Source organism: Desmodus rotundus, chromosome 3, assembly GCF_022682495.2.
Source record: "Desmodus rotundus isolate HL8 chromosome 3, HLdesRot8A.1, whole genome shotgun sequence".
In the NCBI taxonomy this organism is placed as follows: domain Eukaryota; kingdom Metazoa; phylum Chordata; class Mammalia; order Chiroptera; family Phyllostomidae; genus Desmodus; species Desmodus rotundus.
Genome location: NC_071389.1, coordinates 69,861,532 through 70,149,889, shown reverse-complemented (window position 1 = coordinate 70,149,889; position 288,358 = coordinate 69,861,532). Strand labels below are relative to the sequence as shown.

The following is a 288,358-nucleotide window of genomic DNA, read 5'->3' as shown; positions in this document are numbered from 1 at the left end:
GGGATTTTAACACCCCACTATCAAAAATGGACAGGTCTTCCAAACAAAAGATCAACAAAGATATTGTGTCACTTAACAATACCCTAGAGGAAATGGACTTAACTGATATATACAGAGCTTTTCATCCCAAAGAAGCAAAATACACACTCTTTTCAAGTGTCCATGGAACTTTTTCAAAGATAGACCACATGATAGGACACAAAGCAAGCCTCAACAAATTCAAGAAAATTGAAATCATATCAAGCATCTTCTCTGACCACAAGGGTCTGAAACTAGAAACCAACCCCAAGGGTAAAAACCCAAAACACTCAAAAACATGGAAACTGAATAGCATGCTATTAAACAATGAATGGGTCAAGAACGAGATTAGGGAAGAAATCAAAAACTTCCTGGAAACAAATGAAAACGAACTCACAACAACCCAAAACCTATGGGACACAGCAAAGGCAGTCCTGAGAGGGAAGTTCATAGCAATACAGGCCTACCTTAAGAAGTTAGAAACAGTTCAAACAAACAACCTAACCCTATGCCTACAAGAACTGGAGGAACAACAACAAAGACAGCCCAGAGCAAGCAGAAGGAAGGAAATAACCAAGATCAGAGCAGAACTAAATGACATAGAGACTAAAAGCACAATTGTAAGGATCAATGAATCCAGAAGCTGGTTCTTTGAAAATCGACAAGCCTTTAAGTAGGCTTATCAAGACGAAAAGAGAGAGGATCCAAATAAACAGAATTAGAAATGAAAGTGGAGAGATTACAACTGATACCACAGAAATACAAAGGATCGTAAGAAATTACTATGAAGACCTGTATGCTAAGAAATTTGAAAACCTAGATGAAATGGACACATTTCTAGAAAAATATAATCTTCCAAAACTGACTGAAGAAGAAGCAGAAAACCTGAACAGACCAATATCAGCAAAGGAAATTGAAGCAGTCATCAAGAAACTCCCATCACACAAAAGCCCTGGACCAGATGGTTTCACAGGAGATTTCTACAAAGCATTTAAGGAAGAACTAACCCCTATCCTTCACAGACTATTCGAAAAAATCCAAACTGATGGAAGACTCCCAAACTCTTTTTATGAAGCCAACATCATCCTAATCCCAAAACCAGATAAAGACACAACGAAGAAAGAAAACTTCAGGCCAATATCGCTGATGAACATAGACGCTAAAATTCTCAACAAAATATTAGCAAACCGCATCCAGCAATATATTAAAAAGATCATCCACCATGACCAAGTGGGATTCATCCCAGGGATGCAAGGATGGTACAATATTCGCAAATCAATAAACATAATACATCACATCAACAACAGCAAAGACAAAAATCACATGATCATATCAATAGATGCGGAAAAAGCGTTCGATAAGATACAGCATCCATTTCTGATAAAAACACTCAGCAAAGTGGGAATAAAGGGAGCAGTCCTCAACATAATTAAGGCCATATATGAGAGACCTACAGCCAACATCACACTCAATGGACAAAAACTTAGAGCTTTCCCACTAAGATCAGGAACTAGACAAGGATGCCCTCTCTCACCACTCCTATTCAACATAGTATTGGAATTCCTAGCCACAGCAATCAGACAAGAAAAAGCAATAAAAGGCATCCAAATTGGAAAGGAGGAAATGAAACTGTCACTGTTTGCAGACGACATGATAGTGTACATGGAAAACCCTATAGACTCCACTCAAAAACTACTCGACCTAATAAATGAATTTGGCAAAACAGCTGGATACAGAGTCAATACCCAGAAATCAAAGGCATTCCTGTACACCAGCAACGAAACTGCAGAAACACAAATCAGGAAAAAAATCCCATTCAATATAGCAACAAGAAAAATAAAGTACCTAGGAATCAACCTAACCAAGGAGGTAAAAGACCTGTACTCAGAAAACTACACAACACTGAAGAAAGAAATTAAGGAAGATGCAAACAAATGGAAGCATGTACCATGCTCATGGATTGGGAGAATTAACATCATCAAAATGGCCATACTCCCCAAAGCAATTTATAGATTCAATGCAATCCCTATTAGAGTACCCATGACATATTTCACAGATATAGAACAAACATTGCAGAAATTCATATGGAACCATAAACGACCTCGAATAGCAGCAGCAATTTTGAGAAAGAAGAACAAAGCAGGAGGGATCACAATACCTGATATCAAACTGTATTACAAGGCCACTGTAATCAAAACAGCCTGGTACTGGCATAAAAACAGGCACATAGACCAATGGAACAGAATAGAGAGCCCAGAAATAAACTCAAATCTATACGATCAATTAATATTTGACAAAGGAGGCAGGAGCATAAAATGGAGCAAAAACAGTCTCTTCAACAGATGGTGTTGGGAGATCTGGACAGCTACGTGCAAAAAAATGAAACTCGATCACCAACTTATGCCATACACGAAAATAAACTCAAGATGGATAAAAGACTTAAATATAAGCCGTAACACCATAAAAGTCCTTGAGGAAAACATTGGCAGGAAAATCTCAGACATTCCACGCAGCAACATCCTCACAGACACATCCCCTAAAGCAAGGGACATAAAGGAAAGAATAAACAAATGGGACCTCATCAAAATAAAATGCTTCTGCAGGGCTAAAGAAAACAGCACCAAATTACAAAGAGAACCAACAGTATGGGAAAACATATTTGCCAATGATACCTCAGACAAGGGCCTGATCTCCAAAATATATAAAGAACTCACACGACTCCACTCCAGGAAGACAAACAACCCAATTAAAAAATGGGCAAAGGACTTGAACAGACACTTCTCCAAGGAAGACATACAGAGGGCCCAGAGACATATGAAAAGATGCTCAGCATCACTAGCCATCAGAGAGATGCAAATTAAAACCACAATGAGGTATCATCTCACACCAGTCAGAGTGGCCAACATAAACAAATCTACAAACAAATGTTGGAGAGGATGTGGAGAAAAGGGAACCCTTGTGCACTGTTGGTGGGAATGCAGACTGGTGAGGCCACTGTGGAAAACAATATGGAATTTCCTCAGAAAACTAAAAATGGAACTGCCCTTTGACCCAGTAATTCCGCTGCTGGGATTATACCCTAAGAACACTGAAACACCAATCCAAAAGAATCTGTGCACCCCAATGTTCATAGCAGCACAATTTACAATAGCCAAGTACTGGAAGCAACCGAAGTGCCCATCAGCAAACGAGTGGATCCAAAAACTATGGTATATTTACACAATGGAATTCTACGCAGCAGAGAGAAAGAAGGAGCTTATACCCTTTGCAACAGCATGGATGAAACTGGAGAGCATTATGCTAAGTGAAATAAGCCAGGAAGTGAGGGACAAATACCATATGATCTCACCTTTAACTGGAACATAAGCAATAGAAGGGAAAAGCAAACAAAATATAACCAGAGACATTAAAGTTAAGAACAATCTAACAATAGCCAGGGCGGGGGTGGGGGGTGGGGGCGGGGACAGTGGGTAGAGGGGATTACAGGAACTACTATAAAGGACACGTGGACAAAACCAAGGGGGAGGGTGGAGAGGGGGGAGGGAGGTGGGTTCACATGGGGTGGGGTGGAGGGATGGGGAGAAAAGGCATACAACTGTAATTGAATAACAATAAAAAAAAAAGAAAAAGAAAAAGAAGGCTGAACATGAAAGTATTAAGTATAGATTGAAAAAATGACCCCCCCACCAAAGATCTCCACATCCTGATCAATGGGATTATATTTGGAAAAGGGGTTTTTGCAGATGTAATTAAGTTAAGGATATTAGTGTGGAGATGATCCTAAGATTATCTGGGTGGGTCCTAAGTGCCTTCGTGAAAATCCTAATAAGAGAAAGACAGAGGGAGATAACACAGGTAGATGAAAGGGAGGCACTGTGACCATGGAGGCAGAGATGGGAGTGAAGCTACCCCACATCAAAGAATGCCAGTAGCCACTAGAAGCCAGAAGAGCTGAGGGACAGAATCTTCCCTGGAGCCTCCTGAATAAGCACAGCCATGCCAATGCCTTGATTTTGGTCCAGAAATACTAAGTCCAAACTGCTGGATCCAGAACTGTGAGAGTAAATTTCCATTGTGTTAAGCCATCAGACTTATGGTCATTTGTCACAGCAGCTATAGGCAATGAATACAAAGTTTGGTACCAGAAGTGGAATGCTATAACAAATACTTGAAAATGAGGAAGTGCCTTTGGAATTAGTTAACCTGCAGAGAGTGAAAGAACTTTGACACATATGGTAGGCTGAAAAAAGGGGCCCCCAATCCACTTTCCATTTCTAAATCCACTTTCTAATCCTCACTGTCTGTGAGTACTCTTATATGGCAATCCATTGATTATATTAAAGATTTTGAAAAGACATGTTACCCTGGATTGTCCAGGTGGGCCTACATGCAATCACATGTTTCCTTATAAGAAGAGGCAGAATCTGGGGACATACACCAAACATGCAATGTGAAGAGGGAGAGGAGAGAGATACGGCACAGCCACCAGAACCAAAAGAAACAAGGAATGAACCCTCCCTCACAGCCTCTGGAGGTAGTATGGTCAGGTCTACACTTGACTATTGGACTTCTGGCCTCTAGAACTGTGAGGTAATTAATTTCTGTTGTTTTAGGCCACCAAATGTAGAGTTGTATTAGTTACAGAAGCCATAGGAAACTGACAAAAATTTTGATACGAGGAGTAGGAGGTTGCTAAAACAAAAATCTATAAATATAGAAGTGACTTTGGAATTGAATAGAGACTAGAAAAATTTTGGTTTTTCTTTTTTTTAAAATTTTTAACAGTTTATTTAAGCCAAAAATGATAACAATGGGGGGGTGTAAAATAAATTTATAAATCCTCAAATGCTTATAGAAAAATTTTGAATCACACAACAGGAAACATCTAGATTGCTTTGAATAGACTCAGTATAAATACGGGTGTTAAAGATATTTCCTATGAGAGCTAAAAAAGAAATAAGGAGCACAGCAGAGAAAGCTTCTATTCTCTTAGAGAATTCATATATCGTCATAAATAGAATGCTTGTAAAAATATGAATGTTAAAGGCAATTTTGATGAGGGTTCAGAAAGAATGAGAAACATGTTATTGGAAACTGGAAGAGAGGTTACCCTTTTTATATAGGGGCAGAAATGTGGCTGTATTGTACCCTACAGATGTGTGGAAAGCAGAATTTGTAAGTGATGAACTTAGATTTCCAAGCAAAGCATTGAAAATGCAGCCTGGTTATTTTTTTTTTTCTTGCTGCTTAGTAAAGTATAGTAAAATTCAAGAGGGAAAAGATAAATTGAGGAACTGTTAAACAAAAAGGCACCAGGATTTGATGATTTGGGAAATTCTCAGTTTATGTAGATTGCAAAGGATGCTAAAATTAGGAGATTCACTTTTAGGAAAGCACCTCTGGAGGTAAGGCCAAGGGTGTGAGTTAGGACAGCTGGGTAGCATTAAAGAGATTAGGTATGCACCTCATGGATCTGCTAAACCATCTCGGCAGAAGTCAAGAACAGAGATAAGATTATCCAGAAAGATCTGTGGAGGACCTTCTTGTCTAAAGGTGAGAATCCTATAACAAACAAAACCCAACAAGGTTTTTGTAAACGTTATAGCGGCAGAGCACTGCCAGCATGGACTTAAGAAAACAGGCAAAAGATGAAATGAAATAAGGTGGTCAGACTCCTAAAATTCCAGTCAGGAAACAAGATGATAAAACCACTCAGCTGCAAATATGTCCTACCACCCAAGCCAAAGAAGGAATTGGCCAAAGAAAGAATAGGCCTAGAGGTGCAGAGTCAGGGGCTGAGCCACAGGCACAGAAGCAAAGGGTAGAGTCGGTCGTAGTCCCGAAGGGCAAATCCTCTGGTCACACTGACCCCTCCCCATGCTTTGAAACCTAATGGAATTTGCCTTGCTGAATTTGGAATCATCTTGGAATGGGTGATCCTTTTTGTTTTCCCCTTTTGGAATGGCAGTATCTATAACTATTATCCTATGCCTGTTTTACATTTATATTTTGAAAACAGGTAACTTGTTTTCTAGTTTCACAGGTCCATAGATGGAGAGGAAATTTGTCCAGAACAGCTCTTGAGAGGAGAAACCTACCCTGGCTATTCTAGGTGGTCTCTAAATGCAATCACACTTACCGTCATCAAAGAGAGGCAGGGGGAGTTCAGAGACAAACCTATTCACATGGAGGTGAAGATGAAGCAGAGAGAGAAGCAGCCAGGGGCCAAAAGAGGCGAGAAAGAGATTTTCTCCTTAAGCCTCTGGAGAGAAGTACAGCCCTGAGACTTCTAACAGCCAAAAATGTGAGAGAATGGATTTCTCTTCTTTTAAGCTACCAAGTTGGTGTTAATTTGTTACCGCAGCAATAGGAAACTAGCATAGTATTCTATAATCCTAAAAATACAGTGGGGAGTTGGGATGTAATGACTGTGTGCACTTCAAAGAACCCAGGTCTTCAAGTGACGGCACGTTCCGAGTTATGTGGCTATCAAAAACTGTCACCTTAGAGTTCCTTAACCAAAGATTACAGAACCAGGAAGCCATGTCGCATTTCCCCTACAGTGCTCACTGAGCAGTATTATGGCCAGGTCTCTGTGCTATGACTTTAAAAAGACATTGACATATTGAAATTTGTTTAAACAAAATAGCCAAGAGGAGAGAGAAATCGTGTATGTGACAAAGAGTTAAAGCAATTAAGCGGTGATGGTTAGTGCTTATCCTGGAAAAACCTTGCAGGAACTATGACAGCTGTGCTCAAACCACCCAGGAGTCTGCCTGGAGAAAAGAGAGGGTCTCATTCTCCTCGGTTCTGCAGAGCAGGACCGGGATTTAAGGAGAAGCTACAGAGAGGCAGATTTAGGATCCAAAAGTAAAGCCTGGAATTTTGATCATACTGCCTAAGTGGTGCTAGATTGTCGCCTGAAGGGTTAGGGACTGAAATGGTTACCAGCTGGGGGGTGCTATCTAGGGCATTCCCACAGAAAGCAGCAGTTTAGAAAATGTGTCCCAAGGTCCATTCAAATATGATTCTGTAACTCTACTGCCATTAGGAGGAGTGGATTTGTTCATTTATTGTGTAGCCTCCTCCTCTCTTCCAGACGCCCCCCCCCAAAAAATTGCAGCTTATTTTACTCTTATGATAACGTTATCATTCAACATCAAAGTACTCTTGACCCTTTCTGGTCGTTCCAAATTCTTCTTGACTGCCCCCGGTGTAGAGTCTAGTGTAGAAACCAGCCCAGAATTGGGGTGTGATGAACTATAAGCAGAAATAGATAGTAGCCTATATTCTATTTCCCTACTAAAGTACCTGCCAACACAAACTCACATTTGCTTTTCTAAAATGGTAAACTCTTCAACCTTTCTTTCTTCCCGGTGTATTTTGAGCTTCTCTTTGCTAAGCTTGCTGATCCTCCCATATGAATAAGATAAGCTTGGCAGGGCAGCCAAGGCACCAGGCGGCAGAGGCACCACCACGCCGTCTCATGCAAGCAGGACAATGCACTGTGGCTGTGGGGCTACAGGAAGGCTATGAACCTCAACCCTAGGATCATGGCTAACAGCCTTTCACTGTACTTTGAAGTAAGTAAGCCCTACGAGCTCAAGACCTACCATGACATGGTGGACAGCATCTACTTTAAGGTCACACTCGTCCAGCTTAAAGTAGATGTTGTCCACCATGTCATGGTAGGAGAAAGGAAGCAGGAAAATAGCGGGCCAAACAGGGATGCGCTGTGGGGTAAGTAGAAGTTTGAGGTGTTGGAACAGGAGGAATTGTTTCTGTAGCTTTTTGCCGGCTGTACACATTATTTACTCTGAAGTTAACTCACAAGCGAGTGATGGGTCTCTTAACACACACAGACTCTCCATATATTAGATCTCCCAGCTTTATGCACATAAGGTTCACCCAGCCCATCAGACCTATGGGACTGGTTGGAATCACTCCTCGATGATGAAGGGGACACAGATGTGAAGGCTGGTGAAGGCTGTGTAATGATTATTGGAGAAATGTCACGGTCTTTTCTCACAAAACTGGAATGCTTTTGTACCTTGTTTCCAAGCATTCCAGCTCCAGTTCATGAGCATATGGATTAACTGATTAAAACCAGGCCTAGAAAAATCAAGACAGATGGGAAGGAGAGCGCTGAGGAAGTAGATGTGTTGAGTGCAGATGTTCAAGGTTCCCAAGAAGATCGAGAAACAGGAATCATCATGGGGAGGGTCGTGGGTGTTCTAGTTTTGACTGAGAATTAGAAAGAGAGAAAGAACACCAGCTACTAGAGCTGAAACCAAAGAAAGAGAAAGGAAGGTGAAGATCTGAAGTGTTGGTCAGGGTTAGGGCACAGGCATAGCAGTAGTAGGGAAAGGTTTAGATGTGCAGTCGAAGTCGTGAGAGCAAAGGAGACAGAAGGGATGAGGATCGGGAATAAAAGAAAGAGAAGGAGAGAAGTAGAACACTAGATCTGGAGTGTGATAAGGAAAGGGGTAATGGCAGAGAAAAGGATAGAGACAGCAAGAGAATGGTCCAAGGACTGGAGAAGCAGGGCAAAGTGGAAGAAAAAAAAACGTAAGGAAGACAAAGATGACAGACAGCATAGAAATGACAAAAAAAAAAAAAGGAAAAATTCCAAGTAGGAAAAAGCACAGTAGAAGCAGAAGCAGAGAAAGGAAGCAGAAGTAGGAGTAGAAAACTAGGAAATGAGGAAATGGAGTAGAAGCAGGAGCAAAGAGAACCCAAGTAAGCATAAAAGTGAAAGCAAGAAGTCAAATAAATGAAGGATGATGACAGGTAATGGCGGTGGGCGGGTTAGGGGGTGGAGGGAGTGAGCAAAAAAGAAAAAGGACTCGTGGACACTGACAACAGTGCGGTGATTGCAGGAGACAAGGGGGTGTAAGGGGACTACAAAAGGTAATGTAAAAAAATACAATAAAGATAAAAACTTTTTAAAACCACAAATAAATGAGGTCGAAGTGGAAGTCAAGGAAGAACTGACAGTGTTGACAAGTCAAAAAAACGGGAACAGAGCCCCAGCAAAGAAAAATCTGGACTGTGCAGCAAAAGTGAGAACATTCCTACAAAGGGACGGCAGTGATAGTAAAAGCCAGTCTGACACATAGGAACGTTGAAGAGCTAAAGCGTAGAACCAGAGAGCCAGGAAAAACAACATAAAAACAAAGACAAGACCATGTGACATTTTTTTTGTGAAAGTGGATCACACTGAGTCCTATATATGTTTGATTAAATCTTCTTTTCTTCTCACTGAAAAACAAAGATAAACTTAGCAGGAATTGAACTTGGTTGTATTTATTTCTAACCTCCAATTCAATGCTAATCCTATTCTCCAGAGGGCTGGTGTCCTCAGCCAACTTCCAGTGTACTTTCTCCTTCCCTCTCTCATGTTCTCTAACCACCTCGATAAACAAGATGGATCCCAGAGGAGATCTCTGAACCGTCCTCTTTGGCTGTGCCTATAAACGGGAAAAGCAACAGAAAAGCAATGTGGAAATCAAAGAACCAGTTACCTGACAGATACAATATTAAACCACCAGACTTTTTTGGGCGGGGTTGTTTGTTTGTTTAGTATTATAACTGCTTCTGGGTCAGCAGAGTGGTTATTACCTTTTCCCAAGCTCAAAGTGCTTCATCAATTGCCATCTTTTCTGGGCATGACCTATCATGGCTCCAGCCTGTGATAGAGTTACCTAGGAGAAATCAAATCTTTACTAATGGGTTCCAGGTATTCCACAGAAGCCCACAATTCTCATATGGGTTCCCCTCTTTAGAAATCAGTCCTTGAAAGGTACCATTAATATCCATCATTGCAAAGGTTACTGAACAGCAAGCGGTCCTGCTGCCTGCTGCCACCCTCTCGGCAAAATTCCAGAGGCAAAGGTGTGGTTGTGAGCAAGAGAATGAGTCTGTTAAAAAGCTTCACAGTGTTGGAATAGCAGCTTTCCACATGCATTAGTCACTTAAACCTGTCAATTAAGGCTAAACTCTTTAACACCTGAGTTCTGCTATCATTCCCCCTGTTAGTTTTTATCTTATTTCTATAGGGTTACTGTACAAATTAAAATAACATAAGATACAAAAGCTACACAATTTTGGAAGAACGACAGGTTTCTGCCTCACAGCTCATCCCCTCTACAACACCCAAAGAAGAATACCCCTGCCACCCTCTGCCAGCCCAGCTTGATCCTCAGCTGCACCCCAAATTCCTTCCCATCCAAAATACCACCCGTTGGGAAACACAGGCAGCTGCAGCACAATCATCCAGGCATCTTGGAGGAAGACAGCCCAAGAGAGAGAGCACCCGAGAGAGCCCTTCTTTTATTTCAAATCTTCTGCTCCTAATTCCAGGAGTTCTGGAGGCATTCGGCTTCTCAGAATCCAGTCCTAGACTGTTTACCATTGCCTCAGGCAACCTCCTCCTAGGGTCCCTCCCTACTCCTCCCCAGTGATCTGATCAGATCTCTCTGTACCATTTACAATATGCCCACTACGATATTATGATTTATAAAAAATATATGTGTGTATTTGGTCTTTATCCCACTCCTGGCCCAGAGCTCCTAAAGCCTTGGAATTTCCTAACTGATGATAACAATAAAGGTGTCTTTTGTTGTGTTAACAACATGACACTTGGTAAACCCCCAGGTAACCTAGGTTCCAGGGCTGATTGCTTGAGGGCGCAGCCTAGTGTTGGAGGTTGGAACTTTCAGTCCCACCCATTCCTCACCCTAACCTTGGAGGAGGGAAGAGGAGCTGGAAGTAGAACAATGATTTGATCAGTCATGACTACACAAGGTAAGAAAGTCTCCGTGTAAACCCAAAAGAACAGGTTTGGAGAGCTTCCAGATTGGTGAACACACAGGGATTTGGGGAAAGAGAGGTGCTCAGAGCTGATGGAAGTTCTGAGCCCTTTCCCCATACCTTGCCCTATGCATCTGACTGTTCCTGAGTTATATCCTTTTATAATAAACCCATAATATGGTTAAGTAAAGTGTTTCTCCAAGTTCTGTGAACTGCTCTAGCAAAATAATCTAACTCGAGAAGGGGTTCATTAGAACCTCCGAACTATAGCTGTTAGCTCAGAAGCTCAGCTGACAACCCAAATTTGTGACTGGTGTCTGAAGTCCTATGGGAAAGGAGCAGCCTTGTGGGATTTAGTGCTTACCCTGTGGGATTGGAAGCTATCTCCAGGTAGGTAGTGTCAGAATTGAGTTGAACTGTAGGACACTCAGCTGGTGTTGGAGAATTAATTGCTTGGTTATGGGAGGTGGGGGGAAACCTGCACATTGGAATTGGGTGCAGAATTGTACCCATTTAAACACACAACAGTGAGACTAAACGCCTCACTACAAAAAAATTATATCCATGACTACTCAGACTTGCTTCCACTGAATCTAAGAAACCTTGCCTAAACTATTTATGTATGCAATTTTGACTCCAATTGTCCTGAAACAAAATTCACACACACACAAAAACAGTTTTACCCAATATGCCAGTTTTATTTCTGACACATGCAAACAAATCAGCGAAGATTTATTTGAATCTATTAGTAACATGCAAGTGAATTCTAAAGTCAGGATTTTCAACTTAAATTTAAGTTTGCATCTAAAAATTGAAAAATGGAATGTTATACCCTAAGGTTGTTTCTGTTTTCTTTTATATAAACAGAGAATTCACTTATTAACCAACACAAATGCACTGAAATCCCAAATGGCGCGTGATCATCGCTAATAAAAATGACTGATGCATTTTATTCACATAAAAGTGCCGTGTAAATGCTGAATAATAGTAAGTCATTATTTCAAATCTGTTTTAAGAGGCAAAGCATCTATATTTGACAAGACTTGTTCCTCTGCTCCTAATTAGTTAGCAACCAAAAAGTTGACTGATAAACAATGGCGGACACCTTTTTACAAAAGCTTTGATGTTCTCAGGCCATAGCATTTTATGCTTCTACTGACAATTCTTATTCAGCCCACTTCATGGAAGACTCACAAAAGTTTAGACATGTACAGTCAATGAAAATATTTTCTAGGAACTAGAAACACTTCTTAGTTTCCATCAGTAAGATAAAGAGCATGCCTTCAAAACCGAGATCAGCTGGTATACTAAAGTGAGTTTACTAAGCCAATTAGATATAAACAATTTACTATCACAAAATATATTAAACTCCACTCTCCCTAAAAGCTAAATGACTATATTTTCATCAAGTAATCCACATTTTATCATGAATTACCATAGTTTCCAAACTATGTTCAATCTTCTGGGCCCCAACACAGGCTTTGGCAGGCCTCACGTAGAGAAAGCTGCTGTAGGCTCGCTAGTGGGCACCCGGGTAGTGTGCTGCAGTCTCCGGGGGCGTTGCTTTCCGGATGCCGCCCTCCCCACTCCCCACCCTCCCACAGGCCAGGCTCACACACATATTTGTGTTGCTAGCCTAGGCACTTCCATCCAGAAGCCTCCTTGTGTGTGTTGGGGGAGAGGGTGCTGCTGTCCATTCTTCCAGGCCCCAGGACCATAAAATAGCAGGAACCTTTTATTTGTGGCTCCCTTAGAAGTGAGACCGCCCCCAGCCCACTTCTGTGCTGATCCATCTGGTCCTGCTCAGTGCCATTCCATGGGGGAAAGTGGGACATGAGGAGAAACTAGCACTCTCATTTTGGCCTTTCTTACAGTATCACAGTGAGTGAATAAAGGCATAATTGTCACTACCCATTTGATTTGTTATTCTAATTGACCACCAGGATACCAGGCAGCTCTCTAACAAGTCCAAGAGTTCTTTGGAGGTAGGTGCCTTGGGATGCCATGGGGGAGGACAGAGAGAGGGGGTAGCAACAGTGCTCCCAGAAACTCCCTTCCCCAAACATGCCGACGAGTTTCAATTAAAGTAGCTCTGTGCCTATCTTTTCTATGTCGAGGTTATGAGCGAGATTTCAACTGAGGAGAGGATTGTTCAAGGCTTATCCTAGCAACTTATCATTACTGCAAATTCGAGAAATACTATACTAATAATTCTAGTTTTTACATTCTAAATAGTCACACCATTTTGAAAAGGAAATCACCCAGCATAAGTAGCAAGGTCCTCACTCATTACTGATGCCTTGCCCTCAGACCAGGGAGGCTCGATCACCACAGTAAAGAGAGGTCTGGAGACTATAATAAAGAACACGATGGAAGCTAATGACTATCTTTACTGGAATCTTCCCCTCAGTGCGAGGGAAGAGATGGAAACTTGCCTTTTGTAGACTCACTAATGAAAACAGACGAGAGTTCTCACTACCATCATGGCTGCCATTTTATAGCTACTGTTCCGTGAGTTCCTATTCCGTAAGCACACACCACACAGGGGATTTCATATGCTGTCACAATTAATCCTTTAGTGAAGTCCTGAAGTATAATCCCCATTTTATAGATTAAGAAACTGACACTTGAAGGGATTAAATAACATTTCCAAGGTCACACAGCTGACAATGAATTCCAACTCTATTTGAACCAGTTTTATTACAAAGCCCATGCTTGTAACTCCTACTCAGCAATGCCTCCTCCACTCACGTTCCAATTTTCATGGAGCACAGGTGGCAAACACAAGGTCCATGGGCCGAATCCAGCCCTCCACCTTGTTTTATCCAGCCCAGCACCTTGTTTCTACCCAGCAGTAATGCCAAGCTCTTGCTTAACTGTTAAGGAGTAGTTACATTTATACAGCCCTGAAATTACATTCGGCCCTTTGAAGGCAACCACCAGGCTAATGTGGTCCCCAGGTGAAAAAGAGTTTGACACCCTTGTCATAGAGTGAAGTAATATCTGTTCTACTACTTCTCAATTGGATCGGGTACCTTAATAACAAATCAATTCTCTCAAACTACCAACAAAAGAATATTTCCAGATAGTCAAAGAGAACTAGCCATGACTTCCTCAGACAGATACAGTTAAAACAAAACAAACAAACAAAAACAAACAAATGAAAATAAAATCTAAGGGCCTAACAAAATGTTCAGTCATTGGCCCAACCCATACTTGATCTCTTTTCAACCTTTCCACCTAACAAGTCACATCCCCTAGAGTGAGCAGCAAACATAGAACATCAGCAAACAGAAGAAGTCACTCATTGGACTGTTCCCTATTCCTGCGATCCTCTCCAATCGCCCCGCCCACACTCCCTCCCACAGGGCCTTCCATCAGAAACTAAGTCTACCAATTGGGACGATAAAAGATGTTAAACTGACCCGTGTGTGATTTGAACACTTTATCCTAAAGATTTTATTTACTCATGTTTTAATGAATTCACAGTAAGATTAAAATGCCATCATGGACTACGCATGATTTCACTCCTTCTGCTCCCGTCTTCACCCTCATGGCCTCCACACCCCTCACTCTCACTCTCAGTCAACTATAAACCGTGGAGGGTCAGGGAGAGAATGTAAACTTGAGGCAGCATAACACCTTAAAATGAGCTCACTGTCCAGCTATTTCTAACTTGAGTTAATTTGTATCCATGGACAATTAAGCCAATGAGGCATGTTCCTGTGTCCTCATGAAGGCCCCGGCCCTCACTAGCCAGTATGACTTCACTGTTCACCACCTCCCGAAATAACTTTCTCCCACAACCTCCCTATGACTTTCACGGTCATTTGAAAAAGCCCTAACTAGTTTACCATATGTAGTGTTACATGGTGAACAATCCATATACCACAATTCAGTAAGTTATTATTGTAAGTGGCATAAGTGGCAAGTTTGCCATTGATTAGGACAGGTGTCATACATTTTCTTTACTCAACCGAAATATAGATGCTCGGGGCCAGTCAGGCACAGCTGACTCACTTGGTGAAGGATGCAGATGACTCACGGTGAAATCCAGAGATCCCGCGGATGCCATGACTCTGTCTAGTGATACTTTTCCAATCTGCCAGCTCAGTTATAAGATTATGAGTTTGTTGCCCATTTCCTGTGTGGTTCTTTTTTCTGCTTGAAAACAATAAAAATATCCAAGCCACTTCCAGCCAGACTAAACTGTGACTTTCTTTATGTGACTTCAAGACCACAGAGGGCAGTGCTTTGAGAAAGTGGTGTGAGAACCACGAACACACCTGGAGCGCGGTGACACTCAGTGCTTACTGCCGCCACCTTTGTGAAAGGTGATGCTACAACCACGACTGTTTCTGGGCTGGGCCCACAAGGACGGGGAGGAGCGGAGGTCACTGAGGCAGAGCCAGGACTCTGGACAAGAAACATTAGTACTTTAAAAGGAATCGACTAAGATGACACAGATTCCAGCTCTTCAACTTCCAGCGTACTTATGAACTCTCCCACAAAATAATAGCTGTTATTATTATTTATGGAGTCCTTACTATGTGCTAAGCATTATGCTAAATATTTTATTCACATTAAATCCTTTAATCCTTGCAACCCTATGAAGTGGGCGAGAATCACCCTCTATCACCCATGAAGCAGTAGAGCAAAGTGGTAAGGAGATAGAATATACGGTCAAATTGCATAGGTTCAAATCTGGCTCTGCCACTTATTCACTCTATCACCCTGGACTTACTTCATGGATTTTTTTAAGATGTTATTTATTTTATTTTTAGACACAGGGGTAGGGAGGGAGAAAGAGAGGGAGAGAAACATTAAAGTGTGGTTGTCCCTCACAGGCCCCCTACTGGGGACCTGGCCAACAACCCAGGCATGTGCCCTGACTGGAAATTGAACCAGCGACCCATTGTTTTGCAGGCCGGTGCTCAATCCACTGAGCCACACCAGCCAGGGCTCGTGGATTGGTTTTGATGATTCAAGGAGTTGACTTATGGAAAGCACTCACTCACTGATTATTGCCACACTATGAATAGTTAACTGGCTCCACAGAGTAGGAACAGTGGAAGGGGAGAGACCCAACAGCTCTCTGCGACCCAGATCTAAGGGAGCACTGTTAGTGAAGATGGTTGCCACTGAAGGGGAACAAAGTTTTGCCATCCTAAAACTGATTTTTGAGATATTAATTTGAAGCTGGTTATTAAGATCCAAAAGACTCAGAAAAAAATGTGTTTGACCCTCCCCCTTTTTGCCCTAAAGATTCAGATGAAAAGACCTGCACCCAGAAGGACATCTTAGCACAGGCACCTCAGCCTAACTTGAATTGAGTGTGACGGACAGGAAGGCTCCAGGCAGGGGCCGGTACCCAGATCACTCCCTGTGTGCCTTTGTTCCTGGCCTGGCTAGCCAGAATGTGCCTCAACTACCTGTAGACTGCCCATTTCCACTTTTGAAGCCTAAGACCCTGTTCTCCCAGTTTCTCCTTTGTCCAAAATGTCATACCGTATATACCTAATTTTCCCTCACTGTCTTCGGGAATTTTTAAGCTTATGTAAATTCCCTGTGTGTATGTATTACAACTTGATTGTCTCCTGTTAATCTTTGTTAATTTGATTAGCCCAGCTAGAAGAACTTAGAAGGTGGGAGGAAAAGTACTTTTTAGCCCCCACACCAAGTATGAACAGCCGTCGTCAGTGATGTTAATGTGCGTCTTCATCTTTTCATCTGCTGCTTGTTTAGCCAAGTGCGTAGCAGGGAAAGGCAAGAGGAGGCTCTTTCTTCGACATTGCTAACATCAGACCCCTGTTTCTTGGAAAAGAATATACCTATACTTCAGTCCTTAAGGACAAATTCTGATCCAGTGGCAATTGTCTATGCAGAATGAAACTCCCTTAACATAAAATAGAGCTAGCTCTTGTCTCATTTGGGAATCCCTAGAAGCAGAGCCTGAGACAAAGATTTGGCAAATATGATTTATGAGGGCGTGTCCCCAATGAAAAGCCTGAAAGGGGAGGGAAATGAAAAGAAGAAAGCAAGAGGGGCTTAGGTAAACTGTAGCCTTAGCCTGATCCATGGAGGACTCCAGACCCTAAATCTCACCACGACCTTGTCCCCACCTTGAGCAAGGGGTGTGGTCCCTTGGACCCTCCTATCAGTGAGCCATTAGCCATGAGCTGCTTTCAAGGTAAAAGGAGGCCAAGGGCAGCTCCACAGGAGATGCAGAGTGGTGCGAGGGGTGAGCCTGGGCAGCTGATCCCATGGCAGCCGGGGGTTGGACAGGGAACCAGTAGCATCCACCACACTCCTATCAGGCAGTGGGACTGTGAAAGCAAAGGCATTACCCTGCCTGCCCTGAAACAAGCCTGTGACTCCATGAACAGTTATCCAAAAGATTAAATGGCCAATTTGCCTTCTTACATTTTAAAACAATCAAAATAAAATTTCTGAATCCTAAAGATCTACCCAAGCCAGGCAGACTCTCCAGGGTCCTTTGTTTTAGGAGGGGATGCAGTTCATCTCAACAAGAAGTTCCAGTGAACGGTCTTCTTGCTCACCCCCTGATAAACCTGTTCTAACTGAGCTTTGCAGAAATGGCCACAAACAGAAGTCGTTCCTAATGCTTATTGGCAGACTATGATCTTTCCTCCCCCAAAAATGTCAGGGTAGGGAAGTGTTCCCAATCTTCCTCTATAAGGAAATTACAAGAGTGAGACAGTGCAGTTCCAGGACTATAACTGATGTCATTAGATCGCTGTTGCCTTGAATTTAGAGGTCACCTCCCTGCAGGGATTTGCAAGGGAGAACTCCTCACCCTTCCGTTGACTTACTCATCCTGACAGCACCTCCAGTGAGACAAGCAGACAATCCACTTTACTCCATCCGCCCACTCTGGGCAAGAACGCGACTTAATTTAGCATCCTCAGATGCTTCCTATAGCCGGCCTGTCTTCCCACATCCCTTCCTGGGCTGTGTGCAGGTCCAGTTTTGTGGACACGTGACCTGCACAGTTGCCGAGGGACCCACATTTAGAAGGGTCCCATGTTCGGTTTAATGCTTTGATGTCACTCTCTTGAAACGCTTAGTAAGATTTGAGCAAGAGGTCACATATTTGCATTCACACTACACCCCACAAATCATGTCTTCAGCCCTGGATGCACGAACCGAGCTGAACCTGAGATGTGAGTGAGGAAGCACTGCAGCAAGCCCGCTGGCCCCCGTAACCCAGACAGTGGTGTGGTAGTCACCAGTACCTATTACCAAATATTCGGAGTTCTTCCAGACACAAGTAGGACTGAACAGAAACTTGCTGTCAATGAAATGTGAGCAGGAAGTGATGGTGTCACGTCTGGGCAAAAAGTTCACAGGCCAGTGCTTCAGGTACCACATGGTCCTGCCTTGTAATTCCCTCAGCAAGTCCCTAAGAGACAGCCCCCAACCACCTGCAACAAACATGTTCTGTGAGCTAGATAAGCCTTGGTTGTTTTAAACCACTGAGATTGTGCAGTTATTTTGGCATAGCCGAGCCCATCCTGATAGATACAGAGGATGCATGCAAATTCTGAAAGCGTCCTTTGCAGTACTGAGAGAGGGAGCTGGGGAGGAGCAGCAGGGGCATGGCAACAATGTTTCTGATAGTGGGGAGGAAGACTGCCACGCAAACATATGAGGAATGAGAGGAAGCCCCAGCTGTTGTTAACTATCAGCACTTAACGCTCAGAAACAATAGCAGCAGCACAGTTCATTTGTAATGGTCTCAACAGCAAATAAATTTGAAGCAAAGAAAACAAATCTGATCAAATCAACATGTCCTCCCACCTTGCCATTTTGTTTCTCAGATTCTCAGCAAGTACAAATTGCCTTCCTCAACCACCCCCTGCTCCAATAAGGAAAAGAAGAAAAGATAAAATGACCCTAAAGACCTCCAAAGTTTCCTGGGGTTGACTAGTCAAGTTCAGCAAATAAACAGTATTTTATCGAAGTGTTTGATGAGCTTGGGAGCTGTGGCAGCTTAAGATAAAAAACCAACCTATTTGTTATTTGTCTCCCTCACAAGCCAGGAATCGAGGTCAGTGTGAATTTACAGTAGCCCCTGAAACTCTGTGAAGAAGTGTCTTGTTCTGCCTGCAAGTTGAAACAGCTGCAGCGTTCTTTTATTCATGACCAAATGTTTTCAAAATGATTAAAGCAGCACTGTAAATGTGCAGGCTATATCATCGGAGTGACAAGGATTAAGTGAGTTTCAGATTAAAATGCTAAGTGAGTTTGTACCAAGATCAAGCCAGATATATGGTTAACACTAAGAAAATACATGCCGAAGAAGTGTGGAAACAGCCACGTAGAGGGAACCTCAGCATAACAAACAGTGCCAGAGAAAGTGGCTCCGATGGCAAGTCAGTCAGTGGGGGCTGAAATTGCTTTTTGGAAAGTACAATTGCTCAGCTGTTTAGAAAGACATATATACAGCCAGACAAACAACTTAACATGTATATTCATAGTGGATTGGGTTCAAAAAAGAAGGGACAATAACGAAGTCCATTTTACTGACATACTAAATGTTGATAAACAACTTTCGGAACAGAACATGAGTTAGAAACCAAAAATTACTATAAGAACTGGTAGATTTCCTGCTGCAAAAGAATAAAGGTGCTTGGAGTTGTATGGAGCTTTACTATGAAAAGTTCACAGTTGAAAGCCAAAAATGAATGGAAATTTATTACTTAACAAATACTGCTGTAAAAAAAAGAAAAAAAAACACCATTCAAAAAATATCTGTAAGCACTACATGAGTAATGTCTTAAAATTTTGTTACAGAATGGATATAGAAATAAAATCACATAGAACTTTGCCAATTACATTTAAAGTGACCTGAGACACTGATGAATAAATATATTTGAATTCATACCCTCAAACCTCCCTGCCTGTGCCTTTCTAAACTTCTCTAAATCAGATCACATTCCGTGAAATACAACCCCATGGGTGTGCGGGTCTTTCCTACAGCCTGTACGTTTGGATTTTCCAAAGGAACAAAAAGGGGCAGCAATAGTCTGTCATAAACTCCCAGTAGTGGCTTTTGGCCTGGGAAATTTTCCCAGCAGGCTTCACGGAAACACTTTTTCCAGACCCAGGAGACACACCAAGTCTGTCCACTGCGGGCAAGGGCATGCTCTCCTCACTCCTAAAGCCCTGATGGGGAGTAGTGGAATGGGATCCCCTTTTCATTCTGGGTGCCAAGAAAGTAGGAGGAAGTGCCCGGGATGAAGTAAGTTAGCCTCCCAGCACACACAGTGGTTAAGAGCAAGGGCTCTGAGTCCATCTGGCCTAAGTGCAAACTGCCTGTTGCTCTAGTCTCCACATCTGCAGCATAAGGGTGGCCACAAAATATAAGCCATCATAAACCAAACAGTCCTATGCAGAACACATGGCGTCATGCACACGGGAAGTCGGCCACATGTGGTTGCCATTTTGACTGTAGTGGATTCTCCTCCTGGGAAAAACTTGGTGACACCACAAGTCTCTCGGCCCATTCTACCCTCTTAGAAGAGTCTTGAGTGTTCCTTGTGTGCCACAAGTAAAAGCTGACTCTATCAAGTAGGTGAACAGATGTGGCTTCCCAAACTTGGATAGAAAGATAAAAGATAGACTTTTGAAGAAAAGGTCATGAAGGGGCAGCTGCATAGGAAGAGTAAACAGAAAATAGCATCCAAGGTCCAACCCCTGATGAGGTGTTAAATGGCTGGTGGGAGCAATCCCTGCTGTAATCCGCTAACATTTAGCACCTAATTATCGCTTCTCAGTGGAGTCCAGATTAGATAATTGTGAACTTCAACCTCCCAGCTACACAGGAAATGCTTGATGCTACTAATCTGCAGATTTAATCATTTAACAGGCTCTGGATAGCTAGAAGTAGCTAGAGATGCAGAATAGTACTCTATTTAACCAGTGAAAGCCATTCCTTTTCTGGATCTAGCCTGCAGTTGAGCAGATTTTAGCCAAACAAGATGTGCATGATATAATCCCAGCTTTCCTTCTAAATGACCTTGTGCAGGAGCAAGACGGACTGGGCAGAAAATACGCTCTGAGGCTTCAGATCTAGATTTTCTTTCACTTAAGGTACAAAGCACTGCTGGTGATCCACCACCATGGTTTTGTCGTCATTGTTGTTGTCGGGATGATAAAATCCTAGTCCTTCGGTCTGTACCCCTCTCCAAAAAAAGTTCTCCATATGTAAAAGGAATAACTCCTAGAGAAAGAACAACAACTAAAACACAGGCCCCTCCTCCTAAGGAGCTCTGATACAGAAGTCTATGTGGAAGATTAAGGGAGAAGATGAAGATTCTCAATATAGTAAGTATAATAATAATTTTTAAAAAGGGGTAGGAACACACAAGGCAGAACAATTAAATCTGCAATAATGTTTATGTTACATGTTAAGGAAAAGTTGGAGAAAATAGAGGAAAGGCAATCTGGGCAGAGAGAAGGGCGAATAGAAAAGGGCTTGGCATGTATGAACAAAAGTGGGAAGTTTGTTGCTTGTGACGCAGAGTGGGGGTGTGATGTTGGAGAGATAGGCAGGGGATGCTGAGGGAAACATGGCGTGAAGAACATTGTAAAATACACCCAGGCTTTGGGGCTTAATCCTGTAGGTAACAAGAACAAATAATGAATTTTTTTGTTTGTTTTTCTATTTCATTTTTGGCTTAAAAACAAGAAAGTGACACAGATTCTTATTTTGAAACATCATTAGAGTAAGCATAAAGAATGTAGTCAATAGAGAAAGTAGAGATGATAAAACCAGATAGGTTGCTGTTGCAATGGCCAAGGGAGAAAAGGTTGGGATCGTGGGCAGTGAAGAAAGAAGATGGGCCAATCTTAAAAGGCATTTGTGAGATATAAACTAAAGAAATTAGTGATATTTGGATGTCTGGGATGAGGAAGAGAGTAAAATTAAGAAAATATTTGCAATGACTCATGGGGTGATAGCCGTACTGTGGAGGGGGAAGGAAGAAAACAGAAGTCTCTCAAGCAGTTTGGTAATGAATGATCTTTACGAGAAGGTACATATCCTCAGGATGGAAACCTAATCGTGGAATAAAATGAAGCTAACTGGGACACATCAAGCCCATATTCACTAGCTTGGCCTCACTTTAACCATCTCAGTCAACCACATGCACACTGTTGTCAAGCAAAGCCAGAAAGCAGTAGCTTCAAAGAGCCCTGACTTAGCCTCGTTTCCCCAGAAAGCAGAGGCCAAGACAAAGTCATGTGTATAAGAAATGTACACAGTGGGATTCCAGGAGGAGAATACAGCAGGGAAAAGGGAGAGCCAAGGCAAAGATGTGTCAGCTGCTGCTGCAGGCAGCTGGTTGATCAATCATGTAAGCATCAGCCTAAGATACTACACATGATTACTGGCTTCCTTGCCTCTTGTTTCCCCCCTCACCATTATTCGTTTTGCTGTTCAATAGTTGAATAAATAAAGATATGCACACCACAACTGTAATGTGCAAGGTATTATAAAATTAGTTGTTGTCATGTATGTTCAGATCATCACATGTTAAAGCAGGTCTCGCCCTCCAAGTTCCATAGAGCTGGTTCAGCTATAGGTGGTTGTCCCCTCCTCCGTATGTCCCTCTTGTACCTTTGCATTGTACTGGGTTCAACAATGTCTCCTGAAAATTCATGTCTACCCAGAACCTCAGAACGCAATCTTATTTGGAAATAAGGGTCTTTGCAGATACAATTAGTTGAGATGAGGTCACATTAGATTACAATACACTATAAATCCAATGACTGTTCTCCTTATAAGAGAAAGGAGGAGATTCAGAACATACATAAGGAAAGAAGGTGATGTGAAGATGGAGGCAGATTGTAGTGATGCTTCTGTACCTAAGAAACAGCAATGACTGCAGGCAACCATCAAGGCTAGAAGAAAGGCATGGGGTGGGTTATCCCTCAAGAGCCTCAGGGGAACCAACCCTGCTAATAACTTGATTTCAATTTATCATATCCTGAATGGTGAGAGAATGTACTTCTGTTGTTTTAAGCCACCCAATATCTGATATTTTGTTATGTCAGTCCTAGGAGACTACTATAGGCATTGTTCTCACTGACAATCTTTTGATAGATATTTGGTGGATATTTGAGGGAACCAGGGTTCCTCTGCTGGAAATGCCAAACTAGACCTAAAAGTTCATATACCCAACCTGCTAGATACTACCAATTTTCCAAAACAGTCCACCACTGTGACCAGACATTTCATATGCATCCTCCAGGCAACACATAGATGCTTATCTTGTATAACTAAGATGAATATTTTTGCTACTGAATCACACTACCCTTTAGAATAGTTGAAGGACTCACAGACAATACATTACACACACACACATTTATTTTGTAGGTATTAATTTCAGTGCTTTAAAAATAAGGGCAAGAGGTCCAAGGTGGTGGTAGCATAGGAGGGTCCTGAACTAGCTCCCTCCCAGGAGCAAAATCAAACACGTGTACTTGCATACAAGGTCTGTCCGGAGGGTATCCAGTCATATAATATAAAAAAATAGACAATTATTGTCTATTGTATAAGATAAAAGATACAAGAAACATTGTACATAGGACAATGACACCCAGTCCCCTTCAAACTAGGCACCTTGAGACCTCACACAATTTTCCCAATTGCCATCAGCTGCCCCATCATATTTTCCTGAATCTCATCGATGTTCTGATATCTCTTCCCTTTCAAAGGTGATTTTAGTTTGGGGAAAAGCCAGTAGTCACAGGGTTCCAAATCTGGGCTGTAGGGGGACTGAGTCACCTGGGTGATGTGATGTTTTGCCAAAAAACTGCATGAGATGTGATGCATGAGTGGGCATGTCATCATAATGAAGCTGTCAATCACCAGTTGCCCATGGCTGTGGCCTTCTAACTCATCCAAATAGTTTCTGTGAAAGAATGTTCAAGCTTAATACAAAATTTGATGCAGATTCATTGTTCTATTCAGTCATTTTGAATTCAACTGTCACACAGTACATATACTCAAAGGTGTCTTCTGCCCTGACTGACTAGTACAGTGATGTCATCATTGTTCACACATACACATTCCAGTCCACTCTCCTTGGTTTCCAGGTTACATTGATGTCACACAAACCTTTCTTGTCATATTAACAATGGCTGAATTTTTTTCTGGACAAACCTCATATAGGTAGCAGTTACTCCTGTGTGAGAACTGAATGCTGAATAAACAGCTTTTGACAACAGAGATGGGATAAAGTTGTCTGAGAATCCCAGGGAGCACCCCCATGAGCTGCAGGAACTCTCCTGGTCTGGAGAAGCTGGTGAGCACCATTGTTTAAGTTCTCCTTCACTTTGACAGGTGGACAGAAGATCTTTTTGAGTGTTTTGGCCTTCCTGCTAGATCACACGTCAGCAGCAGGACACAACTACATGGCCTGGAGTCTTTTCCCTTCTAACAAAGGGATAAAGCAGGAGTAACAGGGCCTCACCACACTTACCTGGCTTCCCTTCCCCAGAACTGCTCTGTATCAGCAGGCTGGTGTCCCAGGGTTAAGTACTGAGCAGGCTCAAAGCTGCTTCCCCAAAGCTACTCAGCAAATAAAGCCTACACAGAGGTTCTTTTCTGTACTGGACCACTTTCACCACAACAAAAAAGAGACACTGTATAGGAAAGACTGGAGACCCAAAGGACCTCTCCAGGAACTATAGGAATTTTCCAGGTCAGAGGGGCCCCATTGTTTAAATCCACTTTACCTCTACAGGGTAGGCAGGGGTTCTATCTGGGTGCTCTGGTCTACCTGCAAGATTACTGCATTGTCTTCTGAACACATCTCCCAACCTTATTTCATCCTGAACAAATGGACCTGGCAAGATCAACAGCACAGTACTACATGCACCTGGTTTCCCACATGGAGCTTCTCAGCTCAGTAGGCCAGTACCCCAGAAGACTTAAGGCCCAGGTAGGCTCCTACTGGCCTACAAAACCACCTTCTACAGTCTACACAGAGCCTGTTTCTACATAAGGACACTTTTCCAAGACAGGAAGAAATAGCTATTTTGTTTAATTCATATAAACAAACATAGAAAGCCAAATATAATGAAATGACAACAAAAAAAGATCTCCCAAGTCAAGCAACAAAAATTACCCCAGAAAAAAACACTAATGAAATGGAAATAAGTAATTTGTCTGATTAAAGAATTCAAAGAAACAATCATAAGGATCCTTACTAAACTTGAGAGTGAAATAAAAGAACATAGGGAGAACTTAAACAAAGAATTAGAAAGTATAAGAAAGAACCAAGCAAACCTGAAGAACTGAAATGAAAAACACATTAGAAAGAATCAACTAGATTAGCTAACACAGAAGAGTGGATCAGCAACCTGGAAGACAAACTAGTAGAAATCAACCAATCAGAACAGCAAAAAGAAAAAAGAACTAAAAAAAGAATGAGAATGATTAAAGGACCTCTGGGATATCATCAAATGCTCAAACACTTACACTATAAATATACCAAAGAAAGAAGAGAGAAAGGAACAGAAACTATTTAGACAAATAATAGCTGAAAACTTTCTTAACCTGGGAAAGGAAACAGATATCCAGGTCCAAGATATTGTAGTTAAAAAGGCAAATTTTAAAGATAAAGAGACAATTTTGAAGGAAGCAAGAGAAAAATGAATTACATACAAAGAAAACTCCATAAGGCTATCAGCTGATTTCTCATCAGAAATTTTACAGGCCAAAAGGAATGGGCAAGACATCTTTAAAGTGTCGAAAGAAAGAAACCTACTACCTGGAATAATTTACCCAGCAAAGTCATCATTCAGGGTTGAAGGATAAATAAATAGTTTCCTGGACAAGCAAAAATTAAAGGACTTCACCAACCTTAAGACAGCTGTACAAAATGTTAAGGGTCATCTTTAAGTAGAAAAGGAAAGTCGATAACAAGAAATGAGAAATTATGAGAAAGAAAAAACTTTCACAGATAAAACCAAATATTCAATCAGTACAGCAAATCAGACATTTAAAAAGCCGCTACCAAAAAAAAAAAAAAAACTACTACAAACATTAAAAGAAAAAACGTCAAACTCAACTCAAACTACAATAAATATGTAGGAGACACACAACACACAAAAAAAATCTAAAATATTACATGAATAACACAAAACATGGAAGGAGAAATAAAAATGTAGCCCTTATAGAATATATGCAAGCTTAAACACCTATAAACTTAAAATAGACTACTATAGATAAAGAATGGCATGCATAAACTTTATGATAATCACAAACCAAAAATCTACAAAACATATACAAAAATTAAAGAAAAAGGAATCTAAACAACACACTATGAAAAACAGCAAACCACAAAGGAAAAAAACAAGAGAAGAAGAAACAGAGGACAACCGTAAAAGCAGCCTAAAACAATTAACAAAAAAGAATAAATACATACTTATCAATAATTACTTCAAATGTGAATGGTTTAAATGCTCCTATAAAAGACATAGGGTAGCCAAATGGATTAAAAAACTTATCCCATCTATAAGCTGCTTATCAGAGACTCTCTTCAAATCATAGGACTAAAATTGAAAGGATGGGAAAAGGCATTTCAAGCAAATAAAAATGAAAAGAAAGCTGGAGTAATAATGCTTGTATAAACAAAATAGACATTAAAACAAAAAATGTAAAAAGACAAAGAATATTACATAATTATTTTTAAAATTTAGTCCAAGAAGAGTATATAACAATAACAATCATAAATATCTACATACCCGACATAGGAACACATAACTATATAAAGAAATTAATCCTGGCTGGTGTGGCTCAGTTGATTGAGAACTGGCCTGCAAACCAAAGGTTTGCCAGTCCGATTCCCAGTCAGAGTAAATACCTGGATTGTGGGCCAGGTCCCTGGTAGGGGGTGCATGAGAGGAAACCACATATTGATGTTTCTCTCCCTCTCTTTCTCCCTTCATTCTCCTCTCTCTAAAAATAAATAATATCTTTTAAAAAAGAAAGTTTTAATAGACATAAGGGGAAAAATCCACAATAATGCAATAATATTAGAGGATTTTCATATCCCACTCACATCAATGGATAGATCACCCAGACAGAATATTAATAAGAAAATTATCACCTTAAATGTCACTTTAGACCAGATCAAGTTAATAGACATTTTTAGAACATTTCATACCTAAACTGCAGAATACATATTGTTTTCACATGGAACATTCTCTGGAAGAGATCACATAGTAGGCCACAAAATAAGGACCAATATATTTTAAAAAATCGAAATTATATCAAGCACATTTTTGTCCAAAATGGCATAAAACTAAAAATCAACTACTTAAAAAGACACAAATATGTGGAAACTAAGCAGCATGCCACTAGACAACCAATAGATCAAAGAGGAAATTAAAGAGAAATTAAAAACAATTTTTAAATAAATGAAAACACAAGTTTTCAAAATTTATGGGATGCAGCAAAAGCAGTTCTAAGAGGGAAGTTCATAGCTATATAGACCCATCTCAAGAAACAAGGAAAATCTCAAATAAATAATCTGATTCTACACCTAAAGGAACTAGAAAAAAAGAAGAGCAAACAAAACCCAAAGTAAACAGAAGAAAGGAAATCATTAAAATCAGAGTGGAAATAACCATAATAAAAATTTAGAAAACAATGGAAAAGATTAATAAAACTAAGAGCTGGTTCTTTGAAAAAATGAATAAAATAGAAAAACCTTTAGCCAAACTAGTCAAGAAAAAAAAGGACAGAGACCAAATAAATAAAATCATAAGTGAAAGAGGAGTTGCAACAGACACTACAGAAATACAAGGAACCATCAAAGAATACTATGAACACTTATATACCAATAAACTCAACAATTTATTGTAAAAGAAATGGATAAATATAGAAGTATACAAGGTCACTATGTATAACAATATGAAGTATACATAGTGGTCACACAGGAAACACAGAGAATCCCAAATAAGATGAACCCAGAGAGGCCCACAACAAGACACATCATAATTAAAATGGCAAGTCTTAAAGACAAGGGGAGAAAACTGAGAGCCACAAGAGAAAAGAGATAGTTAAATAAAAGGGAGTACAAATTAGACTATCATCTGATTTTTCATCAGAAATATTTCAGGCCAGAATGGTGTGGCATACAATATTCAAGGTGTTGAAAAACAAAACCTACAACGAAGGCTACTTTAACCAGCAAGGCTATCATTTAAAGTCAAGGGAGAAATAAGGAGCTTCCCAGACAATAAAAAGCCAAAGGAGTTTGTTAAACCAAACCAGTAATGCAACAAATGTTAAAGGGCTTGCTTTAAGAAAATGAAGAAGAAAGAGAGAAAGAAAAAAAAAAGAGGAAAATACTCTAACAATAAAATGGCACTAAATACAAATCTATCATTAATCACCTTAAATGTAAATGGCTTAATGCTCCAAACAAAATGCATAGGGTAGCTAAATGGATAAGAAAATAAGACCGATATATATGCTGCCTCCAAGAAACAAACCTCAGATAGAAAGATACAAACTAAAAGTAAAGAGAGAAAAAGAGATTTCATGAGAATGGAAAGGGAAAAAAAGCTGGGATAGCAATACCTATATCCAACAAAGCCGACTTTAAAAACAAGGCTATAGTAAGAGATAAAGAAGGATAAACATAATGAAAAATGGAACAGTCCAACAAGAGGATTTAACCCTAGTAAACATTTATGCACCCAACATAAGAGCACCTAAATATGTGAAGCAAATCTCGATGGACATAAAGGGAGAGATTGACAGAAATACAGTCATAGTCGGGGACTTTAAGGCCCCACTGACTTCAATGGACAGATCTTTCAGATAGAAAATCAATAAGGAGACAGTGGCCTTAAATGACAGACTAGATCAACTGGATTTAATTGATATCTTCAGAGTGTATCATCCCAAAGCAGCAGAATATACATACTTTTCAAGTGCACATAGAACATTTTCTAGGATAGACCACATTTAGGACACAAAATGAGGCTCAATAAATTTCAGAAGATTAAATAATATCAAGCATCTTCTCTGACCACAATACTATGAACCTAGAACTCAATCAACAAGAACACTGACATACATGCAAAGAATGGAAGCTAAATAACATGTTGTTAAACAATCAATGGGTCAACAACAAGATCAAGGAAGAAATCAAAAGATACCTTGAAGCAAATGAAAATGAGAAAACAAAGATCCAACATTTGTGGGACACTGGGAAAGCACTCTTCAGAGGGAAATTCATAGCATTACAAGCCTATCTCAAAAACACACAAAAAAGCTCAAATAAATGATGTAACTTTACATTTAAAGGAACTTGAAAAAGTAAAACACACAAAGCCCAAAGTGAGTAGAAGGAAGGATAACAAAGATCCGAGCAGAAGTAAACAAAATGAAGTCTAAAACAACATACAAAAGATCAATGAACCCAAGAGCAGGTTCTTTGAAAAGATGAACAAGATTGACAAGTCTTTAACCAGACTCATCAAGAAAAAATTAGAAAAGACCCAAATAAATAAAATCAGAAATGAAAGAGGAGAAATAACAAATGACACCAAAGAAATACATTTTCTTGCTGGACTCTAAGAAAGTCTTATGAACAACTATATGCGATCAAATTGGACAACCTGGACAAAATGGATGAATTTCTAGACACATACAACATTCCAAAACTAAATCAGGAAGAATCAGAAAATCTGAATAGACAGATTACACTTAATGAAATTGAAGCAGTTCTAAAAAAAACTCCCAACAAACAAAAGCCCTGGACCAAAAGGCTTCACAGGGTGAATTTTGCCAAACATTCCAAGACGAGCTAACACTTCTCTTTCTCAAAATATTTCATAAAATTCAAGAAGGGGAAAGTTTCTGAAACTCATTTTATGAGGCCATCATTATCCTAATTCCAAAACAAGATAAAGACACTACAAAGAAAAAAAATTATAGGATTATAGGTCAATATCCCTGATGAACATAGATGCTAAAATCCTCAACAAAATATTAGCAAACCAAATAAGGCAATGCATCAGAAAGATCATACACCATGATCAAGTGGTATGTATACTGGGAATACAAGTTTGGTACATTTGCAAATCAAGAAATGTGATTCACCACATAAACAAAATGAGGGCTAAAACCCACAAGATCATATCAAAAGATACAGAAAAAGAATTTGATAAAATCTAGCACCCATTTATGATCAAAGATCTCAGCAAAGTGGGTTTAGAGTGAACAAAACAAAGCACAGTAAAGGCCATATATGACAAACCCACAGCCAGCATCATACTTAATGGGCAAAAACTACAAGCATTCCCCTTAAGTTGGGAACGAGACAGGGATGGCTGCTTTCATGTCTCTTATTCAACATAGTTCTAGGAGTCTTTGCCATAGCAATCAGACAAGAAGAAGAAATAAAAGGCATCCAAGTTAGAAAGGAAGAAGTAATACTGTCATTATTTGCTGATGACATGATATTGTACATAAAGAATCCCAAAGAGTCCACCAAGAAACTATTAGAACTGATCGATGAATTCAGCAAAGTAGCAGGATACAAAATTAATAACCAGAAATTAGTTGCATTTATATATGCCAATAATGAACTAACAGAAAGGGAAATGAAGAAACTATCCCATTCACATTTGCTACAAAAAGAATAAAATACCTAGGAATAAACCTAACCAAGGATGTAAAGACCTGTTTTCAGAAAATTAAGACACTGAAGAAAGAAATAGAAGATACAAAAAAGTGGAAGCATGTACCATGTTCATGGATAGGAAGAATTAACATCATTAAAATGTCTTTATTACGAAAGCAATCTATAGATTCAATGTAATTCCAATCAAGATTCTAATAATGTGTTTCACTTAACTAGAACAAATATTTCAAAAATTTATATGGAACTACAAAAGGCCCCTCATAGTAACAGTGTCCCTGAGAAAGAAGAGCAAAGTTGGAGGAATCACACTACTTAATATGAAACTATAGTATAAGGCCATAGTTATCAAAACAGCATAGTACAGGCATAAAACAAGACACATAGATTAATGGAACAGAATACAGTGCCCAGCAATAAACCCACACCTTTATAGTCAATTAATATTAGACATAGGAAGCACACATACAGAGGAAACCACACACAATGTCCTGAAGAGAGTTTATTCAATAAATGGCATTGGCAAAATTGGACAGGTACGTGCAGAAAAATGAAACTAGACCACCTTCTTACACCACACACAAGAATAAAATGAAAATTGATCGTCGAAGACTTAACTGTTAGACCTAAAACCATAAAAATCATAAAAGAAAACATAGGCAATAAAATCTTGATATTTCTCATAGCAGTATTTTATCAGATATATCTCTTCAGGCAAGGGAAACAAAAGAAAAAATAAATGGGACTACATCAAACTAAAAAGTTTTTACACAGCAAAGGAAATCATAAAAAAATTAAAAAGACAACCTGCAGAATAGGAGTACATATTTACCAATATATCTGATAAAGGCTTAATATCCAAAATTTATAAAGAACTTACAAAATACAACACAAAAACAAACAACCCAATTTAAAAAATGAGCAAAGGATCTGAATAGACACTTCTCCTAAAATGACATACAGATGGCCAGTAGACATATGAAAAGATGCTCAACATCACTAATTATCAGAGAAATGCAAATTAAAACCACAATGAGATATCATCTCACACCGGTCAGAATGACTATCATCAGTAAATCAACAAACAACAAGTGCTGGCAAGGATGTGCAGAAAGGGGAACCTTTTGCTCTGTTGGTGGGAATGCAGATTGGTGTAGCCACTGTAGAAAGCAATATGGAGATATTTCAAAAAATTAAAAATGGATCTGCCTTTTGACCCAGCAATCCCACTTCTGGGAATATGTTCAAAGGAACCCAATACACTAATTCTAAAGAACACATGCACCCCTATATTCATGGCAACATTATTTACAATCACCAAGATATGAAAGCAGCCCAAGTGTCCATCACTAGATGAGTGGATAAAACAACTATGGGACATTCACACAATGGATAACTACCCAGCTGTAAAAAAAAAGAATTTTATCCTTTGCGACAGTATGGATGGACCTGGAGACCATCATATAAGTGAAATAAGCCAGTCAGAGCAAGACAAATACCATATGACTTCTCTCATATGTGGAATCTAATGAACAAACTGAACTAACAAGCAAAATAGAGACAGGCTCATTGATAGAGGGCAGGATGGCAGCTAAGGTTTGGGTGAGTGGTTGTTTAGGAAGGTGGAGCAATTGAGAAAAAAGGAAAAAGGACTTATGGACATGGACAACAGTGTGGTGATTGTGGGGTGGGGGGGAGGGAGGTATAAGGGGACTAAATGGTAATTGAAAAAAAAGCACAAAAAGGAAGGAAGGAAGGAGGAAGGGAGGGAAAGAAAGAAAGAACAGAGAAAGTTGTTGGTTTTTTTCCTCACACATGGACCACATAAGGTGCATGCATTTATCCGGGAGATTGATACAGTAGACACAAGGGATGCATTTACAAGGGAAACTGCAGCCTTCTCTGAGGCAAAATATATGAATCCGTCAAGTTGGTCAGTAGAGCCTCATCCATTTACAGGTCTGTCTGCCCTACCACTACCCACCTCCCCACTCCTGCTTTTTTATGTTACTCATGGTCGTTTGTAAAATTAATCAACTGCTAGATGAGGTGTGAATCTAGGTGGGGGGTTTTTTTGTTGTTTTGTTTTTTGCTTGTATTTGGTAAGATTGCTTCTCCTACCCTGACAAATTAATTACCTGTGAATACCTCCCAGCAACCCTGGACCTTCTTAAATGAAAGAACAGTGGGTACCAGTGCTCACTATTTCAAGGTGTGAGCATAATAATGAAGCGATCAAAACACCAGTCTCCAACCTGGAGCCCAAGACAGAGAGCCTGCTGTGGTTTCTTTTCGATACAGTTTTCATCAGCATCAAGTACAGCAGAACACAAGACCCAAGACTGCCAGCAGAACGGGTTCAAGGTTGCCATGTGGGAGGAGGAAAAAGCCACAGGAGCCAAGAGCTATTAGAAAGAGAGTCCCCAAGTAACTGGGAGGCTCAGCCTGGAAGGTTCTCCAGAAGAGTTGTTAAAGACAAAGGAGGGAGGGAGGGAGGGAGGAAGGAGGGGTGGGACCCTGCTGTCACAGAGAATCTCCCACCTCCACTGGGGTCAGAACAACGGCTGCTGCATGTGCACAGTGCGTTAGAGCTGGCTCTGGGAACAGCAGCAACCTGCATTTATTAGCATGTAAGGTTACACTTTTTGCATTATATATGCCAGAGTTTTTTCCCAGTTACCTTGCAATTTCTCTTTAATTGTTCTGCCTATATCTGAGCCTCCAGCTGTTTTAAATGTCTTGAGGGGACGAACTAAGATGACTATTTCATTTGCTACAGTGCTGAGTAGCAAAATAACATTTGTATACTGTTTTACAGCTTACACATGGCTTCTTGTGCATCAGTCCCTTTGTTCTTACCTCTAATCCTAAGAGATGGGAGTTATTTTACATGGCTAGGGTTGTGCACACCTAAATGTGGCTTTATCTATGGACAGTTAGGCCATTTACTTAAGAGGCTACTATGTTATTTTTATATCCTGTATACCTATAAAACACATGTATAGGAGAGGAAAGGTGAGATACACACAAGATAAAGGTTTGGATAATGTTGAATACAGGATTTAGTTTCAAAAACCTCTCAGGAGTATAAAAGGATGTGACAAAAAGGAGATAATATGAGATAGACTTGCATCTTCAATCAAGCCAAGAATGCCCTGGAAGAGGAGTTCCTTATCCTCAGCACAAAGGATTCTCCAGTCCTGACAGACACCAAGCCCCACCTACAGCTCAATGAATAGCATATTACATACATATGTACCCATGTTGTGAATGATAAATCACATTTAATTTAAGAATCACTTTACTCACAGTAGTATTTTTTAATTACATGTATTCTCAAACAACACTTACTAGAGTAACTGCTTTCCATGAGAGCTGTTGTATTTGAAAGGGTTCTCATATGGTAGGTGGTCTCGCTGCCTGAGCACCAGTGATGGACTCCGCATTCTGAGCCCCACATCACCCCCAGGAGATGTGTGTGTGGGTAAGATGGCCAACTGGGGTACCTACCATAAGCATCGCTCTCCTTCTGACTGATGTCGGACCTCAGTTAGAGCTCTCTTCAGATGTCACCGGTGCGGTGTTCTAAGGAGACTTCACTGAGAAAAAAGGGCTCAGCTAAGGAAAGAAATGGGACACCGAGAAGATGGCTCATCCCCAGCACTGCCTTCACTTGACCTAACTGATCCCGTTTGGAACCCAGATAACACTCTGTCAGAGATCAGAAATCAGTCCTTGTCCCCCTCATCAACAGCACTGCTATCATTGACTCTGCAAAAGTAAGCCTAGGCATGCAACATAATTTCCATCGACACCCAGCCAGCCTCTCTACGTGACACTCACAGTGATTCTAGAATCCATTTGAAAGAACAAATGGGCAAGAATAACAAGCCTTCCTGGGTGTCAATACATATTAAAAATTATAGAATTATATAGTATTGATGCAGGAATAAGTAGGTCATTTGAAAAGAATTAACTAAAATAGATATGTGCAAGAATTTAATATTTAATAAAAGTGACACTGTAAATCCATGAAGAAAGATTACTCAATAAGTGATACTAGGAATAATATACATGTTTGCAACAGAAGAAAATTTGTCCATAAGGAGATTCTATATGGATTAAAGATGTAAATATAAATACATATATGAATATACATACATATATATATATATATATAAGTACTATGAGAAAATATCAGAGAACACCTCTGTGACTTTGAGGGTAGGGGAAATTCTCCTTAATCAAGATGCAAAAAAAGCAAAAATCACAAAAATGGTAAATTTAACTACATCAAAATTTAAAAGTTTTATTTATCAGAAGATACCATAAACAGAGTTGAAAGATAAGCAAAAATTGGGAGAAAACATTTGCAACATAGAGAACAAAGAATTAGTATCCCATACTATAAGAAAAAATCAAACAAGCCAGAAGAAAAATGGACAAATTTATTATCAGGCAATTCACAGAAAAGGAAATGTAAATGGCCAATAAGTATACGAAAAAAAACACGACCACACTGGTAATTAGCACCTTAAAACCACAAATGATATATCTTTTCTTTTTTACCCACAAGATTACCAAAAAAAATTTAAAGTGTTGACAAGTTTGACAGTATAAGAAAAAATTACTCTCATGTCTGTGGGTTAAAATTTAAACTGGTATAGCCACTTTGCTAGTCATTATGCAGAACTGATTGAAGCTAAAAATGTAAATACCTTATGATCTACCATATCTCATTCCTGATAATTCCCCTAGAGAAATACTTGCGCCAGTGAGCAATAAAGATGTTGCAACATTGCTTGTGCAGGTGAAAAACTACATACCCCTCAAGGGGAACGGTCCTTAAAAATACGATGCACTCATAAAAGGGGGTGCTGCAGTAGTTAAAAACAATAAGATTATTCTACATCTGTTAACTTGGATAGACCTCAAAAATATACTGAGTAGAGAAAAGCTGTAGAATAATACTATATATTTTCTCTGGGGGAAAGATAGATACATGATAGGTAGATGGATAGATAGATGGATAGATGGATAGATAGATGATAGATAGATAGATAAATGTAGATCTATAGATATAGAAATGTATAGCAAAATACCAGGAAAGATGAATTCAAAAATGTCAAGAGTAATTAACTTTTGGGGGGGTGGGATGGGAGTTAGGGAGTTAAGAATGATGAATATTGGGGATAATGAATAGCTTGAAGGGAACTTTGACTTTGTAATATTTCCTCTTTTTTTTTTTTACAGAGACAATACCTTTTCATATAATTAAAACTTAATTTAAAAATAAAACTGTTACCTGGTATTTATTGGAAATTTATGTCAGAGACTATACAAACTGCTTTATGTGAATTATATTATCTGAAGCCCAAAAAGAGCCTCCATGTATTATTACTCCCATTTTACAGGTGAGAAACCTGAACACAAGGGACAATAAATTATGGGTCTGCCTGGCCTCGGTAGCTACGTTTTGCTGCCTTTTCTTGGACTGGATTTGAGGGTTGCTTAGGGATGTCCTGTTGCCTTGCCCATGAATAAGTCTCTAGAACAAATGTCAGGAATTTGAATTTCTGGTTCATAAAGCATATGCAGATTCAGCTTCAACAGATTTCAATGAAAATTGACCCCTCAAAATTGCTGTGCCAGTTTCCACTAAAGCTTTCAGTTTCCAGAGGAGGAGACTCTGGCCCAGGAACCAAAGATTAGTCCCAGTATCCAAGGTCACTGTCTTGCCCACTGTGCCACAGCTTATTATGGAACTTCGTTTCAGGCCCTGATAACGTTTCCCAAATCCAGACGCTGGAGCTGATGGGGCACTGGTTACCCTCTGTTAAGTGAGAGTCAATGGCAAACATTGTTAATCTTCCATTCAAGGGACTCTGCAGCTACTGGCAGTGGGTTCTAACTGGGGTTTCTTTTAAAGCAATTTTTTCCTCAGTGTTTTATCATAAAGAGATAAAACAATTAAGTCTCATTTGGAAACACGAATGAATTAATTAGCATGGGCCAAGCAAAAAGATGACCCACATTAGCCTCGTCTGAGGTAGAGGAAGAAAATTTTGAACAAACAGACTAAAAAGAATGTAGGATGTGGGAGAGTGGAGAGTTTCATATTGAAACAGCCCCAGCAATAGTCTCCCTCATTCTAGTGGACCTCCCAGCCATATTTATTCTGTACCAATCCACAGGTAAATCTTGGTAAAGTTCCATTTGCTCAGTCTTGCCCCTGTTTTTCACTAACTCAAGAAATCAGGATACAGTCCCTTAGTATGGCATCCAACTCTCATTCTACTGGTTCCTCCCTTTGTGGTCTTTGTCTTAATCACGGCACAAAAAAGAGAAGTGGCTCGATCTCATACCTTCACAAATGTCTTCTTAGAGAGCCAGTCCCCAATGGTACTAAGCATCACATTACCTCTGCACAAAAAGAGACCAACTCAGGAAACTAGACCCAGTGTGCTTTCACACCAACAAGGACCCAAGTAGGTCCCGATCTAAAACCCCAGCACACTCTCTGTAGATTTCAGCTAAGCTTGGCATCAGAATCAACCATGAACATGGTTTACTTCTGCAAGGGGAAAGATATTTCTCCACAGGCAAGCTTTCTGAAGTGGTGGTCTGCCACTAAAATGACTCATCAAAACAACACAAAAACAAACAACTATTTTATAGCATTTGCCAATCTTTGTGGTATAAATATTCCTACTATGGCCAATTCCAAGATACCAATAGGCTCCAAATTCCTGAATATTTAATGATCGGCTCTTTCTAGTCAGCCCTAGCTGAGTCCAGCATTCAGAAGGCTCTGACTGGATTCTTTGAATAGGAAAGGTTAGCCCCAAAGGCAGAAAAACAAATAGCAACTGAATCGATCTATCAGTCCATTGAAGTGAACAGTTGACTTAAGCAACTAAAGCAATAAGTAGAGGGATTTGGGGAGGAGAGGAAGCCAAAGAGAAATTCTTGTGATGGTCTCCTCTAAGAATTTAAACATCAGGCATGATATGTTCATTTTATTTAACTGATTTGCAAAATTATAATATAAATTCACTCTATAACTCTGACTCTTCAGGTAAACTCACTCAGCCTCCCTCTCTAGCTTCTGTGGAGATAGTACTCTTGGGAGCAAGAGCATACCTGATGTCTCCATATAAAGGAGAACGAACAGCACACAGAAGGTGTGGAGGCTGAGACAATTCCAACAGACTGGATGAACTCAACAGAAGTAGATAAACAGAGTTAATGAAGGAAAACTGCCCATCTCACTGCTTGCACCTGAAATTCCCCGAGAGACTGGCCGCATCCTACTGCCAGAGGAAGAAAGGTTCGAGTGTATTGCATTCAACCTTGAGAAGGTTAGACATCTGTGTGGCCCCAGTGGACATCTGTATTACAGAGTCAAATGGCTTTCTTTCATGTTTTGCCTTTATGTGTCATGTCAGACACGAAAAACAAAGGGGACAAGGTGACAACCTGGAAGAGTCGAAGTCCTAAGGTCAGCTGACAAAAATAGAAAAGAGAATAAAGTTGGATATGAGCAAAGTATTGGCCAAGAGGTCAGCAGCCACACACACGTACAGCAAGAGATCTGAACCAAAGTCCAAGGGGCAAGCACAGGTGAAGGAGGAAGATGAGGGAAGCATTTGCCAAATGGGCAAGTAAAATTCTTAGTCCAAAAAGTCAATACAGTTGAGTAAGAAAAAAATTCAATGAGCCAAAAATAGATGAGCTGCACTCGCAGGACCAGGGACTGAGCAGGAGCAGGAGGGGAAGGCTGGCATCCTAATAAATGGCTCAGAAGCTAAAGGGACAGCTTTCCCCAGGTGGCACTTGGGGACTTTGATTGCTGCTCAGCCAAGACAGCAGCAGACGCTCTCTGCCCAGGCGCGGTGCTCCCTCCTCCGCGTGGGTAAGCAAGTGCCAGTCTGCGGCCTCCACTGCTGGAAAAAGGCAGGGTATCCGCGGCCTGTGGCTACAGCTGACAATCTCTTCTGGTGATTTTAATGGTATCTCAGCTCCGTTCTCAGGTTACATGTCAACACTGGAGGCTACAAACTTCCTTGATTAAACTACAGGTGGACAACAAGGCATCATCTTTTGTCACTTTTTTCTTTCTGTGGGAAGCCTGTTCTCAAGAGGAACCTCCTTCCAGTTGATCAGTCCAATTCACCCCTGGGAAATGAGCTGCTGACTCTAATTGGGTGACTCTTTTTCACCTTTGGAAACCATAAAGAAAAACACAATATAACGGCTTTTGTGATGGAAGAAAAATATTTTAATGGATTCTATGACAATCTGCAAAATAAAAACCAGGAAGCATCACTGAACACCAAATACCCAAAGAGCCCAGTAACAGCAGCCGTATTACAGACCGGGAACTTCACCTCTGGCCATCTGAATCCTTTTTGTCCCTTTGGCACAGAGAAGAATAAACTCAGGGACAAGAGACTTATGAGAGAACTGTGTGTTTTGAAATACTAGGATATTTTTTCTCATCAGAATAAACTGCTTTGGTGCTTAGCGTCACACGGCTCAAAAGAAAGTAGCTTGACAATTAGCATGCTGCCAGCGCACTCAGAGAGTCTCACACAGTCGGAGATACGCTGGAATTCATCTTAGTGATTTTATTAAGTCTCACTCAGCTCTAAATTTGTGATTCAGCACTCAGAAATGGCACCACGGGAAGCAGAAAGAGGTCATCTGGATTCACAGCGTTTCCATGTCTTCCTGGTCATCTGGCCAACCACTGTTGCTGAGGAAACTAGGCAAGAATATAAAGGACCAAACCATCTTTTAAAGCCAGCACTTCCCCCCAGCTCACTGGCTCCCCCTAGCTCTGACCCCAGTCCTTTCCAGAAGGTTTTCCTGCACCCAGGCTCCCTTCCTGACTTTCACATAACAACCTACAGTGATCTTTCTTCAAGAAAAAAAAAAAATCCCATTATTTTATTACTCTGTTTAAAACAATGCAAAAGTTTCCTATTGCTCTTGAGATGCAGGACAAACTCCTTCACATGACTTAGAAGGCCCAGCATGATTTGGCCATTTCCTTTATCCCTCACTTCATCCCTCAGCTCTGCCTCACCATAACCACTCCTGTCACCATGCTCCAGTGACATTGAACTTCAGATCTTGGGGTAACCTCCCCTCTCCCATCTCTGGACCTTCACCTCTGCGTTAAAACTTTCCCTGTTCCTGCATAGGTCTTAAACACAATTCAAAAGTCTTAGAGCCCAAGCATGATTGCTCCATTCCTTTAACAATGATCCCCTTTCATAATTAAGTCTGATTGACTCATTCCAGGTCAAATGCAGTTTTCTCTGGAAAGCTTGTTTTAACACCAAGACCTGAGTGAGGGACTCCCGGCTTCAGCCTGCATCTGCCACCATCTTAGTCATACTCCGATTGCTCGTCTGCTGGTCATGGCCACACTGCCCAAATTCTGCCAAGCCAGGTGCAGAGCCTGTCCGGCTCACAGATGCAGCTTCAGCACCTAGCAGAAAGCCTGCACACAGTAGGTATACAATTGATATCTGCTAAATATATGGAAGACAACAAGAAGCACTGAGTAAGTATAATATACTTCATTTGCTGGTGACAGCTTTTTCTCATCTGTCCTCCCTACTAAACAGTCTACAAAAGTTTCTTGGTAGCAAAAAATCAACCAAGAAAATAATTCAGCACCCGCTATGTTCCTGGGCCTGTGTTTGGTGCAGTTCAGTATGTAAGGGCGTGTATTAGCCAGAGCCTCTGACCTCACGGCACTTCAAATCTCACTGGACAGCCAACACACATGGAAAAGGAGAAATGTAAATAGATGTGGACAGAGAATTCGCAGTTGAAAATGAAGACATTAAATTCCAACTTGCCAAACCAATGAGATACCACTTAACACCAACTGTAAGAGCTAAAAGCAAAAAAAGCTCAAACAGCAAGGGGAACTCTCTTATTTTGTTTGTGCGATTATAAAATGGCACAATTGGAAACCTGTTTGGCAGTTTCTGAGAAAACTGGAAATACACTTGACTAACGAGTGCACTCTGGTACCCAAAGAAGTGAAAGTGTATGTCCACAAAAAGACTCTCATGAGAATGTTTATAGCATCCCTGTTCGTAGTAGTCAAAACTGGAAACAACCCAAACGCCCCTCAGCAGGCGAATAGATAAGTAAATCGTGGTCTATTCATACAGTGGAAAGCTACTTAGTTATTTAGAACAATTTACTCATATATGAAATAGGATAAATGAATGTTAAAATATCATATTGACTAAAAGAAGCCAGACACAAATGAGTATATACTGTATGATTCCATTTATAGGATGTACAAATATAGGAGAAACTAATATATTGGGATATAAATCAGAAAGTTGGTGAAAGTAAAACTTACCTAAAGGGTGCAAGAAGCTTTCTGAGGGGGAGGGGAATTTTATGTATCTTATTTGGGGTGCTAACTCTGTAAGTACATATAATTGTCAAAATTGATCAAACTCTTAAATCCATGAGTTTTATTTTATGTTGTGTATTTCTCAGTTTAAAAGAAGAAAAAAATGCCTTTTGCCAACTTGGCAAAAGAAGCTTTGTTCATAGTTCTTCGATCTTCTTATTCTGTATAACTTTACTACCTAGAAGTTCTTCCTTCTTAAACCCTTTATATGCCCAAATTTCCCAAAAGAGGGGCTTCTAAACATCTCCTGCCTTTGGGGATAGATACAATACTAGGAGAAAGCAAATATTATTATCCCATCTCGCACTAAGAAAACAAGAGCACAAGGAGGTTAATCAACTCTCCCAATGTCTCTTCGCTGGTAAATGACAGAATCCACACTCAATATCCGTCTCTGAAGTTTCCGCTTGTTTCAACGCCCCTACATCATTCCATGCGGCAGGCACTTCTCAGGAAGGCAGGGTCGAGAACCTGTATCTGTCGTGCCACAAAAGGGAGGGCGTTTTATGACCCACAGAGTTTCCCAGGGAAAGGAAAATTAATACCCATTAACAGGGAGTAAGGGAAGGTTTCATCAAGAATAAAAAGTAAATGGTAATCATGCATTTGATAAACAAATTCTAACATCCAAAATATATAAAGATCTCCTACAATTCAGCAAAGAAAAATATTAACAATCCACAGGGAAAAAAAAAAGGGCAGAATGTTATGAAATGGTAGTTTATGAAAGAAATAAAAAAGCCAAAAATCAAGTTTAGTCCTGTTAACAATTAAAGGAATACAAAGTAAGTAATGAAATATGAATTTTGTCCATGAGTTTGTAAAATGTCTTTAAAAAGGTAATATTCTATGTTGGCAAGAAGGTGGGATACTCATATACAGAGTGAAAAATAGTATAAATTGGTACAACCTTTTTGGAAGATTTGACAGTATCTTCCTTTGACAATTTGACAGTATCTATCAAAATATAAATCATAAATTCCTTTCAACCCACAGTTTCACTTTCATCTCACAGAAATACAAACATATATTCACAAAGATATGTATATAAAGATTTTCATTAAAGCATTGTTTGCAATGGGAACAATTAGAAGCAACCTAAGTGCCCATGAAGAGGGGACTAATTAAATACGTAATGCCAAACCATATGATAAAATACTACCCAACTCTTAAAAAGAATCAAGTGGTCCACAGAATGGGCTATAATTGGAAGTCTGTCCAAGATAACTAAGTGGATGAGGCAAGCTGCAGAACACACATTTATAAAATGTTGCCATTTTAATGTTAAAACGAAATAGGCAGGAGCTAAACTACACCCTGGGCGATGATGCCTGACTGACCTTCAAGAATTAAACAATTAGGTTTCTTAACATACTAAGAACTCCAACACTGTTCAAATTTGAATTATAAGCAACCAGCAAAGGGAAGAGATGCTGATTCTTGGCAGGAATCTCAGGAGTTGAGACAAGGTTTGGTCTCAAGAACCCACTAAGATATAAATGACAGCAATGGTTTTGATTTCCTTAGCACTTCAAAATTTATAAAGTACTTTCACATATATTCTCTTAATTTAGTACGCTCATCAATTTCTTGAGGTTACCATTGACATTCTCATATTGTGCAAGGAAATATTCAGAAAGTTTATTTTGAAGATTTTATGTATTTTGTTTTTAGAGAGAGGGGGAAGGCAGGAGAAAGAAGGAAACATCAATGTGTGATGTCCAAGAGAAACATTGATCTTGTTGCTTCTCACTAGCCCCCAACCGGGGACCTTACTGGAAACTCAGATGTGTGCCCTGACTGGGAACCAGACCACGAATTGCTTTGTGGGATAACATCCAGCCCGCTGACCCACACCAGTCAGGGCTCTCCAGGTCAACTCTAGAAAGACAGAGCTCTCTGATTGATTACCCCTCAATATCCCAGGCTCCTATCATAGTATAACACACACACACACACACACACACACACACACACACACAAGTGCTCAAAAATTTATTCATTCAGTATATGAGGGAGATGGAGGGGGTAGGAGGGAGGAAAGTGAGCAAATTTGCCCCCAGGTCTTTTTTGCAGATAGAACTTCTTTCCATTCAACTTCACCTCTGCCAGGAAATAGGCGGGCAGGAGGTGGTTAATATGAAATAGCGTAGTGTCTCAAGAATGGAAGCTAAAGCATGCGGCAGCCTCATCCGCATTTGTTAGAGTAGTGAAAGCCTAAACTGTCCGGTCAGAAGCAATGGCGTCCAATTCTGGGTGCCTCTGTGGTACAGACGATGTCGACAGAACCCTGGGTGCAGCCCAGGGGAGTCCCTGGGGCACTGCATGTGCCTGAGTTCCTGCTCCCTCAGGCTGCTGACATCTCTCGCATCAAAATGTGGTGCAACAGGGCAGACGACTGGCTTCATATCTCTGCTCTGCCCCTTACCACCTTCACGGATCGAGGCAAATCACATACCTTCTCTGAGCCTCTGTTGCCTCATCTGTAAAGCAGAGATGGTAATGATTGCTACACAGCAAGGATATGAAGGATAAATATGATCATGCAAGCAAAATATAGCATCTGATATGTGGCAAACACTCAATAGTTGTTAATAGTTTTTAATTGCAACATGGTAGAATAAACATGAAAAGAATGGCCCCCAAAATCTGCAGAGAGCATGTTAAGCAGAGGTATAGGTGTGCAATAGGGGGGTGTGTGTGTCTAAGGAGAGCGGGAGCCTGGGTCCTGAGCAGAAGCAGGTCCATGTTTTGATACGACAGCTATTTCAAAGAAGCTCTCTGAAGAGTGGTGCTCTCAGACTGGGTTCTGCCCCTTTGGAAGGCCACCAAGACAATTCCCAGGCCCAAGCCAAAGACTGGAGTCACCCCAGGTATCTCTCCCCCGCCCGAGCAGCCTTTCCAACATTCTTTCACACACATGGGTACAATTGGGGATCCTGTAAGAAAAATGTATTCTAATTGAAGGCTTGCTGTTTCATCACTCAGCCCCCCAAGTACTGATGTTTTTCTACCTGATTTGTGTCAAAAAGGAGTGATGTCCCAGTTTGCTTTTCTTTTGCATATCAATCACACTTATTAATAAAGAGTCTCTATTCCAACACGGTACCAAAATGTTATTCCTTTAAATTGGAGATGTCTCCTTTAGCAGTTTTGCTCAGAGTTTAAAAACACTAGGGAAATGAAAAAAACAAAACACAAAGCTTTTCTGTTATCACTCTCCTCTCCCAGCTGAGACTGTTCACATTCCTGTTGTTAACAGAGCGGCGCCAATCACGGGAGCGCAGCTCTGTTTTCCCCGCTGGCGTGGTTGCCATGGTTCCCTGGGTGAGCTACAGCAGCAGGGCACAGCCCAGGCGGGCCGGCCCTCTCACTAAAACCATCTAACACAAGATCTTAACAAAAATGTCATGGAGTGGCACAGGCAACAAAGAGGAAGAAAAAAATTTCAGGACGTTGTGGTGTTTTTTAAACTCCACATCAACCCTTTCTTAAAATGGAGCTTTTCCCCAGCGGAATTGCCTGGGCTTTCTGTTTCTTTCCAGGAGAGAAGAGCAGTGGTATACTCCCCACTAGCCTGTCACAATTCTGGCAAGCTCACCTGGGCACAGCCGGTGCTGACGGATGGAGGCTGTCTATTCCATACCAGAAATGGCTCAGCTTGGGTGTGGGGTCAGGCGCCCCTTTGCCCTGTTTAAGGGCACCAAAGACCTTTAACTCAGAACGCGAAGTGGGATCACAGAAACCAACAGTGTGGTGGCAGGCGGTGAGACAGGAGGCAGAGTTGGCTCTGAGTGTTTCTAAGGTAGCAGGAAGTCTGGGTGGCCCCTTCTAGTGGTCTCTACATGAGCTCTCTACTAGCCAGGAGTTCCCCAGGAATATCCCTGAAAGGCCAACACAAAAATGAGCTTGGATCCACCAACACGTGTAGATCATTGTCCTACTGCTGAGTATATAAAAATGAGCACAGCCCTCATCTGGCTCTTGAGGAGCTCAGAAGTTAAGACTCGTTTTGCAAACGAGCCCTGAGCCTGTGACAGCTACACAGGCGTTTTATAGTCTTTGGAATAGAAAATAGAGTTAACATAATCTAAATAGTAAGCAAGGTAAATTCTGTTCCCTGTACATTCCGCTACAGAGAACCTAGGCCTGAGGATGCTGGTCCCTCTCCGAGGTACCACAAGCCCTGGGAAGCCCTAACCAGGCCCACTCCATGTCACGTGCCCTGAGAATTCAGACCAGCAACTGCTTTGCCACCAGGTGTTGCACACTTCTGGGCCTTGGGAAACCAGACTAAACCAGGTGAGAAGCAGTATGTAGGCAGGTATATAGGCAGACCTTCTAACCTTCCAAACTTTTAACAAAACCAAGGGTAATCATTTCATTTTTTCATGTGGATAGGTATTTTAGTTACGCTATATCCATAAAATGGAGCAGTACATGGCCAGTTAAAATCAGGTTTAAAAAAATGACAAAATATGATATTCTTTGTCAGGCCTTGAATTGTGTTGCTCTCCCCTCCCCCACCAAAAAAAAAGGTATGCCGAAATCCTAACCTTCAGTACCTGTGAATGTGACCTATTGGAAATGAGGCCATTGCAGATGTAATTAAGTTAAGATCAGTTCATTTAAGGCAGGCCCTCATCCAGTATGATCGGTGTCCTTATAGAAAGAGGAAAATGCCAGTGAAGTCAGAGACACAGAGGGGCAAGGCCACATGAGGACAGAGGCAGAGACTGGAGAGAAGCAGCTGCACTCCCTGGAACATCCAAAAGTAAAGGCCACCGCTAGAAGCCAGAAAGAGGTGAGGAGGGATTCTACCCAGAGTCCCAGAGCGACTATGGTCCTCCCAACACCTTGATTCTGGACTTCTGACCTATAGAACTGCACGAGAACAGATTTCTGTTTTAAGATACCTAGTTTGTGGCACTTTGTTACTGCAGCCCTAGGAAATGTATACACTCACCGTATACTGTTAAAAAACAGATGACACTGACTCTTATTTGGTACCTAGTGAGCTAATACAGGGTCCCGCAGAAGTAACACCACTGAGTGTGGTTGGTAGGGTAAGTGAATCTCTCGCACGAGAGGGACAGCAATTTGAACATTTCTCCTAAAATGTCATGTGGTGTGCCTGAGTGTGATACTGCGATGTTACAGAATTACATGTTCGTGATTTTGTAATAAAAGATTTGGTATATATTACCAACTCATAAAAAGGGGCTTTATTTGTGCCAGACCCTGTATTTTTCACGTTTACTGACCCTCTTCATTTCTTATGTGAATGTTCTGTTCACACACTTCTAGGGAAGGTAATTCTTAAGATTCAGAATTAGTCTATTCCAGCCCATGATTCTGGGTGCTCCAGGGATGACCTCTTGGCCAGCACCAAGTCTCTTTGCTCTACTCTGAGTAGGAACCCAGCACTCTGAGGGTTCAAATCTGATCCCCTGCATTGTCCCTTAGTCCCCTTCCAAGGTGTGGTCTGGCCACTGACCTAAGCTTCATCTTTGGCATGTAACATATTTACTGCAAAATTATTTATCTTAAATTACTTCCAATGTTTTGAATACATTTCCCATTTCAGGACTGTAGAATTAATACAAGTACAATAGGTTAGGAAAATTAAACATTGCATAAATTGCTTGATTGTGTTCTTAACTGTTGTCAGGTTCTTGGCTGAGCATCATAGGAATTTAAGATGGCTCCAACTGGGAAGGGTGTATATTTTTTTCCTATTTCTTCACTTCCTCACCCAAGCCCTCCTCAAATCCCAACACTTTGCAGTGGGAATTCATAGGCATGAGAATCTGCAGACGTGGTCTTCTTCCATGGCCCTCCTCACTATCTATAGCAAACCCCAGCCTCTTTCTCTGTCCAGAGGAAGCTGGCCACAGGGCAAGGCTGGTGATGAAGGGGTAGGACATTTTACAAGAGTCGTACTATGGCATCAGTTGCTTACTGAGTAACTTCAAACTATATGCCCTTCTGATATGTAGGGACTTTTAGACATAATCTGTAGTTGTAATTTTTCATAAGTACTCTGTTATCTGTTTTAATCTCAAATGAATGACTCTCAAATTAGGAATACTCAAGGCAGTTGCCAAGCATAAACCCTGATTCTATTATTGCCCATAGCACTCTGTCTTGTTTTATGTATGTATATGGATTTCCATACTAGACTATTAGATCTTAAATTCAGAATCACGATTTACTTATTTCTGTATCTTCCCAGCTTGTATCTTAAATGGTACATGGTTGGTGTAGTGAATGTCTGTTTGAAAAGGAGTGTTGAGTGCTTAATCTGGACCTCTTCTGCCCAAGTGGGACCAGACGGAGAGACACGTGGAAAGCAGCGCAGGGGTAATAGCTATACCCTTCTGACGTGGTAGTTGGGGCAGTTTGAAGCATGTCTCCCAGCTGAGGTGACCTTTGAATTGGGCCTTCAAAGATTACTATAGTTCCACCAAATGAAAAGGAGAAATGATGCAGAGAGTGAGATGGCATGCAGGCAAGTTTGGGGAAAACTATAATTTACTTGGTGTGTCTGGAGCATAAGGTAGGGAAAGAACCCAACGGAAACTTGCAAGAAGTTGCAGTGTTTTTCCATATTAAGTTTTCATCAATAATGAGCATCATCATTTTACTGTGGTACGTCCCTTACTTTAAATCTAACTGGACTTTTTCTCATTCAGCAAACATATAGACCATCTGTAAAATTTGGGGCACTCTGTTAGGAATCAGTATCGGGTTCAGCTCCACCTCTCCAGTGGGTTACCCATTGCTTTAGAAACGTTCTGTAGGTGGTTCATGTAGTTTGCCTTAGTACTGATCCTTGTAAAACAAGCTAGGAATTGCATCTTTAATTCCTTTATATCTTCCCATGAAAACTGCATAAATATTTGATAGACACTTTTCTTTAATAAATACTTTTGAATTGAGTTAACTTAAGTGGAACCATAGTAGAAGGAAGAGGGCTGATAGGCAGAAAGAATAAATATTAACAAAGAAGACCTAAAAAGAAAACTATTCGTGCAAGGAAGAAAACAATTAGAAGTGAGATTAAAGGAGGATTACTTAGAGGGTGTTAAAAAGCACAGAATCTTAGGTCTTGAAAGGATGAATGTTAGGTTTAGATGCATTTCTAGAAGCCAAAATTAAGGACAGTTAATTAGGAAAAAGGATGGACAGGACTCTACCATTCTCTCTATTGCTAAGGTTCTAGGAAGCACACAGCAGTACTGCTTTAACTCAGATTTGACTGAGCAACTGTAGGACAACTTAAATAACCCCAAATTTGTGGTCCTCATGCCCATGTTCAGAGTCATCTGGCAAAAGGTGAGATGGTAGTTACAGCAGCTGAACTAACTCCTCACTACTAGATGAATGGGTTTAATAGAATTTCAAAACATGAAAATTATCATGGTACCCTTTCTTCTCTATTTCCAAAATATAGTATCCAAGTTCTGGGCCAGAGGACCCTGACTAGATTGCATTACATGTCCACATTCATTATTCTGACAAGCCAAGTTAACTGCACTGTTGCTAACTTGAGCAAGTCAAACTGTTTCTCAAATTTGTTGCTCCCTGATAGGAGAAACAATCCCTCAAAGTTCCATTTCTCCTTTATGGCCCTGGTGGCCATATGAGCATACAGTAGTGACATATAACTCTCCTGTAACATTTTTGTTGCATCAGGTTTTAGGAGACCTTGGGCAAAAGATGACTAATGACACCCCTTCCTCCTCCAGTGACAGGCAAATGGATCAGACACTACACCAAAAGACAATGGAAATATGAATCAGGCATCTTAAATTTTTATCTCTAACTAGTTATAAAATATTGCAAAAGCCCCTCTAGGCATCATTGATTGCTTCCTTTTTAAAATGCATCCCCATTAAACTTTAACATCTTGACTCTTGACTATTCCTTCCAAATCTAATTGAATTGCTGCTTATTACAAAACATTTTATATTTTTACTGTCTGAGTATTTTGGAGAACAAAGTATTCTGTCCAGGTATTTGGACATCTGATGAAAAACACACCAAGTTTATGCGTAAGATTTATCTCCATGACAGCAATTTAAAACAGAGGAAGCCTCTGGCACTGGTTCCTCCACAAAGGAGAAAAGCTGCTTTACACAGGGTCTGCCATTTTGTTAGATGGACGTTTTGAGGGCATTTGCATCCAGCTGGCCAAGCTGGAGCCCAGATCAGCTGCGGAAAAAAGCTATAGTGCAGAAACTGGCCGCTGAAATCTTAATGCAGAGTTGGGATACAGCCATGGAAGACCTTAGATAACAACTCTGTGAGTTCTCCACTCCAGTGTCTTCAGCAACGAACATGGCTCATTCACTGGTCTCTGTTTTTTTCCAGCCACCCCAAAGGGCATGATAACAGTATTGATCTCTTCCTTTACCACCCACAGTATCTTAATGCAGTTGATGTGTCCACATACTCTTCACTATTTGACTACAGCAGTCAAAACAAAGAAAGATGTTTGAAGACACTGGCAGGTGCTAAGAGATCTGGTCAAAGTTATTCAACAGGAGTCTCACACATAGAAAGACCCAAATAGAGAGTAGGTTGAAAGCTTATATGTTAACTTTGATTTTGATGGGTCTCAGAAAGAGCTGAGGGAATGTGGATCTGTGCTTGTGAATGACTTCTTCTTGGTGGTTTGTCTTGAGAATTGCATTGAAAATACATGTCTCTTCATATTTGGGATTTTTGTCATATCTTCCAGGGTATCAGCATTAACATGTTGGCAGAGAAATTGAACATGACTCCAGGAGAAGCTGAAAGGCAGGTTATAAATTTGATTAGAAATGCAAGACTAGATGTCAAGTTTGATTCCAAATTAGATCAGGTGGTTATGGGTAACAATGCTGTTTCACCCTATCAGCCCGTGATTGAAAGACAAAAGCATTTCATTTAGAAACCAGATGTTGATCATTAACATTGAGAAGAAACTTAATCAGACTTGTAGGTCAGAGGCTCCTAAGTTGGCAACTCAAGACCCTGCCTTCTACTGAAGAACTGTAAAGAAAATATTTTTAAAAACCTATAAAAGATGAAATAACAAAAGTATTATCTAAAGGGTGACACAGTTTAGAAACAATTAAAATACTGAGTATACATTTTGGAGAATTTGAATAAAATTGGCTGTGTTTCTAAAAAAGAAGCTATAGCACACAGCCATTTTAAATTATAAAACTTTGCTTTCATTTCTCCTCCAAAAATTCAAAGAATTCATTCATCAGACCATTAGGCTATACAATAAAACAGTACTCACGATGAAACAAAGCATTAGTCATTTGCTTCCCAAGAGGTAGGGACATTCCAAGCTTTCTGAGGTACCCCATTATTGCTGTAAAGTAGTATAATATGCTAATCTTGGTACTGACAGGGTTTATATTTGCCACAATAAAAAAGGGGAAGTTGTCCACCTTTAACCCAGGATTTCTTCTCTGGTCCCACGGCTGTTGTAGGCATTTCCTTTGATGCTCGTGGGCCCTTTATTGCCCAATAGACATGAAGAATTACCAACCCCTCATGGAGGAATTAACTGGATAAAACTGTAAGCTGGAAGGGGAATATTTTGGAATATTTTAGAAAATAGATAGAAATTGGGAAAGGACTTTTTGAGCAATGGTCTTCCCTAGAGCCCCGGCAATCCCAGCAATCCTCCATGTCAGCCCATTTGGTCTCCTGTCTCATAGAATTCCCTCGGCAGGCACGATGCCAACCAAGCATGGTTTTATGGATGACCAGCAACTTGTAACATGAACCAATTATCTATAAGTCAGCTCAGGCCCTACCAGCATTTCTTATGGTTTAAAACTGAACACCTAAGTCTGAAATGATTTTTGAAACTGCCTAGGGCTGTAAAAGCGAGCCTGAGAAATATGTACCTGGCCTATGTTACCCTTCAAAATAAATCAGAAGGTTTCCTGGTTAGCAAAGGTTTAAAACAAAAGGAATGAACATTTCCTTCCATGCACCAAGCAATGGTGATTGAATGAAATCGCCTGAGGACCTCTGCCTAGAGCAGAGCTGCAGATGATCTAATGAATTCTACCTCTTTGACTCTATGTCTACATTTACCTTCTCACTTCTGATATAACCCCAGAGCCAAGGTTTGAGCAATGGTGGAGGTGAGTTAGGATAATACCCAAAGGCTAGTCCAAGTATAAAGATGGGCAAAGAAGGCAACTCAAAATCAGCCGAGTTGCTGTGTCACTCCATTTAGCCACTGAACCAGTTAATACGCCATGCAGCAAATATGCATGGGATTGAACATTCCTGGTGGTGATGTATATGTTGACTTTCTGTGCCTACCTCATCCCTCCACAGGCCCATGCAAAGTTTGGTGGCCTCAGCAGCCAGTGTGAAGTGAGGAATATACCAAGTCAGGGGAGCTGAGATCTATGGGCATATTGCCATTTATACCACATTAAACTTGGCAGAAGTGGGGAGGCCAGGTCTGCACTCTTCTGTATGAGTTTAAGAGGAATTTCATGTTTCACCAGTCACATCCTTCAATTTTGTATTTCTTACTGGACCATCAAGGCTTCAATGCAACAGGCCTAGCCCTGACCTGCCCCAGAAGGCAACTGAATGTGTTTTAGCTTCTTGAGAAACAACCCAAAACTCTGGACTATATTTGAGAGATATTCTGGTCCTACCCCCAAACATCTTTTACATATCCATGTCTGTACGCTGCTATGTGTAACCAACATACGTGTATAGTTACTAACTTCTGTGTCCATTAGTAACCTTATTCTTGACATGGAAGCCACAGTATAGTGATCTCTCTGTAGTGACCACCACAAAGCATACCAGAAACCTGCATTTAAACCTCCAATCACAGTGCATCATAGACACAAACACAGCCCAGTCCATCCGCACATGATACCAACTGGTTATAAAAGCTTCTCTCTCCAAACATTAAACATGATGCATGATTAAATCTTGACACGTCGTAACTCTAGTTTTCATAAAGAACATAAAAGTTCAGAAGGCAGCAATCACTATGATCCATCCCTAAGTGTTTATTGATCATGTGTTAGGAGCAAGAATTAGAAATACTTGAGAAGCTTCAAATCTAATCAGAGGAGGGAGGGCATAAACAGGAAAAAAACAGAACTGGATATAAAAACTCATAGATTTTCCTGAGCTACAGGGGTCCACACAGGGTCATTTCTCCAGTCCTATTTCTGCATTTCCTCCCTGTAGTCATGACTTTAAAAATCTCACTTCGTGTTTTAAGATCCAGGTCATTGGCCACACATTTCACAAAGCCTTCCCAGCTCTATCTCATTTATTCCCAAATCAGAAGTGATTTCTCAGCTCTTTCAGCTCCCACAGCAGCTTACGTTTCTCTCCTAGGACACCCTCTACCTGGTATCATAATTATTTACGTTCATGTCTTATTTCCGGGGCCAAATGAAATTAGAGACCTCTGGGGAACCAAATCCATTTATATTTGAATCTTAACATCATCGAGAAAGAACACTGGACATACTAGGTAATACATATTTGAGGACTTGATTGTGTTTTATAACTGTCATTTGACAGTTAAAACAACTAAAAACTGGAGAAACTAAGTATCTTGTGGAGGGTCCTGCCGTCGGGGATGATATTCAGCTGGGAAGCCCCAGTGGGACCTTACAGAATGGGAGAACACTGAAACAGGTCTATGTCAGTTTGTGCGTAGCTACGGATCCCAAGTGGCCCCCTGCTGTCCCAGCTATGCCAGGCTGTCCTTTGGAATCCCTTGGATCCCTCATCTAGCAAGCACAAAAGTGACAACCAGCAGAGCAGGGGACTTCCACGGCACCGTGTCTGTTCTGCAGCTGACACCCATTTTAACCGTTCCATGCTCTGGCCAAACCAGTCATCACCATTTCGAATATCCCCTGGCATGCAATACTCACTTCTAGGCATTTGATAAGAAACAAATGTCTTACTGCTCTTCCCGATACGCTGATGCTAATTAAACATATGATGAACTGAGTTCTGTGGGAAAGAATTCAGAGTAATGAATTATCAGTAATTAGCCTTTTAAAATTAGGTGGAACCAGACCTCAGTGTTGAACAATATGAAAAAATTGAAGAAGCAGAGTTGGAGGAGAACACTCCAAACATAAAAATGAAATTAAACAATAGTTTGCAAGTAGATCTTCATTTGATACATAATTCAGTGTTGGCTACATGATTTGCAGAGCCTGGTATAAAAGAAAAATGCAGAGCCTCTTGTTCAAAAAGTCAGAAAAAGAACCTTTTGCCCTTTTTTCTGTAGTTTCTCTCTTGACCCCTCATGGTGTTTTTTATTTGCTAGTTACGGATGTTCCCCACTGAGCACAGGATACTCACAAGAGGAGTGCAGACCCTCATAGCTGTCTAGGGCTCTGCTCAGCACGCAGGGCACAAGTCCAGACCCCAGTCCTGCCGGTCTCCCCACCAGCCCAGGGCAGGGACAGGGGAGCGAGTGGCCAGGACTCTATCCACGGAAGGTGGGGAGGCAGCAGGTGGTGGGACCACATGGAAACTGAGGCCCACTCGGACTTCAGGTTATAAGCCAGACGACCTCAGTCGTGGCAGCAGACTCTGCAGTGGCTTGTAACCCGGCTCCAGCCTCTCTTGGCTACGGTCCAGGAGCCCCTAGAAAACATTGTCTTAGACAATTACCCTCAAGCAAGAGAGCCTTTGTGCAAGCCCAGCGATGTTCCCTTCTCCCACAACACTCACTTCAAAAATAAAAATTCAAAAGTAAAATTATTGAGAATTCCAAGATGGCAACTTCGGAACATTAAACCCCAAGTGCGGGACCAGCTTTCGAGTGCAGAACCCTGAGCATGGCACCAGCTGTGCACCAGGGAAACTGGACCTGGATGTGTCCAGAAGTCCAGAAGCAACAGCGTTGGATGGGAGTGTGGGGTTAATGGAGGCGAGGAATGGAATAGAGCGGCAGAGGGTAGACAGATGTGTGGAGCACTGCCAGCCATTGCATGTACTGCATGTGCAGCCCAGGAGAACTGCTATATCCTACAGATCAGTTACTCTGGGCATCTGAACAAAGTTAAGCAATAGGTGAAATTTCTGTCTGCCCCTGTAGGATCATCCACTCGACTCCCAAAACCCACTGTGAAGGGAACTCCAGCACCCGCTCTGTTGCCACCGTCACTGTGCCACCGTGGCCCATGGGCCTCGCTGCTGCTGCTGGAAGGACAGTGGCCCCATGGCAGCATAGGACATCCCTCATCATTGCCCCCTCCACAAAAAATTGTCATCCTTCCGCAGACGAAAGTGTCTTTGAGGGAAATATGGAATCCAGCCCCTTATGCTAAAGGACTTGGGAGAAACTTGACCACTCATGCATGGGGTAATAGGCAGACAGGAACCCTATCTTATACCACGTACAAAAATTAACTCAAAATGGATTCAAGATTAAACATAAGACCTGAAATCATACATCTCCTAGAAGGAATGTTCTTTGCCATTGGTCTTAGCAATGATTTTTAGGAAATGACAACAAAAGTACAAACCACAAAAGCAAAAATAAACAAATGGGACTACCTCAAACTAAAAAACTTTTGCACAGAGAAAGAGACAATTAATAAAATGAAAGGCAAGGTATGGAAAGGGAGAAAATATTTGTAAATCAAACTCATATATCTGATAAGGGGTTAATATCCAAAATATATAAAGGACACTTAAACTAAATAGCAAAACAAATCAATTAACAAATGGACAAAGGACCTAAGTAGACAATTTTTTTGAAGACTTGCAAATGTCTAACAGATACATGAAAAAAATGCTTAACATCACTAATAATCAGGAAAATGCAAATTAAAACCACAATAAGGTATCACTTCATGCTTGTTAGAAAGGCTGTCATAAAGAAACAGAGAGAGAGAGGTAAGTGTGGCAGCATGTGGAGGAAGGGGAACCCTTGTGCTCTCTTGGTGGGAATGAAAATTGGTGCAGCCACTATGGAAAACAGTGTGAAAGTTACTCAAAAAATTAAAAATAGTACTTCTATACGGTCCAGCAATTCCACTTGTGGGGTATATCCAAAGGAAATAAAAACAGGATCTCAAAGAGATATCTTCCACCCCAATATTCATTGCAGCATTATTTACAATAGTCGATACTTAGAAAACAACCTAAGTGCACACCATCAACAAATAAATGGGTAAAGACAATTTGGTGTGAATCTATACAGTGGAATATCATTGAGCGGCAAAAAGGGAAATCCTGCCATTTGTAACAACAACAATGGGCCTTGGGGGGAGGGCGTTATGCTAAATGAAGTAAGCCAGAAAGAGAAAGGCAAATAATCTATGACTTCACTTACATGTGGAATCTACAGAGGCTGAACTCATAGAAACAGAAAGGAAAATGGTTGCCAGGGTCTTGGGAATGGAGGAAATGGAGAGGCACTGGTCAAAAGTCACAAAATTTCAGTGATAAGATGAAGAAGGTCTAATTTAAGTATGGTGATTATAGTTAATAATACCATATTATGTACTTGAAATTTGCTGCAAATAAATCTTAAATGTTTTCACCAGAAAAAAGAAACAATAATTAAGTAAGGTAAGGGAGGTGTTAGATAATACTATGTTTGTAATCATTTTGTAATATATATGTATCAAATCAACACAGTAAAACTTAAACTTACCCAATGGCATATGTCAACTATATCTCAATAAAACTTGGGGGGGGGGACACAGAAAAAAACTATTATGTAGATGTACCACTCTGAGATCCTGGGGCAGCTCTTCAGGCTCTGAACATATATTTCCACTCTAGCCCTAACCTATTCCTTCTCCATCCCCAAATCAGTCCGTTATAAGAAAGGATCTGATTGACTCTTTTACTGGTAACTAAAGAGCAGCTAACATATTTTCCCTTCCAAAGAGAATCTTGTAAGAAGAAATTATGTCAAATGCCAAATGTTTTTCTTCTAGCAATGGATTTACAAGATGAGCAAAGACCCTATTGTTAGTGGGAGTGAAAGAAATGCAGAAAAGCAAACACATTAGAAATATATTGGGGTGGAGACCATGCCTGGTATTCCCTCCAATCAGCTACTTCACCTGAGCAAGGCTAAGTGCTGCTGCCACTCACATCCACTCCACCCCTTATCAATACTAATCAGCAAAGCTAAGATTCTCTGCAAAAAGGGAGGCCGGGCCTCACAATGGGTCAAACAGAATTTCTCATCCACAGTGTTTCAGAAAATGTGAAATTGGATCTTGATCATTGAGAACCTGCCATCATCATTAAGCAGAAAAAGCAGACAGACATATGTTCTGTCTGGGAACACAGAAAGCATGCTAATTACAAGCTACTGCCTCATACAGAACACTGTAGCCTCAGCTTGGACAGCTGTCAGCCAGGCGGGCAGAGGCTGACCAGGCAGTCCTCCCAGAAGCGATGCAAACCAGTGTTCAAGTGTCTAGGGGCTCAAGACTCTGCCTCACAACAGCGAGTGAATTAATTATATGGCACTCCTTCCCCATGACTGGCCCATCCTCCTCTTTCAGACCCTGAATTTCAGGAACATATATCTGAACTGAGCCTGTATGCTTCCTCTTGTGCTTTTCATAACCTAACTCTGTTATAGTGCTCTTCTCATCTGCCTTTTCCCAAATTTTATCTCCCTGTTAAAGCTCATCTCTAGATCCACATCATTCATTCACTAATTTGTTCATTCGCCAAAAACGAGTACCAATTTGTACAATGTGATGTGTCAGTCATTTGTAGAATGCAAAGTGAATCGAGGATAAGTCTTTCTTTCATGATGTTTACAAGCCTAACAAGGGAGAGGAAATAGATACCCAAATAGTGCCAATCCAAGGCAATAAATAAATAAATAGGCAGGTAAGACAGGTAGGACTAGATGCTTTAGGGGTTTAAAATAAAAAACAATGAATTGCATGCAAGCATATTCAAAGAAGGCTTTGTTGAACAGGTGGTGGTCACGCAGGACTTCGCAGTACTCAGAGACACATATATATGGGCGAGATGCACAGAGAACCACCAAAGTAAATAAAGGGAAGGAATAAAATGCAAGTTTGTTTGAAAAACACAGAATATACTCAGTAGGATAAGAAATAAACTTTTAAGGGGAATTATGAAATATAAGATTACAAGGACAGGTTGAGGTTTAATCGCAGCATCCTTTTGGAAAACCACCCAGGAATATACAACCTCTGCTGGCCCGTCTTCTCTGTTACATTCTACAACGCTTGTTTTTATCTCACCTTTTGTGCTCTAAATGACAGACATTCAATAAATGTGCATTGAATAATGAATTAAGATATTCACTGGTAAATGCTTCTGTGACTATACCCAGGGAAATTGTGCAATATGTCATAAATGAAAACTTAGTTGTTTCCAGTGATCATCCCTGGTCCCTAATGTTTATAAAACTAATAAAAGCAGCTATGGTTGGCAAAAGGCAAGGTAATGGTGATAATTTACATTTTATAGGCATCTTGGATATAGATGTCCTTGGATGTGAAAATCATATCTTACTTATCTCACTGCTTCACATTACTTCAGATTGAGAGAAAAGCAAAGGTGGATGTACCAGTGGAATTTGGCAGACCTGTGCTGCGCCCAGGCTCCTGGACAGGCATGTCCACTCCTGTGACATCTCATCAGAAACTTCCACAGAGAGGCTAGTGATGGCACAGGGTGGAAGAATAGGTGGTAGAAGAAGAGATGAGGGACTGGAGAGTGCTTGGAACACTTAGAAGGCTTGAGACTCCAAGCCAAAAATTTTCCTGGACTCTCACAATATGTAAATGATTAATAATAATAGTAGTAGTACTAGTAGTAGTAGTAGTAGTTATGGTTATAATTTATTGGGCATTTACTATGTATCAGTATTTATTGAGTATTTGTTATATAATAAGTACTTTATAAATAAAACTGCTCTTCATTCTCATAACTACTATATGAAGTAGATACTATTATAACGATTTTATAGATGAATAAACTGTGGTACGGCTGGCAAAGAAACCCAACCAGGTTAAACATCCGGAATTAGCAGAGCCAGCATTGAAACCCAGGTCTATGTGATTTCAAACTCTGTTTAAACTACCTCTCTGAATTAGTGGGTGATGGATTCTTCATGCGTTGTCAGAAGAGACCAGGACACTCAGCAGACACCAGCATGGTAAACATCAGGAAGTCAGCCCCGCCCTTGCTGAAGCACAGTCCCTGATAAAAATACCACTTAGAAGCCCTGGACTTTTGTACGTGTGCTGGTTTTTACGGACTTTCAAGGATGGGAAACACATTGGCCATGTCACAATCTAAGAATAAATAAATGTTCACGAGATCCACACGCTGAATATGAGAAGTTAACAGGCAACATTTCAAAACTTCCAAAAGGTGTACTTCCATAAATACTGAGAAGGGAGAAAGACAGAAATAGCACCTGCAGGCTTAAGTAGTGTTGAAAAGTACAATAGGCTCCCCTCTCTCCAATCCATGGCTGTGCTCTTGGAGGTTTCATTTACCAGCAGTCAAGCACAGTCTGAAAATATTTAGTGGAAAATTCCAGAAATAAACAATTCAGAAGTTTTAAATTGTGCGCTGTTCTGCCTAAGGTAACGGACTCTCACACCATTCCACTTTGCCCCACCCTGGCCAGGAATCATCCCTTTGTCCGGAGTCTCCACACTATAGATGCTCCCGCCTGTTGGTCACTTAGTAGCCACTTCAAGTATCAGGGATCTCAGATGAACTGTTGAGGTACCACAGTGCTGGTGCTCAAGTAACCCTTATTTTACTTAACAGTGTCCTGAAAGGGCACAAATAGTGATGCTGGCAATTCAAATATGCCACAGAAAAGCTATAAAGTGCTTCTTTGAAGTGAAAGGTAGAAGCTTTTGAGTTAGTAAAGAAAAAAATCCTAATTTATAAATTAAACTTTGTCACAGGTATGCATGTATAGAAAAAAAAACAATATATACAGGATTCACTACTATCCATGGTCTCAGGCAACTATCTGGGGTCTGGGACCATACGCCCCACGGATGAGTTGGGGGGTACTGCTGTCCTGTTGAAATGGTAAGAGTCGTGAACAGAGACACAGCCATCCCTGTCCTTGGTCCCCCTTGAAATGTTTGCTCAACGATTGCTTTGGTCTGTCCACTGTTTAATAAAAATAGTTGTTTCTTGTGTTTTTTAGGCAAAACATCACTTACACCCTACATCTTCTCTAGGAGATAATCCTGTAGATTCCAGACCACTCTCCCATTTAGTAGTTGTGTGGCCTGCGACAAGTAATTGTAAAGCTTGTGTCATCATGGGTGCAAGTCACTGCCCTCTACGCCTCAGCCTCTTCATCTATAAAATCGGGGCAATAGCGAATACTGCCCACTTAGGGCTGATGAGATTGAATGACTTCATATGCATATAATTAATGTATATGTTATGCACTTAAAACCAAACCTGGCACATAGTAAGCACTATGTAGATGTTAGGTGTTATTTTATATGTAGAGTGGCTGTGCAAATATTAACTATCTTAGGAATGATTTTCATTAAATGCCACTTACAAGTGGTCTGCAGACAGTGTCATGAAGCAAAGGGTCATTGTGTTTATTCGTTATCGTGCCCACACCCACACAAATCTGAGATATCCACAGGTGTTTTTCTGGTGTGTTCTTGTCTTCACGTATTTGTGTGTGTGTGTGTGTGTCATTCTTGCATATTTTGTTTAATCCATTTTCTTCATTGTTCTTCCATATCACCCACTGAGACTTCCTGAAGTTGGTTGGGGTCCGAAGCAAAGTGAGGGACTGACAAGAGCAATGCTGACAGAGGTGAGAAGATCCTTTCAGGTGGGCAGCGCTCTGGGAGCCTGAGAAGCTATTCACCTGAGTCTCCTGAAGGACAAAAAACAGAACGGGGAGAAAACTACATATCCCAAATGGGGGTGGTGGTGGAAGCAGCAGCCATCTGTCTGCCTTCTCCACTCACTAAAAATACACGTGTACTCAGTCGGCTATGGCCAGACGTTGTGCTGGCCAAGAGAGGAACAGGATGGACAAGACAGAAAACCAGACAAAGTGCCCGGCCCTGGCCGGTGGAGCTTCCTCAGGGCACAGCGCCCAACCTTCACATGACACTCGCTCTCCAGGGAAGGACAGGCCTGGGGTGCAAGCGGGAAGTACGCCGGCCGGGGCCCCGCCTACTCACCACTCGGGACCGCCCGCTCGCCGCGTGCCCGCGCAGCACGGATCCCGCCCCTTCTGCAACGGCGGCGGCTGCGCGACCCTCAGCTGCGCGGGCACGCGGGGCGCCCAGCTGTCAATCTCGCGCAGGTTGAGCTTGGTGAGGAGGGAGCGGCGGCGGCGGAGATGGGACCCCGGCGAGAGATCTGCGGCTAGCTGGCTGCACTTGCTCCACGGGTCAGGGGATCGGAGGGGGCAGGTAAAGCCAGGGGAGCGGTGATCTATACTGGGTTTGTCTCTCCAGTTCTGCCTGTCCTCCCTTTCTCTTTCCTTTCTCTTTCCTCACGCACAAATATTCTCTCTCTCTCTTTCTCTTTCTGTCCCCCTCCCCCCCCCCCCCACCAACACTACTCATTTACGTTTATTATATGTGCACAAATCTGTTCAAAAACCACGGTATTAAATTCTGTGAACAAATAAAGGTTAGCCAACTCCATGCTTTGACGGTTTGTGGTTTGTGTTATGTAAGAATTTGGGAGGTATACAGGGAAAACTTAAGAGTTTCTTTCCTGTGAGACAAGAAAAGTTGTATATTAGGTTAAAGTTAATCCTATGTATTTGGAGTTTGGAAAGCTGGTTTGATTTGTTTTCCAGGATGAATTTAACCTCCACTTGCCATCCCCACTCCTTTGCCACGTCTAAAAATGTTTGAGTATTTTGATATTATCTCAAGACCTACTTCTTGTGTGGTTAGAAAGGGGCGTTGGGGTGGGGGAGGGTCAGACCAAGGCTCATGACCTCAAAGAAAACAGAGCTGGAGTTAAACAGTTGTTGTTTGTTTAATTGGTTCCTGGCTCAGCAGCTGAAATGTTTTCAGTACCTTGGAGAGCTCCTTGGGCTCCAGGCCAGCCTTTGATGAAGGGCAACTGTGGAGTCGATTCCTACAAAGAAAACGGGGCAGGCGACAGATACAGAGGGAGGTTTAATCGAAAGACACAGGCACAGATGAGAGCGAACGAGAGAGATACAGAGATACAAAGATACAGAGATACAGAGTCAGACAGAGAGAGAGAGAGAGATACAGAGACAAAGAGAGGAGGGAAGAGGGAAAAGGGAAAGATAACAGTGACTTGTTTTCTTTTTCTTATCCAGATTCAGGATACCCACAAAATAAAATTTAGGAGCAAATAAATGAGTCATGGGGTAGATTTAGCTATGGTTCACATACAGTGAACCTTCAAAATACTGAAAACAGTTTGTTAGTTCTCGGCTAGGCTTACTCACCTCAAGTTTTTGAGGTTCTCCTGCAAATGGATGGGAAACTGTTTATCAAGAAGAATTCTTAATGACTTCTTGAAAAATATGCCCCAGTTATTATTTCATTTTACATGACTAGAGTAATGCAGGAAACCAATAGCTCTCTAGCAGGCAATGGCTTTTTAATTAAATCTTGCAGGCACCTGGTTTTCTTAGTCAGATGGTAAGTAAAATGATCCTGATAGGAAGAAAATGGATATAGGAGTGAAGATCAGCTTAACGAGTAAATCATCCACAGAGACTTAATAAGTCTAAAATGCATGTAAATAGATCAGAAAATGCAATGGCTATAAGATTCATTTATTTTACAGTATAATGGAACAGTATCTGGAGTATCTAGGAAGCAAGTAATCTTTTCACTTAGAATTTGTAAAATACAAATGGATCAGTCTAATTGGTATTATTGACTGCATGGGACATAATTATATCAAATAGTGTTTGTACAGTGTGTTAATAGTTTAGAGAGCCCTTCACATTTATGTTGCCTTACCCTATAAACTCTCATAAAAACCCATGAAAAAAGTTACAAAATATATTGCACTTTTGTAAAAAAAAACCTCTCTACTCTTGAACAAGAAGTTCTTTGTTAATGTTTTTGTCAATATTAAATGATTCTCTATAACTTATAAGAATGGCTTATGAAATTTGGGGTTTTATCCAGATCACATTCTGCAGAGATTTTTTTCTTTAATAGGACCAAAGAATGTGCCGTTAAAAAAGAAAGGTCAAAGAGTAAAAAACAAAAAGAGGAAGAAGAAGACTTCAAAGGTAAGACCCAAACATTGTCACATGTTGATTTATAACCACCTTGTGACCTGTATGTAGACAAAGAAGAAATTTAAAAAGAATATGGATTCTTTTCATTTTGATTTTGGACTCTACATACCTTTCTTAAAAATACATCTTGAAGGAGTAAAGTAATAAGGTAATTGTATATCATTACACCTCTGTTAAAAATTACATGGTGGCTCCATAGCCAGTGACTTAGAGTGTATAAAAAAATCTCATCATATAGAGACAAAATCCCTACCACTGAAATGATCCATTGGTAAAAACACATTTTCAAGTTTTAAATTCATGCTTACATAATTATGTAATGCCTGACTTAAAAGTGAAAAAGCTGTTAGCAGCCTTTCATGTCTTCCTGCATCCACTCTGAGTCTGAGTCTTTTAAGTGAATTGACCTTTTGGTTTGGTGCTGGATAAATGTCTCAATCAGCTGGGTACCTACACTGTGCAGTACTGGCCCTGTGGAAAAGTGACTCTAATGGGGACTTCACTCTCATTATCTCAGAATGATTTTATGGGAGGGAAAAGCAGTATGAAAATTGAATGATAATTTCAAACAGAATAAATAGAACAGGGACTGTGCCTGAACTCACAAATGACTCACACGCAGAGCCATGGGAAAAGACTCATGCTTTTTGCACCTCATTTTCTGTCAACTTTCTCTCAAGGAGACCATGAAGACAAATAGTATAAAGTCTGTGATATTCTTAGAGTTTCATGAGGCATAATTTTTTTTCTGTTTTTATGGTTATGAACACTTTTAAAGTAAAATAAAAAGTAAATGCATGTATTAGACAAATTCAAATTTCCAGTAAGTTGATGCTGTAGTATATTGGAACACATAGAGATCAAAATAACACATGTATGGGGTTTTTTGCCAAATAGAGGAATTGTTCAAGGGATTCTCAGCACTTGTACTTCCTCCTGCTGCAAATATCTCATTTTGGTTCTCACTTTCTTGCAATTATTGCTTCATGAATTCTTCCCTTTTTCATCCAAAAGTCTATTGAGGGCAGACTGTGCCCTGCTCATCTTTGTAACCATTATCTCACATGATCTGGCACATAATTAGCGCTTTAAAAATACTGGAGGAATAGAGGAATGAAAAATGAAGGACCACTCTGGCTACCACCCACACTGACCTATGTAGAACTTTGTGCCAAGAAGTTTCAAAGTGGTGACAGTCCCTGCCCTTGTGGAGCTTACAGTCTATCATGTACCTGGGCTGTCAGACAATACATAATGGGGCGTCAGGCAGTAATAAAGCTATGGAGACAAACAAATTTGGACAAGGGGATAGCGAGTGATAAAGGGCTGATATTTAATATGCTGATTGCAGAAGCCTCTTGAAAAAATTAGGAGTTAAGGTATGATTTCTCCTTGCTGGGATATGATAGGTGCGCTGTGTTGCTAAGAACTGAAAATCCACTTAGTGTATAATTGTACATGCAACTATACATAGTTGCATAGAGATAGATTATAAAAAGAAAAACATGCACAGATCCTTTCTTATCAGCCCCGAGAATGTCTGTCAGGAAGGACACAAACAACTGCCTCTTCCTAGGTAACCAGACACTAATGCTGCCTGTGTTCCATCGAGATGGCCACACTGGCAGGGAGGCTGCAACAGGCTCCACGGGAGCGTTTAGAAAATGAATATTCGCGGAACTCATTTAAACACAATACTGGAAAATATTTTCACTCACCCCTTCCCACTATTTATACTCTTCCTGGAATATTAAGGCTTTCTGTAAAAAAAGGGGGGCCCTCTGGGATCTGTCACTTAACAAGAGTCATAGCTTTAACATTATTGTTCTTGCTGCTAACTATTGAAATATAAATATCAGGCTTCTCATGCAACTTGCTCATTAAGTAAATGCTGGGTCAAACTAAAAAGCTTTTGACACATTTTTCATTTCTTCTCAACCCTTGCTTATTGTATAATAATTTCCCAGCTTTTAAACTGACTTTATAATGTGACTTCATGTATCCTCTTAATAATACTGGAGATGTTAATTAACCAAGTAGGTTCCAAATTGCTGTAGCATGTTCTATATTGGGACAAAAAGTTACTGGCTTCCCTATGAGGACTATAACTGTCGAGATTCTGTAGGGGCAAAATTCTCATTCTAATGTGTTACGTTTCAAATTCACGTTCTTCTAAGTGATCAATCTCCTCTAGTCCCAAGTAAGTCCCAAGTTGTATGTTTGGTAAGATGTATGAACCTCTAAGACCCCCAGGGGCTACTCTTTTAGGCCACATACATGATGTTGAAGTTAACTTCTTAAACAAACCATACACAACCATTCATTTTACTCAATACCAAGTAATTAACCTAATTAGTAGCTTGTGTGCTCTTCTGAACTGAAGCTTCATACATACAATAATAAAGCAGAGTTTGGGACAATGACAATCAATCAATGAGGGTTTAGGAAGAGGTAAGAAATTAGTAAACCCAGTTGCTTATGCAACAAAAATAATTTATTCAGTCTGTAGTTTCATGGAAAATACTCCTGGACAACTATATCTAGACAGAGTTCAAGGTTATATGGTGCAACTATCTTATTTTAAGTTTGATCAAACCAGAGCCCAAAGAGGTTAATGAGCTTGCCTAAATTGTCATGGCCAGTAAGTGGCAGATCAAGACACAGAATTAGAGCCCATTCTCTGCTCTATGTGGTTAGCACAGCACAGGCCACGTTCTTGTGTTTGGAGGGCGGACAGGCTCTTTAGGACTCCTTTTCTGGAATGATCTAGCATCACTAAAAGTCCATTCTAACTTAGAGTAGAGCCTTCCATCACTCAGCCTCAAAAACGTTTGTTTTATGACACTTTCCATCTCTCTTATGATTTTATCCATATCGTGTTTAACAAAGTTGGATTGCTGAGCCTCATCTTATAAAGCAGAAACAGCTAACCTGGTGTGCTGGAAGCCAGCTGTGCAAGGAATGACTAAAATATGTCACACAGTGTTCCTCTGCATGAAAGTTCAATCCTAAGAAAGAATGACTTCGGATCTAAGAAAAATAAATCTTACTGTTGCCGAGAGATTTTTTTTACTCCTATAATACCTATTTTTTTCCTTTTTTATGTTACAGTCTCTGATACTTTATCAAAAAATCAAAAAATCCATATCTGACTGGTTTGGTTCTAATTGTCTGAGGTTATGATTCAGTCCGCGTAGTGCCATGTTTCATCTGCTCCTTGGCTTGTGGTATGACCTTTAGCAGATGACTTTTCTATGCCTCAGTTTCTTCGATGACAAAGCAGAGAAGTTATAATAATCCTGTTTCCCTTTGACTCAAATTTTGTTAGAATGTCTTAAAAGAAACTGCCTTTAAAATTGTTCTACTTATATATCACTACTAACAGGCCCTAATTAATCATCTTCATTGTACAAGCATCAAATAAAAGGTACTGAAGAGGTCATCTTGGCATTTAAAATATGAAAACTAGGTTAACAAAAGAATTTGATTCATCACACTTTGCTGTTCTAATCAGGCAAAATCACTCATTGATTTTTAAATGAGATAGTAATATCCTTCTGATATGTTTAAAAGTTAAAAAAATTCCCTCCCCTGTTCTCTCCTCCTGGATGGTTTCTCTCATGGTAGCTCTGCGTGAAACAGGAAGAGGGCCCAGGCACAGGGAGTTGGGCCCTGCATGTAATATTAACCAATATTTATAAAGATGAGGTTATCGGTCACCATCTTTAGCACCTGATTACATAATTTGTTTAAAGATCAGGGCCATATTCTCCTGAAATTGACACATTTTCTAACTAAAATCCACTTATGATAAGGGCAAACATTTACAAGACATTTTTATGGGTTCACTTTCTGGCCATGGGACAGGAAAATGCTAAATATCTCTGGCTTCAACTTTGATTTTAGTCCATGATTCTATCAGTCCAAACTAAGTGGCTACATAGGGGCACTTGATGGAAACTTAGATTAGTTTTTTCCTTGTAGATATACATGACTACTTGGTTTCTTGATAAATAACTGGAAACATTTAATATGTCTTCTGTTAACTTCAATTAGGCACAAGCCCTGAGAAAACCTGGGTCAATTGGGAAAATGCTCTTCTATACTGTTCCTTGAGTTCTCATTTTCAGACTATGTGCACACAGAGAAAACCATCTAGAAGATAACTGAAAAATCTAAACGATATTTCATGTTTCCAGGTACATATTAATCTGCTTACATGAAGATCAGAAAGCCAAAGAACAGAGTAACTCAGAATTCCCTTTCTCACCAAAATTGTTATCTCAGTAATTCCTTTTTTCCCCCATGAATTCATAATCAGATTCCTCTTTCCATGGGTAATTATTAGGTCAGTCAAGAAGAAGGCAGAATCCCAAACAACCTATCAGAAATAGGGTTTCATTTAATAATTCTCTGAATTCTTATTTATACTAGACATTTCATGGAAAAAAATAAAAGGTTGGGTCTATTCCCTGCATTACACTGTGGCATCTCACATGGACAGATGTATCCACAAATAATTACTGAACTACCTGGGGTTACAGTTAGTGAGGTGTAAATTATTGTCCAAGTTGTGTGTGATGAGTAACGTATGAAGTGTAAGTTGCTCAGCATCTGTTTAATAAAGCTTCTGTACAACTTGACAATTAGTTAAAATGTTAGAGCAAGATGCATGAGATCCAAAGCAAGGCAAAATTTCAAACTGCTAAGAGTAACACCATATAGTTTCCACAACAGAACAGTTAAGCATTTGAGAGCACAGCCCAAGACAAACTCCATCTGTAGAAAGTATGTGCCTGACTGATTCTTTATGGGCGCGCGTAAAGACGCGGATTCCAAGAGACTAAAGATTACTTGTCAGACGAGATCGGGCACACTCACGGTGGTATGGCTGCACACAAAGATTACTTGTCAAGACAATGAAAATCTCAGCTTCTTTCTTTCCATTTCTCATGTGCTTCATGCTTAAATGTTTGCATAATTTGAGTGACCTGTGATGTTTGTTGGTTTTACTTGTGGAAAACCAGTTCTAATCATTGATGATTTAGAGAAAGTTTGTATTAAGCTTCTAAGAATGTCTTGAAAAATGTCTTTTCTCTTAAGAAAAGAGTATTGTTCAAATAAGCTGATATTACTCAGCCTGGCTCTCATCTTTAATATGCCTTTTCATCCTGAGCCAGAGCCCATGGGGCTGATGCACATGGATGTTGTCATTCCAGCTGGGAAGGATGAGTTCTTGCAGCAATCTCTGTGGGCCCAAGCAGACACAGGCTGCTGCCGACGGCAGGTACCAGCGCTATGGAGTCCGTTCTTACCTGCACCAGTTTTATGAGGACTGCACCACCTCGATCTGGGAGTATGAGGATGATTTCCAGATCCAGAGATCACCTAACAGGTGGAGCTCAGTATTCTGGAAGGTAAGTCAAGAGCAAGTGTTTAACTTAGGAAATGGAACCGTCATTGGATATGGTGAGTACAATCCTATAGCTGAAGAGAACTGGGAAGTTTGGAACTCTGCATGTGCATCCCTCTGATGATATGAAATGCTGTCTTCTTCCCTTAGGAAAGTAGAATATAAACCGTGGGTTGAAGAAAGTCTCTACACAGCATTATTGTTGATTTTTAACTTAAACATGAATAGGTACAATTGCCATCATTAATTATTATCATTTTTGCTACTGTCACTAATGTGCCACTAAATTCATCAACTGTGAAGCCATCCATAGGCAAAATACTATATGCTCCTAGCATCCCTTACAGTGTTGGTAAGTATCATTTGACAACTTACAACAATTATTAAAAAGAAATAATTGGGTACTTAGAGAGGGTAAATGCTGAGACATAATAAAGTGCTCAGTATTCCAGCTCTAGCTCTGCCAGATATGTGAACATGAGGCTCTCTGAGCGTCAAGTTCCACAAGTGAAGGAGCCTTATTGGACAATGTATTCAGTTATTCAACACATAATTAATGAGCACCTATTCTGTGCCAAAAACTTGCAAAGTGCTGGAGATGAAAACAGTAAACAGGAGAAGAGAAAGCCTCTGCCCTCATAGAATTTACCATCTATCATGGTAAACAGACCATTATCAAATAAACCACACACTAGAATGTCAGGTAATGTGAGAAGTGCAGTGAAGAGAAATGGATCAGGGAGTAATGGAGGGCTGGTATTGAGATATGCTGATCGTAGAAAGGCTTTCAGAGGAAATGACATTCCAGCAAATACCAGGATGAGCTGCAGAGCATGCCATAAAACCATCTAGCTGAAGGCCATAAAACCAATCCTGGGTAGGAAAATAGCAGTACAAAACTCTGGTATGAAACAAGTTTGATGTGTTAGGAAAAACAGCAAGAGTGTCTGATCAGAGTGGAATAAAAGGGGGCAAAGGAAAGGCAATGGATTTAGAAAAGTAACAGGGCACAGGTGGTTTATGTAGAGTCTCATACATGACAGTGAGGACTTTGGCTCTTACCATGACAGATATGAGAAGCCATGTGACCATTTTATCTAGAGGAGTGAAAGGATGCAATTAATATTTTAACAGGAAAATTCTGGCTGAAGTACAGAAAAGAGGTTATAGAAGAAAAAAGACAGAAGCAGCTGGATTATTTAGGAGACTATTAAAGTATCCCAGCAAGAGATATGGTGGCTTAAATTAAGGCGATACTAGTGAACATGGTGACAAGTAGACAAATTTAGCATAAAGGTTGGAGGCCAAGCTGTGAAGACATGCCGACGAATTAGACATAAAACCAAGTGGAGTCAAACATGACTCCAAGGCTTGCAGCCTGAGCTCTTTGGTGAACGATGCCATCATTTACTGGGGTGGAGAACCAAGGGGAGCAGTGGGATGGGTGGGGAACCCAGAGTTTGATTGTGGCTATGTTTTATTGTGGCTGCCCACTGCAAGTGGTGATCTCTAGTGGCAATTTAAGATCTGCAGCTCATGGATTGGGGGGCATTACTATACAGAACGCATATATGTCACTAGACTACATGACACTGCCTAGGACGACAGTAGGGACATAGAAAAGAAGGGTCATTGGGACATTGCAACATTTAGAAATCAAGCAAAGGCTGAGGATTCAGGAAGGGATGCTGAGACAAAGCCTTAGACGACGTCGCTGTTCCCTCCAGCTCTAACATTCTGTGCCTCAGATGTTGCCAATCATCCTGACTTTCTCCCAAAAGATCTCAGAATTTTTGACATTGATGTTGACATAAACTTGCAATTCACTGGCAATAGTGTAACAGGAGACAATGCAGCATGATTATGAACATGGATTCTGTCTTCAGACTGTGTGGTTCAAACCTCAGCTCTTCCATTTAATAGCTCTGTAATGTTGGGCAAATAATTGACATTAATGGGACTCTTATGGCAATGCTTATAGTACCAACTTCATCAAGTTGTGAGAAATAAATAAGATAATATTTACAAAGAGCTTAGAACAATGTCTGATGTGCACTTAATAAGCATTCAATGCCACATGGAACATTAAGTCCTGAAATGGAAATAAAATTGGAAATCTAGTTAATAAAATATTAGATAACATAGTTGGTAATATAAGTTACCTAAGACCAGTGTTTATTCAAAATCTCACTAGTGTCATGTGCTGTGTTAGAATTGGTCCAGCTATCATTTTGTCCCTGTCACCTCTGATGAATCCTTACTGGCCTGGACTAATGAAATTAATAGCCAAGCTTGGCACATATTGTATTTATCCGCATAAGTGGGTGGTTGCTTCAGTATGTGTCAAAAAACAAATATTTGCCTCACAGATCTGTTGTGCCAAGAGCCTAAAATGCCACTGACATATAAAATATCATCAGCATTTGTACATCCAAAGTACTGGTGGTTATGTGATTTGTGATGGTATAAATTCATTAAATAATCTAAAGGTATGGACCTAAAACAAAGAACTAACATTAAATTACCAACCCCAGAATTCAGATTTCAATATTTTCTCCCTTTTATCTTATACAAACAAGATCCAAAAGTATCTGTCCCTGTCATGCTAGACCTACTACAGAAAAAAAAAAAAAGGCAAAATCTGTGGCCTCATAGAGATTATATTCCAGCAAAATCCAAACCTTAGTTTCATATTGTAATCGTTAAGCCTGGACTGGGCTTAGTCAACCTGAATAACCTCAGAATTACTGTCTTTGAGACCTCACCTCTACCAAAGGAAAACCAACCGCTCTTGCCTTCTCTCCGCAGAAATGTAAGTGAATTCACTTCAGTAGGTACATAAAGTGCTTTCTACCAATACGAAGAAAACCACTGGCTATGCCTATGTTTCTATTATGATCCTTTTTTATGCTTTTTCTTTCATTTTAAATTGCATCTGTAGGTGTTTCAAGCTGAGCACTTCCCCTTCCCCCTCTTCCACTACCGTAGTAGGGCCCCTGCTCATAGTGCCTCCTGAATGGGACTCTGCCCTCAAGCCAGCTCCTCAGCAGTGGGCAGCATGGAGGTGCTTGATGAGAATGGAGGTGGGAATCAAATGGGCCAGAGTTAGAATCTTTGCTCTGTCGCGTGGACCTACATAGCACCTTTCTCACAGCGCTATCCGTCCTACAAATGTATACATGTCCGCTGTGCACAAGGATATGTGGTAGACTCTAGGATTCAATTGTGAATATGATGTTAGTCTTCACCTGTGAATAAGATGTAGCCTTGACTTAAAAGAGTTAACAATCAAAGAAGGTAGATATATACAGATTGTTACAATCCAACGTGATAAACATTCCCCTAACAATAGTCAATTACTGGAAGCACAGGGTGGTGAGAACTTGAATCAGACTGAGCAAGAAATAGCTCCGCAGAAAGTGTCACCTGTGAACAAGCAGGAGCAGGGCCCCCAACGGGAAGAAAGCATTGCAAAGACTGAGTCACGACGGAAGATGGCATGCTCGGGAGACTGCAAATAGTTCAGGCGGCTGCGTAGAGGTTTAGGAGTTAGAGGAAAGGGGTCAAGAGATCAATGTTGGAATGCATACCTGAGTCATAGCACAAATGACTTTGGAAAGCTGTGACACAGAAATTTCTCTAGAACCTTCCAGTTTAAGTACAATGATGGGGCAATATAATAACCAGTCTAGGCTTTCTTGGGGAGGTTGCCTCACATACAGTTGTAAACACTCACACACACACACACACACAGAGTATTACACACTTTCTCTGTGCCTCACAGGTTCTGCATTACCACATGGTTGTCTCAGCCACTGCTAATTTCTTCCAGTGTCTGCAGCTGCTGCCTCTGCAAAACTCTGTGACATGGTCCCACCTATCCCCCACCACCTTCTGCTGTAGCCAAGGTAGAATTCTTCTTTCTTATCCTTGCATCTTCTTTCTTATCCTTGGACTAGACCTTCACCAAGGTTGGTGCCAGTTGATTGCACAGCCAACAGCCTCAGTGTGGCAGGTATGAGCTAGTGGGAGCAGTCTTCTCATTGCTGATCATAGTCTCCCCAACTCAGGGTTATTCTCCTTTTTACCTTCCCTCCTCAATCCATATAAGAAACTACTCACAGGTACAAGGCAAGTGCCTTCTCCACAGCTTTACTAAAAGTGAAAGTGACCCTCTGGTCCCTCTCTTTTCTCTTGAGACTCTCCTATATGCCCCAATCTCTCCAGTTTCCCCCTTAGGCTAAGTCAGAGTTTAAACTTACATCTTAGATTTCTTTTCAAAGTTTTGTGAGATATTAAGGAGGTGGTTTCATACTAGAAATGAGAGGAGCTATGGGAGCCTCTTAAGAGAGAATCCATGTGGTATTCATTCTGTTTTTGAAGGTTTTCTCAGATGACACTTGAAGAATGTACAAAAAAGGGTAAGACCAGCATTGGAGACCACCAGAATGCAACTGTGATGATCAGAGCAAGATAGAATAATGGTCTGCGCCAACAGAGTAGCTGTGGCGATGCAGAGGAGAGACAAGACTCAAGAGAGCTTCATGAGGTAGAACCAATAGGAGTTAATTAACTATTGACTGTGAATGTGGGGAAAGAGTCAGTGAATGGCTTGCGGGAAGGAACACAGATAAGAAAAGTGAGAAGGAAAGAAGGAAGGAAAGAGTACACTTCTGTCTATTTGGGTTGGATGAGCCTTTCGGATACCCTTTTGTCCACCCCACCCTGGGCGCCCAGGAACTACTATGACTACTTTTAGGGGAGTGTTCATCACGTTGGACTGTAACAATCCTCCTATCGACTGTCAGAAATATGAGGCTAGAGCCCAGGAGAATGACTTAGGCTGGAGGTGGAGATTTGGAAATCATTGCTGTATTGGTGGTAGTTGAAACTTCAGCCACAGATTAAACCCTAGAGAAAATATTGAACAAAAGGTATGAGGCAAGGATGGAACCCTGGACAACCTGGCAAAGCAGGTTGAGAGGAGGTTGTTAAGGTGGTAGATGTAGAAGGAAAAGAGAGTTGTATCAGGGATAGCAACAGGTAAGTGTTTTAAGAAAGCATGAGTCTTTTACATCAATGACTGCAGAACATTCAAATGACATAGGTAAAGAAAAATGGGATTTGAAAATGAGGAGGTCATTAGTGACCTCAGAGAGAGCAATTTCAGTGAAATCATGGAGGACTAAGCTTGGCTGTCAAAAGTAGGAATGGCTTTAAGCAGGAGCTAGCGAGGAACACAGGGATCTGAAATAGGTTTTGAAGATTGAAGCGACTGAATGTGTCCACAGGTTAGATGGACAGAACCTCTGTAAAGCAGAAGAGCTAATGCAGGATAACGGGTATCACTACCCAGATGAAGGGGGCTGTGAAGACGGTAGGAGGTAAGGCATGTGAAAGGACCTAGATGGTAGCCCGGCATAGGTTTTTGACTTTGTAAAGCTCCATGTCCCTACAGGCAGGTCAGGCACGAAGGTCGGGACATAAGTTTGAATCTGTCATCACTGCTGGCAAGTGACACCACTCATAGCTCAGATCCTGCTAAGGGGAGGACAGCAGCAGCCCCCTGGGGCTAATGAAGAAGAAAAGGCAGTCTTCGCTCTTGATGTGCACCCTCCGAATCACCTCTAACCCAGATGGCTCCTTTCGCATTTAGCTCCACCCAGCCTTTCCCCCAGCGCTCTTCTCCCCTGCCACAACAGTTCTTGCTTCCAACAGTCATTACTGCCTCCTCCCTGCCAGAACAGCTGCGTTGCTACTGCTGCCAATTCTGCTTATTGAAGGAAACTGCATTTTCAGAACTCATCAGCTCACACGGATACAACAAAGGGGATGTTGGTCAAAATAACAGCAGTCTCTGGCTTGTCACCCCGCAGCAGAATTTCTGGAATCCAAGTTCTTCTCCCCATCCAGTCCTCTTTGCCAACAGTGGGAACTGGGTTTTCACACATGCTCCCCTTAGCCAGGGGAGTCATCAGAAGTTACAGCTCAAAAGCTGTCCTTGCTGCTGCCTTTAAGCTTTGTCACAGCCCAGGGAGGTTCTTATCTCTCACTATGGGTATTGCTTTTACCACCCCACCCCCCAGGCTGCTCTGGTACACCTGGGGGCGGGGCGGGGGAGGCATGCCAAACAGCATTTCAATTCCTCTGCATAGCCCTAAACAGGGCTGCTTTGATCTCTTAGGCCCTTAAAAGATCTCTGTATTGCATTTTCTTTTTAACACTCTATTTAATAGAGCCCGTATCCTGTTAGACCTGGGACACCTCAACTTAGAGCTGTGTTCAGGGACAATTGTTATGATGCCGTATAGCCTCACTCTCCAATTTTTAATTCTTTCCAGTATTCCAACATGGTACCAGAATTGAGCTGATGTATGCCAACATCCCTCCTCACCTCTATTACATGCTTAAGAAAGTCAAGGTGCAGGGAACTTGTGATTCCATCATTGCTCCTTCATGCCCCCATCCCAAGCTCTCCCTGACACGTTTTAATAAATTTGGAGCTCCTCTCCGGGCACAACTCTTGAAGATTCTCATTAGACCTGCATTGATGGCACCTTCAGAATCTTTGGAGTTAGGGGTTCATTACATTGTGCTCCCTCCACACACAGCAGTCTCTCTGATCCGTGGATGTAACGCAGAGAAGGGAGAAGGTTCAGGAAGCCAGCCATTTTCCAGTTCTTGAAGCGAGCAGAAGTTCTGCCATCTGCAAGTCATGGTTTGCCTTTTCAGCTTCTGAGTGACAACCCAAGAGTAGATTTTAATCTGTAAAGCACTTGCTCAGTTGAGGAGCAGACTGCTCTGTGAATCAATCACCTGGCTCCATGCTCAGCAGTCTGGTGGTTTAGGTTAGTCTGTCAGGAATATTTATTGAGCACAGGCTGGAATAAGAACTGTGGAGAGACAAGACAGAAATAGAAGATGGAGAGCCTTGGCCTCAGTTGCTCTTAAGAACCTCAGAAACGAAGATGGATACATTTTTGCCGCCCTCAATTTCTGAGAATTAGTGCCAGCTCTCAAGGAGGGAAGTAATTTAGTGACATACGAAGCATGTCACCATGGATATTAAAGTTAATTTAGTTTGTGCATTCAGAATTTCCAATGTGAGTCATTTTTTAAAAGTTATTTTTAAATAATGGTTAGTCTTTGAAGGTAAATTTATTCACCACCATTTTTAGAAAAATGCAGAAAGCCATTTGAAATGTTATATTTCACAGTCCAATTTTCCCTGCGCTACTTATATCTTATGGAGAATAGTTTCTATTTTTTCAGAAAAGATTATATTGACTCTTCTTGTTTTTCAGTTTTCTCACAATATTACATGATGGAATTTTGTCCATCTACAGTAACAAAAGCTCTGTTTCAATAAAAAAATAACACCAGGTAATATACAAAATAGTAACTGGTGAAATGCCATGGGAAGATAAAGGGAGTGGGGAGGCTTAGAAGACCTGGGTTAGGGTCCAGTCAAGCCATCTGCTAACTGTAGGACCTTGAACTATGCTTTTTCAATCCTATAAACCTCAGTGTCTTACAGGTGAAATGGGAACAAGAATATCTACCTCTCCTAAGGCTGGTGAGGATAAAATGAAAAACACACCTGACATTATACCTAAATCATAACAGATGCTATGAGCAAAAGGTCACTGCCACCAATCCAATGCCAACAAAGGTTTCCAATCTGGAGTGTGGCAAAAAGAGAAACTTTACTCAGGTAAAATAATTTGCAAACCAGAGAAACTCAGCCTCTGGGAGAAACTGAAAGTCAGCTCCCCACAGACAAAGAGAAGTCTGCCTTATATAGATAAGCTCCTACCCTGGTCCCTAACTGGTCCACTTTTATGTCAATTAAGAATCCAAGTTTGGAGAGTTTGATTGATCTAAATGGTACTGTCATGATTGGCCAGAATTGCCTGTTCTGGTGGTCATTATGGAGCTGCTCTGATTGGTTAGAAATATGCAAATGAGGATATAGCTGTATGGTTCTGATCTCAGCCCATTGGTTAAAATATGATGCCAGGGACTCCTTTCTAAGGGTCAGCTCACACTGCGCAGGAGCACAGCACAGGTGGCTCACAGCTCAGCCTGCAGCTTCCCCCTGAGAGGCCTCTGCCAGCAATGGCTGCTGGACTCTGATTATGAACTGGAGCCCAATTAACCATGAGGAGTTATTCCTGGAAGATATATTTCTTCTTGAGGTTCACAATGCTCAATAATACTAGTTTTCCTTTCCCCCCTTTGTTAAAGTGATTAATTTGCAAATATTTTCCTTCTATTATGTAAACCTTTATTAGTGTCTTACCCTGGATTTTAATAAATAAATATGTTAAATAAACACAGTTTAAATATTCACGATTAAATGGTGTTATGCATTGGGTTATTTTTCCAACCTTGTTATTCTAACTAAAAGCAATTAGAAACTGGAGGAAATGAAAATTGCGTTTAAAAAATAAATAACTGTATTATCTGTTCTTTATTCTAAATACTGAGTAATTGTTGTAATGCAGTTGCCAATGTAGCACAATTTTACAAGAGATACATTTCCAAATACATTTCCAGCCGCTTATGACAGTGTATTACTAACCCAGGCAAAGGACTAAGTCTTTCATTCATTGTCTCATTTAATCCTCACAACAACTCTATGAGGTGAGTACTATATCATTTATCACTTCATAGGTGGGGAAATTAACGAGAGCATTTAAGCAACTTTCCTCATATGATTCAGTGCTAGTTCGCAGTGCTAGAATCCAAGCCTGTGTCTGTTAATTCCAAACCTCTGAGTTTAAACCACCAAATGGTGTGTTGCTTTCCATCTTCAGCATGTTACATTTTATTAGAACTTGAGCTGATGCAGTGTCATTTCCATCCGCTACTCCTAACACTTCTCGGCATCTGCAGAAGCCCAACCAAATGGCTCCATGTTAGGGAAAGAGCCCTGGCTGCCAGATCTGTGGCAGACCTGTGGCTGCCAGACCTGCCCCTGCAACTCACTAGCTCTTCATCCTCCTGAGCCATTGACCTACCCTCTGCAAGGTTACATTTTCTCAGCTGTAAAGTGGCAACTATGGTTCCTTCCCCACTTACTTGGGGAAAGGGTGAGTAGTTACAGACTGTCAATGTCTTCCGGCCGCAATCGCCAGGACATATCTGTATGTTGAATGAGTTAAGTTTGTCTCCATCGCGGTGAGAGAAATGATACCATAAGGGGTCCTGGGATATTCCAGTAAGGTAATGTGAGGAAGGACATATTATAGGACGTGGGCTTTGGTTCGGTGATTTGGGGGAGGGTTGAAGGAAAGACAAGTTCACCCTGGATTGGCAGGGGCGATTCTATGACTGAATTTCCTAGTGAAGCTTACCTACGGGGAGGGCAGCCTAGAGTGAGACAACAGCTGTGACTGGTAAAGGAGCAGCAGTCATTACATTGGCAGAGAGGAGAGGAGGTGCTGGGTATTTGCCCTTGTTTTTGTCTGTGCTTAGAGAAAACTATGAAGTAGTCTTCCTTCATCACGGGGGTAGAATGAGCTTGTCTGATGACATTCTGTGAGATTGATTGTGCCAACAGGAGAACACGGCCTCACGGTGAGCTCCAGGCAGCTTTTAGCAACATCACAGCCTAGTGAACAGAGTCAGGCCAGCTCCGGGATATCAGGCCTGCTTTTCTCTGCCTCCGCCCAAAGGAGGCAGTGTAAGCAAAAGGGGACTTTGTCAACCGCAAAGCATTGTACACACCAAAAGTTCAGAGGGAAAATCAAGACAGCGACGCAGTTTCTGGTTGGCAATAAAATCGGAAAGCTGCCCCTTTCACCTTTTTGAACCAGAAAATTATGTGGGTGTCTTATACATACTCGGAGTGACTGGGAAAATTCACTTGCCCAAAAGATAAGTCCCGTCCAGCGGGGCGCGGGGAGAGCTGGAGCGCTGTGCTTACCTGTCTTGTTTCATCGTCTTCCTCTAGGTCGGCCTCATCTCCGGCATAGTCTTTGTGATTCTCGGACTGACTGTTCTGGCGGTGGGCTTTCTCGTGCCCCCCAAAATCGAAGCCTTTGGCGAAGCCGATTTCGTGGTGGTCGACACACATGCTGTCCAGTTTAATGGAGCCCTTGACATGTGCAAGCTGGCGGGAGCCGTGCTCTTCTGCATCGGGGGCACGTCCATGGCCGGGTGCCTGCTGATGTCAGTGTTTGCTAAGAGCTACTCCAAAGAAGAAAAATTCCTGCAACAAAAGTTTAAAGAGCAAATTGCAGATATCAAGGCCCACACCCAGCCCATCACAAAAGCTCCGGGCCCCGGGGAAACAAAGATACCAGTCACTCTGTCCAGGGTTCAAAATGTCCAGCCTATACTGGCCACCTGAACCATCCCCACCCCACCCCCACCTACTCATCCCATCCTCTCTGATTGATATACGTGGTTACAATGAAGCAGGCCAGCTTTTGAGGTGATGAAGATTTCACATTGGTTTGCCCCATGGCAATGCTTGGCTATGGGCAGCACAGGGAGTGAGCGCACAGTCACTGGGCCCAGTGGCCCTGGTGAGGGTGGATGCCCTGCGTCAACCTGTGCACCAGCACCCAGCCGCTTAGAGAGTGCCGCTGTGCGCCCGCCAGGAGCCCTCTGAATATCCCCTCTCGTAGATTGTGGCGTCATGTCATTTTCCGTGTTGTTGGAAAGCCCTGGACAGTTTAGACCAGCCTACTGATCGCCAGCGTGGCCCATTTTGTTTTCTAATATTGGTTTTTCTAATCTCCCCCGTGTGGTGCTACCTTCCATTCCTGCTCACTATGTGTAAGATATTGTCGTATGTGTTCTTGGAAAAACCGAGTTCCCTGACTTTGACCCGAACATTATTAGTCTTCTAACAATCAATATCTTAACATGAGGTTCTTGCAATTGGATGTATTTATCAGAGTTCTTCACAAATCCTTTCTGTTTTTTATAGTTTTGGTTTTTTTTTCATGGAAGCTAAAATTGAATCTTGGGGAAGAAGTTCATGTTGGGAGTATCTATTGGCATACGCAATGTCCAAAAACACTTAATTAGAAGCCAAGAAATTTGAGTTCCTACTGCTAAAGAGCTGTGTGACCTTGGGGAAATCATTTAACTTCCCAGGCCTCAGTTTCCCCATCTATGTAATGGTTCTGGGCTGTGATGTCCAAGATCCCTTTTTTTGCCATCTGTCGTCAGCTCCCCCCACCCCAAGTATGTTTACAAGGTCCTGTGGCCCTCACCACAGTGAGCTGAGGTCCTTTGAGACTTGGACTCCAGGAAGGTCTCCAAGTCCGCAGCCTCCGTCCACCTACCCTTAAATATGCAACCCCAGCGGTTTATGCAAGGCTGCAGTATTTTTATAGACAGAAGAAAGCCATCCTCAAATAAGAAACCACTGAGTAGATATTAACATTAAAAGGAATTTCTTTCTCCAATAAGACATTTATTCTCCGACAAGATATCCATCTCATCCCTTTGCACTTTGATTTAATCTGTGAATTTAAATGGACTGAGGAAAATGGAAGATGTGACCTTGGTATTCATGCTCTCCGAATTGGTGCCCCTCCATGGTGTTTTCCCCCTTCTCCCTTTCCTTCACTGGATAAATAAAACATGTGAACCAGCAGAACTTGAATTGCATTGTCATTCCTTCAGTGTGGCTGTTTCTCTCCAGCATGTGATTTTCCATTCTGAGGCTGAAGAAGCTCAGCCCTTGCCCTGGCTGAACGGAGGGATGAATGAAGCGATTAGTGCTCTTTGTGCGCACTGTTTATTTTGCCTCGTCCAGCATAAAACACAGGGCAAATTAGCCCTTCGACAAGTATCATTGGCCAGATTTGGGAGAAATTGCTCCCGTCTCCTCAGGATCTCTACCTTCCTGTGGAAATGCCATTTTAATGTTATTCTTCGAAGGCTTGTACGAGGCCCCAAGCATCTGTTCAAGGCAATGGCATTTGAAGCCTTCCATGCTTGCTCCTGTGCTGTGTGCCAGTGAATCCCTGAGAATGAGACCTGACTTTTAAAAGCCCCCAACATGAGAAATAATAGCTGGCTGGCATGGAGACTGTAAGGTACAGGCATGAGAGCAGCCATTTAAAAAAAAAAGCAGCTCTTTTCCTCAAAGGCCTAAAAGAAACCAACGTGGATGAAGTAGGAGCTGTGTCTGAAAGAGTAACCCAACCTATCCTGCCTTCCCTGTCCTGTCCGGCTCGGGGAGTGGGAACTTTTACGGAGGAGGGATGAGGGGTCTTGGAGGAAAGCAGGAGAAGAGGCTGAATGGTATAAGAAATACACCTTGGTCTTTGAAAAAAGTACCAGCCATGTGCAATCAGAGGGCAGGGAGCAGCGAACTAAAGACTTTTAAAGTGGCCCTGGCCAGGCGGCTCAGTTGGTCGGAGCATTGTCCCACACACCAGAAGGTTGTGAGTTCGATCCCTGGTCAGGATACGTACCTAGACTGTAGGTTTGATCTCCAGTCTGGGTGCATGCAGGAGGCGACTGATCAAGGTTTCTCTTCCATGTCAATGTCTGTCTGTCTGTCTATCTCTCTGTCTCTCTCTCCTCTCTCTCTCAAATCAATAAACATATCCTTGGGTGAGGATTAAAAAGAAAAAGAATTTTTCAAGTGACCCACGCCCAGCTGAGGGGACATCAGTGGTATGACAAACCAGATGGTCTTAGAGCCCTGGCCTCAGCCTGTTTGCTGGCACCGAGCCAGGCCTTCCCTTCAGTACTGAAATGTTCAAAGCAAAGGGAGACCCTGTACCTGCTGATGCGGATGGAGGTGGGAGAGGAGGTGTGGAAACTGAGAAATGACTTGGGGCCTGGGGGTGATGTACGTCGAGGCAGATAGAGTTGGCACAAACCTTAGATGATACGGGCCCACCCCAGGCAGAAGACCCCCACCCACCTCCTGTCAGCACTGACCCAGCAACCTCTGTCTGCTTGGGTGCTTCCCGTGGCTGGGCCCTCACTGCCTCAGAGGGCCAGCCACCACATCTTACGATGGCTCTGTCTGGTTAGAAAGCTTACCCTCATGTCTTTCCAAAATCTGCCTTTCTCACCCTCCTGCACACGGGACCAAGTTTTAGGATTCAAAGTTACCTACAAATCTAACCCCTCTTATGAAGGACCACCTAACCCACCACCGCCACAGGCCATGAGTTCTTTTTTATTCAATTATTTTTAATCTTGTCACCTCCCTCACTTCTTCTAGGGGTTCGTTCTATATAGTCCCAATGTTCCTAATTGTCCGTACCACCCATTAAATGGGGTCCCTAGAAGTTTTAAAATTTGTGCAGGTTATAGATTCCCTAACTTCATTAATTGCCTTACTAACGCAATGCATAAGCACACAGGACTTCAAGCCAGGAAACTGATGACAAGAGATGTGTCAGCAGCTCCTCCGTGCACTTCCAGGGCCTCCTGTGACCTGCCCTACCCCCTCCCAGTTTTATTCTGGAACATGTGCTGGGCCTGCATTCGAGTCAAATTCAGCCACTCTCTCCTCTCAATGTGCCTGCATTTTCTTGCCACTGTGCCTGCACTCACAAAGCTTATTTCCCCAGCAATAACTGTCTGCCCATTCTCTGGTTATTGAACTTATTCAAGACCACATCAAGAAACAATAGCAATAATAATGAGCTAATATGTATTGATTGGAAGACATCATTGAAGAATTTTATGTATAGTGATTCATTTAATTCTCACAAAAAACCCTAGAAAATCCGGGCTATTGTCATATGCCCATTTTACACAGGAGGAAACAGGCACAGAGCTAACATGTCCAAGGAGAACCAGTCAGTGAAGGGATCAGGATTCAAACCTGAGCAGCCTGGCTCCACAGGCTGCAGCTGCCCTTTCATTCCATACACTCTCCTGCCTCTGGAAATGTCACCTGCTCTCTGCAGCGCTCCCTCTCTCTCTCTCTCTCTCTCTCTCTCTCTGTTTCCATCTCCCAGATCAGACTTAATGTCTCTTCCTCAAGTGCCAACATTTTGTACAAACACATTCTGTTGCACTTATCTCTCTTTATTATACTGCTTTGTTTACACATCTGTTTCTTCCATTAGAAACTACACTATTAGTTGCTTGGGTACAGGGAGCATGACTTAATGAGTGGTGAAACCTCAAGAGCAAATACATAAAAGCTGTGTGCTACCATTATGTGGTCATTTAAAACAATTATTGCCTTTCTCACCTAGAGCTAGGCATTGTGCTGGCATTACAGAAAACAAAGAGATGCGTAATAGGGAGATTAAAATTTTTTCATATTTAATGTGTGTGTGTGTGTGTGTGTGTGTGTGTGTGTCTGGACTAAGACTGAGAGTACGGCTGTGGGAACCCCAGAGCAAAGCTTCTCATGAGTCTAACATTTGGGTTTGGGGAAGTGTAGCCTAGTGGCTATCTTGCCACTATTCCATCTAAAAGCAAAATCCTCCAGCCAAAGAGCCCTGCTCACTGACATAGAGCTACCAGTCTTACATCTCGTTCCTGGGGGAGACGGACGGGAGAGCTGCACCTGCCTAGTTAAAAGGAGGGTAAATCGTCTCCAGCAGTCCTGAGTGAACAGCCTGGTCCCTCATTCTTGAACAAGACATACAACCAGAACCATCAGACAGCTGAGCCAGACCAGCATCTTGAAGGAGGATGTACACATAAAATAATAGACTCTGTGGGAAATATGTTGCAGAAGTCACAGGACAACTCTGAAAAATCTAAGTAGTCTTCAAGAAAAATAATGCATAAATAACATAAAAATAGAAGACTATGGAAAGGAACATCACATAGTTGAAAAACAACACATTCATAAGAGAATAAGTTGAAAGCATTTCCCCAAAAGTAAAATATTCCCCATAAAAAGAAAAACATAAGACAAAAAAGTAAAAGACAGAGAGTCAATCAAAGAGGAAAAGATAACAGAAAAAAATAGAGAAGAAATTATGAATAAAACAATGGAAGAACATTTCTCAAGGCTATAGAATACAGAAATCTTCATATCGGAAGTGCCTGCTCAGTTCAACAATGTGAAAGGTTAAAACAAATCACACCTGACAGTATACAGTGTTATAGAATGGTGCACTCGAATCCTATATAATCTGATTAACCAGTGTCACCTCACCAAATTTAATAACAATTTACAAAATCCCAATAAAAAAAGTTAGAAAAATTCCTGTGAAATTCGAGAACACAAAAGATAACAGAAGATTCAACAAGCTTCCAGAAAGAACCACCACCATCTACAGAGCAATAAAACTTAGACTGGGAAAAGGGAGAAGCTGTGCTTTCATGCAACCGATAACGGTAAGGTAACTTTTAGTCCACAGAAAATAGATATCCTCTTATCAAAAAGAAAAGAAGTGATAGAAACTCCAAGAATAAAATTTAAAAATAAACTGCATGAGGAAATCATGGTGCAAATATTAAGTATGATTGTGTAATCGTGGGGGAGAGTTGACGGAGTAGAAGAAAAAGGAGCCACTTGAAAGCTGACCTCCCATCAGGCACCGTCCACTTCCAGTAGAACAGGCGCTGGAATGCTGAACCCACAGCGGAGGCGCTCGGTCCTGCCGTCCCGGCTGCTCTGCAGAGACAAACATTTTTTCAGAGACACACGTTTTACAAAGTCAAAACATTGACTTCTTTGCAACTTCCAAAATCAAAGTACAGACAAAAGAAAAGCCTAAGTAATGATTATTAAATAGACTGCACACGTGACAAATCTGAAGATATTAAAATAAAGGTAGAACTAGCAAAATTTAGAAAGCAGATGGGAAAAGGTAAGAGAAGATAAGGGTAGGAATACCAATACCCTCATCTATTTTATGGAAAGATATAACGGCCTCAGCTTATAATCTGCAGTTATAAAGATAACCCAATGAAAGAACTAAAAATGAAACATTCCAAACTTTGGAAAGAAAGGAGGGGATAAAATGACATGTAGACGTGTCCGTTATAAATCAAGAAATAGTGAGCACATTATTCAGAGTTATGGGCGAAGCCACTGGAAGAGTGTAACGTGGGAGATACTGAGAGAGGCCTCCTGGGAGCGAGGCTGGAAGAGGCCCACCAGGGAAGACTTTAAGCAAATGACTCTTGTATTAGAAGCTATTTCTTTAAAAGAAAAGAAAAAAAAAAAGCATCAAGGGATTCTGTTAACCCAAAAGGATTTATCCTAGATTAAGATTCTGAGCAGACCTCCCTGAGGACATGACATTTCAATGTATCTGGAAATCTGAGTAGAAGTTAAGCAGAGTGATCCTTGCCTAAGGAGGAATTTGTTCCTTTTGGGGGGTTGGGGGGGCGGGGAGTGGACTATGGGAAGAGAGAGAGAGGAGCTTTTAAGGCAGAGGCAACAGCCTATACAAACTCCCAAAGCAAAGTGAGTGGACCACCTTGAAAGAATGGTATGAAGTGCTTTGTCGTGGGAGCAGTCCCCTCCTCCACCAGCCCTGGGGAGAGTGAGCACCTGTGATGCCAGAATATGAGGCCACCAAGCTGTGCAGTGCCAATGTGACCAACACCCTCCAGACTTGTGCTGAGTCGTGGTGGAGGGTGAGGTGTTCTACAGAAGGCCAAGGTCAGGCCAGAGGCGAAAGGAAGCTTGAGGATAGTAGAAGGCCGCTCAGAGCAGCCCTGTGGGGAGGGCCACAGGGAGCCTGACCCAAGGGAAGTCCAGAGCTGACAAGGAGAGTGAATGCTTTGTGCCCGCATGCTTATGGTGGCCTTGGCTTTCTCTCAAGGTCTCTGTCTCAAGTTCCTCACCAACTTCAGTCTGTCTCAGCGGAATCGCTCCCTTGTCGCTTCCTTTGCCTTCTGATAAGTGGAAAATAGCAGCAAGAAATGCTGAGCTTGTTATTTCCATACCTTGCCCCTGGGCCAATTTACTCTCTGCTCTTGGGGAAAAAAGAAACCTGAGAGGATCTACCGTCTCTGTTTTGCTTGAGAGTCCCTTCCCAAGTACTGCATGAGGAGATGGAATCAGAAACGGATCAAAGCCAAGAAAATAATCAAAAGAGCTTACACTTACCAAGAGCTTTCTTTGTTGCATGCAATATGATAAACATTTTCATGCAATTTTGCATTTAATTTATCCTTGAAAGAATTCAAAGCATGAGCACTTTTATTTTCTGTTTGATAGGTAAGGGAGTGTAGGCCCAGAGAGATGAAGTGGTTCACCCAAGAATAAGTAGCTGGAAGAGATCAAACGAGCATTTACGCCCAGGTGGGCTGCCTCTAAGACATCCCTCTCTGAGAATAGATTCTTCCAGAAAGGATGAGAAAGTAGCTGCACCTCAACTCTGTTCACAGAGCATTAAAAAATCCAGCAAGAAATACACGTTACCCCTACATGCGAACTCAGTGCAAATAATAAAGGTGAGACTCCTCAGTGCTGAGTGTACAAAGGATCAGCCCAGACTATTGTTGTTTTCTCAGAAATTTTATAAAGGGCAAATCTGCTCATCAATGAGGTCCTTGAAGGTCGATACCATGTCTTACTCGTATTTCTTCCCAGCACTTAACACTGTCTAGTTTACAGAAGAAGCTCAATAAATGTTTGCTGAAGTGTGTTTTGGTTCAAGAAACTGCAATAATTTTTCTTACCAACCCAACCTCCTGGTGACCTCCACCACTTTGTACGATACCGGTAAGAATCCTACTTGCCGTGCAGCGCCCGAGGGCCTTGCGTGCTTTGACCCACCCTAAAATGCATTTATGGGAATCCCTGGGAGGTTTCAGTGCCTCGAAACCCATGGGTGGCGTGTGCATTTTTAACTATGGAAGCACAGCCCAACCTGACTGAGGAAGGCAGCTCTCAGCTGAGAGCCCTGGGGTTAAGCATGCAGACTCTCAACTCAGACTCCATCCATTCCAGTCTTGGCTCTGTTACTTTGCAGACTGCAAAACTTTGGTCAAATCGTTACAACTCTCTGTGCCTCAGTTTCCTCAGCTATCAAAAACTATAACTATAAGCGTGTACCTACCAGGGTTGCTGTTGAGGATTAAATGAGTTAATGCATCTAAAGCCCTTGAAAGAATGACTTATAAAGAGCTAGCCCTTAATAAATGACAGTTGTTAGTAGCTGGGGTATAGCTCATTTAACACACACCCATTTAAGTCTCCAGTGGAAGGTATCAGGCCCCCACTGGCCTGCGTACACATTTTCTGTCAGTCCTGCAGTCCGCCCTGCTGACAGGTCTGAAGTGATTTGGAACCTGCCAGACAGGGCAGTGACCTTTTCAACATCAAGTTAATTAAGGCTGGTGAGTAGCTAGAGTGTAACGTTTCATGTCTTCCCATGTAGTTCAGTGAGAAAGATTTATTAACTCATTAAAATGTCTTGTTAGTTATTTTCAGCTGCTCAGAATGACTGCTACTTTCAGCCAGTGACTTATCCCAGAAGAGACCAAGAATAGAAGCTGACTTTATTGACTTCCTACGCTGGCATTTGCGTCACTAGATCATGTTGCTCCAACATTAGCATAAAAAGCTTAAACAAGTGTGATGGTTGATTAAAACTCACCTGCCTCTGGTGACATGAAAAAGGCTGTGGCCCTGTCATGGTCAGGCTGGCTTCACATCCAGCTTCTCCTTGCTGCGGAGCGGAAGTGGCCGGGCGGGCTGAGCAAGCCCCTTCCAAGGAGCTGGGTCTGTGCGAGGCGCTGACCTTGCTTCCTGCAGACCAGCTGGCTGAGCCCCCAACCTCACTCACTACTCCACCTCTCCATGTGGCCCATCAAACTGTTCCTTTTCTAAAACAGAACTGCAGCCGCTTGCCCATCTGCCTCACCCTGTCCCTTCACTCAAGTTGCAAGTGGACAGTCTCCTCTGTGGGAGCTCACATTTTTGTAGAGAGAAGTGCTACTCAAGATGCAATCCCCCAAATTTCCTTCCCACCCCCACCCTGCAAACTGTGCTTTACTCTAGTGTGCAATAATAAATCCACACTACTATTCTTGGTCTAGAGGTGCACACTCTTATATTTTCCACTTTCTGGGGTTAGATCATGAAGGTAGTAGAACATTGATAATGTAAGCTGGGAAGGAGTGAAACCAGACTCTTCGATGTCCCAGTTGTGGGATTTTGAGCAAATTATTACTTCACATCTCATGTAATTCAATAAAATGGAATAATAGTACCTTCCTTATATGGCTGCTATGAAAATTAAATTTTTTAAAAAACCACTAAGGTGCTTAGGAGAGTGTTCATCGATAGCTAAGTATCAAGTTAATACTTTAATTTGTGTTTTTGCAGTTGTTGTTGTTACAAGCCGCCAGTGGACAGGAGCCCAATCACTTCCTCATAGTGCCAAGAAGAGCTCAATAGTTAATAAAGTTCTTTTGATAATGGCTATTGATGAGAATAAGAATGAGAGGAGAAATGCTAAGTAAGGTTTAGGTTCTTAATAAAGTAGGCAAAAATGATTTCCTGAGCAACCAAACTTCTGAATGTGTTTCCACCATCATCTCAAGCTTCCTATTTATGTGACAATTTCCTGCTTTCAAATATTGAACACTAAACAGGAAATTAGTTTGAGGATGATGGTCTGCAGCCAAAGAGAAGAAAGCAATTTCCGTGGCAAGTAACCAGATACTCTTCCTAGGAAATTTTTTTCAGAAAAATGAATATAATGAACATGGATGTTGAAATAATCTCAGTGGACTTAAAAATTTCACTCCTAGAAATGAAGGGCAAAGTTGCATTTCCTTGTCTCAATAGCCCAAATCACCATCTTCAATTTTATTTTCTAGCTGGAGATCGCCTTTCAGAGATGCAAAGGAGGACGTGAAAGCAGAGGGCTCTCTGGTGACTCCATCACTGTGCGGAGCCACTTTCGGGCAGAGGAGCAGAGGCAGGGCGGCAGAGCCTGGAGGGAGGGAGAATGCTGCGCATTGCAGGAAGCTCAAAAAATATTTTGTTAATGAAAAGATGGTATTTTTAAAGCTTCACATTAATGTGATCTCCAAACAGGTATCTGGTTACCCACTAGATTTCATAGAAAGCCTGATGCTGACTACTTGAAAAATAACCATATTGCATAATAGAAACTTTCCAATATACATTTACTTATTGTGATTCTGTGGCTATGCCACTTGGGCTAGGATCAACAGCAATTAAAGCTCCAAGGTAAATACAAAGACAAAACCCCTGAATTTCACCTGTAAACAGACTGTGTGTTCAATATTGTAGAGCTTACCAAAAATTAATGCCAAGACGACAGAACGTCAAGCAATAGAGCTGGAACCATCCCCCTCGCACACGCACACACACTCGTACACAGTCATCACCATCAACACCAACACCATCAACACTGTCTTCCTCTCCTTACATGACCCATCCTGAAAACTAGTCAGCAGCTTTAGTAATGGACAAAGGCTGTGAACCTAGCCACTCCAAGGTAATATACGTATAGACAAATGCAGCTTTGGGGAGTATTTTGTCAATAATGGAAAAGCACAAATAAAGAATCAATTCTGGCTCAAAGGTGGATAGTTAAAGAAGCAGTTAGAAGCCAGGGAAAGTTGGCAGGTGTTTTGAAAGAAGATGCCAAAAACTGAGTCAGAAAGCTAATAACCGTAATATCTAACAGCTGTGCTGTGCCTGCTCTTGTGCTGAGCGCTGTAATTGCGTTCTCTCTTTAAATCCTCCAGGTCAACCAAGTAGCTACTATTATTTTCTCCTTTGCAGAAGTGTTAATTAGCTTGATTCTGGTGATCATTTATATACACATATATACACATATTTATTTATTTTATATATAATCATCATATTGCACACCTTAAGTACACATAATTTTCATTTGTCAATTGTATCTCCATAAATCTTGGAAAAAAATGACCAGCGTTCATTTTTAGAAACTCTACTTGCTTTTTCAAATTTATTCTTTTGTCTATTTCAAGGTCTTTCTCTTTTATTGTATTCTCTCCATTTTATAATTTTAATAATTTTGAACGTTTAAATTTTAATATTTAATTACAGGCCTGGAAGACTTTAAAAGTTATTATTTCTACTTCCTTGGGTGTCTATTTCCCCACTTGTGTCTGCTGACTTGACCTCATGAGGGTCCTTTCCCTGGGTGGCTTGCACAGTTTTTGTGAGCTCTTTGTGGATTATTGTGCCTGAGACAATTATACTGCCAGGTGTAGAGGTGTCTCTGGAGAGGTTCGACGGTTTCTTTACCACTGCCCTAGAGGTTTCAGGTTCTTCTATGTACATCCTCTGTGGAGTCTCATGCTACTGGGTTGTATAAATGTGAATGTTGCAAGAGTGGATTGTTATTTTGTGTAGATTTTTTTCCCACCAAGAAGCTAAGGTGGATACCAAGGGGTCCATGGTATTTCTGGGAGCCTATAAGCATAGTTATCGAAGAACGTCAGAATGGTTTAACATTGGGGGAAAAATTATGTAATTCATAACATTTAAAAAACCAAAGAAAAAATAATGAAAACCTTAATGGATTCAGAGTCTTTCATCCTTTCAGAATTTTCAAATAAAAACAACTCTTAGAAAACTAGTAATAAAAGGAAAATTTAACATCATATAATGTACCAAAAATATAAGCAAACATTACATTTAATGTTAAATACTGGAAGCATTCTCTTAATGCTCGAAGAAGACAAAAATACGTGCTATTGCTTCCATTCAATTTGTTCTAGCTAGTTCAATGAGATAAGAAAAAAATGATTTTAAGAATGGAACAGAAAAATGTTATTGTTGCAGATAATTATTATAGTCTTCATAAAAATCCTAGAGAAACTTATAAACCACTTCTAATAACAGTTCAGCAAGGTGCTAAATAGAAAATCAATTTATAGAGATCATGACATCCTTAGATATCAATAATTTAAAAAATACAATTTAAAAAATTATTCCATTCACAATAGCCACAGAACTATAAGCTACCTGGAAGTAAACATAAGATGTTCAAGACCCGCCCTGGCTAATGCGGCTCAGTGGATTAAGTGCTGGCCTGAAAATGAAAGGTCACTGGTTCAATTCCTAGTCAGGGCACATGCCTGGTTGCAGGCCAGGTCCCCAGTAGGGGGCATGCAAGAGGCAACCAGTCAAAGTATCTTTCACACATCAACGTTTCTCTCCCTCTCTTTGTCCCTCCCTTCCCCTCTCTCTAAAAATAAATGAATAAGATATTTTTTTAAAAAGATGTTCAACACCTTTACAATAAAAATTATATAAGTTTTTGGAAGGACTTTAAGACCCAGATAAATGGATATATTTATATCCATGTATATATTTATCAAATTTATACATAGGATATCTCAGTATTATAAAGACCTATGTGTTCTAATGAAAATCTCAACAGGCTTTTTCACAGAATCTGACAAGTTAACCTCAATTTTTATTTAACAGTAAATAGCCTAAATATTTTTTAATGAAGTAGAGAGTTTCACGCCACCAGATATCCCTTCTTACTATACAGCTACAATCATTTAAAATTCAGTGAAGTTTTGGCACAGGGGTCCTGGTGGAAGAAAAAGGAAAGGCCGCCAGGCAGAGGATCTGTGGGGGAGCCCTCTCCTACAGGCCATTTTCCATGAACAACGCCTCCTGCATCTACAAGCACTAGGACTTAATAGGCCGCCACAGGGAGAGCTGGGTATCCACAGGCTTGGGCCATTCCAGCCCCAGATCTTATCTGAAAGTGACAAAAAAGGGAAGGAATAAACATGGAGTATGAAATGCCCTTTTATATCATACTTTGTAATGATCTTTTTTTATGCTTGCTATTTTCCGTTTTCTTTATTAGAGAGGAACCCCACCTTTCCATACTTGAGATGGGACATGTTCCCCATTGTATCTCATTATTGTCAGCCGTCCTGGATATGAGGGAGTAGTCTCCACGCAGGTGAAGGAGCCGCGTCCAGATTACATGGGAAGAGCTGGACCCCAGGCAGCCCCTTCTGGGCCCATGTCTCCACCACTACAGCCGGTAATCTAATACCCATCTGAGGGTGGAAACTCATTAGCAGAAGACTAAGAAACCAATATGAATAATGTATGATAAAAACTTAATGTTATCTTGAATATAAAACAAAGAGCATTTGTGAAAAAAAAAACTTCTAAACTAGTATCTTCTCTTGTATATTCACTTACCAAGAAAATAATAAATAAATAAACTCCTATTTATAATTTAGGACTCAGCAAGGAGAAGGGATTTGGATTAGTCTGCTCTGGTTGCCATAACAAAATATCACAGACTGAGTGGTTTAAACAGATATTTATTTTCTCACAGTTCTGGAGGCGGAAGTCCATAATCAAAATGCTGGCAGATTTGGTTTCTGGTTTCTGATGAGTCCTCTCTTCCTGCCTTGCAGATGGATGCCATCTGACTGTGTCCTCACAAGGCCTTTCCTGTGTGTGTGCACAGATCAAGAATGAGCTCTGCCCTGGCCAGTGTGGCTCAGTGGGTTGGAGCATCATCCTATAAACCAAAAGGTTGTGGGTTCGATTCCTGGTCAGGGCACATGCCTGGGTTGCAGGCCAGGTCTCCAGTCAGGGTGCATGCAAGAGGCAAGCAATCAATGTTTCTCTCTCACATTGGTGTCCCTCTCACTCTCTTCCCATCTCTCTCTTAAACAAACAAAAAATTCAGTAAGCACGTCCTTGGGTGAGGCTAAAAATAAATAAATAAATACTCTGAAAAAGAAAAATAATGAGCTCTAGTATATCTTCCTCTTCTTGTAAGGACACCAGTCCAATAGAATTAGGGTCCTACCCGTATGACCTCATTTGACCGTACTTGCCTCCATAAAGGCCCTGTCTCCAAATACAGTTATGTTGGAGGCTGGTGCTTTAGCATACAAATTTGGGGGAACATAATTCAGTCCATAATAGGAATCTCCTCCAAGCCTGAGCCAAGAATCTCCCTCAAACACAGGAGAGCTTGATGTCTTTCTGACTATACATCCACGGGGGAAAGACAGCGGGTTCAATAAAGGGTGCTAAGCTACTTTGGTATCCACATGAAGAAGAAAATTAGGTAACTAACTCCAGTGCACACAGAAAACACGTGCCTGATAAAGTCCTCAGTGTGAAAAGCTAAACTTTAAAAACATTAGAAAGTATTACAGAATATAACTAATATCAAGGTTCAGACAAAATGTTTAAGTAAGCCACAAAAAACCCATAAACTATTACAAAAGATTAATATATTTGACTATATTAATATGAAAAACATCTCTAGGCTAACATCACATTTAGAAAAGCAAACATGGCAAACCATAAACTAGCAAAGATATTTATAAAGCACATAACCAGCTGAGGTTGTAAGGATATATAAAGAAATCCTTCAAAGCAATAACATAAAGCCCAAAACCTAGTAGAAAAATATGAGATAAGCATGTAAATCAATAAAGAGGAGCCCTCATGGCCAATAAACAGGACCAGGAAAATACCTATTAATACCCAGCAAACCCACATTTCTAAGCACTCGATAAGCAAACGGCACAAAACTGAATGACTGAGTTGACGTACAGAGAATGGCAGTAACGTACAATGACGCCCACGTCTCTAGTTGGGCACTAAGATGCAGCATTAACCCGGATAGGCAATGTAAGAATAGAAACGTATTGTCAAAAAAATAAAATATTTGAGTTTGAGGTAACTGAGGGGTAGCCAGCTGATAGTTAGTTGTATACCAGGTCTGAAGCTCCCAGGGAGACGTTGTCTGGCCCAGAGATGGAGATTTGGGAGTCAAGAGCACACCGGTAGTTGTTCAGACCACGGCTGTGTTTGAGATTGCTCATGAAGATGGGAGAGTATTGTAGCCAAAAAGAACAAATACAGTGCAACCGAGGGGAGATTGCTATCGGGATTTGGTTTTGGTTTTGGTTTGCATTTTTAAACCACGTTTGTTATTACTAACCAATGCATTTGAAGTGCAGGCCACCCCTGCATCATTTTTCTCTTTAATGGAAGATGAGTTTGTATTGACATTTGAGAGACCTGTGCAATGATTTTAATAGACTAAGGTCCCATTAGGGGGAGAAAAAACACTTGGACCCTGCAGGAGAACTGTATGTTTATTTTCATAAACAAGAATTTTGTAACCAGCACATGCTAGCCATTTTACAATACCTGGGGGAATTCCCATTACTGTTGATTGCGGAAGGGTTCTAATGTTGATTGGCCATGTAGTCTAAAGGGACTTGACATTGACGACCTAGGTGCCTCCTTTGCTGTGGAGGTTTGCTTTCTAACTCTCACAGAGTAACAAAGACGCAAGGGCCAGCTACGCAAGAGCTGCAGTGCGGTCTCCTCTCCAGTTAGGGTCCCTGGTCACACTTACTTCGTTACTACATATCGAGGAGGCAAAATGTATGCGCTTAATGGCTTTTGTTACTCAAACATGAAGAAAAAACAAACAAAATACTTTAATTCAGAATGAATTCATTTAGAATGAAAGTAGTACATATCCCACAAATGGAAGCATAATTTTGGTCAATCTTTTTGTAAAACTGTGAATTTATTCCTATAGCTATACCACTACAAAATGTGTAATGCACATAATTTATTCTTTGCTTTTAAATATATCTTTATCATAACAAAATTTATGCACCTGTGTTTCTCCAATACTATTTCATAGAAGAAAAAAAATTATTTTTTAAAAGTATACCTAAAGTTTGTGCCCACTAAACATTCATATATAGTTTCCATTATGTTTGGAAAATGTCATGCAAAGAATTAATACATGAACTGTTAGCATCACAAAATCATAAACAATAAATTATCCAGACACATTTTAATTATAAAAACACAGATCTATTTATTTATAAAATACAGTGAACTTTTACGATTTAGAGTAAGCACTGATAAAGAAAAGCCTAATGCTCAAAATTTGATCAAAACAAATAATTTTTCTTACAAAGAGAAGTTCTAAACATAAATCATATAAAAAGGATGAACTCAACCTAATTTGCACTTATAACATTGACAACCACCCATTATCGTTGTACATACTAAAGATTTAAGGCACAAGAAAACATTGAAGCAAAAACACAGATTTTCTCCAAACACCTTCTGAAATTGACTGCAGTCATTCCATCTTTCCAGATGCCATTGCCTTGGTGACAACAACTCCCTCAGTTATACGAGGTGGTTTAGGCTGATGAAACTACAGAGAATTCATTTGGTACCATTCATGGATTTAAGCCAAATTGTTTTGGCTTGAGTTGATGGAGCTGGCCCCATTAGTTACCTCCTGATTTGACAGATGCTTTATGGTTATCCAGGTAATTTAAAATTCTTTCCTAATTCCCCATATCCTACAGGATGGTATGCCTCTTCATAAACAATATCTCTCTTCTTTATCAGTTTGTGGGGACACACTTTCATTCTCCATCCAAGTCACTTAGACTTCATGGTAGGAAATATACTAGTTGAATGTGGTAAGAGCAAAAATCAGACCCTTCTACACACCAGGACGTTTTCTGAGAAGCAAAAGCCTTATATGATATTTAATAAGAAAAAGATATGATATTATGTAAGGCTTTCTTACATGATATTTACTAACCAGAACTTTATGTGTTCATCACATTGGAATGACAGACTAACCTTTTTAAAAACTGCGTCCAGTCTAGGACATTGCATTCACACAAGGAAGCTACAAAGCTGCTGCACTGAACTTCAACATTAGTTGACTAGTTTTATACTGTTTGTAGTGAATCTGGCTGCTTGTCAGCAAAGAGTCCTCTACACATTCAGGTAAGTCACACACACATTCACAAGCAGTAATAACCTTCTGACCGAGCCTGTGTTGGTATGAAATTTCCTGCACTTAAAGTGTATGGTACTTAGGACTGGCGGCAAAGAAGTGAAGGACTACATGCAGTAACTATTTCAGGAAGTAAGATCTGTATATATTCACCCCTCTCTAAAATCAATCTTTCATTGAAATGCTGCTGGCTTTCTTATTTTGAGAAGAAATTTAAATCTCTTGGAGTCTTTGGGAACCAAGTCTTAAAGCACCATGATATCCATCATTTTTTAGCATTTCCTCTCCATGTTTTTAATGTATTGCTTCTCTCAAAACAGCCTTATTCCATTAACAATGAAGAGCCTTTTCAATATTTTAAAGTGTGTGAGTACACCTGTATAAGAATTTGCTATGTCTATGTATACGTCTATATAGCCTATTTCTATTCCGATTGGCACTAGTTCAGATGTGATGCTTTCTGTTTAGCACTCAATCTATTCTACTTTCTGAAATTTTGTTTCTGCTATGTACTGAGCAAAGGAAAAAAAAGAAAAAGAAAGTATAGAGCTAATTCTGTAGGAAAGTCCGTTAACAAGACAAAGACGCCCTCTTGTTCTGCAGCCACAATTTTAAATACGCAAATGTTTCCCAGCTGAATTAACTTCATCTTCTGTGAAGAAGATAGGTTATTTAGTGAAATCTTTGAGGATGTTGGTTTATTAGCTATACGTTGGAAGAGTTAGTGTGAATAATTTCATACTAGTATGTCTTCACAACCGTGAGCCTACACAGGTCGCTGGCCGACACTGGGCCACACACACGTGTACAGGCCAGTCCTGTCTTTAGAGACAACAGCAGGAATTAACTCTCAGAATAGAATACAATGCACGGAATATCATAATCTTTCTATGAGTCTGGCATTCTAATATTCCCCTCAAAAAAAACAGAACCAAAAAGTGTTTTAATAAATAGTCATCTTACGGCCATGGAAAAAAGTAATGAGTAAAAAGTTATCTCATGATCATAGTATCATGTTTTATAGCTAGAAGTCCATGAACTCTCAATAGTTACCTTACCAGATGCTACAACAGGTAACACATGCTTAGCATGAAAATGACTTTAGTTACAATCTCCTTCATTTGATCTGCAAAACTTTGATGTTTTAATTCAACTGATAAACCACTTGTTTACAAATGTCACAAAACCAATTAAGATTAATAAGAGTTCCATAAAATTAAAACTATGAAATCTATCATAAAAGCTAACATCTTATAGCATTCTACTGGTTATCACACAAAAGCTACATGAGTTTTCACAGCACCCTCGCTTTGTAAAACACTACCCCCAACCAAAGCCTAACAGAGACCTCCCCTGCCCCACACACAGTGGTCTCCGACCCGCCCGGGGGCCTCCGTGCGGAGCCACTCTGCCACGGCAGCTGCCATTCCCACGGAGGAAACGCCCACATCTGTAAGGTGAATTAACTTTCATTATTTATGTTAAAGTCACCTCCCAAATGATGCCCATAGTTTTCATTGGTTAGATAACGTATTTTATTCTTTTTTTTTTTTAAGTGATTAGTTGTTGTTCACATCCCCTCAAGTTAGATCATAGTTGTGGCCTATCACCTTCTTGAAATATATTTAAAATACAAAACTTTGCAAAAAAAAATACAAAACTTTGTTTCTAATGTAAAACAACATAGTTTTCCTTTAATATGATGTTAAAAAGCTCCTGAAAACCTAAGCTTTATAGGATGATGAAGAAAAGGAGAAAAATGAGACACAGAATATCTTTATTGAAAGGAAAACAGAGAAAATTTCATTAAAGAAAGAAAAGAGAAAAATTGCCTTGATAGTTATATAATTTCTTATATTTAATCCCTTATTTTTAGAGATGATTTAAAATCATTAACCTGGGCCCAGTATGGGAATTTAACATTGAAAAACCAGGTAGTCTATTTCCCTAGCAACACAAGATTGTCACCTGTAGTCTAAGGTGATTTTCTTGTCCCATTTGACGATAAGCATACTAGTAGACAGCACAATCTAGATTTCAAGCTAGAAATATAGTGCCTCATTTATAATTCAACCTCCCAGATTAATATACTCATATCATTATCTCTTTCTAATACTGTTACATTATAGTCTCTGCTTATACTTCCTATTTGTGGAAAATATTAAAGTAGCTGCTAGGAAAAATATATTCATTTTCTATAGCATTATTAAGTATTTTGTACAACTACTCTGATTCTAAATGGTTGGTTATAAAACCTGGAAGGGAAATAATATTTTAAACTTATGATTAATAATGAATTCTATGAAAACACTAGCAGCTTATATTTCAAATTTATAATTTCTACATAACAAAAATATTATTTATATGTTTTTTTCCCATATATATCTAACAAGGCAATTGTGAGTTACTAATCCCACAAACTAGTAATTTGGAACTGGTTTCATTATACCAATTTTAAACTTTTTTCAGCAATTTCTGTCAGATAATTTCTAATTATGTAGAAAGGAATCTGCTAGAAAGTCTAAATATACCTGGCTTGAAAATAAGTGTTTGCTGATATCCTTAGGGACAAAATGTAACAAGACAGTCTCCTAACAGAAATAAGGTAAAAAGCAAGTGAAATTGAGCATGAGAAACTCATCATAAGCCTACATTTTCCTTTTGCAAAATTCACTCTTTGGAACAGCCAATATTGAGTTTCCTAACATGAGGAAGTAGAGAGGTATATTATTGGTAAAGGTAGATTGGGTCAGTGAAAATCCATAGGATACTAGGAATTTGCACACCATCCAGCCAGCTCAGTAATATAAGTGGATGTTTCCTTGTAATTCCATCCTGAAAGCCACAAGGAATAAAACCCGAAGCACTTAAGGGAGGAACATGACAATATTAATCACTAATACATTACGTGAATACTTCCTCCTTCCAAAATGAATACCTCACATTCTTTTTAATTTTTTTTAGGTGGGTTTTGGCTAAGGAGGAAGAAAGAACAGAAAGTCAACAAGTCATGGAAACATTTCAATCTACTGCCATCTTCAAATTATCTCTGAAACTAAATTATAATTTGTTTATTCAAGAGTTATTGCTTAAAAAATAATACATGCTTTCCTATTATCATTTAAAACTATGCCTTCTTAGTACGCGCTTTAGCATTTGCTGCCATCTAACAGCTTCACTTCTAACTATGTAAGAAACTAGGCAACAGGAGTAATCCCATTTCTTCACCCTTTACAGAAACAAGTGCCCAACTGCCTCCCAGCCAAATTCTCCTCCACCTCTCTTCTCTTCTTTTACTAAGTGACTTTTAAGAACACGTCCCGTAAGAAGTCACTCTCCTTTAGTAGCTATTCAAAGTTATCTAGTCTTTCCATTAGGTCTCTAATTTTCAAATCCAGTAAGTAGTTTTCAACCACATTGTTATGTTATGTTTAGCCATAACTATATGTATTATTCAAGTATTATAAGCCTTCATTTTTCTTATAATCCACATACTCTCTTTTTAAAAGTCATCTATGCTACGACAGCATAGTCCTTGCTTTGCTCGTTGTCATCGTTTTCCTGAGGACCAGTGACCTTTACTTCTGGCCTTGGTGGTCTTTGAGGGTCTGAGTCAGCCTGGAGGGAAACAGATCAAAACAAAGACATTTAGCTCTTTAGTTGCAAAGGTAATAAGGGAAAAATTGCTCAGGATTCCATTTAACCATACAAATACTCAATCAGGAACAGAAATTGGGTTGCTGTGTTTTTAAGTGAATCATCACCCAGCGGACGGGCCAGTCTCCACACCACTGCGCAGAAGCCCTTTCTGGAGCCAGAATCCACTCTGTGCTCTAAGGACACAGACTTATTTCCTGTGCGCCGGGCTTTTGCTTTCTCTTGATGTGTTTCTTTATTTTCCTTTGAGCCTTTCTTTTCAACAGCATATTTATACTTTTCATTTTAGCATTTTCAGAGAAAATGGAAAAGAAAAATGTAGCAATTCTACCCTCATGGCACATGAATCCAGTCCCATGCTAGCTGTTCTTCTGTTAGTTTTCTACTAGCGTTCTCCAATTGTGACTGCGGCACCGAGCAGCAGGCAGCATGGAGCAGATAAGCTCGCAGAACCGGATATGAAAACACAGAGGCAGCGTTTCTGCAGCAGCGGCCTTTGTCCCTGCCACTTGCACGCCTCCTGTGTACTAATGACGTCGTCCCATTTATAATTTGTCTTTCCCCGCTAGACTGAAGACCAAGGGGGTGAGGTTAGAATTAGGTGACTCCCAAGCTCTGCTCCATGGAGTCCTGGAGGCCCCACAGCCCCCACAGTGCCACCAGCGTGGGGAGAACAGGGTGAGCTCCAGGCCTCTTCCCTGCAGGCTGTGCTTGATGCTCTAACGTAGAAAGATTACTGGAACTCTCTCTTCACGTTGTTCCCTTCTGAAGTGTCTCAAGTAGCATCTTGAACACAGCACAGGCTCAGTAAATGGCAGGCTCAGTAAATGGTTATTGTGTATTTGTCGTGTGTTTCCTGATATTTTCCTGTAATCATGTCACACTGTCCCTAAGAACTGTCCCATGGAATAAAATGTTACATGGTACACTAAATTTTTAGTCATTTTACAAGTAAAGAATCCTTTTGAAAAAGTTAATTATTAATGTATAATTAATAATTCATGTAAATCTGGCTTTTCATATAATTGGTGTGCTAAAGTGCACCTATACTAACATAAATAGGATGAAAGCAAATACAGTATCATTATAAGAGAGATGAGTCAAATAAGATTGAATCCCTTGGGGGTAACTGCTCTGTCCTAAGCATTTGTATAGTCCTTAAATCACTAATTAGTCACGTATCAGGCACTTGTTCATTTGGTTCCCAAGAATTTAGATTTGCCCTCAATATATACCATTAACACCTGTACTTCAAATTATATAACCTTGATCTTGACTGCTACCCAATTCCTACGAAAGGCCTGTTTTTAGAAGTTAAATTTATGGAATGGAAGGGCATGCAATCTATTTACTTCTATAAAAAACCATTTGGGTTATAACATTAAATGAAGCTAAACCACTGGAAAAAGATGCATACTTGGATTTTACTGTCTAGTCCCAAAGAATTTATACTTTGATTTTATGCTGTTAACATTCCTCAAAGTCTGCTATCATAGCAAAGAGCTTCATGACACGGAAGACTCGCTGCATAGTGTGCTTCCTATATGCATCCCCACACAAGAGATTCTGCTTCCCTCGAGAAACATTTTTTCTTTTGACTTCCTTGGGAAATTAATTTTGTTTCCTTATGGAGATAAGGAAATCATGTAATTGGCTGAATTCTTTTTTTAATTTAGCTACAAACTTCAGAATTAGCTAAATTTTAATAACCATGTAGAAGTGTATATGGGAAATTTCTTACAGAATTGGACTGTGATTACCTCATGCTGAGAAAAGGTGAGACACATTGAGTGTTTTGATTTAGATGTTAAGAGTATTTTTGTGTAAACCATACAGTGGATTATAGATAACTTGGTATTGGTTTCTCAAATCTGGCCACAAAATCATTTTGCATTTTACCATTACTAAACTTGGTCTCCCTAAGAAAGATAAAACAGATGAATCACTAAAAAACAATCAAGAAGACCCTATTCATCATACTGGGTTGTTGGGGATGAATAGACCAAGGCCCACATGAGGGAGGAAGACCCTGAGCTGCTGGATAGACTGGAAGGAAGGGCACAAGCAGATTGTGAGAATGCTGTGGGGTACACAGGCCTCTTATACTGAAAGACTCAACTTTAGCCTGTTCATCATTGGCATCTAACTTAACCCATCATCTCAAACTCTGTCAGTCCTATGGAGGAATGTCAGGACTTGAGAATATCCTGCTCTAGGGCCGTGGTGGGGAATCAGGCTGGGCAGGAGTCTTCGACATGTATTTCTTCCCCTTGCTGTGTAATGAATAGTACTGTATATTATTAAGTGCTTGGAATATTGTGCACTTAATTCAATTAACCCATTTAAAGAGGACTAAACAAACTAAAGTATAATATTCCTAGAGAGCAAAGAAGTCACCCATAACAGAGACAGTGTTCTTTAAATCATATCTGTGTCTCACTGGTCTTGATAGTCATTGCTGGTTTATAACTTCCCTGCTCTTAACTCAATTGTACTTCTTATTTGTATGCCTCTCCTTTGTTGTATATGTTCTTAGGAGGCTCTGTAAATTTTTGGTAGAATAAGGTAGGAAATGGATGGAATGGATGGGTGGTTGGACAGATGGATGAGTGGATAGATGAATGGATGGATGACAAGAAGGATGGACATATGAACTGTCAGATTGGTGGTTGAGAGTACTTCTTAACTTACTAAAATCATATAGTCAAGTAAATAGTACTGACCGTCCCCTACTCAACAAGTGGTTTCAGTGTAAGTCCTAAGTGCTTGAATAACTCCCTAAGTGTGCACACACATACATTCATGCATGCACACAAGTGAGCAAAGGCAACAGAAATACCTCCTCTTGTTCATTGTCAGGCGCTCCTTGAGACTTTATTTCCTCCTCCACTGCCTCTTGAAGCTCGTTATTGACCTGATCCAGTTCCTCACCATTTTCTTCATCGGTGCCTCCACTGACACGCACGGGACCTCCCTGTTCATCCCGGGGCCCCGGCATCTCCTCAGCCTGCTCAGGGGCAGCGGTAGCCTCCCCACCTCCTTCTTCTTCAACTTCACCATTCCCTCCTGAAAACTCTTCTTTCTTCTCTGCATCCTTGCTTTCTTTCTCTCCATCTTCTTCCTCATCTACTATTTCTGCTGGCCTCTGATAGATCAAAAGGAATAATGGGTTAGAACAAGAAGTGTAACAGACATTTTCTGCGTATTATAATAATGTTTAGTTTACTTGACTGTAACATAATAAATATGTAAAACTTTCTCACATTTGCTTAATACTTCACTGTATATATTGTGTTAACCTTTACCGAGTGCCTACTGAAGGCCACTCTCCATAAGCGTATTCTCATTTAACACTCACAACATTCCTGTGAGGTTGGTATTTAACCCTATTTCACAGATGAGAAAACTAAGGTACAAAGAGATCAAATATATAATTCAAGATCCCACTGTTTCTAAATGAAAGAGCCAGAATTAGAACTAACCATGTGACTCCAGAACCAGTGGTCTTAACCCCCATGGCAGAGAGAAATCTACACTGCAAGGTCCTTGCTGACGGCCAGTGGAGTGTCTGACCCAGAGGAGGAGGTAAGAGGAATTTCTGGCGGAGAGAATATCATCTCACCACTGGTGCCTGATATGCATTTATATCTCTACATACATACAGGGCGATGGTGATGGCGCCAGCGTGTGAACCCACCAGATTTTCTAGCGCCAGATGTGGACGCTTTTCCACACAACGCTCACGAAAGTTGACAGGATACCTCCAAACACCAAAACTGATTGTTATGCAGATATGAGACTGAAAAACTGTTAGTTCTCTCTATAAAAATAACAAATGCTCAAGTATTTTAAAAAGTATAATTAGGTGTTTTTACTGTTATTTGGATGCATGTAAGCCTGCTTTAAAAGAGAGCAGGAGGCTGAGTTCTAGAGCCAAGACTTTGGAGGCAGAAAGACTCAGGGTCAAGTCCCAGCCAGGTACTTACTGGCTTTACCTAACTCCTGTGAGTTTCAGATTCCCACTTATAAAATGGAAATACAATAAAACGTCCATGGGGACCAAATGAAACAAGTTATATACAGTGCCTGGCACATTACAAATCCTAAAAAAAAGCACATTAAAATCCCCTCCCATTTGTTATGATACATTCTCCCCTGGAGCTATTATATTTCTTGATTGCCCCCAATAAAATAATAGTTTAGGGGGGGGTTAGGCTTGGTAGAAAAAACATAGAATGCTAGGACTGCAGACCTGCCTCTTTCCAGGTATCCGATGTTGGATGATTGCTTAATCCTCTGGCATCTGTGAAATGAGGGTTTGAAACACAATTAACCTTGACCTCCCTTCCAGCTCTGAAAGTCCATTCTCTTCTCATTGCCCAAATACTTGTTATGGGACTCTTAATGGTCTTAACAGTTTACATAATGAGTTAACATAAGCTTTCAGTTTTAGAAGTAAAAAGGAAGTAAATGAAGAGAAGTAGACTAAAGGTTCAGGATAAAATTCCACACAACATAATTTTGAAGAAGAAAAAGTTGAATCATGAACTCCTATATTCTGTCAAAACTAAAGTCTCAAATTTGATTATATGATATCAAAGATGCACTTTTTAAAATGAAGGGAAAAATAGTTGATAGCTGTTTTAAAATATTCCAAAAAACCATGGAGTTTGTCATCATGCAGATTAATAATACTATAGTGAGGCTGCATCTTTCAAATCTTCATTCAGATGTTTAATGTCAAACAGTGTAGGTAGGGCCCTGGCCATGCCTAAGCACGCTGACCAGGACAAGGCCCTTGGAAAGGCCAGATGCTGGGCAGAAGCTGAGGTGGAAGGGAAGTAGATCTGCCAGATGGCACAGAAAGGCAAGAGATTCATGAAATGTAACCCACAGTGCTTGCTAAGGATTTCTGGGTTTTATGCCTAAGACCTAAATGAATAAAGATGAGAAAAATCTCTCAGAATTGAAAAGAGTATATTCCTCAGGTGGCCAATAGACATATGAAAAGATGCTCAATGTCACTAATCACCAGATAAATGAAAATTAAAGCCACAATGAAATATCACCTCATACTAGTCAGAATGGCTATCATCAATAAATCAACAAACAACAAGTGCTGGCGAAGATGTGGAGAAAGGGGGATACTTTTTCACTGTTGGTGGGAAGGCAGATTGGTGCAGCCACTAAGGAAAACAGTGTGGAGATACCTCAGAAAATTAAAAATGGATCTGCCTTTTGACCTAGCAATCCTACCTCTGGGAATATATCTAAAGGAACCCAAAACACTAATTCGAAAGAATAGAAGCACCCTTATGTTCACTGCAGCATTATTTACAATCGCCAAGATATGGAAGCAGCACAAGTGTCCGTCAGTAGATGAGTGGACAAAACAACTATAGGACAGTTACGCAATAAAATACCACTTGGCCACAAAATAGAAGAAAAATTTACCCTTTGTGACAGTATGGATGGACCTGGAGAACATTATGCTACGTGAAATAAGCCAATCAGAGAAAGACAAATACCATATGATTTCACTCCTATGTAGAATCTAATGAACAAACTGAACTAACAAGCAAAATAGAGACAGACTCATAGAATAGAGCAGGATGACTACTATGGGGGGAGGATAGGAGGTAGAGGGACTAAGCAAAAAGCAAAAAGTACTCATGGACATGGACTCAGCATGGTGACTGCAGGGAGCAGGGGGTTTAAGGGAGATATAAATGGTAATGGAAAAAATACAATAAAAAATAAAGGAAAAAAAAGAAAACTGTATATCCCCATCTCTACACCCATGTCCCACCCCTACTGTATAGGAACACATGTGACAACGCCTTGAGGCAGACACACTTTAAGTGAGGAGCAGAGGAGTTTGGCAAAGAAAAGGGTGGGCACTGTCATTATAAGAACAGAACTGATGAAATGTCCTCGGTCAGACGCCACTGAGGAGCAAAGGCTTCTGGGGGTCAGGAAAGGAGACAGCACCAGGACGTCGGAGAGCTTGCACAATAAGACACTACATCAGGGAGGGGACTCCAGACGGGAGTGGGCTGGAATGAGGAGCCCAGTCAGAGAAACACTGCGGGTGGCTCCCCACTAACATGTCAGAGGATGCCAGGAAAAGGCCCAGAGACAGCAAGGTCCCTTCCTGGTGTCTCTGAGGGATTTAGGGGACACTCACCATGGGACCCTAGCAGACATTTGGGAGGCTTTCAATCACCATGACTTGAGCAAATGGGCCTAGAGCACTGGTTTGTGCTAAGCTGTACCCCAGACGCTGGGCATTAGGAGACAAACACAACATCTGTGACAACGAAGAGCTCAGAGCAGTGCAGTAACAACTGTGTTATAACAGGGCACAAGGAGAGAAGCAGTACAGGCACGTGTCAGGAAAGGGACATCCCAGGAGGGATGTGGCAGCCTGCTGCCAGCTCTCACATGTCTGGTCACAGACACTTCCAAAACCTGGTATGAATGGTGTTTGTGGGTGAAGAAAATAGACAAGAAGCACACCCGTCACCTGTCTGTGCCAAAGGTCATGCTCAGGGCTCCTCATCTCATGCAACACCCACAGTAACCCTCTGAAGCATGCTTCTAACGCCCACTTCACAACTAAGGAGAATGAGGGATCACCCAACACTTCCAGCACCACCACAGGTGAACAAGCAGGGCTGGGATCTGACCCTGAGGCAGTCCTGCCCCAAAGTTCTGGTATTCTCCCTTAAACAAATCACAGAAGATGATGCTACGTCACCTTGTCACCCTGTAAGCACACTCAGGTGTACTTTCAGTGGTCAGAAATGTGACATCTGCAGTAGGCAGCACTACTTTAGGGAGTTAATGACGCAGCCACCGGCAAGCAGTGTCCGTGGTGTTGTGGCTGAGACGAGACAAGTTCACATGGACTACTGAGTCCTGTGGAGGAAAAGGGATGGCAAGGCCACTCTCTCAAGGGGAGAGCACCCAAACCCTTGCCTTTGCAGGCTTTTATTGACTTAATTTGCACAGGAATACAGGGTGTATATGGAAAGCTCATTAATCATTGTCAGGCAGTAATAATCAAATAGATAACATTCAAAGAGCTCTGAGGGCTTATTCTGAGTCAGGGTCAGATGGATAAAGGGCCATAAAACTTTGGGGAAACAAACTCATTTCATACTTGGATGCTTACCATTTAAATTGAGGGTATTAGCAAAGCAGGTTTCACAGGATTTTATGCATTCTTTCTTAGGTCTGATTGTCCTGGGGAACCTGCCCTTTCCAGCACTGGGCCGCACCCACCTCCAGCATTGTGTCAGGCTTAGGTCGAGCAGGGGAAGTAAGGCAGCCAAGAGATTAGGAGACTTCTTGCAGACAGAATGAGGACTCAGGCCATGTCAAAGCCGAAGGGCAAGGGTCCATCATCCCCTTTCTCCATAGCCCGCCAAGTCCTTCCCTGAGGGCCCCCTCATGACCATGCCTGTCTTAGGTCGTCCCTCCCTTGAGGAATCTTACCCGTCATTGGCTAACTGGTCATGCACTGGGGGCCAAGCAGGGTGAAGTAAAGTGGGCAGAGGTGGCGCCCCTGCCAGGGAGATAAGTTTTGTCTCCTTAGTAGCTTGTGGTCCCAAGGTCTGTCACTCAGCCTTAGCCATGGGGGGTTACAGTCTCTGAACCCAGGCAGGGCAGTTCCCAACAAGTTAACACTACCAAGTTTGCTAGGCAGAGTACCTGAAGCAGTACATTTTTTAAAAAATCAGAAATACTACAGCACTAACGGCCACTAAGATTTCTTTTTAACTTGCCTCTGAGAATTGGATAAATGTAGATCACTCTCCTAAACTGTTGTAATCCTTACTATGCCTATACTTCCCTGTTCAGGGCAACTTTTGGTTTTGATTTAAAGACAGGTTGTATTTTCCTAATAAAATATTCAAAGATAAAACACCTCAAAATTCATTGTAATCATTTAAAAATCTGGATATGTTCCTTGACTCACTAGGAATATATTACAAGGGCTTGCTAAACCCTGGTAAGGTGACTGACGACCTCCTTTCTAAATGGGAAAAGGTATGTTTTCCTTTCTTGACATCTGGATTTATACCTGTAAGTTGCAAAATGTGCATTGGTTTTTAGTTTGTATTTCCTATCTTACCCCTTTCTTCACTCCCAAATATATTTACTTTTTTTCTCCTTTTAATGCAAAGGGCTAGAAAATGCCCTAATCTCTTTTTAAGGGGAAGGAGATACGAAGCCCCAAATTCAGGGTCTGTTCTCTTCACTTATTAGCATCGCCACCACAAACAAGCCGGGTTATGTTTTCATCCCATTATTTCTGTTAGACTTTCCCAGCACAGCTACTGCCGAAGTCATCGAATGAGTCCACATCTAGTTAGCTCAGCTGCAAGAAATGCAAGATTATGGTGCCGAAATAGCAATTTGATCAATTTAAATAAGACAATAACATTAGTTAAAAGGCTTATAGTCCTTTAAAATATACTGAGTGTAAAACAAAATTTATTATTACTATGACACTACAATTCAGGGCAAAAATGCTGCTATGACAGATCTGTAATGAATAAATGAAAAGCAATGTGCTTTTTGGTGTAATCTCCTTTGAAGTAGGCATTAAATTATTAAAGATGTTTTCAGTGTATACATCAATCAAATCATCCCCAGAAGGAACACTGGTTTTTACATCCATGCACACACACACAGATAAAATCTATACCATCGTGAGAGCCTGCAAAGAAGGAAAAAAGCCCTCCTTCTACAAGGAGGTGGGTGTCCATGGTGGAGAGGAGCCATTCCTTAGGACAAAGAGAAGCACAAGAGGCAAAGTGAGTGCCTTGCACACTTCCTCAATTCCCTTCCTTCTTTTCTTGCTATAGAAAGACCACTGAAGAGGAACCCAGTACCCCTTCCACAACCCCGAACTGACGCCCAGCCCTGGCACTAGAACTCTCACAAAGGAGGCCTCACTCAGGTGAATGGGATTCTTTGTAGGGCACCAGCAAGACCACGTTTCTCTCGGCTCACAGCCAGAACAGCTCTGTCCTGCGAGCCGGGCCATGAGCTAAAGAGCTATATGCAAAGACAGACACAGAAAATCACATATTGTGGGGTTTAATTTCTATAAAACATTCAGAATAGATACATCTTTAAAGACAAAGAGCAAATTAGTGGTTGCCAGGCTTGGGGAGAGGGGAGAGGAGAGAGGGAGAAGGGGAGTGACTGCTGAACAGCTATGAGGTTTCCTTTGGGTGATGCAGTGTCTGGGCACTAGATGGAGGTAACAGTTGCACAGCATTGTGGGTGCACTGAACGTCACCTAACCGTACATTTAAAAGTGATTAATGGCTCATTTGATGCTATGAGAATGCCACTTCAATTTTTTTTAAAGCTATACACCCAAACTTTCGACCATCAAGTACTTATCGATCTGGCCACCTCTCTGTGTCTACTAAGGCACCCAAAGAATGTGTCCCTTAACTTAGGGACCTGGGGTTATTTCCCTGCTTTACTCCACAATCTAACTCTTGCCAGCCACCTTACTTGCCTCCAGTATAAAAAGCTTCCCTTCACAAAATATGTGTGTGATTTGTGGTAGTAGGTCAATGGTAGTGTTGAATAAATGAGGAAGCTGAATGAATAAACTAACAAAGAAATTTGAGAAATCAGATTACTTAGAATTGAAATATAGAAAGTGCTGGAAAAATACTTATTAGATAGCTACCTTCTGTTTTAATAATGGGTTCCCACTCCCCTCCCTACCCCCAGAAAAAAAAGTTTCTATTTAATTTCTTCAAAATTCCCAAGTAGTTCTCATCCTCTTCCCATTTGGCTGAACCTGCCTGAGTGCCCGGCAAAGTGGCGACAGTCACAGCTGGAGCGACACCAGTGTTAACTCTTCCGCCAAGGGCTGCCATGTGCACAGCAGTCCATGTTCCACCCCACCGCAAAGAGCCTTACATATATCCTCATTACCTCTGTGCCATTATCCTCATTATCTCTGTACCAATTTATACAGAGAAAGGAGCAGGGCTGCCAAAGAAAAACGTAAGAGTAAGAAATTACAAATTGAGTTTGAGGGAGTGAGGAAGGAGGAAGAGAAACAAGAAGAAAAAGAACATTTTGCAGCCTCCAATTGCACTGACCACCCTTCTACAGTCAAGGGAAGCAGGGCTCCCACACATGACTCCACCTCCCCTCCCTGCAGAAGCCAGTTCTCACGTGGTCCCAAGAGACTATGTTCATGCCCGAGGAAAATCACTGGGCAGGGGGTCTTTTCTGGACGAGATTTGTGTCTTCTGAGGTTTTCTGCAATGGGGACGTCAACTGGCGATGCAAACTTTATACTGTGCAGGATGAGTCACCTATGGTCTGGTGCTTATGCTGCAGCTTCAGGTCAGACAATTCACCTCACCGGGTCTCAGAGTCCCCTGTAATGACCTCACAGAGCTGTAGTAAGGCCCAAACGAGACCATGCACATAGAAGACAACTGTAAACTGAACAAGCCATATATACTCGTATATATTCTTATTATTGTTGTCACTCCATTCTTCTTGCTATTTATTAGAAGGAGTTGAGAGGTTGTCTGATAAAATATTATAATACAGGATTTGTACTAATGAAATTGTAAACTAATGGGCCACATAAAGTACTATCCCTTCTATATCTCATGAAAACCGACAAAAAATGCTATCAAGACACTTAACAACTATTTTGCCCTTATTAGTTAACATGGTTAAAACCCACACTGATGTTCAACTTCTGCACCATTAGCCGGTTAGGGGTGATTCACATAAACTAATCAACAAAACTAATCATCACTGGTCTTATGTTTATTCTTGGCTTCTGAGTTCCCTAGCATGCATTTTCACAACAAATTTAACACCCAATAGTTTTTTTCTCTCTGAGCTGTTATCTATTCTTAAAAGGAATATAAACGTGCCAGAAAGAGACACCAGACAAGGATGATTTACACAAATTAGTACTGGACTTAAGTAACACACAACTGACTTCAGGTGGAATGACAGGTTGGCAGTAGCCAGTCAGCGGCATAGTAATGACAGCCGTTTAGGCAGCACGCCATGCTTCTGCAAGCACTTGCATATCTGTTGTCTCTTTATAACTCGCCAAGCAGTAGGGCAGGCATGAGGAGTGGGACTCTGAGCCTGAAGAAAATTAAGCAACTTACCAAGGGGTATATGACCAGGGGTGACAACATCTTTCATTTATGTTATAAAAAATAAAATAAGCAAAAGTTCCAATAGAAAGACAGTGGTCCTGGTAGTTTATAATCTGGGCATCATGGAAACCAGTCACCTAAAAAGCACACCTCCCCCCAACCCTCCCAATACATGACTAATAGACTGACGAGGCAGAGGGACTGGCCGGGTTGGGCTGGGTTCCAAGTCTCTGCTTCTCCCTTTTGTACTAGCTGCTGCCCATCTTTCTTACAGACATAAAAAACTGACTCTGTTTCCTGACTATTATTTTCTGACTTACTAGGCAGCATCAAATCAGAGACAAACCCCATTTTCTCATTGTTTAGGCCTGAAATGTGTCCCCTCAAAATTTGTATGTTGAAGTCCTAACTCCCAGTAAGTACCTCAGAATGTGACTTTAAAGAGGTAATTAAGTTAAAAATCAGGTCATTAGAGTAGGCTCAAATCCACAATGACTGGTGTTCTGGTAAGAAAACGAGATTAGAACACAACGCGTACAGAGTAAAGACAATGTGAAGACGACACAGGAAGACACCGCCATCTAGAAGCCAGGGAGAGAGACCTTAAAAGAAACCCACTCAGATGACATCCTGATCTCAGACTTCTGGCTGCCAGAACCATGAGGAAATAAATTTCCACTGTTTAAGCCGCCCAGTCTGTGATATTTTGTCACGGCAGGCCTTCAAACCCTTACCACTATCTTCTCTCTCCCCCCCACATTCACATCTATATGCATATTCTTTCCTCTCTCTCCCTGTCTTCCCTCCCCCCTATTTCTTTAAAAGGCCCTTTGGCACAGTCTAGGGAAGTCAGGTTCCTCATGAAGGTGAGAGGGCTGTCTGAATGTGGCAGAGCGGGAAGGCCAAACCCCAAACCCAGCCCTCCTTTCCGTGCCAGCAGTACTGCGGGGAGAGGCTGGGCGAGTGCAGGTCCTCTGTGGAAGAAGCTGGAAAGTGTCCTGGCCGCTTCCCCTGCACCCAGAACACCCTCCTTCCCCACTGTTAGATGTACCTTCCCTTCTCCAGCAAGCCTTCCTGGCTCCCTTAGTCAACTGTGCCCTCGTCACACCTGTCAGGTGTCTCTAGCTCACTCTGATCACAGCGTGTGGTTCTTCTCTATTTAGGTGAGGTAAGAAAATGGCGCACATGGATTGCTATCAAGTAGACACTTCAAACAATGTTTGGAACAATTAGGAAATAATGGGGAAATATCTGCCTTGGCTCTATGGAAACGTCTAGAGACAAGGGCTCCTTCGTATTCATCTTCAGGTCCATCACCGTATTTACCATGACGTTGTGTTATTTGATGCCTTAAATTAAACACACACGTGCCTCCCACAGATGAAAGCCAGCGTAGCATGTGCCCCCGGGAACATACAGGTGATAACGACAGGCTCACATTTTCGCACTCTCCAGGTAATAGCCGGTATTTTGTTGTATGCACCTCATATGCATAATCATATTTAAACTAACCTCACAGTTATTTGAGGCAAATACCGTTATTACCCAAATTCGCAGGTAAAGAAAAAAGCATAAACTTGTCCCAAATCCCACTGACTTGTCCAAAATTGACGGAGGAATAGGAACTCCTTTTTGACCCCTGGAGTGTACTAACTCTTTTCCCGAGATAATGCATAGAGCAATACCCCCAACTCAATACGATGCTAAATAGTTCCCTCCAGCTGGTGCCCCCTCAGCCAGTGCTTCCCCATCACTGGGGGACCTTGTTAAATGAGGGCTCTGAGTCAGTAGTTCCAAGCCTCTGCATCGCCAGCCGATCCCCAGATGGCTCTCTGCACGGTAAAGCTCTAAACCACATGTAAAATAAGAGGGTCATAAAAATGCCACTTCAAAAAAGCATTCTTGTTTAAACTTTCTAATTGTAGTAATGCCTTGAAATAATCCCTCTTTAGATGAAGATTGCATTTTTATCTTAAAAATATAAATTTTATTGAAAGCTGGAAGAAAATAGGATTAACTGTTGACAGAAAGATGTTTGGACTATTAGATTTATTCTAAGTCTATCACCATGTCACTGTTTATTAAGAATAATGTTATAAAACAGAAACATATCATTGCAGAGACAATAAATCTGGAAGATATTTTTACCTGTGCTTAAAGTCTTCTGCACTGACTGTCAAATCTTGGCTAGTTTGTGACTACAATTTAAAGAGAACCAATTTTCAGGTAGAAATCATTTCTCCAAAGAGTACATCCATCCTCTGGAATTTCAGGAGTGGCTCATGCCTATGAGTAATTGTGCAATACTACATTCTACAAGAAGCACGATTCTTGTGTTTCACTGGAGTCAAGAAGGGGTATCCATTGTATTCCATCCTATATACTCACTAAGCTAAAGTACATAGTAGCAAAATAGTGATTGCAGAAGTCATCTAGATGATTCCAGCCTCACAGCCTCTCTAACATCGAGAACATCAGAGCACAACCAAATTAACAGACATATTACACATATGTGTACAATTACAGGTACTACGTACCCTTAGAGGTAGAGGCTTTCATAAGACCTCTATGAAGTCTTTTCCTTTTTTGAGACTTTCATCTTATTCATCACAAGCAATTGCTGTTAATACGTATTAGACAAGTGACAGCAGAGTTTCTCTTTAACACCGACATTGGCATTTCAGACGTCTTTGCCTGAGTTTGCCTACATGTGTATCTTACTATTTACTTTGTGACGAACCCTCTGAGAAAACAACTGATTTGTATGGCAAGGCAGAAAAGGTCTGGTAGCGATTATCACTGGCTACATCCTTGCAGGGATGGCTCAGGGGAAACTATAAGTATTCAGTTTTTCTAGAGAATATGCAAGTAGTTACTGAGATTAACTCAGGATTCCTGATGATAAGAGAAAAGAAGATGGAATATGGAAATAAGACACAAAATATCAAAAGCATCAATTATTTGAAGGTATTTTCACAGACAGATGGAGCTGCTCAAATGATTTACACTTTAAGCTAGCACCTCTGACAGTAACACAGCCCAAAACTTAGAAATGGAAAAGGCATGTAAACACAGACTACAGCCGATGTCCTACCCATGTTAAAGTACATGGTGGTGTTTCTTATATTCGCATCAGAATTCCCTGAGTAATGTAGTTTTAATATTTAAGGCCTTTGCTATCTGAGATAACAGCACAAGTTTGAACTTTCCAGTCAAGACATCCTACTTAACCACCCTACCCCTCCATTCCCGCCTATCAGGTCCTCCTCCCTGGGCCTAGACGCTGGAGATCAGAACCGCCCCCCCCAAACGACAAGGCTACTTTAGATGCCCACTTTTCCATGTAACATTTGCTACACTTGAAACCCGGTAAGAGTGAGCACATTACAGGGTTTGGGTGAAAGTGCTGGGGTGGATTTTATGACACAGTTGTTGAAAGTACAGAAGTTACTGCGCTTGTTTTTATTTCTGTCTCCATGGAAACTAAAATCATCTCCTACCCAATTTTGATGAGGTGTTTTGAAATAATCAGTTTCAATTTTTCATTATTGCCAAGTACGCTTCCTGCTTTCCGCTTGCAGAGACTTACTTTCACAGAGGCGAAGAAAGGTTTACGCATGGCTCCAAGTGCGATGACCTACAGAAAGTGAGGCTGTGACTCTGTAAGGGCACAAGTACCGTGAAGCTCGGGCCAGCTACGTGCTGCAACCTGGCTCACCCAGCCCTTGCAAGCTCCACAAGCTCCTGTAACACCCATATGAGAAGATATAATACGCTGGAAACTTAGATTAGATAGAAAGGGAATATTTAGTCATCATTAGAAAAGAATCCCCATTAGGTTTTCTCACTTTAGAAGTAAACACTGATTTTCTCTCACTTACATCAAAAATCCCTGAAGGCTACGGTTTAATGTTGAATACCATTTCTACCAATTAATCACAAACCTACAATCATGATGTCGCGCAAAGCCTTGATGATGTACACAGAAATTAAGAAGCCAGATCATCCTCACCTCCACTCTTGCAGCTGCGTGTGATGCTTAGCGCACTGAACGTGAATATGATTCACTAAAAGGCTATGACAGAAAATAAAGAATGGGGGAGGTACTATTCGTGCATTACTCCTCAATGCTCAGGGAAGCAGTGAAGGCCGAGTTGCCCTCCACACAGACGGGATAGTTGCTCTGTGTAGGATAGTAAGTCCCTAATCTCCTCACTTCCCTTCCTTGAGGGGATCAGAAAGAGTACCAGACTGGAAGCCAGGAGCCCTGCACACCTATGCGGACTCCCTCATCAGCAGCTGTCTTTGTGGGGACATGGCCTTCCTCACTATGGAGCTTTGTTTCCTCAATGCCAAAGCAAGGAGTTTGAACCAGCTTCCCCTCTGGTTCTAAATATCTTATAATTCTTATTTTAATAAATATATTTCTTTGAAGCAGAGTTAGGGGTCTGAGGGAGGAAGTAGACTCCTTTATCCTTCTGTGTATTCCAATGCATATGAGAAAGTAATACAAGTAAGCTCTCCATTTAGCTTGCCTTTCATGAGAGACAGTGACTGCTGATTCTTCATAAGCAGCAGGTAGAGCAAGTGATGAGACCAGGGCGTGGAGAACAAAACTGTGTCATCGGGCGTTATTTGGACTCGACCCTCCTGTTGCTGGTTATATAGCCTCCAGGCTGCAGATTTTTAAAAACAGCACCTTGTGCTTTACGTGTAGAGCAGTAATCACAAACTCAAATGCCCCCGAAGGCTGGGGAAACAACATAAGTGTGCTGTCAGGACAGGTGTTTGGTAACGGGGCGTGCTGCGTTCCGTGGCGAACCGAGGAGTATGCGGCCTGCTAAAGAGATCCAGGCATCTTGAGCCCTGTGCTAGCCACTCTCTCACAGGAGATCTGGCCACAGGCTGCCCACTTGCCATCCCCTGTGTAGGTTCTATGAAGATGAATTAGTGTGGAAGTGATTTCTGGTTAAACACAGAAGAATGGACAAATGTGGGGGGTGTTTTCTCACTCCCTTATGATACCCCTCTAAATGCTGATACTCAAATTGGAGTATCTTACCAATTGGAGTATTTTACCAACCAGGTGGCAAACACCAATCACCCTGCCGTGAGATTCCCCCAACCTGATGCGCTCTGCCTTTGCACACGCAGGGTCCCTACTTCCCCATGCTAAAATCTAACCAGATACAGAGCTCAAATTCATTTCATGTTACATAACAAATATATTTAAATTTTTTTAAACTAACCAGACAGGCATGGAAATTCTGACATGGAGATGGACATCAAAACACAGAAAGAAAAAGAAACTTAGAAGAAACAAAAATAATATATAAAAAAGAAAGTTTAAAACAATAGATCAATCTTTGTAAAGATAAGGCATGATGTCACATCCAAAAATCAAGACTAGGATGCTATAAAAAGGAATATTCAGAGAATATAAAACAGCTCTTAGAAGTTAAAAATATAATGACTGGAAAAATCAACATATGGAAGATAAACACTGAGGTTTTTGAGTTAAAAAAAAAAGTTGAAAAAATAGAAAAAAATATCCAGAGAGATGAAAAGTAAGAGAAGCAAGTATAGGTTGAGTCCAGAAGGGCCTATATCCAAATACGTGTTGTTTCAGAAAGAGAAAAATAAAGAGAAGAAAGTTATCAAAGAAATAATTCAATTTTTTTTAAGAATAAAAAAGCTCATTTTATATCCAGTCCTATAAGCAAAAAACCTGCACCAAGGCACAGGATTAGAAATTTTCTGAACACCAAAGATAAGAGCCTAAGAGCTTCCAGATAGTGAGAAGGAGTTATTTTTTGAGGGCTCAGACAACAGAATGGCACAAAACTTTCCCACCTGCCATTGTACATGAGAAGGACAACTGAGCAACACTTTAAAATTTCTGAGAGAACTGATATCTAACCTAGAATTTTATACCTTGTTACACTTAAGTTTGAACAGAAAAAAAAAAAAAGAGACATTTTCAGACATGCAAAGTGTTGAACAAAGTGTGTCTTCCATGAGGTGTAACTAAGAAAGTGTAAGATATAGAATCTGAGAAATAGAGGGTCCATCCACTGGGGAAACAAAGGAAATTCCTGAAATAATGGTGAAAAAAAGACCAGGATAACCCTGAAAAGCAGATCCACAGAACAACTACCCAGCTTGAGGCAAGTGATTGAGGGCTTAAAAGATGAAACGGACTCCAGTATCACTACATATGCCTGAGTATGCCAAGAGGAGATCTACAACTCTGGCAGAGCTTGGGAATGGCATGGTAATAACTACACACACACACACAAAAAAAAAAAAAAAAACCCTGAGCAAATTAAAAAAAAAAAACAAAACAATTACTAGAATAGGGAGGAAGAATAATGGGTTATGCAAGAAAGGAAATGTGCCCAGCATATACTATACTATACTATTCTATGCTCAGCAAAGCATAATATTGTCCTTACATAGCAAAAATAATGTACAGTTTAAATGTTGACTGAGCCAAAAATTATTATGAAATTATAATGCGAAGAAAGAAGGGGAAAGGCAAGTGTGTGAGGTTTTTTGTTCATGTGGCCTTATTCGGGGAGGAGGGATGGGAAAGAGTTGGTAGGAGATCTAACTAATCATCTTCCACAGCCACTAAAGTTAGTAAATAATATCTAAATTTGAAGAATAAAATCAGGAAATGTATTTTGTCAAATGTGAGATGTCACCAATTGAAAGGATCTTTATTGTTCAAATAGGTTACCTCTGCGGGGAAGGCACCCAGGTGGGGAGAAGCGGAACAGGAGGTCACCGTGGTTGTTAGCATCTTTGGTGAACTGGCTGCCTTTTAAAAACATTGTGTGTGTAATTTGGATTAAGTAGTCTTAAATAAACAAGAAGACAATATATATCACAACCTACGACTAAAACAAGAAAAAAGCTTTCACTGCTCTGCCCAGTGCTCACGACACCGGCTTGAGTGCCATCTAAGGAACTGGCACAGAAACCTTCGGCAATTGTCACTGTTTTACTGCTCAGAATTAACTGCAGGCTGACGGCGACTGCTGTGAAGCGATCCAAAACCACCGTCAACTTATTGTCCCCACCTTGTGCTCTCTTCGGTCAAATGGCACAAAATCTAAAACGTAATTGCTTATTTGCCTATTTTATAGGTATTTATTTGCCAGTGTTTCTGAAATGGGGAATTCCCCTTCCTAATCCTCACTTATTAGGGGCAGTCTACCTGAATATAATGGAACAGGCTCGTTTCTTGCCTCCTTAACTTGGAAAAGCATCATTTTATAAATAGAGCCTAATATTCCCTGAGTCCTCGGTGCCAGGGTGCAGCCCCAGGTATTACTGAACCAGGCGCCTGCCCCACTGGGTTTGGACAACCTGACTGACTCGGCATGTGCACGGTACTCTAGTAAGAGTACCAAGTTCTTGTTAGAGCCAGTCTTCCCTAGGAAAAGCTATTTGTTTTGACCTTTCTGAGTATGTCAAAGAATGTGACATTCTTCAGTTTTCCATGAGTTCTGGAAGTATATTAATTTGTCACTAAAAAATAAAAAGAGTCTCGACTTCGGGACAGAGTTCAGACTCTTTCTTGGCTGGAATGTACCCACAATGCCCGAATACACACACTCACACACACACAAACACACGTGCCAGCTGACGCCAGTGGGGGTATCCAGGACTGAAAACTCTGAAGTTTTACCCTACTTGCCAGCTAACACACCGGCCTGCCACAGTGTCATGGACGCTGGCGGAAGACAGGACTCATGGGTCAGAGACAGGTCTGCACCGCTCACAGCAGCGTCCGTAGGGAGAGCATCACCGCTTGTTCTCGAGCCCCAAGGCCCCATTCCCCAGGGCAACGTGAAGGGGGCTAGGTGATTCGCACAGTGGTCTGCCTTTCAGGGGGGAAAACCCCACGCTTAGAGAGCCGAAATCTTTTATTCTCAAATAATTTTATTGTGGTAAAATACACATCACATAAAATTTGCCATTTTAACTAGTTTTGAGTATAGGATTCAATGGCCCCCAATCTTCCGTAATGGGTGGTGAACCTGCCCGACTTTTGCACCACATGGAGACATTACCTTTATTATAGCAGACAATAAGCAAACCTCACCTTCCTCTGCAGCAAGACTTCTCAGTCTCAGCACTGCTGACAGTTTGGACTGGACAATTCTGTGTGTGTGAGAGCTGTCATGTAACAGGATATTCTGGCAACTTCCCTGGCTGCTTACCCACTAGATTCCTTCAGCTACAACAATCAAAAATGTCCCCAGAAATTGCCCAAATCTCCTCCAGCTGAGAATGATTGCTCCCGAGAAAGTCACTGTCCCTGTTTTTCAAGCCTATTCACTATACTTAAAAAGTCCAGAATGAAGGCAATTAGTACCTCTGCTCACAAGGTATAGAGAAACACGAGACCTCTGTAGAGAACTGTGTCCCAGCGGAGGTCGTGGTATTTACTCCTAAAAGTTAATCTGCTTTTCAGGCACAGCTAAATTACTTGGCCAATTTGCACATGACATTTACACACACACACCCACACTCACCACCACCCCCCCACACACACACACCCTTCTTCATTGAAGTTACAGCATAAACCATTCAGAGGCACCAAACTCATTTTCAACGGGGGCCACATCAGCCTTGTGGTTGCCTTCAAAGGGTGGACTGTAAGTTAGGACTGTGTAAATGTAACTACTCCTTAACTAGGGGCAAGGAGCTTGGCGCTGCCATCGGGTAGAAACGAGGCGCTGGGCTGGATGAAACAAGGAGGGGGACCTTGTGTTTGCCACCTGTGACAGAAACCAACTCGGAGAAGTTAACTAGGAATAGCCTGAAAGGAAGTGTAAGTACCATTTGTATCTGAGCCAAGTTATGTACGATAACTACATGTCCTTTCTTACACAAAAATTTTGATCCCTGGGTTAATAATTGTTTTTCATTTGTTTGTTTTTCGCATTTAATACTCTCCCTCCGTGTCACTCAAGTGAAGTTAAACAGACCTGCATTCAAATCCCAGCCCCTTTATTTGACAGTACGGTCCTGGACAACTAATTCCACCTATGTAAGCTCACTTTCTTCCTCTACATAAAGTGGAAATAATAACAAAACCTATTTCACAGGGTTGGCAGCACGATTAGACAAGATAAAAGTGCCTGCTACAGTGCCTGGCACGCAGTATGACCCTAGCGAACAGCAGCTATTGTCCCACGAGGGTCACCACCGAGGTCGCATCCTCACTGTTGCTGTTAATGTGATGGACCCTAATACCTCCACACTCCCACTTGGCTCTTCACAAATTCCTAACCTCGCTGCATAGGACATAGAGCTAACGGTCACCATATCACACAGAGAATGACTCTACGCCCCGACAAGACATGCAGCTCATGCCAACCGCATGAGCTAGACAATCCCAACTCTCTTACTCAAGGAGTCAGAGAAGAAAATAAGTCTGGTCTTTTGTTACCTGGCTTTATGTCCTTCAAAATGACATCCATCAGTTGATATTGCTCAGCTTTTACCAATCTGTCTAATCAGTCTCCTGGCGTAGCTGTACTACAGTAAGTTAGCACCCTCCAGTCGATCAGAAACCAAGGTCTAAGGACGCTTGTCCAAGGCTGCTCAACTATTAGCAGTGATCAGGCTCCCACCAGCCACCCTGCCTTGTGATCATCAAACTTACAAGTAGAGAAATACCTATCACAGATTTCATAACTCATTAAACGGTCAACAAAGAGATTTCTCTTTTGGTAATAATGCTATGATTCTTTTTTCTTGGTATTTGGCTTTTTGTCTTTGGAATATAAATTAGTCTTGGTTTCAGCAGCTCTTAACTGTGATATATACATCTCTTCTTTGTCTTACAATATTTAATTACAGTTTCACAGGAGAATTAAAATTCCATTTAACCTCAGGAAAAAACAACTATAACTGGAGTTTATGAAAAATTATTAGTTGTAGCTAATCCTGGATAATAAATTGGATTTTTGAAGTCTGCGACCGCTGACGCGCCAGGCTTTTCATCGGGCCGGCGCCGCTCGCAGAAAATGCCTGTGGAGTCATCAGCAGCAGCTGCGCTGACACCCCGTCAAGACAAACACGACTGAGAAGGGCGTCTCTGGCAGGAGCTGCCTTGTGGAACCTGCTTCTTGAAAGGAAACGTCGCATAGTAGTTAGAGAACAAATGGCAATTCCTAGTGACTTCTGGTTCCCTCAAGCCTGGGATTATGATTTTCCCTCTTTACCTACATCCCCATCCTCCACTCGGGACTGTAAGAAACCTGGTCGAATTGTATGAAAAAGTCTAACTGGTATATTTCTGGCATCATTTAGCCAAAATTAATACTACTCAATCCCTTCTGTAAGCACATGTGTGTGAACACACACACACGCACACACACACCATGCAGTGTTCCACTGGCCTAAGAAATAAAATCCACACACACACAGCAAACATGTGAGCTGCATTTCTACACGCAATTGCTTTATGAGAGAATTCCAACCACAACAACTCCAAGGAGGCTAAAGGAGAAAACATCATGATATTCTAAAAACAAAACTAAACAACAAAACCCTGTTTCTCTAAATGAAGGACTTTTTTGTAGATAAAACCCCAAGCCAATATTATTTTTTCTGTACCAAGCTTTCTCCCTCTTTGTATCTCACACCTAACTCCAAGCCACTAAATTCTTCAATGTTCTTCGTTCAATATATATCATTGTCTATAATAATAACTTAAAAATACTCCATGCAAATGGCTACTCTTTGTGGGAATACTAGGAAGAACTGAAGGTGTTTTGTTGTGTTTTTAAGGTTTTCAGCCACACTGCACCTGGGAGGTTTCACCGACATGTGCATGGAAACAGCACGGAGCAGATAACACGAAACTTGAAATAAAAATAGTGGTCATTGGTATACATGTTTTTAAAGGCACGGTGGTTACCTGATCCACTGGAATCTCAACTTGAGTGTCTTCATCTTCTTGGACTTCTGCTGCCCCCCGCGTTTCAGATCTCTCCACGCCAGCTTTGAAAATGCCTTCATCTGTTATTTGAGACAAATACACAGTGAAATCAAAATCCAATTGTGACATCATGTGGCTGAATGTAGAAATTACAACCAAATACCTGAGGAAGATTGTTTTTAGTAGGTACGTTGGTGCCCTTTGTATGGACGGGGGTTTGCAGCCCTCTCCCCGCCAGTCTCCTGCATGTCCGTGGGAAAAGGGCTGCCGGCTAGAGCAAGGCCGACCCGCAGAAAAGGGGCCTGTCCCACACTCCCCCTGTGCGTCGGCTGATTTAAGGACACAGCACTGCAAAGGTATTTGGATGGGAAGGACTTCGCACTTATCAATCTGTTCTTCCCTCCTGTCCCTAAGACAGTGATGGTGCTTAGCACCCTAAAATGTTACTTTTGTATGTTTTTCTTTCCCGAGAGAATTCCATACACTGAATATAGTGTATTGGAATGATTCTCTCTGTTCAGAGCAATGTAAAAATATTTTTACTGCAACAGAATCATAGAGATGACTCCACTTCACACACAAGTTGACCTTCTATTTTGAAGATTTCCATAGGATTTTCACAATCTATGTCTTAAAATCCCCAACCATAAATGTACCCTGAGTCTCTAAGTTCCTTTGACTTGATTTCCTATGGAAGCAACAATAGAGATTTTCCACATCTGAAGTAGTTGTATTGTCTTACCCCTCACTCTGCTCTTCCTCAGGCCAAGGAACCAAAAACTCACACGACCCTTTGTCATTGAGTCTGTTGACTCGCCTCAAGACAAGCGTAATGGGCCAGCCACTCTCACAGAAGTCTTCTCGGTCCAATTTCTAAGGATCTCCAGGGATGGAGAGGTTCGCCTTCTTCTCAGGAATCTATTATACTACTTGTTACCCCTGTAGTCTACAAAATATGTTTTTATCTTTTGTCATAAAACCTCTAAAGAAAGCTTATTCCCAGAGCTCAGTTACTTAACCTATTTCACGTAATAACACTTCATGCTGTTAAAGAATGAGATCATTCTTAATTAAATGTAAAATATATTTTTACATTTGTTGAGGACCAATTATGAGGAAGGCACAACGTGACACTCCAAGACAGCAAATGAGACGGAGATCGTCCCCTGAAGTCGCCCCAGGCCCCTGAGCCATCGCAGACACAGGCACGACAGGTGCTGTTGCAGGGAAGGGCCAGGAGGCTCGGAAGGGTCTGGGGGGCGAGGAGGTGAGGGAGGGGGTGGGGAGGAGGGAGACACAGCCAAACTCCTTTTGGTTTCTCACAAAATAATTTCATTTTTAATTCCTTTTTTGGCAACTTGATTGGATGATGGCTCCTCTACCCTCCTTTTTTTAGAACTAGGGGTAGCAGAGCTCCCCTCGCGGCTGATTGTGCATGTTACGTTAATCCACGGGGATTAATTCGTGTTGACGGTTATCTACAGCATTCACTTAATCCCACACTGGACTCTCCTCTCCTCCGACAAGATATTTTTGCTCTCTCTTTCCATCCATCAGGTCTTGTATACTTAAGCAAAGCAAAGCAATTTTTTATTCACTGTAAGTGTCGCAGTTAAATCATCCTACATGTGCATGTAAATTGCAAATACACACATAACAGGATGCACTACAGAGTCATTACCAAATGGCGACTTCAGCACTGGCAGCTATTATCTCTACAGCTAACCATCCCCCCAAGGCTGGGCCCACGCAGCATGTCTAAGGATTACGTCCTGACTCTGGTGTGTCTTACGGCTGAGGACATGGGTCCAGAATGAAACAGCAGCCAAGAGCTCGGTGATACCAGAAGAAGGGATATAGAAAATAAAGCAGAGGAGGGGGTGCTGTTCTCACAAGTGCAGACCTGCAGTCAACATAGGCCTTTGCTCGGGCTCTCAGCAAGCACCGGGAGGGACACTCCAAGGTGTGACTCAAATAACAATCACTCTCTCCTAAAGGTGGAGAGTGCAAGGGGCGAATCCAAGCCTATAAAGTTGGAGTCAAAGGGACCGGGTAAGCTGATAGATGGCCCTCCATCAAATCCTGGAACTTGGAATTCAAGGAAATAATAATAGAAACAATAGAAAATAAATTCTGTTTTATTCACATGTGGAGTTCATTAACTCTGAGAATGTGCAGAGAGGCAGAATCAACTAATTTCAGAAAAGGGTTATACAATTTATTAACTGTTACCTCCAAAATGGGTTAAAAAGGGAAATCAGGTATGTCTGACATTCATTTCCGCCCTCTGAATTACCGTAGAAGATAACAATCACACTCATGCCCAAAACGTTCCCTGAGTTAGCCTTCAGAGACAGATGTTGGACTCAGTGGACTACAGCTTCGACCTACGTGCAGGACTGTTTGGGATGACATTTTTGCATCCAAGTGTTGCACTTTCTTTCAAAGACACTGCAGAAAGAAACCTACTGATACAAAATAAATATATTCTGAAATACCCACACTCAATGAGATGAATAACTGTATCCAAGCAGTGCAATGAGTGGCTTGCAGATGTGTGTTAGAATAAACATTTCGCCAGAAAAGAAGAATAAGATCGATGATCACAAACACAACGGAATTGAAAGGGCGCTAGCATGGAAAGTGGCAACCATCAGGGTATAAACAGAAAAGACACAATCCGCAAAGCCCAACACTGTGTACAGCGGCACAGATAGAGAACACAAAGACAGAAGGTTTGGCTGAGGTGTGGGGCAGGTCTTATTCATCAGGGAGCTGAGATGTGCTAGTCACCTTCTTCGGCAGCACAGAGATAGAAATGAGGTCAGAAAGAAATTCATGGGAGTAAACAGTGAAGAAAAAAGGAAGAACAGCTAAAAAGGTACTTTGTGGCAGAAGAAAGCCCATTAGGATTTCATGTTTTAACTGTACATACTATATACATTTAAAAAGAGTTACATGAATGACTAGGGAAAATATTTTAAATAGCACTGTCTGATTATAAGTTGTTTATATAATACTTACGCATTTTAGAAAACTGGGAAGACGAAGAAAATAAACATTCTTCTAATCTCATGAGCCAGAGATAACAACTAATATTGTGACAACTGACATCCTCTCTCTCCCTCTCTTCCCCCCCAAACACACACACACTCACACACACACACACATTCATAAAAGTGGGATCATACTGTATATATAATTTTTTAAGCTCTTTTACCTTAAAATCCCATCGGGAACATTTCCCATGTTAATGAGCATTATTGGAACACGTAATAAATTGCCGCACGCGGTGGCACCAGACTGTAACTAAGGCACAATGCTGAGTAATATAAAAACAGAGGAGTTTTTTTTTTTTAAATCCTCACCCAAGGGCATTTTCATTTCTTTTTTCAGAGAGAGAGAGAGGAAGGGTGAGAGAAAGGGAGAGACAAAAAGATTGATGCAAAAGAAGCATCGACTGGTTGCCTTTGTACACACACAGACCGGAGATGTACCCACAAGCCAGGTATGTTCCCTGACTGGGAATCAAACCCACGACCTTTCAGTTATGGGGACGATGCTCCAACCACTGAGCCACCATTGTAAATACAGTGGGTCTTTGAATAACATCATTTCATTTAACGTCATTTTGTTATACTGTTGAGGAGGAAAATATAACAATTCGCAGCTAAGTCTGTGTGGAGTTTGCACGTTCTCCCGTGTCTGGGATGTCTGCAGAGACTCTGGCTTCCTCCCACGTCCCACAGATGTGCATGCTGGGTTCACTGAGTGTCCAAAGGCCCCAGTCTGAGTGTGGGTGTGCGTGTGCATGAGCGGCCCTGGACGGAAGGACATTCTGTCCAACACGGGTCCCACCTTGCATCCGGGCCGGCCAGGACAGGCTCTGGCCGCCTGAGGCCAGGAACCAGAATCAGTAGGATAGAAAATAATGATCTGACTTGTTTTTACTCATCTTTCTTAAAAGTATGTAGACTCACATTTATTTCAATGTTTAATATTAGAAGTGTTTGGGGTCTTTATTCAGAAGTTTGGTGATTTTTTGATTAGAAATATGCCATAGGAAACTAACTCTTGTTTCTATCAATTAAGACTTTAATAAAATTGATTTTGTTATATGTTGTTTTGCTTAAAGTCACAGGTTCCAAGAACCTGCTGACGATGTTAAGCAAAGACATTGTATGTGTCATGACCTGCTGTGTCAGGGTCATCCTGGGAAACCCGCAAGGGCTGCTCCTTACGGGCTAAGCGTCATCCTGTGTTAAGATCACGGAGACATGCGCTACCTATCGTTCCGTGTACAGATCTACGGCTTCTTTCCTGCCTTACAGGTCCTGTTTCCCAAGAGTAAGCACGGTCCATGAACGTACAAGTCTTCAGTAAGTTTTTACTGAAGTGAGGCAAAAGCCAAGTTGCTGTTTTAATCTCTCCCTCACGTACTGATTGATTTCCTTCCTTCTTCATGCTCTCTGCAACCCTCCAGCTCACACACTGTGCCGGGCTCTAACTCTCCCTGCCATAATCTTCGCGCTGACCACTAACTCTCATAAATCCTCAGCCTTGTCAGCGAACGTGCCTTCCACATCTCCTCCAGAGAGACCTCACCAGCCCAGGTTTCCCTCTGTCCTGCACCCTACCATCTCGGCCACTGCAATGCCCACGCGCTGAGCTGTCCTCCCCACAGACGACCCTGCCACCCCTCCTCACCACGTAGCCTTCCCCCCACGTGGAGAGACTGTGGTCACAGCCCACGTGCAATCAGGACCAGGGAATGTGCAGGTCACGGTACAGTGGTGCCAGTTTGTCTGCCGTCTCTGCCCTCAATGTCTAGTTTGCTGCTTTACCCTCGTCACTGGGTGGGTGGCTGCTGGAGTCATCTTATCATGTTCAAACCCTATTCAGCTCCACAAAATGGCCTCAGGCATCCCCTCATCCCACAACTGAACAGAACCGTTAGCTTCCCCATGCGAGACTTCTCTGCCACATGTACTTCCTTTAATGATTTCTGGTTTTAATGATTTCTCGCACCAGTTCTGCCTCCTTCACTACAAGCCCCTTTGAGCACAGGCCATAACTTTTGTCTTTTTAAGTCCCGTGCCTAGCACAGTGTCAGCCACCAAACAGGTTTTGAAAAGATGTATGTCTTAAAAAACCTAATATACAAAACATTACATAAACACCAAATTTTTGGCATTGTGCAAAAGTGTTATTTGTAATAGAACCTGTACGTGCACATACTTCATCTAGGACCAAGATCAGGGAGCCAGTGTGAATGTTCAAAATTATGTGAATATTCGATATGAAAGTTCCAGGGAAGGCCTTAACACCACAAAATTAAAATTATTAAACACCAAGGAGTTGTCAAGAAGACCAAACTACAATGGGACAGAATGTGAACGGTACAGTAAGAAGACACCCCCCTTTCGTCGGCGCCACAGTAAAGCACAACTAAGGACACACTCCAAGGAAGAAGGCAAAGATAAAACATTAAAAATTTAAAACCCCTGCTTGCAAGGATAGATTCCACAAGAAATTTGCAAAAATATTAAGTCTTTCATCAAGGGCGATATTATTCAAGCACTTCAAAACCTTACTACTTTCCCTTTATTATTACCGCTAATAAACTTGCACTGTAAACTGGCGAGTTTAGATCATAATGGAAATTGTTACGTGCAGTGGTTGTATAGTTATGGCTGTAGATACCTCAGACACGCTAACTACAACACATGAGGGAGGGTGCCACCTGCATAGGGGTTGGCTCCAGTGGAACATGGAATTAGCTTTAGCATCACTCTCCATCCCTCACCCACACACTTTCCCTCACACTTTCTAATCCAGCCTCTGTGGCAGCACCCCAAGGACTACTCCTGTCAAAATGAGCAGTGACCACAATGGTCACCTTCATGTTTACATCTTCCTCAATCTCTCAATCTTTCAGCAGCTTTTCATACAGGCAATCTCCCTCTCCCTCCCTCTCTCTCCCCCTCCCTCCCTCTCTCTCTCTCTCTCTCTCTCTGTGCGCTCATGCACACACGTCTGTCTGTCTCTCCATTTCACTTTCTTGGTTTCAGCAGCTGCTTCTCCTCAGTCTCCTTGGCCAACCCATCCTCCTCTGTTCCACTTCCAAGTGTTGGACCACCCCAGAACTGCATCATGGGTCTACTTCGCTATTTCTACACTCTTCTTGATAATCTCATCAAGATCATGGTGTGAACTCATCAATATGCACATGATGCTCTAATCTATACAGCCTCTTCATAGATCCCAAAACTTACATATCCAATTGTCTACCTCGATGTCTCGACTCGGATGTCTGACAGGCATCTCAACCTCAACATGGTCAAAATAGAACTTTGGTTCTCCACCCTAAACCTCATCTTCTATATTCCCATCGCAGGAAGTGGCACCACCACTCAATCCTGAAATCTGGGAATTATCCATATTTCCATCTTGCTCTCACTCCCTGCATACATTCTGTTGCTGCCTTATCAAGTCCATCTCCTTTTAAATACATCCCGAATCTGAAAATATCATTTCCATCTCTCCATCAACGTGGTCTAATCAACATTATTTATTGGCTGGGCTACTTGCAACAGCCTACAAATTAATGTCTCACTTTCACTCTTGCCATTCTGTAATTCATCCTCTGTATAGTAGCCAAGTGATGTTAATAGATTTTTAAAAATGTTTAGAAACTCTCTAATGTCATTCCTCACACGCAGACTCCAAGCTCCTTACCGAGGCTTACAGAGATGTGGTCTGGCACTTACCTCCCTCTTGGGCTGCATTTCATTACACTTTCCCTCCAGCCATTAAACTCCACCTCCGTCCTGTTTCTTCAACAGAAAATTCCATCCTATCTTATGGCTCTGTCCTTCTTACACTCTCTGCCCGGGCTGCCCCCTCCCTTTTTCACATGATTGGCTGTTCCTTGTCATTCAGATCTCAGGAAACCCTCCTGGTTCCAATTCCATTCACCATCCAGTCATTCATATTGCTCTGTTTTAATTCACTGCCTAGCATTTCTTATTAGCTGATATTTTCCTTGTTAATCTGGTGTTTTAGTATTTGTCAGCCTCCACCAAGGAGTAAGCTCCAGGAGGGCAGGCAGCATGCCCGCATCGTTCACTCTCCTATCCCCAGGATGTAACTCTACACAGAGGTGTTTGAAAGGTATCTGCTGAAAGGATGAAGGACAGACATTCAAAATATTTTCCTGCAGTGAGGTAGAATGTAAGGAGCACAGAATTTAAAAGGCACTAGCCCAGTCCAGTAATTCCTCATGTTGTTATGGGGGTTTTGCCTCAATCGGGACACACGTGGCAATACAACATTTGGATGAGTAGGGGGACAAAGAGGGTTGAAGTGAAAGATGACTGGAGTACAACTGTTGGGAACCGCCCTGCCTGGTTTCAGAAGCTGTAAGCCCCCATGGCTAAGGCTGAGTCAGAGACCTTGGGACCATAGGCCACTAAGGAGACAAAGCTAATCTCCCTGGCAGGGGTGCTGCCCCTGCCCACTTTACTTTACCTTGCTTGGCCCCCAGTACATGACCAGTTAGCCAATGATGGGTAAGATTCCTCAAGGGAGGGATGACCTAAGACAGGCATGGTCACAAAGAGGCCCTCAGGGAAGGACTTGGGGGCTATAGAAAAAGGGGCTGATGGACCTTCACCCCTCAGCTTTGACATAGCCTGAGTCCTCATTCTGTCTGTAAGAAGTCTCTGAATCTCTTGGCTGCCTTACTTCCCCTGCCTGACTTAACCCTGAAACAATGACAGAGGGTGGTGCAGCCCTGTGCTGGGAAGAGAGGATTCCCCTGGGCGATCAGGCCTAAGAAAGAATGCATAAAACCCTGTGAAACCTGCTTTGCTAAGAATGCCCTCAATTTAAATGATAAGGGTCCAAGCGTGAAATGAGTTTGTTTCCCAAAGTTTTATAGCCCTTTAGCTAACTGACCATGACTCAGAATAAGCCCTCATAGTTCTTTGAATGTTATCTATTGTTTGATCCTTACTGCCTGACAATGATTGATGAGCTTTACCTGTATTCCTGTGCAAACTGAATCCAATAAAAGCCCATTGAGGAAAAGGCTCTTGGTCCTTCTCCTCTGAGAGATCAGCCACCTTTCCTCCCCAAGCAGATCATGTCTTGGTAGACTTATTCTCATCTATGGCAGCCGGAGGTGGGGGGGACCCTGAGGGAGGAGCCCCCCAACATACAACCTACACAGGGATCAATCACTTACTCTGTGTGGTAAAGTAGTGGCTCCTCCCCGCTCCCCAAGATGTCTACATCCTAATCCTCAGAAATTGTGAATATGTTGCATTGTATGGCAGAGGTGAATGCAGGTTGCAGGAGAAATTAAGGTTGCTAATTAACTGATCTTGAGATGGGGAGACTATCCTGGATTATTCGTGGGGACCTAATGTGATCTCAAAGGTCCTGGTAAGTTAAAGGGAGAGTCAGGAGAGTCAGTGTCAGAGTGCCTGACTGGCCATTGCTGGCTTTGAAGATGGGGCAGGCCATAAACCAGGGAATGGCCGACAGCCTCCACAAACTGGGAAAGGCAAGGACACAGATGTTTCCCTGAGGGACTCCACAAAGAACACAGCCAGGCCAGCATCTTGATTATGTAGCCAAGCATTGACCATTTTGGAATTCTCAGCTCCAGAGCTGTGTGATAATAAGTTTGTGTGTTGTTTTAAGTTACCAAGTTTGGGGCAATTTGTTACAGCATCAATAAGAAATATCTTATATGCAAAAATCATGGTCTACAAAGAATAATGGGGGCAGTAGCCCCTGCAAACCTTGTTTCTGACTCCTGCAGATACTTGCTGGGTAAGGACAGACAGCTGGACACCCTCCTCCCCCTCCTCCTCTGTTGTTCCTTCCCTTTGCCCCCCCCCACAAGGTGCAAAAACCATCCCCACCCCCGGATACGCACACATCTGCCTGAAGAAAAGGGATTAGATTTTTAAAAAATCTCTCCCCACTCTAAAACCCTTGTAGTAAAAGCTATTCGCTAACTAACTAAAGAGCAAGGATAAATCTGATACACAATACTGCTCTCATTCAATGACTACACTGAGGATCAAATGCAATGCTTGGAAGCACCCTGAACCCAAATTCAGCTGAAACCTTTTCTTTTTGAATCATGAGTACACACTTTGAGTATATCACACAGTAAAGCAGTAACAAACACTTTAATAAAAATAAAAATGCTCCTCAATTATTTCTCACTTACCCCTTATGAGTTTTATTGCCTAAAAATTGAAAGCAGAGCTGCTGAGGTAGGGCCGTCATATCATTACTATGTAGTTCCTAATAATGTGAAACTGTTTCCCCCACAGAAATGGGAAACAAATGCTTGTGCTTTTTCAGCTTTTCTGCAACTAGAACCACTGACATGAAAGCATTTCCCAGTTTCAATGCATTGGTATTGCAGTTCAGTAACATTAAAATACTTCAATATCCTCAAGTAAAAAAGTAACCAAATAATTAATTTATGATATATTTATGTAATTGATGATAATCAGTGGTCAGTCCCAATAATTTTATGTAAAGAACACCTTCTTACCAGAATTATGAAAAATTATTTTCAGTATTATTAAACTATATTTTAATATGTTCAGTGTTTTAAACCAGTTGAAACTTGTCAGGACAAATAAGATTTAAAAAATGACAAAATAATGCCCATTCTGAACACTTTATGCCGACACTAGATATCTGTTAAGTGGAAGCTCTACATGTAAACAAGAACCTGTAGTGTGACTATGAACATTTTACTAGTTTACTGTTGAGACTGGTTCACAAAAATATTACATTAAAAAACAAAATGTTAATTTTAGAAAGCAGCTCATTAAACTCAGTAGATTACTGAGAAAAATGTGGGAAACAGGAGTTTATGGCTTTCAGCTATAATACTTTAAGAAAAACAAAATATTTAGATCTATTTATAAGGAAAATCATGCCCTCTTTATAAGTGCCTCATATGTTACCAGAGGCAAAATTAAAATTAAAATTGGTAAGAATGTGACATAAAAATGAATTTAATTAGCTAATATTAATGTAAACCACATTCGCATGTGAAATGCATTAAATTTATAACTCTTCACAGATACATATTGTTGTCATCACAACATCCCACTGAAGTTCAAAAACAGCACCTCCAGACCGCAGGCCTGACATGAAGCATTTTATGGCACCGAGTGAGGGCTGAGGCAGAGAGGAGAGGGACTCACACATCACAGCGCTTCCTCCTGGGAGCGTATCAGCCGGTCCTCCTCTGATCCTTATTACAAAAGTGTGCAACATCCTTCTCACACTCCTCCTCTGAACCAAAGTATATTATCATTAGGAAGGATGAAAAACTAATCAAATAACAGCTAATGTTCTGAGCGCATCTAACTTAGTATAGCAATATAATCCAAATGGTTTTTTAATCACTAATTTTCTCCGTATGTTTCGTTATGGCCCATAAACGCAAATGGGAACTCTTCACAAAAACAAGAATATCACAAGTGATATTTTTGGCAATTTAGAATATTACATGGGAACAACTTCATCCATCCACTTTTCCAAAGGCTGAGTTTTCTCGAGTGCAGTTTGAAATACCTGGCTTTTTCCCACTCCCCGACTCCCGCTCTAGGGCATTGAAAATATCATCTGTTATGCAATTGCTGTTTAAAATCGACTATTAACTGTTTGTATAGACTTGATCTTAACCATCATAGTTATTTCACCTTGACACTAAGTGGGTGTAACAAAATTTTCTAAGTGTAGACAGAAAGCATAAGTACAATTATTGTCATTGACTTCCCCAGATCACAGGTAATTTTGACTTTACCTCTACATTCTATTTTAATATTTTTAGGCACATTTTCAATTTTGATCAAAATCAGAACTATTCAGAGCATCAAGAATAAGGCACACATTTATTTATAATATGTAGAACTCATGACTTCAAACTACTTTATAACTTATATACGTTTTGGTATAATTTCCAAAATTGACGTTAGATGATGGGATTGAAAATAATAAAGTACATCTTTATGTATTTTAGGTAAAGTATGTTTACCTAAACCAACAAGTATATACAGTTTTATTTTCTAACTTCTAATTTTGAAGCCTTATAAAAACCATACTGCAAATTGTTTTTAGTGCATCAGAGTAATTGAATTGTTCCTCTTTGTACCCCAGTGACTCGGGGTTATTTAATAAGTGGCCTGAGATTCACGATTCCTCCTCCTGACTCTGGCTGACCTGTGTTGCGTGGTCCAGTCCATAAAAGAGCTAGCCACACTTCAAATACTTCTCTACTCTAGGAAATAGAAACTGTATCATAGTAACAAATGGAGTGCTTGAATAGAACAGAAGTACACAGTACTCTTAAATTCCTGAATTTTTGTTCATTCACTCATTCATATGTCCATATTGACTGACCCTCCTCATGGTCAGGCAGGTGCTGGACACCAGCTATAAAACAAGAACAAGGTGCTGACCTCAAAATGCTAATTGTCTCGGGAATACAAATGGAGAAATCACAGCAAAATGGTAAACGTAACAAGTGCTACACCGGCTGTCAAAGGTGCATAGGAAAGGGTTTTGGGGGTGGAGAGGGTGGCAGTCAAAGAAAGCTTCTGAGAGACAGGGGCTGCAAATTGGAAGACAGACAGAATTAGTCACCAAAGGGCAGAGGAAGGGTGTCCCACACAGAAAGAGCACTGCATGCAAAGACTGGGGGGCGCTGAAGTGCATGGCACGTTTCAGCAACTGCAGGTAGGTAAGCATGGCCGCAGCAAGGTTGCGGGGCTGGGGACTGGCAGATGAGGAGGGGGATGCTTCAGAACACCTTGTTTGATAGGACCAAGAATTCAAACTTGATGCTGAAGATAATGAAGAGCAAGCAAAGGACTTTAAGTTGGAAGCAGGGCACACAGGACTAGGGGAGTGTCTCGGAAATAGGGATGCCCAGACAGGTGGGGGAGTGAGGGTTCACAGCAGGGTGTGTGTGGAGGGGGAGACATGGAAGGTGTCACTCAAGGCCCTTCAGGACTGTGTTGCTGAGGTGGAGATACCAGGTCAGAGTGAGAAGACCAGCTGAGACTGTCAAAAGAAAGCCTGGAACGTGGGTCAGTCAGACTGAAATGACAAAAGGCTGTTAGCCTGGAGACTTCAAAGCAATAAATGGGAAAGAAAGCATGGAAAGGTGAGCCATGAGGTTCGAAGCACAGGAAATCTGTGGTAGAGGGACAAGCACTGCTCTCTGACTTTGGCACTATGCTAGACATGGCATGTCCTGGATGTGAGCAATGAGAGAGGGCTGGACACAGGGAGGGACACAGGAGACAACTCTGTAAATGTCTGGGTATGAGAGGTGAGAGAGATAAAAGAGTCAAAGGAACCCTAAGGTTTATGGTTTGGCATCTAAGATTATTCGCTAAGACAAGAGAAAGAAAAGAATAGGGGTAATAAGAAGGGAAATGATACCTTTTAATTTTGATATATTGGTTTGAGTCACCTGGGAGTACATGACAGAAACGTCAAGAAAGTAGTTGCAAATGAAAGTCTGTTAAGTAAGATAAAGTTCTAGGATAAAGACACAGATTTGGGAGCCACCAAACACAGTTGGTAAAGTCACGGGTCTGAATGAGAACCAGACTGAGAATAGAAGATGGTTGAGGACAAAATTCTAGGAAACAATATTTAAGGGATAGGTAGAAGAGAAGCAAAGACTGAAAGGAAAAATACAGTATAAATAAATAAATAGATAGATAGACAGACAGACAGACAGACAGATAGAAAAACCATGAGAGGTACAAGAAAAGATAAGACAGTGAGCTGCCAAGGAAGCCACAGGAAAAATGAAAGTCGCCGATAAAGAGGAAATCAGCATTAAAAAGTGTCCTCTAGCTTTGGCATCCCAATGGTCTGGTCAACTAGGTGAGGGTAATTTTAATAGAGCACGGAAATCAGATCACATCGTGGTGTGACAGACAATCAGTACAGGCCACTCTTTCAAGATAATTGGCTGTGGAGAAGACAGACCACAGACAAAACAAACACACGAAACAAAACAACAAAACCTAACTCAGAGGCATTGAGGCCATGGAGTTTGTAAGGAGAAAAAAGGGGTTAAATCTCTATCTTCTGACTCCTGCCTTCCGCCGATGAATTTGTCACAGATGTGAGCACCCTGAAGACGTTGCTAAACCTATCTCGAATGCCCAAGTGGATCTATCGCAGTCCCAGCGTTCTTGTAGGAACTAACATTATTCCTATTTACTTACAGTCAAGGTAAACCAAAACAGGTAATCTTCATCTTGATAATACCAATATAAATAGAACTGTGTTTCATAAAAATACCCATCATTCTTGCTGCACAGACATTTATTGGAGTGTGAACTTTAGCTAAAATACTTAAATGAATTATAGCATGGTATTCTGGCTGCTGGGAGCAAGAGGCTGGGAGGAGACAGGGCGAGAAAGACAGAAACCTGCACGGCAGCACCCATCCCAGGGAGCAAGGCTCCTTCAAGGTGTCCACCAGGGTTTAAACATTCTCTATATTATGGTCATTAATAATCATTTCAGACAAAGTAATAAAAGGCTCCTTAGCTTCAGAAGACTAAGAATTCATGTAAGGAATCTAATAAACAGGAGGCAAAAGTGAAACCAGGATTGTGAATTTTCAAAATCTAGCTGCAATTGATAAACTTGAGATGGAAGAATAAACTAATTCTCTAAATATTTGTTTCCAAAGTATATACATGCAATAAATTGATACCTAAAGGATTAAATACTTAACTCAAACATGAGTATAAAAATGAACCGAATATTCATTTTCAAAACTTTGTTATCAATCCCAATTATTACTAAATTACAGCTTTGATACTCTAAGGCTCCAACATTAGCTTTCAACCATTAGCCATAATGTGCTGTAAAATAATATGTTTAACAATGCCAACACTACTGTAAGTATAAAGCAGGTATCACCACTTTCAAAGCTAATCTAATGGTGAGACGGGTTCTAGTGGTTCTGTGAACTGCGGTCCTCACTCAGGGTAGAGCGACACGCGGTGCAAACGTAAAATCAGCCTCAGTCAGTCATCCTGAATAAAGGGATGAATTGTTTTTCATCTGATCTAATTGGCACAGAAAACGTGCCCGAAGTGTTCATTGAATCTGCTTGAGGGTGTTTTCAATTTAACTGTTTCACATTTCACAGATTACTATGCCTCTATTTGCTTCCGCACCAAAATGAGATCTCTCGAATGCTTAGCATCTGAGGTGTTTATATAGGCTCTGTAGTACTATGTTAAGAGGACGATAAATTTATATCAGAGTTGATGGCTTGCTAAAGATATAACTTCGCTTTCTTTGAATGGCAGCTAAGCTTCAATCTTAACATAAAATAGAAGCTAAAATATATTCAATTTAGCCTATCTTCTTTGACTATGCATAAATCCTTACAATTCAAGGAATGGCTGTCAATAATGGTGGATAAAAGCAAACATTTTTATAAGATTTTTTATCTGCGATATCTTTTATGTTCCAAATTTTATTTAAACTAGCCTGAGATAAATCCATTTAAATGATGCTATTGAACTCCATTCTAAGATGATTATCGAATCACAAATCAGCAATTGATATAGACATTCAGCTACAAAATGCCCGTATATCAACTTAGTGCCCAATTTGAGAGAATCAAGGAAAGGTAAAATGTCAAACCATCAGTGGGAAAAGATCTCAGTCTCAACTGATGATGAGAAATATGCAAGTGAGCTACAAAAGTACTATTTATTATGAAACTATCAAAAAAGGAAATTCAAACAAATCAAGACAAACCAGCCAACATTTTCTTCACTTTGATTTAATGTCGCTCCAACAGCAGGTACTGACTGAGAGTCCCCCAGATTCTGAACTCTTCATTTAGTGTTGTGACTTAGAGATTTAGTCTGTGCCGCTAACGAAAATCTATGGATGCTGTGTTTTTGCAAAGACAGAAAACATTCTCCTCTAGCATTTTAACCAACTATGGAGATATTATTATGTTATCTAATAATTTCATTCCAAAAGGAATAATTCTGGCCCCTTATGCTCAAAATAATGATATCTTTTAGATATCCTTGCTTATCTCTTAACCGATAATTGAGAAGTACTAATAATCTACTTGTGTTAATATTGGGAGAGGGAACAGAAATAAAGCAATCTTTATTGGATTTTTCGTTAAGCTAAAATTTTTAAGTATTTCCATGATATTAGGTTTGGTATAAATTAACTTTCATTTTTTATTATAATAATTAGCATACTTCTAATCAAGATAAACACAAGTATTGAAACCTAAGAAAACATTTTTTGTAGAATAAGTGGAAATGTTTACTCTTCACTTAAGAAATATTTTTTCTTCAGCATTTACCTAGAGCAAGATATAATTAACAATAGTAGTAACAATATTAATAATGATGATTATTAGCTAATACTCATTGAATACTTATTATATGACCGTCATCAATTTAAGCACGTTATATGCATTAAGTCATTTAATACCCATAACAGCTTTATGAAATAACCACTATTATCAACACTTGATAACACATCTGAGAAACAAGCATTCTGAAGTTCACAGATAGAGAGTGGGGGAAGCAGGGTTCAGGTACGGCAGTCTGGCACCGGAGTCGAGGTTTCTACTGGCTTCACCGTGCTTTCAATGGCAGGTTCTCTAGTCTGCCGGTCATGACCCATTAGTGAACTGTGACATCAGTTTAATGGGTTGCAACTAGTGTCTTCTGAATAAAGTTTAAGAAAGCAGAAAAAGAGTTTGTGAGCATGTGAACTGGGCAGTCGCAGAGGGCCTCCCACTTGGCTTAATGCTGAGCTGCCACCATCTTGAGATTCCTAATAATTGTATCTTTGAGCTTGTGTTTTCTAAGTGAAGTTCATTGGGACGAGGGAGCCTGGTCATGAGGAGAGGACATGTACACAACATGTGTGGCCGTGGTTCCCTGTCCCCATTCACATCTAGTGTTCACGGTGGCCCCACGATGCACGGGAGTCAGTTGAGACTCAAAGTGAGTACAAGGCAAGCATGTAATATCTGCATCTGCGCAGGGGATGGTGGGACTGCAGACTGACCCTTAGAGGCCACACTCTCTTTTAAAACCAGAACTTGCTCCTAAGGAAGAAAGAAGGCAACGGCATTCTGAGAAATAAGAAAGACCAAGGATAATCCTGTACTCTTTCTTACTCATGTTACTTCCCGGTAGCAGTCAATCAGCTTCCGAAAAGGAGAGAGAAGGAAAGGGATACTTAAGGCAACCCGTGGCTCCTTCTGTCCTCAGACCTTCCTCACTCATCAGTAGACCAAGGTAGCAAATGTTGGTAGAACGTACGCATGTCAAGAAGTGAAACAAACAGTTCAGTTAGTTTTAGACAGTTTTTCCAGTTTCCTGGTTAGAAAAAAAAAGTGGACAAACAAGTATGAGCTAGGAAACACAAGGTGTGCAAGTCTGGTGATTCCACATGTTAATTAAATGCTTCTATACTTTCATTTAAAACTGGTGTTGCACAATAGAAAGGTTTAATTAAAATTAGTTAAAATTTGATGTTTCTTTACTTAGAATAACAGCAAATAGAAAGCACTATGACAAGTCAAGCAAGAGACCACGGAAGAAAGGAAAGAGAGTATATTTAAGTAACTTTACAGCATTTTCCCTGTTTTGTGATCAAAAAGTCCCACATCTTCATTTTGCACTGGACCCTATGAATTTTATAGTCAGTACCGTGCACTACACATAGTAAGAGTACCTACTGTTTTACAAAACTTTTATTTCATGAAACAAATATACATAAGCATATGGAGGGATGTTGAATCATGATGTAAATTTTTCCATAGTATAGGTCACAGAAAGTTTACAAACCACTGTACTGAAGAAAATAAAAAGCATAAGAATCCTTTCTCCTTGCCACCCTGAAAGATAATTCACTTACGAGGGCAACAGAGTGACCTGAATTCCTGGTCCCTGTTACGTTCTACACTCAGGACTGCCATAACGTGACCTAACTAATTTTCCATCACGTCCCACATCCCTGCGATGCGACACCCCAACCCCAGAGGAACCAGGAGGGCTCTCTCTTCCCTGTCCTCCCCTCCCCTCTCTTCAGGTGGCTGGCTCCTCCTCACCTCTATGCCTTCACTCCAGCCATGTCCTCACAGCTATGGTGCCTGTCCATTCTTCCCTTTAAGAGGCAACTCTGGGGCCACCTCCCAGAAGTCTTTCACTTCTTGGAAATGTCCACACTTACTCTCTGGACCCTAACAGTGCCATATTACAGATCACTCAGATATCGATGCAGAGAGGGTATGAGAGTGTCTCATGCTCACTCCTCCCAAAGCCCATGACATCTGACACGGTCAGGCTATACACGAAAGGGAGAAGGGACTTAGTTGTTTCTGAATGCCTACTGTGTGCCGAGTACTAAGCTAAGCATGTTCCTCACCATACCGTATGAGGTAGGTATTTTTATCCTACTGAAGTTTAAATACCTTGCCTAAGATTGCACAGAGCCAGGACCACGGCTGAGCTCCTCCCATTACAACACCCTATAAATGACAGCCACCTCAGCAGAGCCCTGGAGAAAGCATCACACTATTAAGGTGACTAATTGCAATTTACGCCAATTAGACCAAATTTGAACAAACGTTTTAAGAGTCACAAGGGATATCTATTTTACCTCTGTATTTTCAGGCTGCCTTCTAAGTTATGGATAAGAAGTAAATTCAAAAGTTAAACATGGAAATATTGATAGCAGACCTGGGTAAGGAGGTGGAGGGTCATGTGGGGAAAGGGTAAGTAGTTTTGAGATCATTTGGGGGAAACAAATGAGAAAAACAAAGAGAATACTCTTAAAAATTTTATGACAGTGTAAGATATTAAACTTTGCAGAAACAATAAAAAGCAAAGAGCTAGCAATTTAAAAAAATTTGGCCACTCAAGCACAGAACACAAGGCATGAGTATGATTCTGGTATGTGCTTTAGATGGAGTTGGAGAAAGAAAAGTTTTTTTCTGTTTTTGCTTAACGAATGGAAAGTTGAGAACTCTGCAAGTCTTTCTTTAAGAATCTTCTAACCATCTTTTCAGATAATTGTCCCTCCAGATAAAGTAAAAGTATATTTTTCCTAACTTAGGGTTTAACTGTTAAAATCCTCCCATAAAAGGCATAATTGCCAAAATAACCACAGGTTTAATACCTGATCGTGTCAGAAGCCCCAGTGGAAATATAAATGCTAATGTGGGACGTGAGTGGAACATGCACTAATACGCAGCATGGAACCATCCATAACAATTTTATTCTTAGCTCAAAAGTGAAAAGCAAGAGACTTAATTTCAGGCCAAGGAAATTCTGAAAAACCATCTGTTTTCCTTTCGTGTTCCTAAAGTATATGTAGATATTTTTTTTCATTAAAAGAAGAGTTAAAAATAAGAAAAGAATGAGTTAAGCTACATGTATAATAATAGCATACCCATAAGGCAGTAGAATAAACTAGAGTACAAAATTAAAACAAGCAAAACACTGAATAACTATTTAAAAAGTGAAATTACAGAGTCCCACCATAATCAAAGCTATTTTTATTTTTAACCATATTTACTTATTAGAATATATGAGTATTTTCCTTTTGGGGGAGCAAAAGCTGAACGTTTATGGAAAAACAGAACTGATTAAAGTGTATATTCTCATATGGGTATGTGTGTATAAAAAATCCATATGCATCTTTTCAAAAGTCAGTGGCCAAATGAATTTAGCACACATTAATGAATTTCACAGCTGGGCTTAAATGGATTCTGGCAAACTTCTATCAAAAAACTTTCAGAAAAGCTTTTAAGTAAAGAGGGAATTCATAATATTGAAATTGCGTCTAAGTGAATTGAGTTCATTACAGATGCTATTCTAAGAACATTCATACAGTCCAATTTTATACTTAAAGGTATTGCATGGTCTTAAATACATTTGAAGCTGCACATTTTATAACTGGATGACAAAACCATACGCAGCGGTTTTACATGGTTACAAAGGAAGCAAAGGCTGACATGTCTGCACACATGCAAGCAGGGCCAACTCTAGGCCGACCAAAGCAGTGCTTCATTGCTCCTAGTCCACCACCGCGAAACTATCTTTTATGCATTAAGCATCTTCTCTCACTCTTCCAATTTATCATTTTACAAAATTCATGTAGGTTGCAACGATTTTACATTAATTTTGGAAAGGCCTTTGAATTGTCAGAGAAGGAACACACTGGCAAATTAATAACTAAAGAAATAAATGCATAAAGAATTTTTGCGTTAAACAAACAATGCATGCAAATGTTTGGCACATCTGACACATGTCCTTGAATTTATTAGCTTGCAAAAAGCTATAAATTGCATTGCATAGAGGTTGTGCCAACCAGGCTGTTTATAAATTATCCTATGTCTGAGGATTTGCAGCTAGCAAGAGTTGCCATATACTTGTCTATGTAATCACCAAACGGGCACTTACAAAGTGAAACAAAATTGACAAAGCAAAAATAGTTAAGACTATTCATTTGAAAGAATTTAGGAGTAAAAATTACTTAAATTTCATTGTACTAAGCTTTCTCACCAGTGGGAAATAAAAGTCAGAAGCTACTAATGCAATAAATGACCTTGACCTTCCTCTTTAACACAGAGCATTGAGACAATCTGGACCATCTGCAGAGGACCATCCAGCACATGAATTCTTAACACCCTCAGGAAAGAAGAAAGGGGTGTGGAAAAAATTTCTTCTTCACAGGTGGAGGCAGCAGGGAACCGGCATGCAGCGCTCTCTGGGAATGGGCTCTGGATCCAGCCTCACAGTTAATAAGCACTTCCACTGGCTTGTCTGTTCATTTATTTGTTGGCTGTCTAAGCAACAACTCTGTATACACCACTGTAGCTGCTCTTTCAGTGGCCCCTTCAAGAAAATGGCCATGTACTCAGGTGAGCACACCAGGTACTCCAGAGGTGTGATGGACATCTGCTCAGGGAATGATGGTGCACAGTGGATGGAGTAGTTGAATACCCGAGGTGAGAAACATGGAGGAAATGATGCTTACACTGGTGCGGGAGAAAAAGCAGCATGAGCAGGGTCATGCAAGCTATAAAGCCCACTTGGTCAGGTTCGTCCGGGGAACTGCAAAGGATGCCTTATGGATGGCGCTCTAGCAGAGAGGGGTCAAGTGGTAAGCAATAAGATGTGCAGGGCGGGCTGAGGAGAGCCAGTGCAGAAAGATGTGTAGGCCAAGTAAAGGGGTTTGGTCCTTTAAAGGGGAGCCTCTGGCAGGCTTTTAAGCAGAGGAGGAACATGCTGAGATTTGAGCTGTAGAAAGACCACTCTGGAGGCAGTTCAAATTTGAGCTCTACTGAGGAAAAGGGGGAGGGAGAAGAGGCCTGGGGGTGAATCAGTGTGTTAACCTGGGATTTCAGGGACAAACCCTGAGAATTTAACATATAAGGGCAGGCAGAATAAACAAGAGGAGTCAATGAAGAAGGCTGAAAGACACAGAGAGGAAGGGGGAGAAACAAGGAGGGCTGTCAAAGGTACCAACACAGGGATTTTTTTTAAGTGATCAAAGTTAAATATCAGTAAGACTGTAGTGCGCTTGCTTTGTACCAGGCACTTTGCATATATCAACTCGACTAATACCTACAGGTGGTAATGATGATAATAACACTATTATCTTGTTTTAGAATTGAGGAAATTGAGGCAGAGATAATTTAAGTAACTCATCCAAAATTATACAAGCTTGAGTGACAGAGCCACCTCCCTCGGGCAATGAGGCCAAGCAAGGTAAACCTCTAATGACACCATTGGATTTAAACTTCAAGAGGTCAAGGGCAATTGGATTTAAACTTCAGGACAATCTTTCATAATGCGTTTTCATTGATAAGGTGAGAACTGAAAAATGATTTTAATATGCTGAGGCAGAACTTGTAGGTGAACAATTAGAGGTATTGAAGTTAAAGTACTGTTTTAAAGAAACCAATGAGATTTGAGTCTTCAATCATATGACCTGCTCAGTTGTCTTTGGCTAAAGCATTTGGATAGTGTGTGTGGGGGAGGGGGGTATAAGCACATGTACATGTTTGTATGCACACATGTGTGGTGTGTGTTGGTACTTGAAACTGAGGAGGTGGTAGAAACCAGACGGTAACAAAGATCATGTAAGCAAGCCCCTCTTGGGAACGTTGTCCTGTGGAGGACAGGGAGCCATTCACAACAGCCTAACTCTTCCCTCAAGACCCCTCTCCCCCAGCAGGCTCCTGCCGGCCTCACAGTCTGGTTTCTGTTCTCTCTCTTCTGTGACCTCGCAGCCCCCTGGGCCTGCCTCTGTCATAGGTAACACTTACCACCTGGACTATGGATTAATTAGCTCATCTGACTGTGAATGCCTTGAAGGAAGAGATCATAATCTTGTCCATCTTTGTATCCTTAGCGTCTAAAATTAACTAATAAAAAAAAGTGTGGGTGTTTCACCAGATATGCACTTTAGAAATATTCCTCTTGGAGCCGTGAAGGAGATGGCATAGGGAGTGCTGGGAATAAAGACACTTGTTTTCAGCAATAAATTCCTTTCTGCTCTCAACTTCTCCCACTTCAGAGTCACTCCAAGATTTTTAGAAATGGCTGCTGAGTTTCCAGTAAAAATTTGGAAATGTATAGCTGCTGTGGGACTCCAGGTGCCTTTAATTTTAAAAATGGAACTTAATAAAGCATTTCAATTAGATATACAAAGATAATTGTGTTGTCAGTAATTCTTGAACATCTTGCTACCTATTCAACATTTATTAGGTGTGATTAATCTAGAATAGGCAGTAGAGAGACATCAATAAACAAGTTTGTTCCTGACATGGAAAATCACCCAAGTGTGCTGAAAAATTCACACACGTGAGTATGTGTGCCTATCTATAAATGGGCAGATGGATGGTAAAGACATATCCGTATGAAGATGGATAGAGAGATCACAAAGAAGTCCTAAGAAGTGAGTGTGAACGTGTTTACAAGGGTAACTACACTGAATATACTAACTGGCTCCCCTTCGCAACCAGCCTGCAACACAATGAGTCGGAATTTTTAAGTCTTCACTTAAATGGTACAGAATGTCCAACACTGGAAGCCCGTGACTTACATCCATTCTGTACATGACACAGAGGGAGTCTTAGCCAGGAGCGGGGCCTATCCTGTTACAGACACACACAGGCATGCACACAAGAATGTCCACGAATATCCTTCAAATAGCTCTTTGGTAGGTCTGAAACTCCTTTCTTGTTTTTAATTTGACTACCTAAATAAACATTCCCAAAAAATCCCGGCAGTGGATTTCTTGCTTTAAAATCACATGCTTCCAGTAATACCAGAGCAGTAAAAACAGCACATTACACCAAATCAAAATGCAGCCAAGTTCCACACACACCATACACCACACACCATTGGAGAGCTTTTCCATCTAATATTTCAGCCACACACCTGTCTCTACTCTTCCACTCTCCCTTGCTCACAGTCCTAGCCGCAAATTAGTCAAAAAGTATTTATTCTTTGCCACATGTGTGTTCAGCACTATACAAGGATAAAAGAAGTTTAGCAAGTAATATTTTCCCAATAGTGGATTGGTACTCTGATTGGCAGCAAATACTCGTTGGTGTACAAACGTTCATCGATATTCACCCTCCATGATCCAGACATCATACTAGCATTCAGGATACAAAGATAAACAAAAGACATAGGACTTGGCTTCAAATAGATCATGTTCACAATAAATAACATTTTATATAACAGAGACCACAGTGAAGGTCTATACAAAGGGTTACTGGTACCCTTAAAGAAGAGAGTGGTTATTTCTGACTGAAGGCTCACCAAGGATTTCACAAGGAAACCGAATCTGAGCAGGCTGTCGTGGGACACTCACCAGCACAGCGGCAGTACCAAGCCCTGCAGGAAGACTAGACAGGCCTGATAGGACTCACAAGCTCTGAGAAAGAGACGGGACCCACTCCAGTGAACAAGAAACCACCGAAGTTGCTAAGGCAGACTCGTGATTATATTTGCATTTCAGGTAAGTTGTGACTGTCAGAGTAGATTTAAGGGTAACTAGATGGGACGCTGAGAGCCCCTGAGGTAAGACTGCTCCTGGGCAGAGAGGATCTGGCCAAGGGCAACGGCAGGTGGGTCTGGAGGTGGAAACAATCCCAGACAGGTGCAGTAAATAGACTGGCAGCCTTCCGTGGGACACAGCAGGGAGAAACGCAGATGACAGATGACTCAGAGGTTTCTCACTTAGGCATCTGAGCGGAATATACCAGGAAGATGTGTTGGAGGGGACCCACAAAGAAAGGGTTTGATTTAGACTCTTCTAAGTTTTAAAATCCTGTGACATCAGACAGGGTATGCAGGAGGTGGCTGGGATGCAGGACTGGTGTTCCAGGGAGCCTGGAGGCCAGAGGTACAAAAGGGAGCACTGATGGGGTGACTCTGAGGGACACTATACCTAGAGAAAGACGTTGATCTTTCTTCCCAGCCCGAGAAGGAGCAGAAATGCAGAGGGGAAAGAAGCAGTCAGAACTATCACAAAAATCATTGGGGGAGCATTTGAGAAGATGGTAGGGTAACCACAAAACACTGGGCAGATGCACTGTTTTAAGAAGTGGATACATTTTTAAAAATTGATTTTAGAGAAGGAAAGAGAGGAAAGGAAGAGAAAGAAACACAGCTTTGTTGTTCCACTTATTTATGTATCCACTACTTGTTTCCTGTGTGCGCCCTAACTGGGGATGGGACCCACAACCTTGGGGTATGAGAAGAACACTCTAACCAACTGAGCTTGCTGGCCAGGGCCAGCATAAATATATTTTTGAAAGCAAACCTCTATGCATGATGCCAGTGTTATGACTCAGTGAGCAAATGTGAGAGGTTAAGCTTACAGAGAGTAAGGATCATAACGTTTCCTACGTGTAGCTGTACTTCCTCGGGACTTTAAGTATGTAGACATGGAAAAGAGAAGTGGAGGAGCAGGACATTCTAGGCAAGAATTAAAAACAGGAAGGGAGCCTTGGAGAAGCAGGGGTCATCAAGGGACCTAACTAAAGAAACCAAGCTTCTCGGGTTCATGTTGAGGGACAGTGGGAGATGAAGCAGGACCCCTCAAAGGACTATTATGGAGAGCCTTGAATGCCACAGAGACGCTGGGCCCATAGCTACGCCATGGTTCCCATATGCCATGCTCTGTGCCAACAACCAACCACAATAGCCCCAATGCCTGGCAACTCTTTGCATGCTGCCCTGCCATGACAACTGTCTAGGCAGGAAGACGGAATGACAGAAAAATCGGCCTGCTGGGTTTGCTGTCTGCACATGCTGCAGATGACCCCACCTGCCCATTTTTCAGCTGCCCCTGCCTGCCCAGTGTTCACAGCTGGCTGCCCCAGATTAATCTAACAAACAGAAGGGGCCACCTCAGACAGTCCTGTGGCTTTCCCCTTGGAAATTCTCATTAATCTGACTACCAGCATGGGAAAGAAGAGATAAAAGACCTGCACTTTCTCACTCCTTTAAAATTGCTCCAAGGTGGTGATTCTCACACCTGCTGATTCCTTCTTAAAAGACCCTTGCGAGGCAAGAAAGAACACTGCACTCTTTCTCCCTCGCCCTTTCTTCTCCTCCATGGCTCCTGCCAAAACACCCTTGTTTTAATTCACAGGTAGAATGTTGGCAAGCCTTGATAACCTTCTTTCACAATTTTTACTAAACACACATAACAGCGGATTATATGTGAGTTCCCATGATTTTAAATAACTGAACCGATGAACAGAAATGGGTTTAGCTCTTAAATAATTAGGTGAAAATCAGTCTGGCTTCCTTTTGGAATCTGGGTGGTGCTTCCTATGCAGACAGGGGCACAAGGTTATACAGTAAATGTGAAGAAATGTCGGCACCCAGCTTGCACAAATTTACACATTGGCTTTTTAAATGAAGGCAATTTTTATAGCATTAATTGGAGATTTTAAGCAGCAGGTGGTATACATTTCATTTTATTTTGTAAGAAAAAGTCTAACACTTGTCAAATGGCCTGAGTAGAAGTGAATTATTTTGAGTTTTTTCTCAAGCTCTCTGAAATGAAGCTTTTACTGCCTGCAGCGTAATGGCCTTCTTTTGCCATGTAAATGTGGGATCAATCTAGTTTTAAACAGAGAGATTTTTCTAATGCATTTTTGGTATTTTTCAAGCTGTGATACAGCTGATAGAAACTCTTATAAAATGTGAATTATGGGAAATTCATATTTATAAGCTTCTGCGAGTAATTTTAGAGTGCTGACTTTTAAACATCTGCTAATGAAGAATTCCAAGAGCAGCTCTGTGCACTAATTTTTACCATTTCCCATACCTGCCTCTTTCCCTGACCTAGGCCTTGGCAGAAGGCTGGAGGCCTGCCAGCGAGGGTCTCATTTTGTGAGCCTCTGGTCACTGCCCCGAAGGAGGGCGAGGTGAGACTCAGAGGGCAAGGTGGCAATGGGATAAAATGGGGTCATGGATCCCAATTCCTGGAGACAGGTCTGCTTCCCTGACAGTTCCACAGTGGCCACAGACTTCCAAAGTACTTTGCGGTCCTGTTTTTGGCTTTTAATTTTCCCTGGGAGAATAGTGGAAATCATAGCATTGCAGAGTGGACATATGGTAAAAACACATGGACAGGTTTTCCTTTGCTCTTTCTGTATTGGCTTCCAACTGCTGCTATAACAAATGACCACAAACTTGGTGGCTTAAAAAACACACAGGTTTTCTATTTTAAAGTTCCGAGGGCAGAGTCAGAGATACACCTCAGTGGGCTGAAATTAAGGTGTGGGCAGGGCTGTGTTCCTCTCTGCAGGCTCCAGGGGAGTACCCAATTTCTTACCTTTTCCATCTTCTGGAAGCCATCTGCATTCCTTGGCTCATGGAGTCTTGTCTCCAAAGCCAGCGATGACCTACCATTCAGTCTTTCTTACAGTGTTGTCTCTCTGGTTCTGACTCGTCTGCTTCCCTACCCCACATTTAAAGGACACATGATTGATTACATTAGATCCACCCAGGTAATTCAGGACCATCTCCCTGTTTTACAGTAGCTAATTAGCAAACTAAGCCGCCCCCCACCCCCACCTTATAACAGATCATAGTCACAGATACCAGGGATTAAGATGTAGATCTTTGGGGGCTATTATTCTATAACCCAATTATGTTGCAGAATAGCAATGCAAAAGGTGTTCAAGACATTTTAAAGTAAATTAGCTAGTCAAATTGACCACCTCGTTTAGTCGATAGAAGCTGTTCTTTCAGAACACTTGCATTCAAATATTATTATTTGTTAAATCCTACTTATCATCACCCTAGCTAGGTGACTCAGTTATTTGGACCAAAAGGTCCAAAACATTGCAGGTTCGATCCCCGGTCAGGGCACATACAGGAGGCAAATGTTTCTCTCTCACAGTGATTTTTCTCTCTCTTTTTCTCTCCCCCGCCACCTGTTCCTCTCTCTCTAAAATCAATAAATATATCCTCAGGTGAGGATTAAAAATAAATCCCACTTATCCTATGTCATCATAGAACCTGAAAATGAAGGTAAATTATAGAAGTTTCTCTATTAGATTGTGTTATACTAATGTCCTTCAGAACCAAACCACAGAGTCGCCATGTCCACACTCACGACCGACTAATCAGGACTGTGGGACAAGTCAAAGGGTGCTGACCTCAAATCCCACTGCTTGCCAGCCCCCAGTCATGCCAGTCCCTCTTTGAGAAGCCCATGGCTTGGTTACAGCTTTCCTCTGCCCCAGCCTTGCCTGCTGTTTGGACCACACTCCCTCTCCTTTCCTGGACCAGGTTTGGCACTTTTCTCCCAACCCCTAAGTCTCAAAAGCAAACAAACCGAACCCTGTGAGATTGTTCTAAGGGCTTTTACTGTTAGGAACACTTGAGAAATAGTTTCTTTTAAAATCTTTTTCAAAAAATATTTTGCTTCTTTATTCTCAGAGAGAGGGGAGGGGAGGGAGAAAGAGGGGGAGAGAAACATCGATGTGTGAGAGAGAAACATCTACCTGTTGCTTCTCACACATCCCCAACCAGGGACTTGGCCTGAAACCCAGGCATGTGCCCTGACCAGGAATCCAACTGGTGACCTTTTGGTTTGTGGAACGACGCCCAACCCACTGAGCCACACCAGTCAGGGCTAAAATGTCTTCATTAGTTCAAAAATATTTATTGAATAGTCTTTGTCATAAGCACTATGAATGCAGACATGAACATACACAGAAATTTGGCCTCATGGAAGGTGGCAGAAGGAGGGACAATGGAGAGAGAGACAATAAACACAGAAAGCAAGAATATATCAGCTAAGTGCTAGAAAGAGGGTGCAATTTTAAATAGAGTAGTACGGGTGATAAAGGCTTGAAAAGCCTGAGGAATGGATATTGAAGGGAGACTGTTCCAAGCAGAGGGAATGAATGGATGGTGCAAAGTTCCTGAGGAGGGAGCAAAGACAGAAAAAGTTGCCAAGTATTAGGAGGTTACAAATTTTTCAATGCAAAAGCTACCCCTAAAATTCACATGCAAAAACACTGTATCTGATCTTTTTTTTTTAATTCTCCTCAACAACTGTCTTCATTTTTTACCTTAAGACCCTATCTACTTTATTCTTTTAATCATCGTTCTCCACAGACCAAGAGAAACTAGAAGGGGCAAAACTGACACAGAAAGGGAGGGGTTCAGGGAGGACGTACTCTGCCTGACCCATAGCTTGCCCTGTGCACAGGTGGAACTCCAAATGCAGCAGTGAGAACAACGAGAAGGTGTGTGCTCAGGGCAAGGCCCTTCTTCCCCCAGCATTTCCTTCACAGCTTCCCTGCCGCCCAACCTGACCTGACTTCTCTGTCTGTTTCCCGGCTTGTTGTCACCTCCTTCATGAGAGGGTTGCTCCCTAAAAGCAGGAATCTTTAATTTGCATCTATCTGATGGCTAGTGATGCTGAGCATCTTTTCATATGTCTCTGGGCCCTCTGTATGTCTTCCTTGGAGAAGAGTCTGTTCAAGTCCTTTGCCCATTTTTTACTTGGGTTGTTTGTCTTCCAGGAGTGGAGTCGTGTGAGTTCTTTATATATTTTGGAGATCAGACCCTTGTCTGAGGTATCATTGGCAAAATGTTTTCCCATACTGTTGGTTCTCTTTTCATTTTAATGCTGTTTTCTTTTCTTAATGCTGTTTTCTGAGATGCAGAAGCATCTCACACTGGTCAGAGTGGCCAACATAAACAAATCAACAAACAAGTGTTGGAGAAGATGCAGAGAAAAGGGAACCCTAGTACATTGTTAGTGGGAATGCAGATTGGTGAGGCCACTGTGGAAAACAGTATGGAATTTCCTCAGAAAACTAAAAATGGAACTGCCTTTTGACCCAGCAATTCCACTGCTGGGATTATACCCTAAGAGCCCTGAAACACCAGTCCAAAAGATCCTATGCACCCCAATGTTCATAGCAGCACAATTTACAATAGCCAAGTACTGGAAGCAACCTAAGTGCCCATCAGCAAATGAGTGGATCAAAAAACTATGGTACATTTACACAATGGAAGTCTACACAGCAGAGAGAAAGAAGGAGCTTATACCCTTTGCAACAGCATGGATGGAACTGGAGAGCATTATGCTAAGTGAAGTAAGCCAGACAGTGAGGGACAAATACCATATGATCTCACCTTTAACTGGAACATAATCAATAGAAGAAAAAAGCAAACAAAATATAACCAGACACATTGAAGTTAAGAACAATCTAACAATAGCCAGAGGGGAGGTGGAGAAAGGATAGTGGGGAGAAGGGTTTTCAGGAACTACTATAAAGGACACATGGACAAAACCAAGGGGGAGGGAGGAAGCAAGGGAGGGAGGTGGGTTTGGCTGGGGTGGGGTAGAGAGGTGGGGAGAAAATGCAGACAACTGTAACTGAACAACAATAAAATAATTTAAAAACTGAAAAAAATAAAAATAAAATAAAAGCAGGAATCTTGCTGGACTTGCTCATCCCACATCACCAAGAGGACTCAGGCCAAATCTAGCCCTTGGTATCATTCTATGTGGATGTCCCTTCTGAGACCAAGACAGGAGTCTTGGTTACAGGAGCAAGCCTGCGAGAAAGAAGAAAATACCAGGCCAGAAGCTGATTCTTCCTCTGGGAAAATATCACAATTTTTACAGGCAAGGAAAGTTCTGTTTTAAAGGACACATAACTGTTTCCTGATGTACTCCTTTCTAGCCAGCACAGACCTGGGTCCTGTTGGGGTAAAGAAACAGCCCTCCTGCCAGTCGCCCACTACCACCAGGGAAACCTTTATCTGAGAGCGCTATCTTCCTCACTCAAATGGAAAGGAGGGGAGAGGAGCAGGGAAATAACGGCAGGAGGCATTAAAAACTAGATCTGTAATTATTTATGTGGTGAGAAGGTTGTTCTCAGGATGTTGTGCAGAGACACGATGTGATGGAACTATTCCCATCACATTAATAATAATAATAAAAAGAGCCTTCATCTCCCATGACAAGAAGCTGCAAATCTAAATAATTTCATCTTCCCCTCTGAATATTTCCCAGGATACAACAGTAGCAAGAACTCAGGCAGAGAGAAATTATTCACTGAAAATATTAAAATACTCCCTTTCAAAAAATAGTCTGAGATAGTATTTGTTATGTGACTTTGGTAAATATATATATACACACATATACACACACACAAATATATATTTATATATACAGATATATATAAACACATAAATCTACTTGTTGATGAACAGTTTAAACTATACACAGCAATTTTATCTACTCTAACAAATATAAAATGATATATGTTTATGCCACATCAGAAATAGTAATATCCATGCAATTAATCAGTGCATTTAAGATTTATTTATATAAAATGTCATGAAATCAAAATACCCCATATCAATTAACCAGGCACAGAAATTTTAACTATTCTCTTACAGCAGAATACATATTAATGCATTAAGTTTTCAAACACCCAAGCAATGAAAGCTTATACCTCTCCCACAAACAGAAGGATGTCTTCTGGTTTAAATGAACACACTGCTGTCATTGTATTTCAGAACTGTGTCTTCTGTGCATGTTCCCAAAGCCAACTCAGTCAGCATGTCCAGGCACTAAACAAACTCACAAATATACAGTGTAAGCCAGGCAACTATCAAAATTAATTAGATAATTATATTTTAGAGCCTCGGAGGACTCTAGAAAGCAAGTGGTTCAACCCTTTCATTTTCCAATTGAGAACAGAATTGTTGAAAAATTCGCCCAAGGCATGACTAGACCTATATTTCTCACAGAGGCAATGCTCTTTAATTCACAGTAGGCTACATCTGGCTGATAGACTAAATATTATTTGCAGGGGGCGGGGCGGAGCAGGGCAGCTGTTGAACATGGGAAGTCAATTCATAATGTTGCTTTAGCAATCATGGAATTGTTGCATAGCTTAACACAGTGTCTTCCGGCTCCTTGGTGCTCAGTAAATAGTTGTTAAATGGGAATGAACTGAATGAATGAAATTCTCAAAAAAAAAAAGTGTATCTGCTTCAAAGTATACTTCCTTCTGGCCATAGAAAACCTGGCAGTTTTCCCTTTCTGTATCTGCCCAGGAGCAACGTGGAAAAGAGCTTTCCCAGCTTGAAGCATCTTGGGAAGCACTTGATGGTCTTCCCTGTGTTGAATTCTCCTTTTTTTTTTTTAAATGTGTTTCCAAATAACACACACTCAATGGACAAAGTGTCCTGATTCCAGTGCTACCAGACTTTGTGAGAAAGTTGGGATAAAATCATCTACCCCTATTTCCAAATGTTATATAATTTTTAAATTTAGGTATTCTGTTATGTCTATTTCTAGAGTAACCCAATTAGCCTCAGAAGTAGCTCAACATAAAATAAAGGGAGGTCCTGTTTCCTGCACCTTTGCCTGATTCCCTTCATAAATAATTTATAACTTTTATAAATTAAGCCTCTGCCCATTCCTATGTGGTGTGGTTGGTGGTTTGCTTTTTGTTTGTTTAAATCATCACCATTTCATAAAAATGACAAGTACTTATCATCTGTGCCATTGTTTTTGATACTTGACCATTTGCTGAATTTACTGTTACCTACTTGATGCAAGTGTCCCCTTCCTCCGATGAGATTATAAACTGTTTAGTGTCAGGAGACTCATCTTACAATAGCACAGGGTGTAGTCAATAAACTCAGATTTAATTGTTTTAAGCTATGGAACAGAAAGAGCCATGTAAAGAGTGTTCTCCGGTCAGGGAAGTTTAAGTAGAAATGCACTCCTTCCAGAATTGTTGTGTGTGTTTAGGAAAGGACACAGTAAGGAAAGGAAGTCTGAAATAAGTTCACTTAGCATATCATTAAAGAGAACATTTCTGGCCCTCGCTGGTGTAGCTCAGTGGATTGAGTGCTGGCTTGAGAACCAAAGGGTCCCCAGTTCGATTCTTAGTCAGGGCATATGCCTCAGTTGTGGGCCAGGTCCCCAGTAGGAGGCACATGAGAGGCAACCACACATTGATGTTTCCCTCTCTTCTTTCCTTTCCCCCTCTCTAAAAATAAATAAAATAAAATCTTTAGAAAAAGAGAAAATTTCTTTCTTTAAAGAAAAACAGAGTTGCTAGTTTGATAAATGAAGAAAACATCAAACATAGAATATTTGCATTTAATCATTATAGTTAATGGATTTACTAGTCCACATATATTTGCATACATAATGCTAAAATTGGTCTGGAAAATAAGATAATTATATGCATTTAAGTAGGTTCATTCACCCATTATTTTACTCACCAAATATTTACTGAGTATCTGCTAGAGACCAGATTAGATTAAATGCAAATTATACCAAAATGAGTGAGCCGTGGACCTGCCTTTAACTAGCTCACTATCTACTAGGAGATAAATATAAAATGTAGATGGAGTTCTGCACAAAGGTATAGTAACAAAGACTAAAAAGCCAGACTTACATGGGAGCAGGAGTCAGGCTCCAGGAGAAGGTCTGAAAATATCTTACAGCGGAGCGCACCTACCCTGAACCTTAACACAAGTAAGTTTTGACAACAAGAAGTTTGGATGGCAGTATGAGTGGGAAGAATTTCAGACAAAGATGACCATAAAAACCAAGAGATGGTATGGGGCATGGAGGAAATTACAAGCCATTTAAGGTTGTGAAAGCGTCAGAAGTGATGAAAGATGATGCAAAGAGTCCAGTCACGAACCTGAGTGCTATGTGGAAGACCTTTGGCTGTGTCCTGTAGGATAGGGAGCCAGTGGAGGACTTTAATCACGTGAATCGCACATGGTCAAATTTTGGTTCAGACAGATGGCATTAGAAAGAAGTGCAGAACAAAGTTCAAGAAGGAAAGACCAGTTAGAAAGTTACTGTTGCCCTGTTGCCTGTTGAGAGCAAAGGAGAATCTCAACAATGGTTGTGGTAGGGAGATGAAAATCAGGAAACTTTCCTGATACTTATAAAGTGGATTCAGCATGTGGTAAACAATTGGGAGTATGTGGTAAGGGGAAGAAAAAAGCCAAGACTGTGCCTAGATGTCAGGCATAGGTAGATATTGATGGCATGGACCATAAGAGAAAGTTTGAGGGTGGAAGGTGACTAGGCTAGTTTTAGAAATGTGAGGTACAGGCTTTTGAATCCCCCAAAATGCTCATCAATGTCCAGGTGTCAATTTGCAGAACAGTCTCTCCCATTGACCTATATCTGTGTCAATAAACTTATAAAAATAACAGAATGCCACATAGATAGCACACCGCCAAATACATAAATTATGCTAAGACAAAAAAGATAAATCAAGATCCAAAATAATCCTGACAGGCTGAAATATAGATCAACAAAGTTAAATTTAATAAGAAAATATGAAAAATCCTGCATTACAGGATGGCAAGATGTGACTTGACAGCTTTCGTATAAAAATAAATGAAAAATTTAGTAGCACTTAAACTTAATATAACCTCTATTGAGTCTGAAACTCGGGATTCAATTCATAGAAAATGTAATACATTTCTTACCAATACATTTTCAGATTGAGGTGGGCCACAAAACCATCAGAGTTCCATCAAAATGTCTCACTGGCCACAACAGTATATGTGGAGGGAAAGCGTGGGCAGGTAAGCCTACCCACCTGTCCAGAAAACTCCCTTCAACCAGAAAATAACTCCCTTTATTTAAATATACAAAGTGGACTTTGTGAAAATTTCCCTTTAACTAAAGGTTTCTACTTCCTAAACCACTGGTTCTGATGCTAAGGTGTAATCATCCCAAACTAAATTCTACAGGGAAACACAAGCCATGTCTTGGATGGTTGTGTTTGGTACCAGGTGGCCACCGAGATGCCCAAGAGTTTGCAGGTAGAATGTAAGCAGCATGGGAGAATCCAGCAATCCTTCTCACTGAGCTGTGGCTGAGAGAATCAGGGATCTTTTAGCTGGAGAAGGACTGAAATAAATATACAAGTATTTAAAGGGCTATCAAATAGATGAGTCATATTCTCCACTCAGTCCAGATAGCTTCACCAGGAGCAAAGAGTAGAAAACCAGAAAAGAGATTATGGGCTAACACTGGAAGGGATTAAACCCATTCAGAGTAATAGAAATGGTTGCTTTGTGAGGACATGAACTCCTTGAAGGTATGTAGGCAATTCTATCTGCTAGAGAAAAGTTTATTAGCTTTAACAGCCTTGTTTTGCATCTCTACAATAAAAGACATGCACAATCCAACTATATTCTCATTTGGTGCCTTAACTCTGTGATAGACTGTTATACTTCCTGAATTCATCCATCCAAAAAGCATTACGTCAGAACATGAACATTTCAAACATAAATGAGACATGGTCCCAGCCTTTACATAGCTCATAGTCCAAGAAGGAGGCAGATTTGTGAAACTTCTTAAACTACATGCTGTAGTACCAACCTGAAGAAGTAATGAAATGAATGGCATTCCCTTCAGGCCAAAAGGAAGAGGAAAAGGATACTATCCTCCTGCCACACCCAGACCCCTTTAAAAACACTATGTCCCCTCTGCAGTACCATTATCTTATTTTCAATCCTAGGTGCACCCCCTATGTCAAGGTCATACTCATTTTACCCTGTAAACTGGTTTACTCTAGCTATTGGAGGTACACATGGGGATGACTTGTGATTGACGGACAATCCTCTTTTCTTCTTGTAACAAGCATTACCCCTGTAAACACTGAAGTGGTCATGGTATCCAGCTAATCATAAATCATTATTCCCTGACCATGACAGGTCCAAGAGGTAGACACATGATACTAAACTGGGCCAATCAGAATCCTTCCCTGTGATATTTTTTCTATTTAAATTTAAGGAATAAAGTTCTCTTTACTTTCATGTTCCTGGGTTAAAAGGATATAACCCAGGAGCTGCCTACAGCCATTTTCCCTTAAGTGAGGGAAGTTCATGTGCAATAAGGAAAAGAAGCCCAGGGCTGGAAGAATTAGATCTGAAGGACAACAAGAATAGTGTGGGTGGTGTTTGAGTCCCTGGTTCCAGTCTCTGAAGTCCATGACTTTGCCCTAGTCTTTAATGTTCTTTTTTCAATTCTGTAAATTATCTATTTAAATATTTAAAGTCACTTTCAACAAAAATATACATATAATGAGGTCACTCTATAAAAAGGCTTAGAAAATAACACGCCAATCTAAGCTGGTGTGAGATGTGCAGAAGATAGAAATAAAAAAGAGATTATGTGTTTTCATTTGTCTGACTGGGAGCACTTTTGAGCACTAACAATGTCACAGGCTATGTGTAGGTGCTGGGGACGGAGCAAACAGGGATGTAAACCAGCAAGCACAGGTGTGTGCAATGTAAGTGCGTGCAGATTTGAATATAGATGAAACATAGCTAAAATATGCATAAGGATCACACATGGCATTATTTGTGTGTTAAAAAGTTGAAATATTTCAGAACCAGTGAACAGCAGTACTGACCAGTTAGAAAACCATAAACAGTGTGTCTGTTGGCCATAGAACCAACTGAAAATCAGCTCTGATTATAGTCGGATTACTTTTTTAAATTCACTCTAAAAATTAACTATCATCCTTGAATCCTCAGTGGCTTTAAGGAGATACATCAGAAGCAGGAAGAGGTTAGAGGTAGCAATTGAACCCAGAGTTTACGCCAGTTTTTCTGATCATAGACATCATGCAGTTTAACTCCTGCTGACTGAACTGTGAAGTTTCTTCCATGGGACGTTTGGACTAAATATGAAACTGGTGGACTTCTACAAAATTATTTGGTCAACAAGGTAAGAATAGATCTACTCAGTCATATCACTTTTCAAACTATTTCCACTAGCAACTTACATAGTAGGCCTATGTAGTGGAAAATCATTAATGCTATTTTTTAATTATATTTCACTGGCCCTGGCTGGTGTGGCTCAGTGGATTGAGCCCTGGCCTGCAAACCAAAGGGTTGTCGGTTCCATTCCCAGTCAGGGCACGTGCCTGGGTTGCAGGCCAGGTCTCCAGTAGGGGGCACTCAAGACACAACCACACACTGATGTTTCTCTCCCTTTCTTTCTCCCTCTCTTCCCCTCTCTCTAAAAATAAATAAATAAAATCTTAGAAAATTAAAACTAAAACATTATACTTCCTTTTATTGGTTATGCTATTACAGTCATTGCAATGTTTCCCTCTTTGCCTTTTGATTAACAAGCATTTGGGAGTAAAGAGCTTACAGACTAAGGGACTAGTGAATTTCAAAATCGAAGTAACCCAAAGAGGCTAACCAGTGCTCTGCGATCACACAGGCCGGACTGATGGAATATGTTTACTTACATCATGCTGAGGGCAGAAACAAGAACAGCCCACAGGATGAAGTACCAGATAGAGCCAGGAAAACAAAGAATCGATCCCAGCTGCAACTGAGAGTCAGGGTATTCATAAAGCTTCCACTGCCCAAACACTGCAGGGGCAACTTCATTTCAATTAAGACAATGGGAAGGAAATTGAATAATATAACAACATAATGGGCTCCTGTGTGTACACAACGATTTGTGTGAAGTCAGAAAGTCTGTTCACAAAGTGTCTGATATTGGTAGCAAGATACAACCAGTAACAGTGAAAGTAATTGGTCAATGCTTCCTCCAGTGAAATAATTTTTTGCTAATTGTGGGATTCAAGGACTTGTCAATCCCTGTAATAGAGTACAGGCTGAGGTTTGGCCATTGGCTTCTGAGACCCATGACCTCAGGCCAGCTGGGCTTGGAAATGGAGCAGTCTGGGCATCCATTACACCCATGCATAGGGTACGACTGGCCAAGATAAACGTTTAAAGAAAAAGGCATGGCTCGCGTGTTTACTTTGCAGTTCACTTACAGGCCCTTCCGAGACTACGGACTGGGGGTCCTCAATTTCTGCGGCGCTGCATCTCCGACACGGAGCCTCCAGCAGGACAGGGTATTTGACACAAATACATTTCATGTCACTGTACACCAAAACTTGACTATGTCTCAAGATAAGATCTCATTTACAGGTCACAATAAAAGGTACAATCACCAGCTTGCTTTGTATTTTTATGGGAAGCGTTCGATAAAGAAATCAACATTAAAAGATTTAGAGAAAAAATAAGCAGTGGACCATATTTTTAAGACATATATCTTTTGGAATTTTTAAATAATTTCTAAAAATTCCCTAACTAAAGAAACTCTAAAGCAAATAAAACAAAAAAAAATTCCATATTCATGAAAAGTTCACTAAGAAAATATTTATGGATCTTTTTGCAGTGATTTTTAAGGATTTACAAAGTACTCAGAGCATAATTTCCAAAGAACTCATTTAAATAGGCCATCCTCCCCCAAGTTCTTCAAACCTGGGGCTGTTTTCTTTAAGTCTATGTTTTAAAATATAGCCTTATTCCTGAAGGACAGTAAGATACACGAGTGCACAAGTGTACTTCATATTTTCAGGCTTTACAAATGGAAAATACAATTTTCTCACAAAAAGCAGTGGCCCAAATAGCAAATTAATCATTTGTTATTATCTCATGGTACCCATATCACCCACAACACAGTCTGACTCCTTGACTCCCAGGCCCTCTGAGTTCCAAGCATCGCTTTCCCTCTAGCTTTGCATCCTACCTCTGCATCCTCTGCATCCCACACACTTTACTGGCTCACTGTTCACCCAGGCCTCAGAGCCTGGGCCCGTGGTGGTTCTCTGCCTGGATCATCTTTCCGTTGTTCTAAGAAGGTTTATTTCAGTTTATCTCAGCTTCAGCTCCACAGTCTTCCCAAACCTTTCCCTGTGCACACCCACCCCAAGGTAGAGTCGAGCCTCTGTTACAGCCCTGACCACAGCACAGAAGCCACTTCAATTCCTCACAGAAGACCCTGAGCTCCCCAAGGACACACACTGCACTCTGTCCACCCAGCACAGAGCCTGACGGAGGCAGGCAGGCCACAGATGCTGGATGAATGAAGGAGTGAAGTGAACGAATGAATGAGTGAATGAATATGTTCCACTGCGAGGGCACTGGGCACTTCCAGTCGAGACATCCCAGGAGTCTATCCTCCGAGGTATTTCCTCTGCCCAAATGCGATGAGAAAGAAAGTAGAAGAGGAAATCTGAAAAGACTTAGCCAGACTCAGAAACAAGCTAAACTTCTCACTAATCCAAACCAGAATGGAGGCCCTGGCTGGTGTGGCTCAGTGGACTGAGTTCAGGCCCGAGGGCCGAAAGGTCGCTGATGCGATTCCCAGTCAGGGCACACGCCCGGGTTGCAGGCCAGGTCCCTGGCTGGGGGCATGAGAGAGGCAACCGGTCACTGTGTCTCTCACACATCATGTTTTTCTCCCTTTCTTTTGTCCTCCTTTCCCCTCTCTCTAAAAGTAAATAAATAAAATCTTTTAAAAAACAAAATGGAGAATCAAAGTGGTGAACGAAGCTGAAGCCCTGGGCTTGAGGGCTCCTCTTCTGGAAGGAGGGAGAGGCAATAGGGCAGGACGCTCCACACCTGTGGGGTAACGGAGCCGCAGCTCACAAGATGTAACCAAAACCAGGCTCAGTGTGAGACTGCGCCCTAGAGAGAGTCAGACAGACTGCATTTAACCCACTGCTCTTCCACCAGCTAGCGGAGTGACTCTGGGCAAGTTACTAACCCTACCTGTGCCTCAGTGTCCTCATGTCTAAGATGAGGCTAATAAGAGTCCTACCTCATGGGGTTGTTAGGGCTAAATAAGTTAATGTATCTAAAATGTACAGACACACCTGGCACTTTACAAGTGTGGGCTATTATATTATTATAATTACTACTATTTTTATTATTGTTATCATTATTAGAGAATAGCAAAACCCCTCTTGCTGTCAGGGGCTGCAGGGTTTACGTGGAGCTGAGGGGCTAGCCTGGAAAGAAGGCCCAGGCATGGTCTGTGACCGTAGCCAAACCAAGTTGTCATCACTGACCTGCGACTGATTCCGCCATGCGTTGAGGATCCTACGCAGCGGGAACCCCAGCTTCTGAGGTAAGTCCGGTTCTGGCCTGCACAACCAGATAAGCAGGTGGAAGCAGCCCAAAAGACACAGGGATGGCAGAGGAAAGGGTTGAGTGGGCAGTGAAGAGAGCTCAGGACAGAGGCGGAGGAAAGAGACAGACAAACAAGAGTCTAGAGACAAAACTCAGTGTGCGTTCACCACCAGTTTTATAATTTGAACTAATATTTGCCTCCAGTTGTAATGCTTGTTTTTCATCTCAGAACTGACACCTATAATGAACATTAATAAGAGTTATTATTACAGTCTCCTGCCAAAGAGAACTTGCCTCTGATCAACAAACACAGTATCATCCAAAAGACCTCTAAACAGACAGCCAAAGTTTCTGCTTCAGGAGCAAATAGTTGTCATAAAGAGAAAATTTTCAACAGACATAGTAAAATCCAGAAGTCATCAAAAGGAATAGATCATATTGCTGCTAATAAAATTTACTCCTGTTCCTAGCATTCCTTTAGGAAAATTCAGAAATGGTGACCTACTAAGTTTGCTTCTGACAGTCCAGATGAAAATACTAGTAAGTACAAAATGATTTCAAACCAAGACTCCTAATCAAAACACTTCTTAAAACAGAAGTATCTGAGGTTGGTTTAAAAATGAGTCAGGGGAGCAGAGAAAAGGACAGAAAAGTTAGCAACCAAAAAATTACATGTGATGCGTAGGAACTGTCCTGGCCTTTCTTCACACGGCTGCCTCTGATGCCTGAGACCCTCTCCTTCAGGTGATCTGAATGAGTGAACGTCACCGTGTGCAATGAGAACAACACATTCAGTATCTGGAGGGTGAGGGCAGAGTCACCCTTACGCGAGAGTATTAAGCTGGTGTCCCCTCCCTTCCCATCTCGCTTCTGTGCCCTCTCCTCCTTTTCCTCTCCATTCCCCACCCTGAAGACCAGTGCTCCTTGGCCTCTTCCCCAGCCCATCAGTCCCTTCTAGTGCTCCATGTAGCTGAAACTTAAAGTGACGTGATAGACTGAGAGGACACAGGCTTCCTCCTGCTACCAACACATGGAATCACACATGAAATGTGAATGCAGAAGTTTTATTTATGGCCAAGCTCAAAAGAAAGAGCCTTCTGCAGGTACTGTGAATAAAAACTGGTGCCTCAGTGCTTCAGAGGAAAATGGACAGAGATTCAGGCTCCAGAGGCTGGGAGCCAGGAATTCAATGTCTACAAGATGGAGGACTGGGACTGAGACCACAGCATAAAACCTGGACCACTGCAAGGATCCCAGTCTGTGAAAAGTGCACTTTAAAGGTGAGCTAGAAAGAAAGCAGCAAGAAGGCCTGGCATCACCCTGGGGTCCTTGAGGAATCAAAGCTTCAACCATGTACTACTGTGCAGAAGGCTGGAAGATCTAAGTTTATATGACTCAAGTAGTGAAAAAAACTTTCAGCCAACAAAGTAACTGTAATACTGGTGCCAAACTAGGAAAATTCCTATGGCCTCAGCAGAAGCAAATGCAAACACTCTGACGGGATGCTTCCTCCATGCAGGCACACTGGACTGTCTTAGCAAAACAAACAAACTCTCTTTGAAACTTGCAAATATAGAGTAGAAACTAACCACCATAAGGGAGAGTCAGTAGGCTAATTAAGAGAATTAGGACCCCCAAGTGCAGGAGATAATAATACAATTTTAAAAGAGATTATCTAAAAGTGCATGAATTGCCATAGCTGGTGTGGCTCAGTAGATTGAGTGCCAACCTCAATCTGGAACTAAAGGGTCACCGGTTCGATTCCCAGTCTAAGGCACATGCCTGGGTTGCAGGCCAGGTCCACAGTAGGGGCTGCACAAGAGGCAACCACACATTGATGTTTCCCTCCCCCACTTTCTTCCTCCCTTTTCCTCTCTAAAGCTAAACAAATAAAATCTTTAAAAAAAGAAATACTGATTGGAAAAAATTTATAAAAATAAATAAATAAAAGTGCATTAATTTACATTCTCACCAACAGTGCACCAGAGTCCCTTTTCTTCACATCTTCCCAAACACGGACCTCTTGCCTTTTCGATGACAGCCATTCTAACAGTATGAGGTGAAATCCGATTGTAGTTTCCACTTGCGTTTCCCTAACAATTAGTGATGTTGAGCACCTTTCCATATGTCTGTTCTCCATCTTTGGAGATGTCTCTTTTGGAAAAGTGTCTATTCAAATCCTCTGCCTGTTTTGTGATCTGGTTGTTTTTTGTTGCTGTTGTTGAGATGTATGAGGTACAGCGATGGATAGGAACTAGACTTTCGGCGTCGAGCATGATGTACAGATGTCGCATTATGATGCTGTACACCTGACACTTACGTAATTTTATAAACCAACATTAACTTAATAAAATAAATGAAAAAATAAAAGTACATTAAAGTGATTAGAGAAATAAAAGAGAATAGAAACAATGCTGAAAGAGTATAACCAAAAACTGGAAGATTTGGAAAATAGGAAGTCAAATGGAAATTGCAGCGATGAAAAACATTGTCATTGAAATTAAAAACTCAATGGACAGATTAAATATCAGATAGAGTATACAGATTATGCCAGTTGAAGAGAGTGTTAGTGATCTGGAAGACAGATCTAAAGGAAGCGCCAGAATGCAACAGACGAAACAGTGAAAATCATGAGAGATCAAATTCTATCCAGCCAAAGTCTAAAAGAAAATTGCATATTTTGCCATAAAGTAATTATAAGTCATAAAATGGTATAATGTTTACTTTCTGAGAATTATTTGTATTTCTTTTAAAACTTTATTATTCCAAATCACTAGATTTTTAGTAATGAAATGTCGAAGACAATACATTCCCTAACCCATTTAAATCTATGCTATCTCATGGGCATTCGTGCAATGAGCCTGATTCTAAGATCTGTCTTAGATAATGGCAGTAAGTCTTAACTTGACAAGGGGGAGAAAACCAGTTTTTCAGTCAACGTGTGTCTTTCCTGTATCCATATACTTCCTCTGGCTCTGCTTCATGGAGCACATAAATTGAAGTGAAGAGGAACTGTTTGTGAAATGAGTCCCATTTTCTCACTAACTTTCATAAAATGAGGAGTGTGTTCCAAAGAAAAGTACAACCCTAAAAAAGATGAAAACATCTTATAAAACAGTGTATTCAGGCTCAGGCTAGTCTTCATATACATAAAGGGAGTAAACTACTGTTATGTTTTGGAATTGCATAAAAACCCCAAGAAAAACCTTTTCCAGCCAGTGCCCCTAGAATTCCCCTACATTATCCTAGCAAACGCTCATAACTCTGGGAAGAGCCAGACGGTAATACATTATTACTTGGAACTTAATGCAACTGAGTTTATTGAAGTCGTTTCAACATGCTGTTTTATTGGGGAAGGGAAGGAACGAGAGATGGCTTGAGGTTTCAGTCGTGTAAAGATGGGTACACGAAGGACGGGGGTGCCAAAGAAGGCAAACGGCTTGTGCAAGAGAGAAAGGAGAATGCTCCGAACTTCCTGAACAAAGTTCTGCTCAGTCACTCACAAACGCCTGCTGGCCTCTCCTGCATGCAAATAAGGACTGACTACATGTCATTATCACGCACGCAGAGAAACTGGTTTAGAGAAGGCCAGTTTGCACCACAGGTTCAGCCACGTCCCTTAACAGCCCTGCAACCTTACTGTGTTCTTTCACTTCTCTTCAGCTCAATTTCTGCATCAGCAGATTGGAAACAAAATACCTTCGGTTGTTGTGGGTATTCGGTAAAATTACGTTGTGAAGTATTTAGTAGAACACCGGCACCAAGCAGCTGCTCAGAAAAGTTAGCCCTCGCTGTCACTGTCAGCGGTGGCATCGTGCAGCTCTGGGGGGCAGGGCTTTGAATGTAAACACCAGCCCCTTCACCTGCCAGATCTAGAATTGCACACAAAGGTATGTACGTGATCGAAACACCTTCACGTGTCAGATTTCTCATCTGTAAAGCTGCGAGTAGCTGGCTCATGGCACTGCTATGAAAGTTACATTATACAGATGTATGGCACATAGGAAGTCCTTAATCAATGGTAGGTGGTATTATTATTTTTAGGCACAGTTTGCTAAAACCAGTTTAACTAGCAGGGAATGTGTGATTAAGCACAGGTCACTGAACGACCTTTGGAATAGTAAGCCACTAAGTGGCGAGGCGTAATTTGTAACTCCCTCGAGGGCGGGCACATCTGTGTACTGCCCGGCAGATACTCCGCCTACTGACAGCTGTACAAAAGAGATGCGCTGACCCTCCTTATGCAAAAGACACAACAAATAAAAATAACGACAAACATTTTCAAAATGTGAGCTTCTGCATGAATGTTAGATGAAAATGGAAGCTCTACAGGGAATAACTACTAAGATGTTTGAAAATATAAAGCGTCTGTCTCCACATTATGCCAATTAACCTAATGCCCTTACTCCTTTTAAAACTGTAACTACCAATTACCAATGCGCCGCCCAGTGAAAAGCTTTAGTTTCTTTTTTGCATTTAATCATGTTAGGTGTTTATTTTTAGAAATGAAATAGAAAGATGTAAAGTGAGTGACCATAATCTCGAAGGTTACTCCTACTTTGGTTTCTGTTATTTTTATGTAATATACTAAAACTCAATTCTACAATAAGCCATTCATTCTGAAGTCACTCACTTTAGAACATTTGGTAACTCCCTCAACAAAGGAATTAGAAGAATGAAAGACTCTGCTTTATGATCCTATTGAAAAGAAAGTTAATGTGAGCTGATTGCTTTCAATTCTACCATAATTAAAAATATACTACAATCACAGCTTCGTGGAGATAGGGTTGAATTGCAGAAACCCATTTAACTAGCATAAATTGCTAAAATTCTACTCAGGAATCTGATAGCTTGAGTTCCATGTAGAAAGACAATTCTCTTTTCACTAAGACACTTTCTTGTCATTCAACTGAGAAATTCAACAGAGCTGCACTTCTAAACTTTTCAAATAGCAAAGCTCCCACTTTGCCCACAGCTGCGCCGCTCTGACGTACAGCAAGGGATGCAGCCGTTCCTGAAGGAGCAATTTCAGAGGTGGACGTGGGAGTTGCAAAGTGCCTACATTTTAGGTTTCTATCTTTGTTATACCCCTGTGTATATTTTACCTAAACCTGAATAAACCCAACCAAAAGTGCTGAATTAAAAAACAAAACTGTTGAGGGATGGAAAGTGAGAAGAGACTTCGCTGTATGACTGATGATTGTTTTCAGAACCACATTCCTCAGGAATATTGTACCCTAGGTCAGTGCTTGACGGTAGTAGACATTCCACATAGATTTGTTGAGTGATGATCCTGGTCCCTCCCAGACCATATTTGCCTTGACATTAACTACACTTAAGTTTCAATATTCTTTGAACTGTGCCCTGGCCGTTGTGGCTCAGCTGGTTGGAGCACCATCCTGTAGACCGAGGGCTTGTGGGTTTGACTCCAAGTCAGGACACATTCCTGGGTTGCAAATTTGGCCCCCAGTCAGGGAGCGTGCGAGAGGCAATCTATTGACATTTCTCTCTCACATCATTTTTTTCTCCCTCTCTCTTTCCCTTCCTTCCCCTCTCTCTAAAATCAATAAGCATGTCCTCAAAGAATATACATATTCCTTGAATTGTAAATTTAGGGGTTAGAGCTCTTCTTTTTTCCAATTCAGAATGAGATCAATGCTATAGTCTAACAGGGTGAAATATGTTATGTAGGGGAGGAAAAATAACTTTCCTTTCCCCTCTAAGGTTTAGTGACTGAGATGTATAAATTAAACTAACGAAAAAAATTATAGGAGAAAGGGTTTATTTCACGTGCACTTGGGAGCTTCACAGAAAAAAATGTGAAAACCCCAAAATGTGGTTAGGGTGGGGGGCTTATATATCTAAAAAAGGGCAATAAATTATGGAGATGGACTAACAAAGGAAAAGTTAGGGGGTTTCTGGGGGTGGCAAGTTGTGACATGGGAAATACACAAGGAAAACTAATAGAATACAAGGGTTATTTTAGGGAGGTTTATTCATGTAGTCTCGAGTCAATGCCATCTGCAGTGACAGGAGCGTTCTCTGGCGGTGAAGAGCTGGTACTGGGAAAAGGGGACAACTTTACAAATGGAAACATATGCTCTGCTTTTAGGCAGAAAGGAGGAGGACAGAAAGCGTCTACTGTTTCTCAGTGGTCGTTAGCTCAAAATAATTCTTATGCCAAAGTGGCATATTTGGGGGCAGCATATTCTGATCCCCCTCCCTCACTTTAAGAACGGCTGGAATGTAGCAACGAGTGAAGACAGCAGCAGGCTCATTCATTAACAGTGGTTTGTGCCTTAAGCACAACTATAATTTTAGTGGCTTAATTAGTAGGCTCAAGTCCTTTGTGTTTTGTAAGTTTTTACCCGAGCTCCTAGAAGCCTGCCTCTTCCATCCTCCTAACCTCAGCTGATACTTTCTCACCTAAGGGAGTCAGAGGTGGGGGTGAGCGGTGGAAGACAACAACTGGCCAAAAGAATCTTCAAGCGAGTTGTAATCCACCAAGCCAAGGTGAGCGCAAACAGTAATCAGAAGTGAGCTCCAGGTTACAGGGCCAAGGAGAAGAGGACAGAGCCAAGGGCATGTGGCAGGTGGCCTGAATCCCAGGCTCTGTCTGCTGCCCGTAATCACAGCTGACTGATGGACAGCACCAGGGTGGCCCCACCATGCTCAAAGGGCACAGACCAACGGGACACGATGAAGGAGCAATTATGCAAACATTACACATTTCTTCCGTAGCACAATAAGAAAATGCCCTGAACATACACATATTCTATACCTTCCATTTTTAAAGGCACATCGTGCTTTCCAGTGCTGTCAGGCAAAGGTTACTGGTGGTACAATCACAACATACACAATTTGCGTACACAAATATAAATAAGCATGTGAACAATTCTAAAACACAGACTGCTTTAGAAGAATGGATATAATACAAATTATCCTGAAAAGTGTCATTTCCCAACCTACATCCCAATCCTTACACCTACCCCATTAATTCAGTACTTAGAGACACACACACAGAAAATATAAATCACACTCCTAAAGCACCACTACACCAGGCACCGAAATTACATAGCATGATGACGCATAATTACGGCACTTTCAAACAGCATTTGAGAGTGTGTCACAAGTGATGAAACATGTAATTTATTTCTACTGACGGATATTAATTGCTCCGTGTTACAAAATTTTTGAACCATTACTGATAAGCAAAAATGGTAACATAAATGCCTTGAAAACAACTGCAAGGAAAAGAGGTATAGTTCTAATCATAAACACTCCCATAGCATGAGGAAAGGCAATTTCTCAAAGAGGACATCTATTATTAAAATTCGGAAACCGCTGCCATGACACAGTAGGAAAAGGCTCAGATGTGAGTCCCTCCCAGCAGGCCTAAAGTGTCATTAATCTCTGATCGCACTGGCTAATTGGAATTTAGAATTTTGTCCTGTTTCCCTAGCAAATCACCTTTGTTAAGGCAAACCTGGATGGTTGTGGGGAACCTGCAGAACAGGAGCACACGTGAAGTACAGATCACCCCTTTAAAACTGAACCCCAAATGGTCGAATGCACTTCACATGTGGTTTAGGAGGGCTGTGCTTTTCCCCTATTACTATTAGTGTAACAATTCTGTTCATTGACTGTGGTCTGTTATTGCAGAGATTATGGAATTTGGACAGCAGTGTTAGGTCATACTGGATTCCACAGTTGATACGGCTAAACAACTCTCATGAAACTCAGCGGTCTTCAAGAGAACTCTGGGTGAGCTCACACCATCCATTGTCGTCACCACCTTCCCAAGCCTGTCTCAGAACCCACGCTCCTTCCGTTCGCAGAGCCCCCAAGCCCACCCCCACCTGTACAGCATTGCTCCGGTCTCTGGTCTTGGGCACTGTTCTGACACCTCACGCCTAAATTCTGCTCCACATCCTTATGGCACTGTTTCTGTCAATAGCACTGCTAGGCTTTTAAAAACCTAGGCTGGACTTCTTCAGTTGTCATTGAATCCACCTTATTGCTTCCCTTAAAATACTCCTTATTAATCTGTTGCTACCTTGCTACGAACATTATAATCTCAAATCACGTAATTTTTCCAGGATCTTTCTGGATTCCTTTCTGTACACAGCTATCAGACCATTCTCCCTAAAACCTAGCTTTGCCACCTCCGGCTACTAATCACATACTCATGACTGCCAGTGCCTTGGCCCTGTAGCTGCAGTACAATAGCTAAATGCATTAGCTTGACGTTTAAGGCCCTTTACGCTCTGACCTCAACCCACCTCTATGGACCAGGCGATTACCACTCCACCAATCCTGTCCCCACCAGCTGCGACCTAGGAGATACAAATATAGGGTAGTTATGCTTTCTTGCCTCTGGCTTTTCATTCAGGCAAACTCCCTGCAACTCAAATTCTTGTTTTCCCAGTCTTTTAACTTCAGATCAAATAACAGGTTCTCTACAAAACCATTTCAGCCCATAATGACTGCCTTTTTCTTCCTACTACTAATTCAGTTGGTGTTATTACACTTCCTTGTATTGTTAAATCTCTGTGTGTGGGGGTCCGGATTCCAGCCAGATCACAAGCCCCTTAAGGGCATGGATTATATCAAATATTTTTAGAATGCCATACCCTGTGTTCAGTGAACTCCTGCTGGCAGAGCTGCCTGATGCGCTCCTCTGAGAAGCAGAGTCTAAAAGAAAGGAAGAAGGAACGTCCTGCTGGCCTGCGGGGCAAAGCCGCGCACCCAAAGGGAGAAGGACAATGACTGAAATCAGAATTCTAAGAAGAGTACAGGTCAGAGATAAATGGAACCACGTGATAATACAGGAGTATACAAATTCAGTACAGCGAGACCAAAAGAGGAAGCCATGGTAAAAGCAAATGAGAGAGCAAGGGGACGAGCTACCACGTGTGGCCCTGGGCTGAGCCATAAAGCAAGTCTCGACAACTTAAAGACTGAAAATATTTAAGTACGTTGTTTGACCATGTTGGAATCAAGCCAGGAATCATAAAAAGGTAACTAGAAAACCAGAAAATCCAAAAAATTACTATTTTAAAATAAGTATTATAATTTCAAATAAACCTGGGTCAACATATGACAATAAAAATGTTTAAATATTTTATATAAACAATGAAAAGAAGACATATTAAAACATGCTGGATACAGCTGTAGAGAGAAATATAGAGAAAAATCAACAAAGTCAATTTTAGTTATTTTAAAAGACTAATAAAATTGATGAACCATTTGCAAGACTGATTATGAAAAAAGAGAGAAAATGAGATTTACCAATACAGGGAAATGAAAAACAGTATATAGTATAAATTCTATAGGTGTTTCTAAAGAGCATATTAGGCATAACTTTGCAACAATAAATTTTAAAATTCAAGTGAAATAAACTTTTAAAAGAAGTTGAACCTGAAGTCAAAATCTTCAGCTAAAGAAAAGAGAAAAGAACTCCAGGTGTGAGTGACTTCAGCAGTGAGGTATCTAAAGAACAAAACATCACAGCCAGTTTGGATTTCCTACAGCAATACAAAGTTTGTTCAATACCTGAAACTCAAATGTAATTAACCATATTATTAGAATAAAAAGAAAAATCATAAAATCATTTCAACAGATACAGAAATGTCACTTAGTATGATTCAAAACTCTGAAATTTTAAAACATCTTTGCAAACAAAAATGGGAAACTTTCCGGAGAGTTGGTGTCAGAATTGGATTGAACCGTAGAACCCCCTAGGTGGTGCTGGAGAGTCGGGAAAATGGTGTGGAAACCACTCCACTCACTTTGTGTCAGGAAGGGAACAACCCTCCCACGGGTAATGTGCTATTCCTCTCCTGGCTGCTGATCACATACTTCTACTCACTTTGAGAAGATTCATCAAGATGTGCGCTCGGGACCTGGGCACTCTTCTGCATGGATATCATATGCCAGTAAAAAGTTCATTTTAAAAAAATGTGCCCTGGGTGGGGTGGAGTGTGTGTGTGTGTGTGTGTGTGTGTGTGTGTGTGTGCAGCCGTTCACCCTGTAACAAACAGTTGGATGTTCAAGTAAAGAGAAGACTCTCCAAAAGTTGGGATGTTTCTGTTAGAGTCTAAGAGAATAGAGCACAACAAACACATAAACACAGAGGAAAACGCGTGGCCTGAGTCTGTGTGTGAACGGAAGATAAATCCATCAGGATGCTGAGGATTCAGGCTTTATAAAATTTTGTTTTGGAAGGGGGATGCAATTTAAAGTTATATACTACCACTTAAAGTGAGAAATTAGAAATGTAAATAATCTCTAGTCCGAAGTGGCTTTAAAATCCTTTAATAATGGAAAATCCAATATCATGTAGATAGCTCTACACAAAGAATAATTTCACATTATAAACTGAGGAAAATTTATCCTCTCCGTTTAGTTTTAATAGTCTCCAATTCTTAGTGGTGTCTTTTAAGGCTGTTATCTCGACAGCACAGTGCACCAAGTCAGGGGCCATTCGACCACGTTTGATTTTGTTTTGTTTTGTTTTGAAATTACAAGATTAAGGTGGAGAACCAAGATGGCGGCGTAGGTAGACACACTGCGCCTCCTCGCACAACCAGAACTGACAGAGAATCGAACAGCAAGGGGGACCAACACCAAGGAAACAGAAAATAATCATTCATCCAGACTGGTAGGAGGGGCGGAGACGGCACTGGGGTGGAGAGGACTCACATGGCTGTGGCGGGACTGAGACTGGCGGAGTGTGGGACAAATGGCGCAGGCAGTCCGAGCACTAGCAGACCCTGCGGTCCCACATTTGCACAGATAAACCCAGAGGGCCGGACTCAGAGTGGCGGAGAACGGGGCAGGCAGAGCAGCGGGTAGCACCTTGCGGCACCACATTCGCCCACAGATAAACCGGACGAACGGCCGGCAGAGAAGCAGACCGCTGCGCAACCCAGGGCTCCAGCTCGGGGAAATAAAGCCTCAAACCTCTGATTGAAAGCGCCCCTGGGAGTTGGGGTGGCAGGAGAGACTCCCAGCCTCACAGGAGAGGTTGTTGGAGAGACCCACAGGGGCCTAGAGTGTGCACAGGCCCACTTACTCGGGAACCAGCACCAGAGGGGCCCAGTTTGATTGTGGGTAGCGGAGTGAAAGACTGAAATCCGGAGGAGAGTGAAGCGGGCGCCATTGCTCCCTCTCGGCCCCGCCCCCACGTACAGCATCACATCGCAGCGACCAGCATTACCCCGCCCCGTGAACACCTAAGGCTCCGCCCCTTAAAGTAACAGACGTGCAAAGACAAAAAAAAAAAAAATGGCCCAAATGACAGAACACTTCAAAGCTCCAGAAAAAATACAACTAAGTGATGAAGAGATAGCCAACCTATCGGATGCACAGTTCAAAGCACTGGTTATAAATGTGCTCACAGACTTGGTTGAATCTATTCGAAAAACAGATGAAAAAATGAAGCCTATGCTAAGAGAAACAAAGGAAAATGTACAGGGAACCAATAGTGATGAGAAGGAAACTGGGACTCAAATCAATGGTATGGACCAGAAGGAAGAAACAAACATCCAACCAGAAAAGAATGAAGAAACAAGAACTTGGAAAAATGAGGAGAGGCTTGGGAACCTCCAGGACACCTTGAAACGTTCCAACATCCAAATTATAGGGGTGCCAGAAGGAGAAGAGGAAGAACAAAAAATTGAAAACTTATTTGAACAAATAATGGAGAACTTCCCCGATCTGGCAAAGGAAATAGACTTCCAGGAAGTCCAGGAAGCTCAGAGAATCCCAAAGAAGCTGGACCCAAGGAGGAACACACCAAGGCACATCATAATTACATTACCCAAGATTAAACGCAAGGACCTACATCCAAGATTACTGTATCCAGCAAAGCTATCATTTAGAATGGAAGGGAGGATAAAGTGCTTTCCAGATAAGGTCAAGTTGAAGAGGCTCATCATCACCAAGCCCTTATTATATGAAATGTTAAAGGGAGTTACCTAAGAAAAAGAAGATCAAAAATAGGAACAGTAAATATGACAGCAAACTCACAGTTATTAACGACCACACATAAAACAAAAACGAGAGCAAACTAGGCAAACAACTAGAACATGAGGGTTGTCAATAAGGGAGTGGGAGGGGGAGAGGGGGGTAAAGGTACAGAGAATAAGTAGCATAGATGATAGGTGGAAAATAGACAGGGGGAGGGTAAAAATAGTGTAGGAAATGTAGAAGCCAAAGAACTTATAAGTATGACCCATGGACATGAACTATGGGGGGGGAATGTGGGAGGGAGGGGGGTGGGCAGGATGGAGTGGAGTGGGGGGGGAATGGGACAACTGTAATAGCATAATCAATAAATATATTTAAAAAAAAATTAAAAAATAAAAATCTCAAAAAAAAAATAAATAAAAAATAAAGTTTAGTTCCCAAGTGAAAAAAAAAAAAAAAAAGAAATTACAAGATTAATTTTTCAGTTTCCCCCACATAGAGCCATATATTGCACCTCATCTCTCACACTGATACCTTAAGTCAAGTAAGCTGTCTCTTCTCTGACCTGTTACTTCTCCTTGAATTTGAACAAAATGCCTCTGCTCACGGAGGTATTTATCTACTTTGCTTCAAGGCTGTGGCAGGCAGAGACCCTCTTAATCTCTATGCCACCAGGAAATGTTTGATTAGCAAATCTGATTTAATCAAAATAACATTGATTAAGAACTATCATAAATAATTGTGATATTAAATTCAAATAAAAGCACAGCAAAAAAAATCATAAAATATTCGAAAAAATTCATTCTTTTATCAAACATTCTTTTATGCTACAGAGAACTAACAGCATGTTAGAAATGGAGCCAGATGATGGGCCCATGAAGATAAGTAAGGTAAGGTAATGATGAGGAGGAGCCCTAGCTCTCGAACAGTACATGAACCAATGGAGCAGTGCATGAGAACGGGACACACTACTGGCAAGTCCGGGGCTGCTATGGAGACAGAAAAGAATAAAAGGCTCTACTCCTAGAGTGTCAGGACAGTTCACAGAACAGATGGTGCCAGTGTGAGTCTCAAGAGGACAAAGTTGACGGGAACTGAGAGGGTATTCTAGGCACAGGCAAAGGGACATGGAAAAGGCCCATGCGATCAAGAAACTCTAAGAAGTTCTGATTGCCAAGTGTGCATGTAGGAGGATGAGGCTGGATGGAAAGGCCAGGAGAGTGGGAAGTCCTTGAGTGAATTTCATTGGAAGAGTGTCTCATTTTTAGGGCACCATTCTGGCGCTGTGAAGGACAGACTCGGAGACACTCAGGAGACCATGCAGAAGGCTGCAGCAGTCTGTATGAGAACTACAGAGCTTAAATCAGGAAAGTGGGGAGGGCCATATTCAAGAGACTCTGAGAAGGTAAAATCAATGCAAATTAGCTCTGATTTGTGTGAAGCATGAAGAACAGGAAAAGTCTAGGAAAAGTGTAGTCTCCAAATTTAATTGAATTAAAAGGATGGAAGAGATAGAAGCAACCCAACTGCCCATCAACAGACAAGTGGATAAAAAAGTTTTGCTACATATATGCAATGGAATATTATTCGGCCACCAAAAAAGAGTGAAATCTTAACATTTGCAACAACATGGATGGACCTAGAGGGTATTATGCTAAGTGAAATAAATAAGTCAGACAGAGAAAAACAAATACCATATGATTTCACTTATATGTGGAATCTAAACAGCACAAAAACAAGCAAAACAGAAGCAGACTCACAGATACAGAAAATAGACTGACGGTTGCCGGCTGGGTGAAAAAGGTGACAGGATTAAGAAGTACAGGTTGGTGGTCACGGGAGAGTCATGGGGTGTAAACGTGGCTCAGGGAATCTGGTCGGTCATATGGTAATGACTGTGTGTGGTGCCGGGTGGGGACTGGAAATGTCCGGAGGGGCCACTCTGTAAAGCATGTGATTGTCTAACCACTATGCCGTACACCTGAAACTGATACAAAATAATGTTGAATGCAACTGTAATTGAAAAATAAATTTTAAAAAAATAGGATGGAGGGGGTGACAGTGGAGGGGATTAGAAAGGAATGAGGTCAGGCTACTCATGTCCCAATTTATCACTGCAAACTGATAGAAACTATCACCTTCCTTCCGACCCCCATCAGCCTGCACAGATCACTGCTGGGTGTCTGGCTTGGTGGTGCCCTGACACAGGGAATATGTAAGGAAAACTGCGAATATTTAGAGGCAACGCAGGGCTTGGAGAATTTATTATTATTATTATTATTTTACCATCTGCATTTAGGGTACCTGTGAGAAATCAACATAAAATTTCAAGTAGTCAGAAATATGGGCCTTAATATAAGAAAAGCAGTTGGACCTGGAAACAAATTCCAATCTCCTATAAGGAGGCTGTTGAGAAAATAAGGGCCTTTTAGTGAGGGTTACATAATAATAAAAATGGAAAGCCTGTAAGTCCCTTTAATGAAAAGTTACACTTTCGTGTTGTGTTTGTGGGAAATGGCCTTTGGTGTCAACAGTGGCATTCACTGTCACTATTATGATTTTAAGAAGACTATAATGGAATATTTTGAGCTAATCTGAGAAAGAGCATAAAAATAATATAAGATTAAACTATCAAGAAAAAGCCACCACCACCAAAAAATAAATAATTACAGCAATTCTTCATTGTCCAATAAACAAATTTCTAAACAATACCTCTCCTCCCCTGCTCATATTAAGTTACTATTCTAATTTGGGGGATTAATTAACACTTAAGTACTCTGGGTTTAAAGTGCATTAGAGACTTAGCCCTGACCAGTGTGGCTCAGTTGGTTGGGTGTTTTCCTGCAAAGCTCAAGGTCTCTGGTTCAATTCCCAGTCAGGGCACATATAAGAGGCAGCCAATTGATGTTTCTATCTCACACTGATGTTTCTCCTCCTCTTTTTCTCCCTCCCTTCCCCTCTCTCTAAAAATAAATAAATAAAATTGAAAAAAATGCACTAGAGATTTAAATTCTGAAATAGTCCTGGTTCTCCTTTTTTTCCCCTTCAAAGTCTATACCCACAACTTCCTCTCTCAAATAAACATCCATTCACAATCTCAACAGTCAGATTTAACTTCTCTCCCCTCTCTCCAAAACTTTACATTTCTCTATTCTGCTACTTGCCATCCCCTACCTTAATCTAGAGGCACTTTTGAGTCTCCAACTCAATGTTAATCTCCATGAGAAGAAAACCATGTTTTTCCTCATTTGTGTGCCTGTCCTCCAAGGAGAGCACTCACCGTGCTAACAATAAAATGTTATGGAGCAAGGTGGAGTAAGGAGAGCAACCTGGAAGCTACCTAGAGTGAAACAGAATGAATGCTTTTGGTTATTTTTAGTTTTTAAAAATTTTGTTAGAATGAATGACTTTGTTTGCCCAGCTGACCTTTTTCTTCTCTATATCCTTCTACTCCTTTCTAACCCTACTGACCTCCTTTAACTTTTTCATCGTTCTTCAAAAACTTTTTCAGCGCTGGCCTTCAGAACAGAGTGGCAACTGAGTCTTGGGAAGGAGAGTGGGGGGAAGCAGTAAGAAGCCACCTACCTAGGGAACCAGGAATTAATAACGGGTACTCTCCCTCCCATCTTCAGGCCCCCCAGTTCCAGGTCCTCAAGTTCCTCATTTCTGGCTTGGAGACCAGTCCAAACTAACTTATACTTCCATACGCAGACACTGTTATATTAACCAATAACCTCTTTAGGCACTTTCTACTTTATAAAAGTGTTTTCTCATTCATTTTCATTAATGTTCCATTATTATAAAATGCTAAATAATCGTGCTTCTAAAATTATAACCTCGGGGTGAACCTGGGAATAAAGTCTAAAGAGAATTTGATTATTCTCCCAACTAATTTCTAAAAATTAAACAGAAAACTTGCCTCACAAATGAAAAACTGCCTTATAACCATCTGTCTGCTAAAGACACTTCTTATTCCTTTGTCCCTTTTTCTGAGACTTGCTCAGAAAATAAAAATTGCTAAAGGGTGGACTCATCCATCTAAACATTATTGAGTGCTGGACTAATTAGATCTGGAACTCTGTTTTAGTTAGCAAACCTCACCAAACCGAAAGTGTAATAAATCTCAAACCCGCAAGGATGGACAGCACCAGAGAAAACGTTTGTCCACCATGGAGTCCACCAGGTGCTTTGAAGTTTTTGTCCCAGCTGGCTACTCATTTTGACTCCCAGAACAATGACAACCCACAGCACTCAGTCCAAATTAGGCAAAAATTATTGAGAACTTTGGTACCAATGAGGGGTAAATAATAGTATTCTTCTATTTAATTAAGAAAAACAGCCATTGTTCCCCTTTGCTTCTAATATGTTCTTGTGCTGGTCTGAGATGGAAACTATTCTTTCAATTGGACTTTTTTGCTGACTTTACAGTTACAAAGGAATAGTCATTCATTTCTCAGACGGCAAAATTTTCACCTCATACAAAAAACAATTTTAGCATTCTGAACTATCATTTTCTTCATATCCTTCATTAAGTACAGTTTAAATCCATTTTCTTGCTATTATTTCTCAGTGTTCACTTACTCTACAGAATGACTCTGCCTCTCTTTTTAATCTGAGACTTCAATGCTTTTCCACATTTACTGGTGCTGTGCACACAGGTTTTAACACTGCACTAGGTAAACTGTGTGGAAGATCCCTGCATGTATATGACTGAGGGTTTAGTGCCTTGCGTTTGGTTGTAGCTTAACATAAAACATACACAAAGTCTCTCCAACGCATTGAGGCTATGAACAACTATAAAGTCTAGTTACGGCCACTATAATCATAGGAAAATCTCTAAACTTGAGGGTTTAGGTGCTGTGATAGCTTGAAAACGAAGAGCTACCATTTATTAAATGCCTTTGGCAAGCTGCAATACACTAAACATTTCTGTACTCTAGTCTTCAGACATATGAAATAGAAATTTTGATTTCCATTTACAAATAACACAATCTCCATTTATAAATAATACCAACCCCTCAGTGTTTGCTCCATAAAACAAATGAGGTGATTTGAAATATAGTGCTATGCAAGTGTTTTAATTTCTACATCTTCGCATCCTCTTCTTGCACTGGCTCCTGAGTCAGGTTTGCCCTTCTCTTCTAAGGCTATGAAACTACTGCCTCCAGCATCTTCTCCCTCACCTTGGCTTCAGGTTTCACCTACCACTATTGGCTGCCTGTCTGTTCACATGCAAACTTCTTAACCCTTCCGTGCTTTCATTCCCTCATCAGTAAAACGGGGATGGTGATAACAATAATCCCACATACACCATAAGGCTGACATGAAGATTAATGAGATTGTATGCCTCAAGTGCTCAGCCTAATCCCTAGCACGCAGTAAACACTCAGAAACTGTGAGCTGTTTCTGTCAGCTACTGATCTGGTCAGACCCACACGAGAAGGTGTCTCATTTGATTTTCATCAGAAATTCCCCTGTGCCCTACAATCTTCAGGGAAGCAGTAATGTGTGGGAACACTGCCTCTTTGAGTACCCTAGTGCTTCTCAAATTGTGCTCCAGAGAACAATAACCCCACCCCATGCCCCTCAGCAACAGGGATCCAGAGTCAGAAAAAGCACGAAATATTTCCATATGAAAGGCTCTGGGAAATCCTGCAGCAAAGAAAGTGGCTCAGTTGTGTGCAATCCAGCATTTCCCAAATTTGTATTTGAGCATGGAACTCATTACAAGAAGTATCTATTAGAAGCCCATAAAACTACTGCTCCATGGAACCCACTTTAGGAAATGATGGTACATTCTCTGGGGAAGAGCCTCCCTCTTTAGGTTACTCAGAAGCTCTACGCAATCCCACAGGGTCACGGAGCAGTACAGGGCACTGGGCTGCCAGCCTAGGCTTTAGGAATCATCCTCAGTGATTTGGGTAGAGGCTCCCCTTTTTTTGTATGCGACAACACTTTCCAAAAAAATGACTCCCACTTGGTGTTGGCACCCTTACCATTAAGCAAAACTAAGCCTGGAGAAAGACAGCTACAATCAGTCCAAAGGTGAGAGACACATACTCCTCAGCTGTGCAGCAGCGGAGGGGCCTGCAGCTTTGCTGACGGCCTGTCTTCCCAGTGAAAAGTGGTTTTTACTCTGGCATTTTATAAGGAATGAAACTTTGACCAATTTCACAGAAACAATTTGGTATTATCATCCAATTGCATAAAATAAGAATAAATGGATAGATTTAAACCTGCAGAGCTCAAAGGCACTTTATAAATATTTTCTCTTGATCATTATCTCCACTGTGATAGAACACTGCATGCTGATTTGCAATAAATGTTATATCTTATTTCAAAAACCACTAGGGTAACTGAGGATAAAAATAGAGTTCATATATAAAATAGGTCACAGTCTACAAGGGAGGCCCAGCCTGTCACATGGGTGGGGAAATTTCCTTCCCCTGTGTTAAGCATCAGGTAGTATTTAGTAATTGTTCCAGACACCGTGCGAAACACAGTTAAGCACAAATGACCTTGTTCTCTGGTTCTAAGCTGGTACTTCCTACATGAACAAAACTGATACAGAGGCCTCAGAGATAACTTACCGAGAAAGAAAAACATGCAATACTTATGACATAAACATATTTTGGCATTTATGAGTAGTGAGTTGAGCTTGGTCACTGAAATGGAAAAAGAAATTGCTTCTTCTTCATTGAGGAAAATTTCTCTTTTTTTCCTTTTTCTTTTTTCTTTTTTTTATTTATTTTTATTCAGTTACAATTGTCTGCATTTTCTCCCCTTCCCTCCACCCCACCCCAGCCAGTCCCACCTCCCTCCCCTACCTCAACCCTCCCCCCTGATTTTGTCTTTGTGTCCTTCATAGTAGCTCCTATAGACCCCTCTCCCCACTATTCTCTCCCCACTCCCCTGTGGCTATTGTTACAATGTTCTTAATTTCAATGTCTCTGGTTATATTTTGTTTGCTTTTTTCTTTTGTTGATTATGTTCCAGTTAAAAATGAGTGGATCAAAAAATTATGGTACATTTACACAATGGAATTCTATGCAGCAGAGAGAAAGAAGAAGCTTATACCCTTTGCAATGGCATGGATGGAACTGGAGAGCATTATGCTAAGTGAAATAATCCAGGCGGTGAGGGACAAATACCATATGATGTCACCTTTAAGAGGAAAATTTCTTTTAAAAAATATTTTATTTATTAATTTTTTAGAGACAGTGGAGAAGGGAAAGAGGAAGAGAGGGAGAGAAACACTGACGTGTGGGAGAAACATCGATCAGTTGCCTCTCACTTGTGCCCCAACCAGGGACCAGACCCACAACCCAGGCACATGCCCTGACTGGGAATCGAACTGGAGACCTTTCACTTTGTGGGATGATGCTCAACCAACTGAGCCAAGCCAGGCAGGACAAGGAAACTTTCTTGATAAAGATAAAATTCTGACTACTGGAAGAAAATATGTAAGTGCTGAGCAGTTAGTACAAAACAGAGAAAACGGAGTTACCCTGGTGGTTAGTAAGGTGTATAATCCATGGTAAGCACTCAGTAAAGGCTTATGGAAGAAATAAAAGTGGTATTCTAGGAAAGGGAGTGGGGTTCATAAGTCTGAAGAATAATGAGACACAGGAAGGAAATTCAGATGCAGAGAAAAAAAGGCTTGGGTTATAAGAGTTGATCCTAGGAAATTCAAGTAAGTAAATATATATATGATTGGTCATTTGATAAATAAACTAGAGCTTAGCCTCAAAAAATATCCACCTTCTTCAAGGTTCCCCGACACTGAAAAAGTGGGTCTAAATGCTGAAGACAGCCTCGGCCCTGGGCTGGTCTGTGTGAGGGCAGAGAGGACCCTCTGTTAATACCACATTGCTGAAGAGGAAATCTCCTTGAATAACTCACTCCGACCACCTTACAAAACAGAAGGAGCTCCAACCAGTCACCCCCATTTACAAAGGGAATATGAAACACTGAAAAATGGAAAAGGAGAAAAACAGAAACTCCTAACAATATCTCAGATAAGTTTCAGGGTCTACTGTGACACATTAACACTTAGCACTACAGGAAGGCAGGTCAGAGCACGTAGACATAAAGCTCTCCCTCACTCCGCCCTGGGCTCTCAGACACCAGTGCCTTACAAGTAATCACACGGGAGGTCCACCTCCCAGCCCGCCTTCAGTCCGAGTGGCAATTTCCAGAATTCACTAGTCATTCTTTGACTCTGAGAAAACTGGTGTCTCTTTTCCCTCCATTTGTAATACTAGGAAAATATTCTTTATCTAATTCTGAGGCTTTGTAGATAAAGCTTATAAAATATCAGTTTAAAATCCACAGTTGAGATATTCTAAAGCACAGGTATCAGAACTGCACCATTGCTCAGTGTTTGAAATTTGTAGCCCTTCATCTCAATTGTCAGCACAAATGTAGGCATAAGGGACCTGCAAACACACACACACACACACACACACACCCCAAAGGCTGAGCGCCACTCAGACCAGGATGCTCTGCTGGATGCTTCTCTGCGTCTCCCTTGTGAATGACAGCTGAGGAGCCTCTGACACTCTAGTGGACCAGGCTCCCATACCGGTTTTACTTCGCCACAGGGCTGGCCGAAGAAATAGGAAGAGTAATAAATTCCATGGCTATTTCTTCCTCCTCCCTCCACCCTGTGACCCCCATGATCAGCATGTCAGAGACATTCCTGACTTCAGACCCCTCCCTGACCATGGCTTAGTTTGGGCCCGACCTCAGATTCCACTTTGAAATACCCATCCAAAGTAATCCAACTTAAATTATCAAAGTAATCCTGAAAAGTAGATGAATTGCACCTCACGCTTTGCTGTGTCGGGAACTCAGTGTTGTTATGGACACATGTTTTCTCTACATTAAGCTTTAGACAACTTCAGAGATAACTTTGGAGGTAGAACCAAGGAAACGCTGGGAAATTTGTCTGGGTCCTTGATGGTCCAAGAAGGAAAGAGCCCTGGCCTTGAAGTAATGGGTTACATCTATGAAAAGGGTGGCTGGCAAGCCAAAGCCTGAAGCTAGGGGGGGAAATAAAGATGAAACATTCCCAACATTATCCTTTTGCAGAGGATCAACTAATAAAAGAACCTGGGCCCCGACCTCGGTGTCCCCACCCCTGCATGCAGGTCTAGCCCCTCAACCTTCACATTCCTCCTCAGACCAAACCCAGCTGGACCCCTCACCTCGCAGCCAGATCCACACCAGGGATTTGACCTGAGGCAGTCCTGCACCCTTCGGCAGCAAGGTTAACGTGAGCTCCTGGCACTCTCCAATGGAACATCTAGTTAACTTTCCTACTAGAAGCAACGTTGCACAGGGCAGGAACCGTACATGGCATCACGAGTACAGTGCAAGAATTAAGATGCATTATGGGTTATATAGAGTGTTGTGGGCTACTTGTATGGAAAATGTCATCTGAGTACCAAAATACGTACTTAAAATAAATTTCTGGAATAAAATTTTCCCAAAATTTGGAAATATCTATGTAATTTAACAGCTCACAAACTTCTTTTAAAAACAGAAAGTATCTTCATACCCCACCACTAGGCTACATAAAAAATAGCCCCCCAAAGAAGTTTGCTGCAGTGGCCTCAAACCTCTATCAGTGGTTTAAAAAAAAATGCTTCTTTCACAGTACTTCTCTGTCCAGTGTACAAAGTGTGTAAGAGCAGAATGTGAAAAAAAGTCTTTTCTATAAAAGGCTAGTATCATACTCCTCTCAAACTGAGATAAACACCTTAGTGGTATTCAGACAGCCTCCAATTCTTCAGTCTCTCAGTACTAACATGAACAGCAAAGTATATATTACTAAACTAATTTTTATCAATAGAGTTAGAATACCATAATAAAACTTCAAGAAATGACTATAACTCCTTGCTGTACTAGAATTTAGTTGTACAATATGTGATTCCAACAAGGGTCACTGAGGCATGGCAAAATGCTTATTTTACAAATTTTTAACACGCTAGTACTAAATTGACCCATATAAACACTGCCCTTGTGATGAGAAGTTAGGATCAACAGAGGAGTAGAAGACCCGGATTTCTCGGTCCTAGGGTGAGTGTGGTGGCAACAGACACCAAAGAATCATAAATCTTACCTTAGCTTGTTAAACAAAACCAGGGCCCCGCCTCCTGAAGTCACCTTAGTGCCTTCTCATATACGTTCTTCCAGTCCATGATCCTCCTTAGAGACTGAGACCTGGGAGAGCACATTTGGCAATGTGCTGCCTGTTTTATCCTCCGAATTTCTCATGACTGGGAACCATGCAAGTGCCTGAGCTGGTTCATCAGTTGAACCAAAGAAGCTCAAGTTTCAGTGCCCCGTGATCTGACTCTGAGGATGGATTGCAGTCATACTTCATGCTTGGTGTGATGCAGCCAGCCATGTGCAGGCTGTAGCTATTAGAAAACTCAGAGCATGACTGATCAAGGGCAGCCACCCAGCAAGGTCATAATATTCCAACATCCTTTCCAGGCATGGCACCTGCTCCCTATCATTCATCGGGAGTCTAAACAGCACAACCTCCTTGGGAACCATCACAGACTGATGCTGGGAATAAGCCAGGAACCACGTGAAGAAGAACACTAGTGTGTGTGCACTACACGTGCAGAGACTCACACCCTTCAAAAGAAAGCAAGTCTTGGTTTTGCTTACATGTTAATACTCTGGTTTTACACAGTATTTATAATGATCAATATCGCATAAGCCATAACAGCACAGACCAGGCTATTTTCTATGCAGTCCTTACAATATTTCTAAGAACCACTAAATTCACTATACTTCCTGTGTTTTAAGGATACTACAAAACACTAAATTTTTTCACAAAGAAAATATTTAAAATATCAATGAATATAGTCAATTCCAAAATACTATTTCAAAACAATGCCATCACTACTTTGCTTATAGTGGAGCGGGTAGCTAGTTAACAGCCTCTAAAACATACCCCAAGGCACCTCACTCAAGTGGAAAGTATGACAAAAACATAGGCTGGCCAGTTAAGCTGGTATTTAAATGCAGTGCTAAAAATGCATTTCACACCCAACTTCATCAATCACCAACCAATCTTACTTTGCATCTTGGCTACCAAAAGAAAATGGGATTTGTCTCCCTGAAGAAATATGTCACTGCTTTGCTTGAATTATTAAGCTTTACTATTACAGAGAGAAACAGTCAGGGGGAGAAAAGAAAAAAAAAAAGGCAAAAGAAATAAAATTAGAGCCAGGTTGCCATCTACAGACTAACACCAGCACTGCTCACTCACGCAGCATTGTGTACGGGCAAAATGCACAACTACCAGCTGAATTATAAAACAACTAAGGGAGCCTATGAAAAATTATGAAAGCCTCTTTTTTTCTAATTAACTTGAGAACAATATATAGGTAAAGAATACTGGGTCAAAAATTTGCCCACTTTAACATATGCTATGAAATAATCGTATTCATTGTAAGTCTAAAATTTAACATATTGAAATAAAACTGAATAGGCTACTTAATTCCACATTCAAAATATTTTAAGCAGATCATCTCTAAAATCAAATTCTTGCATTTTAATTCAATATTTGCATACACTGTGAAATGATTACCACAATAAACCTAGTTAAAATTTGTCCCCACACATAATTACAAAAATTTTTCCTTGTGATAAGAACTTTTAAGACCTAGTCTCTCAGCAAATTTCAAATATGCAATGCAGTATTAAATTCCTGTGTTTTTTCTTATTCTCTTGATTCACCACATCCCTTCCTTTTCACTTTGCTTCCAGTTATTACTGCTTTTACCTTTCCAAAGAAGAGACTTTTGAAACATGAATATCCAAAAGCATACACTTGATTGTAATTGCTAAAATATACTCTGGTTTCTCTTCAGATCGCATAAATCTTTCACCTTTTACTAAAATAATTGACATTAAAGCAAAAATAAACTTCAATAACAAATGAATATGAAGGTTGAATTGGGAATTTAAAAAAGGGAGAGAGATATACCTTTGATATTATAACTTAGAAAATTTCTACAGCCAAAGACTCCCTGGAGGGAGATCTGATAAGGAGGAATAGCTCAGTTTTCAAAAGTATGGATTTCAGCTAATATCCTTAACTCATGAAATAAGGTTTTAATCTAGTGAACTGCACAAAATTTTTTTTTCATGTTCCCTGGAAAAAAATTTTTGGAAGCCAAGATTAGTTTCCTAGGTCACATATTCTCTTTATCAAGATAAAAAATACCAAATGCTTCATCTAAACTGTTACATGTGCTTCTGGATCAGTAGTATAAGCTTCTTACTGGAAAAAAAAAATCAGAAAAGAATGGCAGTGTGAGAGATTCGCTTGGTCTCTGAAGCTCAACAATTTGAACGGCTATAATTCAACCAATGATTCCCTGCTCAACACACAAAACACGCCTGAGGGATCCATGCATTGAAACATCTAGAGGCGGGCAAGTGGGAACAAACCAGGGAGGCGAGCAGGGAGAAAAGGTGAAACGAGCCACCCATGGATGCAGCCCCGTAGCTGGGAGCTCATGGCAGGGCACAGACTGGAGAAGGGAGGAATCAGGTTGTGGCTGGCACTCCCTGCAGCCAGGAGGAGTAAAGAGATTTAGTGAGCATTCCTGCAGGAGTGGGCAGTGTGAGCTGTGGCTGAGCCCTCTGACCTGGGCAGGGGCAAAGCAGAGACATATGGCTGTGGTTGTCTGGTGGTCAGCATTCCAGGCAGAGAAGCAGAGCCATTAAGCCTGGCTGCCCTTAAACTCCCAGAGCTTACCTCTCTTCACCTTTGGTGTCAGGTTGCAGACCATATTATCTTCAAACCCAAGAACTGGTACTACAGAATCACTCTGTGACTAATCCCAGGCTCAAGTGGAGGTGTAGGGGGGATACCACAGAGGTCCACTGGTTGCCACTGCTGGGAAGGCAAAGTGACAGAAGAGGTAGCCGGGTACCCACAGCTCACCCTACCTCACACATCACAGCTACACTGCTTGTGGTGTCTGTGGGCAACGGTACTAGGATTTCATGGATTTGGAGCCACATCATCTACCACATTTCCCTACAGGGTCGATCCCCTGAGACCAGGATGACCAATCACAGGGGAGGCAACCACCTTTCCAGGGAGCACAGGCCATCTTCCACCACCCTACAGAGATCTGAAAAGCCAGAAAAGTGCAAGAGATCTAAACAACAACAACAAAAACACTTGTGATTAAGTGCCACCTACTGGAAAAAAACAAAAAGATGACTTCTTACCAATCTATTAAGTAAATGCTACTTATATTAATATATAGATGCCTAGACAGAGAAGGAATCCATCAAATAACATGAATAACCAAAGTAATGAGGCAGCTCAGAAAGAAAATTTTAAAATCTCCAGAAAATAAACTTAAAGACATGGAAAAATGTGACTTAAATGATAGAGAATTCAAGATTGCAATTCTGAAAAAACTCAACGAGATGCCAAAAAAAACACAGGCAGGAAATTTAATGAGCTCAGAGAACAAATCAATGAACAAAACAAGTACATTACTAAAGAGATTGAAACTTTGAAAAACAACCAAACAGAAATTCTGGAGCTGAATAACTCAGTAAAAGATATCAAGAATGAACTAGCAAGCACAGAAAAGAGAGCTGACCAGATGGAGTGAAGAATTAGTGATATCTAAGGTAGAAATCTAGAAATGATGCAGAGGGGAGAAGAGAGAGACTACGGTATAAACAAAATGAAAGAACTCTACAAGAACTATCTGCTTCCATTAGAAACAGCAATATGAGAATAATAGGCATGCCAGAAGAAGAAGAGAGGGCAAAAGGAACGGATAGCCTAGTCAAACAAATAGTTGGTGAGACCTTTCAAATCCTATGGAAAGAGCTAGATCTTCAAATCCAAGAAGCAAACAGAATACCTAATTATCTCAATCTAAAAAGGCCTTCTCCAAGGCACATTGTATTAAAACTGTCAAAAATTAATGACAAACAAGAATTCTCAAGGCTGCCAGGAAAAAGAAGTAACCCATAAGGCAAAGCCCATTAGGTTATCATCAAACTTCTCAGCAGAAACTCTACAAGCTAGAAGAGAATAGAACCAAATATTCAAACCACTAAAAGAGAAAAATTATCAGCCAAGAATAATATATCAGGAAAAATTATCCTTTAGGTATAAAGGAGAAATAAAACTCTTCCAGCTATACAGAGCTGAGGGAATTTATCACCAGAAGACCTCCCTTGCAGGAAATATACTCAAGGGGGTTATTCTATCTGAAACAAAGAACAAATGTCACAAAACTATGAGTAAGATCACCAACAAACTTATAGCATAAACAGGGATAATTTTGACAATATAAACATAAAAGCGGAGGGAGTAAAGGTCTGAATTTGCAGAGGACAGACATCAAATTCATTCAAAATAAAAAGGACTACAGTATGCTTGAAACTTTCTTTTTCATCAACCTAATGGTAAGCACATACAAAAAACCCAAAACTGAGACACATAATTTAAAAAAAGAGGAAAAGAGTATGGAATGCCACCAAACAAAAACAACAGACAGAAACACAAAGGAAAAGAACCAATGGAGGCACAGAGCTACCAGAAAACAAAAGATAAAATGGCTATAGAAAATCTTCATACATCAATAATCACCCTAAATGTAAATAGACTGAATTCACCAATAAAAAGGCACAGAGTAGCAGACTGGATAAAAAAAAAACCCAAAATCTAACAACATGTGGCCTTCAGGAGACACATCTAAGCTGCAAAGACAAACTCTGAGTGAAAGGGTGGAAAATGATTCTCCAAGCAAACAGCATCCACAGAGGAGCAGGTGTAGCCATGCTAATATATGGCAAAATAGACCTCAAGATAACAAAGATAACAAGAAACAAAGACAAAAATTTTATAATGGTAAAGACATGAAAAATTGGGACAACTGTAATAACATAATCAATAAAATATATAAAAAAAGACATAACACTTCTCAATATATATGCACCCAATCAGGAAGTACCAAAAGATATAAAGCAACTACTCACAGAACTAAAGGGAGAAACTGACAAAATCACAATCATAGTAGGGGACCTAAACACTCCATTGACAGTTTTAGATGGATCATCCAAACAGAAAATCAATAAAGAAATATTGGCCTTAAATGACATAGTAGACCAAATGGACATAATTGACATTTACAGAGCATTTTATTCCATAACATCAGAGTATACCTTCTTCTCCAGTGAACATGGAACATTTCCAAGGACAGACCATATGTTGGGTCACAAAACTAGCCTCAAGAAATTTAATATGGTTGAAATCACACCAAGCATATTCTCTGAGCACAATGCTTTGAAATTAGATATCAACTGCAAAAAGGAAGTAAGGAAACCCACACAAACGTAGAGCATAAATCACATACCACTAAAAATGACTGGATCAAAGAAGAAATAAAGGGTGAAGTCAAAAGACATCTGCAAGTATAGATTAATGAGAATGACAATATGACATATCCAAACTTCTGGGATGCAGCGAAAGCAGGAGTAGGAGTAAAGTTTGTACCAATACAGGCCTACCTCAAGAAACAAGAGAAATCTCAGGTAAACACCCTACCATCACATCTTAAAGAACTAGAAAAAGAAGAACAACAGCAGCCCGAAATTAGTAGAAGAAAGAAAATAATAAAAATTACAGCAAAACTGAAGGAAATGGAGGACAAAAAGATGATATAAAAATTAATATAACAAAGAGTTGATTCTTTGAAGAGATTAGTAAAATTGACAAACCCCTGACTATACTCGCTAAGGGAAAAAAGAGAAAATACTCATATAAACAAAACCAGAAATGAAAGAGAAGTTACCACAGACATCACAGGTATACAAAAAAGCATAGAATATTATGAAAGACAATATGAAAGACAAATTCAATAACCTGGAAGAAATGTGTAAGTTCCTAGAAATATACAACCTTCCTAGACTGAATCATGAAGAATTAGGAAATCTAAATAGACTGATCGACCATGAGGAAATTGAAACAATTATCAAAAACCTACCCCAAAAATAAAAGTCCAGGACCAGATGGCTTCACTAGTGAATTCTACCAAACATTCAAAGAAGATTTGATACCTATCCTTCTCAAACTCTTCAAAAAAATTGAAGAGGTAATACCTCCTAATACATTTTATGAGGCCAACATAACCCTGATACCAAAATCTGGCGAGGCAAACACACAAAAAGAAAGCTACAGACCACTATCTTTGATGAATACAGATGCAAAAATCCTAAACAAAATACCAGCAAATCACCTACAGTAACACACTGAAGCAATAATACATCACGATCAAGTGAGGTTCATTCTGGGGGCACACGGGTGGTTCAACATAAGCAAGTCAATCAATGTAACACAGAACCAAGGATAAAATGCATATCATCTTACCAATAGATGCAGAAAAAGCATTTGATTAAGATACAACACCCACTTATAATTTAAAAACACAATAAAATGGGTATAGAAAGAAAGTACCTTAACATAATAAAGGCTGCATATGACAAACCCTCAGCTAATATCATCCTCAGTGGTGAAAAACTGAAAGCTTATCCTCCAAAACTCAGGAACAAAACAAGAATATCCACTCTCATCACTCCCTCAACATAGTTCTGGAAGTCCTAGTTGGAGCAATTGGGCAAGAGAAAGAAATAAAAGGAATCCAAATTGGGAATGAAGAAGTAAAAGTGTCACTTTTTGCAGATGACATGATTCTATATACAGAAAACCTTAAAGATGCCACCAAAATCTATTAGAAACAATAAACTAATACAATAAAGTTTCAGGAAAAAAATCAATGTGCAAAAATCCACTGCATTCCTACACAGTAACAATGAAACTTCAGAAAAGGAAATTAAGGGCATCCCAGCTAGCTCAGTCAGCAAAGGAAATTAAAAACAAACAATTTTTTGCAACCAAAATAATAAACTAGCAAGGAATAAACTTAACAAAGGATGTGAATAATCTATATACTGAAAACTACAAAGCATTATTAAAAGACACAATGAAATGGGAAGATATTCTGTGTTCGTGCATTAGAAGAATCAACACAGTTAAAATGGCCATATTACCCTAAGCCACATACAGATTTAATGCAATCCCCATCAAGACCCCAATGTCATTTTTTAAGTAAATCGAGGCAAAAAGTTATGAGATTTTTATGGAACCACAAAAGACCTCAAATGGCCAAAGCAATCCTAAGAAAAAAAAGAACAAAGCCAGAGGTATCACACTACCTGACTTCAAATTATACTACAGATCAATGAAAACAGCATGGTATTGGCAGAAAAAGAGATACACAGACCAACGGAACAGAATTGAGAGCCCAGAAATAAAACCACATGTATATGGGTAAATAATTTTTGAGGAGCCAAAACACACAATGGAGAAAAGAAAGTTTTTTCAATAAATGATGCTGGGAAAATTGAAAGCCACATGCAAAAGGATGAAACTAGATTACATTTAGTCCCCATGTACAAAAATTAATTCAAAATGGAAAAAAGATCTAAACATAAGATCTGAAACAATAAATTATTGGGTTGGCCAAAAAGTCTGTTACATTTTTTCTGTGTGATGGCTCTAGTGGTGCTTAGCTGCCTTCAACTTCATTTGAAACAATTTTATTACATTATATTGTGACAACTGTTATATCACATATATTTTAAAAAGCTTTTCAAAATTGGTGAATTTTTGTGCAGCCATTTTAATATTGAAATGGAAGAAGATTTGGAACGTTTTTGGTGTATTATGCTTTATTATTTCCAGAAAGGTGAAAACACAACTGAAACGCAATAAAAGATTTGCACAGTGTATGGAGAAGGTGCTGTGACTGATCAAATGTGTCAAAAGTGATTTGTGAAGTATCTTGGTATTATTGACAATTTGGCCAAATAATTCTTTGCTGTGGGGCTGTCTTATACATTGGAAGATGTTTATCAGCATCTCTGGCTTCTACCCACTAGAAGCCAATAGCAAGAGCCGACATACTCAAAATATCCAAATCAATAAAGTTATGGGTGAAAATCAAAAATATGTCTTTTATTTTATGGGGAAAAAACCACACAGACTTTTTGGCCAACCCAATACATAGAAGAGGACACACGTACTAAGATTTTATTAATTTTACCCCAAAGGAACAGGAAGTAAAATGCAAAAATAAATGAATGAGACAATATCAAACTCAAAAAGCTTCTACACAGCAAAAGTAACAGCCAACAAAACAAAAAGACAGCCAACTGAATGAGAGATATTTGCAAACAATAGCTCTGACTAGGGGTTAATATCCAAAATATGTAAAGAACTCATACAACTCAACACCAAATAAACAAACAGTCCAGTTAAAATATGAGCAGAGGACCTAAACAGACACTTCTCCAAAGAAGACACACAAATGGCTAACAGATATATAAAAATATGCTCAACTTCACTACTTATTAGGAAAATAAAAACCAAAACTACAACGCAAAACCACTTCACACCTGATAGAATGGCTATTATCAACAAGACAAATAATAACAAGTGTTGTGGAGAAAAAGGAACCCTTGTTCACTGCTGGTTGGATGTAAGCTGGTACAACCACTATGGAAAACAGTATGGACGTTCCTCAAAAAATTAAGAATAGAATTACCATATTGCCCAGCAATCCCCCTTCTGGGTAACTACCACTTGAACTTGAACACTTGAACACTTATTTGCAAAGATACAAGCACCCCTATGGTCACTGCAGGATTATTCACAGTTGCCAAGACATGGAAACAACTAAAGTGCCCTTTGATTGATGATGGATAGAGAAAATGTGGTGCACAGATACTATGGAATATTACTCAGCCATGAGAAAGGATGAAACACTGCCATTTGCGACAACAAAGATAGACCTTGAGAACATTATGCTGAGTGAAATAAGTCAGTCAGAAAAAGCTTAAGAACCATAAGATTTCACTCATATGTGGGATATAAAACCGAAACTCATAGACAGAGACAACAGTATGGTTGTCCCCAGAGGGAATGGGAATAAAGGGTTACTAAAGGGTAAAGGGGGCCAAATTTATGGTGATGGAATATGATCTGACTTTGGGTGGTGGGCACACAGTGCAATACACAGATCACGTATCATAGAAATCTACACTTGAAACCTATGTAATCCTATTAACCCATGTCACCCCAATAAATTTAATAAAATATTCAGTCCCCCAAACCTTCATTTGAAAGACATCAGCAGTTGTCCTATGTAACCATGAGATACAGCACTTAAAAACCCATCATTTGCACTTTATAAAACTACACTGGAAAATATACATTTAAAATGGTCAGTTACCTAAAACAACTTCAGAATTCTCTAACAACAGGAAAAAAATAGCTGAGGGCTTCTAGCCTTTCTTAGCACTTTTAAAATATGACTTGCTTCAATGTTCAACATATTTTTGTTATCTTCATCCCCAAAAATACAATTTTTGTTGAAAACTGAATTTCCACAAAAGCAAAAATACTGATATTTCAACTTTTGAATAAAGGTTACTTTCTTGTGAAAGAGGGAAATATTGATATAGCCTCTTGTGTTCCCAAGTTTCTACATCTGGCAAGATGATGCTTTTCTTTCTTCTAAGAGACAACCACTAAATCTAAAGACTTTTAAAAATATATGGGAAGTAGAAGTTAGGATTTTCATAAACTAATATGAGCCTAACAGAAGATAATGAAGTAATTTGTACTTTAAAAATGGCTTTAATAAAAAAATTCATGAAAAGTTTAAAATGGGTCCTGTTTCTTAGTGAGTTTTAAAGTATTACAGAGACTTCTCTACTTTGTAACCTTACTCATCCCTCAACATTTATGAAGTGTCATATCTGTCAGATGTGTGCAAGTTGTTGGGTTGGGGATTTAAAAAAAAAAAACTAATAAGACAAAGCCCATGGCCTTGGGAGCTTCACAATCTACTATGTATTGATTAAACTAAACACTTTAATGCTCAAGGTGTGGCGTGTTCTCACAGGCTAGCTTTTTGCGTCCAGTGTCTGCCGTACAGCAAGCCTTCAATAAACATTTGTTCACTGGATTTCACCCTGGCCTCCCTGTTTCATGGTCACTGAAAAGGATTTCACTTAAAGATAAGAAAAACTTTTCAAATAAATCTTAATGTGAACCCACATTTTGCAGATGGCTTATGGGGCCCAAAAATGGTAAGTGACTTGTGCAGGGTCAATAGCAGAACTAGGGCAAGAACCTAGAACTCTCCACTTCCAGCTAATCTCCACCGCTTCAGTCTTTGAAGATTTAAAACTCCCTCCATTCTTTTGTTCTCTGTGTAAATAGCTCATTCATTTAGCCTGTTCTTTTAACTCAGTCTCAACACATTTTTCTTCCATCTCTTCACTCATCTGTGCAGCATCCTCTAAACCCGCACATGAATTCATGCTGTCTCTTCAGTTGTGAAGCCCACACTTAGCTGTAATTCTAATGTGAATCTTCATATAGACTCTGAAATGAGCTGGAGCTCCCAGGCAAGAAAACGGAGCGCTGGCCATCAATCTGAAACCTTATGCCATCCACTCTCTTCCTAGGATGTCCTTCTGCATGGTGTGTGAGCGATCCCAGGAGGAAGGAGGAGCGGTCACTGCACTGGGCTGCCCCAGCCAGTCCTCCGTGCCTGGAGCATCACTCCTCTGCCATGCGCTCGCCTCCCTGAGAGCCCACTAGGAATGAAACCCAAAAGAGCCTGTCTTCACAAAAAACTGACGGGAAAATTCACAACCCTGATGGCATATGTCCTCAGCTCATCACATGTTCCCCCCGAATTCCACTAGTGCAATTTTTTAAAAACTATTTTAGACCAGCTTTCACCTGGTAATGCAAGATATATAACTAATTTTGGTACATACTGTTTACTGGTGAAGTTTTGTGTGTGTGTAGTATTCTCCTGGGTATCAGCAAACTAGTAAAACATTTTTTTGGAAAGTGATCTGTGACTAAAAGGTAATTTATAATGAATGTACTCAAAGGCTGAAGACACACAAATAAGAGAGACCAATGTCAGTAGCAGCTGATAAAAATGTTAATCAAGCAATTTCCGTAGGAACACAGAATGCTAAAATTTACCTTGTTTTATGAGACCACCACTAAAAATAGTTTACCTCAAAACATGTGTCTTCGTAGCACAACCTCGAATTACAAATAGAAATGAATCGTGAAAACAGCATCTCTCATACACACAGAGTCTTCTTGAAACTCTCGTGCATGACAATTAGGAGTGTCTTCTTTGTGCCCAGGGAAAAAATGGACTTCCTTAAGCGCTAAAATCGTAGCACAGCCTTGAGAGACTAGTAAGCAATAACAACAATATAATCATAACAATAAACTTACCACTGCTTGGAATTATTTGTGGTGAATTCTTTAACTTTCGATTTTGTTTCCCTTTTGTGGGTTTTTCTACATTCGCATCCTCTTTTTTCCCTTTCCTCTTTGGGGGCTGAGGAGATGAGTTGTCGCTGGATCCTACAGTTGACTTCGACTGGCGATCGTTTCCCTGAGTGGCAGAGGATTAGACCCTTATTATTGGCTAATGAACTCCCAAAGTGATTCCTAGTCAAATCCAAGTCGTCACCTAGGCATTCGATCAATAGGGCAGGGGCCAAAGGTGGCTGTGTTGTGCTGATTCTGCTTCTGTTCATTTTTATACCTATGATTAACTCTTCCTAGTGGCAAAGGAAGGGGGGAGGAGGAGGAGGAGGAGAATTGTTGAGTAGTTAATATTACCAGGTATTCTATAAAATTATGTCACTCAACCTTCATATCCCTGTGAGACAGGTACTATTATCACTCCATTGTAAGGAAGAAAGGAGGCTTAGAAATTAAGCCTTGTCCAAAGTCTTGCAGCCTGCGAAAACCAGAGCAGGTCCTCTGCCTTACTCATTCCTTCCCTCCTGTGCTTTCTGAAGAATCAGCATCTATCTATTGCATGAGGAAAGTGCGGCTCTCAGTTTGATTAGTTCATCAAGAAATACCTTCCTAACTAGTTGTCGCTGTGAATGAATAGGTATCGTCATTTGAACATACACTGTGCTGGTAAATCTCCAATATTTACTCATCTGTGGGTGACTGCAATGGTCTCTATGAATTACACAGCCAGAGCAACACACACCCAGCAGTTCAAGACCACATGTCCACATTCCTGCAAGGCAGCTATCAATGATCTCACCTTCGGTGATTGCCTCTAGTCCCCACACGCCACTCAAAATAAAGACCTTGCATCTGTAGAGTGGGCTCCTCAGAAGGAAGGTGAGGTTAACTTTCAGCGACTCCTATCACTGGCCCAAGTATGGCTCCTGAGGAGCCATGTAACAGCCACTACGGTGGTGGCTACTGTAAGTGCTCAAGAACAGCTGTGCCGACTTCAGCTACTGCCTGGCCATTGCTACAGACACCCCCTCTGAATAAGACAGCCTTAGCTCTCAGATGCTCAGGTGCTATGCATACCAGTATAATGTGTGAAGCTACAGGTAGTGGAAAAAATACAAGTTTTAGAAACCCGAAGTACCTGGCTCAGAGCCACTGCTCTGCCACTAACCACCTATAGGAACTTGGGCTGACTCCTACCTTGTTTAAGCCTCTCTCCTCACCAGTTAAGTGGGGCTAATGTACCTGCCTCTACGTCTATAATGAGAATGAAATGGTAACGTTTATAAAGTAACTGGTAAAGTGCCTGACGTACAGTATTTATTCAATGAGTATCAGAGTGCTTTCTCTAAGAGCAAAGAGATAATATCTATTTCTTAAAATCATAACAAACATACCATATTGAGTGTAATCTTTATGCAACATTTGTACTATACTAGTATCTGAAAATAAATGTAGTAATATTAAGTAAACAAATCTGCCTAGAAACCTATCATAACTGCTCACTTTAAACATTTATATATTCAGTCACTCAGAAGCACTTACATTGTTTTATCTATCACCCAATTAAGAATAGCAAAATTCACAGCCTTATAAATGAAGTTATTCATGCTATTTCGTCATAGTCTACAAAAAATGAATTATGCATAGATTTATTAGCAGTATGAAAACATGTCCGAATCTGTAACACTTTTTGCATAATTTAATTTTCTATTCCAACTGCAATTTAAATATACAGTTTTCATTTATTTATTGCATGAACTGCTACCACAGTTGGGTTTTTCCTTTCCTTTCCTTCACTGAATCTTTCTTACAAAGCCATAAACTTCCTGGCAGAAGAAATAGTATGATTATTGTGAAGATTCAAAAACTCTCAGCCAGCTCTTATATCCCAGTCTATTTTCAAACAAGGCTATTCATCCCAAGATTTTAAGACTTTAAAAGCCTTGAATGAAAGGAGTAACCATTCTAGCAAGCCTACTGGAATGTTCAGAGATGCTGTGGAACTTTTAAGGACTAAAATGGAACCTCATGAATGAGGAACTTTGGGTCTTGGCACAATAGTTTTTACAGCTCTCTGGGAAAAGTCTTAATCACAAAAGGGGTATAACAAGGGAGAAGCGGAAGCCCCGTCCTGGAATGGAATGCCCGGGGATTTATATAATTTAAAAAGCTCTCTTGGTGAATATTCAGGAAGTTCTGGTAGTGACACTCAAGAGGGTGACCGTGGAGGACTATGTGACCCCGGTAACTGCAAACAGCATGGCGGTAGTAACTGTCACTCACACATTCAATTTCGGATTAACGACTAATCACCAGGCACTTTGTAAGAACTAAAACTGAGAGCAAGGGAAGAATCGTTTTCTAATCAGAAGACTGGAAATAATTTAAATGTTTATCCTTTTAAAAAATGTTAATTCATCAAAGTATTAATATAAAACATATATAAGAAATTATATACAAATATATAAATTATATATATTTATGTGTATATATGTATATATACATATGTATGTGTGTATGTATATGTGTGTGTGTGTGTGTATACATAGAGAGAGAGGGAGAGAGAGAGAAGGACAAAGGAATGAAGAGGGACATTTTCCTCTCTTTTGCAGACTTCCACATGTTACTGATAACTTGGACACATAGACAGTTGTTGCTACCTGGGGGCCACAGTAAATAAGGGAGTCTGCCATCTCATACAGCTATGCCAGTTGATGAAACAATATTACTGAGTACCCTTTATGTGCTAAATACCACTAATACAAATATTTACCAAATGCATGTGCTAAATACCTATTAACAAAAATATTTAACAAACTTATAGGCAGTTTTCATTATCTCACTTTACAGATAAAGGAATTCACTTTCTCAAGATGACCAGGTCTGACTTTTCTGCCACACTGGAGCTTCCTGCTGCCATGCCACTAGAAAAAGCTATTACATAGTACGGTTCCCTAAAAAAAGCCATTGCGAAGTGACAAAGTATGGCTTTATCTCGAAGGGGAAGGAACCAGGAAGCAGCCAAGTTTTACAGCGGGCCCTGGGCAAGAACTGGACTCCACAACACGTACGCCGCTGTCCGGCCTTCTGCCCCACACACATCTCAGCGTGTCTTCCAGGAGCCGCCAACCTCTATCCCAAACAAACAACTAAAAACAGCCTTTCAATCAGCCCCTCGCCCTACTGAAATTGGGATTTTTAAATAGTTCCTAAGGCAATTTCCAAAAAGATCCAATCAACTCAGGCTCCTTTCATTACTACAGAAACCCGTTTCCAGTCCCCATGACAACATGCCATAAAACATCAAGTTCAAAATAATTCTGTGAGGGTTTTGCCCGATGGAGCAGCACTCCCCAGGTGTGTCTCTGGGGTGCCCCTGGGAGGGAGAGCTGAAGAGCAGTACCTAGACATGACTCAGGCTGGTGCTTCTCTCTCACTTGTGCGTGTTGGAGAGCGAGCGTGAAAAGCCCTTTCATGCACACTGGACTCAGTTTCTCCACCAGGGAAGTGGAGACTGAGGGGCATGCACAATTTTTCTTGCTTCACCGTGACTTTGTGATATGTGGATAATCGTGTGGGTTTTTTTTTTTTTTACCAAAACCTTAACAATTATAATATTTGGATCAGTAAATTACTGATCACAAGATACATTAGCCACATGGTAATAAGAACAACAAAAGACAATGTGATTTAGTCTTTGGCTTTACCTTTCGAATAGTCCCCTGATTTTGCAGCTTTCCCACTAGAGGGTTCTCTGATTCCACATGAGGTCACCTCACAGCCAGAGAACGGGTTTATTTCACTGACGGGTTTATTTTTCAAGCTTTATACACTAAGACAATTCACTTCTATCTTCCTTTTGTTGTCAAGGTTAGAATCACAACTTAAAAATATTCAGAATTTGCTCATTTCTGTGATTTTCCCAGCACTTGGAACCTGTATCAGCATGGCTTCTCGTCTCATCCTCCTTTACACAAGACAGTCCCTGGCTGACTTGAAAGGGTCCGCCTGACCCCGAGAGCCCTTCCTTCCCCACATTTCCCACCACAGGGTGGGTGCTGACCAGTCACGTGCACCAGCAGGATGCCCTGTGCAGACCCTAGCAGCTTTCTCTCTCCTAAGTTCTCTCAGGCTCTACCCACACTCCCCTTCATTTCGCAACAGAGCAAGTCCTAGAAAGCTGTGTGGAAACATGAATTCCTAATACCCAGTCCTGTGTCCCCTTTGATTTGCAGCATGAGTTCAGGGATGCTTCCCCTGCTGACTTGGCAGTGGTTCCCCAAGTTTTAAGCTAGCTTTCCCCCAGTCCTCTTAACTCACTGCCCTCCCCCCAACTCAGTGACAAGCAGTGAATGATCTTAAAAACACATAACCATCTCCAGGGAACCAATGAATTAAAGGAAAGGAGTAAATTAATCCTTCTGATAAAAACTGAATATCTGACTTTGGGATTATGATCTAAGATGTTCTTTCTGCACAGCTCACGGCCAGCCATGCGCGAGTCCACTAAACGGGTTCTGAGAACCTACTGTGTGCCTCGTGGGCTATTACTCTCTGCTCAGATATGACCCCCTAACAGAGGCCTGCCCTGCCCGCCCAGATGATTTGGCACACTCTCTCACTTTCACTTCCCATATCTTGATGCATTTTTCATCAAGCTTCTCACTAATTAACACTAAGTATATTGTGTATGTGTTTGTCTTTCTCCTCCAGAATGTAAGCTCCACACATTTAGTGTTTTCTCAGAAATCTATGCCTCCCCCTCCTGGCCAAACGCTAAAACAGTGCCCAGAAAACACACTCAGTAAATGATCGTGATGAATGAGTCAATCAATGACAACAGACCATTACAATACACCCAAAGAAGAATTATCATAGGTGTCCCTCTCCCCTGCTGCCACCTGTCCAAGTCCCCTGCATCACATGCCTGGACTCCAACTGTCTCACAGACTCCTGCTCCTATTCTTGGCCCACCTCACTCCTCTGTAGACACCACAGCCAGAATGATCCTTTCAAAGCATAAATCAAATGGTAGCACTGCCTTCTTCTAACCCTCAGGTGGTGTGCCCTCAAGGAGTAAAACCCAAACTCCTCACATGGCCTCAGCATCGGGCACCGCCGGCTCAACATCATTCCAGACCACTCTGGCCTTCTTCCTGCCCTCCTCATGTGCCAAGCTCTTTACCAAGGGACTTTGTGACTCTTTCCTCTGCCATGGTGGCTCCTTTCTTCCCTGCCCCAATCTTATGTGACTGGCTCCATCACTAAATTTTCCATCTCACAAAATTTTATACCAGTAGGTGCCCTTCCACATTTTATTTTACACATTGCACTTACATCATCTGAAATTATTTATATATGAGGTTGGTCCAGAAAACGTCCAGCCATTGTTAATATAATGAGAACAGTTTGCATGACATCAGTGTAACCTGGCAGGCAAGGAGAGTGGACTGGAATGCACATGCATGAACAATGACAACTTCACTGTACTAGTCAGTGGGGTGGTAGACGCTGTTGAAAGAGCATGAGTACTGTGTGGCCATCGCATTCAAGATGACTGAGCAAGCAGAGCAACAAATCTGCATCAAACTTTGCATTAAGCTTGAACATTCCTCCATGGAAACCATTCAGATGATTCAGGAGGCCACAGCTATGGGCAACTGGTGATTGGCAGCTTCATCATGACTACGTGCCCACTCATGCATCACATCTCATGCAGTGTTTTGGTGAAACATCAAATCACGCAGGTGACTCAGCTCCCCACAATCACAATTTGGCATCCTGCAATTTCTGGCTTTTCCCAAAACTAAAATCACCTTTGAAAGGGAAGAGATTTCAGACTGTCAATGAGATTCATGAAAATATGATGGGGCAGCTGATGGTGATAGAGAGAACTCTGTGAGGTCCCAAGGTGCCTGCTTTGAAGGGAACTAAGGTGTCATTGTCCTATGTACAATGTTTCTTGTATCTTCTTCAATAAGTATCTCTATTTTTCATATTACATGGCTGGATACCTTCTGGACAGACCCCATATTCGTTCGGAGGCTGCATACTCCATTCTTCCACCCTCTCCTCTGCCTGCCCCCACAGGCGCTTGAATGAAAGTTCCTTCATGTCTGAAATCTTGTCTATACGTGAGGTGCGTAGAGTAGTTCCTGGAACTTAGTAAGTGCTCAATAAATACCTCTTGAGTGGATGACTGAATGAGCAGATGAGTGGATGGGCAAATATTCAGCATGTTTGGGGAGCATTGTGGAAAGAGGAACAAACTCTGCTATCATTTTATTTTTCTAAGTCAGAGCATGGAAGTATAATTCTGAGTCTTTGCTTTCTGTGAGACGGAAATAGTCTGTCATTAAAGGTCACTTACTTGAAGAGGCCTTTCCTGACACACCTACCTAAGTTAGTTCTCCCTGGATTGTCTCTCACATGGCTCTGTCCTATTCATTCATTTTCATCACACTTAGCGATTATATATATGGATTTGTGGAATTGTTTAACCTTAGTCTCCCCCACTAGGCCATAAACTAAGAGAAAGCAACATGTCTCTTTGCTTATCACTGTCTCCCTAGGGCTTAGTTCCAGGTCAGATGCATGGAAAACTCAATCAATCATTATTAGATGATCCAGTATTCAGAGCACAGATTATAAATCGCATGTGAGTGCCTCCAGCACATGAATTTTAAGCAGGAAATACATTATACTTTTTTAATAAAAAATATTTAGGCATTCCAAATTACAGAATAGTAAGCACGTAATTCCAAAGCTCATTAATTGTGAATGAAAAGAGTCAAGTCACGATCTTGATTCTAACATCAACTTTCCCTTTGACCTAGGGTCACTTATCAACCTCGCTGAGTCTCTGTTTAATCATCACTCTTCCAGCTGCACTGTGAGAACCAGTGGGCTCATGTTTGCCTGGTACACAGAAGAGACTGCACTCCAACGTCCTGAAGAAGGACTAGAGGACAAAATTTCCAAACCCTAAACTCATGGGTTATTTAGCTTCACAGTGACTAACATACTTTTTAGCTACTGGAATATCCTCTGTCTTCTTTCTCTATACTCATGACATTAGTTGCCTCCAACCTGGGTGCCCTGTGGCTCTCCCTGCACTCTGTCTCCAAGCTCCACGTGCCCACCCTCTCGCCCAACAGCATGACGAGGCCTGCTCCCTGCCAGGCCGTGCTGAGTGCTAGAAAGGAACACTACAACGACGTGTGTCTGCTCTTCAGCTATGGCCATTATGTGGATGAACCTGCACATCTACATCTGATGTCCAGGATATCAGGCCTCAGACTCCACCTTTTATACTTGCTATCGACTAGACTTCATGATGACAATTCCAATTTACGTGTTGGAAATTAAGCAGGTCATTATTTCCTCTGACTGCCTTCTTCTTGGCCATAGCACTGCCATTTTCTCAGGCACCCAAGCTCAAAGACTTGCAGTTACCTTTGGCTCCAACCTCTCCAAAAACCCCATGCATCCAATTACCAAGCAAGGCTTTCATTTCTTCATGGGCAGTAATCACCTCCCGCTTCCCCTACCACCTACCCAGCCTAGACTCTCAACACTTTCTACCAAGGCTAAGGCTTGTAATTGCCATATAACTGATGTCTCATCTATGGCCTCCCACCATCTTAGGTCTTCCTCTGTATAAAAGTTATGACCTTCCTAGAATGGACTTGGATTCACATTCTAACCTCTAAGAAGCCCTGATGAGCTGCCCTCTACTCAAAAATAAAGACTAGACTCATCATTCTGACCTTCCAAGTCATCTAAAACTGCCATCACCTACCATGTCTAGCACATTAGCTTCCACACACCACAGTGGACCTTCTCTTCCAGCCAGTCTGAGAAACTCATTGTTCCCTAGGGTCAGAAGTGCAAGCTTCCTCCAGGCCAGCCATCCAAATGCAGTCCCTCCCCTGCCATTTGCTCAACATGAGCCTTTGGATGTGGCACTCCTACTGTCTGTGCTTCCTTTTCTCATTTTTAAATGCAGTAATAATAGTACCTGCCTCATGGGGTGAGGATTAAGTGAATCACATCTGTAAAGATGCTGTCATGTTCACTAAACATCAGCCAGCATTATTGCTTCTCCAAGTGCTCATCACCTTTCCCCACACTGCCCCTTCTATCTGAAACCCTCTGCCCTTACGGACCTTTGCCTGAATCTTAAACGGTCCTCAAAGGCATAGTTCAAATTCAACTTCCTCCATGTACTTTGACCAATGTACATTCATTCCTTCTGTCTCTCTCATGTTTACCAGTCTCACCGCAGATTCACGGTTTAGCTTGTTAGTTACATTTTCAAGCCATCTTCTTTATTTCAATGAGATTATAAATTTCTGAGGTCAAGTGCTTTGTCACAAGTAGGATGAATCTCAGCAAATGAGTGGGTGATAAGTCTATTGTTTGTTATGCTGAATTCAGTACTTCTTCCTCACACAAAATTATTTTTCTTTTTTCCAGGAGTTTCACATGATACAACCAAAAGGATGGAAGAGATATCTAAATCATCACTAGGAGACAGAATTCATTGCCAAAGAGTCTCTTATTTCACAAAACACCATTATAAGAACTCTGCTCAGTTAATTCAGAGAGGGAAAATGTCAAATCAATCCTGATAACTACTCATCCAGAATTTCAAAAAATCATTTCTCAAGCTGGGTAGAAAGAGAAGCCACAGCTAGAGCAAAATCTGTCACAGCAATACAGCAGCATGACATAAAACTCCTCTCCATGAGGGAGCACAAACGAGAAGTACAAAGAAGTTAATAAATTACCTACAAAATACTTGTCACAGTTCCTACATATATAGGTATGTAATAGATGTTTGCCAAATTAACAGATAAATGAATTGATGAGGAATGGGAAAGATTCTAATGGGAAATAAATATTTTGAATGTTTCTCGTTCTTTTAAAGAACTGTATTTGAGGATTACCATTTTCTTACAAAAACTTCTTTTTGAGTCTTTGTCAGAGACAGGACATAGGACTGAGGGACCACTAACGTGACTGCACCACAGCAGTGCCTCTAGTTTTACGTGTTATTGCCGGGATTTCAACTGTGACTCAAACTGTATCCGGTCCCTACACAAGGAAAATACACCTGCGCTGAAATCTGTATTTTAAAAATATTAGCTCTCTTTTAAGACCTTACTTGTAACATTGATGTTCTAGTGTTGTTTCACATAATTGCTTATATACCAGCTAAGTTTTATTTCTTCAAATTTAATTGAAACCCAAAGGACAGTCTCTTATATCGTATAGAAATAGAGAACATTAATGAGGAAACCATCGGATACTTACACTCCCTTTAGACTTTCGGGATCCTACAATAGGAGGCAGTGAAGAAGCTTTCTGACTGAGGAAACAAATTGCAATTTAGAAATATGAATGTTATTTACAAACAATAAACAATGGAAGACAACTGCCATCCCAACTTGTCATCCCAACCTGGACATCAACTGTTCACTGCTGTCGGTATTTCACCAAAAAGTACTCCGTTCTCCCCCAGCTTCACAAAGACCGCCGTAATACTCCCAAACTCTATTCCAGAAGGCGCCCGATGTTTTCCTGCACACCACTGTAATTGATACTTACAATAAACTTTTAGTACCAGCTTCTATTTTTTCATAGCATTTTAATTTCATTACCTACATTTTCTATATGAACTTCAAAAAATCATTTCTCAAGCTGAGTAATGATTTTGCCAAATTGAGTTTAAAACAATAAATCTCTCTCTTTTTTTTAATGTCAGTGCTGTCTACCTCTTATAGAAGCTTAGACTGGTAACACACTCACATTTATAGTCAGCGAGTTTCTAAACCAGTCATTCTTGTCAAAGAATAAAAAACTTTCTTCAGCTGTGGGAATGTTGTTTCATAGATGGATGTCTATATTATTAGGAAAAGGCCCATTCCAGAACCCAAATGAACCTCGCTGTAAATAAGAGGACAGATACTTGTAAATCACACTGACTTGTCTGAGAAAGGCCACCACGAGTCACACTTTTCTCACTGCCATCAATCACACATGGGGGCTAACCGCAGACTCATCGGGTGTTGCTTAGCAGATTGTGAAAGGATTTGATTTCATGGATGGGTAAGGATGGTTAGCAATAAGTCTGCTGGTGAATAATTCTACAGTGCTGGAAAAGCATGTGCTTCAAACAACACCCCTGAAACTTCATTTCATCTCATACTTATCCAGGAACAGCTGGCCTCTCCACTAGGCTTCACAAATGCAGAATTAATGGATAACATATTGGTGATCTTCTGGTCTATCTCTACAAGAATTTCATAGGTTCCTCCCAAATTATTGTGCAGTAGCTGTCAATCTCCAATCATGGTGAAATAAAAAAAGGGATCAATGTGTATCATCCATGTTTTTCAGCCTCACTGATAAAGAAGATTATATATTGTAACATATACCAGTGGTCAGCGAAAGACTCAATGCCACTTCAAGTGATAACTAAAATATGTAAAGTGAAAGAGGATGAAAACTTACCCATAAGACCTTCTCATTGTTGACTTGTCAAAAAGTAATTCACTGTAAGGCAATTTCTTAAACTTATCTCTGCCAACAGCCACATAAAACTGTCCATTCTCCAACTCTTCCCCACTTTCAACAAGTTTTCCTTCTAAAGTATACAGTCTGCCAAAATATGAATGCCAACAATTAAAATTTTAACAAGCATTGAAAGAACTGCTTAAAATTACAAAGTAAATAAAAACATTCTGTTCTTAATTTGGCTCATCTGTTACTATACTAATTATTGAGTTACAAATGCTTCAAAGTCATTAGATTCAGCTAAATGCCAGTGTTATAATGCAGACACACTTGCTATCTAGCTGTCCCATGTTTCATCCCAATGAACTTGACAACCTAACGTGAGTATCCCCTGTGGCTGCCACATTAAGATTTCAGAGGGAAAGATTTAACTTGTACAGAATGTGGTGCTTTAAATAAAGCTCAGCTTCTGTTGAAGTTTGTCCTATTTATATCTTGTAAGCACTTTTAAAATTTATTTCCTTAATTCATTTGTCAGATTGATATACAGAATCTTAATGCATTCTGTACATGAGCAGCTGTCAGCCAATTTATTACATCCAAACACACAAAACTGGATCAGCAAATATGAGGTGAGAGTTCAGGAGGTGAAAGAACCTATTGCCAGTATTAATGATGCAGAACTGCATAACATTCATGCTCCTTTCTTTCTTTTTTCCCCCTTACTTCCTTCATCTTCCCAGAATGGATTTCACAAGAACCAGCCTTTACTGTAAAACTGCTGCTGTGAGCTACAATTAATACATTACTTATTAAAAGAAGAGAAATAATTTTCTAAACAACTTAAAGTGTCCAGAGAATTTTTTAAACAACAGGAAAAAAACAGACGATTAGAAAAACTACAAAGAAAGACAATGTATATATTTGAAGGTTATGAACAAGAGTTAGCAACTGGAAGGATTCCAAGATAACCATTAAAAAAATTCTCAGACTTCCTATATTACATATAAAGGTCAGTGACATTTGCAAATTAAAAAAAAATCCATTGACCCGTCTGCTTGTTTACCCATTATGTAAATGGCCATATCATATGGAGCCACAAAGTACAAAGAAAATAGTCACCAAAATCCCTGGAGTGTGTTTGTGTTGAGTTAGTATAAAGATGCCAAAGTCTCTCCTTGTACAACACTGTACTCCTATCCCTATGGGTCTAAATGTCAACCCTTCACCCAGAGTTCTGGGTTTCCTGCCTAGGGTTTCTGAACACTTTTGACATTTGGGACCTGCCTCTTCTCCGTTGGAGAGGTGGGGAGGCTGTCCTGTGAACTGTAGGATAGCAGCACCCTTGGCTTTTACCCACTAGATGGTAGTAGTGGCTGCCCCACCCCCGTTGTGACCAGAAAAGAATCTAGATGCTGCCAAATGTCCTCAAGGAGCAAAACTGCCCCTGGTTGAGAAGCACTGATTTAGACCCAGACATTCTTATTTCATTTTCCTTCAAAATAGAAAGATCTGAATCAGTAATTAACTTCTATAGCTAGACACTAAAAGGCAGCATCGCTGTGGATCTGGAAACAGCTGAGATTCGGCCGGTTTCCTCTGCGGGTGGGAAAGGGGTACTGGTTCAGCCATTCTTTCTGTGACTCTCAATACCTGCTTTCTTCCTTTGCTGCAGAACACAAGAAACACAAATAGGAAGTCGAACCAATTTTTATGGGATGCTTTTAATATATAAATCTATTGATGTGCAGGAGGATCCAACCATAAGATTTTTTAATGTTCTGTTAAAGAAAAATGGGCATGTCCAAAGTGAACAGCAACCAAATCTCACTCATATCTGGTACTATATTAAGAATGAACTTTCTCTAAGTACTCAAGTGTTTGGGGGACATATAACTATATTTTCTTTTCTGTATTTGTACTTGCATAAATTTTATTCCTTTGTATGAATTTGTTCATACCAATATATGTATGAATAAATGTATCTTGGGTGTGCAATTGTGTGTATTTATCTTTCTGTACTTTATATTATTTATTTATATATATATATGTCAAAACACACAATTATATATCTAAAACAAATCAATATATGACTACTGAGATCTGCCTTCATTCCTAACACCAAAATACAATCCAAAGGATCAAAGGTTTAAATGAAATTTAAAAGTACAAGATGAAAACATAGAGGAATATTTTTATACTCTTGGAGTGAGAAAGACCTAAACTAATCATAAAACTTAATGGTCATAAAATAAGATTGAAAATTCAACATACCTGTATGCAAAAAGAAGCATAAAGAATATCAAAAATACAAACTGGAAATATATTTAAAACTCATATGAGAAAGAGCCAACTTCTCTAACATGTAACAAATGCTTGTAAATCCGTAAGACAAATACGCAAAGGCCAGGACAGGAAGTTCACATGTGGCAGGAGACGCACACATGCAGTCGTTCAGAGAATAACTCAGTAACTAAGAGCACAGCTGTGGAGCCGTACTGCGCGCTAACTTGGTTGGACCCGGTCCTGCGGGCCACTGTCTACATAGTCTTGGGCAAGTAACTTCCCCTCTGTGTCTCATGTCTCATTAAAAGAGAGTAATAACACTACCTACCTCATAGGATTGCTAAATTACGTTTAAAAATGTAAAGCACTTTGAATAATGCATTACACAAAAGAAATACTCAGTAGATGTCATTATTGTATATAAGTAAATACAAATCAACCGTGAAATACTACTTTTACTCGACACGAATACGAAGACCAAATGTTAGTTTTACAGCACAGGTGAGAGTACGAAAAACTGGCCCTCTCATGCACTTTTAATGAGAGTGCAAGTTAGTACGAACTCTGTGAAGGACCGTAGGCAGCGTCTATCAAAGCCTGAAATGCATTTACCACCAGACACAATTCCACCTCCAGACTTCGGTCTGCTGAGGGACTCTGCTTACACACACAGACACGAGCACGGAAAAATGAAATATTGGGAATTATCTAAGTTTCCATCAAGATTAGACTGTTAAAATAGATTAGGGCACACTCACAAAATGGAATACTGTGTAGTCATTTAAAAAAACCAAGATAGAGCTATCAGTGCTAATAGAAATATCCGAATTTGTTGTTACAGTAAAAAGTAAGGTATATTTACACATTTATTCATGTGTGTCTGTGTGTTCCTATGTGTGTTTAAACAAAATAAAAGATGCATGGGTTTCTACATGCATGGAATATATCTGGTTAGTATGAAAAAGTACTAGGAAGGGGGACTGGGAACCCTGAGGGGAGAGAAATAGTTTTTATTTATATCTTTTGTTCTATTTGAAATGTTTTTTTACTACATGTGAAGTATTACTTTCAATTATATTTATACATTAAATATTTATATATACCTAATTATATTTAAAATCCAAATGGCTATGAGACTACATATACTAATATATAGGAATATGTATGCACGATAAACTGAAAGACATAATATGTAATCACTTGAGAATGCATTTTTATCACGTGTGGCTATAGACAGACACACAGATGGGAAAACAGGCGTAAATCCTGAAAGTAGGAGTGCTTTTACCTGGGGCGTGTGTCAGAGAGGGTGGGGTGAAGACAGGGCTCCAGACCTACCAGAAAACTCTTGATTAGATTTCAAGTATTTGTGTATCACATATTATATGTATATATTCTTAATATGTTCTGTACTTGTATGTATTATTTATAACCCTCCCACCTATAAGAAAATAAGTCAGCCTCCATCAGGGGATAATTTCATAGGCTTCACAATTAAAAAGCCATGATTTTAATCTTCACTTAAAATTCAGAAATTGAGAAAAAATGCTTTTGATTTCTCAAGTTTAGAAAACCCCACTTAATTATCCTTTCTAACCTGCCTCTTCTTTAAATCCACTAACAGCTCCTGATGTCTGATGTTCTATGCCAGGCAAATAGTTTGGACCATAAAAGAATCATAAATATCTCCTGAATAAAAGGGCAGTTAATTAAGAGCCAAGAAGCTGGCTCACTCAAAGAAAAAGTTCTCAACAAAGAGAACACTGCCTGTTTGTTCAGAAGAATGAAACTAGTTAACATTTGTTGACATGCTACTATGTGCCAAGAACTGATTAAGCTCCATATGTGCGCCATCTTATTCCTTAAAGCAACCCTGTAAGGTAAGTACTATTATATAAAGATAAGGAGACTGAGGCATACATATCCTCAGTGGTGAGCCAAAATTCACGTTTGGGGCCAGCGATGTAGAGCCTCCTGGGAACATTGTCAACAGTTCTGAAAACCATCCACTCACGAGATTATTTCGACTTACCTGTGAACAGCCCCACTCCTCAGAGTTATTTTCTCTGTGACCATCTGTAGGACATGATCCCACTGATTCAAGGCTTTCCTAGGGATGAGGAGGCGAGAAGCTGGGCCTATGAGGTCTCCATTTGCTATGAGGCTGGACAAAAAGCAAAGCCAGTGAGCCACACCATTTGAAACAGTAATGCCATTAAAGCTACAATGAAAACCCCAAACCAAAAGGAAACCACCAGCCAATTTCCATTTGAACTGTAAAGGCCTTGAACTTACAAGATAGTGCAGGGTTCCTGAAGAGGCTTTCTAAATCGAGCTGACACATTTATCCTGCTGTGGATTACTGGTTTCACCTTTAAAAGCAAAGAAATACAAATCACTGAGCTTCTGTTAGTTGTTTTTTCCATTGAGGAAACACTACAGGTTTCCAGGGAACTGGCTGAGACCTGTTACGCCTATGTTAAAATCTTGCTTTTTCCCATTTACATAAACACTCTGGGCTCGCCCTCTATCCATATTGCGTGGCCTTCACAAAGCTCTCAAGAAAAACCTCCTTGAATTCCTGGGAACACTGCTCCTGATCTATGCCAACACAGAAACTGTTGGGCTGCGGTGAGAATTGCAAGGCAACTTTTTAAAATAATGCTTTCTATAAAACAAAAATAAAATAATCCTATAAAATATAGAACTCTGAAAGTTCCTCCTCCAGCCACACATCCTATCTCCTCACCCCTCCTCACTCACTTTCTCCCTGAATCTACACCCCACACGTTCTTGACCTCATCCTAGTCTCTTTAGACTGACTCCGTCACCTTTTCTTGACTTTGCTTCTTCCCCTATCCATCAGCGCCTTTGAACCAGCACCCTCAGTTCCTGAACTCCTGCATCTGGGTGGGTCTAGTCATCTTTCCATCTTCTAAGCACGGCTTCTGGAGTACAGGCTGCTGTTAGCAAGAATCACATAACCCTGTGAGGTGCTCTCACCTGTGACAAAGCTTCGGTATCATCCGGACTCTTCCTCCTCCCAAGTCAATTCCTTTTTACATTTCCTAAAATCCCTCCCTCTCATCTTAAACTCTACAGTCCCACTCCAGACACATTCACTCTCCGCAGATTGTTTCCTTCCAAACTTCGAGCCTAGAGGCTAACAGTTATGCAGCCTTTCAACCCCCATAGCCTGCCCAGCCCACTCATCTACATCTTCACTGCTTTTCGCCTTCTCTGTCTGTCCTGGAGAAGGATCTGTATCCCTTTACACAGCTAACTCCCACCTGGATTTTGTCCCCTGCTGCCTCTATTTGTCCCATAAATTATCTAGGCCCCTCCATCGTGTCTTCAATTTCTCCCTTGGCCCTTTGGCCCAACCAAGCACTATCACATCCCTATCTGTCCTACTCATCCTTCACATTCCCACTTCCTCCTGCCCCATCCTCTCTTCCATCCCCTGCTATCCGGTTTCCATCTCTACCACTGAAAGATAATGCCCAACTCTTAAGCATGACCTATAAGAATCCCCATGACCAACCACTGCTTACTCAGTTCCCTACCTCCCACCGGTGCAGACCCAAGTCATGCACTTTAGTCAAACTAGCCTACTCCCCTCCATTCCCAAAACACACCACGCATCCACCACCATGCCTTAGTTCATCTTGCCCCTCTGCCTACAATGCCCTCCTTTCTCTATTTGCTGGGCCCAACTCAGTTACCACTTGTCTTTCCCTATTTACCCCCATTAGCTTTCTGTCTCAAACTGCTACTGCTACTGTAGTAGAGACGACAGCACTCTTTCTTCTAGGGCCTTTCCTCCCTGATTTGAAAAGAAAAGCTATAAGCATAGGGAACTGATTAATAAAAACAGCTAACATTTATTGCACTATATTTAAAGGAAGGCACAGTAATAAGTAATTTACAAGCATTATACATCATTTAATCATCAGAGCCATGCCCTTTAGTACTACTGCCCCACTTCACAAGTGAAGAAACTAGAGCATAAATAATTAGTCTAAAATCACACAAAATAAGGGACCAAGTTTAGTGAACCCATATCTATGAGCCTCTATTTGTTACACACTTTACTAGTTATTTCAGAGATCAAGTAGTAAGCCTAAATAATTTTTAGGACCCTTTCCTTTGTCAAAATATGCCATTTTGAGAGTAACAAAAAGCATGAAATTTTCTGACTCTCACTGGTGACTAAAAAAAATCCTTCCAATGTCTTCTAGCTGTACGATAAATGTTTGTTAAAATTTAATTAAACTATGCCCTAATTCATGGCACATGGACCAATGGATCGAAATAGAGAGCACAGAAACAAACCCACACAGACAAGTACATGGTCAATTAATTTATGAGAAAGGAGTCAAGAATATATGTACAATGGGGAAAGGACAGTCTTTTCATGCAAACCAAACAGCCACATGCAAAAGAATGAAACTGGACCCCTATCTTACAGCTTACGCAAAAAATCAACTCAAAATGGATTATAGAGAGACCCAAACCCAAAACTCTTAAAAGAAAACACAGGGGGGTAAGCTCCTTGACAAGAGATAAGTGTTGGTAAGGATGTAGAGAAAAGTAAATCCTTGTACACTATTGGTGGAAATGCAAATTGGTTCAGCAACTATGGAAAACATTATGAAGGTTCCTCAAAAAATTGAAAATAGAACCACCAAATGATCCAGAAATCCCATTTCGGGGTATTTATTCAAAGGAAACGAAAACAATATTTGAAGAGGACCTTTGAAGAGGTATCTGCAGTCCCATGTACATGCAGCATTATTCACAGCAGCCAAGGCCCAGAAACCACTTACGTGTCTATTGATGAATAAATGGATAAACAAAATGTGAGATCTCTCCCTGCCCCTCCCTCCCTCCCTCGCTCAAATATTATCCAGCCACAAAGAAAAAGGAAATCCTGCCACTTGGGACAACATGGATGGACCTTGAGGACATTATGCGAAATAAGCCAAAGAAGGACAAATACTGCACAATATCACTTATTGGGTTGGCCAAGAAGTCTGTATGATTTTTTCCATAAAATAAAAGACATATTTCATTTTCACCAATAACTTTACTGATTTGGGTATTTGGACTATATGTTGGCTGTCTTTTCCATGGTATAACCTTGATTGTTCTCAGTTAATGTCTCCATTTGATTTCTATCAACTTCAACTGGTCTACCCGACCATGGAGCATCACCCAGGGAGAAATCTCCAGCACAAAACTTTGCAAATCACTTTTAACATGTTCAATCAGTCACAGCACCTTCTCCATACACTACACAAATCTTTTTGGTTTTTTGCATTTCAGTGGTGTTTTTACCTTTCTTGAAATAATAAAGCATAACATCCTGGAAATGTTGTGTATTTTCTTCCATCTTCAATATGATAATGACTACACAAAAATTCATCAATTTTGATAAGTTTCTTTTAAATGCATGCTGATATAACGGCTGTCACAAAACAATCTAACAAAATTGTCTTGAATGAAGTTAAAGATAACTAAGTGCTACTAGAGCCATTGTACAGAAAAAAAACAAACGAACTTTTTTGGTCAACCCAATATATGTAATCTTTTTTTTTTCAAAAGTCAAAATCATAGAAAGAGAGAGTAGAAAAGTGATTGCCCAGGGTGGGGCAGGTAGGAAAAATGGGGAGAGTAAAAGGATACAAATGATTGGGTATCAGATGAATAAGGTGTGAGGATTCAATGTACAATATAGAAGAAAAAATACTCCAATATTGAATATAACGTTTTTAATTCAATCATAATAATTTTACATTTTAAACCCAGACATTCTTGGACCTAAACTAACATTTACAGTGATGTTGACTTTTTTAAAAAGATGTTTAATAGGTTATGCAGGCATCTAAACAAAATTTAAATGGTAAAATGGGGCATATGGTGAAAAGGAAGTGTCCTTTCTACTCCTGCTCCCCAACCACCGAGTTGCAACATTCCTTCGAAGGCAGGCTATACATACACATGCATATTATCTTATGGACATATAATTTTAAACACAAGTGATATCCTGCTATACCCGTTCATCCACACCTTTCTTTCTTCATTTAAAAATTTATCATGGAGACTGTTCCATATTAGCACTTAGGGTCAGGGTTGCTTCATTCTTTCTAAAAGCTGTGTACACCCCACTCTACGACTATGCCATAGCTTATTTAACCTTCCCCATAATGAAGGTTTCTAAACTTTTGCTATTGCAAATAATGTCATGATGTGTTTCCTTGAAAATACTTACTTGCACAAATATGTATGTATATCTATAGTATAAATTATTAAAATTGAGAACTTGTTGAATAAAGGATAAGTGATTTTTTTGTTAAATGGAATTTCTTGCCAGCTGACACCTGATCTATCTTGAGAGTCCCTTGATGTATTTAGTTCATACTATAGCATAAGATAAATCAGTTTACAAGGAATGCCGTTACGAGCCCAGGCGTGGTTTACAATGCCTTTAGGTGACTACAAATCCCCTTCCCATCAATCAGATTGCTTACTCATCAGGCTCAGCATGCTTAACTGAGAATAAGCCTTTACCTGTGTGAAGAGCAGGCCTTTCTAACTCTTTGCCGAGCTAACAGCGCCTTCCTTTTGAAACCCTCCACACTCTCTCAGTATCACCATGCTGCCCCCCTGAGCACTCGATTTAAAGCGGCCGCCACAGCCCTGGCTCTCTGTTGCCCTTCCCCGCCTTATTTTCTTCCACAGCACCATCATCTGACATGTTGTACATTTTATTTGATTTTCATCTTCTTCTTCCTTTTGTTACTTTTTACTTACTCTCAATATTAACTAGTAATACACTTTATAATAACATACTTTATACTCAGTTGTTAATTTTTCAAAAGTCTCACCTACCAACCTTGATTTTAATACCTTGTTGGATTGTTAAAGTCAAGATAAAGATGAATAAGTTATATAAATAAATAACTTTAAAACTTCTGTTGAGTTGGCTAAAATATGCTACTCTTCAACAGAGCATACATATTTATAACATACAGAATTTCATAAATACACGAGTTTTGAAATAATTATATAACTTTATTCTGAGTCTATAAGTTGTTGCCTGAATTAAAGCAAACCATCTGCTTGAAGCTCTTGTCTTCATTCAGCATAACAAAAGTATTGCCCAAATGTTCATGATTTGCCAGATGAATTACCAGGTTAATCTTTACTATATATTACTTTGAGTCATTACAGTTGAAATAACTGAATTAGTCTGTTTTTAGATACACTAATAAAAGAATCTTAAGAAATGATCCAAGTAATACATCTGAATTGAAAAAAAATATGCAAGATCACTGTATAAAACAACTGAAACTTTTGGGAAAATAATACCATTTTTCCTTTCAAGTGCATTTTCTACTTGGCATTTTAAACAAAAACTTAACATAATAAATTAAGCTAAATTTACTGCACTGAGGGAGCTTTTCTAGTGCCCAATTCAGGGACTAAGCATCGGTCACTTGGTGCTAATCTGGAGACCTCGTGGTTTTGGATAATGAGAAACATAATAAACTAGACTATATTTTTTAAATTTGTAAATTTTCTTAGTAACCCATAGACTTTGCCTGTCCTTTGAATCTATGAGAATAATGTTGAGTGTCAACATACCTAATTACAGAGAGTTACACCCACAGGGATGGACTGCGAGGTCCTCCCACCCAGACCCCATGGTACCAGGAATGGCCCTCACTGGTGAGCAGGCTGACCAGCATTAGTTGTGCAATCTGTGACCATGCACATCCAATGAAAATATATAAATCAAAACTCAAACTTTGGACCCAGCCTAGATAATACTTCTGTTTGGCGTTGTCAGTTGGTGAGGGAATCAGCACCAAGCAAGGGTAGGACACACTTACAGCTAACTTCTGCCTTCAGCCTGCACTGGGCCAACAGTGTCTTAGAAAACCCAGTTTACTTGGACATGGAGAAGTAAGTTAGCCTGGTGAACCAGAGAGAAGAGTCATTCCTTGAGTAAGATAAATAGATAGACAGATAGACAGACTAAATATTGGCTAACTTGCTTCTTAGAAATATTCCCAAAGTCAAAGGTGGAAAAAGTGAATTACCCATGTACACTTGGCTAGAATGGGGTAAGCCCGGCCCCCAGCCCAAGTCTGGTGACAATCACATGTGCTTTCTAATATGTCACACTGCCCCTGGTACCCTATTCATGTTGAATTTATGTCACAAATGTCCATTCCACATTTGAATCATATGTAAACAAAAACTCCATCAATGCTTCACGTGAAACTGATAACTCTATGTATCAATAATTTACCTTAAGTTCACAAATTCCACATGACACATAGCAGGACATCATGGCAGCTGGGTAAAACTCAAGTTAAAACCTGCGTGGCTCAAAAATATGAATCTATTTCTTATAAAAATAAATCAGTGAAACTAAATTGTTGCTGTGAAAATATATATTTGGAATAGTAAGATTAAAATCTACAAACTGAGTAACTCACTGAAGATCTAACATTCTAAATTCCAGGACTAAATTGCCAAGTCAATGGCTCATACCCCATTTTCTTGATCTGTAAAAACAGGGATAATCCTACTAAACAAGCCCAAAGCAATGTTCTATAAACTAATTAACGAAGTGACAGTATAACCCCCTGGGGTTTGTAGGCTGCATGCTTCAGAGAATCCATCTGCCTTGAATCTCAGCATTCACCATCTATAGAAACCCTAAACCAAAAAAACACAAACAAACTCAGTCTAAGCACCAGAGAAAATGATGCTGTTAAACAAACACCACCATGAAAACCTAATGACCACTGACCTCTTGCGAAAACTTACTCTGCAATTTAGATATTCATACTTAAATCATATATAAACACTTACTTTTAAAAAATATATGAGGATTTTGTGACTGTCCATAAGGCAGACCTGAACATTAAGGAAAAAGTTAAGTACTAAAGTTATTTATTTGCAAAATATAGGCCAACTTGCACAAAGATGCTTTGACTCTATTTTCCTTATTCTATGAACTTAAGAAAAAATGAGTTCTCAAAAAGGTAATCTTTGAGGAACTTTTCTTACTACTTTAAAAAGACAGAACACAGCATCAAAATGGAGCACAAAGTCCTTTACAAAACATTTAATCTGTTTTCACCACTTTTGATAAATGAGAAGGGAAAAAAATTTTTTCAAGACATCAGAGTAAGAAAATAGCTTATCCTAGAGGCAATCTGCCATTTTTTTCCTATCTAAGGAAATAAATTCTGATAATTGTTACAAAATTTGAGAAATAAAATGCATCTACTGTGCTTATGTCATTAAGATTATATTTATATCACTAAATATTTCAGTGTTTTTCTTCCATTTTCAAGTAAACTAAGAGATAATTTGACCTCTGGAGGTAGAAAATTGTAGAAGACTATTGTTCCCAATATGACAACAAAAACTGAGAGATAAGCTAGAAATCATACTTTTTTAAAATGCATCGAAGAGCTTAGGATGCAAATAAGTCTAAATGAACTGAATTCCATAGAGGGATGAGCCTTTTCTAAGTGAGAGGAAACCCAGAGCTGCTTTCTCCCCCAGGGGCACAGGAGGCAGAGGAGCAAACCTTCCCATAAATGACCAGCCCGTGTGTGAGCTGGCAAGACAGAGAGACCCAAGAGCAAGCCTACAATGCCCACCAATTCTTCCCCCTGCCACCTTCTTTAAGTGCACAGAAGTGTGACAAAGCTAGGAGCGGGGTAAAAGAGGAATGGAGGAAAGCCCATGGTGTGGAAAGCTGTGGGGTGGGGGAGCTAGCAGAAAGGGAGAGAGAGAGAAATCTTCAAGGATGCAAACAGCTAACAATTGAAATAAAAGCAGACAGATCTCTCTAGAATTTCACCAGTATAAAACCCAAAACCCTGCTGGAGAGAGGGCAAGCCCTAATTCTGCCCACGAAATGTTTGAAACCACTGGTAAACTGAATCTAACTAAAGCTGCAACTTAGTCCACACCCAGCTCGGTGATGGATTACACTGAGATCAGCCCCTCACACTAGCAGCTCAAGGAAAAAGGGTTGTGCTTTTTTCCTGTAAATATTATCTACTTTCAATTTCTACAAAATGACCAGTATACAATAAAATTATAAAACATGTAAATACACAGGACAATATTACCTATTATCAAGAGGAAAAATAAAGTTAAATTCACAAATGATTGTGATGTGGAAATTAGCAAATTAGGATTTTTAAACAGTTATTATAAATATGTTAAGTCAATAGAATGGGTAGAAAACATAGATGACAGATGGGAAATTTTAGCCCGGAAATTAAAACTATAAAAATAACCAAATGAAAATTCTAGAACTAAAAAACAGAGTATGTGAGATAAAGAAGTCATTCCATGGGCTTAATAGCAGATTGGGCACGATAGAAGAAAGGATGAGTCAACTCAAAGACAAAGATTATTCAAGGTAAAGCACAAAAAAATAAAACTGGTTAGAGCATCAGAGATTTGTAAAACATATGAACTAACATGTGTGATTGGAGTCAAGGAGATGAGAGAGTGGGCTAGAAGAAATATTTACAGAGAAAAATGGGCAAACATTTCCAAAAGATGAAAGACATCAATTAAGATCCAAAAATTTCAGTAAACCACCATCAGGATAAATTTTTTTAAAAAACCCACACCAAGTCACACCATAGTCAAACTACAATAAGAGAAAACACACACATTTAATTCAGAGAACTAACATGAAGAATTTCTGAGAAAAAATGTATGCCAGAAAATAATGAAATATTATCTTTAAAGTGCAGAAAGAAAAAAAATGTTAACCTGGAATTCTATACCCAGAGAAAATACCTTTCAAAATGGGAGGTAAAATTAAAACATTTTTTACAGACAGACAAAAGCCAAAATAACTTTGTTAGCACACCCACACTACCAAAGAATTGTAAAGAAAGCTCTTCAGACTGAAGAGATGTAATACAAAATGAATGTCTGGATCTGCACAAAATTATTAAAGACATTGAAATAAAATCTGTGAATAATTTTGAAGTCTTAAATTTTTGTAATCTTAAAGACTATTTTAAAGCAAAAAGAATAGTAATGACTCACAATGTTTATAGTATTTAGACGCAAACTATTTAATGAGAATGCAAAGATACAAGTGAGGGTAAATTAAATTATACTGTAGTGAAGTTCCTCATTGTTAATGAACAGGTGAAATATTATTTGAGAGCAAACTAAATAAGTTAAGGACATACATTGTAAACTCTAGAGTTATCACTAAAAAAAATACCGTGAAGAAGCATAGCTAAAAATCCAATTGAAAGATAAAATTGAGTAATTTTTTTAAAATTCCATGAATCTAAAGAAGGAAAAAAGGAACAAAAACTAAATGTTAGGTGGAACAAACAATAATATAGTAGACTCGAAACAAATCATGCCAGTAATTCAGTAAATGCAAATAAACAAAAAACTCCCATTAAATGACAGAGATGGACAGATTGAATAAAGAAACAAGATCCCACTACACACTATTTACAAGAGATACACTTTAAATACAAAAATATGAACAGATTTTAAGTGAAAAGATGAAAAAATATACCATGCAGATATTACTCAAGGAAATGCAGATTTTCTGATCCATGAAAGATTACAAGAGACACATAATGCTCATTTGTTCCATTAATTTACATAACAGATTTATATTAAAGGGTTTTTTAATGTATATTTTAGAGAAGTGTCTATTCAGGTTCTTTGTTCATTTTTTAATTGGATTGTTTGGTTTTTGTGTGTTGAGTGTTCTAAGTTCTTTATAAATTTGGGATATTAACTCTTTATCAGATGTATTAACGAATAAGTTCTCCCATTCTGTGGATTGTCTTTTTATTTTGTTGATAATCTCTTTTGCTGTGCAAAAACTTTTTAATTTGATGTAGCCCCTTAGTTTATTTTTTCTTTCAGTTTCCCTTGCCTGGGGAGATATATCTGATAAAATATTGCTATGAACAATGTCTGCAATTTTACTGCCTATGTGTTCTTCTAGGATTTTTACAGTTTCAGGTCTAATACTTAAGTCTAATCCATTTTGAATTTATTGTGTGTGATGTAAAAAAGTGGTCTAGTTTCATTTTTCTGCACGTTATCTGTCCAATTTTCCCAACACTATTAAATAAACTATCTTTAGTGCATTGTATGTGCTTACTTCCTCTGTTGAATATTAATTGACTATAAAGGTATGGGTTTATTTCTGGGCTCTCTATTCTGTTCCGTTGATCTGTGTGTCTGTTTTTATGCCAGTACCACACTGTTTTGATTACTATGGCCTTATAGTATAGTTTGATATCAGACAAGATGATTCCTCCAAATTTGTTCTTCTTTCTCAGGATCACTGTTGCTATGTGGGCCTTTTGTGGTTCCATATAAATTTTTGAAATATTTGTTCTAGTTCTGTAACATAGAACATTGAAATCTAGATGGGAATTGTGTTGAATCTATAGATTGCTTTGGGTAGCATGGACATTTTAATGATTTAATTCTTCCTATCTATGAACACGGTATGTCCTTCCACTTATTTGTAATTTCTTCAATTCCTTTTTTCAGTGTCCTATAATTTTCTGAGACATACAGGTGGTTAACAAACATATGAAAAGATGCTCAATGTTACTAATCATCAGAGAAATGCAAATTAAAACCACAATGAGATATTACCTCACACCTGTCAGAATGGCTGTCATCAATAAATTAACAAACAAATACTGGCGAGAATGTGGAAAAAAGAGAACCCTTTTGTACTGTTGGTGGGAATGCAAACTGGTGCAACCACTGCGGAAAGCAGTATGCAGATACCTCAGAAAATTAAAAATGGATCTACCTTTCACCCAGAGATCCCATTTCTGGGAATATATCCAAAGAAACCCAAAATACTAATTCAAAAGAACACGAGCACCCCTATGTTCAATGCAATATTATTTACAATCACCAAGATATGGAAGCAGCCCAAGTGCCATTCAGTAGGTGAGTGGATAAAATACCTGTGGCGCATTTACACAATGGAATACTACTTGGTTATAAAAAAGAAAAAAGTTTATCCTTTTTACAATATGGATGGACATGGAGAACATTATGCTAAGTGAAATAAGTCAGTCAGAGAAAGGAATACCATGTGATTTTACTTGTACGTGGAATCTAATGAACAAACTGAACTAATAAGCAAATTACGGACTCATAGATAGAGAGCAGCATGACAGCTATGGAGGGGGACTTAAGGGGGTGGAGGGATTGAACAAAAAGGAAAAAGGCCTCATGACATGGACAACAGTACAGTAACTGCAGGGGGGAGGGGCGTATAAGGGGGTTAAATGATAATGGAAAAGATTTTTTTTTATTTTTTTAAATAATAAAATAAAAAAACAAATGTATATTTTAAACTTGGATATTTCTTACAAAATATATCTTATACAATATCTAACATACTAAAAAATCTTTTTCTAGTATTGTTCTCTTTTAGACTAAGAAAATTAAGCTCCAGAAATGTTGTTAATTTGAAGTAGTATAGCTTCCAAATATTTTGGGTATATGATCCCGTATGGTGTGGGGGAAAAAACCAACAAGGAATGCTAACTGGGAACTCCATCCCAGTGGGCGTGTGCGGTCTGAACTCCCCCTCCTGTGACCGATCTCAGTCTCCTATACACAGGACTCCTCTTGTGACCACGCCTAAGTGTTGGTGCTTCCCCCAGGGCTCCACCCCTGCCCTCTTCTCTGTCACGCAAACAAAGTCTCTCCCTGGCCAAACTTATCCAACCCAATGTTATTTATGATCAACATCATTTTGCTAATGATGATCAAATCTCTATCGCAGCCAGATCTTTCTCCTGATTTCCATCAGATCTCTATCTTTAGTCCAGATCCCTCTACAGACACCAAACCTGTATAACCAACTGGACATGGCTAATTCTTTATAACTGTTAGAAGACAGTTAAACCAAAGATTTGGAAAGGTTTTTTTATCTAAACCCTCATCAGTTCAGCAGTCACTATAAGAATTTCTTTTTTGCATTATTAAATTTGCAAAAATCTCCTGCAATTTTTAATGCAGTTGAAAAAAATCTACAATAAGATACATCATTACTCCTACAAATAGACAATGATGAAGTCCAATAGCTTCTTCGTCCTCAAATTTGCTTCCTCTGTCTCCTGCTCTACACACCCCATGGCCCAAGTCGAGGTTCTCACACATCCTGACACAAGCTGCACCCAGCATGGTCCAACCAGTATTTCTACCTCCAGCATCTTTCTTCTTCCACTACTTACTTCTGAATTAGCCTCCCTGAAGCACAGAGGCAAACACGTGACTTCCCCAAGCAAACAGCTTCCAAGGCTGCCACTGACTTCATATAAAGTCAACACATATTAGAATTGAATATTCGAAATCATATTTGAGTTGGGGCCATCCTACCATACCCTGACCTCATTTTTCACAATTCTACCCTTACCCCTCACTCAGCTGGATGTAACCCTTTCCTCAGAAATTCCATATCACTTTGTCTGAATAGCTCATAGAACATTTTTCATAGGTCTAAGATATTCCCCTTATATTATCAATATTTATGGGGACCACCTCTCCTTTTTTGTTATTTTAGCAAAGAACCTCATCTGTAACTCAAAGACCAATTCATGGTGCTTTAGACGTAGAATTCATTCAGTAAACATTTTAATGAAACACAGTTAGAACCAATTTTTTGAGCATATACCATGACCAAAACTGTATCAAATAATTTTCATATGTTACCTTGATTTTCATAATATCTTTATAAGAGCTATTTTCAAGTAAGTTTAAAATTGTAAAATACATCAGAATTTATAGGATGTTTTCATTTATGGTGACATTCATTCCTCAAAATAACACTGTGGGGTTAGGATTATTCTGTCTGTACAGATGGGAAAAGATGAGTCTCTCTACCCATCAAAGGCACGTGATAAGCAAGGAAGCAGTCACATGAATCCACTTCTTCTGACTCCCAGTACCAGGTTCATTCCTGCTGTTAACATTGCTCAAGACAGTAACTGGCCACTAGTAGAAATAGTAGACACATATTTGCACCCATTTAAATGAGATATTTCTTGAATTACACAACAGTGAAGATATGCAAATATTTATATATTAGCCTAGCTAGACTGCACTCTCATTCAGTGGTCTCAGTATTTTTTTCAAGGCCACTCAAGTTTCTCCTTCTCTAGAACCTGTCAAATATTCTTTACATGATTATATCAGCATAATTTATGGAATCCCAATTGAATGAAAATCGAAATCCTTTAAGCCCTAAGACTCCTAGAAATTCCAGAAAGACATGGTGGCAAAATCAGTCCAGCCACTTAAATATTTTGGAGAGAATGTTTTCATCGGCATGGTCATATAATAATAAAAATTCCAACCACTTAAACTTCAGTGAGAACCCAGTTATGAAAGATATCTCTAATTATAATGAGCAAGCTGTGTGGAATATTCCCAGAAGGGTCCAATTAGTTTCCATGAGGTGATGAAACCGCTCATCGGAGCTTGGGTTCTCTACAGGTCCCCATGTTCGCTGCACCCAGTCCGGGGCTTGATTCCCTGAGGAAGGCTTAGGGTTCCCCTGCTAGGTGTGATTTATCATCTCTTATTCAGAGGGTTATTTTTCTACCAATAATGGATATACTAGCATCCATTAGCATCAGTTTGCAGATTTGTCTTTTGAACTAGCCTCTAAAATAAAACAGGAAAACAGCTCGAAACAAATTTTGCATGCGGGTTCATCAGTTGGAACAAACGTACCACTCTGGTGGGGGATAATGATAATGGGGGTGGCTGGGCGTGTAGGGTGTACACTGGGAAATCTGTACCTTCCTCTCAATTTTGCTGTAAACCTAAAACTGCTCTAAAAATAACATCTGACTCAGTGACCCAAAAGATAAGATACCCATCTTCCTTGGCAACACTTAAGTGTAAGCATATATTTAAACAAAGTGTCCATATTGTTAAATCTTCTTCCCTTAAAAAATACACCCATCAATTTTTATCAATGTTGAAACATCAGATCAATTTCCCAGCATACCACATTATTTTTAAACTATTGGCATTCTGGTTTAATTTTCTCTTAATTGTACTTTGTGGACTATCTTTACAAATCAGATAATCCTAAGCATTCTGAGTATGTAATATTAAACCTCACATTTATTAACCTATTCTACAGTAATTATTTGCAGTGTCCACTTTATCCTATAGGGAAACTGAACAAGACTTGAGTAATTTTTAAGGCATTCATAAGTTAAGTCTGCATGGGTTTCTGTAATGATATACTAAGAGAATAATATGACCCCCATAAAGTTAAAAAATAACCCATTAACCCAGGAGAATTCTTAGAAGAAATTACGGGAACCACCGCTAACCAAGCATTGAAAAATAACTTTTTAATTGTCTCTTTTCTTTTGTATTCCTCCCTCGCTCACTAGTCATGTTTACTTTTCACCATTGACATTTTTGTTTGTTTTCTTTTCCCAACGGGATTTTGGTTACCAAACCACTCTAGGCAATGGAATGTAAAATTTCCACTAAAAATGCAGAGCAGCTGGAAGTGTATACATAACAACGCAAGATGAAAGCTAACAATGCTGAGTATGCAGGGGCAGCCCATGTGGGTGGAATGCGGCTTCCACCTGCATTTAAATCAGTCATTTAGTCCCCAGGACTCCCACTGAAGAATGTGCCAGCTCTGCATGATCTACATTCAGTCCTTCATAAATACTAGGAACACTATTAATCCACCAACTGATAGCATGGGAAGTGCCACTAACATTTTCAGCAATGCTTAGTTTTTCTCCCACACTGCACTGGCTCTGTGCCCTGTGCTGAGGACTCAGTACTTCAGAGGGCAGACAGGGGCCTCCACTCTCACTGAGCTCATGCGTGGGGTGGAATGTGGGAGTGCGGGACAGTAAAGGAGTAAAGGAATGAGTAAGTAGCACGGCATTATTCAGTAGCGCTGCTCTGGGAGTCAGCTTCGAGCCCAAGAAGCTCGACACTTCACTAAGTCACCAGAGGCAAGCCACGTCACCAACCGGTGTAGTCCTTCCTGCTAAGCTGTAGGATAAGGGGCTGGCATTTTGATCATCTCTAAATTCCCTTCAGGTTCTTGCATTCTCCAAAAATATTAAAGTGCTATTAAAATACAATTTACCTTGAAAAAAAAAAGGTTTTAAAATTAAACTGTGATAAATATGACCTTTCTAACCCTAAGTGTCAGAGTTGCTAAAGCTATTGGGGTCTCTGTGATTCGGGAGAAAGCATCCTTGTGTGCACCAAAATGTAATGGGTACACATATCCTCTCATAACTGCTAGAGTAGAGAAATACAGAAAATTGACTAGGTTAACTAGATTGTTGATAAAATCATCTATAAACTTCAGTTTCAATTGCTGACCAGGCGCCACATTAACAACCATGCACTTCCCAAAGCAAAGATGATAGTAATTAAATTTGAATCAACAAGAGTCAATGTTTCAAAAACGTCCTGAAGACCAGAAATGCTCCCCAACGGGGTGCAACACCCGACACCGTTCACAGCACACCAGCGACAGCACCGGCGTGCACTGTTCTATCTGAGAGGTTAAAAGGCTCGTCGTGACCACACATCACTACCTTCACCAGAATTATCTGATGTTCTAGTGCAGCAAGCTTGAGATCTTTTAAAGAAATATATTTTTCTTGGACTAAGACTACAACCTAAATTTAAAAATGTAGGCATGTTTCTCTCCTAAATTAATCCAGCCTCAAAAGTTCACGTCCTCGTTTCCCATTTTTGTTTAACTACTACACTTGCCTAATAGAAATAGTGATGAAATACATTTTTCCTTCTAGGAATACGCTTTAAGGTCAAGGTTTCAGGCTATAAAATAATACTTACCTACCTATGCTTTTTCTCAAATACCCAGCCCCATAAATCATCCCAGATAACTCATGTTTCTGTAGCTCCTTAGTAAGTACGTTCAAATGAAGGAACCTCCCAGGAATCACTGCACCCACATCAACCACCAACCATTACTGCAGTAGTTGTGGACACAGGAAGCACCCCAATGCCGAGAAGAAAGAAACCCGCCGAAGGGTGACACTTCCTCCAAAGGAATAGGCAAGTTCTAAGAGGCACCTCACATTATGAAATTTGAAGCTGTGTGCATTGAAATCATCTCAACGTCTCATAGTCTACCTGTCCGCATAGAGGGTCATTCAATGACATTTATCGCTTGGTCCAGTAAGTCAAGATCACTGTCCTCAGGAAGCCCATAGAATAGTAGATGGGGTCAGTAACAAACAAAATATAAGAAACTAAGCCAAAAACATATGTGATCAAAAACTGTGAAAAGGGCTCTGAAGAAAATGAAGCGGTCACAAGATGTGACAGAGGCGCAAACCTGTAGAGCCAGCAAGCGGAGCACGCTTACAAATGAAAAGGAGGCTGGAGCCCCTGGAGGGTAGTAGGTAAGAAGAGAGCTTACAGGCACAATACAGGGCCTCATAAGCCATGGGAGGAAGACTGGATTTTGGCCTATATGCAATTAGACTCTACTGCAGGTATTTTTGAAGATCATTCTGGCTGCTATATGGAGAGTAGATTGGAAAAAGCAACGGTGGAAGCGAGGAAACCAAAAAGAAAGTTGTTGAGTTATACAAGTGAGAGATGGCTTTTCCTAGGGGATGACTAAGAAGAAAGAGAAAAGTAGGTAAATCTGAAATATAAATTAGAGGTAGAAATTAGAACTTGCCAGAAGAAGCATCTGGATAGTGAGGGAGAGAGCTTGAGCAGTTGGGTACGAAATAGTTGCTATTAATGAGACTGAAGAGAAATTTGCACTGGCAGCAGAATCAAGAGTTTGGTTTTGGACATTACATTTGAAATGCCTATGAGACCTCCAAGCAGAGGTGTCATCCACACATGCAGGCTGGAGCTCACAGAAGAAGTCAGGGCTAGAGATACAAATTTGGGGATAATCAGCATATAGATGGCATATAAAACCTTGAGCCTGAATGAGCTCACCAAGGAAGGGAGTCGAAAGCAAAATGAGGGGCTCAAGACCAAGGTTGGAGTTGAACAATACAAGAGAAAAAATTCCAAAGAAGATGGAATGAAAGTAGACAGAGAAGTAAGAGGTGAACCAAAAGAATGCAATATTCCAGAAGCTCAGAGAGAAGGATCTGCTGCTAGGAGATAGATTAAGGTGTGGACAGGAAAACGCCCTCTGAGTTGGTCAACACAGACACCCTTGGAGAGCTTGACACGAGCATTGTATCAGGAATGCAAGAGCCAGAACCCTACTGAAGTGAGTTAAGGACTTGAAATGGAGGTAAAGGAGTGGTGAGGACTTTCTGCTTAGCATCAATTTCTGTAGGAAACAAGGAAGAGGCTTAGGATAAGCTGCTTGCCATATATATATATGGGACTTTGCTGACAAGAAGGGGCACAGGCTACGGTGGCTGAGCAAAGGAGAGGGAAGACTGAGCCTATGGACAGCAATTCACCACACCTGCACCAGGTCAGTGAGCTGGACATGCAATACAACTGGTACCTGGGAAAATTCATACTAAATTGCTGTCTTACTTTTCCGTTTCCAAGGAGATTGCTTGAACTATTTTTTTTTTATGGTGTTTTTTTTTTTTTTAATTGTTATGCAATTACAGTTGTATGCCTTTTCTCCCCATCCCTCTACCCCACCCCAGGTGAACCCACCTCCCTCCCCCCTCTCCACCCTCCCCCTTGGTTTTGTCCATGTGTCCTTTATAGTAGTTCCTGTAATACCCTCTTCCCACTATCCCCGCCCCCACCCCCCCACCCCCGCCCTGGCTATTGTTAGATTGTTCTTAACTTCAATGTCTCTGGTTATATTTTGTTTGCTTTTTTCTTCTATTGCTTATGTTCCAGTTAAAGGTGAGATCATATGGTACTTGTCCCTCACTTCCTGGCTTATTTCACTCAGCATAATGCTCTCCAGTTTCATCCATGCTGTTGCAAAGGGTATAAGCTCCTTCTTTCTCTCTGCTGCGTAGAATTCCATTGTGTAAATATACCATAGTTTTTGGATCCACTCGTTTGCTGATGGGCACTTCGGTTGCTTCCAGTACTTGGCTATTGTAAATTGTGCTGCTATGAACATTGGGGTGCACAGATTCTTTTGGATTGGTGTTTCAGTGTTCTTAGGGTATAATCCCAGCAGCGGAATTACTGGGTCAAAGGGCAGTTCCATTTTTAACAAGCCAGAGAAACACATGCCAAAATACTGTCAAATTCAAATGCTTTAAGAAAATCTAAACTACATACTCTCGAGAACAATCAAAAAACATCCCCCCAATGCTAGAAAATTTGAGGCAAAACTACATTATTGATAACATTTTAAATTAATATAATAGTTTTTCTAAACTCTGGAATTATGTACCTGGAAGCATAAAATGTGTTACATATGCTCTTTGACACTGAACTTCACACTGATTTATCCTGATAAAATAATTCAGAAGTAGAAAAACCTATATACATGAAGATGTTGAGTAGAAGATTACACAGTGAAAATAAGGGAAGTATCTAAATATAATTATATTAAGTGCAGTAATTTACAACATCAACTCAGTCAAACAGTATACATGCATTACTATCAAAAATGATGAAGACTACATAAATGTGAAAAATATGAGTAACAATCTAAATGAAATAGTGAAAAAGCTTTGCATAAATATGTAGTCTATGATAATAACTCTACTTAGGCATAGATAGGTCTATGTTTATCCACAAGTTTGGCTAAATAAAAAACAAAAATTTCTACATACATAGATACAGAAAGACAGACATATATGTAGAAAACCTGAAAAAGAATTTACAAAAATGAAATCCCATTGTTTGAATGCTTTACTTAGGGACAACATAGTTTTCACTCTAAAATTCTTTTACCTATTCTAAACTACTATTTTGATAATTAACTTTTAAATATATAATTTAAAAAATTGATTTTAGCAGGATGGTACTTGTGCATGAATAGACAAACAGGCCAGCGGAAGAGACTAGAAAGCCCAGAAATAGACCCAAGTGCATACACTGACAATTTAGTATATGACAAAGCAGGCATCCCAAATCACTGGAACAAAAATGGGCTTTTAATAAGTGGTGCTGAGACAGATGAGTAGCCCGGATATGCCTGGAAAAAGATAAAATTAGATATTCATCTCACACCATAGACAAGAGCAAACTCAAAATGGAACAGTGATATAAAAGTGAAAAATAAAACCACACAAGTCCCAAAAGAAAACATGAGTGAATTCCTCTTTCACATTGGTTTAGAAAAAGGATTTCTAATTATGACTCCAATAAATACTTACGAATTTGACCACATAAAAATAAAAAAATTATTTTCCATGACCATAAAACACCATAAGCAAAGTCAAAACACAACAAACTAGGAGAAAATATTAGCAAGATACACCACAGACAACTCATAGCCTTAATATATAAAGAGCTCTTAAAAATTGAATAATGATGGACCAAAACCCTGAAGTAGAGAAAAAGAAGTGAACTGACCAAAAAAAATCTGAAAGTGACACTTGAACACATGAAAATGTTCAAACTTTTAATCAGAGAAATGTCAATTAAAACAACACCAACATACAATTTCTTACCTATCAGATCGTTAAAAATATTGAAAAGCATGACAACACCTTGTTTTCCAGGCTGTGGAGACAGGTGCACTCATCACTGACGATGGGAATGTAAACTGGCTCAAGGCTTCCAGGGGGGAGCTTGGCGCTACCTACCACAACTACAGGTTCCCTTATCTTCTCACCCAGCGATTCCACTTCTAAGGATTCATTATAAACGTGCACCCCTGAGAATATAAAAGTACTTGTGTACGGGCTAATCCCTGCAGCACTCTTTGTAACTGCGAAGTGTTGGAAACCTGCTGCCCGCACACACAGGCGCGGGCGAGAGAAGTACATACGGCACAGCCATACAACGAGGGCTCTGAAGGCGCAGTGAAGGAGGAGGTGGTTGTGTACCTCTCTGGAGAGACTTCAGGAAATATTAAGTGAAAGATAAAGTGATAAAGAATATCTATACTGTGGGTCCTTCATGAAGGAAAGAAATTAAAAATACATCTGTGAGTGTGTGTAAATAGGATTCAAACAAGAAGGATAAAGTAGAGCTAAGGAAAGCGGTTTCTGGCAGGAAGTGGACAGGAACCAGTTGTAAAGAATGTGGGGATGGATGGACAGAGAGAAGGGACACGTCTCTCAGTGTATGCTTTGGTACAGAGTATGACTTTCAGGACTGAGGCAAATAATGAAAATCAAACATGATGTGTGGGGGGGAGGGACTCAAAATAGAACATAAACAGCAACAAATAAACCTAACTGTGTCACAAATAAACACAACCGCACTGAAACGGACAAGGAAGGAAACCAGTGACCTAAGTAACTGAGGAAACAGTGTTCTTACTTACACTGGAAGGATAAAGAGAAAAAGAACTATACAAGTGCTTACTCTACCTAACTAAATGTTTCTCAGAGAAGTATAGGTTAGCAATCCTAAAATATTTTGTGTGTACATTCAAACTGAACAAATACATACATTGTGGATAATGAGAGTGGGTTTTTCACTTTTAGAAAAGAAGTTACAAGTAAGGATTGCGGAAAGCTAGAATGAATTCTGTGGTGATGGTGTGGAACTGGAGGTGTCAGTATGAGCTCAGTTTTTTAAGTGAATATTTGCATATATACACAGATGGATAGAGAAATAAATGTAGATATACGAGGTGGAACCAAAAACTGAATTTATTTATAAAAAATTGTGTATTTATTCTTACATGTTTAAACTTCAGTCACCCTCAAAGTACCCTCCATTCGATGCAGTACACCTATCTAGACATTTTCCTCAAAACGGTTTTTAAACTCATGGATTTTGATTCCTTTTAGCACTCCTGCTGGTTTTTGTTTCACCTCTTCTACACTGGCAAAAAATATCCCTTTGAGGAGTTTGTCATCCAGAGAAACAAACAAAAACAAAGTCACTTGGGGTGAGGTCAGGAGAATAGGGAGGGTGGGACATGGGGGGGTCATGCCAATTTTGGTCAAAACTGCTGAACACTCAGCGCAGTGTGGGCAGGTGCGCTCATAAATCACCCATCATGAAATGGGCAAACACACCCTCCCTCACCTAGTGAAGGAAACCTGTACATAAGGGGCCCACCCTCCAGAAGATAATTCCGGTTTTAGGGTGTCCCCCTCATATGTATTTGCATACCTACATATATTTTCTTGACTTCTCAGCAGCAAGGAGCACACCTAATGCCCAGATGTTGGTTTCTAAATACCATTCTCCAATAAAAGGAGCTCGGACTGAAGAAGGAAAGTAGAAGACAAGCCTGGGACATTTCATGGTGCTCGAATGTAGTGACATGCTCAGCAATCAGCATGTTAAAAGGAATCAAAGGCCATTCTGAAAGAACTTCCAGTGGCCAAAGCACGGATAATTTAAGTAATAAAATGAATAATGACAGTATTGGATTTTAACCCAGAGAATAAAATAAATATCCGTGAGTCTATACTGATATAAATACATGATTAAATAAATAAAGAGAATAGACAAGTCTTCTATACAAAGAATTCCAACTAATAAATGGATAAGGAAAGATGGAAACAGAAAATTATCAATAGACAAACATCACAAGTAAGTTTTACAGGCAAGACTCATCCGTGGATAATAGAATTTGGGGGTGAGACCCTGAGTGAGGAGGAACAGCATACTTGCATGCTCTCCAGTTATCTCCCCACAAGACGCTTACTAATTAATCACAAAGGAAAACCAGTGACTCTGCAGTGAGGAAACCGGGCAGACACCACCTTAACCAACTGATCGGAGTGAGCATGTCCCGGAAGAGGGCATATCCACATCAGGTATCCAGAGGACAAATACAAACTCAGAGGATTAATTTCCCCCTGGTGAAAACAAGAGATTTCACCCCTCCCACTTTTTTTCTCAGCAGCAAACCTTGCCGTTGTAAGCACTTTCTCCTCCCTTTGAAATATATATAAAATCCTTTTGAAGATCAGATATGCTTTTGTCACCTTTATGACCCAGGAATGTCTTTCTCAAGGACCTAGGATGTCAACTTCAAGGGAAATAACACCCCTATTTCCCAGTTTCTGTGGGAGGATGGGAGCTTAACTTTGGTCGACACCTTGCTCGAAGTTGCAAAACTACTTCCTGTCCTAAAGTTGTGGGCAGCTTACCTTCTGGATAAATCCGATTAGCTAACACAGACGGTCACCGCAACAACCAGGCGACACGGAACGAACTGTGCCAGATGGGGCTGTCAAGTCCTCTACAGAGGGAGCGGTTACAGTTTGTCGGGAGAACCTGCTTGCCGCGGGTCACATCCGCTTGGCGACATAAACGGGTGAGATCTCTTTCCATCTCTGCAGTCTCTTAGTGGACTGGCTGTGATGTGTATCATATTCTGGTTTAACACTTACTTGATAATAAAAGTGATTGCTTTCTTTATTCAACAGTAAGAGTGTTTTCTTCCTATACTACCTCCGTGGAGAGGATTTCTGGATTAGGAGATTTTGGGTTTAATTCTATTTCCCCAACACTGCCCTCTGATATGATGGACTGAACAGGACACAACATCACCTTCCTGTATTCTTGCCAAAAAATAACCTCAGCCCAACCACAATAAAATATCAGACAAGACCACATTGAAGGACATTCTACAAAATAACTGACCTTCAAAGTTCTCAAGGTTATGAAAAACTGGAGGAACAGTAACATGAAGAGAAACTAGGAAACTGGACACTAAATGCAGTGTGAGAACCTGGATTGAATCTTGGATCAAAAAAAAAGACATCAGCGCAGAAACTGGCAAAATTCAAGTAAGGTCTGTAAAGTAGGTGATTGTACCAATTTTAATTTACTGTTTGCAAGAACTTGACTATGGTTATATACGATGTTAACAGAGGAAGCGGACTGAAGTAAGGCATATAAGGAATTATCTGTATTGTCTGGCACTTTTGTCTAAAGTTATTTCAAAATAAAAAGTTACATGTAATGTTTAAACTAAATGTAACTAAACATCTGACACACAGGAAACCGTCCCTGTCCTGTCCTCACCTCCCTCGCCCTGTTTTCTCCCAATAATCGGCCACCACTTAAAGTGTAAAAAAAAAAACAAAAACAAAATACCTCCTGAGACACTCAACAATGGTTTTCATTTGTAACTAAAATAAAATTAAACACTTCTGTCATGTGACTGAATTTGGCTTTGGGTTTAGTTTCAAAGAAACTTGAGCCTCTATTCTTCGTGAAGCCAAAAGACAGATTGAAATGAACAACCAAAAAAAAAAAAAGTCAAGCTAAATTTGACACTAAGTTATTTCTTGAGACACTGTAACAGAGAAGAAAGCTCAGCTATCTCCTGAAGATCAGTCATGGGTTTTGTCACTGATGTTCCAAAGGAGGGGTGTCTTTTTTCACATACCAGGCTTACTAGCTCAGAACAATAAGAAACAATGGTTTGTTGTTAACCAGTGAACCCTTGCTCAATGGGGAAAATATTTACATTCCTTGGAATAGAACTTGGTCAAAGAAACTCACTTCATACCAAAACTGCACCATCCCGGAGGTCAAAGCACATGACGAAGATCAAAAAGAATGTTCAAGTTCAGCGAGGGTTTTTCTTAATTAAGAGCTTAAGAAAACCTCCAAAAGTGACAGTTCAAGGCTATCGATGGCACAGTGACCCTCCTTGTGTACTCAGCCCACTGTGAACTTATCTCCAGCCTGCTCCCCATGAAATACATTCACCTGAGAACAGAAAATGAAGGTGAGTGCAACTCTTTTAAAGACAAAACATGAAGAAATTAAATCTGTATTTGGCCTATCAAGACCTAAGACCTGAAAAAAGAAAAGAAAAGAAACCCAAAAAACAAGTTTTATGCTTTTTGTCTCACTTGTAACTGTTAGCAAGAACATCAAATTTCATTTTCTCTTTTTGTCCCATCTTTTGTTATATTTTGCTTCCTTTTCTATCTGGATTGCTTGAGTGACTATAGAAGGTCCAGCAGAAGTAACACCACTGAGTGTGGTTGGCAGGGTATGTGAATGTCTCACACGAGAGGGACAGCAATTTGAACATTTCACCTAAAATGTCATATGGTGTGCTCGAGTGTGATATTGTTATGTTACAGGATTACATGCGTGTGATTTGTAATAAAGGATTTTTATGTGCCCTGGCTGGTGTGGCTCAGTGGATTGAGCCCCAGCCTGCGACTCAAAGGGTCATGGGTTAGATTCCTCATGGTGGCATGTGTCCAGGTTTTGGGCTAGGTCCCCAGTTGGGGACGCAACCACACACTGATGTTTCTCTCCCTTACTTTCTCCCTCCCTTGCCCTCTCTCTAGAAATAAACAAATAAAATCTTTTTTAAGAAGCAATGTTTCTCAACCGTTTGTTAAAAAAAAAAGACTTTTATGTAATAAAAGGGGCGTTAATTATGCTGGACCCTGTAGTTCATTAAAGAGCCTTGGCACTCTGGAATCTAAAATATTTCAACAAAATCAAAGACAACAAACACAGGAGAGAGAAGAAAGGATTTCACATCAAATGCAATTAACTAACGCCGAGTTCATTTTACTCCCAATCTGCCTGCTGCAGGGAAAGCCTTGGAATCCTGGGGTCCCTGAAGTGAACCTCACTTCTCAGAATAATCCAAAACCAGAATCTCCAGAGCCACCTGGCCCAAACTCAAATACTCCACCTAGGAGTGAGGGAGCAAGACGCCCACTTCCTCACTTTATGCCCCTTTGTTTCTCCAATTTGCAGGCCACCATCTTCAGCTACTCCATGAAGAGTGTTTGCACTCCGGTAAATAACAAATCGTGAAGTCCTCCTGGTGACAGGGAGAGCAGCCTGGAAAGCAGGTCGTGACGCCCTATGGAGGACTCTGAAAGACATAAGCCTCCATCGGCTGCCCAGCATGGAAGGACCACTTAGACCTCAGCTCCCGTCTGCAAAGGCAGCCGGGGCTTTTGCCCTCTGTTCCGAGAGACTAGAGGTCCCTCACAGTGTAACCTAATGTACACACATGCACAGCCTCGCAGGTAGCCTTGCCCAGACTAACTTTTATTTAGAATTCATAACTTTACTTAGGTTTACCTGTAAACCACTCAGATCACACGAAGTGCTGTAAGGTTGGCATAATCACACCCTGTGATTTGCTACGAGTTTAACCAACAGGGCTGAGACTTAGACTTTCTTCCATACCTATGCCATCCCTCACATGGACCATTGCCGGACCTGCCTTGTCAGGGAAATGCCAGAATGATTTGCAGAACCAGCGAGCGGATCCCGCTCAAACCTCCTGGGGCTGGCAGAAGGGGCGGGAGGACCCTCTACTGACCTCCTCATGAACTTCTCTCATTCTGGCCTCACTGCAATACTAAAATCTCCTCCCGGGGCAAAGAGTTTCCACCACTTTTGAACATGTAGTATATGTATAAGCATGTTTTTGAGCTGCAAGGATGTCCCCGTCTGTACATGTGATGACAAAGCTCACCGTATATGCAAAATTTCCTTGAATAAAAATGAACCCGATCTTTGGGGAAACGACCCTCCCCGCTACCCTCACCCCACCCCTGTGTATCTTTGCATGCTGGCATGCCATAACGCACGTTCCTTCTCACAAAATCTTCTTGAAGCTGTCTGTTTGGCTGGCAGCTACTGGGTAGCTGGACCCAGTTCGGCCTGGTAACAACGCCCTGAAGACACCAGCAGGGAGCCCTGGTGCCGTCCTCTCTGCAAGGTGGTCGCACGGACCCGAATAAAAAACTCAGGTTACGTTAGCACCACGTTCTACTCCAGAAGTTTTCTGCAAATGTGTTCCATAAAATTTTCTGTAATTCCAAGGCACATTTAGCAGGTGCATTTTATTATTTTTTTAAATAAATCGTTACAGAAAATCCAGAACATTTTTCTTACTGCACATCTCTTCTTTGTTGCCCCACTCATCTCTCAGCCTACAGTGAGGCTTATTCCTTAGCGTGGCAGCAAGGCCTGTCCACAGAAAACAAATATGTAGGTACAAGGGCAAGATAAATTACATTTATTTTACCACATCCCTCACTTTTAATAAAATTAGGGAGACTTAAAATGGTTTTTCAGTCTCAAAACCTCCTGATTCTTACTACCGTGACATTCACTTGCCATTTTTTCAGGCCTCCCTTACTCACTACTATATTGAATCCCAGAACAAAAGCTAATATAATTTTTCATTATTACCATCATATATGGCAATATAGAATTTGATCAAGTTTCACACAAAGTTCTAAAACAGGAAGGAAGGAAGGGAGAGAGGAAGGAAGGAAGGAAGGAAGGAAGGAAGGAAGGGAGGGAGGGAGGGAGGGAGGGAGGAAGGATGGGAGGGAGGGAGGAAGGGGCACACCGAGGTCATTGAAGAAACATGTGCACTTAGGCTAATCTGCAATTTTGTTAGCAAGCACACCTACACAAAACTTCCAATTCTCTCTGTTCATGGAGAAGAAAAGGGATATGAATAACCAAAGTGCTGGCCAATCCAAAAGTCACTTAAAATTAAAACCCATTAAATCAGCCCTTTTCATCTTGCCAACACCGTATGTGTACATTCTCCCTTTCTGAATCAAGCTAATGTCAAAGTGAGTCTTCAGGTTTAGGGCATGTCAACCAACGAAAGGACACCCTCTGGACAACTGCACAAAGATATAATTATACCTATAGTGAAAACAAATATAGGAAAGAGGCCAAAGCTTATCTACCAGAAGAAAGAAAATATCATCATCTATAAAATATCATCAGCAATAAAAACCAAGAATAAAAATAAACAAGTAAGAAAGCATGGAGAGCACTTGCATCCTCGTGTAACACCTACCACACTGTATTCTGCTAACAGTATCTGTGGGCCGCTGTCTCCCCAGACAGACAGCTCGCTGTGGGGATGCAGGGACTGCGCTTCACCGTCACTCTGCCAGTGTGGCCCAGTACCTGGCACAGTGCAAGCAACCACAGCAGACACCTGTGGTGTCCTCCGTATGACCGTGAACACGTCGGTCAGGGCTCCTGGACTGTAAGAGCTTACAATGAACAGGAGTGCATGTGTTTGACGAGTTGAGTTGAACTGAATTTCAAGGAAACCTAGGTTAGAAAAGGTATTGTAACAACCGATTCACAACTGAGGAAACTGAGTCCCGAAAGCAACATAACCCAGGATTTTTGACTATAAACCCTGAGCTCATTCTATTTTATATAAAATGCTGTTTGAGTTTCTATTGACACTTTCTTTGTTAACCTACTTACTTGAAACTAATCTCTTCAAATGCCTTCAGGGTCTTTACAAACTGGCAGCACGTGATGTGCCTGCATTCCACACACACAGTTCCCACCGCAGCAACTCACTTTCATCAGTCTGTCAACGCTATAATCTTATACCAAAGACACGGGATGTTGCCAGTAAACAAAATGAATATTCTCTAAATAAAAGAATTTTTAAAGCAACCAGTGTTCTCATTTGTCTTTCCTCTTGCACTTATGACTTTCTGTTTAATACATATTTTACTTGATTTATACTTTAATGCCCAACATTTATTACTCCCCAACAGATGGCTAAAATGACAAGCCCAAGAAAATAAAACCTAGATTCATGTTCTTCCACTTTCAAGAAGAAAGCGTACACTACTTTCTGAGTGAGACATACATTGCCTGACAATAAACAAGAAGAGTTCGTGTGTCACAGCTGCCTACAAATGTTACTTGTTCAAGAACCAAAGAGGAACGCTTTCTCCAAGAGCGTACATCTCTCCCTATACAAGTATACAGAGACGTGACAATATTTCCTGCTCAGGTCACGGAGTGATGCTACATAGCCTGCCTTTTGGCAATGAGTTGTCAACAATGAAGATTTTAAAGTGAATTCCCCTGTGTAGATTTGCCTTTACAGGTTATTAGATCTCCAGATAATAAACAGTTTGGATTCCTGTAAAATACGCTAAAAGAGATTTTTGAACTGGCTGTGCTTTGGACATCAGACTATGCATGCAATGCTTATGAATACAACTGACTGGGGCCACAACTTATATAAATACCTGTGCACGGAGGGGGCTTGAGAATCACTGCTTTGGGGACGTGTTAAAGCCAAAGTGCGTTTCTATCAAGTCTGTGGCCCGTGGCCTATCGTACCCCAGAGGTCCACAGCCCAAACTAGGGGCCAGCACAACCATGAACTGTTACATTTTATGCCCTTGCTCATGGCCTTCTCACCCTACCCTCAGTAAGTGTACTGAACTACCGATATTCCAAGAGCCAGCTCCTCTCTGAGGAGTCCTTTCTCCGATCCCCTTGGCATGGAATCTTAACTGCATCTCCCCTGCATGCTCATCAGCATCGGGCTCACCTAGCACCCTGGTGCACGTTCACATCTGTGTGCACATCTGTCGTTTCAGCTACACAACAAGCTAATCCCTGGAAAGTAGGAGCCACATATTTCCCATTTTCACACCCATCACCTGACATTGGGTAGATATTCACTTAGTATTTCTTATCACAGTGCCAAGGCAAATATAACTCTTTTCTGGTTTCCAATAAGGAAATTGTACTTTAGTCCCAAAATCAGGATTAAAACTCAGTCCTGTTTGGCCCAAAATCCATGTTCTTTCCACTATGCCATGCCATCTCTCAACAAAACACTGCGAAACTGAAGCGTTCAAATAAAGACAGATGGACATTCCCTACTGACAAAAGCTCATAAATTAAGGTTCGGAAAGCTCAGTTAGACAAGATAAACTTAGTTTCCCACAATGTACATAGATCTGTAGTAAGCAGGGAGACATACAAAATAATAAACAACACAAAGAGGGGAAAGTTTACCACCATTCCCCTTGCACGTAATATACACTTCTTGGGAAGCCTTTACAAGTGTGTTTGCTTGTTTCTTTAAGTATAAAGTATCATATTAAGAAAAAAATAAGTTCAGTTAAATCTTTTGTCAACTTAGTTTTATTGAAGGATTAGTTGGACAAATACCACTGAGTTTCAACTCCTCATTTTTACCCCGCAATTCCAAAATCACAAAGGGAAGGGGAGGAGGAGTGCCGATAACTCGGAACCAGGGGTGGAGATATGGAGCTGAGGCAAAACTTAACATTAGCCCTCTTACGTTCCCAGCGGAGTGGAACTGGAGAGGGCTCCCTTCTATCACCCCAAAGTCAGGATCAGCCTTTTCCATGATGAATCCATGTTTCACTACCAGAGGCCTAGCTTACTTTGTGCCTTCATCTTCTTCAGTACAAATAACTGAAAGGGGCCGTGAGAGGACACAGAACCAGTCCCCCACGAAACGCTGAGGCTTCCCTGCTCTGTTTTCTCTCCCATCGGCACTGGATTTGAAATGAAGAAATGAGTGAATACGTGGGGAGAGGGGCTTGTCTGTGTTCAAGTGTCCGTGCTGTGTTCCTTTTCATCTAATTGTAGCACTTACATGATATGAAATACTACAAAATAAAAAGCATATTCATTTAAGAAAGCCAGTCTCTTACACTTTCTTAGATATGGAGATAAAAATAATAAACTACTTAAACCTTTCAATGAAAAAGAATGACACTTCATGCAATGTTAGTTCCTACTAAAATCTTCAGTGACACATTACCAGGGACTGTGTAATTATTTTTTTTAAGTTCCACTAAATCTCCTTCAGAATTACTGTATGCCAATTAGCAATAACCATAAACTAGAAGCCAATTTTCTTTGCAAGGAATAGCTAGTCAATTCCTGGCTGATTCCTCCTGGTATTACTTCCATTATGAGCACTCAGAAGAATAACTGTTTGGCTGGCTTGTTGTTGCAATTAGGTTTCTAGGTTACCAACTACCAAACAACCCTGGGCTGAAAGTAACTTCCAGACATGCTGTTCCAAAGACTCTAAAACCAGCCATAGGCATCAAGAGATAAACTGCAATCTTCACCCCCATGTGGAGCAGAATAACAAACCAAAGGAAAGGGTCACCCTGTACAAACAGGATTGGTTGGGCAACCTTGCACTAAAAAGTCTTCCTGTCTGGCTTTAAAAGAGGAGGAATTTGGCCTCCTAAACTATCTGAAAACTTGGCCTTTTAAAATGGACCATCAGGAAGAACACTTAAGAATTTTTATTATGTAAATGTGCTTTGCTAATGTAGAAGCAAGGCTATCTTCTTGATTCAATGCTAGGCCATCTGTCTTGAATACTATAGTCAAATAGGATCCCACAACTCAAGAGGGACGGAGAGGATTTGGAAGGAAAGAGTCAGGAGAACCACAGCCACGGAGGGGCAGGGAGTGGGATACACAAGGACTGATGTTTTCAATGGACACTATTCAGTCTGAATAAGGGAAGGCCTGGCTGGGGGTTAGTATACATTTTTCTACCCTGTGATGAACTCTTCTGTAGCACAGAGGTGCCCAGTTGTGATCCCAAAAGGCTTAAACTGCAGTTTTAGAAACTAGGTATTGTCATCGTTACAGTGAATTACATTTAAAGCACTGGACCATTTTCCCTACTCTGCAAATACAATATTCGAGGAGAAAAGGAATACTGAGATAAAAGGCAAAAATCAGATCCCCACTCCCTCCTCGTCCTTTCCAGTTTGATAAACATACGCTGGTGTCTATCAGCTTGCCTTCTTGTGTTCCCAGCCCCTCAAGATGTCTCCCTTCTTTTACTCAAACAGCAGCTGGAATCTCACCCATTCTCCAAAATCTTCCCTATCTAACAGAAGATGGAAGAGAATTCTCTCTGGTGAGCTGTAATTCCCCCTGCTCGCCCTTCACTCACAGCCTTATAGTAGGCATCGAGCCACTGCCCGGACACGATGTTAATAAATCAATCTAAGTCTTAGTCCAGTGTTTTTAACTTGTCTTATATTGTATCAGCACTTCTGGTATTACATTACATGCTCCTAAATGACTGCCTCTCTCTTCTTGATAAGCAACCAGGCACAGTGGCATGAGGACGCTGAGACGGGGCGAGAAAGGAGCAGACTTGCCCTCACACAGTGCAAACGCTTTGATATAAACAGCTTTATTTTGTAACTCCATGTGGTCTTTATTAATTTATTTAAGTAACAATTGACAGGTGCCTGCTTCTGAAAAGAAAATGTGCTTCAGATCAGTTAGGAAAACACTCTTTATGTGGTTTAAATAACAAATGAAACCGACACATTCTTTTCTGAAGTTGCAGCTCTAATAAATATATGAAAGTCTTTCACATTTATTCATTTCTAAATATACACATCATCTACCATATCTGAAGGAAACAGAACTTACTTTTGCCAAATTACTAACGATTTCTCTCCCCACAAGTCTTTCGGTTAGATAGGAGGATTTTATATCATATTCTCCTCCATGACCACAAGTAATTTTAGCACACCCTTCTTCGAGAACTGGCAACAGGAAATTCTATGTTCTCTAATTAAGATGGGTGGCACATGTAAAATGGTAATATGGTAAACCCAACCCTTTGTGAGACAGCAATCGCTAACCACGGAGCAGCCGGTGACGTCCAGAGGGCGTTTCGATCAGCGTGGTGCCTCGGGCACTCGCCACTCGTTCGGCAGCCTTCTCACTCAGTAAATGTGGCTACTTGTAACTTGTTTTAGCTGACCTCTAACTTTGACTCCCTGGTATTTCATTCATTTTCCTAGCCAAAGCATAATTCATGTCAACTTAGAAAACCATTTACTAAAATGATATGGAGTACTTTTTGCCAAAATTAACATGTTAATAAAAAATGTTAAGAACTACAAGTCAACTGAGCTGTGGGTAGGGGTCAACAATGCACATACTTGACCCAGAGATACAGAAATAGAAAACAAGATGTTAAACACCCTGGAAAGAGAAGAAGTGCGAAGCTGGATGCTGAAGTTTTCTTTTTTTTACAATCCTGTTTAATAAGCAAAGTAAAGGCTAGGAGGGGAACATGCAAGAAAGTCGAAGATTAGTAAATAAAGTGGGAGGATAAAGAAACGAAGAGAAGATGGGAGAATTTAAGAGGGGTGGAATGGAGATCTCCAAAATGCTGAATATAAGACATGAAGAAAAAGAAAAAATATTTGGAAAAACTGTAAATGTGAACTAATTAAAAAAATAAGCACAGAAGCTAGTAAATAATTATATTTAGAATTAATATCTCTCTAGTACTTATATCCAAATATGTACATTTAGATATAAAAATATACTTAGAAATACCTAAATGCTTTTATATAATGTATTTTATCATAATTATATAAAATCATTTTAATTATCTGCATATGAATATTCAAATTTATCAGATTAAATTATACATGTTAATAATATGTTTCTACACAATTCAAGTGACAATTCCTATTTCTAAAGATCTAATTCAAAGAAGGAACATGGTTCCTTCATGTTCTCTCCCTGTATTGGCAATACTCTCCGGAAAAAATACCCCAGAACAGAGTGGTGCTTCCTCAGCAATCAGAAAACCAAGAATGAGAAACTGTTTACAGATTGCAATAAACTGTGTATATAGTGTAGTTAATTCTGGAAGCAATTAAGTGAACAATCGGTTCTTCATTTCAAGGAACAAAGGAGGAGAGCCTGTGTGGTAATTCAGAAAGCAAACACCAAACACACTGACACCTGGTATGCAAAACCGTATCTAAGAGCCGTAAGCAGAAGAAATGCCTCATGTGGCAGGCTATGTGTTCCAAAAATGACCACAGCAATATTTCTGGCCTACGTTCTTTTCTAGAGTCTTGCCAATCCCCATCTACAAGCAAAGTTTATTTCCCTTCCCTGAAAACCTGGACAGGACTTTGGAATGCCTGGAGGAACAGAGGGCCACGGCAGTGACACCCGTGACTTCTAAGTGGCACATTCCCCCTCCCCCTCATCACTGGCCCTTGGAACCCCACCACCACTCTGTGAAGAGACCCAATCTAGCCCACATGGAGAGACCACACGGAAAGCGCAGGTACAGAAGAACTGAGGCCTGGCTGAAGGCCAACATTAGCCACCACTCGGTGGGGGAACAAGCCTTAAATGATTCCGGCATCCAGCCTTCAAGTCCTCAGCCAGGGCCGCAGACTTCCTGCCCTGGACAAACACCACCTCTGACGCGTCCTCCCCGAGCTCCTGACACACAGGATCTGTGGTCAAGATAAACCACTGTTTGATGATGCTAAGTTTGGGGGCAAGTTATTATACATCCTTAATAACTAGAGAACTTTGTTTTTAGAAAAATCTAAACATATTTTAACATGAAGGAAACAGTGGTATTAAAGGCAAAAACTGAGTACAGTCATTTTCCTGTACCAGGAAAGCAGCATGACTATTTTTTTTTAATGCTATATGGCAGACTCTGTGTTTGACCCTGGAGTGGTGCCGTGGTACAAAGGTGAGTATAAGCAGGTGTAATACCTGATCTCTTGAAGTTTACAACCCATAAAGAGAAACAGACTTCAATCAACTATTCAACTCCACAAACGTACATTCAACAGTGACAAGGGCTACAAAGCAGAAAGGCCCAAAGCCAACCAATAGTATGGAATTTGATCTAGTTAGAAAGATTACAGAGGGCTTCCCTGTGGAAATGACACTTGAGCTGGGGTAAGTATGAGCTAAAGAAAGGAAGGGAGGGATGGGGGGAAATATTCCAAACTCAGAGGACAGAGATGCACAAAGGCCCTGAGAGAAGAGGTAGGCTGGGTTACACCATGGACTGAAGGAGGCTGGAAGTCATGGAACGTCGCTTTCATTGCGTTCTAGTCTTCCAGGCCGGCCCAAACTGCATCCCGGTTCGTGGGCGCAGGGGGAATAGACTCTACCTCTTGACAGGAAATGTCACAGTCAGAGAAAACGAAGCAAAAGGAAGGATTAGGAGAATGGGTCTGGAAGAATATGAAGGCACAAGAACACACAGGGCATTATCTGTCGGATTTTAATTGACCAGCACTGGGAAGTAAAGAATACATCTTACACTGCAACCTACTTTGTGTGCACACACACACACATACACACACACACTAAATCAAAATCAGTTTCACAAAACAGTACCCTCACTACCTGTGCTACAATCTGATTTAATCTATTTTACGCATATGTATGTGTATATATAATACATTATAACATATATAAAAATTGATTTTCAATGTACTCAAGGGTCATGGCCTGAAGTTGGAGAAACACTGAAACACTGCTGTAAGGCCTTCTAGGTGAAGGTATACATCTCTATGAAAGTCACGGCAGAATTTCAGTTGTGGGGCACAAGGAGACCAGGCAGAAGGACTACTGAGATAAGTCAGGCAAGATATGAGAGCAGCAAGGGAAGTGTAGTAAATACTTGTCGAATTTTGGCTTTCTAGCATCTGAATGTGCTTTCTACCTGAACAGAGTTCCCACCACAAGAAACCTGGGGAGAAGCAGACCCCACCACCAAACACAGAATGTAAAAAGGGCCGATGTTCACTTTACTAGCCCTATTACAGGGAAGCTTCCAGAACATGACTTTGCTTGACCCAACAGCCCCACCCAGGGCTTTCCACCAGTACTAGTAATACAACAAAGCAGAGAAGGTGGAAGTGTGCCCTCGAGCAGCAAAGTCCAACTTCCCCAGGGGGTGCATGCAGCATCCACTTCAAGAAGTTTGGGGCAGTGGTCTGGGATGCCGAATGTCTCCATTGCTCGATGGTGGTGGCAGTACCGTCCTTAATGACGCAGTGTGGCCTGGGTTCTGACTGCCTCAACCCCCATGTAACTGTCATTCTCTGAGCTGAGTTCTCCGGCTCTATCAGACGCTTCAAAGGATATCCAACATACTTTCAAAAATCCTTCTGCTAAAAATAAGACATAGATGTTTTCTTGTGGTTACTAAAAGTAAACTGTCTAATCACATGTATATAGTTTTACTCTCTCTCTATCTCCGTCTCTGTAAAATTATGTAAACCCTCAAGATTTAAAGAGCAACTCCAAGATTCAGTCACAAATGGAAGTTCATAGAATGCTATTTTATTTACTAATATATTTCCTCTTGCATATTTACATAATAACAACTCAGCCATTTATCAAGCATGTACTCTATGGGCACTGCAGTCAGAAGGAGTGATGCGCACCACCTGCCATCTGCAGAGGGTTCAGCAGTTGGACAAGCACTTCCATGTACGTTTGCCCCTTTTGACCAGAGCCTGTGAACACATTCAGCACGATGTGTTGCTCCACTGACCAGCTGCTCGTCACGTGGCTCCCAGCAGCAGCGGCAGCAGCGGCATGGTGTTATTTCCATTTACTGAGTTCTAACCACACATCGGGCATAATGCTAGGGGCTTCGTGCATGTCTCTGTATTTCTAACCTTCGCAACGATTATTTAAAGAAGAAATTACTATTTCCATGTTTGAGATTTTTTTAAAAAGTGAGGCTCATAGAGATCAAGGGTCTCATTCCTTAAGATCTCGGTGAAAAAAATGCAGTTTGTCTCCAACACGTGGTGTCTTCCATATTCCATTCCTCCAGCCCTGCAAGTTGCTTTGTTTGCCTGGTAACTTGACACATGTTACTCAAAACATCTGCTCAGAATAATCAAAGCAGACAAATGATCCTTTAATGGTAAACACAATGAACATTTTTTTAAAAATCATTTATGGTTCTTGCCTCAATATCTTTTTCCCTAATCTCTTCACACTCTATAGTAAATTTCCATGTAAAAATATTTGGGGCGTCCTGTGGGAACCCTTTCTATAAGCAGATGTGCCAAAGCCATTTCAAGCGCTGTGTTGGAAACATTCAGCATAAATAACCTGTCCTACAGGGAATAGTAGCAAAGGAAAAAAAATAATAAATTGAGAATAATATAACTAAAAACTCTAGGCAAGATTTTGTGATTAATGATGCCTTGTTAAAGATGGGAATTTAAATTTTTTTTTAATTGTGACCCTTTACTGGGTTCAATTCCTAATTTTTAGTCTTCTCATATATAGTCTTCCTATCATCATTAAATCAAAGTATAATAAATAAATCCCTTCACCTCCAAATGCCCTTTCAAGAACAAGAAGCCACTAAATGATCAACTTTATTTAATTCTGGTAAATATGCTTTGGTGGAAAATGCTTTCCTCTACACTAACACACACTCTTGGCTGTGAGCTCTGCAAGACCGTGTCTTAGTCACCAACATCCTGCTCCATAAAATGAGAATAATAATCATCCCTCCTTCATAAGGTTGCTGTGAGGATTAAATGAGATAATCTCCGTACAGTGTCTAGAACACTACCAAGCGCAGAGTAAAGAAACACACATACTCACATTGAGTCCGGGTTTCGTATATCTTCCAACATTCAGGGTGGCTCGATGTGCAGTCAACACCTCAAATATTTGTCATTGTCATTATTATCAAAAAACAACTTTCCTGCCCTGGCCAGTGTGGCTCAGTGGATTGAGCGCCGGCCTGTGAACCAGAGTCACTGGTTTGATTCCCAGTCAGGGTGCATGCCTGGGTTGCAGGCCAGGTCCCCAGTAGGCGGTGCACAAGAGGCAACCACACATTGATGCTTCTCTCCCTCTCTTTCTCCTTCCCTTCCCCCTCTCTAAAAATAAATAAATAAAATATTTTAAAAATAAAAATTTTAAAAAAAAAGAAAGAAAAACACGTTCCTTCCTGTCTCGTCTATCCAGTGGCCCAGGCCAGATATCCAAGAATCACCCAACTACCCACTCTTCACCTCTCCCGCATTCAGCCAAACACTAAATCCCGTCTCTCAGATCTGATCCTTCTACTATCTCTATAGCCTTCCCCATCACAAATACCACATTAACCTCCATTAAGTGGTCTCTGGCCTCCAGCCTTGCTGTGGCGGCAAGAGTGGTCATGTCAATCCAGTGCTGAAACTTCTTCAATAATTTCCAATTGGTTTTAAGAGAAAGCCAAAACTTTTTAAAAACCCTTTATGGCTTAGTCCCTCCATACTTTCCAAGTCCCATCTCTCGAATATCTCCACCCCACTCTTCCATCCCAACACCTACCAATGCTTCAGCCAAACAGAACCTGTCTACATTTTTTGAATGTGCCATATGCTTGCTCATCTGCAGACATTCACACATGCTATGCCCTTTGCCTGAAACACTCTTTCTGCCCTGCTGGCCCAGCTGACACGTACTCATCCCCTCTAAGTCTTAATGTGTCTTCTCCACTAGACCACAAGCTTCATGAAGGCTGTGACTCTGTCTGGCTGTGACTCTGTCTGGCTGTGACTTTGTCTGGCTGTGACTCTGTCTGGCTTCCTTGCCACTATAAATCTAATTCTGATGACTGGAACATAAATAGGCACTCAAAAAAATTTCAGTGAAAGAAGTTGTGATATTATTTTTTACTACCAAAAAGTAAGAAAAATAAATTTGTGACTGGTGTCATTCCCTTGAGCTCCAAACCCAAACATATGCAAGGAGACCTAAAATAATAGAGTCATAGAGCATTTCATCCCCAGACTCCCCTTCCCAAATTACTGCAAGCAAAGTCATCTTCTGTAATCCCTTAGCATCACTGCCATTATGATTTAATAATTCAGGCTGATCTGTGGTGTCCGGGACACACAGCTAAACCAACATTGTTACAGATTAACATGCAGAAGTCTAACCAAGATTGTCTTTCTGTGAATGAATACATTTTTAATAAGCATTGGACAGGTCCTCTTGACATCAAATTTGATGCATAGGACTCTACTAACTGATATCATAATACAGAGCAGAGGGAATTCAGTTCCTAAACTGATGGAAAAATATAATTTGAATATGGAGAAATATAAGCAAGCGGATTAGGCAAGTGGGAGAGGGCAAGAGTTTATGAATATATAAAAGTCACTAAGTAAAAATGCTGAAAATTCCCAGCAACAAATCACACCACCTATCCTTCATTATATGCATACCCATGTATGTGTTCAGACTGACTAATAGATGAGAAGAGCCAAAGTTCAATATTATTGATAAAATGATTGAAACAAGAATAACACAAGGGAATAGCAATCTGATTAGGGGAAGTACCAGCTAGGAGAAAGGTAATTTAATCCAATTTCCATATACCACTTGGCTAAATTAAGTATCAGCCGGTTGAGCATTCATGAGAAGCTAGCTATACATTTGCAAAATCCATACTAAAATAATCTCTTTGCAACGGTAAAAAATATATATAATTTAAAAATTGTTATTTCAAATCCCTTTTTAATCCAGCTTTTGAAAACCGGCTGTGAAAAATACCATACTAGCTAATGCAAAACTTGGGGTACTAAAAAATGAGTCATTTGTTCACTTCTTGGAAAACACAGGCTGTGAAAGTGGAGTTTTATCAATTAGCATAGAATTTACAAAATGTAACTTAGGTCATATTAGATGACTTGGTTTATAACAATTTCTATACATTAAGTCATATAAATTGAAATAGCAAAGATGCCATGGAGGCCCATAAATCTTTGAAGTTCAAACACACTTACTGCTAGAAGGTGAGAAAATACACACACACAAAGCAACACTGACTGCATTTAGAAATTTCCTAGAGAGAAATGTTCCAGGTTAAACATTAGACATTGCAAATATACCAAGTCAATTTAGTTTTTTCTTTCCCACCATCCCTCACCACTTAGTTTTGCCCCCAGCTAACTGGTGGGCTGAAATCAACCTTATTTCAACAAACCAAACATCCAAACTATGTAATCAGGGATGACATCTGAGCTTGATCTGGCTGGCTGCTTAAAAAGGAGTCTTTCACATGGGAATGACAAATGGAAATTTTCATTGTTGACCAAGCTAAACACTAAGCCACACCACCTTCATATTTCATGCTGAAGTCAACCAAAGGCAAATAAATAGCCCTACCTTTCAAAAATGCCTCCATCCATCCATTTTAAAGTACACTGAAATATGTATTATTGTGTCCATAAAGATGAGATTATCCAATATGTTTTCCAGTACGATGATAGATGAAAGCTACATTACACATACACTCTTGCCCATGCCTTAACCAACACCACACTTGAGAGGACAGCTGGATGTTGGAGGACAGTCTGGGGCCAAGGACCAAGTCCCCCTGGGTCTAATCCCAAGTCCTTGGCTTCATTAGCAGTGTTCCCACAATGCTACTCCACCAGAAAAAAAAAAAAAAAACAAGGATTTAACGCCGCTCTGTGCTACCCTGGATCTTTGAAACAAAGTCAGACATTAAAAAGTAATTACAAAACACAAACACACATGCAGAATTTGTTCTAAATTAGAGAAAAATAAAATTTAAATTGTCTAAACTGACAGGTTCTTATATTCTAATGAAAATCAATATATTATCACAGATGAATTTATGTGCTTGTTTCTTATTATTGATTCCTCTGAGTTTCATTTCTCTTATTCCTTTAACACATTCCTCTCTTGAATTTTCTTTCCTGGGCATATAATGTGTATGTCTGGTGGGGGGGAGGGGCGGAGAGTAGAGGAGGAAAGGAAACATCTCTTTGGATGGTTGCTATATCCATGGAGGATGCTAAGCTACCTTCAGTTCTAAATACACAACCCACACTCCAGAACAGGAATTTTCTCCAAACCCTTTACTTTCATGGTGTTGCTTCAAATTTTGTTGTTGTTGTTTTTTAATATTCTGACCAGGATTGCCAGCACATCACAGCACTACATGCTTTCTACTGACACTGAAGGACTCTCGGAAACTTGGGGAGTCACAGCGGAAGGGACCAACATGGACGGCTGCCAGTCGCTGCCCCAGTTTTTTCCCACACACCACTTCCTCCGAGGAAGAGGGTGGCAACCTGCTCAGTGGTCTTTCTGGGCTTCCCAGGAAGGTTCTGACAGCAATGGAAGCCACAAAACCTTAGACTAGAGGGTATTTTGGAAGTTAAGTCGATCTCCATTCATCTCCAGTATACAACTGACTTGTGTAAGTCAGAAGAATGTATTTATATTTTAAGATGGAAGAAATGACACTTTCTTTCACTGAGTGTTTAGTAGTCTTCAGTGGTTAAAGAAAAATGTTTTCTTTTATTCTGATCCAAATTCTTCAACCTTCACACCACAGCTTAATCCCCCCGCCCCTTTTTGGTACCTCGCAGTGATGGAGAAGAGCTAATCACCATATTCTTGTAAATATGGAAGCCAATTATTAATTAGGTCCAAAAAAATCATTTTCTCTTGGGTTAACAGTCTCTGGTATTGTCTTTCAATCATTTCATTTTCTTGTAGCTTTTCTTTTAAAACTTCTTTTCAGTCCTCCTCCAACAGTCACCTTGTTGTGACATCCGATTGGCAGGTGGTCAGTGTCCTTTTACACCATCATGGCTACAGTCTGGCCCACTGTCTGGCATTCAGCAGGCTCTTAACAAATGCTCTTGATGACATGTGAAATTATGCATGAGCCATGCTTAATAAATGGGCATGATTCGTCTTCCTTGACTACACTCTATTTACACAGTCGCGTTCTCCTAGCATTCCTACCACGTGGAAATGATCTCACTTCCATGGTGAAGGGCCCTTTGACTTCATCAGAAAACTCAGAAAGCGCCTTCTAACGATTATCCTAACATGCAAACTGGAGTGCTGATTTTCCAGTGTCCATCAATCAAAAGTGTGATACACCTTGGCAAAACTTCAGGCCTTACTACAAATTCCCAAAATTTATCTTCTATGTTCCTGAGCCTCGTGCAGTGTAGGAACAAGAAGTTCCCTGCTCAGCAGGGGCTGCTGTTGGAGTGGCCAGAAGGGCCTTCCTTTAGTGGGGACTCCACCGCAGTTTCTCACGGGGTGTAGTTTCATGCTTCCGCTAAGGGGCGTTTTTAAGCATACACGTTTATAGCTAGCAGTTTTACTGTTTTATTGGATACTTTTTCTATTTTTTTCTTAAAAGGTTGATAATTATTGACTAAATATTTATTAAATTTATGTCTTTGTTTAAAACAGCTAATTACCATAACTAAAAAATTAGAATGCTCAAATTTGCAGGTCTTCCAATTTCACAGACACTCCATTTCCTAAAGTCATGTCTAAGTGCCAAGTAGAACACAAGATACTTGGAACAGCTGCCATGATACATGTTAGTGGACAAACTAAAATCATCAACCTTTATGCTTTTTATCAGTGCTAATTAGGGTTTATTAATGGATATTTTTCATTATGCCAATATTTTCCAGGTTGATGTAAACACCTCTTTCTCACTCTTGTTCAAACATCACACACACTAGCATACGCATACACACAATTCAATTGTGATAAAAACATAAAACAAAAAAGTGTGAAAGAAAGTTGAAATATAGCCAGTTTTCTTTAACAGAAAACTCTGTCTTCATAGAGCCTTGGCAAGGTCACGCTCACCTTGGTATTGCCATGGCCACTGATGTGACCTGGCTTCTTGAAAGCATGCTTCTTACCTAGCAGTTACATTAGACAGGTGTGGAAAAGGTGTGAAATGAGTGGGGAGGTGCTTCGATTGTTGTTGAAACAACTCACAAAAGTGGGTTTTATTTTCTTTCACTTTTCAATAAATTAGCAAACCTGACTAACATAATCTGGAAATCTTTTCCCAAGTTAAAAAAAAAATATTTAGGAGTTTAACTATTTAGTAGTTCCCCCTTTGAACCCAGAATTCCCAGGCTAAAGATTAGTGAGTTAAACCACACAGCCCCATGCCTTTCTGTAATAAGGTTAATAATTAACACTCAATTTAATGTCTAGAATCCCATTCCCAACCAAAAGTCTTTAAGTGGCATATCTCATAGTATGTTTCATTAGAGATTATGCCTAATGATTAAACTGAAATGTGAAGTTTTAATAATGATATTCAAAACCTTACAGACATTCGAGAAAATGCAGACAGCTGTAATTGAACAACAATAAAGTAAAAACAAAAACAAAACAAAAAACAACACCTTACAGACATTCACTGGAGTAACCAACTTAAAAGTACAACCCATGCTCCCACAAACTTTGCAGACAAGGCAAAGTTTTGAGGTTTCAAAAACTCTCTCCCCACCCCCCATCTCTTCTCCTCTCCAAAGGCATTCCTGCAGTGTTCCAAACGAGAAGAAACAATGTTTATCCAAATTCTCCATAAATGAACATCTAAAGTGAGGGGGGGGGTATCCAAGGGAACTCGAAATGACAGCTTATCCAACAAGGAGGCTGCCACTCCTTGAGGAGGCATTCCCTGGGGTCTTACTGCAGGTTCCAAATTGCAGATTTCTCTTTAAGGCAGCACTTCTCCAACCTATATGCAGCACACTTACCCACGGGTGGGTCACTGGGAAGAGGGCGAGCATGACCTTCTGTCCTCACTTCTTGCCTATCATTGTTTCTGACTGGCATGTTTAAATACAAATGTGAGGAAAGGGCTAAAAAAGGACCCTTTTCTGCTGACCCTGAAAATACAGATTAGGAAGATTTAAATTAACAAAATAAACTCTGAGCTGTTCTGTATTTACAAATCAATAGGTACTTGGGGTTAGGGTTGGGGGGAGAGAGAAAAGCCAGACAGGAGGAGAAAAAGAGAGAGGTGGCCAAGAAATAGGCCAAAAGCTGAAGACTGAATTAACATATAAGACAAAGTTATTTTGAAGAATGAGAGTTTATAGCTAGTTGTTGATACTTTTATACAACCTACAAAACCTACTCCATTTTGACAAACCATTGGTAAATCCCACCACACACAAACTTGTGTAAATAGGGTACTTGTGTGGACATCAATGGAAAGATTTTACCTCTGAGTTGATGGGGTCTTAAACAGACAGAACCTGCAGGGGAACAGACATCCCATAAACCCAACTAACACTTTGGAAACGGAAGCTCCTAAGAGGTGAGCATGAGATAATAATCCCTACAAGAATTCACAGAAATCTTGGGGGAGATGTTGGACGTTCCAAAGGCTAGGTGATGCAGGTTTAAGCCAATCTCATCCTGACCATGAAGAGATGGATATCCCCAGCTGTTAATTCAGGAAACAATTAGTTTAGATGTTTATAACTCCACAAAAATGGAACTAATTTTCCAGAAATTACGTTTATTACTCCTCAAGAATTAGTCCAATAATTCCCTGACCCATTATTCATAATAAAGTTCAAACACTATCTAGGCCTCAAAGTATAGCTCTTGAATCGAAGAAGTCTACTTTATACCAAGTTCTGCGGCAAAGATCAATACTGGCAGAACTAAAATCAAAGCACAGCGGGCTAGGAAGACTGAAGAGTGTAAGCTCCATGGGGTCGGGGCCGCGTTGTTGGGTTCCCAGGTGATAAGCACTATGCCTGGAATATAGCAGGTGCACAGTAAAACCCTGTTGTGTGAACAGCAGTCATTTAACAGAGCTCCCAATTATACTAATATGATGATAAGTATATTATACCGAGGTTTAACTACAACTAATTTTATCCATGAAATAAAATCTAAACAGGTGGTGGCCATGACAACTTTTGAGTTACTTGAGACACCCCATAATTAAATTTATCAGAATTTAATTATGTTAAATTCAGAATAATCAGGCATACACAAGGCGAACCAATGTCTTCCTTAGCTGCTCGACAAGAATATTCAAAACCACAGAATTAAAATGAGTCCAGCCTACTCATGCTAGGACTGTGCAGATCTAGCAGACCTCCTAGAGACTTACAACCTAACAGGTAGTTCTGATGCATAAGTTAACACCTGATCACCTAAAGACTACCAGGAACAGGAGCAAACCTGCAGTCCAACCAAGTCAGATCTGCTGACTTGGTACAGCAAGGGACGGCACTAGCAGAAACCACAGTGACACCGGGAAGAGCGGGGCGGGGATGACCTTCAGTAAGGTTTGGGTTCTCGCTGAAGGATGCTGAAGAGTGTAAGGGAAGCAGAGATCAGTCTTGGACTGATTACAGGTTTTGAGGTGAGATTAGGAGAAGTGGGGATTAATTAGGGGTTGTTGTGAAGTGAGAGTGGTTAAGCAATTAAAGATCCCCAGAAAACATGGTTACAACAGGTCTGGGAGCGACAGCAGCGAGGAAGCAATACCCACTTCAAAGGGGCCCTCGTGGCCTTTTACAGCTGCGTCGGGACCGTGGGAGAAGCACTGTCCTGCGCTAACTCTGCTGCTGGCCTGCTCTGTGCCTACTGTCCACTCCTGACGAATAGGAAGGCAGCCTTTGTCTCCTTCCATCCAAGCCAATTTTCACTCTTCCTGTCAGAGATAGTCTTTGACTTGTGCACACACATAAATATTAAATAGTCCCCTTAATCAAGTTGTAGAAAGGAAATCCTCAAAACTTTGAAAGAAACAGGCCAAAATTAAAAGATTCTATTATATTTAAAACCATTTTAAAACTGGCTAACACACATCCCTAACTCCATCTGCACCTTCTCAGTCTTCTAGCCCAGCATATGTGCCCTGTAATATTGCAATATATCATAGTTGTAATAGATAATAATAGTTGGTCCGTTTCCCTGTCTCCTCCCTAGGCCCTAAAAGAACAAAAACAGCAAAGGATTTATTTCATGCCTGCCACCTAGCACAGCTCCTGGCACGTTCTAAGTGCCCTGGAGCCAAGCTGTCTGCTGATTGCCTCTGTATAAATTGTGTACCAAGGCTTCCCACACAACAAAACAGATTTTGCACTCAGTAACTACTTAAGAATGTCATAATCGGAAGGATTCACTACAGGACAAGACATGGGGCCAGTGATGACTGGCAGGATCTACAACTCTAGGTCAAAAAAGAGGGAAGCTTATCCCTGGCTGGGTGGCTCAGTTGATTGGAGTGTCATCCCATGTACCAAAAAGGTTGTGGGTTCAATTCCTGCTCAGGGCACATACCTAGTTTGGGGGTTTGATCCCCGGGTGGGGTGCGTATGGAAAGTAACTGATTGATATTTCTTTCTCACATTGATGTTTCCTTCTCTCTCTCCCTTCCTCTCCAAAATCAATGAACATACCCTTGGGTGAGGATTAAAAAATAATAATAGTGGTTTAAAAAAGAAGGGAGTTTCCATTTCAAGAGTTCACAAATGACTTTGTTTCAACATGATAAAGTCAAAAGCACGTCAAATAAAAGCTCAATGCAAACTGAATTGAATCCTGCCCAACTGAGTCACTTCCTATGTGGTACCAGAAAAGTTCATACGTCTGTCTTTTCATCAAGACTATGCATTCCTGGAGGTGAAATGTTCTGCATGTCTTGTTCATTTTTGCCCCTAGCCCTCTGCTAGTGTACTAAGCAGTACAGGCAGGCATCAGTCACATGGAAGCAAAGCAGATAAGGTAGAAAAAAGGAAGAAAGGAGGTAAAAATCACACTCAAACAAAAAGGTAAGGGTAAGGAAGAGGCAGGTGCCCCCCGTGCAGATCAGAGGCTTCCATGAGAAAGACAGAGGCCTCCCGAGACCGCTTCTGTGAGAGAGGAAAGAGAGAAGCTGGGAGTGACTTGGACCACGGAAGCAGAGAATAAGATCTGAAGCTGGGCTGAGAAAAGGGCGAGGAGGCAAAGAGATGACTGGGCAGATATACAGAAGGGATAAGCTACCACGGTCAGATGAGAAAACCATTACTTTTAAAATGACCGGTGGTGCCGGGGAAGCAGTAAGATGAAAATGCAGCTATACAAAGTGACTGAGGGGCAGAGGTGAGAGTACAGAGGTCTCTAGGAAATCTCTTTATCTGAATATTAGCAGAAGCAAGCCCTCCCCTTCCCTTTTCTCCTGCTGCCAGGAGTGCCGGGCAAACAAGGCCATGTGCTTCTTCTGGGTTGGGGGAAGAAGCCTGTAGAGGTCTCCCTTTCTCTGTCCTAACGACCCACTCACAAGAAGGAAGTGGAAGAGGACTGGGCTGTCAATGCAGGGTCTCTTCAGAGATGAGCTCCGTGGAACAGAAAAGCAATGGCAGGAACCACAAAGGACCTTCACATGTCCAGGTGTCGTGCACATTCGAGTTATCGTGACCTGCAGTCAGCAATCGTGTCTGCATCGTGTCTGCATCGTGCCTACTATCGTGCCTAAACTATTAACTTCCTAACCAGCAACCAGAATGCAGTGTGCTGTTGGGTGAGGGTGCTCTGAAGGGAGGGAGGGAATGCTGTTAACTCCTGGTCCACGCTGGCTGCGTTCGTTACCTGTCACGTCTGAAAGCTTAGCCACAGTGGCTGGGCCCCAATACCACATGTTCTATGTAACCCCAATCAATTGTCAAGGCCTTTCTACAGTAACCTGTCCCAGGAATAATTAAAATTAATACGCTCTGAGCTGTTAGGATCACTGAGTCATGTACACTTGGTATGGTGGCTTACATTATACATTCCTCACACTGAAAATTCAAACAGTATGAAACTACCTCAGATTTGAGAGAAATGCCTCAAATTTTGATAATTAATTTTAGTCATGCTTCGTACTGAAACATCTTTGAATAAACACTATTGGTGCTACTATTGCATTGAAGCAACTCTAAACCCTTCCAAAGTAATTCTGTGAATCCTTCCCTGTGACTGGAAGTAAAACATGTTATCTTACTCCAAAGAACAGTGGCCATCCATAGTATTTAACAAGGGGTGTAATCTTTGCCCAGTAGGCACAAATGTTGAAAGAAGATTACCATTAAATTTTTTTTAAATAGTATCTATAATTTTTGTGGAAGTCCGGCGTTGAACAACTATGTTCTCAAATTTTGAACATACCACATTTTGCCACATATAATGTGCACTATTTTGCCCAAATTTTTTAGGGAAAAATAGGGATGCACATTATACAGGAGTAGTACTAATTCCCATGTATGATTCACATTATACATGGGAATTAGTACTGAAACGTGGGTGTGCATTATACACAGAAAAATACAGTAGATATTCCTATAACTTAAAAACTTACTGAATTCTAAAATTTGGATTGTAAATAAGTTGTGGAAAAGAAAGAGGTATTTCTCCACAGTGAGAATTATATAAATAGTTATGTTCTCAGAGCAGCCCACAAAAGCCTTTTTAACCTGTGCTCTACCTAAAATGGCAGCAATAATACTGTAGCACCGATAGTTAAAGTGATATCTCTGTGAGGAAATGCATTCAGAGTTCCCTTTGGGATGCCAGGAACCCCAAACTCTCCCTCTCAGGCAATGAAAGTTGAGGTTCTCATTGTTCAAGCAGGCTTTGAGTAAGTCCGTGGTGTGCACTTTGGGGGGAGAGTCTCTGTGCTGAACATCAAGCCTGGGAAGGCAAAGTGAGGGACGTGAGCACACTGCTCGTGTAGACTGGGAGGGAAGTCTGGGCAGGCAGCCGTGGGAGAGAGGGTTCAGGCAGCAGGCGGTGGAGTGGGACTTGGGGAGGCGAGGGGAGGTGCTGAAGAGCATGGACCACCAGTTTTTCAGCACCTCTTCCCATCTCCTTTGCATCCCCAAATTTCTTCTACTCCTGTCTCTTACCCTCCTTTGGAAGGCTGTATGGGGAAGGACTGAAGAATGGAAGGCTACAGCGGTGTCTGGGGAGTAAGAGGGAAGGAGAAGGAGAGGCAATTACCATGAAGAAATAAAGTGGAAGAGATACAGTCTTGTAGTTGGAGGTAAGGGGTGGGCTTTTCACCATAACGTGAGTGTTCATGAATCAGGAGCTTGTTGGTGTGGCTCATGCATAGGCCCAAAGTAAAGAGAAAATAATACTTACTAACCCAAAGTGGAAGAACACTTAGAAAATTAAATTAACTTGAAACCTTGTGAATCCTTCCATTGTTAAACATAATCCTTAAAAAACATACATTTGAAAAATGTATTGCACTCCTGTTGCACTTTGCCAGGCACAGTCTCGTAACAAAGATACTGGAATCCAGAATAAATATCTGCTCACATTTTTGGAGAAGTCACACATCCCAAATCCTGTTGCAGAAATCTGGGTACAGTCACCAATTTCATGCAAGGTAGCCTACTTCAAACAGTGTGTATCCTTCAAACAAAATTATATCCAGAACAAATTCATTAATCTGTCCTTTTCTTGACTACTTGCTACAGATATTAACAAGTGCTCATTCTTTAGCTGTAACATAAGCACAACATAAAAAACATATGCCTTTGTCAACTTTAAGCTCCAAAGCTCATCACTTTCACTACTAAGCAGTTTGACATAGGTTGAAAACCTAACTTACAAACAATAATATTAATTATTTTTAACGATATCTGGAATTAGCACCTCTTTCCACAAATTATTTGAATAATGAAATTAGCCTCACATTCTTCAAATATTGCACAGTTAGAATTTTTGCTTATATAGTTATATTGGTTTTCCCCCTGGAGAGATCTGTTTGGTCCTGTTGGGTATGAACAGTGCTAGAGAAAATGGTGGGGGCTGAGAAGTCTCTTTGGGGCTCTTCACTACAAATGAGAAAAAACTCCTTCTTCTATCAGCCATTTCTTCCCCAGCAGAGCACACCATTGGGAAGCACTTGTTTACGTGGAGTCAAAACAGGAAGAGGGGAAGTCTGGACTGGTGAACAGAGTCCCAGGCTGGGTTTAACTATAGTTTTCCCTGTCTCACTGAGACATTTAAGGCTGTTGCCTTAACTTTGTTTTAATCTGTTTTTCATCAACAAACTAAAGAATACACCCTACAGAATATCTGAAAATTCCAGTAGGGATTCAGAAGCTATACAGAAAGTGATATTCTGAATACTCCTGTTACTTATTTCACAACGCTCATTTCCAATCTTCATGCAAGGTTTGGTGATTGTGCTGAAGTGAACTTTAATGCAAGTTAAAGTGGTTTTCCTGACATCGTGGAAAGTCCAACAGCGTCCTCTGAGAGCCTCGGGCAGTGAGGGTGACCACGGCTTTCTCAGACACAGGGCTGTGAGAGGCAACTGAGGACAGGGGTGTCTTTTCAGTAAAGTTCGGTGCAAGGTGCTCAGAATCTCTTCCCACTTGGCAAGGAAAATTTCTATGGATTTCAACCAGAGAACACGTAGCTACAAATGGAAAAATAAGAACATGCCGCATCTAATCCTACATGTTTAGGGTACCTACTCGGTCTCTTCATTTATGACAATGCTCCAAAGAAAGAGATATCGTTGCTTTAAAACATACACTGTCCCATTTACAAACATTAGTCAACTCATCTGTTATGACCAGAATGCCATCTGAATTTCTAAACACAGCATAAGAAACACTGAAAAATGGCAGTCATTTATTTAACCTTCAAAATATTACTTGTTTTACCTCTGTATTAACAACTTCCATAGGTCTTTTCTTGATTTCTCCTATGTCCAAGTAACTGTGGAGGAAAAAAAAAAAACAATAAGGGTTTCTTTTATTGCATTTGAGTCATTTGTATAAGTTTGTTCCTAAAAATTATTAAATAGCAACGCATGCCAGAGGAAATACTTAAGCCTAAAGCAAAAATCGGGTGCTACTGATTAAAGCGATTACAGTGGAAAACGCTTTCAGCATCACCAACCAGAGCTGACACATGTCTACTCTAAACTTCAATGCAACTGCTATTGGAAAACATTCCCCCCCAAGTGGTTAGCTACTCTATACATATACATGGTATCTCTAACTCCTATATCATTTTAGATATAAAGAGCAGCTTGTGTGCAAAGCTGTTTAACAGCTCCATTAATCACAGACTTTAGGTTTTAAAAATGTACAGACAGTGTGCATTAGAATAACTGTAAAAGGCCAAGGTATCTTTTTCCCTATAAGAGCACTTTAATGACACAGAAATACTCAGCCATGTGGGATGGTTTAGTAATTGGTTCCAATGACAGACAGATGGGTGGACTAGTTAACCTTTGGAGACCCCTATTATTCCATTACAATTGGTTACAGATATTAACTAGTGATCATTCTTTAGCTATAGCATAAGCACAACCTGACAATTTTATACCTATGTCAACTTCAAGCCATAGGCCCATTACTGTGATCTGGTTTCACTGTGCTTCATACATAGAAGATGCTAAATAGATGCTTTAATATAAAAATAAGTATAAACCTAGTATTTAATTTATAACCTTAGATAGAAAGATAGATAGCTGAGCTGCCAAAAAAGGTTATATTAGAATTAATTTTGGCTATGTTTCATTACTGTTATTTGCTTTTTTGGACAGAATGCTTTGGTTAATCCAGACCTCTGGAAATTACTATCTATTTCCCTCACCTAACAGTATTTACACAAGGCAGTGCAAATACTCCTCTGTTTAGCAGTAAATGGCTCTTTTGCAAACCTGCACGGACTGGTTTACAACATTAAAAAAAAAAAAGTTCTGTCACATGCAGGAAGGTGATCCCAGATCCACAAGATTAACCTAGTAGAGTCGACTTGGAAAAATGCACAGGAAAATAACAAATCTCTAGAATTCTCTGCTATTAAACAAAGGTTAAGTAGCTACCTGAAGTTTCATATGGTTACCAAAGTATTAGAAAAGAATCTGAGTAAAAGAAATTCAAGAAACAACTTGATCATTTTCATTTGAAAAATATTTTTCCACTGTTGCTCTCTTCCCCAACATCATCTAGGCTCTAAATGACACGAATCACCCTTGATATCTTTTTGACTTTCTTTTGTTCTGCCAGGTGATTCATTTGTTATACAAACTTACAACTACTGAGCTTCAAATATATTCATCTTCTTGGCTTCCATCAGTATAACCATAGATACTACTACTTTGACAAAAATAAACTACTCATCTGTCAGCATGGAAAACTAACCATGGACACTGTTATAATAAACTCAGTGTCTGTGTGTATGTCTCTGTGTGTGTGTGAATTAAAAGCTAAAATAACCATGAGAGTCCCCATAAAGAGTGATTTTGAAGCATACCTTCTATTTGTTTTAGAACTGCACCTGTTTTTAATCTTTTGACCTGGTAGTGCCAAGTAAATAAGAGGACATGAATTACTAAAGTAAGTCTACAGTTTTGAGCTGTTAGTAGATTCTGAAGCAGATTTCCATTCCCATGATGTTGTTTTATATGCAAATTATTTAATGAAAATACACAAAGTGTATGATAAAAGGAACGGGACATAACGATGCTTTACATTTACATAACATTTTGGTGTTTACAGAACATGTTCCCATCCATAGCCAATTACTTGTATCACAACCCTGTGAAGTAGAAACAATTGTGTTCCTTTTCTGTATTAGGATACTGCCCATCTGAGTCAAGAGACTTGCCCACGGAGCTAATAAACAGCTCGGTCTCAAGACTCCTGATTTTCAGTTATAAGTTTTAAGCTTCTTTGAAGCACACTTTTCATTTAGCGCTTTTCTACAAAGTTACACAAAGAATACTAAAGGAGCTTTCAGGGAAGGGAAAACTAAATCCAAATGTATCCCTCACCTTCCATAAAAAGAGTGTCTGGCATAACAAAAGTAGAATGCCTAGAACTCAATTTAAACAAACTTAGGAAAGGAAGGATGACATTAGACAACTTTAACGATACCCAGAAAAATATTTCTATACAGTTAAAATCAGGACTCACAAGCACAGGTTTATGGTAAAGATTTCTTTTTACTATCTTGAAGCCCGAGCTGAATTTTAATTAAAATGTTATATTAAAAACTATGGAATATAGAGTTTCCATATGATCCAGCCATTCCACTCCTAGGTATATACCCAAAATAAATGAAAACTTGAACCTGTTTGTTCAAAGCAGCATTATTCATAAGAGTCAAAAGTGAAACAATCCAAATATCCATCTACTGATTAATGGATAAATAAACTGTGGTATATCCACACCATGCAATACTATTTACTGATTTAAAAAATGAAGTACCGATACGTACTACAACGTGGATGAGCCCTGAAAACATTGTGTGAGGTGAAAGGCTCCAGAAACACAAAAGGCCACGAATCGTATGATCCCATTTATATGAAACATCAGAACGAATTCATAGAGACACAAGCAGATTATTGGTACCAGAGCATGGGGAGAAGGGGAAATAAGGAGGCACAGGGTTTCTTTTTGCAGTGATGGAAATGTTGTAACATTAGTTTGCTTTGAGGGATGCACAACTCTCGGAGTAGACTAAGACCCACTGAAACGGACAAGGTTTATGTTACATAAACTGTATCTCCATAAAATTGTAAAAAAGAAAATAACCTACAAAACATTAAATTCTCCCTGTCATACAACACTCGCCCATACCCGAAATAATCTCTCTCAGCTCTGAACTGCCACACAACTTTGTTTTTCTAGTGGTACCTATTCCTCTGTGCTCTACTTTAAAATAATTGGTGTGCATGTAGTCTCTCTTGTTAGACTGTAAACTCTGAACGAAATGACAAGGACTCATGTCTTGTTCATCGTAGTTCCCTTCATAGACCTAAATACAATTTGACGATTCACTGAGCAAGCTCCTGCCAGCACCTACGGATTAGCAGCAATAATGACCGCTGTCCTTGAGGGTCTAGCCATCAGTTACTTAGAGAAAGACATGTGGATAAGTACAGTGAGCCAATCAACTTTTCCAAGCTTTACGCCAATAGCAAAAACATGCAAGTGGTGGAGGACGGTCACAGTGGGGCATAGTCAGTTCTACCTGGAATGAAAGGTTGAAAGCATTTAAACGGGGGCAGGGGATGCAGAGAGCAATTTTCTCCTCTGGTAATTATACAGCACTCAATACATAAAAATTATTTTAACTAAAAAGACAGGTTCCAAGCAAAACGGGAGGTGGGAGTAGAAAAAGGAAAGAGAAAAAAACAACAAAATGCCAAGTATCAGTTTGGCCACTTTTTTTGATAAAGATTCCTGTTCCTTACACATGAGCTTTAAGATTGTTCCTCTTGCCACGCGAGTGAAATTGCTTGTCCATCACGCTTTCTGCCTCTAACACCAACTGCAAAGGGAGCTTCGAGAGGCACCACCCTGCGCGCTCACAGTCCCCGGGCCCACTGAGGTTTGGCCGAAGCGCGGCGCGGTTGGGGTGGGGGGAGTGGCATTCCTTTCCTGGCGCCAACCGCACACCTTTGCGCGCCCAGAAACGGGGGGCGGTGGGACACACGGACTTACTTGAGTTTCTTGAAGGCTTCCGGGCCCCCAGCCACGTAGTTGCCCCCGCTCTGGATCTGGTCTAGCTTGCGGATGCGATGCCCGGTGCGCGGGGTGTACAGATTCCTGACGGCCCCAAAGGGCGCCTGGACGCCGCCCGTCACCTCTTTCAGAAAGATGTCGAAGCTGGACACTTTCTTCTCGTGAATGACGACGCGGCGCCCCGCGAAGAACGGGTCCCCGTTGCGGTACACCAGCACGCTCTTGACCACCGGCTGGGCGCGGTGGCTGGCCCTGGCGCGGGTGCCGTTCATCCTCCCGCCGCCGCCGCCGGCCGGCGCTCCGGGGTCCCGCTGCCCCGCGGCCTCGCCGCACACGCCGGGTCGCGGGCTGAAAGGACAGGGGACAGACGGACCAGGGTCCAGGCGAGCAACGGCCAAGGGGCCGGCGCGCGCCCCGCGGAGAGCCCACGGGCGGCAGCGCCCCGGGCGCACGGTCTAGTACTTCACGAGCCCCGCAGCCAATCAGCAGCCGCCGTGCCGCCGCACCTGCTCTCCCGCGCCCGCAGAGCCCAGGTGAGACCACCTGGGACAGCAGCCGCGTGGGCGCAGGAAGGACAGGTGGGGACTCACACGTTATAAAGAAGATGAAACTCAATTTCTCACGTCCTGCTTGCGTTATTCTTTGCAAAAAGCTTAACTTTCTATTCTCCCCTTACTCCCTCACCTCTCAGCCTCCTGCTTGCTCTCAGGTTAAAGCAATTAAGATGATGCCTGGAATTGACCAGGTAACTCTCTGCGGCAGGTCGGTCGCGGAAGTTGCACTGACCGAAGAGACCGGCGCGTCCCGCACCCGCCGCGCCTCCCGAGGGCCGGCGCCCCGCGGCGGATGTTCCACCCGCACCTCCCGACCTGGGCGGGCGGCGCGCGCAGGGGGGCAGGGGCAGGGCCGGGGGGGCCCCGCCGGCGCCGCGGGGCCTGTGGGGGCGGGGCACGAGCCGAGCCAGCCGGGGTGTCGCAGCCCAGCGGTGACCTCCGAGGCGCCGGGCGTCGCTCACGCTGCTCGAGCCGCTGCCGTCGCCTCCGAGGGCCGGCTCGCCCCGCCGGGACCGAAGTTGTTAGTCCCCGCCGTTCCCATAGCAACTGCGACCGCGGGGGAGCAGGGTTCCTGAACTGGGCCTGGCGCTTGCCTGCAGCCCTGGGCTTTGCCACAGCCACAAGTAGAGAGTTTATGGGGCTGAAGCGAAGGTCCTATAGATGGACTCCTACTGTGCCAGGCACTGTGCTAGGTGGCAGTTGGGGAAACAGCAGTCCAGAGAATACAGGGCAGCAATTTGAGCGCCTAGTACAGGCCTAGCTGTAGGCCCAGAAAAGGCTTTTTCACAGCCTCGAGAAGGCTGCACGGCTACACAGCTGCCTGGGCCCGAGAGCCCGCGTCCATGCTGTTTGTACAGATTAGTCCAGTGTGCGGGTAAGGTAAGGGAGAGGAGCTTTGTTCTGTCCGCACTGGGACAAGCACTGTGGGATCAGGAGCGTACCTTTTAAAAAACTGAAACCTTCCAGCTCATCTCTGCCAGTGTTTCATTTATTCCTGAGACCTTGCTACTATGTGTCCTGCGCAGAGTTGATTATTAGGTGTTGATAATTCATCATATATGAGTAAAATAATCTTTATAAGTACCATTAATTGAACACTTACCATTGCCAGGCATTGTTAGGTACTTTACGCAGATTTTCTAATTCAATGGTCACGATAACCTTCAGAGGTAAATATTATTCTCTTCTCAAATGAGGAAACTGAGATGTAGAGAAACCAAAGAAACTTATATCAGGTCACAGCAAAAATTCAAACCCAGCCCCCTGATTCCAGAACCACCTTAACCACCATGTGATACCAAACTGAAAGGTGAGCGTGTGGGGCACTGCAATCTGGGCAGAAACATTTTTATTAAAACCACCTACATTCATGTCTTGTAAGTTAATAGTTTTCAAAACAAGAGCAAAGAGAAAGGAGCCTTGCAGAGGGAAAAATCGAAAGAAATTTTGTGAGGTAGTTATGAAGAATATGTGGGTTGAGGGGATGGGTGGGGAAACACCCGCAAAAGCTCTGCCATGTAGCTGAATGAGGCAGAACACCTGTTCAGAGAGGTGGAAGGCAGTACATCAAGCAACCCTCCACACAGTCCGAACTCCCTACCGCCCAGTGCAAAATGGAAACACCTGGCCACTTGTTTGAAAATTAAGAATTTTAAGTTGGCAACAGCAGACCACTGAACCTAGCACCTGTTCCTTCTGTCTGTGGGAACCTGCCACCAGTCCAGGAAGCCACCCCACACCTGTATTCTAACTCCCACAACAACAGTTATCTCCAGCCCAGGGTTGTGTCCAGAGCCCGGACCCATTTATCCACTTTCTTCTCAGACAGTGATGTGGTGATAAATGTGGTGATAATGGTTTCCAGAGTGAGGAAGACCTTGATTCATAGCATTTGCCAACTTTTATAGTTTAAATACTGAAAACAAGACCAATTTCCAACTTCCACTTCGACGTCACTGATGGCAAGAGATGCTCAGTAGCATGCTATTATATATGGTATTTCTATCATACATGTAAGCTCGGAGATAATAGTAAAACGTAGGTGGCAATGAGTTTTGAGTATTACTTTTGTTTTTAATGTAATGTAATTAGTTGTATACTTAACAATTTAATTTTTAATAAAAACCATATTTAAAATTCCTGGAAATTTAGCAATTGACTCCCTCAAGGCACTACAAGGCGCTGTCAGGCCTGATCAAGAAGAAGCCACTTCAGAGAGATGTCGGGGGACCTTGAGAACACACATAGAATGAATGAGAGGCAAGGGAGAGTTTTGTTTTAAAGCTTTTCCCTAAGTGTGTGAAAGACACAGAAAGTGAGAAATAGCAAAAGAGGATTCTTTGGGAAGATTCACTGTACTTAAAAAATAATACCATAAAGATATTTGCCTTTTCCTCAAGAGCCTGAGTAAATCTCTGAAAGGCTTCTAATTATATTTCTCCTCCAAAATAATAATTATTTTAATGTAACACTGCACTAAAAGCAGACCACATTGTATCCTGGATTTATAAGGGTTCTTCAATCACCAAATCCTATCAATTCTACTTTATGAATGTTTCTTAAACCTATTCATTTATCTCCAAATCCATTCCCACTTTCTGAATTCAGAACACCATCACCCACTAAAAGGTCACCCTATTTCCAAATTTGCTTCTCTGCTATTCATTCTCCACAAAACACCCAGCCTTAAAGACTAGCAAAAAAAAAAATCTATTTGAGTCACTTTCCAGCTTCCCATCTCCTCCAAATACAGAGAGATCTGATTAAGATAACTCACGCCACTGGGGAGAAGTAAGGAGGCCCGTAGGAGGAGTTAGCGGAGGCAACTGTGGGCGGTCTAGGACAGGATTGGCTGAGAAGCTGGATGCCTCCAGAGCCAATGGAAATAAAAAGAGGGCTGGCTCTCGCTCAGGCTGGGACTCTTAAGACTCTTCTTCCTCAAGGATGCCCGGGTGATGGTGCAGCAATTTCCCACATTTCCCAACAGATAGTTTTTGTATGGAAACTCTGGGCACAGCCTAGGATCAAGCTGCTGTGACAGCAGGTGGCGGGTTCATTCCTTGGGTGTTCTGGAGGGAGGAGGCTCTGAGGCAGAAGCCTGCCATTCTTCCAAAATGGTGTTGTTTTTATATATTATGTTGTTTTCAGTTTGTAAACTAACCCGACAGAAGAACCATACTGTATTTTGCTGTATATAATGCACGCTCACATTTTATATTTAGAAACAAAACCAATTATTATATTCCAGGGTATTATTTTGCATATGGATATCATTATCGCTTTCCAGAGTTACACTTTTAATGCATAAGCATAAATAAAGAATTAAAAACATGTATATAGATATGGAATTAGTACTATCCATGTGTGATGCACATCCTTATTTTTCCCTCAAAAATTTGGGCAAAAAGTGCACAGGAAAAAGATAGGAAAACAGAGTTGTTAGAGTCTAGCCTTAATTGATAGGCTTAAGTGATTAAAGCTATGACTTAATAGGCTTGAGTGATCGCTTTTGAATAAAGACTACTTTCCTTTATCACTAAACCTTGGCCTCTGGAATTTTTGCCTAGAGGGTGTCAGGCAGCAGAACCCCAAGCAAGGACTTACCCTTTGGCATTACAAAGTCGAGACTTACCCTTCCACTTCCGGGAATATTCCTTTGGACATACTTCACGGCCCCTTCTCCCCCTTTGACACTCTTTCAGCTCCTCTCAAATGATACTTTCGGCCCCAACTGAAATGTCATTTCCCAGGAAAGCTTTCTATCCCCCTCCCACCCCCCCACAGATCAGAATAGCCCTGCATATATTATATACTTTTCCTCCATCATTCTTAGTATTGTAATTATAAATTTTTGTATAATTATGTTTAATTTTCTTCTATAGGTATATGTTTAATCTTTATAGAGTTAGGTATTTATATGTACAAATTCACTAAATGAAAGGACTGTAGCCATTCTATTCATCAGTGTATCTACAGTGCCCAGTAAAGAGGCTGGTATATCGTAAGTACTAAATAATTATTTAATGAGTGAATGAATGCAAAATATACAAAGTTTAAAAATTAAGAAAAACTTCCAAAAAATTAGAAACTGCTCCTCTGGGAGGAAGCATATCTTCATATCAGCAAATAAAAAGTGTTGCACAACTGAAGAGATTCTAAAACTGCCTGCTTGGCTTTAAATCTGACAGCCAGGTGCAGAGGTGAGCCCCCACACGGGAAAGCAGGCTCTCCTGCTGGCCCTTAGCTGCCATCATCTTTCAAGGCAATCAAGATGTTTATGAAATGCGGAATATATTATGCTAGCTGTCCCTTAAAGAGTGTCGATATTCATATCTCAATCTCAGAAACAGCAAGAATTTCAGCTTCTTGAGTGTGTTTCCTGGATGCACACTTGGACGGTGGTGCTGGTTTCTGACATGCTCTGAATGCCCCAATGTGTTAACACATTGCATCTGGTAAAGGCCAAACTCTGCCCCATGTCCATAACCCCAATGGGCTTGTTTAAGCTACTTAAAAGTGACTGTAAGAGGGACCATTTTCATCTCCTATATGTAACTAAATCATGTAGATTCTATCTGCTTAACAGGTCTTAAAGCCCTACCTTGGTTTAGAGCTTAGTAAAAATGCTGTTCTATACATTGCCACATAACTAACACACTAAGAATAACAAAAACTAATAGTTTCCTTCTTTAGTTGATTTATTGATGGTTAGAGTGTGAGATGAATAATCACACTCTCCTGGAATAATAAACACTGAACCTTCTTTTATTTTTATATTGCTTCCTGTCATAAAGCAAACTCCAAAGAAACCTTTACCTATATATCATTAAATTCTACATAAGCCAAATATCACATTTCTCTAGGTTACTGTTTTCTTCCTTTGAAAAGCATTTGCAATCTTATGTTAGGAGATTTCATATTAGTGAAAAAAATTGGCAGTTCACTAGCACATGATCTGCAAGCCCATTAAAATGGCAAGTTTACAGGCAGCGAGAAGGGAAGTTGAGAGAATTCACAGTGAGGGCTTCTACTTCCTCTGTTACAGAAGGAAATATTATCTTACCTGGCTCTTCCAGCACTTAGTATCATGTCAGAGGCACGTGTTTAATAAATATTTGTTAAATGACTTCATCTGAGAGTGAAGGGTGGTAGGAACATGAAAGAAATGAGGCACCTTGACAGCTGAAAAGCTACTATGACTGCCTAGCATTGTTTGAGAGGCTATTGTGGCATGCATGTACTCATATATGGTTTCTGCTTTTAGTAATTTTTTAAAAAAGATTTTAATAAAACTCCATTTCCAACAGCATGCTGAGTGAAATATCCTGAATTGCTTTCTTTCTAAAACAACCAAAACTGCTAAATTTTAAAAAATGTTTAAATTTTTTTAAATGCATTGCTAATTTGGCAAGAATGAAAAGAATTCAGAAAAGCCAAAAGCTGAAACCTTGAAAACAGAAACCTTGACAGGTCAGCAAGCCCTGAAATCAGCCTCTACCCCCAGTTTACCTGCCCGTGCCCTGGTGACCCGGAACTGCCATTCTGACGGCTGCCCAGGAAAGGAGTCTGTGTCCTGCCCAAGAGAGGCGGTGTAAGAGGAGACCCTCATGTGAATCTGGAGCCTGAAATAGCTGCACTTCAAAATTACGTATGTGCTGTCAGCTGAGGGGGGAGGGAGAGATCAAACAGTTTCCCCTTATAATCCATAACTATAACAGTCGACTCCTGGGTAACTACCAAACCAAACTGCTCTATGTTCGTGACCCAAACAATGTGAGGAAGAGAATGAAAGTGCTTCCAGGTCGGAAATGCCCTGAGATGGCTCAGAGAGTCAGCACAGAAACACAACTGACCAAAAAAAATAAAGATTAAAATAAAAGCCCTGCAAAGATTTAAGATACTGGGCTAAAATACTGGAATAGCTGTACCACGAAATATTACTCACTCATTAACAGGACTGATGCATTTACAACATGGATAAAATTTCAGAAGGTTACACGCACTGTATTGTATGATCTCATGTATATAAAATGTCCAGAACAGGTAAGTCCACAGACATGAAGTTGATTAGTAGTTACCAGAGGATGGGGGGAGGGGAAATGGGAAGGCAAAGTGTTTCTTTGGGGGTGATGGAAATGTTTTAGAATTAGATAGTGGCGATGATTGTATAATATTGTGAATATGCTAAAAACCACTGAACTGTACGTGTCTTTGTAATATTGTCAATATTTTATAGCCCTCACATACATTTAAAATATTGTTATATACTCAAAATTTAGTAATAATCCTCTTTTTAAAAAAGAGTTGAAATGAATAAGTTTATTCTTATTCAGAAGGAAGAAAGGGAGGAAGAAAGGGGTTGCCGGGGAGGTGGGGAAAGAAGGGGAGGACAAAGGGGAGGGAGAGGAACCACCAGGGGTATACGAGTAAGATTCTTGGTGCTCGTGACATTCAACAAGAAGAGATTGATGGGAATAATAGCAATCAGAGAGGGCCACCCAGAGGAGGTGAGTCTTTAGATAGGCCTTGAAGAATTGATTGGATGTGATGCAATGAAGAGATGGAGAGAAAATGAAAGGAGTCCTTGTGAGGGAGAGGAGGTGAGCAAAGACAATGTGGAGAAGTGAAACTGGGAAGACTCCAAGAGGCAAGTAGTCATCTGTCCCAGGCTTGCTCAGGAGACAGAGAGGTTTCTGTCTGTTGGGAGCCTGTGCTGAAGGACAGTGATGCCACGCGGCAGAGTCCCATGATGGGGACGAGACGAAAGCCAGGAAACATCAGTACGTCTGCCTGGGAGGAAGCCCAGCCTGTGGTGCCCAGCATCCCCTCTGAGGAGCTGAAAAGGAGACCCTGACCCTCATGCCCTGGCAGGGGTAGCTGGAGCTCCCTGCTCAGCCCTCAACCATCTTGGGTAATCCAGGTTTTACGCTCCTGCTTTATCAGAAATGCCCCGTGGTGGCTGGGGAAAGCCCTGCTCTTCATCTCCCAGAGCTCCATAATGTGGAATCTGGAATTCCTTGAGAATGAGGAACATGGAGGCTTCCGACTGCCCTCTCCTCACTGATTCCGCTCCTGGGCTGGGATTTCCCTGAAGCTTCCCTCCCTGTGGAGTGAGGTGAGGAACCCTGAAAACCATATGCCCAGCGGCCCCATTAGAGTGTGCAGTGATTTGGGAATGCGGCTGTGCTCAAGAGGGATCTGCAGAGCATCGCTGCGGCCGAGGGCCCTGTGAGACAGGGCCTCCCCTCTGACCTCGCTCCAGCTGGGCTCCACTGCCATCCCTGGGGAATGGAACCGGCCAGCCAGGGCTGGGCTCAGTGTAAAATCTGACTCCTTACACATTTGGGGAGCAAGGGAAGCTCTAGAGGCAGATGAAACACATACTATAAATAAAGACGAAAATACTGCCATTCTCTCTTCATGGAATGCTTGGATGACAGGGTCTTGTATAGCTGAGTCTTTCTTGCCACACAGATCTCAGCCAAATGTTTATCTCATCCGAAAGGCCTTCTAATAACACCATGTAAAGTGTCCCCTAGCCATTATGTATCCCCATGTAAAACGTCACTGTCCGTCACAACACTCTATAAAATTACCCATCCGTAGCACTTGCCACTCTCCAGGCTCGTGTCCAGGAGAGTGGGCCTCTGTGCGTGTTGTTATTGCTCTATGTGAAGTGCTTACAGCAGTGCCTAGCCCACAGGTGGTACCCAGGGAGTGAATGAACACTATGGATGGGTGTGTGTAAAAGCAGAGAGAGAAAAGCTGGGGGGAGGGGAGAGGGGGGTGGAAGGCGAAGGCAGGATGTCCTAGGCTGAGTCTGGGCTCTGCGTCCACTCCGGTGATTCCCCTGTATCTGAGCATGTATGGCAGACTGCTAGACGGGCCCCGCAGGAATGTCCTTCTGTGAGAAACTGAGGCATCTCCTGAGAAAAAGTACTCATCCTGAAGTAAAAGGCAGTAAGAGAAGAGTAAACCTGGTCCCAGTAACAACGCCTAGGTCAGGGGTGTCCAACCCGTGGCCCAGGGTGGCCATGAATGCGGCCCAACGCAAAATCGTAACTTTACTTAAAACCACTTTTTTTGCTCATCAGTTTTCGATAGAGTTTATGTAATGTGTGGCCCAAGACGACTCTTCTTCCAGTGTGGCCCAGAGACGCCAAAAGGGTGGAGAAGGGCAAAGTTAAGCTTAGCTCTCATTTGCCAGCTTCCAGTCCCTGTGTAGCCACACTGGGGAGTTAGACACAACTATAAGCAAAACCTAAAATGAGTATTTCACTGTAAGTTCTCTAAAGCATTAAGCACAAGAAGCCCTTTTTTACACCGCATGTAGAGTATAACGTGGGAGGGTGAGGGGGAAATGAAGAGGCGTCCGTGGCAGGGAGCAGAGTCACCGGCAGAGCCTCCCTAAGACCCAAGACCCTCACGTGGCATCCACAGCAGTGGTGTCTGGCCAGAGAGTGTCATCCAACAGTGACAAAGGTGCCCAAGTGCCACACCTGGCTTCACAAGCAGTGCAGGTCTCAGTAGTAACAGTGCCAGAAGGAGCTGGAGCAGGGGATGAAGGGCATCCAAAAGCTACGCAGCCTTAAGGGTTCACTCCCTGGGAACTCGAAAAATAATTGGGAGGAACTCTGACGGGGTAGGTATGGGATGCACATGTACTGTTCATAGGAAACAGGAGCTTGCCAAGTGCTGTCTAATTCTGACCAATTTTATCCCCTGGCCAAACGTGGTCTGGGAGAATATAGGGCTTTGAGCTGTGAGAGTGAGGGAGAAAGGTATATGCAAAAAAAATTAAAAAAAAAAAACCCAGAACCTTGTAAGAGTGAAAAAGACGAGTTAGTAACTATTGTGTATATCAGTGTGGGGTTTTAAAGATGAGAAACCACTCTGCATTAAAAAGCTCCATCCGGAGATGCTGAGATGCACATCTTTATGATTCTTTCACAAACACACCACTTCTGGAGCTGCCATTCTAAGGGGTATGATTAATGAGATCCTTTGACCAATAAGGCCACTTGTAAACTACAGAGATCCTCAGAGGGACTCATCAATGCCCCATGCCTTCTGGAGGCATTTAACTACCCATCTGGAGGATTCCCTGTCTCTAGACAATTATTTCACAGCAAGGAAGAAAAAATATTGCCTGAGGTTTTCAATGAGAATCACATTCACCGGAGTCAATAAACACGTTAGATGATCTGGGAGCCGCCACGGGTCAGTTAGGCACAAACTTTGATCTCAGAGGGCTGCTCTTTCCTACCTTGGATAGCATGTAGATGTGAGCAAAAGTCCTGTATTCCAGATGACAAAGAATTCAGCCTCTGAGACTGACTCGCTCAATATTTCCCGGTAAGAATAGACTTTTATTGTAGGAGAGAGACGAAGAAAAACTGCTGACTACAGATAGATTCTTAAATGTATACACACTGCTCTGCATTCATCAAATTGTTTAACTCTTTTGACTTAGGAAGATTTGCGTCTATTTTACGGGGATGGTCTCAAAATTGACGTTAACTCGCTTGACTGAATAGGTCAATATACTTCAGAATAGATTGTGCTGTTTTATTTACGCATGAAATGTGTAAATCAGTTTTGAATCTTGGCTCCGTCACCTGATAGCTGTGCTACCACACACACGTTACTTAACTTCTCTAAGCCCTGAGTTTCCTCATTGATAAAATGAACAACATTTTTTAAGATAAATCTTTCTTCTCTACTTGTGCACGTGAGTATGGTCCATGCCCACCGACACAACAAACGGCCGGACTCACGGAACACAACAAAGCGGACGGAAAACAACTCTGCCTGGCTGTGGTCTTGAAGCCGGCTGCTACCCGAGCTGGACAGACACTGTCAGTGACCAACCCAGATCCCCTCGGGTCCCTGTGTGTCCCACCCTGGCTTCTGTGTGCCGCATGTGTGACTTCTTCATAGGCGGACTTCGGGTACTGGAACAGCATTATCTGACCTAGCAGAGAACTAAGAGTGCCTGAGAGTTTATTTCTCTCCTGACACCCCCACCTACCAGCACCCCCAACCGGCCCACTGTCCCTTACCCTGTGACTGACTAACCAGTGTGCAAGGGTGCAAACGCCAAACTCCCCTGCTTTAGGTTGGGCTAATTCTGAGGCGTAAAGTATACTTCAGAGCTCTCTTGCAGAATCAAGTTGGAGCTGCCCTCGGCAGCATATTGTCTGAAACCATACCCTGCCCCAGCTTCTTATCAAGTACCCTGAAAGCATTCTGTAATAAGTCACTGTATCCAAACCTATGACCCTACCTGTTCTCACATTCTGACTCTTTAACCTCCAGTCCTGGACCTTAGCTGTCTACCTAGTTCATTCATTCATTCATTCACTCATTCATTCATTCATTGTTATCAAATACTAGCTCAGAACCTACTCTGGGCAAAGCACTATTTCTCATTTATACAGTAGAGCTAACATTCCACCCTTTCTCCACCCCTGTCCACCTTTTATTTCTCTCTTCTGGAGTTCCCAACACTCAACTGCATACCCTAGAAAGAAGGGAGAAAGGGAGAAGAGGAGAAAGAAAAGGAGGAGAAGAAAGGTTTGGAGTTAACTGAGTTCAAGCAGTAGATCTTAGGAATACACACACACACACACACACACACACACACACACCATCCCCACCCCCTCCTCCTCTCACCTGCGGTAAACTGCAAATTAGGTCCAGGATGTGTGGTCAATTTCTTTTAAGTGGTTAAGACATTCCTAACGCACCGCTCAGCCACTGTTGGGGCTAAAACAAAGTTGGCCTTCAGTGCCTCCTCATCTGTCAGTTTTCAGCCCCACTTTCACTTAACGGGCAGTCTCTTCACCAACTGGCCAACACTGAGAGGGTATTTTTTTGAAGGAAGGAGACAGAAAGTCCGGCAAAGATAAGACAAGGTTTCTGGATCCCCTGAGATTCTTACAGAAATCTTGAAGTATTTTAAAAGGGTTGCCCTGCATTATGCTAAGTGAAATAAGTCAGACAAAGACAGATACAAATACCATATAATCTCACTTAGATATGGAACTGAAAAATAAAACAAAACACAAAAACGCCGAGCTCCAAAGTACAGAGAACAGACTGCTGGAGAGGGGGAGGGTGGGTTAAACGGGCGAAGGCGGCCAAAAGGCATAAACCTCCAGTTACAGAGTCAGTCAGTCCTGGGGTGTGACGTACGGAATGAATGACTGAGGCGACAAGACCACACTGCACAGTTGAAAGTTGCTGAGGGAGTACATCTTAGAAGTTCTCATCACAAGCGAAAAAAACTTGTGTGTAATTATACATAGTAACAGAGTTTGTGGTGATTATTCCACAACATATACAAATATTAATGCCATATATATGGCACTCTTATTGAGAAGAATATATGAGTAATATATTCTCAGAATATATCAGTAATAAAAAAAGAATTGTCCTGGTCTACTATTTCAGGAACTCATTATGTTTCTCAATGGGGAAAAAAACAGATTTTTTTATACAATTTTTTTAATGGTGGTCGCAAATGAACACCATTCTGTAAATAAATTCTCATTTGTCAAAATAAAAAATGTTACTTTGTAGTTCCGTTATGTTGCCATTTTTGAGTAGGGTACCCGCTGTAATTTGGGATTTAAAGTTTCCGAAGGAACACATTTCCAAGCCCTAACATATGGTGCGTAATATCAGTGTGCTGTTCATCTGGTTATGAATTTTCCCATTGTGCCAAGTATGTCTGGAAAAGGGGAGGGAGGCACGGACTGTGCTACGCATTTACGTGTGTTTCGAATCAAGGAAGGTAGTGTTTAGAGGAGTGGGCTCTAAACCGGGCAGACTGCCTGGCACTGAACTTCGGCTCTCACGTTGCATGTGTTCCTCACCCTCTCTGTTCCCCCAGTCTCCCCCTATGTGAGACGGTAGAGGAATAATGCTGCCTGCTTCATAGTTATGGCCGTGACTCGACGAGCTATGCATGCAGAGCATTTAGTACAGCTAGTTATAGAGTCTAGTGCTTGCTCTGTTTTGAAAAATTATGAGTTCTTTTTCTAATTGTTATATCTTTAAGTAATCCTCAAATGACAAATTTCTTATGTTACAAAACATCTTTTTTCTGTATGAGCCTAAGACAAAATATGATGAACACATGATGGTGATGTTCTGAGACTAACACATTTAGCCCATAATGTAGAGAAAATATTATATATTTACATTTTAAAAGAACAGCATAACCTCAGAGATTTTGAAGGAAGAGGTTGCTACGGAGGGACCCTCCCTACCTGTAGACTATCCATATGGCATCTGCATTAGTTTGCTAGGGCTGCCACGAAAAACCACCAGACTGGGGGCTCAAGCAGCAGCAGTCTGTCACCTCACAGTCCGGAGATGGAAGCACTAGACCAAGGTGGCCGTGGGGCTGGCTGCTTCTGCGGCCTCTCTTGTGTATAGCTAGGCTTGTAGACAGCAATCTTTTCCCTGTGTCTTCACCTGGTCTTCCTCCTGCACCTACATTCTAATTTCCTCTTTTTAGGAGGACGTCAGTCATATTGGAATAGGGCCCACCCTAGTGACCTCATTTTGACTGAATTACCTCTTTAAAGACCTATCTCCAAATATATTCACAGTCTGAAGCAAAGGGGCTTAGCGGTTCGACATATGAATTTTGAGGTGTCCACAATTCAGCTCATAATATCCGTTATTTGTAATGTCAGTAGCGCCAAATCTAGCCAATCGCCACTCTTTTTTATTTTACACATCTATTGTATAGTTATTCCCATTCACTTCCTTTCTGGAAAAGTGGAGGGGCCTGCAGGTTTTAGAGTGAACTGAAGCTGAGCTTCAAGCCGGGGGTAAGTGAAAACACGCCAACCATACCTTGGCTAGAAGAGCCTTTAAATGCACGAACTGCCAGAGAAGAAGTAGTAGGAGCTGGGACTACAGCGATGATGAATTCATTCACTGAAGTGATTAGCAATTTGTCCACTCTTTGATTTGTTTCAATGGATCTGCGATGTACATGTCATTTGTATCAACCACTTGCTTAGTTCTCATACACTCTAGTTTCTGAAAACCGAAGAACCAAGTACTACATTATCTTACAGAAAAGCAGAACCCCTGTGAGACTTAATCAGTTATGACAAGTGAGGACTAGAGCGAAGAGCCTGGCTTTTTAAATGATGTCTTCCTCAGTGGAGGTGTAAGGAGCTGCTAGGCGGACTTTGCTTGCCACAGGACAGCTGGAAGGAGATGTAATATTGAAATTTTTCACCGAGTGACTCCACTTACGGCCCAATTTACTGTCTCTCACAAGGAGCTTGTTGTACAAAGCAACGTCTCCTCCAATAAGACTTAACAATCTAACTATGGGGAGAACAGAACTTTCACAAAACTAGGCAACCTAAGCTGAAAATTCTTCCAACACTTCAGACACGTCTCCATTCTCTTCACTTACAATTAAATTATTTTTGCCAGTCTCAACAGAAGTGAGACTTTCTTAGATTCTGAGTTAAGATTGTTACTATTTGTTTGTGGAGGGTGGGACTTGACTCTACAAACTGGCAAATACTTTAGGAATGGTTTTACTATGTCAAAATAAGTTCTGTTTTTCTGTCTGTCAGCTTTCAACTATTTATTTGCACAATCATTAAGTAGGTATAAATATCTTATTTACACAAGTCAGAAGCAGTGTTTATGAAAACAAATCAAGCCAAAGCTTAGTAAGCAGTAATGCCTTCCCCCCACACCCAGAGAATTCAAGGTATTCTGAGTGGATAATTTGACTTATTACCTATCCAAATTATTACCAGATTTCATTAAAGTAAAAATTACAGTAACATATATCTAAGGTTATTAAGTATATTAGATATATTTAATATATTAAATAAATATATATTAAAAGATATACAATATATCTTAGGTATATTTTTGTTGTTAAACTGTGCTATTGCTCCTGAGATTCAAATTTGGAGCAATAGAACAATGCAATAACACTGGATTTAGGCCTGTCTCCAATACTCCAGAAACTTCTTTCATATTTTCACACTACTAATGGGCTAAATTTCTCCACTGAGTTAATTCTACACAACCTCAGAACAAAACTTTCTTTTTGTTTTTTTCCTTTTTTTTAATTCCAAAACTCCAGCCACTGTTCTTTACCACCGCCAAGGGCGCCTGGATGGCTGTGTCTGGCTCCTTCCTCACCGAGAGGCTTCTGCTGGGGGACTGTTGATGTCCTGCTTGGGCCATCTGTTTTTTAGTGAGTGCTTTGAGGGATCTGCCGTAGCTCACAAACAATCACTGAGGTAAAACAGCACAATCTCTTAGTGCCTGAGAGATTTTTGTTTTGTTTTAGGGGAAAATGTCAAAGCCACAGTGAATTATAATGAATAGAAGACTCTGATAAAAGAAAACTACCCCCTGCTGTGAACAAGTAGGAGAGAAGTTAACCATTACAAAATAGCAATTTTGCAGGAAATTATGTCACTGATACAGGAGTTATTGGTTAACTGCGCTCCGGTTTCTGGATTAATGGAAAGAGCTGCTTTAGTGAACTATCGTGTTCTAATATCATTCAAAGTTTGCCCATTTCTAATTTAAAATTTTTTTTTTCAGGCTTATAAGACCATGACTAGCATAGGAAGTAGACACCTTAATTAAGTCTAGGTAGCCTAATGTTTTCTACCCAGGTATATTGATTTCTAATTTAATGATAAACTAACTCGAGAAGTGTCAATGATTGCACAACATAACATTTTTTTAACCCTCAGTTTTATGACCTATTTGGTCATTTCCCAGTGACATTTTCAGATTTTGCAGTAAAACCATACTGGATGTGAATTTGAAAAGCTCTTTGAAAAACATCTGTGTAAACATATGAAAAGGCTTTAAGAACATTTAAGTTAAAATGCAGTAAATCTGTATCTAATGAGAACACAGCACACCCTGTACCCTGACTGAGTTTTCCCATGAGAAATGTTAGCCTGAAGGAGACAAATGACAAAACAAGATAACACCAGGAATTTGCTCAAGTCCAAGGGAGGAGGACGGGAAGGAAGAAACTAAACACGTCATTACATTTATCCCATAATGCACGTGTTGGTCACATCTTTATATCTCTGAAATCAGGATGTGCCCTACACTTGTCCTTGACTAGTTGGTGTATTTCAAGAGCAAGTAAGAAGCACCTGGCTATACAATTCACATTGCCACACTTGAGCCGGGATATGTGCAGGGTGAGTACCTCATATGTAAAATTTCATTGACTACTTTTTTTTAACCCAAGGATATATTTGTTCATTTTATTTTTTTAATCCTTACTGTATTTTTTCCATTACCATTTAGTCCCCTTATACTCCATTCCCCACAGCAATTACCACACTGTTGTCCATGTCCATGAGTCCTTTTTCCTTTTTGCCCAATTCCTCCACCCCGAACAGCTTCCCCTTGCTGTCATCCTGCTCTCCATCTATGAGTCTGTCCCCATTTTCCTTGTTAGTTCAGTTTGTTCATTAGATTCCACATATGAGTGAAGTTATATGGTATTCACCTTTCTCTGACTGGCTTATTTCACTTAGCGTAGTGTTTTTCAGGTACATCCATGCTGTTGCAAAGGATAAAACTTTCTTCTTTCTTAAGGCTGAGTAGTATTCCATTGTGTAAAAGTCCCATAGTTGTTTTATCTACTCATCTACTGATGGGCACTTGGGTTGCTTCCATATCTTGGTGATTGTAAATAATGCTACAATGAACATAAGCATGCTTATGTTCTTTCAAATACGTGTCTTGCATTCCTTCAGGTATATTCCCAGAAGTGGGATTGCTAAATTGAAAAGCAGATCCATTTTTAATTTTTTGAGGTATCTCCATACTGCTTTCCACAGTGGCTGCACCAACCTGCATTCCCACCAACAGTGCAAAAGGATTCCCCTTTCTCCACATCCTCTCCACCACTTGTTGTTTGTTGATTAATTGATGATAGCCATTCTAACAGGTGTGACATGATATCTCATTGTGGTTTTAATTTGCATTTCTCTGATGATTAGTGACGTTGAGCATCTTTTCATATGTCCACTGGCCATCTGTATGTCCTCTTTGGTAAAGTGTCTATTCAGGTTCTTTGATCATTTTTTAATAGGGCTATTTGTTTTTTTGGTGTTGAGTTTTGTAAGTTCTTTGTAAATTTTGGATATTAACACCTTATCAGAGGTATTGGCGAATATGTTCTCCCATTCTGTGGATTGTCTTTTTATTTTGTTGATGATTTCCTTTGTTGTGCAAAAAACTTTTTAGTTTGATGTAGTCCCATTTCTTTTTTGTTTGTTTGTTTTTTCCCTTGCCTGAGGAGATATATCTGATAAAATAGTGTGATGAGCAAAGTCTGAGATTTTGCTCCCTATGTTTTCTATAGTATTTATGATTCAAGTATAACATTTAAGTCTTTGATCCATTTTGAATTTATCTTTGTATGTGGTGTAAGATGTTCTAGTTTCATTTTTCTGCATGTATGTGTCCAATTTTCACAACACCATATATGGAATAAACTATCTTTAGCCCATTGGATGTGCTTGCTTCCTCCGTTGACTATTAATTCACTACAAAGGTGTGGGTTTATTTCTGGGCTCTATATTCTGTTCCATTGATCTATGTGTCTGTTTTTATGCCAGTACCAGGCTGTTTTGATTACTATGGCCTTAGTTTCATATTAGGTAGTGTGATTCCTCCAGCTTTGTGCTTCTTTCTCAGGATCACTGGTGCTATGCAGAGCTTTCTGTGGTTCCATATAAATTTTTGAAATATTTGTTCTAGTTCTGTGAAATATGTCATTGGAATCTTGATAGGAATTGCATTGAATCTATAGATGGTTTTGGGTAGTAGAAACATTTTAATGATGCTAATTCTTCCTATCCATAAACATGGTGTGTGTTTCCACTTACTTGTATCTTCTTCTATTTCTTTCTTCAGTGTCTTATAATTTTCCAAGAGCAGGTCTTTTATACCCTTGGTTAAGTTTATTCATAGGTGTTTTATTTTATTTTTTGAAGAAATTGCGAATGGGATTATTTTCTTAATTTCCCTTTCAGTTAGTTTGTTATTGGCATGTAAAAATGCAACTGATTTCTGGATATTAACATTGTATCCTGCTACTTTTCTGAATTCATTTATCAGTTCTAGTAGTTTCTTGCTAGAATCTTTGGGGTTCTCTATGTACAGTATCATGTCATCTGTGAATAATGACAGTTTTACTTCTTTCTTGTCAATTCGGATGCCTTTTATTTCTTCTTCTTGTCTGATTGCTGTGGCCAGGACTTCCAGTGCTATGTTGAACAAGAGAAGTATGTTGTTCCCGATCTTAAGGGGAACACTTTAGTTTTTGATCATTGAGTATGATGCTGGCAGTGGGTGTGTCATATATGGCCTTTATTATGTTTAGGTATATTCCCTCTAATCCACTTTGCTAAGAGTTTTTATCATAAATGGGTGCTGGATTTTATCATATGCTTTTTCTGTATCTATTGATATGATCATGTGGCTTTTATCCTTCATTTTGTTTATGTAGTGAATCACATTTATTGATTTGCAAATGTTGAACCAACCTTGCATTCCCAGAATAAATCCCATTTGGTCGTGGTGTATGATCTTTTTGATGAACTGCTGTATTCGGTTTGCTGATATTTTGTTGAGGATTGTAGCATCTACATTCAGTCTGTATATTGGCCTATAACAAATGAAAATGAGGATATAAGAATCGGAAATCTGTGGGACACTGGGAAAGCAATCCTAAGAGAGAAATTCATAGCATTACATGCCTATCTCAAAAAACAAGAAACAGTTCAAATATACAATCTAATTTTACTCTTAAAGGAACTTGAAAAAGACCAGCAAACCAAGCCCAAAGTAAGTAGAAGGAAGGAAATAACAATGATCATAGCAGAAATAAATGAAATAGGTTCTAAAAAATGATACACAAGATCAATGAATCCAAGAGCTGGTTCTTTGAAAAGATAAACAAGACTGACAAACTTTTAACCAGGCTTTTCAAGAAAAAAAAGAGAAATGACCCAAATAAATAAAATCAGAAATGAAAGAGGAGAAATAACAACTGACACCGAAGAAATACAAAAGATTGTAAGAAAATATTATGAACAACTACATGCCAAGAAATTGCGCAAGCTGGGCCAGATGGATAAATTTCTAAAAATGTACAATCTTTCAAAACTAAATAAGGAAGAATCAGAGAATATGAATAGACAGATTACACCTAAGTGAAATTGAAGCAGTAATCAAAAAAACTCCCAACAAACAAAACCCCTGGAGCAGATGGCTTCACAGGTGAACTTTACCAAACATTCTGAGAAGAACTAACCCTCTCCTTCTCAAACTATTTCCTAAAATTCAAGAGGAAGGAAGGCTCCCAAACTCATCTTATATGGCCAGCATTATCCTAATTCCAAAACCAGAAAAAGATACTGCAAAGAATGAAAATTACAGTTCACTGACTTCTAAAATAAAATTTTCTTGGTGTTGACTGTAACTGAATAAAAATAAAAATTTTTTAAAGTTTAATTAAAGTTAATAAAATAAAATAAGATAAAATAATTCTTAAAGATTATACCATGACTTAGCACTGAAACAAAGATCAGTTTTAGGAATGCCTTAACCAATATTTCATCTGCATTTTTCCATTTATGTACAAGAATGTGATACGATAAAAACCTGTGTCTAAGTTGAAAAGAGCACTTTTAATAAGTATAAAATTTAAGTTATAAGGAAGCATTGTGTCCTCACTTATTTCAAACCTTTTTCTTTGTTCAGGGTACACAACATACTGGTGCATTTGTAATCAGAGATGTCTTAGACTGGAAGTAGTAGTACCACTCCAGTTTGTAGGGTCAGTATTCATAAATCTGTCCTACGGCATTATATCGACAGCTGGAACCCTCCCTCCAACACACACACACACGCCGACTTGGTCTTCCCTGCAAGTCTATGCCCCAGCTGCCACCAGTATCTCTCCATCTCCAAAACCAGAGTCGCGCGGGAAAGGAGGAGGCAAAGCCAGAGGCTGCTTTGTCAGGCTCCAGCCATCATCGTCCACTCTCACAGCCAACTTTGATTATCAGATATTATGGAAATCAAAAGTAAGTTTACCTGGTGTAAAAACTAGCACTAGGATATTAACCAATAAACTGTTACATTTAGGATCATAACCAGATTACTAGAGATTGATTTTATTGTTGCAGAAAAGAATAACATAGTTTAGAAATATTCCAAATAAGAAGGGTTGAAACACAAATGGGCTCTAGAGAACCCCCCATCAGGCTACATCAGGAGCCCATTCCCTGCACTTTCTCATGAGTTCAAATTAATGCCATCCTGTGTCATAATTTGGATCCTATGAGGACTGTCCTTAGACTTGAGGGTTATGTTGAAGATGTATGAATGCGTCTCTCTCAAAAGATTCAAAGCTTCACTTCAATGTTTGGTGAACCAGAGAAGGTCTAGAGCATTTCCAATCTTCATGGAACAAGTGGAATTAAATTCTTCTCATATTATCCTATATGATTCACACTTGAACACGACTTCCCGTTGTGTTGGCAGAGGGGGTAGAAAATACAGTGTTTTATGCCAGGACAGGCTAGTTTTGGAAGAGGCAAATGGTAAAATTTAACAAATAGCATATCATGTCATACAAGGTTTTACTCTATTTAACTCTATACCTCCCAATCTAAGTTACTTTAAAGTGAATTTTTATCAAATTTGCTATATCATTCATAGCTATTGTCTATAACCAAACATATTACAGTAACAAATATATGCACATATATTTTTTAAAGAATTCAGATACACACTTATTAAGGTCATCTTCACGAGCCAAAATTTTGAACATTTTGACAGACACTAAATCTTTATGAGAAGAGAAGACGCTGCTTTATTCTTAACACCTCAATACACCTGTAGATAATACATAAAGATGCAACTGTACCACTGGCAAATGTCACCGTAGACCATGTGTTTTCTTCAAAGGAGAGGATGTTGGTTTTAATACCTGTATTCTGCGTTCTTTCAAACAACCGTGCAGTGCGGCAAGCCTTCTTCTACAGGTGCTTGCTCTGCTGGTTTCAAAAACTGTAACTAACAAAATGAATGCAGTAACAGGTGGGCAAGAGCTTAGATCATAAGAATGGAGACGTGGCGAGGTTCTTAACGTAATTTAGTTGTGATGGTTTATTTTCTGTGTCAACTTGACTGGCCCAGATTGCACATGATTTCTGGGTGTCTGTGAGGGTGTTTCCAGATGAAATTGACTTTCGAGTCAGTGGACTCAGTAAACTGTTCTCTTCAGTGTGGGTGGACATCGTCTAATCATTTGAGGGCCTAATTTTTTTAAAAGGCAGAAAAGTAACACACTAACTAACAGAACAAACAAAAACGAACTCATAGATACAGACAACAGTATGGTGGTTACCAGAGGGGAAGAAGGCGGGAGGGCGATTTGGGTAGAGGGGGTCAAATATATGGTAACAGAAGGAAAGTAGACTTCGGGTGGTGAACAGTCAATTGAGTATACGGATATTGAATTTATAATATTGTACACCTGAGATTTATACAATGTTATTAGCCAATGTTGCCTCGATGAATTTAATGTTTTTTAAAGGCCAAGGAATTCATCCCCCCTTTTTTTCCTGCCTCACTGTGGAGCAGAAACATCTTATCTCCCTCTCCTGCCCTCACACTGCCATTCACCCCATTGGCTCTCTGGTTCTCAGGCCACAGACTCCTACCTAAGACACCACCCGCTTTCCTGGGTCTCCAGCTTGCAGAGGGCGGACTGTGGGACTTAGCCTCACAACCGCGCGGGCCAATTTCTCCTAACAAATCTCCTTTTATCCTACTGCTCTGTTTCTACGAGAAATCCTGATTACTCCACTAGCTGTGTTTCTGATTTCTAGATTTGAAATTCCCTGCATCATTTCTCCCTAACAGACATGGATTAAAAGAGTTAATATATAAATAAGCAAGCATAGGAATAGTGCTCCCTCCTGTGGCCAAGTCTCTTAAACATTTTCAAACGGGAAATTTATCTCTTGCAGCCCCCAGTGGATCGTGGGCCCAGACTCCAGAGAGGCCCACTTACAGCTCAGACAGGTGCTGTGTGTAAACAAGAACACAATTCTAAAAGCTGGCCTTTCGGTTTTGGATAATGGACACCAATAAATCAGAAAACCAAGGAATAAAATGAAACAATTCAGTGCTGGAGTCTGGTAACATTAGATTTGCGCTTTTTAATATCTACCATGTGTAAAGAAAATGTCTCTCTACATTAAAAGGGACATATCGTCTAAGGGGAAAAGTGGTCTTGAGGTGTATGGATTCTTATTATTGTTATAAAATACAGTGGTTCTCAATCTGCAGTGACTTTTACTCCCCAGAAGAGAGCGAGAACGTCTGGAGACAGTTTTGGTGTCACAGCTTGGGGGAGGGGTGCTCCTGGGACCTTGGAGTAGAGGTCAGGGGTGCCGCTACACAGGCAAGGCACAGGGCGGCCCTCACCCCCAACCGTTAACCATCGGGCCCAACATACCAATGGAGCTGAGGTTAAACACCCTGATGGGGAATATTCTATTATATTGCCATTCATATGCCGTCTGCAAGCCTTCAGCTTGGAAATTGGACGTATGAAATGCAAAACTAAATACAGTTTGACAAAATTCCAGTAATAAAGTCAGAAGTTCAGGAAGGATGATTCTTAACTCAGTCTCACATCTGACTGTGCTCTTTTAGATTATATATTTTGTCATATAATCTGATACATTTACAATGTTTAGTCATTGTTTTCAAAGTAGAAGACACAGTTGAGTGTTTTGGTTGATAGCTACCACAAGATATAAATTCAGATATTCTCGTCCCTTGAGGAAAAACAAAGGACATGAAATTGTTTAAATTAACTCCAGGTGGGTCTGAAATGCTTTCATCAGAAAACCATACCTGCTGGTGCCAGGGACATCGAGGGCAGGAGAAAAGACAGAGAAGAGGTTGTGACTTGGTCATCGCTCTGGCAACCAACGAAAAGCCATTCTTTTAGGACCGGGATCCCCAGCCTGGGGGTTTGCGTCCCTAAGCTCTGACAGTAAGGAGAGTCTGAATGCTATTTTCAACATTTTAGAAGGGATCTAATAACAGCCGAACACGCATCTGCAAGAAAACTTGTTAGACTCACTAAAATGAAAAGTTCAGCGTGTAGACACTTACATTACATATGAGTGCACTTCATCTGATGTAATATTTTAGAGATGTCTAGATCCTTTGGGAAAAATAATACAAAGAGTCTTTTGTGGTTGAACAAAAGTTGGAAACTATTGCCCTGAGGAAACCTAGCAGTTGAGATGAATATTCATGGAAATGTAAAACCAAAATACAATGTTGCACCAACTTTTTTCCTCCGGTTTATTACTTACAGCACTTAGTGTGACGTTTGATATACAGCGATAAACTCAACCAATATTCCAGCTGAAGCCAGAACTTTGAAAAGGAGTAGGAGGCGGTGGCAGCAGTAAGAAAGCCCCTGGGGAAATGGGAGAGTGATGACGGGCCAGACTTCCAAACTCTTCTCGGGGACCCTCCTCCCACGTCGACCCCTCAACCCTGAGGAGCTGCATTTATTAAGGGGGCTTATGGGTTGTTTCCTTATGGAGCTTAATGAAAATCAGAGCTATAGTAACTCCTAGTGCCCTCATAGTCAGCACTCCACCACCGTAGCCAAAAATAGTGTGCTTTTGGGGTAACTCCACTACTTCATTTGGGGAGCCTACTGTTTGGGCTAGCACACGCTAAGCACAGACAAAGGACCCAACCCCTCAGTCGTCTTCACTGGTCCCTCCTTCACCCTCCAGGGTTGGCTGGTTGTCTTGGGGACTGTGATCTGGACCGTGTTCTTGTCTCTCCCACACTCCTCCTAGGCAACCTCCTGCACTCCCACAGCCTCAGCAAAGCCCACATTGGTGTATCTAGCCCAGACTTCCTTCCAAGCTGCAGCCAGAGTATCTGTTTACTCAGCCGGATATTTACGTGGCAATCTCAAACTCAATAGGTCCAAAATAGAATTCCCAACTCTCCTCTACACCACCTCTTCCTCCAGCTTCCCCTAACTCATCACCCGTGATTTACAATTTTGCTTCTCTCACAATCATGGATTTCATCTTTACATTTTATTATTGAATGGATTGTGTCCCAGAACTCATGTTTTGACGTCCAGACCCTGTACCTCAGAATGCGACTGCACAGAGTGGAGCAAAAGCAGGTTTACAGTTGTTGGTATGGAAAATACTATGATAATTACTGATAATACAAGCATAACCCTGCTTCACGTGCCCACAACTGTAAACCCACCTTGCCCCATCCAGTACTTTGATATCAGACCTTTACAGAGGCTCGTAAGCTTGAAATGCAGTCCTCAGAGTGGGCCGTATCCAGCCTACCAGGTGTCCTAATAAGGAGAGAAGAGTAGGCCATGCAGAGGAACACCAAGGATGTGCCTGTGCAGGGGGGAATAAAAAGTCCCCGTGAGGGCAGAGCAAGCTAAGGAGAGAGGCCTTAGGAGAAACCAAACCTCCCGACACCTTGGCCGTGGGCTTGTAATCTCCAGAACTGTGAGAAAATAAATTTCTGTTGTTTAAACCACCCGGTCTGTAAAAATTCTTACGGTAGCCCTGGCAAACTAAAACACCTTCTTCCTCTCACCAATCACCAAGTCCTACCCACTCTACTTCCTGAATATTCCGTCCACTCCACGTCCGTCTCAGCTGCCCTCAGCCAGTCCCCATTACATCGTTCATGGATGCCTCCCATTGGCCATCCTGCTTTCACTCTCAGCTTCTGCAGTCCAGTCCCCAAAGAGAGGCCAGAGTGATCACGTAAAAACTAAAACGGAATCCTTTCCCTTACTTCAAAACCCTTCAATAATTCTCCCATTCCTCAAAAGATCAAGTCAAAACTCCTTCACTTGGCTGACAAAGCCCAGCATGATCCGACCCCTGCCTACCCCTCTGGCCTCATTTAGAATCACCTGAGCTTTCATTCGCCACTCCCCGGACACAGCCACCTCTGAGAGTTCTCACCGTGACCACAAACACTAGCCTTCCCACACGTGGTTTCCTTCATTGAAAAATTTTCTCAGCTCCTCATCTTTTTTTGGCCAATGCTTATGCATCCTTCTGGTCTCAGCCCAATTCCCTCTTCCTAGGAAAGGCTCTCCCTGCCCTCCCATGTTGGTTCACCTCTGGTAAATCCTCAAAGAGTCTGCACTGGTGTTTCATAGTACTCCTCACAAGTGAAATTAAACAATTATGTCTGTGATCATGCTTTCAATGTCTGTCTCTGACAGTAAGCTACTCAAGGCTAATATCACTTCTGTATTTTTTGTATTCCTAGAGCCAAATACAGTGCTTGGCACATGTCTGTTGAAGGGATCGAAAATTACCAGAACACGGGGTTACTTTCAAGCAATGCATCTGAGGCTCCAAAGGAAGACAATTTCCTTCTCCTAAAGGCCCAAAATACTTTGAGACAAGGATTTGATTTGAATTCTGGAGCCAAATATTAAGAAGCCATAAAGGCCAGAACTTACATCAAGTTAGAGAAAAACATGAACCTAGAATATGTTTTATTTGCTACGGACCTGTATCACTATATTTCCTGACACTATAAAATAGTTTTGTACCTTAAATGACTACAGACTATACACCATCTGTTAAGAGAGAGCAGAGCTTGGCTGGAATAAGAGGTTTGAAGATATCAGTAAAGATCTAAAGGAGGTATTTGGAGAAAATGCGAGGGGAGAGAGAGGGCAAGTGAAATAATTGGCAGGTGGTACTGAGGACAGGGCTGAGCCACACACTTTATGGGCCACAATCAAGTATCATTTAAGCTACAGGGAGGCAGTATATGAATTTCCTAGGGCTGCCATAACAAAGTACCACACACTGGGTGGCTTAAAGCAGCAGAACATTATTCTTTCACAGTTGTGGGGCTGGAAGACCGAAATCAAGATGTCAGCCAGACCGTGCTCCCTCCGAAGGCTCCAGGAGAAATTCTGCCTCCCCTCCTTCGGCTTCTGTTGGCTTGTGGCAGCATCAGTCCCATGCGCCTCCATCTTCACATAGCGTTCTTCTCTTTGGGTCTGTGTCCAAATCTCCGTCTCCTTCCCCTGATAAAGAAATCGATCACTGAATTTAGGGTGCACCTTAAATCTAAGATGATTTCATCTTGAGATTCTTACCCAGTTAAATCTGCAAAGACTTTATGTTCCCATAGAGTCACATTCTGAAGTTCTGGTGTACATAAATCTGGGGGCCACTATTCAACTCTCTGCAGACAGGAATTTTGTTTCTTTCGTTCCTCTGGCCCTGGAAACTAAAATAACACTCATCACATAGTTTATGCTTTAATACATAGTTGTAAAATAAATGACCGCATTAACAAATAAAGGGCACGGGAAAGAATTAAGGGTGCTAAGGCATGTAGATGCTTCCACCGAGATAAGGTATCAGCGCCAAAGTCATTTACCAGATAGACCGTCTGGTGCAAGTTTCAAAGGGAATCATTGGAGAGGCCATTCCACAACTCTGGGACCTCTCACCCAGGTGTAAATTATAAAAGGACTGAAAAACTGAAGACACAGAGGAAGACATTCCGTGAAAGATTTGGGAAAGGCTCTGCTGTGGAAATCCCACCAACTACCACGACCATCAAGGGAAAGTCCAGTGAGAACTTCCTAAGACCACTGCAAGAGTTTGAAGAGGTCTCAGACTCACATCTGAGCAAAGGCTAGCAGCTCTATGCCAGAGAGGTAACTGCATTCCTTCCAAGGGTGCGTGGATCCTGGGATGCAAATGTGAAATCGCAACATCGGTCTGAGGCTGTTTTTTAAAGGATACTCTCCAAGAGAGCCACATGTCAGGAAGAGGGAAGCCAGTCATTTGAGGCAAAAAGGGGGTGAATCTGAAAGTGATCAGGAGGGTCACTGCCCACATCAAAGGAATGGCAGCTAGATGAGTGTGGGTTGGGGGTGGGGGTGCTGACGGAGGCAGTGGTGGGAGGGAGGACTTCTGGACAATCCATGAACATGCCCACAATGAAATCAGCTTTAAAATGTGCCCTGTCACAAGAGAGCATGACGCCATCTTTAAAAAAATTTGGTTCATCCTTACTAACAAAGTCAAAAACAGCAGACATGGAGCCAGAAAGGCCGAAGGAGGAGGGGTGGGCAGACTGCCAGGAACCTCTACCCACACAGAAATTTCCTATTTGCCTCCAGGCCCAGCAAGGAGAGAGGACCAAGTCTTTCCTTTGAATGAAGATTGAAGTGGCAATTAGTGTATTGGATCTGACACTGCAAATTACTAAATTGAAATTAGCATGTGCAGTGATGTTTTAAATTACTGAATTGAGACCAGAGTGAACGTAAGACTGAGATACCAGAAAAGTCACGGAACCTGTCCCACTTTTCAAGACGCAGAAGGACTAGCCCCACTCAGCTGGATTAAAGGGACAAAAGTCACATGGCTCCTGTGATTACACCCCGTGAGTGCTGCACGTCCCAAGTCCCGGTCACGGTGGCTTCAGATGATCAGTTACATAATCCAGGTTGCAGAGAGAAGGAAGAGCACCCAGAAAGGGTCTGATGGGAGAATACAATGGTTGTGGGTACAAGGTCCCCAGGAGGCTGTGGTCAAAGTGAGTTATAGCATTTCTGAGGTAAAACAGTGCTGGGTGAGAACACAATCCAGAGTGTGAGGCTGGGATTAGGTAACCAACATGCTTTGGAGCTCAAGAGGTAAGAAAGAGATTAAAGAACATTAACGTTAAATTGTTATACAGGTGCAGAAATCTTCCGGGATCCTGCCATGGCTTGGGATAAAAACGAAGACTATTATCCAGATCCCATCCTCACCACCCTGCAAAAACTGCTCCTACCCAAACCATGAGTAAACTCCACAATGTCATGTCCAACGCTGGCAATTCTCATTTCACATCTTACCTATCAATAGCATTGGACATAATAGATCATTTCCTCATTCTCAAAACACTTTCTTCACAGGGCGGCAAAGACCCCACCCTCCCTGATTTTACTTCCCTTTCCTGGCCTCTCCTTCTCATTCTTCTGCTGGATCCATCTCCTCTTTTGGACCATTAAATGCTGGAGAATCTAGAGCTCAATCATGGGAACTTTTCTTTTGGCTGTCTCACTTCTTAAGAAATCTTACCCAATCTTATGGCTTCAAATACTTCTATATAGACCAAAGTGTATGTATCTAGCTCCAAAATTTCCCCCAAACTTCAGATAGATTTTTTTCACATCTATGTTTAGTAGAGCTCTCAAGTTTTAACACGTCCAGGATCAAACACATGCCAGAACTTGTTCTTCATCTAAACTTGCTCTTCTTCAAACTCCCTATTTCAGTAGATGGCCCTGTCTCCTCTTCTCCATCACCTCCACCTTAGCCCAAACCATCCTCATCATCTCCCTGCTTCTGCACACCTGCCTCTCTGTAATCTCTTCCCCACATAACCAGAACCATCCATCTAAACAGAGATAATGGAGCTGCACAGAGAACCCCACGCAGTATGGTATTGCTGGGGGATGAACGTGAGTGAGGGAAGGAGAGAGGGAGGGTTTGGTGAGTCTGAGAGCAGAGCCCCCAGCCATGCAG

At 40.9% G+C, this 288,358-nt stretch overlaps 2 protein-coding genes and 2 pseudogenes across 6 annotated transcripts; 3 read left to right on the top strand and 1 right to left on the bottom strand.

Moving 5' to 3' along the window:
- Window positions 1-7,858: 7,858 nt before the first annotated feature.
- Window positions 7,859-9,211, top strand: LOC112309219 (pre-mRNA-splicing factor 38B-like; annotated as a pseudogene).
- Window positions 9,212-49,137: 39,926 nt separating this feature from the next.
- LOC112309218 (eukaryotic translation initiation factor 3 subunit E pseudogene) lies at window positions 49,138-50,009 on the top strand (annotated as a pseudogene).
- Window positions 50,010-60,251: 10,242 nt separating this feature from the next.
- Window positions 60,252-79,296, top strand: NRSN1 (neurensin 1). 2 transcript variants are annotated; one of them, XM_024565454.3, is made up of 4 exons: window positions 60,252-60,434; window positions 62,187-62,260; window positions 67,489-67,686; window positions 77,641-79,296. In XM_024565454.3, the coding sequence occupies exons 3-4, from the start codon at window positions 67,498-67,500 to the stop codon at window positions 78,037-78,039; spliced, it is 588 nt and encodes a 195-aa protein (XP_024421222.1). In that variant the 5' UTR covers window positions 60,252-60,434; window positions 62,187-62,260; window positions 67,489-67,497; the 3' UTR covers window positions 78,040-79,296. The 2 variants fall into 2 exon arrangements, with proteins under 2 accessions (XP_024421222.1, XP_053777255.1); XM_053921280.1 differs by having other exon boundaries at window positions 67,450-67,686.
- A 16,702-nt stretch (window positions 79,297-95,998) lies between these two features.
- DCDC2 (doublecortin domain containing 2) lies at window positions 95,999-261,216 on the bottom strand. Of its 4 annotated transcripts, none has more exons than XM_053920221.2 (11): window positions 261,057-261,216; window positions 260,080-260,448; window positions 256,282-256,336; window positions 207,314-207,390; window positions 207,051-207,182; window positions 202,730-202,876; window positions 201,530-201,584; window positions 192,176-192,338; window positions 120,182-120,282; window positions 100,902-101,207; window positions 95,999-98,023 (listed from the first exon to the last, which is right to left on the bottom strand). In XM_053920221.2, exons 2-11 carry the CDS (start codon window positions 260,370-260,372, stop codon window positions 97,919-97,921), a joined length of 1,434 nt encoding a protein of 477 aa, XP_053776196.1. In that variant the 5' UTR covers window positions 260,373-260,448; window positions 261,057-261,216; the 3' UTR covers window positions 95,999-97,918. The 4 variants fall into 4 exon arrangements, with proteins under 4 accessions (XP_053776196.1, XP_053776194.1, XP_071077066.1 ...); XM_053920219.2 differs by lacking the exon at window positions 261,057-261,216 and adding an exon at window positions 260,785-261,047; XM_071220965.1 differs by lacking the exon at window positions 261,057-261,216 and having other exon boundaries at window positions 260,080-260,737.
- Window positions 261,217-288,358: the final 27,142 nt, after the last annotated feature.

What these genes read in the sequence shown, in the direction of transcription:
- DCDC2 (XM_053920221.2), bottom strand. Translation starts at nt 260,372, where the DNA reads ATGAACGGCACCCGCGCCAGGGCCAGCCACCGCGCCCAGCCGGTGGTC. An exon ending in GAAGCCTTCAAGAAACTCAA is followed by an intron (nt 256,337 to 260,079) that starts GTAAGTCCGTGT and finishes TTTCCTCCACAG; the next exon opens with TTACTTGGACATAGGAGAAA. An exon ending in CAGGAACCCTGCACTATCTT is followed by an intron (nt 207,183 to 207,313) that starts GTAAGTTCAAGG and finishes CTTTTTGTCCAG; the next exon opens with CCTCATAGCAAATGGAGACC.
- NRSN1 (XM_053921280.1), top strand. Translation starts at nt 67,474, where the DNA reads ATGTTGTCATTCCAGCTGGGAAGGATGAGTTCTTGCAGCAATCTCTGT. An exon ending in GGAGCTCAGTATTCTGGAAG is followed by an intron (nt 67,687 to 77,640) that starts GTAAGTCAAGAG and finishes GTCTTCCTCTAG; the next exon opens with GTCGGCCTCATCTCCGGCAT.